This window comes from Lepidochelys kempii, chromosome 16 (genome assembly GCF_965140265.1).
Source record: "Lepidochelys kempii isolate rLepKem1 chromosome 16, rLepKem1.hap2, whole genome shotgun sequence".
Taxonomy (NCBI): Eukaryota; Metazoa; Chordata; order Testudines; family Cheloniidae; genus Lepidochelys; species Lepidochelys kempii.
Genome location: NC_133271.1, coordinates 17,517,220 through 17,724,023, shown reverse-complemented (window position 1 = coordinate 17,724,023; position 206,804 = coordinate 17,517,220). Strand labels below are relative to the sequence as shown.

General features: G+C 44.1%; 6 protein-coding genes across 34 annotated transcripts; 3 read left to right on the top strand and 3 right to left on the bottom strand.

The window, feature by feature from the left end:
• Positions 1 to 2,284: 2,284 nt before the first annotated feature.
• Positions 2,285 to 98,110, top strand: FNBP1 (formin binding protein 1). Of its 9 annotated transcripts, XM_073313782.1 has the most exons (17): positions 2,285 to 2,326; positions 3,561 to 3,676; positions 17,345 to 17,401; positions 20,179 to 20,326; positions 39,976 to 40,038; positions 40,779 to 40,883; positions 59,218 to 59,346; positions 60,827 to 60,973; positions 69,543 to 69,740; positions 71,130 to 71,312; positions 76,835 to 76,918; positions 80,486 to 80,500; positions 85,526 to 85,635; positions 89,749 to 89,881; positions 91,230 to 91,351; positions 92,609 to 92,745; positions 93,632 to 98,110. In XM_073313782.1, exons 1-17 carry the CDS (start codon positions 2,300 to 2,302, stop codon positions 93,808 to 93,810), a joined length of 1,953 nt encoding a protein of 650 aa, XP_073169883.1. In that variant the 5' UTR covers positions 2,285 to 2,299; the 3' UTR covers positions 93,811 to 98,110. The 9 variants fall into 9 exon arrangements, with proteins under 9 accessions (XP_073169883.1, XP_073169888.1, XP_073169885.1 ...); XM_073313787.1 differs by lacking the exon at positions 76,835 to 76,918 and having other exon boundaries at positions 71,160 to 71,312; XM_073313784.1 differs by lacking the exon at positions 76,835 to 76,918.
• Positions 36,484 to 147,194, bottom strand: USP20 (ubiquitin specific peptidase 20). 14 transcript variants are annotated; one of them, XM_073313769.1, is made up of 26 exons: positions 147,087 to 147,194; positions 140,177 to 140,228; positions 136,264 to 136,367; positions 135,177 to 135,273; positions 134,363 to 134,416; positions 132,196 to 132,258; positions 131,830 to 131,961; positions 131,153 to 131,249; positions 130,839 to 130,908; positions 130,097 to 130,210; positions 128,627 to 128,705; positions 126,746 to 127,181; positions 124,393 to 124,530; positions 123,005 to 123,144; positions 122,221 to 122,393; positions 121,246 to 121,340; positions 119,891 to 119,924; positions 119,409 to 119,454; positions 118,913 to 119,093; positions 117,972 to 118,098; positions 117,700 to 117,869; positions 116,799 to 116,880; positions 116,153 to 116,261; positions 115,654 to 115,756; positions 113,423 to 113,494; positions 109,261 to 111,695 (listed from the first exon to the last, which is right to left on the bottom strand). In XM_073313769.1, the coding sequence occupies exons 4-26, from the start codon at positions 135,255 to 135,257 to the stop codon at positions 111,535 to 111,537; spliced, it is 2,757 nt and encodes a 918-aa protein (XP_073169870.1). In that variant the 5' UTR covers positions 135,258 to 135,273; positions 136,264 to 136,367; positions 140,177 to 140,228; positions 147,087 to 147,194; the 3' UTR covers positions 109,261 to 111,534. The 14 variants fall into 14 exon arrangements, 13 of the variants coding, with proteins under 13 accessions (XP_073169880.1, XP_073169870.1, XP_073169868.1 ...); XM_073313767.1 differs by lacking the exon at positions 147,087 to 147,194 and adding an exon at positions 141,161 to 141,414; XR_012155207.1 differs by lacking the exons at positions 140,177 to 140,228; positions 147,087 to 147,194 and having other exon boundaries at positions 109,261 to 110,324; positions 111,148 to 111,695; positions 136,264 to 138,465.
• Positions 147,195 to 147,292: 98 nt separating this feature from the next.
• On the top strand, positions 147,293 to 157,100 carry C16H9orf78 (chromosome 16 C9orf78 homolog). The gene is made up of 9 exons (XM_073313812.1): positions 147,293 to 147,470; positions 150,389 to 150,448; positions 151,924 to 151,975; positions 152,244 to 152,314; positions 152,529 to 152,606; positions 153,069 to 153,266; positions 153,817 to 153,953; positions 154,959 to 155,057; positions 155,718 to 157,100. The coding sequence occupies exons 1-9, from the start codon at positions 147,388 to 147,390 to the stop codon at positions 155,807 to 155,809; spliced, it is 870 nt and encodes a 289-aa protein (XP_073169913.1). The 5' UTR covers positions 147,293 to 147,387; the 3' UTR covers positions 155,810 to 157,100.
• Positions 157,101 to 159,620: 2,520 nt separating this feature from the next.
• On the top strand, positions 159,621 to 189,402 carry TOR1A (torsin family 1 member A). Of its 8 annotated transcripts, none has more exons than XR_012155285.1 (7): positions 159,622 to 159,869; positions 160,511 to 160,776; positions 162,547 to 162,722; positions 162,813 to 162,940; positions 181,241 to 181,548; positions 187,238 to 187,380; positions 188,203 to 189,402. XR_012155285.1 is itself a non-coding variant. In XM_073314688.1 (5 exons), the coding sequence occupies exons 1-5, from the start codon at positions 159,668 to 159,670 to the stop codon at positions 174,577 to 174,579; spliced, it is 888 nt and encodes a 295-aa protein (XP_073170789.1). In that variant the 5' UTR covers positions 159,621 to 159,667; the 3' UTR covers positions 174,580 to 175,978. The 8 variants fall into 8 exon arrangements, 3 of the variants coding, with proteins under 3 accessions (XP_073170789.1, XP_073170790.1, XP_073170788.1); XR_012155288.1 differs by lacking the exons at positions 187,238 to 187,380; positions 188,203 to 189,402 and adding exons at positions 177,301 to 177,364; positions 180,592 to 180,704 and having other exon boundaries at positions 181,241 to 182,148; XR_012155287.1 differs by lacking the exons at positions 187,238 to 187,380; positions 188,203 to 189,402 and adding exons at positions 177,301 to 177,364; positions 180,395 to 180,704 and having other exon boundaries at positions 181,241 to 182,148.
• LOC140899335 (torsin-1A-like) lies at positions 169,274 to 176,519 on the bottom strand. The gene is made up of 5 exons (XM_073314690.1): positions 176,279 to 176,519; positions 175,286 to 175,551; positions 174,174 to 174,349; positions 173,382 to 173,509; positions 169,274 to 171,518 (listed from the first exon to the last, which is right to left on the bottom strand). Exons 1-5 carry the CDS (start codon positions 176,457 to 176,459, stop codon positions 171,265 to 171,267), a joined length of 1,005 nt encoding a protein of 334 aa, XP_073170791.1. The 5' UTR covers positions 176,460 to 176,519; the 3' UTR covers positions 169,274 to 171,264.
• Positions 179,653 to 184,331, bottom strand: LOC140899338 (torsin-1A-like). The gene is made up of 5 exons (XM_073314692.1): positions 184,122 to 184,331; positions 182,379 to 182,647; positions 181,236 to 181,411; positions 180,457 to 180,584; positions 179,653 to 180,157 (listed from the first exon to the last, which is right to left on the bottom strand). Exons 1-5 carry the CDS (start codon positions 184,306 to 184,308, stop codon positions 179,913 to 179,915), a joined length of 1,005 nt encoding a protein of 334 aa, XP_073170793.1. The 5' UTR covers positions 184,309 to 184,331; the 3' UTR covers positions 179,653 to 179,912.
• Positions 189,403 to 206,804: the final 17,402 nt, after the last annotated feature.

The following is a 206,804-nucleotide window of genomic DNA, read 5'->3' as shown; positions in this document are numbered from 1 at the left end:
TAATCTGCCAACAGACTCCTTGTTGTTATTAAAAAGAACATGAATAGGAAAAAGACTGGGACTTTTCAGCTTGGAAAAGAGACAACTAAGAGGGGATATGATAGAGATTTATAAAATCTTGACTGGTGTGGAGAAAATGAATAAGGCAGTGTTATTTGCCCTTTCACTGAACACAAGAACTAGGGGTCACTGAATGAAATTAATATGCAGCAAGTTTAAAACAAACAAAAGGAAGTATTTCTTCACACAATGCACAGTCAACCCGTGGAACTTTTTGCCAGGGATGTTGTGAAGGCCAAAATTGTAACAGGGTTCAAAAAAGAACTACGTAAGTTCATGGAGGTTAGGTCCATCAATGACTATGAGCCAGGATGGGCAGGGATGCAACACCAAGCTCTGAGTGTCCCTTGCCTCTGTTCGCCAGAAGCTGGAAGTAGAAGACGGGATGGATCACTCAATGATTCCCTGTTCTGTTCATTCCCTCTAAAGCACCTGGAAGACAGGATACTGAGATAGATGGACCATTGGTCTGACGCAATATAGCTGTTCTTACATAAAAAATAATTATAATAAAGTTTAGTACAGAAACTCCCCAAGATAATGACCTCTTGAGATAGCGATGATGTGAGATAATGACCTTGGCAAATAATGCATTTCAAAAATCTTGCCCTACTAGGAAACATATATTAATATAAGTTTCCCAGTCACAAATCTATTCCGGAGTGAAGTCACGAAAACATAGTTCAGTGCTCTGGCCGCTGTTGTCTGTCGTGCCACTGTTCACTCTACCACTCTGTCCCCAACGGCCCTGCACTGTCATCTTCTGCTGCTACCTGCCACTGTGACCTCTGTGAGTCGGTCTCTTGAGGGTCCACCCAGCTGTCAGTGGGGGAACCTCACTACTAGTGCAAGCTGGGCTGTCTCTTCCACAGAAACTCTGTCTCACAGCTGGTCTAAGCACTTAGACCTGATTATCAGTGATTTCAGCTCTAGTGCTCACTCATGAAGACTAATCGTCTCTCTCTCTCTAAGCAGGAGAGAGGGGCAGGTCAAATAGTGCCTGTGACTTAGGCAGAGCCCACACCACCAAGCAAAACACCTGTGCCCCACCTTCTCGCTCGCTCTCTCTCTCTCTCTTCACTAGGATCTGGCATCCAAACCTCCTGCTTAGGGAGTGCAGTTCAGTTGAGGGTGACCAGTGCTTAATTTGTAATGAAAGAGGTGCCGGGGCTCAAGCAAATTTGTTACTTTCATAGCTGATGTGACAAGCCCAGAGGTCCCAAGGCGATGAACTGCCCAGTCTAGAGGTGCTGGAGCTCACTGTATATGCTTTTAAAGTGCGTACTAATGTTTCAATTCAAATTTCCAACCAATGACTAAATTGGCAACACTGCATGTAACTTGGGGGGTGGGAGATTGGGGAAATTTGGGGGGGGGTGTCTAGGGAAATCCCTGGGTTGTCTACAGACAAATTTGCACCAATTCAGGTAACTTCCACTTCTCCCACCGCAGTGTAAATACTGGTATTTTGGTTTAAGGGTGGCTTATTTTGGTTTGAGTATACCTTATTTCAGCTTAATTAAAATCTGTTCCTAATTAACTTAACTAAACTGAAATAAGCCTCCATGAAAAACCTATTGCTCCAGTTTAACTAAATCAGTTTAAAATTGCACCTTAAGTTAAGCCAGTGCAACTTCGCAATTAGACAAGACCTAAGCATAAGAATAGATAGCTCCTGTATTGTATATTAACAAGCTACTTTATAAAATTCTGTATATTGCCCTTTTTTGACCTGATTCAAATCTCTCTCTGTCAGGGGGCCCAGCCAAGAATGGAGCAATAAGATTAGCAAGCAGTTTAGCAGCTCTCATTATGCAAGACTGACTTACTAAACGCTAGAGAGATCTGTACTTATGTCAAGAGAATTTATATTTTGATTGACATATGTTACACTGCACCAAATGTAGCCTGCTTAGAAGCAACTTATTAGTGCTCTGCAGTAGACTTTGTGGGAGTGCTGTCTGTTTCCATATTCTACTAATCAAAAGAAGTGGGGTGGTTTTTTTTTCTCCAGTCTGTTTTACTGATGTTAGCTGATGACTTTACAAACCGAAAGTCGCACAGTGCCAGACCTTCAGCTGTTGTAAATTAGCATAGCTTCATAGACTTCAGTGGAGCAACATCAGTTCATGCTAGCCGAGGATCTGACCTCAAACCTATTTATGTATATCGCTTTCATAAGACATGAAACTAAGATGTAGGGAATTGCAGACCTTGTAAGCAAGACAAGGTATAAATAATGGGTTCGTATTGCACTTCTGGCAAGGTAAATATGCAACAAAGTCATATCTGTAAGATGCATTTTTCAAGTTGTTATATAGACATGAACTGCTAAAATGTTACCTGTCGCAGACTAGTAAGGACTTTACCAGGAAGGTACTAAGGATTTAATTTTTATTTTTTCCCATTTATGCTCTCTTTCCCTACCTATTCCATTTTTGGCAAGCTGGCTCTATCGCACCCTACCTCTCAGCCAGGAACATAATTGAGGTGCTCATCCTATTGTCACCTGCATTCTGATATACTGGAAGAAATGAAGCCTGTGTTAGGTTTTGTGTTGTAAATCTTAATTTTCAGAAGGCTAGATCTCTGAAGTTTAGGCTTGTGTACTGTGTTCGTGTAATGAAATTAAATAGTGACCACGTAATGAGAGCTAGAATTTGAAAAGCTAAGACTTTTTTGCATTAGCTCTTTAGACCCTAGAAAGAACTCGTATTATGATTTGGTAATTAATCTGAATGTACTGTTGTCTAATCTCTTGGCATCTGGGATACTCCAAACTGACGTATGGAATGCTTTTTGATGCAGAAGACTTATTGAAAACATGAGTCATTTTGGGGGCAGCAATATTTAAAGATGAAAATAGCATCTGTATGTAAATGTGGATTTACAAGAAGGATTACTGTAAATGGAACTAAAATCATTTTTTTGGCATATCAGTTGTTTGTGTGCTTTCTATTTTATAAGTAAATATAAGTAAACATATGGGAAGTCAGCTCTGTTCTGTAGAAAGATGTTCCATAAGTGCCAACTATTGAAAGGAAAATCTTGAGGAATGGCTCCACAAAGCTTCAGATGATACCTCTGATATGTTATCAACCTGTGAAAAACAGTTGAGGTGTTAATTAAGAGTGGATCTCTGAATTTGTGGGTCTTTTAGCAGTTATCTGTAGTGATAAGATAAATGCAATCCTAAAGGTACAACTCCGTACACTTCTGTTGAAGCATTACTTGTTGCTTAGAAACTGTCATATGACAAGCCCAACTTTCGGAAATGAGGATGTTACGTAAAGAGCACTGGAGAGTTACTGTCTTGGCCTCTCTCGAACTGAGTGTGGTTAGGTTGAGAAAACCCTGTGCTACAAAAAAAATGCCTGACTGTAATCATGGAAAATATTAGCAATACTTTCTCTGCAGTGATGTGTCCTTTTGGGGATTGTTGTTTTTTTAAGTTATCTCCAAACTCACCGAGACTAAACTATCTATTTGTTTCACTGCAGGACCAGTTTGAGAATTTAGAAAAACACACGCAATGGGGAATTGATGTTCTGGAAAAATACATCAAGTTTGTAAAAGAGAGAACGGAGATTGAAATCAGCTATGCAAAACAACTTAGGTAAGTTGATCATCTTCATTTCAGAAGGACATGAGTAATGTGGGGGTGCAGTTAGCCATGCAATAATAAAGCGTTTTTGAATGGCACGTATTAGCTTCTATGTGCATACAGTAGAACCCCAGCCTTACAAACGCCTTGGGAATAGGTTGTTCATAACTCTGAAATGTTTGTAACTCTGAACAAAATGTTATGGTTGTTCTTTCAAAAGTTTATAACTGAACGTTGACTTAATACAGCTTTGAAACTTTACTATGCAGAAGAAAAATGCTGCTTTTAACCATCTTAATTTAAATGAAACAGCACAGAAAGTTTCCTAATTTTGTCAAATCTTTTTTTAAACTTTAGTTTTTTACTAGTTTACATTTAACACAGTACTGTACCGTATTTGCTCTTTTTTTTGGTCTCCGCTGCTGCCTGATTGCATATGTCCAGTTCCAAATGATGTGTGTAGTTGAGCAGTCCATTCGTAACACTGAGGTTCTACTGTATCTAGTTTACTTTCCTCTTTCCTTAGATCTCCATTTGCTTGGCTTATAAAAATCCTGTTTAGCAGGCAGAATGGGTTGCTTAAACAGTAGAAAATAAAGTTCAAGTTAATTTCACACATTTGGAAACCGTTAGAGCAAATTCCTCCTCAAAGTAAATGTGTTGTGTATGTAACAGAGTAGCCTCTCTAGTTTACTCATGGTTTGTGGACTGAGTGCAAGGCGGTTCATGGAACTTTATACATGATAGTAGAGAGAGGCTGAGGAAAGGGTGTACGGGGTGAGAGCTCAGCCTTGAGGCTGAATCAAGGCATTGATTTGAATTTAATTGCTTGAAAATCTCCTTAGCAGTCCACGTGAAGTTTAAGCCTAAAAGGGCAGCAAAATTGTGAATGCAGCTTGAATGGTGGAATTTCATGAGAACTTCCAGTTTATTGGTCAAAATCTCATGAGAACAGCCCTCCTAGGTGAATAAGTGGAAGTATCTGAACTGGAACCAGAAAATAAGATCCTACCTGTTTACAATCTGCAGTGAACCTAGAGATTTAGATCCAGACTCTTCCCTGCTCCCCAAAATTCAAAGGGATTCAAGTATGAGGTTCTGGCCTATCTCAAATACTAAGGCGTAATACCCATAAAAAGCTTGGGAGATTTGTGGTGTTTTTGCTAAATAGCTGTGCTTTAGAGAAAATGACCTTTCATATCTGTGTGACTTGCCACATACAAGGACCTTTAATTGTATAATGAGCTGGTGTCTGGATAAAGCCCATCATGTACTTACTGACTGCTGAAGAAGAATGTACTGTTTCCCCAAGGACAAAGTGATTTAAATCAAAGCAATTTAAATAACCAGTTTTTAATTGTGTTGCATTTATATATTTCAATTATTTTCCTAAAGAAAGGCTGATTCTCATTGATTGGTAACCATTAAAACAGGTTGATTTGCAAATAAATGTAATCTTTACACTAAATTTGGTGTTTCTTTTTGCCAACCAGGAGGATACACTATGTCTATACACATTTATTTAAGCAGTTATATAGCTTAACTTACATTTATTTGAATTACATTCTTACTTTTTTTATGTTAGAAAATGGTGAATGATGCATTGCTTATTTTCTAGATGATTAATGTTGTACCTGTGATTTGTATCAAGCTGCATTTGAATGGAAATTCCAATGAATTAAAAATGCACAAAAGCACCATTTACAATTTTTTTTATTATATTAAAACTACTTTAAATGTGCTGGATACATAAGAAAAAAATTTATCAAAAATGTTTTGCATTGAAAACTGAAAACTGACATTAAACAAAGGAAGTATTATCTATAGTTAGTGAATTGAACTTGTTGTTTTTAGTCACAATGTCCTTCAACATTTTAGAATTGATGGATCTCATCCTCTCACACTTAGCTTTTCTTCATAGATTGAAAGAGGAAAACAAGCTTCCCTGCTTTTTCAACTCTCAGAAGGTTTCATAACTTTGAATGAACTATTAATTGAACTGAACTAGTTGAATAAATTGAAGAAAATATTCACTCTGCACCTGCAGAAGAGGTTACTGCTGTCAAAGGCTGGTTTAACACTTCTGCAAACTCTGGTCCCAGATACTTAGCCAGTGACTTCCACAAGACTTCAGTGGTTTGATTTTCTTTAAAACTTTGCAGCAAATATGTACTGCTTAATGTTTTGTGTTGTTGTTTTTTTAATTTAATTTTAAAATTTTGATATAATAAGTTTAGGCCTTAACATGGGTTGTCATAACTTGAAATTTAGTTTTAAATAGTTTTTTTTTTAAATAAACCTGTATTTATATTTAAAACATAGTTTAAATTTTAAATAATGACACTGCTGAGAGTGCCAAATTCAGGAAAGACTGCCAAGAAATAGGGCAGACTCACCCCAAACTAGTGGTTATTCTATCATTAGAGTATTCCAAGCCAGTAACAAAAGTGAACTTCTGTATCACCACACTGGTTAACAAGAAGTCAAAAATGCAGTATCCTTAGGCATTCCATCCCTTGGCTCACCGCAGAGCCACTGGACTTGATGATGAGTGGTTTCTGAAAACCAGTTTAATCAGATACAGGGTCCTTCCAATCCCAAGGGATCAGTCTCTTAGCCAGGTGAATATATAACTCAGCTCTTACCCAATAATCATGCTGATGCCAATCCTTTAGTAATTAAAACTAACGGTTTAATAATATTTAAAAAAAGAAAGAAGAGGAATGGTTAAAGGATCATATATAACATACAAATGATTTTCATTGTTCTTAGATCAGGATCACAGCAGTAATGGAATAAACTGCTAACTTGCAAAAGTTTGTGGAATCACACAAACAGATTGGGGGTTATCAGTCCTTGTTCAAAGCTTCCTTGTTAGAAATTCAGTCCAGAGAAATGAAGCAGAAAATGAAGACAAAATGGAGATGTCTCAGGTGCCTTTTTATATCCTCTGCCATGTGCATGTAGAGTTGCCAACTTTCTAACTGCACAAAACTGAACACCCTAACCCTACCCTTTCCCCGAGACCAGGCCCGGCCCAGCCCCCGCTCACTGCGTTCCCCCTCCCTTGGTGGCTTGCGCTCCCCCACCCTCACTCACTTTCACTGGGCTCAGGCAGGGGGTTGGGGTGCAGGAGGGGGTGAGGGCTCTAACTGGGGATGCAGGCTCCAGGGTGGGGCCAGAAACGAGGGGTTCTGAATGTGGGAGGGGGCTCCAGGCTGGGGAAGGGAGTTGGGGTGCAGGAAAGGGAGAGGGCTCCAGCTCAGGGTGCAGGCTCTGGGGTGGGACCAGGGATGAGGGGTTTGGGGTGCAGGCTGGGGCCAAGGGATTCGGAATGTGGGAGGGGGCTGCTGGTCGAGGCAGGGGGTGAGGGCTCTGAGCTGGGGGTGTGGGCTCTGGGGTGGGGCTGGGGCTGGGGTTTGGAGTGCAGGGGGAGGCTCCAGGCTGGGGGTGAAGCCGAGGGGTTGAGGCAGGGGGTTGGAATGCAGAAGGGGGTACAGACTCTGGGTTGGGGCCAGGGATGAGGGGTTTGGGGTGCAGGAAGGGGCTCTGGGTTTGGGGGGGCTCAGTGCTGGGGCAGGGGGTTGGGGTGTGGGCTCACCTCGGGCAGCTCCCGGGCAGCGGGCCTAACGCAGGCTCCCTGCCTGTCTTGGCACCGCGCTGCACCCCGGAAGCGACCAGCAGGTCCAGCTCCTAAGTGGAGGGACCAGGAGGCTCCACGCTCTGCTCTCACCCGCAGGCATCGCCCCCCAGGTCCCATTAGCCATCTTATTTAATCTTTTTATTGCTGACCTTGGCACAAAAAGCGGGAATGTGCTAATAAAGTTTGCAGATGACACAAAGCTGGGAGGTATGGCCAATACAGAGAAGGACCGGGATATCATACAGGAAGATCTGGATGACCTTGTAAACTGGAGTAATGGTAATAGGATGAAATTTAATAGTGAAAAGTGCAAGGTCATGCATTTAGGGATTAATAACAAGAATTTCTGTTATAAACTGGGGACGCATCATTTGGAAGTAACAGAGGAGGAGCAGGACCTCGGACTATTGGTTGATCACAGGATCACGATGAGCTGCCAATGTGATATGGCCGTGAAAAAAGCTAATGTGGTCTTGGGATGCATCAGGCGAGGTATTTCCAGTAGAGATAAGGAGGTGTTAGTACCGTTATACAAGGCACTGGTGAGACCTCATCTGGAATATTGTGGGCAGGTCTGGTCTCCCATGTTTAAGAAGGATGAATTCAAACTGGAAAAGGTACAAAGAAGGGTTGCTAGGATGATCTGAGGAATGGAAAACCTGTCTTATGACAGGAGACTCAAGGAGCTTGGCTTGTTTAGCCTAACCAAAAGAAGGCTGAGAGGAGATGTGATTGCTATCTATAAATATATCAGAGGGATAAATACCATGGAGGGAGAATTATTATTTAAGCTCAGTACCAATGTGGACACAAGAACAAATGGATATAAACTGGGCATCAGGAAGTTTAGACTTGAAATTAGACGATGGTTTCTAACCCTCAGAGGAGTGAAGTTCTGGAACAGCCTTCCAAGGGAAGCAGTGGGGGCAAAAGACATATCTGACTTCAAGACTAAGCTCGATAAGTTTATGGAGGAGATGTTATGATGGGCTAGCCTAATTTTGGCAATTAATTGATCTTGAACTATTCATGGTAAATAGGCCCAATGGCCTGTGATGGGATGTTAGATGGGGTGGGATCTGAGTTACTACAGAGAATTCTTTCCTGGATGTGTGGCTGGTGAGTCTTGCCCACATGCTCAGGGTTTAGCTGATCACCATATTTGGGGTCAGGAAGGAATTATCCTCCAGGGCAGATTGGCAGAGGCCCTGAGGTTTTTTCACCTTCCTCTGCAGCATGGGGCACGGGTCACTTGCTGGAGGATTCTCTGCACCTTGAAGTCTTTAAACCACGATTTGAGGACTTCAATAGCTCAGACATAAGTTAGGGGCTTGTTACAGGAGTTGGTGGGTCTGATTCCTTGGCCTGTGTTGTGCAGGAGGTCAGACTAGACGATCATAATGGTCCCTTCTGACCTTAAAGTCTATGATTCTATGAATAGGAGTGTGGTGGAAGTGCTTGGTGCAGGGGTAGTGCGCGGAGCCCCGTGAACTCCCTGTCTAGGAGCCAGACCTGCTGGCTGCTTCCAGGGCACAGCGTGGGGCCAGGACAGGTAGCACTAGCTGGCCTTAGCCCCATAGCACCGCCGAACGGACTTTTAATGGCCCAGTCGCCAGGGTCCATTTTCGACCGGGCGTTCCAGTCGAAAACTGTACACCTGGCAACCCTATATGCATAGAAGTTCACAGCCCCTGTTTGTGGAAAAAGAAAAGGAGGACTTGTAGCACCTTAAAGACTAACAAATTTATTTGAGCATAAGCTTTCATGAGCTACAGCTCACTTCATCGGTTACTGACCCAAGATGGATTCCAGGGTGACATGAGCATATCATATGTCTTTACATGGTTTGCTGACTCACAGGGGCCGGCCATTGGCCCCTCATTGTCTGAAGCATTTTCAGGAAGAGCCATCTGGACTGGATGAGTTTCTTCAATGGCCCATTGTGAGAGCTGAGTGTCCTTGATGGGCCATCCACAGGAAGTTGTGTAGCCTTGATGTAGATTCTCTCTGGGGTTTCAGAGTAGCAGCCATGTTAGTCTGTATTCGCAAAAAGAAAAGGAGTACTTGTGGCACCTTAGAGACTAACAAATTTATTTGAGCATAAGCTTTCGTGAGCTACAGCTCACTTCATCGGATGCATTCAGTGGAAAATACAGTGGGGAGATTTATATACATAGAGAACATGAAACAATGGGTGTTACCATACACACAGTAACGAGAGTAATCACTTAAAGTGAGCTATTACCAGCAGGAGAGTGGGGTAGGGGGGTGGGGCACCTTTTGTAGTGATAATCAAGGTGGGCCATTTCCAGAAGTTGACAAGAACTTCTGAGGAACAGTGGGGGGTGGGCGGGTGAGAATAAACATGGGGAAATAGTTTTACTTTGTGTAATGACCCATCCACTCCCAGTCTCTATTCAAGCCTAAGTTAATTGTATCCAGTTTGCAAATTAATTCCAATTCAGCAGTCTCTCCTTGGAGTCTGTTTTTGAAGTTTTTTTGTTGAAGAATTGCAACTTTTAGGTCTGTAATCGAGTGACCAGAGAGATTGAAGTGTTCTCCAACTGGTTTTTGAATGTTATAATTCTTGACGTCTGATTTGTGTCCATTTATTCTTTTATGTAGAGACTGTCCAGTTTGACCAATGTACATGGCAGAGGGGCATTGTTGGCACATGATGGCATATATCACATTGGTAGATGTGCAGGTGAACGAGCCTCTGATAGTGTGGCTGATGTGATTAGGCCCTATGATGGTGTCCCCTGAATAGATATGTGGACACAGTTGGCAACGGGCTTTGTTGCAAGGATAGGTTCCTGGGTTAGTGGTTCTGTTGTGTGGTGTGTGGTTGCTGGTGAGTATTTGCTTCAGGTTGTGGGGCTGTCTGTAAGCAAGGACTGGCCTGTCTCCCAAGATCTGTGAGAGTGATGGTTTGTCCTTCAGGATAGGTTGTAGATCCTTGATGATGCATTGGAGAGATTTTAGTTGGGGGCTGAAGGTGACGGCTAGTGGCGTTCTGTTATTTTCTTTTTGGGCCTGTCCTGTAGTAGGTGACTTCTGGGTACTCTTCTGGCTCTGTCAGTCTGTTTCTTCACTTCAGCAGGTGGGTATTGTAGTTGTAAGAATGCTTGATAGAGATCTTGTAAGTGTTTGTCTCTGTCTGAGGGGTTGGAGCAAATGCGGTTGTATCGTAGAGCTTGGCTGTAGACGATGGATCGTGTGGTGTGGTCTGGATGAAAGCTGGAGGCATGTCGGTAGGAATAGCGGTCAGTAGGTTTCCAGTATAGGGTGGTGTTTATGTGATCATTGCTTATTAGCACCGTAGTGTCCAGGAAGTGGATCTCTTGTGTGGACTGGTCCAGGCTGAGGTTGATGGTGGGATGGAAATTGTTGAAATCATGGTGGAATTCCTCAAGGGCTTCTTTTCCATGGGTCCAGATGATGAAGATGTCATCAATGTAGCACAAGTAGAGTAGGGGCATTAGGGGACGAGAGCTGAGGAAGCGTTGTTCTAAGTCAGCCATAAAAATGTTGGCATACTGTGTGGCCATGCGGGTACCCATAGCAGTGCCGCTGATTTGAAGGTATACATTGTCCCCAAATGTGAAATATTTATGGGTGAGGACAAAGTCACAAAATTCAGCCACCAGGTTTGCCGTGACATTATCTGGGATAGTGTTCCTGACGGCTTGTAGTCCATCTTTGAATGGAATATTGGTGTAGAGGGCTTCTACATCCATAGTGGCCAGGATGGTGTTTTCAGGAAGATCACCGATGGATTGTAGTTTCCTCAGGAAATCAGTGGTGTCTCGAAGATAGCTGGGAGTGCTGCTAGCGTGGGGCCTGAGGAGGGAGTCTACATTGCCAGACAATCCTGCTGTGAGGGTGCCAATGCCTGAGATGATGGGGTGTCCAGGATTTCCAGGTTTATGGGTCTTGGGTAGCAGATAGAATACCCCAGGTCAGGGTTCCAGGGGTGTGTCTGTGCGGATTTGTTCTTGTGCTTTTTCAGGGAGTTTCTTGAGCAAATGCTGTAGTTCCTTTTGGTAACCCCCAGTGGGATCAGAGGGTAATGGCTTGTAGAAAGTGGTGTTGGAGAGCTGCCGAGCAGCCTCTTGTTCATATTCCAACCTATTCATGATGACGACAGCACCTCCTTTGTCAGCCTTTTTGATTATGATGTCAGAGTTGTTTCTGAGGCTGTGGATGGCATTGTGTTCTGCACGGCTGAGGTTATGGGGCAAGTGATGCTGCTTTTCCACAATTTCAGCCTGTGCATGTCGGCGGAAGCACTCTATGTAGAAGTCCAGTCTGTTGTTTCGACTTTTAGGAGGAGTCCACCCAGAATCCTTCTTTTTGTAGTCTTGGTAGCAAGGTCTCTGTGGGTTAGTATGTTGTTCAAAGGTATGTTGGAAATATTCCTTGAGTCGGAGACGTCGAAAATAGGATTCTAGGTCACCACAGAACTGTATCCTGTTCATGGGGGTGGAGGGGCAGAAGGAGAGGCCCCGAGATAGGACAGATTCTTCTGCGGGGCTAAGAGTATAGTTGGATAGATTAACAATATTGCTGGGTGGGTTAAGGGAACCACTGTTGTGGCCTCTTGTGGCATGTAGTAGTTTAGATAGTTTAGTGTCCTTTTTCTGTTGTAGAGAAGCAAAGTGTATGTTGTAAATGGCTTGTCTAGTTTTTGTGAAGTCCAGCCACGAGGCAGTTTGTGTGGAAGGTTGTTTTTTTATGAGAGTATCCAGTTTTGAGAGCTCATTCTCAATCTTTCCCTGTTTGCAGTAGAGGATGCTGATCAGGTGGTTCCGCAGTTTCTTTGAGAGTGTGTGGCACAAGCTGTCAGCATAGTTTGTGTGGTATGTAGATTGTAATGGATTTTTTACCTTCAGTCCTTTTGGTACGATGTCCATCTGTTTGCATTTGGAAAGGAAGATGATGTCTGTCTGTATCTGTACGAGTTTTTTCATGAAGTTGATAGATTTCCACTCCATACGGCTAAATTCAGTGCCTTGCATAATGACAGGTTTCAGAGTAGCGGCCGTGTTAGTCTGTATTCGCAAAAAGAAAAGGAGTACTTGTGGCACCTTCGAGACTAACAAATTTATTTGAGCAGGAATACAAATGAACAGCGCAAGGTCTGTGCATTGTTTAAGTCCCACTTAAGTGATGCATAAGTGCTCTGCACAGGGGAAAATTTCACACTCTGTGATTTACTTCTAACTGTTCCTGATTTTTAGACCCAAATTCACATCTTGCTCAAACTGATGGTTCTCTTACTCATATGATTACAAGTTATTTATATCATAAATATTGAATCATTAAACCAAGACTTTAGGGAAAAAATGCTAAAATAAACTGATCCAACATCAGTAGTTCTTGCACTGTGTTTTTACCCTTATTTGGGTCTTGACATGTTTAGCGGTTTGATCTGGAAGTTCAAAGGGTATTCCACACACATACACAAATCTGATTTTATTTAATAGAGGATGAGCTCAGAGTATAAAAGGGCCAAGGTTCTCAGATACCACAGATACTAGCTTAGTTTCCTGCAAATGATGTATAGATAGCTCTAAGAAAGATAGGTATGAAAGAGCATTTCAAACACCATGAAAATTTGAGAATTAATTGGTACTACCAAGTCAAGGAAAGCTTCGCACCCTAGTGCAAAATGAATTTCTATAGAGCAAATACTATAGGGCTTGTCATGCAAAGTACTGAACGCTCTTGGCCCTGATCCAGCACTATGTTGAAGCAGATGCCTAACTTTAAACATGTGAATAATTCCATTGATTTCAGCAGGGTTGGTCACATGCTTAACTTTAAGCACGTTGCCTACAGCATCAGGCTAGTATGCTTCAGTACCTTGAAGGATCAAGCCTTAGACGAGAAAATATTTCCCGCTGACTATATTAGAGCTGTGGTTACTGTTCCCAACTTTTAGTTTTTTCTTAGTAAAACAAAACAAACAAACAAAAAAACCAGCTGACACAATATGTGATAAACAATGAAACATGTTTGTTTAATCCAACTGCTAATCCTTGTCATACACCTTCTAATCCTTTGCATGTAAAAACATGCTCTGCTTGGTGCTTTTCATAGTGCTTTAAGGTGATTCTGCACAGTCAGAAGCTCACACGGGGATGACAACTGGACACATCAGGTTTAATTAGGCAACATGGTGTTTGAAAAGCTAGGAGATGGTGCACTTTTTCTTTGGGTGAAAATGTCTTAGTAGAGTATTTAATCTTTTGTGTGCATTTTTCTTATTCCCCCTCATTTGTTGCCCCATGAATGAAGAAATTAAGCCATACTGAGAGAGCAGGCATTCCGCACAGGATCCCAATGGCACTATGTACCTTGGACATGCATAACTGCTTCCCGAATTCCTGCAGCAGTAGTATGCTTTGGTTTAAACTGCCATGTTTAATGTGTAGGCTAACAAGGGAGGAGTTTGCTGTTTTAGAGGATCCTTTATTTGGAAGAGGCATAGGAGGAAATAGAGATGCTAATAATGAGGTGGATTCTGGCTGGCCTCAGTGTGTTTGTGCAAGTGGTGAGGAACATAAGATTCTTCATCTGTTATTTTGCATCCTTGTGCAGGGTGTGGCCAGAACCACATGTGGAAGCACGGTCCCTACTTCCTCCTAGTTCTCCATGTATGTTAGGTGGCCAAAAGGGAATGGGAGAGGTGGAATGAGGGCAGGTTCACCACTCCCCTGGCAGGTAGAGCTGGCATGGAGCAGGGAGCAGGCTGCACCTTTTGAAAGTGTGGGGGAGCTACTGTCCCACTGCATGCACTCTGGGAGTCCTCAGGAGGAATTCTGGGTGGCACAATGAATGCAGCACCTTTAGCCCCAAGGGCAAAGACTTGGCCAATACGACTTGTGTGTTAATGGTTATAAAATGGCATACAACAACCATGTGAAGCTGGAAAATATTATTATGGCCATTTTACAGTTGGGGCAACAGAGACAGAGAGATGTTAACGGAATTGTCCATGGCCCCATAGCGATGAGCTCCAGTGATGGAACTTGGATTAGAATATGGAAAGTCCGGGTACTCCAGCATAGGAATTGTGTATGCTCACTTACTAGGTCATGATGCCTCTCTCTTTCTCTCACTCCTTTTCCCATGGGGACACTTGAACATTGCATGTGACACTATTAAATGTTATAATACTAACTAGCACCGTGAAGGATATTCACCCTATGAATCCTCCTCTGCAATTATTCCTGAATTCAGGACAGGCCTTCTTTAGAAAATCTGCCATAGTCAGATCAATAATCTTATCACCTATATTTGCTGTGGATGTGTTTTATCATTAAGGTATAGAAGTTGCTGTTAGTCAACTGACCTTGATGTTTCCTGCATTTGTGTCCTTTAGTTAATACACAATGCCATAAATATATCTGCATTATCTTGCTGCCGGTGACAAGGCAAAAGCTAATGTGTCAGTCAGATATGGAACCTTGGAGAGGAAAATTTGGCAAGGAAGTTATGTGCGGATGTTTGGTTTAAAGAAGAGCAGGCCACAGTATAGAGCATGAACACCTCCTGAGGTCCTGATGCAGTTTTTACTCTGGCACAACTCCTGTTACCTTCACTGGGAGTCAGGCAATGTCACACATGTGATGCACTAAATCCCCAAGGGAAAAGAGGACCTGGATTAGCCATCCATCCAAGGAGCAGCCCTTTGAAACCAGCTGTAGAGAGGCAACTGCTGATGTGATCTCTGTCTGAAGGGGGGAGGGCGGGGTGCAAGGAAATAAAGAATGGGAATATGGGAAAAAAGAACGTTTAGCCCAGACCTGCTGTTCTTGCAGACACAGAGCACTCTGGGCCAAACTCTTCTCTCATTTACTCAATAACCCCAGTGTCTTTACTGGGTTGACAGGATGTACGTGAGAGCAGAATTTGCCCTGCTGACTTTGATAGCCGCTGTGCTCATGTAAGAGTTACAGAACAGATAAGAAAACTGAGATAAAGTGGGCCAAATTCTGCTCTCAGTTTTACCAGTGCAAACCTTCTGAAGTCAAGGGGCCTTATCACACCATCAGGTTTTAAGAAGAACATACCACTGAAGTCAGTAGGGATTTCTGCTTAAAACGATGATGTGTCATGGCCCACAGTTTGGCCCATTGTGTAGGAGTTAGTCAATTTGCTGTTAATAAAGGTGTCTCATCCAGTTTCGGTACTGTACTCTGGGCACTTTTAGGCCTTGTCTACACTAAGGGGAGGGATCAATCTAAGTTATGCAACTTCAGTTGAATGAATAACGTAGCTGAAGTTGACGTACTTAGATCTACGTACTGCAGGGTCCACACTACACAATGTCGATGGGAGAGCGATCTGTGGTCGATTTAGTGGGTCTTCACTAGACCCACTAAATCGACTGCCGATGCATTGATTGCCACGCATCAATCTCCCAGTAAGTGTAGACAAGCCCTTAGTATCCTTCATCAAGTGACCTTTTGGGTATGGATGATAAAATCTTGCTCTAGACTTTTCTTCCTGGGGGAGTTTTTTGGTGTTTTTTTCCCCTCATATTTTGAAAAGTATAAATTTACAGATGTTGAATAGGTTTTGACTGGTTTCCTTAGCTGCATCTCCACTCTACCCTTAAGTTAAAGTGTAAAGAAGAAAAGAAAATGGAGAAGTAAAAACAGTTTGATGGAAGAGTGTTTGCTTTAGGTAAATAATAAAGTTGTCTTTGCAAAAGAGGAAATGGGAAATGCAGACCGTTAGCAAATAAGGAAATAAACACGGAAAGTGAGGAATAGAGAGGTGTTTATTGTGGGAACCATGATTGCTTAGTGTTGTGAAACTGACGTGTGACAATACAAAATGGCAGGTTCCTCTGTAAACTGAACTTTGTTTGATTTCAGTACGTTGCCTACTGTTCTGCATTGAAGCCCTGAAAAAATCACCATGGCAGGTTTATTTATCATCCTATCTAGTCTGCATTTTCAAAAGATACTCTGTGAGCTGTGCCAGACTGAGAGTAGGGGACAAATATTCCTGTGAGAAGGAGAACATTATAACTCTGAAGCTATCAGCACTGATGAGCTCCACTGAGTGAATGGCTGGCATACAGTATGTTAAACTCTAGATTTGCCATTGGCTAGGGATTTGTAGCACCTGGTTTCTAGGAGAGAACTGCTGAACCCCGTTACCTGTGGCTTCTCTGTCCCTGGCACGAGCAGTCAAATAACATTAGTAGGATTTTACAAGGGAGTGGATAATCTGATGACCAATAATAATGTGTAGAATTATATGTGATAAAATGGGGTAATCAGGTTTCCTGTTTGTCACTGCATCAGGTGATCACAACGGTTAAGAAGGAATTCCCCCTTACTCCATCTGTGCAGCATCCAACAGCTGGCCAGTGTTTTTTCACCTTCCGTCTATGCATTAAGCAGAGGCCACAGCCTGAGGAGGATTACTAGACTTAATGGGCCACTGGTGGTGTCTGCTATAGCAAATCATACTGTAATGGGCTGGTTGATGTGTATATGTACTGCTGCTCTCTCCTGGATGGAATCAGAACAGCTCAAGTGTGGGTCATAGGCCTAATGCTGCTAATAGCTGCAGGAGGTTTTTCTTTTGCTCAAGTAGACAAGGCATGTGCTTACGGAGCAGGACAGAATGAGTTCAGTCACTGTTGCCACCATGATGTTCAGAATGTGCAGCGTAGTTACAGCCGTGGTGGCCGTGGATTTGTTAGTGTGTTTGCACATTAGGCTAACAAAAAGCATTGAGTAGAGAGAGAGAGAGATGTATCTATTTGTTGTATATAGTCTTACACTTAGATTGTAAAATCTTCAGGCCAGGAACTGTCTCTTTGTTATATGTTTGTGAGGTGCCTAGCACAATGGGGGGCTGGCCTCTGGGCACTACAAATAATAAATAATGTATCAAAGCATTACAACTAAATGCTAGGGTGATGAGAGTGTGGAAGGATGTGGAGACTATCTGGTAATTGTAAGATACAACTTATTTATATATTTATTTTTATTTATTTTTAATTTCAGGAACCTTTCAAAGAAATATCAACCCAAAAAGAACTCCAAAGAAGAGGAAGAATACAAGTATGTTCATTATCAATCTATGGGTGGGGATATGTCTTAGTGGGTGGAGAGAGGGGAGTAAATTATCAAGCAGCAAGTGTGGTAAAAGAATATAGAAGTCCTAGAAATAGGCCTTGTCTACACTTGCAGCCAATGATAGGATCTGCGTAGCTACATGCGACAGTGAAAAGCAGGCTGTGTCCACACTGTGATGTGTAGCTATACATGGCAGTGAAAGGCTCCGGGGCAGTGGGGAGGCAGTGGGGAAAGTCACCAGCAGGGGGGAACTGCCGGTGTCTTTCCCCAGTGCCTCCCCTCTGCCAAAGCCTTTCCCTGCTGCAGGAGTCTTTCACTGAGGTGTGGAGGCAGCCGGACACTACACCGCTAAAAATAGCATTGTAGCAGGGGGAGGCCCTGCTTGGACGTATAGCGAACTGAGCAAGGTATATAACTTAAGGGTCTGGCATGTCTGTACTCTACTTGCCTAAGCAGTGCCTCACCGTCTGCTGTTTATACCCATGCTAGCTGGGCATGCAGTGTGTGTACTCTACGTAGAACTAGCTGTACAAAAGGCCTATCTGCAAATTATGTCTTAATAGTAAAGCTCAAAGGGGTTTAAATTTGGTCCTTAAGCACCCAACTCCCATTGAACATCAGTGGACATTGGGTGCCTAATTTCTTTTAGGCCCCTTGGAAAATCCCAGCCTTATTAACTGAGGCTTAATCTTCATTCCTTTGAAGTCAATAGCTAAACTCCCTTGATTTCAGTGGAAGAATAGTCCCAGAATGTTAGCGCAGAGCTTTAAAAATGCAGAATCCCGTATAAGCACCAAGCTATTATGTTGTCCAGTCCATTTTATTAAATGGATGAAGAGTAAAGTTATGACATCAGTGGAGGAATGGGCAGTACATGGGGAAGAGGGTGAAAGGAGGAGGATTTCCTCGGCTGGATTCTCCATCTCCGGGGGCAGAGCTGGGTGCCTGACTCGGTGTTGCCGGAGATTGTTGTGTTGCCCCAACTGTCCCCACTTGACCCAGAGACCCAGATGGTATCTCTAGTGGCAGGGACAGCTAGAATGGTGCTGGCCAGATAGGTAGTGCTGTTTCCAAACAGCTCCTCCAATGGCTGACATTGAGGAAATGTATGCAAATGATGATAGAACACATACATGTTTTAAAGGATCTCTCTGACATTGATTGGATCAAGAGTAATTCTTCAAGCTGAGCATCCTAGAATAGGAATCTCCCAAAGGACAGGCTGTCAGACCTAAATTTCACATTTCTTGACTTATATCAATGCACCCAGCATTTTCAAAGGTAGTTAACTGCAGATTCTTATAGTTACACACAAGTTTTTAAAGATTCAAACTGTAGAGGAGTGTATAAATGAGGGACTAGCTCTTCTCCACTGGAAGCTGAAAATAGACTGGCCTCTGCATCCATTGAAGCCAATGGGAATGTTTCAATTGACTTCAGTGAGTACAGTTGTGGACTCAATAGTTTATATAATTAGGTTTATCTAGATTTTGGGTCAGATACTCAGCTGTTGTAAAACAGCTGCTAGACCAATTTACACTATCTGAGAATATGGCCCCTTGTGTCATTATTTGGTTTTAGTGGTTGGATGGTTGTTTTCTAACTATAAGTTGTGACCCTACTGTGGGTCTGTGACCCTCCCCTACTGCTTCTGCAGTCTGCTTTTCTGGATGCAATGCTGCTTGACCAGGACTGATAAGTGTAGCTGATTCCAATAACGATATCTTTTTTGGTCTCTCTCTCTTGCTGTTTTTTCCCCCCCTTGCATAGCTACCTATCTTTCAGTCTTTTCTTTTGCTCCCCATTATGTTTGTGTACACTCACTCACTCACTGTTGCCTCTCTTCACTTGCTTCCCACATCCCCCTCTTATTACTCTCACCTTTATTCCTACCCCTTTCCATTACCTTTGTCCCTTTAAGTACTGCTATCATTTATGTGCTCCTAGCACGGGAAGCAGCAATAAGCATCTAACACTAATAGGATAATTCTAGTATCTAGAAGTGCAACTCTCCTTAGCTGCTCTCTCCTCCAGTTGGTCAGCACTCCAGCCTGTGCTGGGGATGCAAATGATATAATCTGCCTTCCTGAAATTAACCAGATGCATGGAAGCTTATTTTTTCCCTTTTTTAATAATACATGGAATGCAGTGTTACAGATGCTGTCACCCATGGAAAATAAATTTTGTGGCAATCACTAGAAGCTGCTAAAGAGACACGGGGGCGGGGGGGAAATACCTCACAAAGTATTGAGGACAAACACCTTGCAAAAAGTGAACATCATCTTGAAAGGGTTTTAGATAAACTCTGATTGATCCACATCTAAATTATGCTTAGAAAGTATTTCTTCCTTTCTTTTACTAGTATGTATGTATCACATTAACTAAATGTTAATCATTTAGGCAATTCACTGAAATAGGTGTGCTGCTATGCCTGAGTGCAGCAAACAGCAGGATCAGGGACATAATGGTTAGTGAAGCCAGAAAATATTTTCTGAATGATTTTTCGATTGGTAAAGCCCAAATACTTTTGGTATTTATAAGAGAGGCCACTGTAAAACTATAATTATGTCATGGTTATTTTCTGAGAATTGCCACTGCATGGCATGGGGCTCTCTTTCAGTAAACTCCTGCCAATGAACTTGTGCTAAGATCCCATCTTGTGCAGTAATACTGAATGCTGGGAGGAATGCAAGTTCCCTTTGGAGTGTGTGTTCCTGAAAACAAATGGACTAAAAGTATTCTGTATTTTTTCTCTTTTGCAGGTACACATCATGCAAAGCCTTCCTAGCCACACTGAATGAAATGAATGACTATGCTGGCCAGCATGAAGTCGTTTCGGAAAACATGACTTCTCAGATCACTGCAGAGTTAACCCGTTTTGTGCAAGAGCTGAAACAGGAAAGGAAATCGGTAATGGATTTGTTTTTACTCGTTCACAATTAATTATCTATTTAAAGCAGATGATTAATGGTAGTAGAGTTCAATGGTAAGCAAATCTTTTGACAGGAGGTTAACACAAAGTTACTAAACACGATCAAGGTTTGCTAATGAACTGAGCATAGGGGGGAAAAATGGGTACATGCACAGGCGAAACCACTGAACTGTTTGAATCAAACATTATAGCATCAGACAGCAACACCTGCAGGACGACATTCTCTAAATAATGTCATAAAACCCAAATGTGCTTGAGGCATCTTCAGCCAAAAAAACATGGTTTGTACAGTAGTATAGCGTTTAGCATACAATAAACAAAAATGCTTCATCTCAGAGACTAGCTGAAAGAATTCTGATCGGTGGACTGGACCACCATCCCTTACCATGCTAGAGCTGGTTAACAAAACGTTGTCTAAAATTGTAGCTAATAAAAAATAGGTGTTTAGGGTTTTTTTTTGCAAATTTTTGTGATTGGGTGGGGGGGAATCCATTTTTTTACTCAGATTTACTCCCACTCTGCTAAAATTAGCAAAGGTATATGCTTATATGAGTTTCTAGGTAGTAGCTTATACATCCATGGTCCTTATACAGGATGTGTCCATAGCTGCTTTTCTTCTGCAATGCCTGGAATTTAAAACAGCAGATAGCTAGGGCCTGGTTCTCTCCTGTTTTACCCCTTGTGTAGATATTCACCCCTGTGCAAAGTGGGCAAAAATGCTACAAGATCATAGTTCTCCATATGGCAGTGTTTGCACCCATTTTGCACAGGTAAATGTCTACACAAGGGGCAAAGCAGGGGAGAATCAGGCCCCAAGATTTCATTTTTAAACAATAACTCTAGATAGCTAGCAAACTAGGGGTCCATCCTGAAAAGTACTCAGTGGGGGTTGCCAACCTTCCAGGATTGTCCTGGAGTCTTCAGGAATTAAAGATTAGTCTTTAATTAAAGATTATCATGTGATGAAACCTCCAGGAAAATGTCCAACCAAAGCTGGCAACCCTATTGAGTAATTGGGCCCCTTATCCATCAGAGCACTTAAGCACCTGCAGATAGTACCACAGAAAGTGCTTTGCTTGATTGTGGCCCTGAAAAGCATCATCTGCTTAGTACAGTCCGAGAAGGATGAGAAGTCTGCCTATAGTGATCGTATATCTTGGCATGCCTTTAATTTGCAGAATGTCAAACAATCTTCTGAGGCCATTGTGCCTGAGCAGTATTAATAGCATGGAGTATGTCTACACTGCAGTTAGACACCCGTAGCGGGCCCACGCCAGCTGACTCAGGCTTCTGAGGCTCAGGCTTGTGGGGCTGTTTAACTGCGGTGTAGATGTTTGAGCTCATGCTGCAGCCCGAGCTCTGGGACCATCCCACCCTAGAGCCCAGGCTCCAGTCTGAGTCTGAACATCTACACCTCAGTTAAACAGCCCCTTAGCCCGAGTCAGCTGGCACGGGCCAGCTGATAGTTTTTAATTGCAGTGTACACATACCCATAGAGGGTACTTTCTATATAGACTAAACTGGGAGGAGTAGTAGATACGCTGGAGGAGAGGGATAGGATACAGAAGGACCTAGACAAATTGGAGGATTGGGCCAAAAGAAATCTGATGAGGTTCAATAAGGATAAGTGCAGAGTCCTGCACTTAGGACGGAAGAATCCAATGCACCGCTACAGACTAGGGACCGAATGGCTAGGCAGCAGTTCTGCGGAAAAGGACCTAGGGGTGACAGTGGACGAGAAGCTGGATATGAGTCAGCAGTGTGCCCTTGTTGCCAAGAAGGCCAATGGCATTTTGGGATGTATAAGTAGGGGCATAGCGAGCAGATCGAGGGACGTGATCGTTCCCCTCTATTCGACATTGGTGAGGCCTCATCTGGAGTACTGTGTCCAGTTTTGGGCCCCACACCAGAAGAAGGATGTGGATAAATTGGAGAGAGTCCAGCGAAGGGCAACAAAAATGATTAGGGGTCTAGAACATATGACTTATGAGGAGAGGCTGAGGGAGCTGGGATTGTTTAGTCTGCAGAAGAGAAGAATGAGGGGGGATTTGTTAGCTGCTTTCAACTACCTGAAAGGGGATTCCAAAGAGGATGGCTCTAGACTGTTCTCAATGGTAGCAGATGACAGAACGAGGAGTAATGGTCTCAAGTTGCAGTGGGGGAGGTTTAGATTGGATATTAGGAAAAACTTTTTCACTATGAGGGTGGTGAAACACTGGAATGCGTTACCTAGGGAGGTGGTAGAATCTCCTTCCTTAGAGGTTTTTAAGGTCAGGCTTGACAAAGCCCTGGCTGGGATGATTTAACTGGGAATTGGTCCTGCTTTGAGCAGGGGGTTGGACTAGATGACCTTCAGGGGTCCCTTCCAACCCTGATATTCTATGATTCTATGTGGAAGATCCCACAACCACCTCCATCACCTTTCATCCAGCATATCCATGTGGCATTATTGCATACTTGCTCGTGGTGGACTTCCTGCTGCCAGAATGAGAGAGTGTATCATTGATGATACAAAAAGCAAACAGAGGGAATGGACAGAGAGTCAACGGAAAAAAAGAACATACAAGGCCAAAGGAGGAAGCATGCTAATCTAGTATTCTTCTGTCACTTCAAATGTTTCAGCTCATAATTAAGGGGAGAATTTTTTTTTTTAACAGAAAGATCCTGTCAGTTAATTAAGGCAAGACAGTTGGAACATGTGTCAAATGAAACGCATTTCTGTGGGTGTTTTATAGCAAAAGGAAGTGGGATTTGGTATCTTTTTCTTGTGAATAAAGTGACTGGTATTAATATGTAGTAAAAGTGAAGTAGATACACTGTAAATGTGTGATGTGTGAGTGAAAAGTAAGTCATTAGTGTCATTCTAATGAGAGCCAGTGCAGAAGCCAAGTTCAGACAGCATATTGGGTCTATTGATAGTAGCTAATAGCAATGACGGTATAGCAGACAGTATGTGACAATAAAGTTTACTTGCTCTTGCCGGTAGAAATGGAAGACTGTGATCCACCGTTGTTGGTTTGTGTTTGTCTCATGAATGTAGAATGCCTGAACTGTTGAGTCCTTGTCTGATTTGCATAGCTTTCATATTGATGAGTAATATTGAAAAGCAAGCTGCTATTTCCCTTCAGGCTCTTTTCAGACATGTTGTACATTTCTCTGTTGTTTCTTGCTGTAAAACATAAATAATGCATCACTCACACTGGGCTTTGTAGGAGGGGGAAAACTGTTGGTGTGATAAATATCACAGAGGTTTGATATTCTTGCAAAAACATTTATGATACACACTCATGAATGGTTCAGGATTTCTGGAAATTTGCTGTGGAGGGCTCTGCCCTCTGTTTGGTATAAATATATAATTAGACCATGATGAGGTATGTGAGGTAATATCTTTTATTGGACCAACTTCTGTTGGTGGAAGGGACAAACTTTTTAGCTTCACAGATCTCTTCTAGCTGTGAAAGATATAATTAATGTCTGCATAGATAACATATTGCAGACTGGAGAGTTGCTACTAGTAAAAGTATGGGGAGAGGCTGTTGATCCAGTATGGCAGATATGTCTGGAGGCTGACAGTGGCCATGCAGTCGATTGATAAAAAGGCAAATACTTTGTGCTGCTTCTGTCTTGGCCAGGTTTGGAACTCAGTGAGAATCCTGGCTGCCTTATGTTTTTATAGAACAGATCACATACTTTGACGCATGACCTTCTGTCAATCACGAGGGAGCTGTCAGAAAAATCAGGCAAAGATTATTTTTGTGAAACATAAATATGTTTGGCAGCAAAGGTCAAGCCGTGCTTTTAATTTGGTCACATCATGCATTCCACTTTGAGTCTATTTTTGGTAGTAAACTCGCTTGTTTGCATCTGATGGACTCCATGATACTGGTGCTGGAGAAGAGTAAATCATTCGAAGGAACTCTGTCCCCTTTATTCACGCTGAATAGTACCTTACTCTTCAAGTAGTCATACTAATATCAATGAGACTTTTCATGGAGTACGGCACTACTCAGTATGAAAAAGGCTGGCAGAATCAGGCACTGGAAGAGTGCTTAATGGCTTTCACACATTCACATGCGTTATTTATGTTACGGTAGGGCCTAGAAGCCTCAACCATTGTGCTGGTGGTTGTACAGACACATAGATAGAGACTCTTTGTCTCAGAGAGCTTGCAGTCTAAATAGACAAGACAGACAGAGTGGGTGGGGAAACGGAGGCACAGAGGGATGAAGTGACTTGCCCAAGGTCACCAGCAGGTCAATGGCAGAGCTGGGAATACCCAATCTCTAGAGTCCCAGTCCTGTGACCTGTACACTAGATTATGCCTCTATAGGAGCTATGGACACATGTTCTCAATCCAAATTTTTAATTATAGAAGTTAAAAATAAGTTTTATGTTGCCAGGTAAAAGCTGCACAGGAGTCATTCATTCATGTAATGAAAATATCTAATTAACTATGGAATATTCTAACAAGCTTAATGAAGACATTATACGATCATACAATTTTATAGTCATCATTTCTTTCATGCAAAATACAGCTCCAAATGCTTTACAAAACTAAATAGTACTATTAGAAAGTTAAGTAACAGCCGAGAAAGAAATGAAGAGATGAGGCAGTAAAGAAAAGATATGTTTAAGGATTATGATAATTCCATTTATTTGTCTACCTCTTTTCCTCCTGAAGATTTCCAAACCTTATTGCAAACTTAACAAAGTGACATATACAATTATATATAGGGGTCAGGTGATCAATTGTGAAATGCAGACAGCTCTGGGGCAAAACATGACAGCAGTTTGATACATAAGGATACTCAATGTTTTAGGATAGGAAGTAAGGAAGAACACCATATCCAACTGGAAAATACAAGGTTAATTTAGGTAGGCAGAATCTAGTTAACTGGTTTAGAATTTGTTGTTAATATCCCTTCTCTTACTAAAAGTGTCATGGGAATTTTTAATGACCACAGGTGCTCAGAAACATAGTTTTATGTCTCATTTGAAAGCTGAGATTTGGAAAGCGATAGAGTATCAGTGAGGCAGATAGCTGTAGAAAAGTTAGTAAAAATGTAATAATTCAGATAACAAACCTCTCTTTACTCTCTGCCCATAGCTGATAACTAGTATCTTCCACTGTGAAATTCACACTTCCAGATCCACACTGCAAATAACTGTGAATACATTGACAGGTTTCAGAGTAACAGCCGTGTTAGTCTGTATTCGCAAAAAGAAAAGGAGTACTTGTGGCACCTTAGAGACTAACCAATTTATTTGAGCATGAGCTTTCGTGAGCTACAGCTCACTTCATCGGATGCATACTGTGGAAACTGCAGAAGACATTATATACACAGAGACCATGAAACAATACCATGAATACCATGAAACAGTATTGTTTCATGGTCTCTGTGTATATAATGTCTTCTGCAGTTTCCACAGTATGCATCCGATGAAGTGAGCTGTAGCTCACGAAAGCTCATGCTCAAATAAATTGGTTAGTCTCTAAGGTGCCACAAGTACTCCTTTTCTTTTTGTGAATACATTGCAAAACCTCCAACTGACTACTAACTGCAGCTTGTTTAATGCTAAAACTAGGGAGGCAATAAATGCTTATTGTGGTTAATGGTTTGAAAGAGGAAGACCTATTTTAGACAGGGTTGAGAGATACTTTTTATACACCCCTTGGCTGTTTCTGCACATGAGGAAAACCTAGTGAAGGTCATTTTCTGGCTGTGTGCCCAGCAAATCCATTTACTATGAGTGAGTTTCAATTTAAGAGGTTTTATTCTGACTTTTGTGCAGGTTGAGCTATGAAATCCTTAAAATTATCTCCATTAGTTTATTGCATGAAGGTTTCTGATCAGGAAATAGTATATCTTTTAATAAGTACAAATATGGTTAACATATTCTGAGATATAGCATGAATAATGAAGTGTTTCTCAAAGCAGCAACTCATCATGGCAATGAAGCAGGATGTCTTCTGTAGCCAGTGGCACTTTTTTAATATTGTGTAGGAAGATTGAGTCCGAGGCCTAAGGGGAGGAGAGGTTGAGTGTGCACACCATGCACATGTCTCATCCAATTGCATTCCCTTTGTGATCTATCCAAAGTAGCACTGAAATGGACCTCTGTGAAATCTACTCTAATGTAAGTGAATGAAGGAACAAAGATGTAGTGGTGGCAGAACCAGAGCTGCAGGTGGATATGCTGGTTAGCTGGGGCCACAGCCAGACCCTAAATATGAACATGTTTAGGTTTCTGTAACCATGAAAAGCACGTGTTTATAATTAGGCTAGAGTATTTTTTTGTAATGGAAAATGATATGTAGTAATACACACATGCAGATGCATATATACGCTTTTATATGCAGAAGTACACTAAGATCAGATGAAAAGGATTAATTACTTATTTAAAAATAATGCAAATTGTTTGAGTTGAGGTTTTAATTTACAAATCTAGGGTTTATTGTTGTGGTGGTGGTTTTTTGTTTTTTGTTGTTTTTTTTTTGAATGACTGGAGGATTTGTGAAGAATTGCCATCTTTGTCACAGGCAGATGTCTTGTGACAGCTTTATGGGGACAGTTCTGCCATTATTGCATCTTTCTGTTTAATATCAGTAGAAATTGAACTTGTTCAATGAGAAGATCCAGATGGCAGGGTGTTTTATGAGGAGCCAGAAAAGCTAGGGGTAGCTAACCTATTATTTATTCCAAGGTTGTTGGAATGTTTGTAAAGCCCAAAATATCTTTTTTTTTTTTTTTTTTTGGTAGTGTTAATGCAATATCATGGCTTTATGAGCAACAGTACAATACAGTGTAACCCTGATTGTGTGCTTGATCATTCAAGGTTCTGAGCACTTTGGCCCTGATCCAGCCGAACCCTTTGTGCTTAACTTTTAAGTATCTGAGTAGTCCCATATCAAGGACTTGAGGGCGAGGATGCACATTCTCCACATACTCTGCAATACCCATCTCTGAGCAGATTTCATGCCCAACTCCCCTGATTTGATACCTTGCCTATGTCCCCAAGGCCAGATGGCTCAGCAGAGCCACTCGAAGAGTGGGCCACTGGAGTAGCGCATCGCCAGGGTCTCTAAAACTTTGCTTCTGTGGAGTTCTTCTCTTGAAACTGCAGGACTGAAGTGCTTCAGCTTCCCTTCTCTTCTACCGCCTGCCCATCTTCCTGTCACTTCTCAGCCCCATCACTGCCCATCCTCCATCCACACTAGTGCCCTCTGGCCACATCCACTCACATGAAGCTTCTCTGCATTTCCCACCCTGTGGGGCTTAGTGAAGCTCCTGGGATCCCTATAGCCATCACTATTGCACCTCCTCCTCCTGCAGCAGCTCTCGTGCTACCAGGACCACAGTGCACCTTCCGTTACACCGCAACTGTCGAATTTAAAGATTATCTAAAAGACCAAGATTAAATCACACATCTGAAAAACACCAAATAAGTAAATACACACATGTAAAGATACTCATGTATTTCATGACACTGTTCACAGTGCTAAACTTTGGTTACAGTCACAAACAAGAGAGAGAGAACCTCAAGACCAGATCTTAGAAGCAAAGATTTCTTCTCAAGAGACAGCATTTCCTGCCTCTGAGGTTAATTGATCGAGAGGGAAGGCAACTTCTGTCACCTTCTAAAACAACGAGGAGTATTTGTGGCACCTTAGAGACTAACAAATTTATTTGGGCATAAGCTTTCGTGGGCTAAAACCCACTTCATCAGGTGCATGGAGTGGAAAATACAGTAGGCAGGTATAAATACGCAGTTCATGAAAAGACGGGAGTTCCCTTACTGTTGAAAATAGCCCACTTCCACTTTAACTGAATTGTCTCATTAACACTGACCCCCCCCACTTGGTAAGGCAAATCCCATCTTCCCCTCTCTCTGAGAATCCTTTTGCTGGCCAGTGTCAAAGACAGAGTACTGGACTAAATAGATCACACATCTGATCCAGTATATTTCCTATGTCCTACATGGGAGAAACTGCAATGGCCTATCTACAAAGAGCTGCCATAGGCACAAATTAAATAAAGTGGGTAAACAGAGAAAAATTATTACTTTCTCTAATCTCTTCCGGCAATAAGAATTTTAAGAGTAACTTGTAATGATATTAGGGAGAACTTTTAGATAGAAAGGTTAATTGTTAAATTGACAGAGCTTCTTTGATATTAACCACTACGGTGCCAGTCTTATATTATGCCCTTTGGAACGATAAACAATGAAAAGCAGAGAAGGAAAAAAGCAGCTGGTTAAAATGTATTCTACTATATCATAATTTAGTTAGACTATGTAAAGGGGTCAGATAGAAAATGGAAAAACCCTTGTACTCAATCTATTTTGAAATGTCCAGGCATAGAACACTTTTTGCTGAACCATCTGCATGTAAATTAATCGAAGATAATTGGGCTGCTTTGCAATATTACTTCTCCATGTACCTGCAATATCAATAGAACAGAGTGACATAAAGCTCAAACTCAACCCATGGGGACAATCACTGTTTGTTTCTGCAAGACAAATAAGGCTGTTTCATCACAACCTTTCATAAGTAAAATGTTTCACATGAGCAATTTTTAATACCGGACAGATAGCTCTGATCTGATCTTGCTTGTGTCCTGATAAACACCCATTGGTTCATGTTCTCTGTGTATATAAAATCTCCCCACTGTATTTTCTACTGCATGCATCCGATGAAGTGAGCTGTAGCTCAGGAAAGCTTATGCTCAAATAAATTGGTTAGTCTCTAAGGTGCCACAAGTCCTCCTTTTCTTTTTGCGAATACAGACTAACACGGCTGCTACTCTGAAACTTGTGTCCTGTGTGTCTCTCAGGGATTCCTTTAAGTTTAAAATTACACACAAACCTCCATGGCTCCTTCAGTGCAGTCACACAATGTCATTATTCTCCTTTGGAGAATTTGGAATACATTTTGTTTCCACCCTCAAAGGGGCATACAGAGGCTAAGTGAGATATACTGAGATGGCATACACCAAGCTCTGCTGCCAGCAACCCCAGCCCAGCTGGAAAGAGTAATGCTTTGTCTATACTAGGGAAGTTTATCAAAAATTTCCCACCATCTCTGACCCCAGTTCAGCTGCATTGACGTTAACAATGCTGAGCGCTGTAGTGTCAATAGGCTTGCTACAGGTGTTCTATTGTCTGGGGCTCGCGAAAGACTTAGGCTATGTCTACACTAGAGAGCTTGCAGCAGTGTAAGATCTCCAGTGTAGCTGCTCTATGCCAATGGGAGAGAGCTGTCCCATTGACATAATTAATCCACCCCCAGTGAGCAGTGGTAGCTGTGTCGGTGGGAGAAGCTCTTCCACTGACATAGTGCTGTGCACAATCGTGCTTATGCAGGTGTAATTTATGTCACTCGGGGGTGGAATATTCACACCCATCAGCGACATACGTTTTCCTGACATAAATGGAAGTGTAGACATAGCCTTAGACTGAAAACTGACTGAACAGAATTCAACTCTGTACAGTACTCCCTCGCTTTAACATACCCCTTGGGATCCAAGCCATTGGGGTTCAACTCTATACAGTACACCCTTGCTTTAACATACCCCTTGGGATTCAAGCCATTGGGGTTCATCATAGCAAAAGAGTTCTGCAGCGGGGGCTGACAGCTCCTCCAGCTCTGGGCCTGGAGGTGGGATCCAGGGACCGGGTTCATCGTAGCCAAAGGTTCATTATTCTGAAGGGCATTATAGCGAGGGTGTACTGTATATAGACAATAGGTTTCCAAAGGGGCTCGCACCTCTATTCAAAATTTCCAAGGGGGACCACAAATGAAAAAAGTTTGAGAACCATTGTTCTATGCTTTCTGACCCCACAGAAGTCCATGGCAGTTTTGTCATTGACTTTAATAGGACCAGAATTTCACCCCATGTCAAATACATCTCCAGTAAGCATGGTGCTTAAAATAGCTCATTTACCCTAGGATTCAATTTAAATGTAAAAAAAGAATAAAAGTTGATAGTGTGCCTTCAAAAATTAAATTGATTTCCTCTTCTAGTTAAAACATAGTTATTTTAATTTTATTTATGTATATTTATATAAAACCCTAAGCAAAGTGTCCATTTAGGATTTTGTGCACTTTCCCCATATATTTAAAAGTCCAAGCAACTGAATTTGTTAGTCAATAGCTGTGGTCCCTCAGAAAAAATCTTGTCATGGTGCTTATTATTTGTATTGTGCTTCAAGTGTGCACAGTGCTATACATTGGGTGAACTGTGCCAAACAAATAACAGGTCTCGGCACCAAAATGCTTAGAGTCTTAAAGTAGCAGTAAGCACAATACAAAAAAATCATAATAATACAGAACAATCTAGCTGAGTGTGGCCATTAATTATGGAAACCTCCAGTGACAGGTGAAGTTGTTTTAAAGGAAGAGAGGGAGGGAGCTTTGGCAATACATATTTGGAATCCTCATCCATTCGAGGTGATGTGGAAGTTCCTGTGTACTGATGGAAAGTCTCTTTGTCCTTCATGGTAGAATCCCAAATAAAGTGATGTGCCCAAAAAAAAGCCGTTATATTTTACACAGGTATTAAAATACAGTACTGTATGCCATAGCCCAGTACCTTGTGTGCAATAGGAAAGGGCCTAATTCCAAATGGAAATACTCCAACTGGAACAGGCTCAATCCCATGATTTGGATGTTCTTTGAGAAGAATTCAGTGCAGCCCATGCCCTTCTGGGTATGGGCAGCTATGCATGTCTAAGTTTAAGAAAGCTGGAACAGAGTCCTAAGGGCTCAGGTTTCAGATTATTAAGAACAAACTGCTTAAAGGGGCACTGTCAAGGCCTGTAAGTCTAAAACCAGACCAACCAGATCCATCTCTTTTTTTGGATACAGATGTATGAGAATATTACACACTTCTGCTGTTCCCATCTTCTGCATTATGGGTAAAATTTCCCCTGTGTTGTGCACATAAAATTGTCTGTGAAGCACTCAGAAACTATAGTGACGAATGGCATAGAAAAGCCCATGAGACAATTAATAATTCTGTCTTCAGAGCAGCCTGTAAATAGTGTGGAGTAAATAAAGCACGAGGCCAGACGTTGAACAATGAAGAGAAAACAAAATAGTAAATAGCTGCTCATTAAGTGAGTGCTGTCCGTTATGTGCACTGATGAAGATAGGGATCCTGTTGGTTAGTCTCTAAGGTGCCACAAGTACTCCTTTTCTTTTTGTTGAAAATATAGTATGTGATGATGTAATTAAAGACTGTTTGATAAGGCCTATAGATAAAGGGGGCAAATTAAGGTTGCGCTGGGAACATTAAATGTGGCATTCCCTCACTTTCAAGTTCTTGACTTTGCAACCTTAATGTTCTCTTAATGTAGTTTTGTGTTTATAATACTATATAAAGGCCAATCTTACTTTGCTTTTCAGGAATAGCCACTTCTTTACTTTTCAGCCATGGTCAAATACACGATCAGTTTAATATCTAAAACATTTTTTCTTAGGGGGAATAAATCTTGCATCAACAGGGATATGTATTTGTTGATCATAGTAATTTTTTTTCTTGAAGTCTGTATCCTGTGTATTGCAAGTCACAGGGGAGATGGGAGTTTAGACAGGCCCAGGGAAGGGATTGTACTTGGAACTGTTATCCCCCACCCCTTGGAAGGGGGCAGAACTGAGATTGACCCAGCTGGAGAGCCGAGGACCAAAGGGCAGGCGAAGAGCCTCCAGGTAGGAAGCGCTGGGGGTGCTACTTCATCCCAGAGCAGGAACCTTTGCATGCAACCTGGCCAAGTAGGGTACTGAGAGACACCCTGTTGGTCAGACTGAGATTGGGTCCGGGGAGAGCTATAGAGACTTTGCCAATGGAGTGGCACCATGATGGGCTCTATTGGACAGTGAAAGTACTGAGCCCAGGGAGGGCTGCAGGACATTACTGAGGATTTTGAGTTATGCCCAATTGGACAGCATACCTTGGAAGGGGTTTGTTTTGTTCCGTTTTGCACGTGAACAGAGTGTGACTTGGCTGGAGGGCTGTGTCACCGGAGACCCACTTGATATGCGCAGCAGCCAACAGGGGGCACCGTGAGCAGAGGGAATTGAGAAAAACTGCAGGCACATGCACTCTCCACCGGGGGCACTCGTGAGCGGTGAGTGCACTCCATTACACACCTCCCGTTGAAGTCAATGGGAATTTTCCCAATGACTTCAAAAGTAGTTGCATCAGGCCCCAACTCCATTCACACAGGCCATCAGGTGGTAATAGGTCTGATTCCCCATTGTCCTGCACCTTGTACACTCATTTACACTAGTACAAAATTGGAACAAAATGCTACCATTCTGATCTGGTAGCCTTTTATATCCACTTTGCTTGGTGTAAATGATGATGGTCATGAAGGCTATGGATATGTTTTACGTGGGTTGCTAAGCTGTTCAACTCGTCTGTAGGTCAGATGCCTTGAAAAAAATATTTTTCCAGAAAAATCTCAAGGCTGGCAAAGTTGTTACCAGAATATCTGGACCTTTTAGTGAAGATTAAAAAGCAGTTTGGGGAGACTTAAGAAGGAAACATTCACATTACTGTGATACAAATGCCTAACTGCAATGTTACTGCATGTTGATTTGTCATGTGAGTAACAGTTGCCAGATAAGACCCAAAGCATCTGAAAATTGTGCAGTGTATCATAGTATAGCCAACATCATCACAAGGGAAACTTTTTTCTTTTTAAGTTGTCCCTGTAAGTTTTCTCTGTATTTTCTTTTGCTAAAGGATTTTTCTCCATAGTTCATTGCATTGTTTTGCTTAGTTCTGTAGTCTCTAAATGGTCTTGTTTTGGGTACTACTCTTTCATGTGTGCTTTGTGTTAGTATATATGCAGTGTTGTAGTAGCCCTGTCGGTCCCAGGATATTACAGAGACAAGGTGGGAAAGTATAGTATATACTTTATAGTACCTACTTCTGTTGGTGAGAGAGAGAGAGAAGCTTTCAAGCTTACCTGGGGCTCTTCTTCAGGTCTGGGAAACTCATTCAGGGCAGGTTTATACTTAAAATGCTGCAGTGGTGCAGCTGCTTCAGTGAAGACGCTGCTACGCCGATGGGAGAGCTTCTCCCATCAGCAAGCTACCCCCTTTCCTGGAGGTGGATTAATTAGGTTGACAGGAGAAGCCCTCACATTGACATAGCGCTGTCTACTCTGGGATGGGGATGGGGAGTGTTAGGTCATTATAACTGTGTAGCTCCGGGATGTGGATTTTTCACACCCCATAGCACCATAGTTATACTGATGTAAATCTGTAGTGTAGACTTGACCTCAGAGTGTGTCAGCGGAACACGAGGTGGAGCAGATTGTTTAGCATAAGTAGTTAACACATATTTCAAGGGACCATTCAAGGTGAAGTAGCCCATTAATACCCTTCCAGTCATAGGTAGGAAAGGGGAGGGAAGTAGCTGGGGCGGGGGCATTGTTAGTGGGTTAAGATCATTGTATGAGTCCATAAATCCAGTATCTCTATTCAGTCCATGATTTTTTAGTGTCTAGCAAAGTTATGAATTTAAGCGGCCAGGCTCATCTTTTGAAAGTGTTGTGCAGGTTTCCTTTGAAGAGGGGGACTGATAGGTCAGCTGTAGAGTGATCGCTTTGTGAAAAGTGTTCACCTGCAGATGATGGGGTGTTTTTGTCTTTTATCATTTTCCTGTGTTAGTTCATTCAAGAGTGTAGTGATTGTCTGGTTTCAGCCATGTAGTTGTTGTTGGGGCATTTGGTGCACCGGCATGTGTATCTTGAAAGGTGTGTTGTTCGTTGCAGCAGTGAAGATATGTCTGCAGATTTTCATCTGTTGTTCTGGCAGGATCTGGCACTGCTTTGAGTTGGTGTGTCCTGGTCTGTGGGGAACTTGCATCTGATTATGAGGTTGGGGGGTTGTTTAAAGACTGGAAGAGGTGGTTCAGGAAAGATTTCTTTCAGCATGGGTTGTAGTTGTTTGATGGTACCCCATAGGGGCTCCAGTGTGGGCTGGGAGGTGACAAGTAGGTAGTGTGGTCGAGTTGGTCTAGAAAGAGAAACTGTGTCCGCTAGGGGTGTGTGGTTATGTTGGTATAGACAGAGAAACAGTCCAGAGGAAATAGAAGCACAGAGACAACAGGCCACTCCACTGCACATGTCTGACTGTATTGCGTGCCAGGCATGCCAGTAACTGCATCCTGCCTGTCATCTGACTCTCCATGTTTAAAATAAATAGCTTGGTCAGGTCAGGGTTCGAGCATTCACACTCCGAAGGGAATGCCATGTTTCTTATTGATCAACTGCTTAAATAAGCACATTGCTGTGACTCAGCTGCATACATTTGTGTGAATAATTAGAAGTGCTGATGTTCAACATGGTTTCCTGAATTATTTGTCATTTTCACATATGCTGTATGTGCAAAAGATAGAATAGCTAATTAATGGGAACATCAGATCTGGTTAAACACATTCTCACTATATATATCTTAGAACATGTTCCCTGAAACTTCATGAATGGAAAACTGGTCTTAAAATCTATTTTTTTCTTAAATTCAAAATCCAGAAGATTGAACAAGAAATATACTTTCTTTTAGAGAGAGACTACAAAATAATGTTAAAGAAAAGAATTTGCAGACGTCAGGCTAATGCAGTGCATGGAAAACAGGAATGCAGGTCAGGAGACCTGTGTTCTGTTCTGGGCTCTGCCACAGACTTCCTGTGTGCCATTTGGCAAATCACTTCATTGCTCAGTGCTTCAGTTTCCCCATCTGTAAAATGGGGATGATGACACTTTACAGAGGTGGTGAAGTGCGTTGAGATTTGTGGATGAAAAGTGCTATGTATTATCATTCACTCTGCTAGTGTATCTTACGCTTATCACTACATGCAGTGTTGTTGTAGCCGTGTTGGTCCCAGAATATTAACAAGACAAGGCGGGCGAGGTAATATCTTTTATTGGACCAACTTCTGTTGGTTAGAGAGAGACAAACTTTCAAGCTTACAGAGAGCTCTTCTTCAGATCTGGGAAACTACGGTTATGTCTACACTAGGGACCTTACAGTGGCACAGCTGTACTGATGCAGCTGCGCGGCTGTAAGATCTCTCATGTAGCCACTCTCTCCCATCAACATAATTAAACCACCTTCAATGAGCAGAGGTAGCTATGTCGGCAGGAGAAACTCTCCTTCTGACATAGTCCTGTTCACACTACCACTAATGCCGGTGAAACTTATGTCGCTCCAGGAGGTGCTTTTTCGCACTCCTGGGCAACATAAGTTTTGCCAACATAAGTGATAGTGTAGACAAGGCCTAACTCAGTGTCACTGCTAAACACAAGGTTTGAACAGATTGTTTAGATTGTTGCCCCCATAGCAGCTATGTAGGTGAAACCAGACAATCACTGTGCTCTCAAATGAACTCTCACAGGAAAATGATAGACAAAAATACCATATCACTTGTGAGTGAACACTTCACAAAGCTATCATGCGATATCTGACCTATCAATCCTCATCCTCAAATTAAACCTGCAGAATACTTTCAAAACACGAGCCTGGGAGCTCGTAACTTTGCTAGACACTAAAAATCATGGACTGAATAGAGACACTAGATTTATGGTGTATTACAACAATCTGTAACCCACTAACAATGCCCCCTCCCATCTGCTTCCACCTCCCCTTTCCTTCCTATGACTGGAGGAGTGTTAGCGGGCCACTTCACCTTGAATGTCCCTTGAAATATGAGAAGCCTCCCTGTCCACTTAGCACTGTCACTAACCACCGGAAGTTAACATAACTGTGTTGCTCAGGGGAGTGGATTTTCCACACCTCTGAGTGACATAGTTAGAGTGGCATAAGTTTGTAATATAGACCAGGGCTGAGTTAATTTCCTAGATCTGAAGAAGAGCTCTGTGTAAGCTCGAAAGCTTGTCTCTCTCATCAACAGAAGTTGGCCCAATAAAAGATAGTACCTCACCCACCTTGCTTTTCAGTTATCACTACATTCAGGCATACCTCTGATGAGAAAGACATAAATGCTACAAGCCAAACTGGTTTGTTTACAAACTAATTTAGAGAATAGCTGTAAGAAAAATACCAAGATGCAGAATTTGAAATTGAGATGACACAATTGTACAGTGAAATACAGAAAATATTCAAACTTTAACTCTGCAGAATAAGACAAGACCCTTTTCATGGTCTCATTGCTTCATTTATATAAAATGAGCTTCTTTTAACATGTAGCAGTATCTGAAGAGACCGCTGTTTGCTCAGATCATGATTGGCTGCTTCTGTCTTGTACGTTACAGCAATTTGTAGAGTTCTGTTTTGTAGAGAACATCAACCTGAAAATAACATTTACAGATCGTACAAATTTAAAACATTTTTGTTGATTCCAGTGAGACCAGCTCTGGAAAATAAACAGTCTCATGTTCGCTCTTATCTTCTTGTTTCGCTTTGACTGCAGAATTATCTCCAGCCACTAAATTACGTTCTGTTAAATCCTAATTCGTGAGTGAGTGAGTCTGTCTGTCCCCTATATGTATTTATGAAACATTAAACAGTAACACTAAGGGCTTTGAGCAGGTATAGTACTCAGGAATCAGCTCCCTTCACGCATGGCAGCAAATCTGCAAGTAGAGAAGACAAGGAAATCAATAAACATTTACGAAGGATAGCTACAGGCAGGAAATGCAGTGTGAAGAAAGGAAATCAATCTTGTTTGCAGCCTCAGTGTAAGTGAGATAATATTCCCCATATCTTTTTTGTCAGAGATATATTGCTCAGAAAGAAAATTAAAAGGACTAGAGTTAAATTGCAGTTGTTACTTAAGTAGAGTTCAGGAGAACAGACCTATGAAATTAAGTTAAATGTAGGAGCATTTCAAAAAGTCCATATTGGGGAGAAAACTGTATCTTGCCTCATAAGTAGCCTGAGGAGTTAAAGGGAGCATCAGAGGATGAGTTGGTGTGAATCTGATTCTAGGTAAGGAACTCTACATCAGTTTGGAGGAGTTTGGTTTGTTTTTTTTTCCCTCGAGCAGGGAGTTTACAGTGACATGTTTTTGTAATGTCATACTGCGGTGAGTGTGTTTTTTCACCGAACTTAAATGTGGTGGGTAAAGGTCAGAATAGGACAAGTATCAGAGTTAATGGGAAAGGATGTGTTCTTCAGAGCTGTAGTATTGCCAGCTTTTCAGCTGCATTGCCTTTTATGGCTTGGCTGCTTCACATTCAAGTGTTCTCTATAGATGGGACTGTGACAATCCGACTTGGGCATTGTTACATAATTAAAAGTTTCAGAGTAGTTAAAAGTGTTACTGACATTGGGTCTCCCTCTTTTTCCTCTCTACTATGAAAATTCTAGGGAATTAAATTAAAGAGAAATGATGTCCAGCACTGCTTTGTTTCGCTGCAGATGAGCACCCAGGCCAAAGGAGAGATTTTTTGAGTCAGCAGTGTGCCCTTGTTGCCAAGAAGGCCAATGGCATTTTGGGATGTATAAGTAGGGGCATAGCGAGCAGATCGAGGGACGTGATCGTTCCCCTCTATTCGACATTGGTGAGGCCTCATCTGGAGTACTGTGTCCAGTTTTGGGCCCCACACTTCAAGAAGGATGTGGATAAATTGGAGAGAGTCCAGCGAAGGGCAACAAAAATGATTAGGGGACTGGAACACATGAGTTATGAGGAGAGGCTGAGGGAGCTGGGATTGTTTAGCCTGCAGAAGAGAAGAATGAGGGGGGATTTGATAGCTGCTTTCAACTACCTGAAAGGGGGTTCCAAAGAGGATGGCTCTAGACTGTTCTCAATGGTAGCAGATGACAGAACGAGGAGTAATGGTCTCAAGTTGCAGTGGGGGAGGTTTAGATTGGATATTAGGAAAAACTTTTTCACTAAGAGGGTGGTGAAACACTGGAATGCGTTACCTAGGGAGGTGGTAGAATCTCCTTCCTTAGAGGTTTTTAAGGTCAGGCTTGACAAAGCCCTGGCTGGGATGATTTAACTGGGAATTGGTCCTGCTTTGAGCAGGGGGTTGGACCAGATGACCTTCTGGGGTCCCTTCCAACCCTGATATTCTATGATTCTATGATTTGGGATTATATACTGTGGTATTTAGAATCCTCAGACTGGTCTTTATTCTTTCCCTCACCTGAAGGTTAAAATGAGTTTGTGTTAGATACTATTAGGTGTTCTGTGGGAGTGATGATAGTGGTCTTTGGAGTCTTATTTTAAACCCCACATGGGAAATGGCCTGCTTGTTTGGTGACATCAGAAAGGCACATAGGAAGTGCCATATTGAATCAAGCCAGTGATCCGTATAATGCAGTATCATGTCTCTCAGGCAGTGGCCAGGACCAACTGCTTCAGAAGAAGGTGCAGGAAACACTGAAGTGGCCACTTGTGGATTAATCTGTTTATAGGGGTAGTTTCTTCCTAACCCCACCAATTAGTAGCTGGCTCTGACAGTGAAGCATGGGGTTTTATCCTTTCTAACGTAACTGTGTGTGTTGTCATTTTGCATAAAATAGGTATAATGCCTGACCCTGCATGGTGCTTAATTCCCAGATGGAAATAGTGATGCAATGTAAAGGCATGTCTGTGCCAGTTAGTGGATTATTGTTGGGGTTTCTCTTGGTCAAGGGGCTATTACAGGAGGCAATGTGTGATAGTGGTTGAGCAGGGGACTGCAAGTCAGGATTCTTGTATTCTATTTACAGCTGTGCCACTGAGTCAGTGTGTGTCTCTGAGCAAGCCACTTAACTTCCATGTGCTTCACCTTCCTCCTGTGTAAAAAGAGGATATACCCATCTTTGTAAAGTACATTAGAGCCTCTGATGAAGAGCAGTCTATAAGTGCTGAGAGCTGTTGCTTAGAATTGACTCTAATTAAGGAGAATTTCAAGCAAGCATCTCTTACTAAGACTATAGTATGATATGAAGAATACAAATTCACACTACTATTCTTGTAAGGGGATTAATCTGTTTTTAACAAGATATGTTACTTAATAGGCTGCTTAACAGACATTTCACAGGTCAAATTTTCTATAGCAGCTTAATGTAGACAAGAAAATATATGAAAAATAAGGTTTCTGCAGGAATCCAAAGTAATTGGACACGTCTCAAAACCAAATAGAAGAGGACAGCTGGTCCCACAGACTTAAGCCTGTAACAGGGGGAAAGAAGAACATGCTCATATTGTATGTGAATGAAAATCAGTTAATAAAGGACCAGTATCAATACCAGAATGTGCCAGTCAAGGAGGATGATTCTGTATCATGAAGATGGCTGAGCAAGTGTCACATGGAGAAAAATTTTAATTCAGAGGCAGTGTTCAATTGGTATTTAAAGAGATCTTGTTCAGATGGGAGTAGTGTGGGGATGGTTGAATGGGAAACCAATAATTAAGGGTTACAGTGAACAATGCGAGGTAGAATTGCTAAAGGGATTAATAATACCTTGTCTATGAAACCTCTTTAATTGTTACCGATGTAAATCCATGGCCTGCTGAGACATAAAATAGCTATCGTACACCTGTGTGGCTTGGTAGAGTCACAGAATAGATGCAAGATTTTTTTTTGTTTTTCTATATCTCCTCTAATGTAACTGTTTGCTGTTTCTTTTGTTTATAATATTTTGGCTTTTTTTCCACAGCACTTTCATGATGGCAGAAAGGCACAACAAAACATTGAAACTTTCTGGAAACAGCTTGAAGCAGTAAGTGGAAACATTTTCAGAAGTGATGTTATAGCTATATTGACACTGTCTTCATAGAGATCTTTCTAAACATTGTGTTTGAAAAGAGATTATGATATGGTTTGAGGAGAACATCTGAAATCCAAAAGAACATGATTTGAAAACTTGACTCTAAAAGTCAAGATATAAAGATATAAAATAGTGCCCTTTAAGTGCCATCCGTATAGCAGAATCTGGACCTCAATAATAGAAATGACACAATGAGGGAAGGTGAGAAACTGTCAGGAGGGGACTGTGTAAGAAAAGGTGAGTGTTATCCATGGATACTCAGCTTATGCATGTACACACCTTAGTTGTTCAGTCATATGTGCACACATAAAATAACAAAGATAGTATTGGCTCATTTATTGTGGCCTTCACAGAAAAAGCGAGGGGTTTAAATGTAGAGAGGATAGTGATTTGGCAGATCAGAGCAAGAAGGTGTTCCATGTGTAGGGGGAACATGGAAAGAGGCTGAGAGACTAATGGGACATCAAGACTGGCATTACCATCAGAGCCAATCTGTCTGAAGATCAGAGCAAATATTTTCTTTCCAATAACTTTTGCAGTTTAGTGTGGAAATGTATGCAGATGTAAATGAGCTGTTCTCAAAAACTCTTGACAGTGATTACAGCAAATGAAATTAGCGAGTGTTGCTTACTTGGTTGAATTTCAAATCGTGTTTCTCTCCGGTATCTGATGGGCTCATTTTTCCTTTTCAGAGTAAAAGGCGGTTTGAACGTGATTGCAAGGAAGCCGATAGAGCACAGCAGTATTTTGAGAAAATGGATGCTGACATCAACGTTACGAAAGCAGATGTTGAAAAGGTAAGCCAGGTGGCAAGGCACTCCATTTGTAAATACATATGTTAGAATGGTCGCTCCTTCAGTCCCACTAATAACATATGTACTCCAGAATTGACCATCTTAACTGTATGCAGTGTTGTTGCAGCATGTCGGTCCCAGGATATTAGAGAAACAAGGTTTGAAAGCTTGTCTCGCTCACCAACAGAAGTTGGTTCAATAAAGATATTACTTCACCCACCGTGTCATCTTAACTCTGTCAGTCCATAGCTTGGCCTAAACAAGGGATTCTCTGTAGTGGGGCACCTCCATTTGCCCAAAAAAGTGAGGGCTCCATTCTCAGCAGGTATAAATGGGCATTGCTCCATTAAAGTCAGTGGGGTTAACTCAGTTTATATCAGATGAGGATCTTGCCCCAACTCAAAATCAGTCCTCACTGGCTAGCAGCCGAGGATCTGGGCTCCACTCAGAAACTCGTAACTCCCAGTCAGCAGCGTAGCTCACCCAGGTTTCAACCTCTAGGACAACTAGATAGAGAAAGATTTGGACTTCACTATTATTAAATATTGATCTTGCAGCAGCAAAGCCAAGGATGGCGATACTTTGTGTGCTAATCTTAGCTGTCCATCAAAAGTAATCTAACCCATAGAGGCTGAGTGTTGAGGATTTACCAATTGCAAGTGCATGGGCAAACTCTGCTAGTGCTTGGGACGGAAAGCACGGTACTGTAAGCATCAAAGGGGCAGGGACCAGAATATTTTTCAGGTCACCTAAATGATTTGTTCAAAGGCAAACCAGTATAATTGTTGACTTTCCCCCCTTTATAAAATAGAAATAATCAGCAGAATGGCTATTAAAGCACAATATTAATTAAGAGCCAAATTCTGTGCCTTACTCTGCAAGGGGGCCCATTGAAATTCACAAATAAAGGCCCAATTCTGCTGTCCTTTCTACTCACCATGAGCAAGGGTGGCAGAATCAGGGTTATAGTAATTTTCCAAGGATGACTGGTGATGATGATAATTTACATGTTGACTGTTGCTGTGTGATGCAGGTAAAACACAACTCCCTGCTTTCCAGGCTACTGAATATAGCAGAGATGTCCTAACATCCCACTGGTGACAATGAAGTGTTAGTGCATGACTGCATCCCAGCCAAGACAGGGTGGTTATTCATGATACACACAGATTTGCTGTATAGCAGAAAAGATTTTCATATTGTAAAGTATCCTTGCAGGTAGGGGCGGCTCTAGCAATTTTGCCGCCCCAAGCAGTCGCCGCCGAATTGCCGCCGCGCCAAGAGCGGCGAAGCTGCTGCCCAAAAGCTGCTGCGGTGGGAAAAGCAGCGGAGCTGCCGCTGAATTGCCGCTGCAGGGCATGGACTGCCGCCCCATTCTAATTGTCGCCTTGGAAAGCTGGTGCCTGGAGCCGGCCCTGCTTGCAGGTCTTGCTTGACACTGATTAGCACCACTTCATCCAGATAGATGCCTCATAGTATGTATTGTTTTGGGGGGGCTTTTTCTGGTTTATTAGTGCCATCAAATGCAGGGAATTCTTTCTTCTTTTCTTTTTAGATGCATCAATGATATTAATACACTAAAGATATTTAATACATGATGTTCTAATGCAGTTATCCATATTTGCTACCTTGTTTGCTTAATGAGAAGCATTGTGACTCTGTGTTATCGGCCACATGCGTGCTCTAAAATGATACCTCTTGTCGTTGTTGTCAGTGTACTAAGATGGAGCCTGAGACTTCAACCCTCATCCATATTAGAGACAATGGGATGTCTTATGTGAGTAGGGATTGTAGGACTGGGCTAATATTTAGGGCCAACCCTGTCTGTAACATCAGGTTTATCATCCCATAGAGTACATTATAATGTATTTAGTCTAAACCCCACATAAAATTTGGAATCCAGTGTTGTATGCCAATGATTAGCAACATGCTGCTGGATCACAGTTGGCATCAAGTTATAACATTATTTGTAGCTTTTGCATGTTGGCCCCTATTCAGCAAAGAACTTAAACAGACGCTTAACTTTAAATGTGTATCAGTGTTTTGCAATCAGGGCCTGAAATGTGAAGTCGTCCCTTAGCCACGTTCACAATTGTACATGCAGGAGGATGCAGTATGTTTATACATCTAGTTCAGTGATGTTGCTATAATTTAAGAAAGCAACTTGGAGGAAGATGTCTTATCTAAATCACTTCTATTCTTGATGGAACTGTACATCTGTTTGGAAGATGCAGAAGTATGAGATTTTTTTTTTTAGCTAAAAGTAGTAAGGGCAATTTTGTCTTGCATGGCACAGTTTAGTCCATGTGGGCCAAAAATAACCAGCATTTTGAAGCAAGCCAATATGTAGTTGATTTAAAATCTAATGCCCTGGCTTCCAGAGGTGGAGGGCACCAACAGAAGTCAGCACCTCTGGAAAATCAGGCCACAAATGATGTATTGTCACTGAACTCTTAGCAGAGAAAAGGTTTGTCACCTCCTGCATGAAGTTAAAACTGTAGTGTTAGAGGCATGTTTTCTGCTTAGCCCTCAAGCAATTAATTTCTTAATTAATTAATTTCTGGGGATTTCTTAAAGCTGTTAAATTTCAAGTGAGTATTGATTTATACCGAAAGAGTTACATATACGGGCATGGCTACACTTGCAGATGTAGAGCGCTTTTAGTTCAACCAGCCTTTGGAGATCGCAGTAGGGAAAGCACTGCTGTCTGTCCACACTGACAGCTTCAAGCACACTGGCGTGGCCACATTTGCAGCACTTGCAGCGGCATTGGGAGCAGTGCATTATGGGCAGCTATACCAGCATGCAAGTGGCTGCAATGTGCTTTTCAAATGGGGCAGGTGGGCTGGAGTGTGACAGGGAGTGTGTTTTGTGTATGTGGGGGGGGGGGGGAGAGCGGGTTTTTGGGGGTGCTGAGAGCATGTCAGCATGCTCTCTTGTAAGTTCAGACAGCAGCAGACCCCCTCCTCCCCGCCTCTCTCTTTCACACACAGCATTCCAAACTAATGGCTTGCTTTGTCTCGGAGCAGATAAGCAGCCAGCTGTCAGAAACGGAGCTTTCAAAGAGCTTATCCGCATTCCTGTAGCAATTCAGAAACAATGACAAGTGTGGCCACTTGACTTAAGGGGATTATGGGACGTTTCTGGAGGCTGGTCAGAGCGCAGTAATGCAACACCTCGTTTACACTGGTGCTGCGGCACTCCAGCAGGGACGCAGGAAATGTTATTCCACTTGCTGAGGTGGAGTACCAGCCACGCTGTAGCCGTGGAGTCAGAGCGCTCTGTGTGCCTTGCCAGTGTGGACAGGTAGTGAGCTAGGGCGCCCGGGGCTCCTTTACTGTGTTGTAATTCGCAAGTTTAGCCAAGCCCTTACAGTGCAGTTTTTGCACATTGGGAAGTCTGCTGCATGCCACTCCCAGTTAATTTCATGCTGGGAAGCTGTCATACGCTAATATGTCCCTGAAATCAGTGGGATGTTAGAACATCCCTGGCACATTCAGCATTATGGAAGTTGGGAGGTAGGTAGATACCATCCGGTCTCCGTATGTTAGGAGCAGCACAACAAAATGTACAATAAGCCCAGAAAATTTCCCCAAAGCATTCTGGCATATCAAAGGAGAAAAGGCCCCTGTGATTTTATCATTTGCTATTAATTGTAAATTCATCATGCAAATTTAATCCCTTATCACTTTTCTGGATTTGTCACAGTATTTTTCAGGTGACAGTATATCCTAGCATGTCAAAAATGTAATGCTTTATGCACGTTCTGTGCTAGAACGAGATTATCTGTGCTTTATCTATTAAAAATAAATCCTAGAATTCATTTTCTAGTTATAAAATTAGGAACCCCCCTTCACCTCCAAGATTTTATGCAAGACTGAGATCAAGCCCAGACATGACCTTGTTATCTAAGTATGGGGATAGGAAACAGGTACTCCTGAGTTCTAATCCCGGCTCTAACACTGATTTCCTCTCTATGACCATAACTAATTCACATATCAATGATGCATAAGACAATGTGAGGCAATTTCTGGAAGGCAAACTTTTTCCTTCCCTGTAAAATGAAGAGAGAAATGGGGAAGAAAGGAGGGAGAGATTTGCTACCATATTATCATATTTTGTAAATTAAACTTATAAACTAGAATTTGGCCACCATATTATCACATTTTGTAAATTAAACTTATTGCAAAATGAAGCAGAGTGCAATAAATAGATGTATTTGAAGGCTATAAATAAATAAATAGAAAGGCAAGATCTATTGGGAGGGATGTCAATGAGTGTCCACTGCTCCCTGCAGAAGGCATCTGTCAAATCCCCAATTATGCTGTCAGCAGCATGGTAGATGTAGAAGGAAGGGGTTATCAAAACGAATTGAATGTGCAATAATATTGCTAAACAGAGAGGACAGTGTTTTCTAAGTGCATGTGTTAAACTGGATTTATCCATGTCAGGCTGTGAATAATGGCCTTCCTTTACTTCACCCTGCCCGTGTGACTGGGTCTGCCCTTACGTAACTCCTAAGTGCAAAATAGGATATTGTTTAACCAAGAACTGCAGTTGGGGGTAGCTTTAGCTAACTTGTGGCAGAGAGATACAAAAACTGTTCAGTCTCAAGTGATGCAATGAGATAATTTTCTGCCCTTCTTTTATTACAGTGTCTCTAATTTCGTTTGCCTTTCATAACTTGGCTACCACAGTTTCACTCCCAAAAACTTTCTGGCCAGGAAAACAGACAATCTCGCTTCATTTGGTGCCAGTGATGTTCAGTCTGCTGGCTGAAAAGGGTGCTCCCAAGCAACGTGATTAGTTGCCCTCATTTCTGGGGCTTGAGATAAACGCCTCTGTTGCTTTAGCCTGTACCTGCTAACATGAGGAGACAGTACAGGCTATTTTTGCATCAGCCTTTGCAGAGAAATGGAATTAAAATTCTGCAGTGCATCTCAATTACATTTGCAAGTTGTTGTTGTTTGTTTTTAAGCTGTGATTCACTGATGCATCCTGTGATTTGAGAACAAGAGGAGGCTATGGAAATCTCTGCATCTCTGATCAGCCCCCACCTCTTAATCCTTAGACAATAACCAGCTTTGACAAATGCAGCAGGAAATCCTGCAGTCGGGTGGCTAGTGATCAACACCTAAAAGGACTCTGCAAACCTTATTGGGAGTGGGGTCAGGTGATGGTGGAGCTAGAGCATGCCTTTTAGATAGGCTCTTCCTAGAGCTGCAATCAGAGCTTGCAGCTGATGTTAGGCCCTCTAATGAACAGCGTCTCAAGTGGCTGCTTTGCTTCAGTTGTGTTTAAAGACAGACTTCTCTGGAACTAAAGGAAGGGCAAGAAGCAGGATCAATTGACTGCAAAGTGTAAATATTACAGACCAGACTCTACCCAATATGCCTTGGTCCCCTTGGAGATAGTGCTGAGATGCACCATTCCAATGTGTTAGCCTTTTTATTAAGGCATGGAGAGTTTGTACTTTACAACTAAATGATTTTTATTTAAACACTACATCATACAGCTACGAGAGATTCTGTAAGAGCCACAGTCTGGTGTGTCCCCTGGAGTCCAGAACCCCACCTTTCTAAAAGAAGGATCATCTTTGGTCTCTGTAACTACATCCGTATACAACAATGATAGCTACTCAATGCACCCAAGAGGAGCTCCGGGAAGCATTGTGCCTCAGAGAGGCTCAAGTGGTTGCCAATGCTCAAGGGAAGCATCCTCACTGTGCCACTTAAGAGGGGGAAGCATCTAGTGCCGGGGGTCAAGTGGCAGGGTGAGAGCTTTGTTCATTTCCTGCCCCTGTTTTGGTGGCAGTAGCAGGGACCACGCCCTGTGATCAGGAGATCTGCAGTTGTGGCCAGCTTCTGCACATGCAGACAAAGTGTGGGTTAGGCTCCTTGCACTTACCTCCCCTTCTGCATTCACAGTCAGGCTTTAAATTATAAACATTAGCTGTGTGCAGACACAGTATTTCGGTGTGCACTCACACTTGCAGTTTGGCATAAAGTGTGTCTCTCCTGTGAAAGGTTTTGCCAGTTCAGCTTTTTGGCTTAGTGAGCTCAGGTTACGAAATTTAAACTTTGCAGTAAGTCCAGTTATAGGGACCTGGTTTGGAAATCCTCAAAATGGACTAACATGATGCTGTTAACACTGAGAAAAACTTGTAGGTGACACTGTGGGTTGCAGCTGAGTTGTGATGGCAATGGGATGAAGGAGTTTGCTGTAGTTCTCTTTCAAAAACCACCATGCGGTCATTTAATTTTTTGACCATTTGGGGAAATGAGTCGTCACATGAGCAGTCCAGCCAGCATACATATAAGGAATCGCTCTGTTGTTTGTTCCTTTTCTTTAGTGCTATAATCACTAATAAGCTGACATCTTTATGGGATGGCGTGTTACCCAGTGGTGCCTTTGCAGATTTTGTACAATAAAAAATGCCCATCTGCTTTTCTTAAGGGCCTGTTTTTATATGTAACATTTTATAGCATCACTTTTCAAAGAGGAAGCGCTTAGGGCCCAGTTGCATGAGGTGCTGAGCACCCTTGCCTCTCACTGACTTGCATAGCAGCTGAGGGCAATCAGCACTTTGCAGAAGGTGCTCAACACCTGGCAGAATAAGGTCCAAAGTAGGGAGGCAGGAAAGCCACATAGTTACATCCTAGATAATGATCAATTTGTTATAAGATAATGTTTGCCGTCAGCTTCTAACAGGAGAAACTGGAGTTTGTGAGCTGTCAGCACCGTGTTCCTCAATCCAGAGACTACAGAAATGCTATTCAACAGTTCACATTGTGCAGGAAAGGTGACTTTTTTATGAGGATTTGAGGGGAAATGTCAGAGTCTTATAATGGAAACTCAACTTTAACCTTCACTGAGGAGTGGTTCCTGACTCCTCACAATTAGCTCTGGGTTTTTTTAAATAGTGCATCTTCTGTACATCTTCAGCCCACATCCGGAAAGGTTTTGTTTGCATTAGGGCTTTTTTCACATCCTGTGCTCTGCTGCTGTCTCTTTCTTTTGTGCTGTGGGGTTCTTCTTTGCATTTGCCTCTATAGATGCTTCCTGCAGGTGCTTGAGCTTGTTATATGTCTGCTCCTGGGTTGCATTGAATCCCATTGAAAGTGCAAAATGCTTCTACCATCTCCTGCCCTCACCAGTCCCAGTGTTAAATAAAAACCTACAACTGATCTAATTTTATAGCCTTAACCCTGTAGTGACTGAGTGCCTCAGACATTTAGGAGTTTATCCTCACAACACCATATGAAGTTGAGAATTACTATCCTTATTTCACTGAGGCACAGAAAGAGTAAGGACCTGATCCAGAGCTCACTGAAGTCAATGGGAGCACTTCCATTGACTTCAGTGGATTTCAGACCAGGCCCTATGTGACTTCCCAAGTCACTCATGATAGAACTGGAAATAGAATTCAAATCTGCTGAGCCCCAGTCCAGTGCCTTATCCACACAACCATCCTTTGCTGGATAGCTGCATAAATCCTCCCAACCGCCACCACCTCCCCAGGCCCAGTGCCCCAATACACACAAATATGTACATGTCATTGTATGCCATTGCCCTGACATTTTTTATTCAGTAATAAATGGGGTTGATTGCAAATAACCAAGGGAAATAAGATATTTCAGAGTGATTTAATGTCAGCCTGCAAGGATAAAAGCACACAAAACAATTTAAATCATTATATTATTTTGTTTTCTCGTCAATAAAAGTAATTACAATAAAATGCTGTCAGTGGGGTCTGAAATTTACATCCCCCCTGCTCCCTCCAGATGCTCCTAGGCTCTTTTGATTGTGTTAAAACTGACCATGTTATTTCTCCTTGTAGGAGGAGTGTCCGTTATTGTTGCATCAAATAGTCAGTGTATCACTGGCAGAGTTCCATTATGTATAGATCTGCAAAGGCTGCCAGTTAGAGGGATTCCTGGGAGAAGCAGCTCTTCTTGCCTTTACAAAAGGAGGCGGACCAGCAGTGTTAGCTGCTCTCTCAGCCTGTGGGCTGGGGCCCTTTTCATTAAGAATTTATAAATTGTTATTATCCTGTACATACAGAGCTGCTTTTACAGAAGATCTGAGGGACATGGAAAGACTTCTGATCCGTGTTTAAAGCTTCCCTTCATTTGTCATTTTACAGTTCACATTGTCTGAACAATAGTCAAGTCATAATAAAGTGAGATAAGATGTATACCGGCTAAAAAAACCTTGCAAACAAGCCACAGAGGAAACTTCTCCAGAGTCGCAGATGAATAGCAGTAATGTGCATTTCAGAGGTTTTGCCCCATCAAGAGCTTCAGGACTAAATTTTCCAAAGTGACTAGGGATTCTGGGTGTCCCAGTTCTTAGGCCCCTCAGGGTACGTCTCCATTGCATTTTAAAACCCATGGCAGTGAGTCTCAGAGCTTGGGTCTACAGACTCCGGCTCGTGCTATGGCACTAAAAACTGCTGTGTATGCATTTGGGCTCAGGTTGGAGCTTGGGCTCTGAAGCTGGGGAGGGGAATGGGTTCCAGAGCCTCACTCTAGCCTGAGCCAGACCGTCTACACAGCTGTTTTGAACACCATAGCATGAGTCCAAGTCTGAAGACTGAGCCTCTGAGATTCACTGTGATGGGTTTTGAGAAGCAGTGTAGACAAACCTTTAAAGGGCCTTGTTTTTCAGAAAATGCTGAGCCATCTGCCTTCTGAAAATCAGGCCCGTTTTAAGGTAACTCCAGTTGAGCACTAAGAAATGCAGCACCAAATCACTAGTTGCTTTGGAAAATTTAGGGTTCTGTTTTTATTATTATAAAAAGATGGAAAAATCTTGCACTATTTAAAAATCTGTTTAACACAGAGAAAATTATTTCACCCTTTGTATTAAATAATCCCAAACCCCTAGCTTCTCTCTTCTCTCCCCCCCCCCACCCCTTTGTCTGCTGTGAATTTATACCAGTAAATCAATAATGCAAACAAAATATGCAATCTGGTTGAAATTCACCTCTACACAGCTCAGACACACAGCCTATGCACCATTTAAGTGCTTATGCGGGAGGTAAGTGGTGCACAGGACTTGGACTTGCCCTCTGGTCCTCTGCACAAACTGAATTTCACCTTTGGTGAATAAGCAGCTGCTTTTTTCTTGCTTTAAACATGAAGCTGGGCTAAACTCTGCAATCCTTACTCACTTGTTACTCAGGCCAAATTCCCATTGACTTCACTAGGATTTTGCCCTGGTAATGTCTTTATGAGATCTGTGGGATTAAGCCTAATGTGAATTGCTCAGTTTATACCAACACACCTTCTTTCTAAGTGCTTGTTTCCCAACAGGCAGGGCTGTACATGAAAGCATTGATTCTTTCCAGATAGTTATTTGCATGTTCTCTAACGGTGAGTCCTATTTACAGTTTATTTATTACCTGACAGACAGTCTTGTGATTTTTAACAGCTGCTTTTCCACTTTGACTCATAATTAATTTATGAATTTTGCTTTCTGGTCAACTAAGGGTTAATGGCTACAGTGTCTCTGGGTAAGTACAGGAAGTAGGGTGACCAGATAGCAAGTGTGAAAAATCAGGACGGGATGGGCGGTAATAGGCACCTATGTAAGAAAAAGCCCCAAATATCGGGACTGTCCGTATAAAATCGGGACATGTGGTCACCCTAACAGGAAGAAGCAGCTGTATTTTGTAAATACCCTCATGTATTGTGTACAGATTTTGTGTTGGCTCTTCTAAGAGGAGAGCAAGTAATGGAAACATCAGATGCTTTTGGATGTTATGTCAGCATATCCATTTGGCGTCATCTCCTTTCTGTTAGCAGCTGTACACCACAACAGTTTTTCACTAAATGGCCATTTGAGCATCTTATAAAAATGCATCCTCCTTAGACATTTCCTCACTTTATATTACAAAGTACAGTACTGGGGGAAAATATGTAAACTGCAAACTTCTGAATTGGTAAAGATCAAATGTGGGGCAAAAAACTTTCATTAGGGATGTAATAATAAGGCATGGACTATTATACTATGTGAGACTAGTTAACTTTGTGTCAGATGCTTGGGACCATCTTACTCCATTTTTATTGGGCTCCTAGGAGCTATGTTAATACAAATAATAATAATTCTTACTCAGTTGCACTTTGAGTGAATTGAGTGGGTATTTTGACTGAATAAGGACTAAGTAAAAGTGGGGTCAAGAGCTCAGGAATTTGCACATTGTTTGTAAGCTAGCCTATGAATCAACATTTTGCAGTCAATAATTTTTAGCCATAAATATAAAATAATGCAAGGTTAACAATTCATACTAGCAATTTATTTTCTTCCATTGGTCCTGCCTTGTGGTTGTATGTTGTCTGTAAAATTCTTCTTAGAGTAAGATGACCAGAAGTGTGCATAGTACTCCAAATATGATCTAATTCATCCCTCAGTGCTGGAATAATTTCTACTGTTTATATTATCTACTTCTATTTATGTAGCCCAGAATTTAGTTTGCTTATTTTACTGCAGCTAAACAGAGCACCACATATCTGAGTTTTATCAGCCACAGTTCCAAACCTTCAAATGCTTGCAAACAATGAGGAAGAGGAACACCTGTTTTTATTGTAATAAATTGGACCTACAAATAGGTGTTATAATGTTGCTGTGGTTCTCCAAATTATTTATGCTGCATGCCACTTCATACGTGCCTGGATCGACTTCTCTTTCGACATCCCAGCTGTCCCTGTGTTTCACTCTGCAGACCACCGGAAATGTTGCTGCAGACTATTATGCTCCATAAACAGAGGCTTGAGAACCACTGTTGTAGGGAGATGGACTTCTGGTTTCAAGGTGTGATTGATTCAATAAGGCCACTGAGCAGTATGGATGAATCTTGGTACTCTTCTTTGTGCATATTTACTACCATTGGGTGGTGGTTGTTGCTGTTGTTTTTTTTTATTTGTTTTACTGTAACACTGACAGGCTCCAAACAATATTGGGGTCCTGTTAGACTAAGTGCTGTACAGACACTCAGTGAAAGAAGTACCTGCCCTGCAGGGTTTACAGTCTAAATGGACAAGACAGATGAAAAATGGATGAAAGGAATTATAGTTATCCCCATTTGTAGGTGGGGAATAGAAGCATTGAGAGATTTGCCAAAGGTTACACAAGGGAGCCTGTGGCAGAGCTAGGAACTGAAACCAGATCTCCCAAATCCCAGAACAATGCCTTAACCACAAGTCCATCCTTTCTCTGATTGTCAGACTTACCCACCCAATTGGTAGGGAGTAGGTAGTCCTAGGACTAACTGTGCTTGTACCTGTCTGGCATGTGTATGAACATGAACTTTTGTTTGCAGTGTAGCTGGGACCAGAACAGTTAAAGAACTGGGGTTGGGATTTGTGTTGCAGCTTTGTAATGCTGGTGGTTCTTTCTGAACTCTATAAATCAAATCTGTCTTACTCATTAGAGCCTTATTTGGTATTTTATTGTTCTAATGTATCTCTCATTAGTGTGTGCTCGGATAAGCTGGCAGAACTACATGCAGTGCTAATGCACTAGATAACGTTTGCCAGGGTTTGATAATGAAGCTTTAGTCCTCCCTGTCAGCTGTTTGCTTGTTTGTATTTGGCTACATTCAGCCAAGGGTTTTCAGGGATTCACTGCTTGTTAGGTTTCTTCCTTCTAATGATTGAAAGTAACAATCTGTTTTCCTTTTACTTTCCCCAAGGAAATAAAATGTTGAAAACCTATTTCCTGCTTACTTGATGAGATGGTCAAAATGCTTATGGCATAATAGTTAATAATAGGACCTGATCCTTCCAGCACGAAAGTCAAAGGCTGAAACCGTGGCCCTGTTGAAGTCAATAGCAAAATGCCCACTATCTTTAATGAGGTCAGGATTTCACCAGCTGAGTCTAATCATGTGAGCAAAGTTACTTGTTCTTTGTTTGTATAGTGCCTAAGAATGATGGTCTTCGGCCATGACTAGGGCTTCTAGGTGCAACAGTAAAACAAATAACAATACTCGTGTGTTTGCAGGATTGGTCCCATAAATTAAAAAAAAGAATAAATAACAATGGATAATAATATACTACTTGAAAATAATTTATAAAGTATTGTGACATAGGACCCAGTTATGAAACTCATACTCACTCAGTCCCACTTAATGGATTGTTTTCGCAAGGGACTTAAATGCATGCCTAATTTTAGGGTTGTGAGTGGTCCCATTGATTTAGAGATGTGCTCAAGCACCTTGTTGAGTTGGGACCGAAGTCAATAGGACTATTTGTCCATAAACTGTAACGTTAAAAATGGATTATAGTCTTGTAAACTCTACTGATGATACTGATACCACGGGAAGTCCCATTGCACTTCCTGATAATGAATACTTGCAGTTATAAGCAGTGACTCACCGTTTGTGTTGCAGCATCAGGCACTGTGTCTGAAATGTTATAGGAACAACTGAAAACATTCCTGAAATTGTGAAGTATTTCTTAGCATGCTTTTATCATTAACCTATTTTGAAGTTTCTTGTTCATATTTGCATTTCAGTCTGGTCTTACATTTATCAAAGACAGATCTATTGTTTGGCAGCAACCTGCCAGGTTGCAGGCAGCAACCTGACGCTGCTTCATCTTACACACTTGTCTGCCCAAAATTTTTTTTAAAACTCCATCAAACTTTTAACTGGAAACTCTGCACTTCCGGACAAGACCAACTGCTGAGAAGTTGGACTGTTTCACTCATTGTACCCTGGAGACCGTTTTTTTTTGTGGGGAGATTTTTTTTTTCCTTTTTCAGTTATTCATTTGCCTTCTACGACAACAGCCTGTGGGAGTTATGTTTTCCCTGTGTAAACCTAAAAGACAATATATCTATCAACCCTTTTGCTGTTTCTGGAAAGTGTCTTTTGAAAAGTTCCCTTGAATTGTTCTCAACAAAACATGCTTCATTCTTCATCCTTACTGCAGACTGAAATGGTAAATAGGATAGGAGAAATTTGATCACCCCTCAAAAAAACTAATTGACAGTTTTTCTAGAACACAGAACCATACTGGGGGATGTGACATAGTCTGAATAATGTAATTAATTTTTTAAAAACTTCTCTAAGACACATTATTGTAATGGCATAACATAATAATAACTTCTTGTTCCTCACAGAATTTCTGAATGCTAATCGTAAAAGGGTTATGTCCATAATCCATTGAAGTCAGTTACATTGTCTTCAATGGGAGTTGGACAAAGTACAGTATGACAAAACCCCGGCTGCCTGTTCAAAAACTCCAGTTTAGCCTATTTCATATGTTACATCTCAGCATTCATTCCAAGAAACTCAGTACCTGGAATTTACATCTTTACGCCAGTATTCTTTACTTTTCCAATTCACCTTCACAACATGAGCATTTTAAAAAAAATCTTGATATAATAAAAGGAATTCAAAGAGTCTTCCATTATAAAGTACTATGTTTTAGTTAGAGGTCAGATACTTAAATTACACTGCATGCATGCAAAAATTATTGATAAATCTAGGAAAATTTTCCAGCACTAATATGCAGTGTCCATCCAATACAAGAATGCACTCTTTGTTGCTAAACTGAAAAAAAATTCTTGGAGTATAGCTTTTAAAAGTAGCTGTTCTAAGTAGCCTCATGTGAGACTCAGATATGCCCTGTAACCCATGTTACATCAGAAAAACATGTTTGCCAGGTTTGAAATTCTTTTAATTCCTAAATTTAAAGGGGTGGGGGGGAATCTTTTTCTGAATGAAGTACTTCACCCATAAAAGACTGTAGACCATAACTGATCTCACCTCCAGTGCCACCCATTTAGCTCACCTTTTTCCCCATCTCCAAAGGTTTGTTGGGATCATTACAAGCATCTGGAACAACCAGTAGCTGCTGTGTGCAAGTCTTGTTAATGCAATTCAATGGTTAGATAGAAAATTGGTGCAGGAAATGTGGCAAAAATAAGTTTGATACCACAGGGTTTGTTTTTTCCTGCTAGCTGGTAGAGACAGGCAAAAGTGCTGTTGCCAAACTGCAGCTATTCAGTTTGTTTTTCAGCATGAAAGACAAATCTGTGTACGTAAGCCTGGTTGTTTTTTTTTTTTTTTTAAAGTGCTGAGTACCCACAGCTCCAATTGCTGTCAATGTGGGTTGCAGCTACTCAGCACCTCTAAAAATCAGGCCATTAAAATGCATCACATAATCCTTTGTTTTATTTTAACTTTACAAATGTTTATCATCATCATGGCAAAATAAACCCAGCCTCTTACATGGACATTTTATGCTGTATTTTTTACTGAGTACTGGAAATGCCACTCAATTAAGTTCTTCCCACTTACCATCAAGATCTAGTGTGGCAAGCTGAGAAAGGAAGCATCATTCAGGCAGAAATAATGGTAGTTTTGTGCACCTCCTATGCTAGAGAGAGTTCTAATGGGCCAGATCCCTGGCTGGTGTAAATTGGAATAGCTCTGTCAAAGTCGGATAAAGCTATGGCAGTTTACACTAGCTGAAGATCTGGACTTACAGATCTGCCTCATCCTTCATTCATAACTCAGGTATTTATAGAAAGCATGACTCTGAAATAAATGAACACTAAAATCTGAGTTGTGGTTTTGATCGAAATCTGGATTTTATTGTGTCCTGGCTGATATGGGGCTGAAAAGACTAACAATGCAGCAGATATCAGGCTGCAGTTCAATTTTTAAGAAATTGTCTCTTAATTAGAAGTGCTGCACCTATGACCTTTAGGTTTTATTGTTGCATATGAGCTTTAAGAAAGAATTGCTTTAGCAAAAGCAGACTAAGGACAGCTAAGAAGTAGGCAGCATGCTTCATATGCATGTTTATTTGGGGGCCCATAAACTAATATTGGAAAAGAGATTCCATGAAGAGGGGGCCTCATTAGCTTTCAGCATGACAGGTGAGGTGCAAAGCAAAAAAACCAAAACAAACCTGCGTGTGCTCTTTATTGCTTCTTTATGATGTATAAAGATTACCTAATTTGTTGTTGTTCTTTGGTTATATTGTAACTATCTAGTCTTGACATATATTTTCTCTTCTGGAGAATTCTGTCAGTCTTTGGAAGACTTCACTTGGAATGTGACTTCACATCTGGAGGTTTAAACCTGAGCTCTGGTTCTATGGACCCTGCCCACTTGAAAGGAGAACGGAGAAAAAGTTGAAAAAGCTGCCGCTCAGGTTTCAAACACTTACTTCTGAGGTCATGGATCTGGTCTTCCAAAGCCTGCCCTTTAGGAAAAGCCAAGCCAAAACCAGAACTTTCTAATGTAAAAAGAAGTAGGAAAAAACTCCATCTCTTTGGAGATTTCTTTATGTATAAGTGAGCAGTATAAAAATAAAATTAGTTTTGTATTTTATTTCCTGTGCAGTTCACCTTTAAATTATTCCTATGATTCCCTCTCCTGTGTGACTCAGTGCCTGCAGCTCTAGACTACTGCATCCATGAGGAGTCTGAATCTGAAATGTAATGTCCCCAACTCATATTTTTATTATTCTGTAACTCCCACCGGAGTACAAGAACAGAGCTATAAAATATAACTCTGTTAATATTAAAGTGGTGATGTTAGTAGTAATAATTTAAAAAATTCCAGGCATTTTTATATGTTATTTTAAGATCAAAATACCTCACTGGAAAAACATTTAAAATGTCTTGAGCTTGCCCAATGCAAAAAAAAGGTGAAGAGGTGGCTCTCAGATCGGAATTCTTGTTTTGGAATGTAACCGGTTCTAGTTACTCATCTGCTGTGTTCTTATATTTTGGGGCACTTACACTCACGTTGAAAACTATGGGTCCTGTCCTGCAAACATTTAGGTATGAGATACTTTATTCATGTGAAATTAATGGGCCTCCTTTTGGGAGTGATTTGCAGGATCAGGCCCTAAATCTGTATTCATGAATTACTGGTCTTATGTTTCAACGATGAAGTCAAGAGATAACGGCAGCTTGCGTAAACAGAACTGGGCTGTCCATGGAACTTAGCTCAAACAATGGATTGCTCTTAGATGGCTGTACAGAATGGGATTCATAAGTGAATATTGATCTATAGCAGCTGGACCATGAGTAAGAGGTAGGGGAAGGGACAATCTTACATTACTGTTATAGCCTGGCAGATTTTTGTATGGGTGACTTCATTTTTATATTGTTTTTTTTTTTCAGTGTAAAAATGTAGCAATAATTGTTCCTTAATCAAATTTAATGCAAATATGTGTGTATAATAAGTAATATAGCTCTCATGTAGAAAAACAACTGAACCGGCCTCTAGGGATTTCATTGCATATAAATAAAATTCCTGAAGACATACATGCTTGCTTACCATAATTAGCAGAAAGTTGAAGAATCTTGGGAGCATTGCATATGGCTGTTTTCTTTGATTTAGTTCACTTATCTGTTTCTAATTATGGTATTTTGCATTAAATGCTACTGTTTTGGCTCTTGGCATGCTCATCATGCCCAATGAGTTCTCACTGGGTTTCTTAAATCATTTTATGAAACTAAGATAAAATGAATCCAGGAAAGTTTTACAATCAAATGTGCTTGCAAAAGAAATTGCAGAACTGAGTGAAATAAATAATTAGGTGATAGCTATGAGCTGGATGGATAGATGAGGAACAGGTTCATTTCTCTGCAAGAGGAGATCTGAAACCTTCTGGCACAATTTGTTACTTTCCATTTATCATGCGTAAAATGTTTCATGATTTGGTATTTTATGTGGATTTATTGTCAGGAAACTATTGTCTGCCTGGAACAGTTCACAGGGTAACCCAATTCTGAACTGTTCTAATAGGATTGTTTTGGGAGAGAATGAGTGATCAAACCTGGCAGTATTTTAGGAATGAATCTTAAAATTCAAAACCTCCAAAAATATTCTCAGCTCTGCTCCAAGGGTTAGGTAAAAAGGGTCAGATTAGGAGCACGCCTGGATGCCTGAAGAGCTAGTGCAGTCAGGAGGGTGTAGGTGTACATGGCCAAATTCTGATCCCACTGAAATCAATGACAAAACTCCCATCTACTTTTCTGAGAGCAGCATTTGGTCCAGGGACATGAAACTCTTTTTGGAACAGATGGGAGCATATACAGGTGAGGTGCGCTACATCGGAGCAGAACAGGCAACAATGCACCGGCTGAGAATAGAAACCAGGAGGAGAGTGAACAAGTGAACACAGGATAGGAGGCAAAGGCATATAGAGTGCAGAGTGAGAGAGGGAGGGAGGGATGCTGTGCAAAGGCGAACAGCGAGGAAGGAAAAGGCAGCTGAAATAAACAGATGGGGTAGATAGAGAGGAAAATAATATTGTGACAGAAGGCCTCAGGAAGGAGAATCTAAAAAGAGAGAGAGAGAGATCAGCAAATATGAAGAAAGGGGTCACTCAAGGAAGCGCATCTCTGTAAATGCGGAAGCACTGGGAAGAGCATGGTGGGATCACGTATGCAAAGGATTCCAGCATTGTGGTATTGGTTCTAGTGTGGGGAAGCAAAAAAATCTTTGCTGGCCAACTGGGAAGTAGGTTGTTCAGAGGCGAGCAGAAAACATCTGAGCAGGCCTGGGGTGGAGTGGGAAGACTAGCCATATATGTCAAGAGAAGTTCAGAGGTAAGGAAGAGAGTCCTGGATGAGCTACAGCTGTGACAGTCTTGTTATGGGAATAAGGGGATGATCACAGAATTCAAACATGTGCATGGAAAGAAATATTGGTGAGAGTAGAAGAGATCAGCTGCCCAAACGTAAACTGCAGCATAGGAATTGGAGGAATAAACTGAGCAGTAAAATTACAGCTATGGTACAAGATTTCTTTCTCAGATAATAAAGAATGAAAATGAGTGGAGATGTCAGACCCGAAGGCATGTTTAGGCCATAATAACCATTATCTCCTTAGTCAAACTAAGAACACCATTCTAAAGAGTCTGGTATTGCAAGCTTTCCAAGTGCCTACCTCCCATGATTTCAATGAGATCTCAAAGCACAGAAGGTTCACGGGATTGGGCCCAACTATTCACAGTATTTAGAAAAGGCAAGGTCCTGCAAAGTGCAGAGTAAATTCCTGGACGTCAAAAGTGAGAACATGAAAAGGAAAAACAAGGAATATGAGTTTTGGCAGTGCAAATTTGGAACAAATACTTGGAGCAGGTAAGATTTAATGGAGGAGGAGAATGAACAAAGAGAGACAGTAAAAATGGAAAGTATGCAAAGATCCAGCTGCTAATGTTTCCCCCAAAGTTTAGTGTGTGCTGAATAGTGGTAAATGCAGTAGGAATAAAATTGGAGTGGCTAAAACCATACCGTCCTAGTCTGGTACAACTTACCTCTAAATAGTGTAAAGTATAATGTTCCTTTGGCTTTTCCTCAGGCAAGACAGCAAGCACAAACACGACATCAAATGGCAGAAGACAGCAAAGGAGAATACTCATCCATTCTTCAGAAATTTAACCACGAGCAACGCGAACATTATCACACGCACATACCAAACATCTTCCAGGTGAGATCTCATAGTACTGACTTACAGCAGCCTGTGTTCTTGGTGTGGCTACATCGACTAGATGCATTACAATGCATTGGTAAGCCAGATTAATTCTGTGATACCAGTTCTCTGCTCTGCAGAAGCCACAGCACCGCATTAGCAGACACTGGACATGATGCAGCAACCCAGGATCTCTAAAAGAAGTAGTTGCTCTCTTTGGTGGGAGCAACAATTCCTTCGAATCCAAAGAGATGTTATGGAGCTCAGTCTACTAAACTCCCTCTGACCTCTGGGCTAGCTACCAGACTGATAGATAATGTGGGAGGTGGGAGTCTGCTAGATGTTATGGCAGGAAGGGGCATGCCTGATGACATTATTCATAGTCTTGTTTTATTACACTCTACATTCTTGCAGCTGGGGAATGAGAGCATTGCTTGCAATGTTGAGGCATGAATCAACTGAGAGTATTGTCATCTATAAAACCTTACGCTCCTTTGTGACCTGTTTTCATACCTAGATTTCAAAGATGTTTAGATTTATACCATGTTCATGTTGGGCAATAGCTTAATGGATGTCAAAGAGGCAAGTGCTTACAGTTTGATTAAGTTGACTAAAAATGTCAGATGATGGCCAAGAAAGACATTGCAGAGAGAAAGTTAAAACTGCAGAGAGAAAGTTAAAACTACTGTGCTCTTTATTCATGGTCATTCAAGCCACTGTCTAGGATAAATTATTCCAAGGCATTTTGTGTTATTAAAAAAAGCAGCATCCCCAGGCCATGTATACCCTTCTTACAAGGCCTTTAGAGACCATAAAACTTTGGATCTGGTAAGCGCTGAATTGAACTTACATCCTTGGCTAAGCATAGTTTGGGTGCCTGTGCATTACCAGTGCTCCAGAAAATTCCCTTGCTTTGCTTTAAGTGTTAAAATAGCATTCAGAGAGCTGTTTTACTTTTAAAAGAATGGTACCAGTGTGTTCTTTCCTGCAGTTGTTTCATTTTTCTGTTGATCGTGGTTGGGTCGCAGTTTAACAGGAAAAAAATGAGTTGGGGGGGTGGTTCTCAGCAGTCAGTGTCCTATCAGGTCTTATGTTTCAACATGAAACATGCACCTTTGACACCTGGACACACACTGTGCCTCCTATTGTAATCCATCATAACAGGAATATGCAACATCTGGTTTTCCTGTGTCCTAAACCAGAGGTCAATGGAACTGAAGATCCTTGGCGCTCTCTGCAGTGATCAATAGGGTGCCTATATTGAGATGCCCTGATGTAAACATTGTAACGTAATATGGAGATTACTCTGAGGCCGTCCTTTGATCGCCGATATCACTAAACCATACATTACATGAGAATAACTATCTTAATTTGCCTCCGTTTAAAGTCTTATTTAAACAACTGATATAACAGGAGCTGTTTTGTTGCAGAAATTAAAATTAATTGAAACTGTGAAATAACTTTTGATGTTTGATCAAAGTGAAATGTAATGTTTCAGAAAATACAAGAGATGGAGGAAAGGAGGATAGTGAGGATAGGCGAATGCATGAAAACCTATGCAGAAGTGGACCGCCAGGTGATCCCAATAATTGGGAAGTGTCTGGACGGAATAACGAAGGCAGCAGAATCAATTGATCAGAAAAATGTAAGTGTTGAATGTGGTATCTTCTTCTTTCTCCTGTGTTCTTTATTATTTATTAGTTGTATAATAAAACCTAGGAGCGCAAGTCGGGAGCTAAAACCCTATTGTGCTAGGCACTGTACAGACACAGAACATAAAGATGGTCCCTGCCCCAAATTGCTTGCTCTGAAAACTGTTAAGAAAGAATTTGAAACACAAAACTTGCACCCAAATCCAGTTAGTGCACAGAAAAGGTGTTCCTCTATCACATGTTAAGTAAGGATAGCTTTAGTTCATGTTTTATTTTATGAAGGATAGTTGTTTTGTCTTGTTACAGAGAAAAATCTGTTCTTCTCACGGATGTATTTGTTTAGCAAATTAATCCATAGGGTCATTTGTCTTTTAAGAAGGAAACGTTGCTTTTACCAAATTTACTCCATTAACATGCATTCTATACATAAGCGTTTGGTTTGGCTGTATTTAGATAAGATGCTGTATTCTAAAGATGTGACTGTTAGGGCCTGTATACACTACACAGTATTGTCGACAAAAGTCAGCTTTCATCAGCAAAGCAGTGGAGGTGTACACACTGAAATGCTCTTCTCGCTGATGTAACTCCCCTGCTACATCGACAAAATAAAACCACCTTTACAAGAGGCATAGAGCTTTTTGCAACATAATTAGAGTGATGCAGCGTCAGTGTAGAGACAGCACTTGTTTATGTTGCCCTAATTGGCCTCCAGGAAGTGTCCCACAATGCCCATCGTGAGCGCACTGGTCAGCAGTTTGAACTCCGCTGCCCTGAAGGTACACATCCATGTGCCGCTCCCCCATTTAAATGCCTGGGAATTTTTGAACTTTTCACTTTCTGTTTGGATGGCATAGACTATTCACACAGCATCTTCCCAGGTGACCATGCTGGTTTTCTGCAACAGATGAGCTCCCACATGGAGTACACCGGAGCTGTTGGATCTGCTGGGTCTGTGGGGAGAGGAGGCTGTGCAGTTGCAGTTTTGCTCAAGTCGTAGGAACTTTGATATCTATGGGCAGATTGCTCATGGCATGCAGGACAAGGGACACAAAAGGGACATGCAGCAGTGCCATGCTATGATCAAGGAGCTGTGGCAGGCATACCAGAAGGCAAGGGGGCCAGCTGTTGTTTTGGTGCAGCTGCAAGAAGCTGCATGCCATCCTTGGTGGTGACACCACCACCACCACCAAGAGCCGTATGGATACTTCAGGCTGGAGGCAGCAGCCAGTGGAGTCAACCCTGGGATGAAGTGGTGGATGAGGAAGTGGAGTTGGAGGAATGTGTGGGACATGCAACAGAATTGTCCAGTGGCGTGGCAAGCCAGGATCTATTTTTTCACTCTGGAGGGGTCTAGCCAGACCCAGCTCTCTGGCTCACATGAAGCAGGAGAGGCAAGCTTTGGTAAGCATACCTTTTGCTTTGGTACTGCACAGTGATAGGAGATTGAGTTCTCATTTACTTTGTTATATGATAGAGAAGGGATAAGGGATAGAAATTAACAACAAAGCCTAAGCAGCTACGCATTGGGGGCCCTGCGGAAAAGTTTGTTAATGTACACTGGGGTGTCTTGGGAATCCTCCATAGGAAACTTTCGTGTAGGTACTCTGCAATCCTCTGCTGAAGGTTCCTTGGCAAAGCTTCCTTGTCTGTCCCCCCCGCTGTAGGAAATTTTGCCGTGCCAGCAGGCAATTATTTCTGCAGGGACCAAAGTGGCATATAGGTGAGCAACATACGGACCCGATCTGAAACTGCACGTATGCAGAGATGCACCCTTGCAGCCTGGGATACCCTCAGAAGTGAGATATCGGGTTCGATTACCCAAGCCTTTGGGAAAAGGTGCCAATATTCAGAATACTCTCCCTAGGTGCATGTAGTGACTCTCTCTTCACAAACCATCCAGTTAATGAAAAACTCAGGCTGGACAGCCTGGAAAGGAGACTGGGTCAGGAGCGGATAATAGATGAACAAGAGTGGATTATAAAGCTACTGGAGGGCCAGATAGTGAGGCTCAAGTCCCTCATAGTGCTGCAGCCTGAGCACATCCATGCACGATTCCCTCTGCAGCTAATACAGAGTGCCATTCCATGTCCTTCCCAAGCTTCCCCAACACATTCCTTGTATGTTCCCCTTCCGTCGCAGTACCCCTTGCACTCCACCCCGAGAGCCTAGTTTCATGATGAAAGCTGGAGTTGCACACAACTGGAGAGGCTTCACCGAGAGACACTTCTTCATTGCCATGTCCCCAGTTTGCCAAAAACATAATAATGTTTTATCCTTTAATTAAAGTATAGTCTTTGAAACAAAATGAGTCTTTATTTGTGTCATGCACATCATAGTTGCTGCTAAAATTCAAATACAGTGGCTATAGGCAGGAACATTTGCTCACTACCATTAAAGCTCAGGAAACAAGCATTACAGGGGTCATTCAAGGCGGCAAGTAAACACTGTCTGTCTGAATGCATCAGATAAAAACACATTACTGGGCCTCATAGTCAAAATGCTCATTCAAAGCCTCCCTGATTCGAATAGCGCCCCCTTGAGCCCCTCTAATTGCCCTGGTATCTGACTGCTCAAAAGCAGCAGCCAGCCAATCCACCCCAGCACTCCACCCTTGGGGAAACTTTTCCCCCTTCATTTTGCAAATGTTATGCAGAGCACAGCAGGCTGCTATGACCATTGGAATATTTTCCTCATTGAGGTCTAATCTGCCAAAAAGGCAGCACCAGCAACCTTTTAATCTGCCAAAGGTACATTCAGTGTTCATTTGTCACCTGCTGAGCCTGTTGTTGAAGCATTCCTTGCTACTGTCTAGGTTCCCAGTGTAAGGCTTCATGAGCCACAGGAGCAAGGAGTTGGCAGGGTGGGCATTGCACATCTCCCATTGGAATCTTCTGGTCTGGAGAGAAAGTCCCAGTATGCAGATTTCTATACAGTCCAGTGTTCCTAAAGATGCGTATGTCATGAACTTTCCCTGACCAACCCAAATTGGTGTCAGTTTGATCTGCGGCCAAAATTAGGATATGCGTGCCATCGATCACCCCACTGCCGTTAAGGAATCCCATTGCTGCAAAGCCATCAGTTATTTCCGGCACATTACCCAGAGTCTAGTCCTTTGTTGCAGGAGGCAATTAATGGCCCTGCAACTTGCACCACTGCAATCCCTATGGTGAACATTCCAACTCCAAACTGATATGCGACTGACTGGTAGCAGTCTGGATTTGCCAGCATCCACACAGTGATTGCCACTCACTTTTCCGCTGTCAGGGCAGCTCTCCTTCTGGTATCCTTGTGCCACAGGGCAGGGGCGAGCTCCACGCACAGTTCCAGGAAGATGGCTTTGCGCATCTGAAAGTTCTGAAACCACTGCTCGTCATCCCGTACATGCATTATGATGCTATACCATCACTCAGTGCTTGTTTCCCAAGCCCAGTACCAATAGTCCACCTTGTGCAGCTGCTCCATGATTGCCAGCTGTAATCTTGAATTCTTTCTTTCCATTGCACACAGCAGGGCAGGCACCACAGATTCACTTTGTATCCCTGCTCATGAAATACTGCAGGACCAGCTGCGTTGTGTTCATAATGCTCATCACCAAACTAGTCAGCAGTTCAGGATCCATGCTTTCAGGCAGAGATGACGGGCACAGTTTACAGGGGCTATTCAAAAATGGCGCGAAACGAAGTCGGAAGCGCATGGAATGATGGGACGGAAATAACTGCATCATGAGATGGTGAGCATTCCTCCATGATGCACTGCAATCTGTTCCCAGCTCTTCCAGTGATAGAGGGTGGCTGGTTACACAGTGAGATAGCTACCCATGATGCAATGCCAGAGCACCAACTATGGATTGTTCTGTGGACATGGACAACTGATGTAATTAAAGCCGCATATGATCGTCAACTTAACTCTTTAGTGTAGACAAGGCCTTAGTAAATAGGTTTCAGCATCAATTAGAAGATGAAGGGTATTATCACAGATAGATATTTAGTGGTCAATTCTTATGTGGCAGAAATGTTTGCTCTAGCTTTTCAACAGAACCACAAATCATACCGAACGTTGCAGAAATTTGTTTGTTCTAATTATTCTCATGATTATGGAAATGCTAAATTCTGAGTGTGGAGTTAGACAGCCTACCTGGATCTGGGCTGGATTCAGCTTTGAAAATGAGCCAACACAGGTCAGATTCAGGCAAGGCTGAATGCATGGAGAACTGTTGATAGTATGTGGTTAAAGGAACACAAGCCAAGACTCAAAACCTGCCCTGGCAGGAAAAGAGCAACCCTGCTTTGTGTAAGTCAGACTGTGAGATTTCATATGTAATCAGTGCAGAGATAAGACAGGAGTTCTCAGATGCAAGAAACTTTGGCATTGTGTTCATCACAAGCACTAGTACAGTATTCCCAACCTCAAGTACAGGTCTCAAAAATCATGAGATTGTTAAAGATAATAAATGTGGGGTTCTTTTCATTTAGCTTTTGGTTTTGAGCCTTCTGGGTGCACTTGAGCCATGTTTTTTAGCTTTCTACATAACCCTGATGGCTAGAAATTTGGTGGTTGTTTTTTTAAAATGAAAGCTGATATTCTCGTGTAATAACGTAACTCCTGGAATTGGGGCTTTAAGTAAAATACCAAATATTGTGAGACACATGAAAAAAATCAGAGGCATGATCAACACTGCCGTTTGTACCAAAGTATCTCAAATTAACTCTCGTTTGAATAATGTAGGGATCTTTAAGATTTTAATGCTTGTTCTTTTTGGCATTAAAAAGTTAAAGGCTGATAGCAAGGCCATGACTGGTGCTATTTTAGGAGTATTAAATACTACTTTGTACTTCTTTGGTGAACTTCATCTGAGGATCTCCTGGCTCTTTACCTAATTCAGTACATTTAGTATTACAAATATCTATAAAAATAATACTGTTCCATACAGCAACTATGAAGTCTACAATTTATAGTACTAAAATTGTGCTGTACATGTAGTAAATAAGAAGGTGGCACCCAGCATTGCAATGTATTTATTCTGCTGGAAACATAATTGGGTGAACTCCATAGGCAGCACCACAGTTGTGATTGCCTTGTGTGTAATACCGCTTGTATTGTGCCTTTGATCTTCAGAGGTCTGCACATACCTGACATGACTTGAGGAAGCCCACTGAGGTTGCTGTGTGAGAGCGGAGATTGGCAGCCCCAGTCTTCCCGTTCTGTGCGTACTCCGTTAGATCCCATCTGTTCCTCTGGTATGTGTGTGCTCACACAGTGACAGTAATGATGCTACTATATCTGATGCTACTTTCTGCATCAAAATGTCACACCCATCTCCTTTCCATCTGCCTACACACTGATGACTGGGAAGTATTAAAAATGAAGAGCCATCATGGGCTAGAATTGCCAAAGTGGAGACATTAAAAATATGTTGCTATCAACATTTGCGTTAAGGAAACCTCAGTTACAGAGTGGCTAAGCCATTCATCATGTGGATTCTAGCAGGTGTGATAGAGGTGCTGCTTCATAATAAAATAAAAGTGCATGAATTCCTCTTCTTGCCATCCACTAATGGATTTTCAGAGACTATGTTCAAGAATCAAAGGAGCACAAAGCAGAACTGAATGTCCTTGTCTGTGTAGTTGTTCCCTAGCACTGAAATATATGTGGGGACTTCTCCTTGTGAGAGTTCTGGAAAACCATTTTTGTTCCACTTCATTATTCAGTGTTAAGAACTGACAGGATATATTGGATATATTTAATATTCATTACACCTTAGCTGGAAAGAAAACTGAAAGACACTCTTGTCCACCTCCAAAGCTGCCAGTTTTTCAGGCTTAATTTATTTAGTTATTCCACTTGTTCAAAAGTAGTATACTTGCTAAGAATCAAATTCTGCCTTCTCCTCAGCTTGCAGAACTCCAGCTAAAATCAATGGGGAGGTACATGGATTTATCTGGGAATAAAATTTGTCTCTGTATTTTAAATATACTTATTAGGAGCATGCTGCTTTTTTCCATTCCTTTTCATAGTAACTCTAGTAAGGCAGATGTCATTATTGCAAGGCTAAAGCACAATGACTGTTAAGTGAACCTGTGTGGAATTTGCCTCTGCAGGCTCTGGCAATAGATGGGATTAATTTGTTATGGACTTCTGAGTTCCTGTTATGACATTCTTGCTGTCTGATACGCAGCATGAGCTAGTTATTTTTAGCTCCATTGTAATGGTAGGATGTTTTGACAACATGGAAGGAACATTATATAATTAAAAGAGAAGAAATGAAAGGTTCAGAAGGATGGAATAAAGCACAAGTATATAATGTAATCTGATTTTTTTTTATCTCTTGCTACCCCCCCCCCCGGCTCTTGCTTTCATGCTTATAATTAAACATCCTTAGAATTAGGCGAGTTTTAATGTCAAGCTAAGGTGAAACTATTGAATAATAAGTGAAAGTGCTTCAGTACTGCCTTTAAGGTTTATGGGGGTGATTTACACAGCACCTAATAGATTTATGAGCACAGATCTCATTAGCTTTCAATGGGACCCTTCCTCCTAAACCCCCCTTAGGTGATGTTGAAAATCTTGTATCTTGTCTTTGCTTAATTCAGGTCAGATATGTGCATATCATCCTGGGCTTCTTCCATATGTTCAAATGAATACAAACAAAAGCCACAAAAGGTGGTCAAAGCACCACCCTTCTCTTGGAAGTGCAGTGACATGGCAGTATTCTTAATATCCTTTGGCTAATGAGCCCTCTAGGGACTAAGGCACAATTTCTCTGATGACCTGAGAGAGAGAAAATATCCATATGGTATGAAATGAAGAGCTTCCTCCCTAGAAAAGCCAAGAGATTATATGTATATTAAGGAAGGATGATAGGAGAAAATTATGAATGGTCTCGGCCAAAGTTTGTTTGCATTGCACAAGCGATTAATATTTTGTACATGCTAGATTTTGTTTAAGTGACGTAGGGGCAGATTTACAGAACATCTCAGCTTCCATTTAGGCACCGGAATAAGTGGCCAGCGGATGTCCCGCACAGGATGCTGAGCACTCTGGCCAGATTTGGATGTGCTGAGAGAATTTTGAAAATCTGGCCCCATGTGCTTTATGAAAAGTAGGGTCCTTTAAAAATCACAGCCTGTTTGTTTGAAAAGCCGCTAGATTAAAATGCGTTTCTGTAATTGGTGTGAGTCGCACATTAGCAATTAGAAGGTTTGCATCCAAAAATTTGCTGCATTTGTAGATCTACTGCACAAGAATGTTATGTATCATTACCGTTTTGGTTAGTTATTATCTGATAATAGATAGGTAAAATAATTGCATGCAATATGTGGCCAGTTTGTGAATGAGGTAATTGTCTACAGCAGGGGTTCTCAAACTTCATTGCACCGTGACCCCCTTCTGAAAACAAAAATTACTAAACGACCCCAGGAGGGGGAATGAAAGCCTAAGCCCGCCCAAGTCCCACCACCTCAGGTAGGGTATGGGGGGCAAAGCCTGAGCCCCTCTGGGCCAGGCTGGGGGTGGGCAAAGCCAAAGCCCCAGGGCTTCAGCCCAAGGCAGGGGGCCTGTAACCTGAGCCCTGACACCCACAGCTGAAGCCCTTGGGTGTCAGCTTCAGCCCCGGGCGGTGGGACTTGGGCTTCAGCCCCATACCCTAGCAAGTCTAAGCCAGTCCTGGCAACCCCATTAAAATGGGGTCGCAACCCACTTTGGGGTCCCGACCCACAGTCTGAGAACCTCTGGTCTACAGAAATTCAATATGGACAGAAGGGTACAAGGCTTTTCACAGCAGCAGAAGACCAATTAGCATTTAAGTTGGTTCTCCTTAAGACAGCAGCATTTATCAGAGCTTTTGATATCTGGCTTGCAATTGGAAGCATAGCAATTCTATAATGGAAGGTTTTTATTGCACAAGATTTTTTGTGGATGCCCATTAGTGAATCTGAGTGTATGCAAAAGGTGTTCTGAGTCACCTTATGCAAGCTGTCCATTCAAGCACTGGCGTTTTAATTTTTTCAAGGGAAATAAACAGGAATACTAATGAGCATTTACATAGCACTTTTTATCTATGGACCTCAAAACACTTTATAAAGGTGATTAAGCATCATTTTACAACTGGGAAACTGAGGCACCGAAAAGTGAAGTGACTTGCTCAAGGTCATATATCAGCTCAGTGAGAGATCTGAGAAAAGAACTCAGATCTCTTGACTCCCATTTCAATGTCTTCTTCAGTGAGCCATGTTTCCTGTTTGATTTCTGACTGCATTTGGTGTTAGTGCTACATACGTCTTGTTTCTTTAGATGGTACTTAGTCCTTTGACCATTTAAAAATATTGGTGGTTAAAGAAGCAGTTGGTCTCAATGAGACCTTTGCATGCTGAACTCAGATGTTTTACGTAGGAATGATGGACTGGGTGCTAACAAACCCAGTAGCAATTAGGGTGGTTTTGTTAAGCTTCACTGTGACTAGGAGACTTTTTCCTCCACTACTCTTACACTGTTGTTCCGTTTACAGACCCTCTTTTTATTGGTTTGCAGCATATTTACAGATAGATTGTATTTGTGGCATTTCAGGATTCACAACTGGTAATAGAAGCCTTTAAATCAGGGTTTGAACCACCAGGAGATATTGACTTTGAAGACTTCACTCAGCCAATGAAACGCACTGTCTCGGAATCCAGCCTTTCAAATTCCAGATGGGATGGAAAATCTGAGCCCAAGCCTGGCAGCAAATCCAAAGGCAAATTGTGGCCATTCATCAAGAAAAATAAGGTACTGACTTTCAGACTTCATCTCAGTGTCCGTATGTTTGTAGCCTTTAATGGCTTTCTTGTTTAGTAATCCTGGCAATTAATTTAAGACTAAAAAAAACCTGAACTGTAGTTTCAGAAAACTAATAGCTGATGTCCTATTATGGTGTTTTGTTACAGTCTTATTTTGTTTTTTACTTTTAAGATATTTTTATTTCTATATAATTTCTTAAATTGTGTTGCTCTTTGTTTATTACCCTTTTAGTTGTCTTTGCCATGGTCCATTTGCTTCTAATTCAGATCAGGGATTGTGTATGCTGTGCATGCTAACGAACTAACAGCGTCACTCCAGTGTTACTATTCTGACACTTTTCAAACTCTCCTCAGCTTTTTATTGGCGTTATCGTTTCGATCTGTACCACGGGTACAGCAGTTGGGGAAGCTGGGAGTGGGGAATGGCTGTAACTTGCTCTTTCACAGCACATCTAACTGAGCCTCTACAGTGCTGCTGATCTTTTTTTTTTTTTTTTTAAACTCACATGATCCTTTATATCCATTAAACTCTTCTCTCCATTGTCATATTTTACACCATGATGCATGGCAACATTTATCTGGGATTATCGGTGTGTATCAGGATGACTAGACAAATTCTGCTCTCAGTTACACCAGCACAAAACCAGAGAACTCCTTTGATGTAGCCTCATTCTCTGTTGCGCTTCTCCTTCCCTAGCCATTGACAGCGATTGCAAAGTGAGTACAGAGCACTAACAAATCAGAATGGTACAGTCGCTGATGTAAATGATGTCCTGAAATGCAGGGCAAGAGAGACTCAAGCCCTCTGGTGCTTACACTCATGTAACCAACGGCAGAATCTGGCCTAACACCTCTCTCTTGTAAATTTGTAGTGTAATTTTAAAAAGATAAGTGTGGTGTGCATAGAGCAAGGTGACTTGAAAGCAGGAAGAATGAGGCTTGTTGTCTTCCAGCTAATAGAAACGCTACTGGGCACTAAGGTACCTTCCTAATTTGATTCATGTAAATTCAGGTGTTTGAAAGATCTATTAATGTGCATCATTCTGACCGGCCCACAGAACTAGCAAAGAGTAACCTATGGGAATAGAGTTTGCATGTAAGAGTCTGCATGAGCTTTCTGTCAAATTATTCCATCTTATTTTTTTGTTGCATTACTTGCTACAATTCCTATTTTTATCACATTCTTCTTTTAACACAAATCTTGAACACTCTTTTCCCTCCCTCTTTTTTTTTGAACCATGGCTTTAAATATTTAATTATTTGTTTTTAATTGCTTTTCCTGGATTTTGAATATGGTTTTTGATGCTTATTTTCGTTTTGTGTTTTATCTTTTTATTTTGGTTTTTTATTCTATCACTTCTCCATCTCTTATACGTAGCTTATGTCCCTTTTAACATCCCCCCATCAGCCCCCTCCTCCTCCCCCTGCCTCTGCCTCACCCTCTGCTGTTCCCAACGGCCCCCAGTCTCCCAAGCAGCAAAAGGAACCCCTCTCCCATCGCTTCAACGAGTTCATGACCTCCAAACCCAAAATCCACTGCTTCAGGAGCCTAAAGCGCGGGGTAAGTTCTCCTCTGGATACCGCTTGCTGTCTGTCTTTCTTGCGCTTTTATTGCACGTTCTGTTATGTAAAATCTTGTTTTGTGAATGAAGCCATTGTGTTTTACCATAACATACAGACAGACCCAAGGAATCCAATCCTGTAAAGTCATTTGTAGTCAAAACCCCCACAATGAAACCACAAAAACAGATTCCTGTTTGAAATGAATGGTTCCTTTTGGACAGAGGATCACTTTCCTTTTCCAAAAGGTAGAAGGAGAGATGTAATATTAAATAACTCTTCACACAGAGACAAAATAAGTACCTCATTGAGTAGCACTAGGGCATAGAGAAGTTAAGTGAGAGTTTGTCCAAGATCTCACAGCCTGTGGAAGAGCTGGGAAAGAACACAGTTCTCCTGACTCCCACTCTGTTGGACCATGCTGACACCCCCAGATACAGAAGCATGAAGAATTGTATCACAGCATTTCTAGGTATGTCTTCTAGACGTTTCCCATTGAGCCTGCAGAATCTGTTGGATTCTGGGCTGACTTTCGCTCCCCATGACTGAGAAACGATGTGCACAATTTAGAACTCCATGCAGTATGTAAGAACTTTATACTTCTACACTCAGGGGGCTACAGGACACAAATAAGATCTCTTTTAAATAGCTCTGACAGAATGTGTCAGATGTTGCATTTTCTGTAATCTTTATTCACATGATTTCAGTGAACTGCTTGCAGGAGCCTGAGTCTGTATTTGTAAATTAATGTTTGGGATATTTATACTGAGCTAAAAATGATTCTCATTATAAGTCTTTGTATACACAGCTTCTGTAAATTTTTAAAACTTCACATTTAAGGCAGAATGTTTCTTCCTTTGAAAATTAAGACATGTCTGTTATTGTACCATGTTGTGCCATCAGTTTTTAAGCATGCTAAGAAGTGGATGGCACAGTATAGCCCTTGGTTATTCGGTAATTTCGTAAGGATTATGTTCCTTTCTAAGCCTAATGGAACAGTATGGAAAGCAGCTATAACTGTTAGTTTTCAGTTTTTTTAAAGCGAGCTGTCACAATAAGGAGAAAACTGGATATAAAGGGCCAAATTCTGCTCTCCACAGGGAATCCCATTGATAGTTTGATCCAGAAGATGTAGTTCAGTAAAACTGGGAATGATCTGTATAGAGAACTTTGTAATTATATGATGTTGAAGTGTTTGGAGAACTTCAGTGCAATCCGCATCCTAATCACTGGATCTGGTTACAAAGAGTAAATCATTTTAAAAAAAATTCTCTTAAGTAGCATATAAAAAAACAACATTACGCTCTGTCTGGGAACTGCCATCTTGACAAGTTTACAGTTCAAAGTAGTACTAAAAAATTAGTTTCCTCATCAAAAAGCCACTGGAAAATTGAAAGTTTCAAAGTTTGTCATAAAATAAGTGCAAAATTACAGAACTTCCCTCACAAGAATATTTCCTAATGACTTCTGAGGGGGAAGCCCATTCTTTCAGTTCTACATTGGAGACTCTCCTTGTAGGTGTGTCTCTGAGACAGCTGGATTCTGATAGGCTTGCTCATGTTGAGTAGCACCTTCCTCCGGGATTAGCTCAAGTGATTTAAATGGGACTACTCATAGAGTGAGCAAGGGTATAACTGTCTGGCCTTGTGGAAGGCATCAGTGTTGGTTCAATGAACAGTGTTCCCAAAACAGTGTTGGGTATTTCTAGCTTGTAAAAATGTCTTTTTTATTTTGCACCACACAAAAGCCCTGAGGTGCTTCAGAAATGTATATTTCCAATGTACATATTCTTATTTAGTAAATATTTGGCTATCTAAGCAATTATGACTAATCACTTTAAACATTTTTGTTCATGAAATCTCATTGTACACTAATCATATGACAGTACTAAGAGAGCCTCTATTCAAGCTTTAATGCCCCCTCGGCCAAATTCACACGCGTATGGTGTATACTGTATAGTTTTTAACTGAGTAGAGTGAAAACTGAAATTATAAAGGTAAAAAGCTCACCTAGCTTTCTTTAGAATCACTCTAATTACCCACTGACACATTCATTTTTTTAAAAAACGAAAATATCTTGTTAAAGCCCCGTTAAACCTTTGGATGTGCTTTTCTGTATTTCACTTCCTTTTGTCGTTAGCTACCAAGATGTTTGTGTGTAAACAGATACTTTTCCCTGTCTGATTCACCAATACCACAAGCCAACGTTTAGAACATTACACCTTGTTCCGTGGGGCAAATTGAGGCCACTTCCTCCATATACAAGTACAGAGCAACAGAGGCAACTAAGTTGTGGAAGCCTGCTCTGGTTGTCTACAAAACTCATAAACTTCACGTTCCATTGATCTTTGGTGGCCAGAGTTACTAGGTGAAATTCTATGGCTCACTGTTATGCAGGAGGTCAAGGCTAGACAATCATAATGGTCCCTTCTGGCCTGAAAAACCTATCGTATCTATATAAAAGGAATATGGCTGGCATGTGTTAGTGCAGATATGGTCTAACCCAACCCCTCATGTTTAGTGCAGGTTGATTGTAGCCCCGGCAAAAACATCTGCATGGGGCCAGAGCTATGTCAGAGTAAGCATCTGGATTAACGCTGGTTTTACAGTATTGATATTATAAGGTATGCCTGTCCTGGCCTCCCCCTACTCCTGCCAAATCAAACAGGACTTGAATTTGGCACATGAGGATGACCTCTGATATTACACATATTGGACAGCGGTGTTACTGAAGGAATTTGGCAGGAGGAGATTGGGAGAAGCTGCCTATATTGAAGAAAGCTTTTACTGCTGCACCGATGAGAAAAGAAAATACAGGTGGAAAAGAAATACAGGAACCCTATAGGACAGTGCAATTTAGGGGATGTTTGGCAAAGCAAAAGTGTTTAACTGACCAAAATGTTTCATTAGAGCTTGCTGCTGTTTATATACTCCCTCTGTTTGCTCAGACAGTATGCCCATCCTAGCAAAATATCTTGCAATAGAAATAGCCTCCATAGATGCCTAAATATTACTGTAGATTCTTTAGTTAATCTAATCAATAAGGGACAGACTCTAAGAACATAAGAACGGCCCTGCTGGGTCAGACCAAAAGTCCATCTAGCCCAGTATCCTGTCTTCCAACAGTGGCCAATGCCAGGTGCCCCGGAGGGAATGAACAGAACAGGTAATCATCAAGCGATCCATTCCCGGTCGCCCATTCCCAGCTTCTGGCAAGCAGAGGCTAGGGACACCATCCCAGCTAACAGCCATTGATGGACCTATCCTCAATGAGCTTATTTAGTTCTTTTTTGAACCCTGTTATAGTTTTGGCCTTCACAACATCCTCTGGCAAGGAGTTCCACAGGTTGACTATGTATTGTGTGAAGAAATACTTCCTTTTGTTTGTTTTAAACTTGCTGCCTATTAATTTCATTTGGTGACCCCTAGTTCTTGTGTTATGAGAAGGAGTAAATAACGCTTCCTTATTTACTTTCTCCATACCAGTCATGATTTTATAGACCTGTATCATATCCCCCCTTAGTAGTCTCTTTTCCAAGCTGAAAAGTCCCAGTCTTATTAATCTCTCCTCATATGGCAGCCGTTCCATAACGCTAATAATTTTTGTTGCTCTTTTCTGAATCTTTTCCAATTCCAATATATTTTTTTTGAGATGGGGCGACCACATCTGCACACAGTATTCAAGTACTCTGCCAGCTTTACTCATATTGACTCATATTGGTCCCTTAGGGCCCAATCCAACTCCCATTAAAATCAGTGGAAAGATCACCACTGACTTCACTGGGAGTTGGATCTGACCCATACTATATAAATACTCCCCTTAATTTCAGTGGGAGTAATTGCTTAGTAAGAGACTATTCAATTTGAGCAAGTTTGGTAGAATCTGGATCTAAACAACTTAGGTCAACAAATGCAAAATTGCACATGGTGTGAAATTCCTATAGTAATTGGCACTTTGCTATGCAAAAATAAATGAAAACCACACCATTACTACATAAATTCCAGGCATTCAGAATGGATTTGGCTGTTTAGTAAATTCTAGTGACTTCCACGTGTAATTTTTATTTAGCACAGGGTGTTGTTACGCAGCTCGGGGATGTGAAGAAATAATTCCTGAACTTAAAAAAGAAATAGCACAAAACTGTTAACAAATATTCAAAGAAACTATGTGAGATACCAATCCTACATTCAACCTGTTTTGAGTTAGGTCTCCAAACTGATGAGTTCTTGAATCCTTCTCCTTGGGAAGAGGCAGAAGTCCATCCAATAATCAAGAGCAGACATTAGCTTAGTTCAAAGGGTTTCAGTCAGCATCAATATGAAGGGTCACTGGCAACTTGAAATCCTAGTCAGTCTTTAAAAATTTAGTTAAAAGTTGTTGCAGGTGCCTGCATCCTGCAAATTTCTGTGGTTTTTGAATAATATTTTCCATAACATTTTTCTCTCTTCCTTTTTTCTCTGAAAGACCCACACAAATAGAAGAAATTGACAGATAGTACAGGAGAAACAGTGAAACTGATCTATACTAGGTGCTGTAATCAAACTAGAAATGGAGAAAGATTGTGTTTCTCTATTTTCTTTTAATTATAGTCATTTTAGATGTTATATGTAAAAATAATATTGTTTTTTTTTAAATCAGGCAGAACTATGGTCTTTAAGTTGACTGTGTCCCTTCAGGGAAGTTAGAGGGGCAAAAAAAGCATATGCAGAAAATAAGGAACCACTTATATAAGTCATAGTTTCATTTATGCTTGCTCTACATTTTCAAATTCCATTTTTAAGGGCATAAAAAATCCAGTTCTTTGTTACTTGATATTAATTTTATGTTGTTTTATTTTACAATTGCTGAGTGGCAGTAACACAAGTTTTTTCATTTAAAAAGCAATTCTTTTAAACAAACAGAAAAATCCAGATTTTACATATATTACTGGGCTCAACCACATTCTGTTCTCCAGGCCATCCCAGTACAAACAAGAGGGGGATTTTGTGGTTTCTTTTCTAGTGGAAGTTGTTGACTTTATTACAACTTTTCTTTCCATTGCACCAGTTAATACGTTTCCTTGATCATTTTGTCTCGCCTCTGTGATATCCTGTTCATTAATGTGACACCTTAACTATCAGTCCGCCTGTACTAAATGTTTCTTCGTTTTGGGTGATATGTAGAGTCAGCATACAAGAAAAGTAACTGCATCTCTTGCCCTTGGGAATGTTCATTATTTTAGTACATACCCTCTGCCAAGACCAGTTTTTTTAAAAGCCTTAATTTAGTCTGGCCTGAACAAAGAAATAGTTTCTAATTTGGCATGTTTAATCTAGTTTTTAAAAATATGATGCTTAGTTAATTTACCAAAAGAGAAAAAATCCCTCAGAAGTTATTTGGCATCTTGCAGGTTCCCACCATCACACTTAAATGCTAATTAAGCCCAGGGCTGTCTTTTTTGCTGTAGAAACAGTAAATGTTGAGGTGTCCTTGTTAGTCTCCTCTTTAACAAGTGTGTGTTTTCTCTTGCTGACTCACCGGCAGACTCACTCTTTGTATTTTCACAAAGAACTCATGAAGAGGACTTTAGGGAAACCCACGTGTGCCGTTGAGGCTAGGGACTATGTTGTAAGTTTGTGTATGGTGTGATCAACCCATACAGTTGCTGCACAGTCACTAACCCCACTTACAACACTGCAAAAGGGTGCTTCAGTGGAAATGAGGTTCGCAGAAGGCATAAGGAAACTACAAATTCATTGTGAGGAGAGCCATGACTTACTGATAGAAACAACTGATCCTGTGAAAGAGGTTGCAGCTGTCAGTACTGGAAAAGCTGGAATTGGCACAACTAACATGGTTAAACATGGGAAATTCAGACCACAATGGAACCTGCTTAAAGTGAGTTTAGCTGTCACAAACCTCTACAGGAAAGCATAATCCCAGACTATTTCAACTCATTGCAGTGTGCTAATTGCAAGACTGGTTAGACTTGTAGGCTGCCCTCTGCTATACAGTGAGATTTTTCTGTGTAAAGGTATTCTAAGAGGGTTCCACTCTATTTGTTAAGAATATTTTTGTGGCTCTTTGTAAATATAAGCCTGTCCGTGCAGAATGGCAGTGCATTCATGCTGTGGTATATACTGAACCTTTTCAACAGAGCTTTAACTTGCACTGCTACCACCACTACGGCTTCCCTGAACCTCGCGTAACATTTGTGGTTCATGGGATCGAGAGCTGTGACTTCTAAACAAGCTTCACGAAGCCAGACTGTAGAGGAGATAAAACATTTTAGCCTTTGATAAACCCGATGTCCGGTGATTTATTTCAATCCCCTGTCTTTTGTAAGTGAGGTTAGTGTCCGTGATTGTCCAATAACACATGGACTTGTTGGCTTTCGTGCTCTCTCATGTGTTATTGAAGCTTGTGGCTCTTAGGCTCTTCATTGTTCCCTGCAATACTAAGTTAGACCTGTCTTAAAGGAACAGTTGCATGGGATTTGCTCATTACATTTTCTAGAAATGTCACTCTCTAATCATTTGAAGAAAAGTCCCTATTCTCACATGAAGTGAGCAAATCTCTTAACTGTGAAAACCCAACAGAATTGGCCAAACAAAAAAGCAGTCATTTAGTAACTACATTTAATACACATTTGTTTTCAGTCTTCTCAGATGTACAGCAATTGAGTTGCTGCCACATAATGTCGATGTTCTTCAAAACCAGAAAACTTGGAATCTGCTTTTAAATTCAGCATTTCATTGTTTTCATTTGATTTACAACCTATTAGAATCTCTACTGCTTTGTTATTCATGCTGTGCATAACAATGCCTGTTGTACATTTTTGGGGGTGTTATCAAATTTCTGGTTTTCATAATACTTAACAAACAACAACATATGAATTAGACATGCAATGTCTATTATTCCTTAACATTTGCTGAATTTACAGTAAAAGAATAGTTTTAATGCTAATGACTCTTTGGCCATAGTTTAGTCTTTAGAATGATTAGTGTTTACAATGTAGCGCATGTAGCAAACATTTGTGCATTATAGAGTGCTTTGTAGGTAAATATTTTTTCTGCTTCATAACTGTTGCGTGTATTTGTGTAGAAGGATCTCAACTTGTGCTGATCATGTCTATGCTAAAGTTCACAGGAATGCTAAAGCAATTATGAAAATAAGGGCTGCCTAGATTTGAATTTCTTCAGCAAGATATTTAGTCAGTTCCTCCTTTCATTTGTATAATTATTCCTCTTCTTTCAAAAATAAATTTACTTTTGTTTGGTTATTTCAAAGGCCTCTTCATTTCTTGAGTTAGACTTCTCTAGGCTCTGGGGTCAGGGCCATGTTTTTATTTACTGGCTAACTTAACTGCAGGGGAACCTATTTGACCTGTTTCATTATCACAAAAATGCAATTCAGGATGGATCAATTCAGGGGCAATATATCATTATTTGTTTTAAGACCACATTTTTGTTTGAATGCTTGGCTTATTTTTATTTTAATATAAAATTAGACTCTGCCAAGTGACTGTAAATAACCTTTAGAGTTTCCTAAAGGTTAAAATGCAATGACAAAAGAAAGATGTGCTTAACTTGTGCTTCCACTGCCCTGCCATTATTTTAGGTCCAGTCTTAGAGAACTGTGCTTGCCTAAAACTGGCATATCTGTTAGCTTATTAAAGATCAGAACACAATAACCGATGGACTTCCCAGTTTTCAATTGCATGCAACTTTTGAATGCAGAAGTGCACTCAGGTCTTAAATGATGGCTTAGCTCATGGTGCGAGCGGAGTGCCTGCCCTCCACGTTCCATCTGAGTTTCTTTGCTTCAGCACAGAGTATATTTCAATGCATTTATACCTTCTAGGGGTTTGCTACATAGTTTGTGAATCCCAGCCATTACACTTGAGAGGCTTGCAACACAGTCAGAATGCAAGTTATCGGAGAATGAGGTGGGATGAGCTCTTGGAAGAATCCAACTTTGTTTCCCCTCCCTTCCAAGCAATAACCTTTAAAACCCAGTTTCTTGTATTAAACTGCAGTTAAATCATGCCCCTAAGTCCAGTATGGAATGGTGCTGAAATACTACTTGGTATTCGGTGCAGCTCCTGGAAGGCACCCTGTGTTGCAGCTGTGACAGTGGCTTTGCAACACGGGTAAGAAGGCACTGTAATGAGGTACTGCAACACCATTTAAGATAGCTGTATTTGTAAGTTTTGTAGGACAGGGACAAAACACGCATATGGCCTTTAATGCACAACACTCAGGCTCTTAGTATCCAGGCTAATTGAATGATAACGTATTGGCTGTACATAAAGAAATATAGCAGCCTTTGAGGAAAGAGATTGTATATAAGGGACTTGTATATTGGTCAATAGCGTGGGCATGGAGATAAAAGTGAAAATCCTAAATGGAAATAATTGGGTAAAAAGAAGGATAGAGATTTTTTTTTCTTTGCTGTGATCTTTTCAGACCTTATAATCTAAACAAGCTTGATTAGTAGTTGGATGGGAGACCTACAAGGTGCTGCAAGATGTGGTGTTGGTTATTACACAGAGGACACTTCCCTCTTAATTAATGCTCCAGCATGGTAGTAAGGGAATACTGTCTTTTGGGTGGAGACATGCAATCTAGGCCCTGACCACTTGGAATCATTAGAGATCCCATGGCATGTTTTACAGGAGAGGTCCAAGGGTTAGTCCCGATGTCCTGGCAGAATTTCAATTCCTTATTATTTCCCACTCCTGCCCTAAAGAATTGTATAGCATGGCTGGCACCGGTGACGTGTGTTTCAGCACCTCTTCAGCGTTGAGTGTGATAACCCACCTAATTATGTAAGTATTGTAAAGCACCAGTTTTGCTGAGTGCAAGGTGCAACTTAAAGGGGATATGCTATTGCTATCTTAGCGTTGACGTCAGTCAGCCTGAGTCACGTTTTCACCTGCACTGCCAAAGCAAATATGCAAAGGTGTAACATGTTTTCCTTTTCCACTTCCACTGATGAAATGGCAGCTGAATGGTAGTGTGTGGCCCATCTTGTGAACTTTTGCACAGATCTGTTACCCATTTTCACATCCCAACAGTGAGGAGAATACGTGTGTCGTTTTATTATAACAGTAGGACTGAAGAAATTCCTCTTCTACTGATGCGCTTGTTTTTTTTCTCTTTTTTCCTGTACTCCTACAATTTTTACATGAAGCTTTCTCTCAAGCTGGTAAGCACAATTACAGCATGTTTGTCCTGTGTTTTAACCACAGTTTTCTGTGTGTGTTTTTCTTTGTGTGCACTATGACACCTACAACATGACTGAAATTAATTTTAAATTTGTTTCTTCTTTGTGTTTGCTTTGTTTGACATTTATCAGATAACTTTGAATACGCAGGTCTGGAATCTAATAGAGGTGATCAGAATTCAATCTTTCTAATAAGCTGCTAAAGAATTAACTCTAATTTATAATGTAGTTTATCCTTATTTTTTTGTAATCTAGGGCAGGGGTTCTCAAACTTCATTACTCCATGACCCCCATCTGACAACAAAAATTACTACATTACCTCAGGAGGGGGAACCAAAGCCTGAGCCCGCCCAAGTCCCACCTCCCTGGGTGGGGTGGGGAGCCCAAGGCTAGAGACCCACCACCCTGGGCAGGGAGCAAGGGGGGAGGCAAAGCCAAAGCCCAGGGCTTCAGCTCATGGCAGGGGGCCTGTAACCTGAGCCCCGATGCCCACGGCTGAAGCCCTTGGGCAACAGCTTCGGCCCCAGGCGGTGGGTCTTGGGCTTCGGCCCCGGCAAGTCTAAGCTAGTCCTGGCAACCCGATTAAAATGGGGTCCCAACCCACAGTTTGAGAACCGCTGATCTAGGGCTATAAAAGTGTAGCAAAAATTACACCAATCAGTTCTATTGCTGTATCTGAAATATACATGGAAGAATTAATGTTATAAGTGTCTCTACTGTGGCTGTGCTGTGGCCCTTTATACAGAGAAAAGTAAAAGCCTTTTATCTGACTGCAACATGGTCATCAATTGTGTTTTCCATGTTCAGGTACTAATAATCACTGGAAGTCTGAATCATTGTTACCTGCATTTTACAGCCCTATATAGTCCTCCAGAAAAACTAACAATGAAATTAATTAAAGTGAAATAAACCTTAACCAAGAAGGTTAACTCAGATTGATTTAAATTTGCAAATGAGCATGTATATATGAATCCTAAATCTAGTCTTGGATACAACCGGAATGATATCTTGAAATACGGTAAGAGAATGCATCGCAAAATTGAAAAGGGAAGGGGTAAGAGCATGTGTGAAAAGAAATGATGTGATGTTGTATTTTACATCCAAGACAGCATACTGGTAAGGCAGAGTTATCCGAACCTTGGTATGTTTTAGATTACTTCTCTTGGCTTTCTTGCCACACCTGATCCCAGCCAGAAGAATTCAATTTAAATAGTTTGCTGAATCATTTCAGGCCAACATGTAGGAGGGTACAAAGGACTGATTTAAGTTTTAGGAAGCCTCAAAGGATCTGCAGTAGCTCATTAGTGATGTTAGTTTGGGAGGTTTCCTTCTTCTGGTCAGTCAGGGTCTTTAGGTTTCTTTCATCCCATTATTCTGGTGTTCACCATTCTGCGCCAAGTCTCCCCAAAACGGGTGACTTCTGTCACAAGGTGAGAGACTTACTGGTGGCTTCCTCTAAGAATACCTGTGCCATTAAGGCTTCTCACCTCCATTGGAATGCCTGCAGCAGGGTTTATGCATCTTCATGGGGATTTCAAGCACTTCTGTTCCACTGATGCAGTGCAAAGCATCACTTAATGTAGACATTATCTTTCCAGACACAGTCAAAACCTAAATACTTCAGCCCCATGACAGTCCCAAGGAAAAATGGCAGAGATCCAGAGATCTCTCAGTTACTGACAAACCCAGCTGCCCTTAGCTCTTTGTAGCTCAAAAGCTTGTCTCTCTCACCAACAGAAGTTGGTCCAAGAAAACAGATTACCTCACCCACCTTGTTTCTCCACCAAGCCACAGAGCTAGCAGCCATTGATGTTTATACAGAGTCCCTCCACTCATTCTATTTGCTAGTCATATTACTAGTAAGCAGCTGATGCATTGTGTGTGTAAGCCAGACCTTTCTATGCAGCAGCGTGTACTGTAAAGTATAGCCAACCTGCGCAAAAGGTTCTTGACTTGACCCTTTTGGGTCAGAAGTTGGAGCCTCCTTTTTGATGAAAAGTTACTCAGTGAATTCAGTGAGGGTTCTTTTTGAGTCTCAGGGATGCAGTTCTATGCCGCATTAATGCATTGGTCTGAAATATTGTCTACTAGTGCCCACCGTATTGCTAATCCTGCTGTGCTTGGATCCTGCAAGTGTGGGCCTCAGTTTCTGGATGAGGAAGGTTTCAGAATTAAACCCCCATGTTAAAAGGGCTTTTCCCTTTTCAGTTAAGTGCTTTTGTGACTTCCAGTTAAGGTATCATTGGGGGGAGTCTGTTGCATGTGCGTATCCTCTAAGTAGTGTGTTTTTGTAGCCTTTCATGTAGCTACATATCCCTCCTGTCCTCCAAACAACCCCAGACTCTTCAGCTTGATATGTACGAAGATATGTACATCTTTAATGATTTTATTCCATTGGCAAAATACATGGACCTCTTGTAATGCCTGTACCGGGGATGGGGAATATTTTAAAGAAAATGACATTTGCATGAACAAGAGTAAATGAAAACAGACCTCTCCTGTAGCATGTAGAGTCTAATGATGTGGTGGAGGTAATAAATCAAATCTGTCCACGATTACAGGGTGTGGCATGAGATTTTGGAATGTACCATATTTTAGCTAACTGGTAAAACCATTGTTATTTCTTGCATTCACATTCATTTTGCCTTCTAATCCTTTCATAAAATGGGAATATTTTTTGAAGTGGACTTAAATTCCACTAAAGAGACCAAGCCCAGGGATATGGGAGATCATTGTCCCTTTAAGTGAGAGTGCTGTTGTGCCAGTTTTCCTTAATGACCTGTTCAGTGTTCAGTCCTACTAGGGCCGGGGGGAGCGCAAGGTGACCCATTATAACTGCCCTCCGCTCCCTTCCTGCACACCCAGGCTCTGTCTAGAACACAGCACTCGTTACAACTCGGAAAAAGCAGGCTGTCTCGGAGAACCCAGCCAGTGCGCAGCTGAAAAGGTCCGTGTGCTGCTTTTGAGGCAAAGTATTTGCTGAATCACACTCTTCTGAGGAAAGCATTTGGCATTTTAACACAATCCACCTAGCAACTTCGATCACAAGCCATCAGTAAGCTGCTTGGCCAGCTGAACTTTGTCTGGATTTGCATTTGCATGGTCGGCTTTCCCTCCCCCCAACCCTAATATCCCTTTGTATGAAGGAATTGTTGGCATTACATTTGTGAAATCCTCTGTATAAATTCAGGTTAGTAATTTAGATTAGGGTAAAGCTAGTTTATTAATATTGAGATGTCCTCAGCCTCATTCACCATAGCCCCTCCACTCATCTCCCTGCCAGAGAAAGCAGGGACTGCCATAAAAAAAATCATAAAGGCTCGGAAACTCACTGCATATGTTTTATCTACTCTATAAATCCTGTGCTGCCAGGAAGGGGAGCAGCAGTCTGAAGGCAGACGGGCTATTTTGTTTCAAACAAAATCAGAAACAGATGAGAAATGGGAGGCCTGATTCTCCTCCCTCTTGTTCTGGTTTTTTTGATAGTATAACTCCGTGACTCTAACGGAATTACTCCTGATTTAAACCAGTGTAAGCGAGAGGAGAACCAGACCTGCTGGATGGTTCAGGGATTCAACATATGGTGCATCCATCGTGAACCACTGGAAAGAATACAGTATGGTTATAAATTGTATGCATAGCCCCAAAGGTAAAATTTCTATAGTGTGAGTGAGTGCAAGAGAGTCTTAACATCAGAGAGCACTTCTAAGGGAGTGGGAAATGGTTTACCCATTTTATCAAGGTTACTTCTACGGCACTAGCACCCACAATCTCCATGTTGCCAGAGGAAGCCATATCCTGGCTGTGGGTTTGCAGTTTACAGTTGTGCAGGTGAAACGGAACCACAGCATGAGAGTAAAAGCTTGCAAGTGCTTCCCAGTGAAGATGACATCTGCAGCACAGCAGGGGAAGGCAGGAAAGATTGGGCCTCCAGAGAGAATAGAACTCTGCTAGATAAAATCCAGTGTGGTGTTAAATCAGGATGGAAACAGATTCACAACTTCTAGCATTGGGCTTCCCTGTTTCTTGGCTGGCAGTCTTCTGCTGTCTGTTTTCTATGGCTGTGCCATCTGTGGTTCAGGTATGACCCTCTTGTTAGCTGTTTTTCAGATAATTTCCCCTAATTCCATGTGGTGAGCAGGGCTTTTCGGTGATGGTGAAATTCACCCCCATGCACGTATCTGGCACCAGGGCCATGCTGCACATGAGGGATCTAAGTGATGACAAGGCCTTGTACGGTTACTCTGGGAAGGGTAGATTTTGCCCCGTGTGAACCTCCACATAGCTAATAGAATTGGTGCAGTCATCTTTTTTTCTTATAAAAGCAATAAACTATTAGTATGTAAATAACATACAAGTAATGGAAGAAGTTCATGCAAATTACATATGTTTATGTTGCATCTTAATTAGGGAAAATTCCAGGTTCATTTTTATTTGTCCACTTAAAAATGTCCTGAGTGCCCACTGCATCTGGGCACTAGAGAGCTATAAATTAAACAGGCCTGTAAAAGCTACCCTCTTGGGGCAGCCAAATAAACCACCGTGCATGAGATCAATAGCGACACTCAACTGCCAAGCTAAAAATAGCTCAGCAGTGACTGTCTGTAGTCAGAAACGGGCTCGGCTGAATAAGTGCATCTTGCGTGAAGTCCTAACGGGTGTGAAACTCTGACCATGGCAAACAGCAGGAGGAAGGGAGCAAGTTTCATGAGAGAAAGACCTCTGTGCTTAGTGTCCCGCTGCTGGCTCTAGAAAGGTTGACCCTAGTCAATGGCACCAGAGTTCCCCAGCTGATTTCAACTGTTGTTTTGGGATGTTTTTCAGGTATCCACATCCCAAACTATTCAAGGCTTTAGGGATCTAAAAATAAAGCATGCAAATGCTTCACACCATGGTGATTTTGCACAGATTTTCCTGTGGGGTGTTTTCAAAGTAGAATTTTGAAGGATGGACCAGAATTTTTTAGTCTCTCATTTGCCTTTTTCTTTCCTCCCACTCTGTGTGTAGGGGGGAGGACCAGAGGACTTCAGCAATCTCCCACCTGAGCAAAGAAGAAAGAAACTCCAGCAAAAGGTTGATGAGCTAAACAAAGACATTCAGAAGGAGATGGATCAAAGGTAGGCCTAACGATACAATAAAGAATTCGAGAAAGGCTTTCATTTAGCAGAACAGTAGTGTCTGAAACATCACTAGTAAGCTGTTTCTTTCACAAGCAACAAATAAGAACAAGATAGTAAGTCATGCCCTGTGAATCACTATTTGATATGATGCTCTTGGAATAGAAGATGTAAAGGGCACTAGATGACTAAAAACAGCCAGGAGACGAGCTAAAATTCCCCTGTGGTCTAAGTTCTGAAGTTAATTGTCCTTCCCTGTAGGTCTAAATTAAACAAAAAGAGCAGAAGGAAGGGTTGCTCGTTATCTATCCCACCCACTTTTGCAGTGCATTCCACCACTGCTGTATCAGGATACTAAGGCAAAAGCACAAAAATCTCAGTGACTTGGGTAGGTGGTGCCACCGCAGACCGTTTTTCTTTCTTTCTGGCGTAGTCTTTTTAAGTTGAGCAATCGTGTACTTCTGAGCCAGGCAGGAGGCGTAGATACTTTGTATTTGCCTCTGAATATGAATCTGCCCCAATATTTACAGTATTTTAATACAGGATCCATCTCTCTTCAGTTAGCCAACCACCTTGTCTTTCACGACTACTGAAATCACAGATCCCTCAGCACTGAGCAGATGGCTTATTGTAAATATTATCAAGCCTGTGTACGGCAACCTTGGAAGCTTTCCATTTCTGGCATCTTGTTATTGCTCATGAGTTTAGGATTATAACAGAGATGGAAAACACTTCCTAGATTATCAAACACATTCCCCTGTAATGCAAGATACAGTCCTCTAATAGAGGGAAAATCCAATATTAACCTAGTACAGTATAGTCACTTGAGACTTAGCCAAAAGCTTTTGTATTTTTTAGGCTTAGGAATCACATGCACTAGGGAGATTCCTAATAACACAACCTGTTATCCGCAGGGCTGTGTTGACAAAAGTGTGAGATTGTTCATCAGTACCCATTTTAAAAGTCTCTGTGCTCTCCGGTGTCCATTTTCTGGAAGCAGAAGAGCTAATGATTCTTCACTTTTGCAGATTTGTTATTAGGAGACTTCATTTGTTATCCTACTTGAGAAGCAAGCACTTCAAGTGACTCCATTTACATTGATCAGTTCTGGCCGCTTGTATTTGCAGCTTCCTATGTTCATTCACATCTTGGGCTAGGATTGGCCCTTTAATTGTGCCTTTTAACCAGTGTCGTTTTTGTTTTCACAAAAAAAGAGTTTAACTTTGATCTGATAACCCTGTTAAAAATCAGTCCACATCTTAGTTGTATAAGTTATGTGGGGATGTTAATTCCTATTTCATATCAGAAATGGGAAATAAGACAGGAGGCCTATAGGTAGCTGTTTACTTTTGTTTCACATGTTCCCTTTATATAATACGGTAGCTATAGTTTTTCTCCTTGAATAGATTTCCCTTTCCCCTTAATTTTCTTCAATTGATTTCAGTGTCACCTAATATTAAGATCATACATGAAATCAGTGCAGAGTGAGGACTACATTAGACAGAGATATAAGATTGGTGAGCAAGGTACAGCAACAGTCAGGGACACACAGAATGAATAAAAAAAACCATGAGTTAAAATTTGAAATAATGCCCCTTAAGGCTCCAGTCACAGAACAATCCCACTTCCTTGCCACCCACTCCTTTTCCCAGTTTCTCCATGCACAAAGCAAAAGCAGATACAGGGCTGCCATTGTCAAAGATTTTGTGGGAACCTCTCAAATAAAAAGAGTTATAACTTGGATCGTGGGACTTTGATTCAAGTAATCCATGGAGCAATGCTGAAGAATCACACCAGTAATGAGAACTCGGCTCAAAAATCAACTAATTTCTGAATCCTAAAATGTTTCTTGTTCTGCAGAGAAAATCTCTTAAAATTCATCCTCAACCTGCCTCAGGTCAGGTGCAACACATTGCCATGAAAGTTGACTCTGCGGACATGCCTTCTAGTTGAGCACAGGACAGCTGTGTAGCGTGTTAATGTTGGCTTTGTGAGATCAGATTCCTGATATTGTGCTTCAAAAGCACCATCACTGAGATCCTAGGTATTTGGCACCTGAGTTGATATGAAATGTGTAGCCTTTAACACAATCTCAAAATGCGGCATAACTTAACTAGACATCATGACCTAAGGTCCATCTGTTGTACACTGTTACCAAGCCAAACGATCTGGATTTAGTTTTAGTCTGAACAGTGGAGCAATGTGAAATAAACTGATCAGCAGGGATCCTAGAAATCCTGAATGCCCCTGAAAAACGTGAAAAAATGCAGAAGATGTCTTTTTACAAAAAATCTTTAGTTTTTACATTTTGGGAAAAAATAAAAACATATACAGTAAAACCCACTGCCATCAGCGTGCATGCAGGAATATGGGAAATTGACGCTTCAGCTCCGGGCAGTGGGACTCGGGCCGCCAGCCCTGGGCGGCAGGGTTGGGCTACAGATTTCATTTTAATTGTGGAAAAATGCAGATTTTTATGGGGTTTTTTTTTAATCAGAGAATTTGGGGGTTTTTATCATGGAGAACAAGGATTCCTGCTATCAGGAGCAAATTATGTTGCATATTCTTAAGGTGAACACAATGCAGTAGGCAGAGCGAGAGTTTCTGGTTAGCACTCCACTCTGGTACTGGAATGCCCACATCCCAGCCTTTAGCCTATTCTCTAGGATGGCATTCAGCCCAGGATGTGGAGAGATGATATAAGCACTTCCATATGTCCCTAAGACTGGGAAGATATTTATCTAGTGCGGGGTGGGCAAACTAATCTGGCCTTGAGCTCCTACTGGGCAGTGGGGTCCGGGACTTTCCCCACTCCAGCCAAGGAGCAGGGTCGGGGGCTTGCCCTTGCACTTTGCATGGTGCCCCTACCCCAAGTGCCACCCCCACAGCTCCTATTGGCCGCAGTTGCGGGCCAATGGGAGCTACGGGGACGGCGCTTGGGGCAGGGGCAGCGTGCGGCACCCCCTGGCTGCCCCTCCGCATAGGAGCCAGAGGGGGGACATGCTGCTGCTTCCGGGAGCTGCTTGAGGTAAGCGCCGCCTGGAGCCTGCACCCCTCACCGCCTCCCGCACCCCAATCCCCAATTTTGCGAGCATTCATGGCCCGCCATACAATTTCCATACCCAGATGTAGCCCTCAGAACAAAAAGTTTGCCCACCCCAATCTAGCGAGTTCAGAGGCCATTCTTTGCGGGGGAGAGCGGGGTGGAGAGCTATGGGTGTGAATGAAAGACAATTCCACACCTTGACTCTCCCTATATCCTAACCCAAGAATACAGTCACCTTTCCTCGGATTAGTTGGATGCCCAATTCCCATTCATTTTCATCTAAATCTAATCCTGCCTGTTTACACTGGCTCAGTACCTTTCTTGTGCCACTCTTGGAAATGATTTGCTTGTAGAGCTAATTCTGCCACTTTAGTTACACTGAAAAAACCCCATGGGCTATTTGTGGAGTAAGGCTTAACATGACAAAGGGTATGTCTTCACTAACCGCGGGATTGGCGGGCAGCGATCGATCCAGCGGGGATCAATTTATCGCATCTACCTTAGACGCGATAACTCGACCCCCGAGTGCTCTCCTTTCGACTCCTGTACTCCAGCGCCATGAGAGGTGCAGGCAGAGTCGACAGTGGAGCGGTAGCAGTCGACTCACCACGGTGAAGACACCACGGTAAGTCGATCTAAGTACGTCGACTTCAGCTACGTTATTCACGTAGCTGAAGTTGCGTAACTTAGATCGATCCCCCCCACTAGGGTAGACCAGGGCTAAGGGTGGAAGAATCCCGCTTATACACAGTGCAATGTCTCAAGTCTTACAAATTGTTGCTAAAGGCTATTCCCAGGTCTTGCAATGCCTGATAGTTTATAAACTCTCTTCCATGCAGAGAACTTTGATACATTAAGGAGAGATCTTTAATTAGTAAATGGGTGGCACTAAACAAAACAAAAGCCCTGGCATAGTTTCTCCCCACACTTTGTTACACCTGTAGCCCGTTGTGCTTGAACCATAAACACAGAATGATTGCTCTGGAACTTTTTGGTTTCTCCAGAAGGATTTACACACCCAGCTGCTGCCTGACTTACTGGTGTTGCATTTTCCTTATTTCTCACAGAGATGCCTTAACAAAAATGAAAGATGTCTACATCAAGAACCCGCAGATGGGAGATGCAGCCAGTGTGGATCACAAATTAGCTGAACTGGGACAAAATATGGAAAAGTTGCGACTAGAGGCCCAGAAATTTGAGGTGTGTAAGGGGTTTAAGTACTAATGCACTGTCATGATGGTAGCTTTAAATAAATAGGCTCTGATTCAGGAAAACATTTAAGTGCATGCTTAACAGGGATGGATTTAAGTAAGTGCTTATAGTCAGGCAGTATTTAAATATGTTGTTGAAGTGGAGCCTTACAGCCACCTTTTAGCATAAATATGTCCTGGATCCTTCATCTGCAGTTGTCAGCCAACTCGATTTTTCTGTAATTTGTCACAGCAAATGGCTTATGTAGATCAGGGGAATGCAGGAGAATGCCCTGAAATGCTCTGGTACTCTTGCATTTGCAACATTATCAGGTTTTAAATGCCTCTCCGAAGACATAGATACCAGGTGAGAGCTCGGAAAAACTCCACTTTATTCTTTTCACACCCGAAGGTGCGTTTCACCAGTCTGATATCTGCTGATGGTAAAAACTGATGGGCACAAAAAGCTTCATCTCCAGCCAACCCCCACCCAGATCTCGTGGGAATCCAAAACAGGATTAAAAAAATCAATTGTGAAACACATTATTGTCTAAAGAAGCTGCTATGGTAAATGTGAAGAGGATCTATGGACAGAGCTATCTAAATGTCTGAGAGCTGGACAGAAACCATGAGATGAAGCACATTTTAAGGAACAATCTCTGCTGTCAACAGAAAGCATTTTAAAGATACAAAGACTCTGGAGTATGACTAATAGTTGGAATAAATTAACCCATTATAAACAGAAACTATTGTAATTACACCAGAAGTAAGGACAGGGAAGGACTACATTCCATGTGCTATAGATTATGTTGTGGATTTAAACGCACACAGCCAATTAATTCTGGATGCTTGTCACATCTGTTTGCTTTACTCTCCATTGCTTGTAAGGCCCCTTTGAAAGCCGACAGCTTTTCCTTTCCTTCCAACTATTGTCCTTTTCCATTTGGCCAATAAGGGATTTATTTTTGGTGCTTCTATGTTTCTGAAATTATCATGGGTTCCTTCTGTTTACCTCATTGTTCCTAGACCAGCAGCACTTCAGCCCAGCTCCAGTAAACTCCTGCTGCTAAGCCAGCAGGGGTGTGACTCATGCAGTGTTTTGAATCAGCCTATACATTTTTGCCAACATTACTATTTTTAAATACAGATTTAGAATGCAGAATCTACTCCCCTTCACCTCAGATGACAGCAGTTTGAAGCTAAATTTAAGTGTGTTTATAGTAGTTGACAGTTTGCCTGTAGTTTGGTGGTTCAAGTGATAGGTATATCTCCAAAGGGGCAAAGTAAGAGCAAACTCTGTCCCTTGGCTATCTGGTGCATTAAAGAGGCATATGAAACCCGTTGCTTTCTGTTTGCAGGGTTGGCTGGCTGAAGTTGAAGGCAGGCTACCTGTGCGGACTGAACAGACCAGACGGCAGAGTGGAATGTATGACACCCAGAACACTTCAGCCGTCAATAACTGTGCACAGGACCGGGAGAGGTACAGTATCTGTACAGAGCGTCCAGACTAGCTTGCTAGTTACTGTTCCACCTCCCTTGGTTTCATTAGCGGCAAATTCTTCTTTACAAGATGCTGCCGTTCTTCAACAATAGATGTGTAAATCTTGCATGCAACAAGCCTAATCCATGATGAGACTGCAAGCTGCCACTCTGAGAAAATAATTCCTTACTTTGATGCAGAAAATTCTAATTTGCCACAGCAAAAATTGGGGAAATGCAAAGAGAGTGAGTGTTTTCCAGGAATAATATTAACAGGTCTAAAGCCCCATCTGGTTCTGTCACTTGCAAACGTGCACACAGGGTAAAATTCATTCCTGTGCAGAGTTAGCACAAGACCTGTTGACCAGTCATGTCTCATTTTGGACATTAAGTGGGATGTAAGTGATGCGTAGGTGTCATGCTGGCCCTCTGAATAGATGTGAATTTCGCCCCTGCAAAGCAGATTGAAGACTGGGGCCACTTTCTGTACTGTTATGCCAGTGCAAATCCAGAGAACTCCCACTGCCTTCTGTGGGGTTCCTCTGGATTTATATGCAAGAAGACAAAGACATTGTGTGGGATGGGTACCAGCTGCAACACTCTGGATGGAATCCCATCTTTTCCTAGTAAAGACCCCTCCAAACCTCTTGGGAATGGAAAATTGGACTGCAAATCTTGTGTGAGCTGGCTGTCTCAGGAAACTTCTAATCCTGGCTGCACTGGAACTATTGCATGTCACTTGTTCAGTGCATATAATGTTTTCAGACATTACACACCACTATAGAGGTATCTCCTAATGGAAATAACCCTGAAAACTAGAAAGGGAAATATCCAGGTGCCCAAAAACTCTGGGAGTGCCCAAAATCCTAGGCCCATCTTCCAGTGTGCAAAGGATACTGAGCAATACACCCCCTTGTATTTCTGTTGGAACAGCCCTTCTGAACATGCAGCAAGCCCTTTTGCAGTAGCATAAAGAACTACTACATTGGCCATTGTGAAAGGTAGGTGAGAGATGCATTTGAGAGGCCTTGGCAGGAGGAGTTGACTGAACTGACTTCCCCTATCATGCTGGAAATGCAGTGACTGACAAAGGCACATTCTGACGATATATCTAAATTAACAAGTTGGCCCTAACTGCAACCACTCACTTGGCCTTCAGCTTTCCGCAGCTGAGTATTTCCGGCAGGTGCATGTTCCTTGTCACACTGCTCCTGAGGCTGGTTGCTATAGTTGCCGTATATTTTCCTTTCTTGAGCAGCCCAGATGGCAGTTACACAGAGGAGCAAAGTCAGGAGAGTGAAATGAAGGTGCCAGTGACAGAGTTTGATGACGAGTTTGATGACGAAGAACCACTTCCAACCATAGGAACCTGTAAAGCTCTCTATACATTTGAAGGTACCACTAACCCTCAGCTTCCATTTCACTTCTTCTCTATTACTTATTTATATTACAAGTAGCCTCCAGAGGCCCCCGTTGTGCTATGCACTGTTCACATATAGAGTAAGAGACAGTTCCTGTCATGAAGAGCAGAAATGGATGTAACATGGTGGCTTGTCCTGCCAGAGCTGGAGGGCCTGGAGAGGGATCAGGTGATTCCCCTATAAAGAGCCTCTGGAAGCTGCAGCAAGGTGGGATGCTCAGGGGGAGCAGAGAATGCTAGGAGTGAGCAGGCTCCAGCAGAGTCCTGGGATTTGGAGCTAAGACTCCAGCAATTTTGATGGTTGCAAAGTTGATCCAAATTATTTCCCAAGCTCTTTGCAGACTACTGGATAGTTTGTTGGGGAGAGTGGTATTAAATGAGCTGTTCAGCATACAAGGAATAGATTTTATGCAAGGATTATTTAATTTACAAGTACCATATTCAGCTGTAGACTAGATGAACAGACCCTCCTATCATTGCCAGACACAAGGGCTAGTAAATTTACCCTGCGTGTGGTAAATAAACATACTGGCCTTTAGTAGCTGCATCTCAGCACAATAACAGCAAAGGCTAAATATTCAATACTAATTAAAAGATATTCAGTGGAGGCCCAATTTCATGGCGCACTTGTGTCTACTTGTTGATTGTACTGAAATTTTCTATTACAGGTCTGATGTCAGGGTCGCATTCTTCTGGTTCTTTGAATACATGCTGTTCTCTCCCAATTATTGCTGTCTTATTCATGCTGCTCATGCTTAAAGGAGGGTATATTTCAGTACCATTGCTGAGTTTGCCACAATCGGGTCTGTATGTTCTCCTGTGGACAGGAAATCCTAAACTACTATATACTCTGTATCTCAGGTCAGAATGAAGGCACAATTTCAGTAACAGAAGGTGAAATGCTCTATGTAATAGAGGAAGACAAAGGTGACGGGTGGACGCGAATCCGGAGGAATGAAGATGAGGAAGGTTATGTCCCAACATCCTATGTCGAAGTCTATTTGGACAAAAATGCCAAAGGTGCTATGACTTACATTTAATATCCTTTTTATTACTTTGCTTGCTTTCACAGGGACATCCCACCCTGAAACTGTTCTATGATGCAGATGGAGCCTTTTAAAGGACTACATAATGCCACAAAGTGCATTATTTCATACTCTTAACTAACAGACTCCTATGACTTTATACACTGTGATTTAGATTGGTCCGATAAGAAGATACTGAGTGGGATAAAACTGTTACAATAGGGGGATACCCAGCCTTCTCTGGCTGAGCCAGCCTTCCGTGGATAGAGCTCAGTTCCTGCCAATATACCACCCAGTTCAAGGTGGGGAATATAAGGCCATTCTGAGTAACTGTGTGTCTTCTCTAGCTATCCAGCTGATACTTCATAGTGACATTTCAGCCATAGTCAGGAGTATGCTATTTGTTGCAAACTGACTCTGTGAAATGTTATACGTGAAATGTTATACATGAAATAATTAGGGTGCTGTTTGTCTTTCAATGTGGCAGCTTTTCAGAGCCTAATCTACTCTCTGTGGGCCATGTAAATGGAGGCAAGGATCATCATTTAGTTTGTTAGTATTTATGGGAAGGAGAAGCGTGTCTATCAAAAATGTAACCACAAAAATACCCTACCATCCTTGGTAGATCAAGAGAATGGTGGTATTCACTCGAATTCCCCTCTCCATCGTTGCAGTTCAGAAAATTCTCTTTCAGGCATATGTTGTTACTACCGATGCACGGCACAGTTAGCTATTTCATCCTCTGCTCCACGTACAATCAATGGAATATTTCAGAGCCTGGATTCATGCCTTTTATTGTTCTGTTTCCCTTGTCGCTATTTACCCCTCATGACTGAGGGTATGTGTTGTGTAAGTGAAAAGCATGTGCATGTAATCAGGGTATGTGTCTGCTGCTCCTTGCAAGTATCTCCCTGCTGATCGAGTCCAGTGAGCAAACACTATTCCATCGCTGGTTCCATCGCTGCGGGAGTGACATCCTGTTTCAAGTCAGGAAGATTTTGAAGTTCACTGTTAAATAGTGCATGGATTTTTCAGTCATTTAATCCTGCAAATTGTCATCTTCTTTCATAGAGTCTAAGCATTCTCTGTGCACCAAGTCTTTTTGTCCCTTTTAAAAGGGAGATGTAACTGTCATGCTGGACTTCAGGCAATAGAAATAGAGACGCTTCCTGCACAAAATCACACAACTTTTATTAATTCACTTTTCTTTGGTTCAGTATTAAGCAATGTAGTACCATGCATGTCCTTTTGAAATGACAGCCTGGATTATTGTTTGATCTTGCCATAATCCAGAGGTCTTCTGTTTGCACTGGCAAAGATAGGATCAGTTGGATCCCTTTCTTCGCCAAGATAGTCTGTGCGGAAAACTCAGCATCCTGGATCTTCTCATTACCCTTGTAAAGTGGTATACAACTGAATGAAAGTACTGCCTATTCCATATACAGGGAAGGGCAGAAAGCTCAGCATCAGATATTCCATCATTACCCTTGTGCTGTCTGGTATGGAGACTACCTGCAAGCAGTGCCTGCTCCATGCACAGTGGTCGTTGCAAGTCCAGGCTTAATTTTTGCAAAATTCCCTGTTGTCCAACAGGGCCAACAGAAACAGATAGGTTACTACATTTAAAAAACCCACCTTGAAATAACAATTGTTCACCCCTCCCCTTGAATACTCTGGCATGCGTAGACATCAGCAGAGCAGTTTGTGAAGTCAGCTGCTCAGGAGCAGAGCAGCAGGCTTGGTGGGATATGCCTCAGAGCATAACTATGTGTCTAAGGGCAGGGTGAAACACCTATATTGACTGAAACCAGCAAAAGCAAGAACCTTGTTAATAAAGGCTGCCACTTTGTCTTTAGCTCACCCCAATGTATGAGGCTATTGAAGGGATCCCCCGGTCCTAGGACACAGTTGGCACCTAGCAAAGGATCTAGTACACTGGTGGCATTGTGCAAATAGTAATAATAACCCTGTATCATCTTGCATATCATATGTGCAGTGTGCTACACAGGCCATTTGCCTGTGGCCATTTGTTTGACTCAAATTTTTTAAGTTTCCTTGTTTTTTTTTCTAATGATCTTTGAGTGTTTTTTGTAAAGAAAATAGACATGCAGTTTCAATAAATAAACAGTACAAAGTCATGTGCAGATAAACAAACTGTAATATGCAGTAAAAGTACAATTTAAGGCCCATATCCTCAGAGACATTTAAGCTTCTAACATCCAGTGGTTTCAATGGAAGTCAGGAGCCTAAACACCTTGGAGATCTGGGCCTAATTCATTTCCTTGATTTGGTTAAAATCTATAAAAAGAACCTCCCTTAAAAATGGTTGTTAAGATATCAAACTTAAGTGTTTCAAGGAACTTTCAGTAGGTTTAAAAAACAAAGCAGGCTCACTAGACTTGGGGTACTATCTCATTTGGATCTGATACTGTATCAGTGGAAGCATTTACATTTGTCCATTGAAGAAGAATTAAAATGAAAAATACAACTGACCCATAAACTAAAGTCCTTACAAGTTTTTGCAGCATTTTTCTTCTTGTGCATAAGGCGAATGGGTAGCAAATACCTCTAAATGTTAGTTAAACAAAGTGAAATTAGGCTGATTTCACACCAAATGAGTAAATTTTGTTACACCTACAGCTAACAGACTGGGAACCTGAAAAAGGCCCAATTCTGTGACCCTTACACAAATAGCCCCATTGAACTCAATGGGACTGCTTGTGTGAGTAAGGGCTATTTACTAAGTTTAAAATGGTAGCCAGCAAAAGAAAGTTGAGCAAACCCTATGTCAAAAGGAACAGTAATATTTATCTTGTTTGCTTTTTCCAGATGTGTACACATCACTTCAGAAAATCCCTGAGTAGGTTTGCATAGGCCTATTCTCCTTTTGTTCTGCTGATTTGATTCTTCAATTATTTTAAGAGGTGCATTTTAGAAGGTTTTCTTTAAAAGAGATGAATCCACGTGCCCTGTCAATGAATGACCATTTGTTAGGTGCAGTTCATTCAGCCCTTGAAACTAAAGGCTCATCGTTTCCAGTGAGGGTTTTGGCTCAGTTCTGTGGAATAGTTGTAGACAATATTCCCATCCCTCTGTAATATAATTTAAAAGAATGATACACAGTAATCCATTTTCCTTGTGGTGCACACATGCAGCTTCCGTTAATGCTAGATACTTACATGTGCAAACTAGGAATTGAATATATTGGCTATAAACCTCCATGTTTCAGGGATTCTTATTGGGGGGTCAGGAATAAAATTCCTCTTTTGGAAGGTTATCCTGTAACTGTCTGCTGCAGGGTTTCTTGCACCTTCTTCTGAAGTATCTGGAGCTATTGGATACTAGACTAGTAGGACCTCTGGTCTGATCCAGTCTGGCAATTCCTGCATTTTTAGAAATTGTACCTCCTAGTCCACTTAGGAGCAAAACTGTCTTTCTTTGAGTAATGCTGTGAGATAAAGATTGATAATCAAAAGAAGTTACATAAAATTACCCTCTTAATATTAGAGTAATTTCCCGCTGCTCCCAACAAACATGCCCTGTTCACTTCCTCTAGAAATATTGGCTGTTAGAATGACACACAATGAACAGAGCCTGTTTCAGAGGTTTTATTTCTTGAAACAAATGCTGGGGCCACAGTCTGATTAGTATTTCAGTCGCCTTGCTACTGTTGGTTCCATTCTCCCCACTGTATGTATATAAAAATCGATCGACAGCTCTAGGAGTCTGGCTTGGTTGCAGCTCTGCTGTTTGTTCACCACAACTGTAACCCAGGTGCTTGATTTTTTTTTTTTTTAACCACACCGAGGCACTTTTTATCTAGGCTATACAATATGATTTCTTAACGCTTGCCAAAATATTTAGGAGACAGTAATTATGAACCAGATTATAACATCTTTTTTAGTTTAATTCCTTTTGTTAAATATATGTCCATAATGCTCCCCATAAAAAGAATAATTTGTATATAATGTAACTTAATAACTAAAGGTACTTGAATTTTGATTTTTTATATATATATATATTAAAAGCGGTTTTATTTGCTGTTCTATTGTTTAACCCAATTTTTGTTTTGATAACCATTGAATAAGACAAAATCTTGTTAAGTCGATAACTTTTTTGTGTGTTTCCTGCTGCCTGCTTCTGATGGGACTTTTATAGAAACTTCTGTTCTGTGTTAAAGTTTGTTACATCTGGTCAATATGATTGTTCCTTTTCTATTCTTATTCTTTAAAGAAAACTCATCTACTGGGTGAGGGTCTCTCCCCGTAGCTAGCTGTACTATCATCTCTTCCTCAAATAAACATATTTTCTCATTCTTGTGGGGTTTTCTAATGATTATTCACATAAGCAGATTACCTGCTCTGATGCAAAACAAATGGTCCGAACCCTCCCTTTGTCTACTGCTGACTCAGAAAAGCACTTCATTAACAGTAAGGATGTGATTACATTTTAAGAAAGAGCTCACACTGCAGTGTGGTTAATATGTTACCTTTCTCTTCTTCTTTTTCCTTTTCTTTATGAAAATTAGAGACAGGCTTGAACCATAATTTCAAATTCAAATGTGCTCCCATATATGGGGGAATTCATCCTTTGTCCTTCCGTCTAATGGGCCAAACCAAAAACCCTGGAACCAGAACACCCTTGAACTTTGGGGACAATTTGGGCCTGGGCCAGAAGTATGTGCTTACAAGAATGTAACTTCCCATATGTTTATGAGCTAGGAATGTTTGCATCCCTCCTGTTTCTTTCTTGACTTCCCATCAAGATGAAGGGTCTTGATTGCTTATTGCTTGATGAACAATCAGCTTTCTTTGGATGAGTGTATTCTAATCACTGCAAAATGCCTTACCCAGATATAAAAATATTTACCCTGATAGCCTTCCCCAGTAGTTCATTGTCACTGGGAGCTGTAGTCTGACCAAATCCACCCACTGGTTCCCTGCAGATACAAGAAGCTAATTGTTTCATCTGGTGTAAACAATTCAGATTCCCACTGGTGGGGAACCATTCTTGAATTTTGCACCCTGCATGGTCACCAGAGGAGAGCTGTGCTCAAGGTGAAGCTCTTGCCTGAGGGTGGGGATCACCGGGGGCCAAGTTACTTTCATTTTCAAGGAGAAAATACACTTCATGGTGGCTGACCCTGAACAAGGAGGGTTGCTTCTGGCCAAAGGGAATCCCTGACTTAGAACTGCTCTTAACCCTTTCATGATGCAGTCTGATAAATGCTCGTGGTGCTGTCTTTCCCCTTTAACCTCCCCCAAGCAGTGCCACACTCAGGCGAGCCCTTCCTCCTGCCTCTTTCTAACCCAAGTCTCTTTCTTTTTGTCTCTTATGTTTTAGATTCCTAAAGGTGTTTGTGCTGGTGCAAGAACCTGGGGCGAGCTTGTCACAGAAGGAGAAACAAATGGTCTGTTTACCCTGCAGACAGTTAAAATTCACCCATATAAACAGACTCCTGGTCTGGTCTGGAGGTAGCACTTGAAAAAACTGAAATCTAAATTCCATCCCAACATTACTCAGCCGCTTGCTCTTTTTTATGGCATGTTACTTGTGGCTCAGACTAACTTATTGACATTCCCCATTGTTCTGCCAACTGGGCATTGCTCTTCTGTAGAGCATAAACAACAAACCCCACCCACCCCACCACCACCTTCCCCACAACCAGACCGAAATGGCTGGCTGCACTTGGATGCAAAGGGTAACCAGAGAATCCCATGCATGTGCCAGTTGGGATTCTATCCTCCTGTGGCCCTCAGTCCATCTGACTGTATGCACTGGTCCATCAGCATTTCACATGGTGCCTTTAGCGCTAATCCTGCAGGTAGGCTCATCAGACAGCTAGGGAAAGAGGTACATACAAGTGGAAAGCCAGTTACAGGAACAATATGACAGCAGCTGGACTGACCCCTGAATTTGATTGTTAAATTTTACACACCCATTATTCAATATTACACCTTCCCCGAAAGGTCCCAAATGTCAATCAGCTTTTTTACTTTTTAAAAATGGCTGGTGCTTCCTCAAAGAGTTCAATCCCCATTGGCTTTGCTGTGTCCTGCCAGCCTAGCAACTCGTGAATGTATGCTTGCTTTCCGGCTCACTTTCACACACAAACACACACAAAGGCATTTTGGTTTGAAGCCACCTTTCCCCCATCACCAAGACCTCCATTTGAATCTTGTTTCAGCCTGCATGCTCGCCCTGTCGCCTTGCCTGCGCATACCTTCCTAAGGGTCACATCACTTTGCAGCTCATTGTTCTTAATCTCTTTCCAGTTTTTTAGCATTTCAGACCTGCCTTCTCCTTTTGCATGAGCTCCTGTGCACTCTCATCAGTGTGTTTGAACAGCAGAAATTGCATTTAAAAAAAAACAACCCCCCTGCATTTCCCTCCCCTCCTCCCTCTTGCCACAGACTGGACCTTTGCTCAGGCATTTCAGACAGGAATTTGGACTTATCCATCTTCAAGTATCAACCATCCTGTTGTCCTGTGATCTTATTTAAAGGAGAAACATTTTGATGGCAGTGCTGTACCTTGTCCCCAATCTAGTGCAAAGGAAGTTATGCTGCTTCCAAATATCAAGTGATCTGGAGCTAAACTCCCTAGAGAGGGGTTAGATTGCTTTCTAAGCTCCTAAAACTATGAAATTCTCGCGCTTCTCCTCCCAAAATCTTCACATTACTAGGCTAGTGCAGTAATCATATATCTCCTCAAACCTTGTCTAACAGCAGCCAGTGAGTAATAAGAATAGCTTTCCAAGGCCTGTCTGAGTAGTTGGGGAAAATCCCCAGCTCTTTAGAAATATCCTGGATTTTTTGTAAAAGGCCCAGAATAAGAGAGAATTCAAATGGATGCCATCATGGCTAGTGGCTCTAAAATGAGCCTGTCAGTTTTGGTTTGCAGGCAGGCCTGTGCGTGTTGTAATGCTGTCCCCTGTCCTTGTGGGCAGGGACAATATTAAAATATAGCATCCAGGAATTGTTCACCCTTTATGTAGGGTATCACCTAGCTCTTCCCATCTTAGGATGAGGTCGTTGTCTTTAAGGTAGTTAAATGTTGTGTTCACAACTTGGTCCCTCTTAAAATAATAATAAAAAAAACTTATATTTTTAATAGCAGAGAGTCCTTCACTTCTACAGTTGTTAATGCTTCATCATGCTTAATAACTATAAGCCTCAGCAAGCAAGAAGACACTTTTTTTTGGAATCAAGTTAACATAGATCAGGAGGCTGCATTGTCTAAGCAGATGGTACAAACTCAGAAACCTCTGAAGCCCTTCAGCTGCAATCTGTTATCACAGTCTGAAGGGTCAAAATCAGCTAAACTGCCATCCATACCACCGCTGTTACTGCCTTTGCTTAGCTCTTTAGATCCACACGCCTTCGATACCAGAATAAAATCCACCACGTACACAGTTTGCTCTTATAACTTTATATGCAGAACTGTGACGTACGTGTGTGAGGATTCTGTTGCATTTTCAAGATCAGCATATCTCCTATCGGGGTCTAAATGGTTAAGCAGCCAACAGGCGTGCAAATATCTACAAATATTTTTAGCTGCAGTATTTATTCCTGTGTGTCTGATGCACTGTTGAATCAGCAGCTAGATCAGCTGACTTTCACCCTTTTTTGTGCCATCTATGTAAAAATGAGAGAGTTTTCTTTTATATATTTAATCTAGGTGGACAGTATATTATTGTCGGCCTCTGTGGAACATTTAAACTATTCCAATGTCAGTGTTGCTACATAGTGCTTTAGAAGGAGCGTTAGCTTTGCCCATGCCAACTGATTTTCTTTGAAAGGGATATATTAGAAGACTATCTGTGGAGTTTTTATAAACCTGCTGCCCCATTTCAGAAAGTTTGGACCTTAAACCTGCTAAACCCAGGGTTGTGAGTTCAATCCTTGTAGGGGGCCATTTAGGGATCTGGGGCAAAAATTGGGGATTGGTCCTGCTTTGAGCAGGGGGTTGGACTAGATGACCTCCTGAGGTCCCTTCCAACCCTGATATTCTATGATCTGATGAGAAGGAAACAATTACCACCAGTCAGGTACTATAGTTTAGATCTTTCTTCTGCTGTGTGTATTCAGCATTAGAAGTAGGTAAGGGATAGAGTTTAACTTTAAAAACAAACAACTGAGACAGACTAAACATATGACTTATATAGTGTTGTTGTAGCTGTGTTGGTCCCAGGATATTAGACATAGGTGGGTGAACAAAAGCTCCATGTAAGCTTGAAAGCTTGTCCGTCCCATAAAAGCTATTACCTCACCCACCTTGTCTTGCTAAACATATGACTGGTTTATAAAAACTTTGCTTGAATTTACTAAGCTCACACAGAAAAAGTGTGATTGAACACTCTATGAAATGGAATCTCACCGTTGTCCCCAGCAAAAGCGTTTCTAATGCCCTTTCTTAACATCTGTAAATACAGAAGAAAAGAAACATATCCACTGATACTGAAAGTTGTGTTTAATGCTGAGTATTTTTCAAAAGTTCTTTTTGGTTTGATGCATATTGATTCTTTTTTTTTCCTGCTTGAAGTGTCAAAAGACTTAAAAGAAGCCAAATTATATTTTAACATGATGCTGAGCACTTTTTTAATTTGTGTGTGTGTGTGTCTGTGCGTATGTGTTTGCGCACTGAATTCTAGCTCTTGGTGGCATCTCAGTGTTGTGATTTCCTTGCCAATGTAAAAGGTTCTGGTGTTGCCCATTCATTTCTGGAGACAGAATTCAAGCAAATAAAGTGCTTCCATTGGAAAGCGAATATTGACCTTGTAACCATGAATGAAAACTCATCTACATATTTAAATAAACCTTTAATTCCAGACATGCTATTTCATTTAACCCTCTTAATCATGTAGGGGATGCAAGCAAAGCTGTCCTAATTGTTTCACAAAAAAGGGTCCATACCCACCTGGCCACTCACTGCTGCTATAATTGGCCGGGCTATTCTATCTGTAGTGACACATCTGCCATTACCACATACACCTGCAGATGGGAACTCCACTCTGTGTTACTTCGCAGTGTAACCAAATATAAATCACAAGCTTGGAACTCTGCCTATTTCTTCTTCCTCTGCATTCTCAGTGAATTGCTGGATGCTTTCTAATTTTTATATTCAACGGCAACATGTCTTGGCAAATGAGGAGAAACAAATCTGTTTGAGTGTGATGTTTGTGTCTAGTTGCTGTAATCCGTGGGATGGTGAAGGAACACTTTTACTCATGGTACTTGAATTTTTACATCACACGGGGGGGTTTAGGCACCATTTGGCATTTAATTGTGCTGACAGCAGGAAGAACATTGCCTAGGATGAAGATGGCTTAAATGTTTTCTCTCCAGTGGGTCAGTTGGAGAAGCTGATACTTTGTCAAACTTTTACCTTTTGGGCTGGAATTTGTATAGCTATCAGTCTTAGAATGGGGATTTTGGGAAGCTTGCAGAAACCGTTCAGTCATTTGAGAAGAGGAAAACTACAGTTATGCTGGTCGGAAAAATGTTTGTTTGCATACCTCCTTTTTTTTTTTTTTTTTTTAAGTGGCAGATGCTGAGAACTTCATAGACTCATAGACTTTAAGGTCAGCAGGGACCATTATGATCGTCTAGTCTGACCTGCACAACGCAGGCCACAGAATCTCACCCACCCATTCCTGGAACAAACCCCTGACCTATGTCTGAGCTACTGAAGTCCTCAAATCGTGGTTTAAAGACTTCAAGGTGCAGAGAATCCTCCAGGAAGTGACCTGTGCCCCACGCTACAGAGGAAGGCGAAAAACCCCCAGGGCCTCTTGCCAATCTGCCCTGGAAGAAAATTCCTTCCTGACCCCAAGTATGGCCATCAGCTAAACCCTGAGCATGTGGGCAAGACTCACCAGCCAGACACCCAGGAAAGAATTATCTGGAGTAACTCAGATCCCACCCTATCTAGCATCCATTACAGGTCATTGGGCGTATTTACCGCTAATAGTCAAAGATCAATTAATTGGCAAAATTAAGCTATCCCATCATACTTGAAATTCGACAGGGACAGATGTTTAAAGGTATGAGGTATGGCTACACTGAGCCTTGCAATACCTACCTGATTTAGGAGCCTACATCTCATTTCCAAAATTTCAACTCCTGAAGCAGTTAGGTGTGACCATGCCCGAATACCTTTAGAAATCTGGCCCATAGGCACTGAGGCATAGCTGTGCCTTTCAGCGGCCCAGTGAAAAGTCTGGTTGATTTAACTGCTTTGAAGGTCTGGATAAGGTACTTTGCACGTGAACACTAGTTTATATAGAACAGAACTAAACTTGTCACTGCTCTGCTGCCATAGCCTGTGCATCTGTAACTGTATGGACATTGCCACTGAATGGAGGACCTCTCAGCGCTGAATTTGCACATGTGGGAAAGAAGGGTGAGTGGAATAAGTTTTATGATGTGAGTATTTATGGGATAGAAATTGGACTGGTGTAAGTGGAAGCAAGCAGGAATCCAATCTCAGGCCCCAGCTGCCCTTGCCTCTTTGTGTACGGTACAATCCGTAACATGGTGGAATTTTTGATCATTTTCCTTTTAAAAACAACGAAATTCCATCCAAAAACCATTAAGCCTGTTATGGCTGCAAAGTGACTCAAAAATCTGTATATTTCTACACTGCCTGTGCATCTTTAACTCTGCCCACTTGTGCAGCTACATTGCTGTGCATGCTTCATTTACACAAGCAGAGCGTATTTTTCCCCATAAAAGCCCTGGCCTCATTCCATGCACAGGTTGGATGGTAAATAAAGCTGGGTCCAGAAAGGTGCTGCCTTATTCACTCTAGAATTTGAATGGGGTATAATGGATGAGATGGAGGTGAGGTGTTAAGTGGCAGGAGTCCACAGGGCCCCTGCCTCACTGAATTCAGAGCTTGCACGGTACACAGTAGAGAAGACAAGGGAGGCCAGTATGTGAGGATAAAAAATAAAAATAAAGCTGCTGCACTAACTGCACATTCATGAGTCACACTGAATACGGAAGAGGGGCCTGTGCTGACATGAAGATGGTCTTGTAATGAATACACATAAGGGGCAGAGTTAAGGGTGCATGAGTACAAACCAGCTCTTGATTTACAAACTTCACATTTTAATGACTTTTGTATGGAAGGAGCTAGTGGAAACAGCAATAATGTGTTCAAGGTAGGATCACTCCACCCTCTTAACTTCTTTTTGAAGATGAGCTCAGCTGCTGGTAACTAGAACATGATCTTCTAGCATCTGGACTGCTGGTTCCCCCTTCTGCAAGTAGTTTCTCTATCACTGCTTCAGAGAAACAGCCTTGAATTTAAGATGTTAACCTCTGTTACTGTACAAAACACAGGGCAGTGCATGCTAGGTCTCTGTACAGGGAATGTAAGAGCAGGGATGACTAGCCCCTGAATAGAGAGAGAAGAAATCTCCCCCAACTATGTGGTAGCAAATATTTATGCCTGATGTAAAGCAGCAGTATTTCTGGCAATTGTGAATGCTGCCATCTGCTGGTGAATTAAAGGTTGGGCTATACAGGCCACCCCAGCTGACTTTGAAACGCTAGTGGCCTTTCAGCTGTAGCCCGGATCAAGTTGTCTACTTTAAGATTTTCCTTGGCTTGAGGATACCAGCCTGAAACATCCTTTGCTCCTGTTTCCTCTTCATAACTTGAATCTACTACTGCTCACTGCATCATTCACCATAAAACTGAGTAGCTCCTTGCAGGCTTTCCGTTACCGCTGCCACTCGCCCCTGTGCCCTGAAATCAACCTCCTCCAGGAGCCAAGGAGCTTTGCTATTACATAGCTCACATGCAGAGCGAAGCTGAGTAGCAGCATCGGGCTCATCGTTGCAAACGGAGGAGGGAGTAATAGCATCTGCCCAACGCAGCCAGCTGTTGACTTATTTTTTTAAGAGTCCAGACCTTTATTTACAGCTGGACTCCTCTGTTACTTTTAGAAGTTCAGCTGTTTTTGTTTGTCAGCAGCACCAAGGAGCCCTGGCCAACCAGAGGTCAGTGATATTTATTTATTATCATCATCCAGTAGATAGGGTCAGGTGCCGTCAACAAGAGACCATAAAACTACAGCCGCTGTTCTTACAGACAGGAATGTGGAAGGCAGCAGGAAGGAATGGTCAGAGCTGCACCTTTGTTTTCTTTCATTATTAGATGACAGGTTTCAGAGTAACAGCCGTGTTAGTCTGTATTCGCAAAAAGAAAAGGAGTACTTGTGGCACCTTAGAGACTAACCAATTTATTTGAGCAGAGCTTTCGTGAGCTACAGCTCACTTCATCGGATGCATGCCGTGGAAAATGCAGCAGACTTTATTTATACACAGAGAATATGAAAAAATACCTCCTCCCACCCCACTGTCCTGCTGGTAATAGCTTATCTAAAGTGATCATCGGGTGGGCCATTTCCAGCACAAATCCAGGTTTTCTCACCCTTCACCCCCCCACACAAATTCACTCTCCTCCTCTCACCAGCAGGAGAGTGAATTTGTGTGGGGGGGTGGAGGGTGAGAAAACCTGGATTTGTGCTGGAAATGGCCCACCCGATGATCACTTTAGATAAGCTATTACCAGCAGGACAGTGGGGTGGGAGGAGGTATTTTTTCATATTCTCTGTGTATAAATAAAGTCTGCTGCAGTTTCCACGGCATGCATCCGATGAAGTGAGCTGTAGCTCACGAAAGCTCTGCTCAAATAAATTGGTTAGTCTCTAAGGTGCCACAAGTCCTCCTTTTCATTATTAGAGAAATGGAGCAAGGGTCATAGTGAGGACCTGAAAAGGCACAGAGCTCAAGCCAAGCTACAAGCAGAGCAATAAACAATAGTCACACATTTAAAGATCCTCTTTTATTTTCATAGGCTGAATAGCATCAGGGAGGCATTGGACAGGGAGTGTGTGTGTAGGGGAGGCGTTGCAGCTGCTAATGATGGGCTAAAAACTGCCTCTAGAAAGCCTTGCCACTTAGCAGCAGAGAGGATGGGTTTGTTACCCTGTTTAATACACGTGGGTAAGAGCCAGGAAAGAAGAAACATATCAGCTGACTGGAGAGCTTTTAATGGAAGGGCTGTTAGTCCATACAGTAAATGAACAGAGCCTTCTCTTTACCCTCACCTTGTGCAGGCTGCACTGAATTGGATAGCAGGAAAAAACGGGGAAGACTGTCTAACAAAAGGGGGAACTGGCCATGAGGAAAGTCAGAGGTGGTTTGGATCAAATGGACAAACCGTGTCACGCTGAAGAACAGCTCCCAAGCCAGCTCTGCTACTGGTAGCAGTGACGGCTTTGGCCCAATAATTTTTCAGATATCTGCTACAAGAGTATCAGAACTTTGATCACACACCAGATCTAAAGTCAAGGATGGCTGCACAATGTAGCTTTGAGTTTTGTTGTAAGTAGGAAGTGTAAGGGTTTTGTTCACGCAACAATGGAGATGTTTGTCTAGAAACAATCTAATCACAAGAAAGGGAAATACATCCTGATTACATCTTTTAGAAGGTCACAAACTGTCTAGTAATGTTAGCAACTACAGAACAAAGTTCATTTTCTGGTTATGAGTTTTGGAAGGGTGGGTGAGAGTTGGAAGACAAAAAGCTGTGTTTTTTCCTTACCAACTACACACTAGATCCAGTTATTAGGACACTTCTGGCTCAAGCAAGTTCAGCAGTTTTACTTTTGATTAGTGCTACTCTAAAGTGAAAACAACATATTTGAGCCATTCAAGTTTACCGCTAAGACGAGCAGACACAGGCTGGTGGTACCACAATGCTTATGTAGACTAGATCCAGGCGGCTGTGCCGCACCGTGCCGCCAACACAGAGGTGGGAAGGAGGATTATCCCAGGGTAGAGCTCTCCAGTCACAAAGAGCGGTAATTATGCAACCCCTATAGCTACCATCTGCAGGAGGGACGAGCTCCAGCCTTCTCTTCATGGTGCTAGATCCCCAGCTGCCATTATCAATTCTTGGAGCCACTGGCAGCTGGTGAAATTTAGTGCAATTTTAGGCTCCTCTAATTGATGCCAGGAAACAAGCTCAATTGAAAGAGCACAAAGATGATAAAGCCACCCTTGCACTCCCTCTCCTCTGTAGCACTGTGTGAGCCCAGCCAAGAAGAATCTAACTCAGAAGATACAGCCCCGTTCTCTATAGGATGAGACTATTTGGCATTACTGGCGTGCAATTCACATTCATATCTGCCAAGATTAACTCCTAGGGTATTTATCTGTGTGTCACATTTACAGCCCAGGATTGGCCAGTACTGTACAGTTTGTTTCAAGTAGCTACAGTTTTGTGCCTACTTCAACTGCAGAAGCATTTTCCTCCTAAATATTTCAGGCTGTGAAATGCTCCCTTCTATCAGTAGTAAAGCAATGTCTGCAGGCTTCCAGAATGCTGCTGCTGGGACACTTACAGTTTACTCTGTACAGTCTCATGTAATGATCTTTCCAGCACTAGAAGGCTCTAAGGAGCAGTCTGGAGTTTGTTTGGAACTGTTTCTAATACTGTGCGGCCATACCAAGCAGAGCACAACTGAAAACAAACGTTTCACAGTGGCAAGGCAGCTGTACAGTGTTTTCAGCCTCAGCCTGTATACCACCAGCTCCAATGGGTCAGTCGCCACCTCTTTACTCCAGAAAATACCCTCCGCAGTTCTGTAGGATTACGAGTTTAAATTTAAACATGAATTTTGTAGTGCTCAAGGAGACAAAGCTCCACTCTGTACTGGGTGTAGCACATGGGCAGAATGAGAGTTAACAGCATTTCTCCAAAAGATGATCCATTTCTACAGAACCCTCTGTGCTCAGTCTAAAGGCTGGAAGGAGTAATACTTGGCCTGCTGTGCAGTCCTGGGACCACTCTCTCTCACTTTATACCCGCACTGCTGGGAGTGTTTTAGAGCACGGTGCACTTATATTCTGCTTCTCAGCCACAGCTCTCTAAGCACTTCACAATGGTAGGTCAGCCACCCAAGCTGTATCCCTAGCTCCAAAATGGGAATCAACTCACCGGGCAGTGCTAGTTTCTGCAAGCACTCCCTTAGCAATTATGAACAGGGAACGCACTGTCCTGCCAATAGGACAGCAGAGATCCAGCTAATGAGACTGTCCAAGAAAGAAGCCAGTAGCTGAGAATGTGTTCCTGATCTATTTTAGTGCACTGGTGCATGAAAGAGAGATCATTAATACACAGAGCCTTTCTGAGAAGCAGTTCCAAGTTAGTCTGAAAGACACAAGTGCCCTTGCTTGAATAAGTACCACTAAAGAGCATTCTGGTAGATGACAGAATCCAAGTGCCATCACAATTCAGTGGATCACACTGCTAAAGCCAGCTGGTGTTTAGAAGCGTTTGTCAAGGCAGGGACCCTTGGCAGCAGGAAACCTGGACTCTCACCACCACCATCAGCTGTGTACAACTTAGACAGGCCTCATGCACGCATAGGCAGCAGTCATGCAACTTGTTGAATGCACGTGTATTTATTGTAACACAGCCTCAGCACAAAGTGTAATACTTGAGCACGGGAGTGTAATTACAATCTGTACAGCATCCTTTAGACAACACAGACACAAGATACAACATGCAGCCCTAGAGGCTCCACAATAGATTCAATGCTGGCTGCAGCAGCTAACAAAAAACAGCTTAAAACACTGAGACATCCAACAATGGCTCGTTCTCTGACCCCCTCTGCTGCCTGGCTGGGTATAGACAAGGATCCAGGTAACCAAGACAGTAAAAGAAACACATTAAACCAGTTACAGGAAAAAATATTTTTAAACAAGAACTTGCTGTTTGCAGCAAACATTTGGTCTAAAAACCTGTGAAGGCCCCCTTTCGGGAACTCCCTCCCCCCACCTAGTTTCACTTCCCTGCAGTGAGACAAACAGCAGCCCCCTTCCACCTTTGTTCATCTTTTATGCTAGGAGTGTTTGGGCTTCCCAAGGCCACAGTCAGACGCTGGACCTGGGCTGATGAGGTGAATTCATTCTGTTCCCACCACCAGCGCCACTGTGACCATGCAGCGTGGCTCTCCTCCGAGACACCCTGCGAGGCTGGTCCAGGCACACTCGAGCTGGCCAGATAAGCCACGCCAGCCTCGTTCTGCCCTACACTCGGTGTGTCTCACTCAAGGGCTTGCAGAGCCCTTCCCAGAGCCATGCTGGATTTTGCAGCCACCTGACTGATTTACAGTGGGGCCAACTGCTAAATCCAGATCAGTCATTTTGAAAAGCAGCTTAGACATGAAAAATGGTGCTTGCCATTCTCCGTTCATCCCGCCCCCTGCCCCTCCATCCCACCCCATTGCTTGGCGGCTGAATTAGCAGCAGGAGGTTGGGGTGCAAGGTATTCCCATTCATTAAATGAGCCACTGTACATACCAAACAAGATCTGCCCTAGAAAGCTAGAGCAAGCTCAGCACTGCATTGCATGTGGGAGTCTGGATGCTCGTTTGCAGGCAGCTTGGTTCAGTGAGGTCACCCACACAGCTGGGGACTGTTCAGCCAGGCGCCTTCCCCAGTGGGACTGGAAAAGATTTAGTGTAAGTCAAAAGACGGACATTTTGGCACAGGTGGGTTAACACCAGGCTTCTTGCAAGTGAATGGCTTGGCTTAGAGGTTCTCCCTCACTCCTAATAGGCCCTTCCCCTCTCCTCAGGCCCATGGGTGCAGGGCTGGGCCGGGCAGCAGTGTTTGGAGAGCAGAATATGGAGATGTTACATTCTGTAGCTATGAAACAGAGGCAGGGGAACATAATCTAGGCCAAACCAAGACCCTTGGCGCTTGCTGCAGAACTGACCTCTGTCCAGCCTCCACCACTCGAATGGAGTCTGACTGGTTAACACCTTTGATTTTAAGCAACTCGTAACAGAGCCCTGCATGCCTGGTACTTGTCCACAGCTACAAGGCTACCGGGAACTAGCACAAATGGAAATAGCACAGTGGGAAGCCAGTGTGGAGCTGCTACTCGACTTCCCACCTTCTTCACCAAGAACACGCAGAACCGCTGAACGCAGATGCAGGCAGCATGGGGTCACAAACACATGGCTGACAGTGGACGAGAAATGGTCTCTCTGCTGTAATTGGGGCTGCAAGAACTAGAACAAGAGCAAATCGTGGAGGACGCTTGTCACTTGTGCACCAGCAGAACAAAACAAAGGCTACAAGCCCTTGTGGCTTTAACCAGCTTCAAACAAGCTCGGGTTTCTCTAGGCGCAACGTTACTCACTGTGAACAAAACAATGTCTCTTCTTTATACATTTGACTTCCAAAAAAAGTGCTCAGAACTGCTCCGGAGGAGCGAAGTTAGGGCCAAGCGCCACCTGCAAAGGAGCAGAGATTCAACTCACCGAAGGCAGACTTGGGTTACTCTTGAGAGCAGCCAAAGCAGCGGGAGGTTCAGGCCAAACTTCTTTCCACGGAAGTTTTGTTTGGAGACAGTCTCCCCACCACAGCCTTATGCACGGAGGGTGTGCAGGAGCTGGGTTATGGTATGTTTCTTCTGACCAGCCGCATCCTTATAGCCAAGCCTAGAGTCTGCATGAGGTTTTACATTGTTATACAAGGACAATGGAGCAAGCTTATGCCCCTGGGGGCACCTCCACCCCCAGAAGGAAAATCTCCTCTCTAGTTCTCTGAGGTGGACTATGTCCCTTGTTCTTCAGTCCAACGATCCCCCGCTTTTCCAGACACACAGGGCTGCAATCGCATACCTCTACCGCTTGGTGCAGCGCGGCTCACACAGCCCGTGTCTCGGCCTCTATCTTCTGTTCCCCGTGCAGGCTCTCCAGTTCCTGCACCTGTGCGACGTTCTGGCGGACAGGGATCTCCGGCCCTCCTCCATACAGCGTGTTCAAGTAAATCCACGTCTCCTCAGAAATCTGCCCATAATCAGCTCCTGAAAAGCACAGCAGCAGCAACAACGAAATGCAACTGGGTCTCCGTTTACTGCTCAAGCCTGAGCAAGCCGTGCTGGGGTGGGGAACAGTGTTGCAGCTGGGAGCTATGCGAGGAAGGGAATCTCTCCCCTTGCTCAGATAGCGAGGAACAGTGAGGCAGGTGAAAATGTGACTTTAAAAACCTCCTTCAGTGAGAGAGGAGTTGTACTTGCAAATACACTAAGCCAGGGTGAAGGCCAGTTGTCCGAATGGCTGGGCAGTGCCCGGCAAGGAACGCTCACTGTAAGGTTCACTATGGACGGAGGGAGCTATAAACCTCTGTGTCTTGTAGCCAACATGATCTCCTCCTCCTCGTCCCAGAGCAGTGGCCATCAGCAGCTCACCTGACACAGAAGGTGACACCCTTCATGGCTCCAGGCAGTTGCCACGTTTCTTGTTTCCCATGAGGAATTGAAAAGCAATGCAGGGCACACCTCACCACTTCACCTTAAAGCACTGCCCACGTGTGACAGGGCTCACACTGAATCTATGTCCTTCACCAAAGAGGACCACGTTATCAGCCCATCTTTCTCATGTGCAACCAGGAAGGGACGGCCTGAAGGGGCACAGCACATGGTAACCAAATACCCACTGACCCCAGCAGCTCTAGGCTTTCCTGGACAGTGGGACCATGCACTCTAAGCAGGTTTTCAAGTTTATCAGGCTACAATTTCTTCCTCAGGAGCTTTTTGACTGTCTTTCAGACCAGTGATCATGTTATGGATCGAGCATTGTCCGTCTGCACAGTGCTAATGGGTAGGTCCCTACTTCAATGAGCAATCAGTCTGAAACGACACACAGTCAGACCCATTCAGGCCCCTTTGATGCACAGGAGGAAGGTCCCACCCTCAGTGCAGACTGACTTTAAGCTGTACTTGAGGAAAAGAGCAGTCAGAAGAAGTTAATTAAGTGAGTGAGGTTTGGCCAGCTAGGAAAGGAAGGGAGTTCTAAGCACATGGTCAGCATGGAAGGAGACCAGGAGATGAGGCAGGGATCTGAAAAGGGCATTGAGTAAAGGTACGTAGGCCCCGGGAGTGAGAGCAGGGATGGAAGCTGGCTCACAGATGTGGAGGAAGTCTAAACTTGGAGGTGATGCAGAAGACGAGGGGAGTCTGTGCAGGGAATCAGTGGGGCAGGTGACACAGCCATGGTAGCAAGAGAGGAAGAGGATTTCAGCTGCGATGTGTTTTACATACTAGGGAGCCAGACAAGACGTGCAGACAGAGGCAGCGGCAAGGGTGGAGGCACGAGATGATCAAGGTGTGAACAAAGCTTCTAGCACCTGAGATGGAGAAAAGCTCGTGGATTTTGCAAGAACCTGGACCATGGCAGGGAAGCTGGGAATGGAAAGTGATGAGGAAGATGAGACAGAAGCTGCAAGCCTGGATACGAGGGAGGATGGTGGAGGCGGCTAGGGGGACAGAGAGAATGAGAGGAAAGAGGGAGTCCGAAAAGCCAGTGGGAGATACAGAAGGAGATGGCAGAGGCAAGCCCAAATAGACAGGGAATGGCAGATCTGGGAGTCAGCACAAGGAGATCAGCCAACCGTCAGGCTTTGTGTTGAGCACAGGCAGAGTGACAATCAATGACAAATGGAAAAAGGAAGTTTCCAAGCCCCTTCCCCACAGGACCAGTCCCCCAAAGGGACAGCAACACACACACACACACACACAAGCATGAGCCTTACCCTGCTTCACCTGCACGTGTCCACCTCCTTTTGTGAGTGCAATTCTGCTGTTGTCAATTGGTCCGGGAGGCTCTGTAAGAAAGGATGTAGATCAGGGAGCCAGATTCCTGCTTCTCCCCCTCCACTGCTAGTCTGAGCAGTTGGAAGCCCAGCTGGGGCTGGGGGAGGAGCAAGAAGAGGATTTTGCCCCAACGATCACACTAAACAGAATAGCAAAGAGCTTTGGTTGTGTATGATGGAAATCAAATGCAAAGATGCTTTGCACTAGCTGGCGTCCAGGACAGCGATTATCTGAGAGCTCCAGAGATCTAAAAAGCAGGGCACTGACAACCAATACACAGCACTGAAACAAAGCTTCTCCTCAGCTGTCTGCTGCGGAAGGCACTAGTCACAGAACAAGCTAGGAGACACCGAACCTCAAAGACCAGTAACATTCTGGCACCAGCCCAGGCAACATCTCATTCAGCAGCAGGAGCCTGGACTTCTGAAAAGCAAGGAGACCTCAAGGCAGTCGGAAACGAGAGGCAAGCCCCAGCTCCATGGGGCTAGGTCGGTCTGCGCTGGTACACTCCAGATCCTCCCAAAACAGAGACATGCCCTTTCACCACAGGAGAAAACAGACGAAGGGCTCGTGGAGTGTAGCTACCTCACATAGACTGAAATGGCCCCATGTGTTGTAACAGGCTGTTCATGGAGGGAGATCTGATGTATGGCAGTGCCAAACGCAACCCATGGCCAAGACTTCCAGGTTCCCTTCCTGAGGCCTATCTCACCCCTGCTCTCCCAGGCAGGCAGTGCATCAGAGTTAACACAGTCGACTCCTGGATGGGAGGCAGCACTTGACGTCATCTTGCAGTGAGCCCCAGGCTGATTAAGAGGTGGCACTGATCCATCTTGCTCTCTGAGGACTAAAGGAGGCCACTGTAGTGTGAGAATTTGGGCAGCATGGTCAAAACCGGGGACTGGGAGTCAGAACTGCTGCTACTCTACCACTGACTCCGGTGTTGCCTTGGACAATTCTCATCCTCCCTGTGCTTCAATTTCCCTGTGTATCAAAAGGGGATTGTAACTTGCCCACTTCTGAGCCTCAGGTGAAAAGCATCATAAATGCAGAACTGTATTCTAGAACTGTGGAGTAACACAGGATTCCCCCAGACAAGCTGTGTTCCCTACTAACCCCAAAAAGAGAGATTCAAGTCTGGATTCCTCCAAAAGATCGCACTAGCCCTCACAGCAAGTGACAGTATGCAACTCCAACCTTTAAGAAGAGTCTTAAAGAGCTTCAGGAAGCCAGATCCTCACTGGGTAGGTCTACACTGCCATGTAAGCCCCAAGGTTCAAACTCATGCTCAAACCTCACCCCCTTCCTTCTACACACAAATTGCACTAACCCAGGGCTCAGACCCAGGTTCCCAGGACCCAACAGAGGTGGAGGGTCTGAGCTTGAGTCAAGCCAGCACCTAGGGTTCAAGCCCTGTTGCTTTGCAGTGTAGAAGCAACCCTACTGGACTCATGCTCTAGGAGTCTTCCAAAAATATTCCACAGTCTCACACAGACTTTCTTCATCCTCCGGACTGTGAAGTTTTCCCGCACTGTACCACAAACAAAGGGCTCGAGTGGCCACATTTTGGGACGGCACTAGGAAGTCTAGGATAGGAGTGGTTGGACTTGGGCCCATGTCGTGCAGTGTAGGCAGTGAAGCCCCAGGTTGGGACCCAGGATTCAACAATTCCTAACCTGGGGTTATAAAGGAGCGTGGACGCTCAAGCCCCATGTTAAAACCCCCAGGATCTGCTACCTCAAGTTGTACTAACCTTGGCTCCCACTGCAGTGTAGACATACCCTCTCTGTTTTCCTCTCGACTTTGCCACCTTAAGAAACCAGGCACAAGCACTTGAATAATGTGGCATGTTGTACTTAAATGGGATTTCGATATGCCCTGTCCTGTCCTTACCATCTCGATGGCTGGATTTTCATTGAGATTCAACCCACTCCCCAACCTTGAAGTTTCTTTTCCTGTAAAATTGCTCTTTTGTTGACTCTCTGGGAAATAGCTTGAATGTGGCTGGGGGGAAGAGGCCGTTCCCCCTTCTTTGCTAGCCTAGGTTTGGTTGGTTCATTTATAGGCTAAGTAGGTACGCTGCCTACAGAAGACACACACACAAACAAGCAAGCTTAGGTACACCGTACACCCCACCTCTAACAGGTTCCGGAGGCCTCAGGCTCCTTACCATTGTCCTTCCCCTTGACGAAAGACTCCCACTCACGGAACCATTGCATGCTGATACAGTAGATGACACTTGGAGACTCCTCTGCCTGGAATGCCTTGTTCAGCTGGAGGCCAAGGAACAGGAGAAGGGAAATATTCCGTCACTGCTGAGGTTTATGAGAGGGCTTTCCCGTATAGGTTGGAAAAACTTCACCACTCTTCAGGATTACTCAGCTGTAACCACACACCCCATTGCACCACCACAGCAATCCACCTGCTCCCACTTGCTAAGCATGTGGAAGTCCTTAGATTGCTCTCAAACCTCAGGCCCCCATGCAAAGCATCACCCTCGCCCCAGCTGATGCATGTGCAACAGGGAACCCAGAGTTAAATCTCCATGCCATGGTGCAGATCTTGTTCTGAGAGGCAGAGGGGTGAGATCTCTCCCATTCATCTGTGGTGGGGTCTCCACTTCTGACCCCAGCCCTTGGTTCCCTTCTCTAGCTCTTTTCCACACGCACCTTAATGAAGGTGTCAATCTCAATCCTCCTGCGTTTGGCCAGGGCTTCGATCTCCACCTGGCAGACCGAGCACACATACAGATGGTTCACAGCAGGGCCGCCCCCGAACCTGAGCCCAGGATGAGAAGGAAAGAGGAACTGGGTTGGCAAGGAAGAGGTTAACTGCCCTGAGCCCTGCAAGTAAATAGGGTGGATTCTTACACTACTCTCCGTATCCAGAGGTGACTAGGCCTGGTTATTTTAATGAACACCTTTGCCTCCGCCCTCCATGGTGTAGATCAGAACGGTCCCACCTTTGTGATTGCTGGGATAATGGAGAATACAGCTCATTTGCTGTCTAGATTAAGGGCTCTCACATTACACACTACCAGGCTCCATCTCTCCAAAGGGAAATCCCCCCTCAGGACTGAGGGCATAAGAATCACCCTGGAGATCAGGAAATAGTCTCACCACCTTATAACAGCATTGCAACAGCATATACAATTGCTTAGGTGTATTAGAGGGAAGCACCATGTCTGGCCAATGCCAAAGGCAGGATCCCACACCTTATGGATGTGGCCTGGCAAGTCTACGTTGTTCTCAATCACAACAAAGCTTCAGTTGTTCCAAGGCACTGTGGAATGAGGAGTACGCCAGCTTTCCTCACCTGTTATACAGATACTCCCACACAGTCTGCGGCAGAATCACCACCAGGTCATCAATGTAATGGTATTTATTGGGCGGGATCCCTGCAAATCAGAACGAGGGGTAGTTAAATTGGGTACTAAGTAAGGAGCAGTGTGTTCCCCAACAATGGAGGAAGACCAAAAATTGATGGTAGGTATCACTCCTCTCGCTAGTGGGTGAGGAGTGGGGCAAAGAAAGGAAGGAGGCGATGGGGAGGGGGCAGGGCTTTCTCAGTGGGGAAAGCTCAATTATTGATCTAAGGCAGCTGAAGCCTTCAGGCCAGGCCCCACTCCTGCACACTGGCTTTTGGAGAGTTCTTGGTTTGACTAGAGGGTTATAAATGCTCCCAGGGAGAAGGACAGAGTGAGCTTTTACCAGTCTATAAAGGTTCCTGGTATCAGCCCACCCCACCCCTCCCAAAACACACACTGAACACCAGCCTTGCTGCTAATGCAGTAGTAAGTGGCAGTAGGTGCAGGTAAAGAACCAGTAACCTGTTACACTCCCGCAGCTGCATTTACCCTTCCCTTCCCTTCGGAAGCTGCCCCATTGCTCAAGAGTTCACCTCCTTCACCCTATTAGCTTTCTAAATACTTGTTTGAAAACAACTGATGAAGTGAAAGCGATGGTCTCCCAGCACAGCATATCCCTCCAGGCCCTTGATCAGCGGGACAATGATCTAACTGTCACGTTCCTGAGCGTGCTGAAGTCTCTGCCAATGAGGCAGATTCGACTGCAGTACATGTTATACTGGGAACGGAGCTGGGGCTTTTATCCGGATGTGTCAATGTGTGGGCCAGCAAAAGGTGCAGCTGGAAACTTCCCACTGCTGAGTGAATGCTACTATTCCCAATGCAGAATGCCTGGCCGCTTCCCCTCACCTCCGTGTGCACACAGGAACGTGTGGTTAGTAATGGGACCAGGCTCCGCAAAGGTGTTGAATTTGTTGAGCCACTCTCGAGAGATATAGAACTGGAGCAAGGTGGGTTCCTTCATGGTGGTAAGGGACACTACCTTCTGTCTCTCCCGCACAGCCTCCTCGCTGCTCTTCCTTGAGGAGGAAAGGGGAGAGAAAGTGAAGCAATCCCCGGCATCTGACCCCTTTATATGTTAACAGCACTGACAGACAACTCCAGCCAGGGTACCCACTCACCTGTAGAACAGGACATAGGCCTCTGCGTTCTGTACCACTGTCTCATGGACCTCAGTGACATACTGATCGTCAAACTCATACCACTGGCCATTGATCACGTTCTGGCAGTACGCGATGTAGTGCCCACCTGTAACAGAGGGAATGTAACAGCACTGGGACTCAGTACAGAAAGAAGAATCAGGCCTGGAATGATGTCAGCAACCGAGCGAAGATGAAGGGAAAAGCCGTGTGTTGCAGAGATTTTAGTATGGCAGGCCTGCCAGGAGGGATGGATTCTGGCGCTGTGTCAGCTTGGAAGGGGGCTGCAGGCGCAGCACCCATTTCCATGTATTCAGTTCTACCCTCCTGGACAGGTTTCCCTTTGCTGAATGAGAGAAAACGCTTCCAGGGGCCTCGCTGGGAAACGGGTCTGAACCAGCACAGTGGGAGGGTTGTCATGATGGCACAGGAGATCTGTGAATGTTGAGCAATCCGCCACTCCAGCCGGAAACAGGTAGAGCCTGAGGAAGCCTAGCAGTGCAGGAGTGAGCCTTCTACTGCATATTGCTGCGTGCACCCGCATGGGGCTCTAGGCTGCCCTGGACAGGGCTACTTCGTAGGCAACAGGGAAGGAGGAGGAGACTGCAGACATTGGGACCAGGCTGGGACAACAAGAAATCTGAGGTTTAAAAAAGAGGATCCTGAAGTCTCACTGGGAAACCCTTGTAGGAACATGCAGCTTGGACAGCATCAAAGCCAACTCCACTACAAAACAGGCTTGGCAAGTTGCATGCAGCGCCTGGGGAGGAGGGTCACGGTGAAACCCTAACACCCTGTCCCTGCCCAAAGACCAGCAGCAGGATACAGCGCTCAGAGCTCCAGGCTACTCCCAGACACACGGATCAGACCCATCTCGTTCCCATGCATTTCAGGGACAGACACGCCAGGAAAGGAGGACTTACTGCCTGCTGTGCCCTGATGGCAGATGACAGACAAGAGATCGTAGGTGGTGATCTGGGAAACACATTCCTTGGCCAGGAAGGGGTGAAGGTCCAGTCCTTCCAGTGGGAAGGAGACGTGGCTGTTGATTTTGAAGGAATACATGACCTCGTGTCGGAACCGTTTCAAGTGGATGCACAGGATCTAGGGCACCAGAGGGAGAGGGCACAAAAGCATGTTTCCATGGATACCCAAATCAAATACAGTTTCCTCTCTCGACCCCTGGATCTTTACATGAATTTCCTCATGCTGTGGTCACTATAACCCGGCAAAGGTGTTGATGGCCCATCAATTGAAGGTCACTGGGCCCTTTCTGGTCTGCTAATAAAATAGGACTTTGCTTAAGGCAAAACAAAAAAATGCTATTTTCAATTCTTGGTTCAGCAACTCTTCCCTTCCCACCCCGCAACTAACAGTGGCAACGAAAGGAGACGGGGAAAACAAGCCGCCTCTACTCACCTCAGGTAACCGGAGAACTTTGCAGTATTTCACGCCATTCCGCAGTCTGAGAGAGAAAGGGACAAGTCCCCCATGAGAACTAAGAATGGGGACCCGAGGCTAACTGGGCAGGTCACGTTTTGGGCCCAAATCCTTTGAACTCCATGGCAAAGCTGGAATGAGAGCAGCCTCCCACCATGTATCAGAGCATAGGCCACTGGCCTCACCTCTCCATTCTCCTACAATTCTCTTCAGTAACCCCTAAGTGCCCCTAATTCACTCCCTTCCCTTACCACAGCCACCACTTTTCCTCCCACTAGCACCAGGGTCTCCAGTGGCCCTGAACCAGGGCTTTCAAGGTCACTTTCAAACCTAGAACTCAACAACTCCCAGTTTAGCAGGCCAGTAGCAGAGGGGACAATCGGCCAGGGGCAGGAGAGGACAGTCAGTTTGGGCAGAGAGAGGTTAGTGGAAAGAGCACAACATAGAGGACACAAACTTACTTTTTACACCGTTCACAGCTGTACATGTTGTCCCCTGGAGAGGGAAAAGAAAGGCATTGCAACGTTACTGACAGCAGGAGCCATGGGGCTGCAGCCCCCATGAGAAAAACTCTCATCCCATGTGCGGAAGCCGGGTAAAGTGCCTGCCTAGTAGAGGTAAAGCAGACCTAGCCAGGACTCTCTTTGCCACCCCCAGCTCAACACAGACATGGCACAGACGGCAGCCAGCCACCACGCACGCAACGCGGCGGTGTCTGCCGAGGTGGAAGGGAATCCGCTTAGCCCTCCCACCAGTGGTTAGTGTGTGGCTGGAGCAGCCTCTTCTCCCCAGGTAAAGCAGGGATGGGAGGAAACATGCTCAAAACCCTCCTTTCCACTCCCCATTTTAAGACAGGGCCAAAATGTGTTCAGTCCCTCTGCTCTCCATCCCAGGCTAATGACACAGGAGACTGTTCTGCAGAGAGAACTACACAGCCTCCTTCTGCCCCCTCTGTGAGGGCTCCTGGTGAGGAACCTCCTACACGAACACAAAATGCAAGTCTAGCACTCCTAGGCGTAAGGATCGGACTGAGGTTACCTGGACACCTCAGCTGGGCATGCAGAGTTGTGGGAGAGTCTCCTTGGAACACTTCTGCCCTGTAGAACTCATCCCCCACTTGCAGCGCCCCCAGGGAACAACCTGTTGGGACCAGGACCCTGGGAAACATCTAAGGAGTCCCCAGCCCAGGTTCAGTGGCACTCCCTGCAGGAAGGATGAATGTGACCCAGACTGGGTCCAAAAGCGCCAGCATACAGCGCAGTCCCTGCTTTGATCTCCCTGGTGCTGCAGCCAGTACATGGACTGGCTCCATCTCACTGTCTGGCGTAGTATCCAAAGGCCCGTTTATCCTCCCTGAGTACAACAGAAGGAGGAGCCAGGGCAAATGTTACAAATTCAATCAACCAGACGATTTACTAGAAAACACAATACCCCGCAAGCAATGTAGGAAATGAGTGGCTCAACCCCACCCCCAAGCCTGGCAACCTTTGAGCCTGGCAACCCCAACTTGTTCCTCCTTCCCAGGACGGTCCTTGTGTAGCACGAACATTGGGCTACGGACTCTCACTGCACACACAAGAGAACGACAATCATGTCTGCTCTTTGCTGAGCCCACCACACCCTGGTTCCAAACTGCAAACCCTGCCTGAGCAGATGGTGAACGCTCATTCCTGCCCCCAAGGGAAGCTGAAACAAGGAGTGCACTTCCCAGCCAGAAGCTTGGATTTGTTCCAGAAATGCATCTGGAACGGTTATCGATAGCTTCCCTTGGGGGTGGTCAGAGAAGACAATATACGCCAGCCCTCCCCAACCTCACCTTTCAACTCATCGGCAGCAAAAAAGGCAGCAAGACAGTCCTCCAGTGTGACCACAGGACCCCAAAACCAGCTGGGGATACAGGACACCACAAACCTGTGGAAGGGAGGGGTCATGCAAGAAAGAAATGTGAATGGTACTGGTGATCTATGCACTTTGGCTTCTAAAATTCCCCGGTGGCGTGCTGCTTTATGTGAATCGAGCCTGGAAGGTCAGCTCAGGAACACAGTAACAGCATCCCACAGCATTATGGGAAAGTGCTGTTTGTTTCTCAGAACTGGAGTTGCTACTGGTACCTCCCACGCCAAGAAGGGCCAAGGTGGTGGGTGAGTAGAGGACTTCAATAGCTCAGACATAGGTGAGAGGTTTTTCGCAGGAGTGGGTGGGTGAAATTCTGTGGCCTGCATTGTGCAGGAGGTCAGACTAGATGATCATAATGGTCCCTTCTGACCTTAGTATCTATGACTTAACCCTTCGCTCTTGTAGAGTGTTAAGTAAAGAAAGGCACTGACAGGTCCCGGACAGAGACTTCCACCGGAAAGAGTGCAGCCACAAAGGAACATTATTAAATGGCTGAAGGAACCAACTCACTTGGAAGGAAATTTACCAGTGAGGACTTGCAATGTCCTGCACCTTCAAGTCACAGATGTTTTACAGTCAGCCCATTACTACTGAACACGGTTTATTTTTTAAACACAATTGAAAATATGTTTTGTTGGACTAAACGAGGAAGGAGGTTGGCACAGCTGTTCCTGGCTATGGATCTTACAGATACAGGTCCCTGGCTATGGATCTTAATTCTTTACAGAGATTTTTTTATGCAAGTATGTCCAATATTTGTCTCTCTTTCCTCCATTTCCCTTCGGTAAAGAACCAATCAGCTTGTTACATTTAAGGGTAACTGCCTTCTAGTAACTGACAAGTGCAAAGCCAAGGAGGGCGAGAAACTGCATAAGGGGACGCAAGGGAAACACACCTCCTGATGTACTCCATGATGAAGGCAATCCAGCCTTGCGAGGTGTAATTGTCCCCGCAGGCCCCCGTCTTAGCGGGCACATTTTGGTAAATGGCGGAGTGCAGCTTGGCTAAGTCCTCCTTCCCAGGGATCGGCAGCGACAGATCCTGGAACGTCTCCACTGTCGTGGATACCTGAGGACACGCAAAAAAATCTGGGCTTCTAGTGTACGCAAAGGAGCAGATACTCAGCCCGGAACTTTTAGCATCACTTGGGCCCATCTACACTAGGAAACTGAAGTGTTGCTGACAGTAGTAGGCCATTTTCAGCACCATCAAAAAGAAGTGTCTGGCCCAGCCCCAGCCCCACTCTCTGAAGCAGCGCTGAAATGGTTTTGTCTTGTCTACACTAGGATTATTCCTCACTCACAAACAGGGTGACAGAAGTGTGATCACTCCCCTTCCTAACCACTTAGTGTTCCCTACAGCCAGAGCGCCAAGTTCTCCATAGAGTGCCCCCCCAAGCCCTGTCCAGCTCCCTCTATTTCGTTGGCTCCTCCACCTTATTCCCCCTTTGCTGTGACCAGCTCCATGGTAGGACATGCATAATGGCTAAGCTAACTGAGCTACACAGGATCAAGATTCTGTATGGCACATAAACAATGACACAGAATATTCCTAGGTCTGGTAGACTTCACACACAAGCGATCATTTTAGTAGGACCCTAGCATCCCAGAATATTTGGGAACAGCTCTGTTTCCCAAGGAGAGGTTTGTTGAAGCAAACAGGCCCTGCTGTTTTATTACTTGATTAATGGCAGTAAGGAGACGCACTCTGTCGCAGGTGAGGCATTGCACCAGGCTGAGAATGGAGCCATCAAAGATGTCAGAAATAACGCTGCGATAACGAAGCTCTTTCTTCTTCTTCCCGGAAGCCAGCACCTGGGCTGAAAAGACACACATACCCCCCCATCACCTTCAAGCTCTCTTACATAGCTTCAGCAGAGTCCTGCAATCAAGCCAGGGGTACGTCTCACCCAGAGTACAGCACAAGACAAGTGTGTTTGTACATGCTTCAACATAGACTGCAGGACTCTTTCAGTGGTTCTGAACTTAAGCTTATGTTAAGAACATCCTTGTTTCAGGTGACAGCAGGAAGCCGGGTCTAACAATCTGCACCAATGCAATGCACCCGAATGCTGTTAGCGGTACAATCTTTGTCCCCATCCTCCTCCAAAACTGGTTCAGAAGGACACAATGGGGTCACATAGCGTTCTTGATGGTTTTAATCTCTGTAACGCTCTCTTCATCTCTTACCGATTGTTTTCCCCCCAGGGTATTTTGTCTTTTTCCTTCTAGTCATCACCCAGTTTTCCCCCCATGCATTTCACACTGCGGCTTGCATCACAGAATGTGGCGGCTGGCAGAGCGTGGTTGTTTTGTTTAACAACAAAACCCCCACTTACACAGAGTGCTTTTTATCAGGCTAGAACGTCTGCGTGCCCACCCCACCCCCTCCTGGCTGAGGTCAGCACAGCTCGGGAAATAATGCTGTTATTGAATGGCTGCAGGACCGGGATGGGAGCACAAGCTGTTGTGTTTATGGGCTGTGGAAGGAGAGTGGGTTTGGTTTTGTGATTTCTTTGAGATGAAGCAGCAGGCAACCGGGACCCAATTTGTAACCTCGCAACACTCCCACACAAGACTAATGCTTTTAACTTCAATCCTGCGGGGAGCCTACGAAATATGGCAACATCCCTTTAACAGTCAGGAGGCCTTTAACCATAAGGCTGCCCTACAGTCTCTTGCCCACATATGCTATGAAGTGTAAGACTGAAGGCCAATTCTGGACTCTCCCCTCAATGCAGGGAAGCCCAGAAGTTCCTTACAGTGATTAGTAAGTTAGCATTATGATACCGAGAAGATAAGGCCAATGACGACCCTTTCTAAGTGATTTCAGGCTGTATTTGGACAGCCAGGCATCGCTCTGCCCTAAACGCCCAGCCATGCTGAGACTCAATATCATTCGTTTCCTAACACTGGTTTAGTAGACATCAACAGATTGAAGGACGATCAGTCATGGGGTGATGATGGCTTGTGTACCTCCCGCTTCTCCTGCTTCCTCCCGCAGACGTGGCCCTTTGCCTCCACACCCCCTCAGCCTCCTGGCTGCAGGAGCTTCCTGTCTATGCTACCTTTTTTCAGCACATAGGAGGGTCCCAGGCGCACAGGACTGGAGCGAGGGGGGCTGCTAGACAGTTTGGAGTGCATCTCCTGGTGAACCGGGCTGCAAGGGCGCGAGGAGCAGCGCACATAGGCGTCGTTGTCCGGCTCTGTGTGGGGAGAGAGACCACCAGTGAAACACCAAATGTACCAGCCCAGCCTGTCACAAATCAGCCCCAGTAGAATACTGGTCTCTGAATCTTAGCACAACGAAGTCTTTCATGTTCAGGGAATCTAGTTCCCAGCCCAGCCCCACTACTCTGAGGACTGGATACCTGAGGGATTCAACTGGATACCACAAGAGAGATGGCAAACGCTGTCAGACAGAACAAAAAGATGCAAGTCACCTCTAGGTCCGTTGCTAATCAAGAAGTTTGTTCTCATAAACTGGATATTGACAAATGCTCCCAATGTCCAGGCCTAGAGCTGAGGTTTAATCCTCTGGGTTTCTTAGAAAACAAAACCACCCCACAAACATCTGCCAGTGTTCCTGTCTCTGGAGCCCACAGGGCTGTAGGCTGGGTCATCATCTTTGGGTCAAGACAAGGAATAGTCACATCTGGAGCACAGCCTTTAAATGCCAGCTGTTCTGTAGAATCACATGGCATCTCTCCATGGCTTTAAAATATTTTTTACATGTTCATTGCCCAGCACTAACAAATACCTCTATTTCCCTGTGAAGGGGTGTGTGCCCCACACAGGTAAGGAAAGGGTTAATCTGGGCCTTGGGGCCAATCAACCCACCTGGTCGCACCTGGAGGTTGGGCCATGCCCAATTAAAGATGAGTCCCAGCTGCCAGAGGAACTGGGTGGCTTTTATAAACAGTCTGCTGCAGAGAGAAGCTCTGTAGTCACTCTCTGGGACTAGAGAGCAGAGAGACTGGGAGGGTCGAGGAGGAAGCCTAGGGGGAGAGTTGGCCTTGGTGTCCTCTCCTGAGTAGAGAAGTCTAGCAGGAGGCCAGGAATTACACACAACAGCACTGGGGATGGAGAAGGCTCTGGAGCTACGATAGGGCGGGATTTGGATTTCCATGGAGAGAGCCCTGGGAGATGCTAGGATGAGGAGCAGAGAGGGATGGAAAGGTCAAGCCTGAAGAGGGCAGAAATGGATTTACATTTTGTACCTTTAGCGGGATTTTGTTGGGGAAATCCAGGGGGAGCCCTGCAAGTCCCAGCCCTGACAGACAGGTGACCCCAGAGAGACTGCAGGAGAGGCCAGCTGAACAGGCTACAGGAGGAGGAAATCCAGAGAGACAGCAGCAAGGAGTCTGATGGAGCAAACCTTGGCTGCTGGGTATAGAATCCAGTGTCATGGGAAGGCCTGGGTTCCCCTACCAGCCACTGGGGAAGGTGACATGAGGCCCTTCAGAAGGGGACAAGAACGATTGAGAGCTGGACCGTTAGCCCCAGAACTGGGTCCAAAGGCCTTTTGTAGGGACATTGGACTATTTGTTCGATTTTCTGTTACCCCAGAAGGCACATGACTAAATGTAACCTGGCCAGAAGGCTGAGTCATGAGAAGAGACAGACCACCAAGGGACAGGAGCGACAGTTGGCAGGGCGTGCAAGAGAAAGAGCTGCTACTCCACACACCTAGCCATGAGGTGGGACGCTGGCTGGGAGTCCACTCTTCCACACACCCCTTTTTACCTCCTTTCCTTTACCCCTCTCGGAACCAACTATTCCCAGGGTAAGTTTGTAGGATAATGAGAGCTTTACATGCTTATTCCACATTTTTCCTGAAGTAATTTTTAAAAGATGTGCAGGTCCAGGAGCTCCTTCAGACTGTGCTCTGTTCTTTGTTAGGTGTTACTGTGTCGTTTGGTTTCATAGAATATCAGGGTTGGAAGGGACCTCAGCAGGTCATCTAATCCAACCCCCTTCTCAACCCCCTGTATGTCTTGTGTTATTAATATTTGGTTTATCATTAGCACGTACAGCAGTTCACTTCTTTAAAGTGCTAGTCTGGCATTATAAAACCCACCTTTCCCTCAACAGAAGGTTTTTTGTTTTGTTTTTTAATGGTCACATTTGGCAGAGGCAGCTCAAACTAGTAGCCTATCCAGCATGTAAACTATGTTCATCACCACTGTATCTGGGCACACTGAAGTAGTTCTCTGCTGATTTACCTATGGATTGCTATGGTAGAAATGAAGCAAGCTGGAGGAAGCAGATCACTGTCTTAGAAGCAAAGACATTCTGAAATCAGGAATGGGAATGTCTACACAACTTATCTGTCTGACTTCCCCCTCCCCATTAGCATGCCCCAACACATGAATATGGCACTGGTTCTTGTATGGTGTGATAGGGACGCTATATTAGTACCTGGTGTCCTACATGGGCTGGCAGGGCAGGGAGGAGGTAGGGTTTCAGGAGAAGCTCTGCCATCAATTGGACTCAGGGTGGTATCAACATCTGCATCCTCATCAACTTGTTCCGAGTTGCTCCGTCGGTGGCTGTAGGAGAATTTCCTGTCTTTCAGCCTCTCTTTCTCAGAGATCCCTCTCCCGGCCTCATCCTGGATCAGCAACTCTGCCTCGGCTAGGGAGCTGCTCATGCCCCCTGTTCTGCCTTGCCCATCGATATCACCCCTGTCGCTGCTTGAATCACAAGAGAGGAACTCATCCTCTGAGGGGCTACGGTCACCTTCCCGCTTGTCATCCGTGTCACTGGAGTCAGAGTCTCTTGCCTCAGCAACAATTGGTTCCTTTAGCTCTTCATGAAGCTGGTCCATCAGGCATCGCAGAAACTCTTGGGTGTCCTGAAAACCAGGAGCAATCCCACATTATATACTGCCCATCTAGGGACAAAACACAGCTACTCCAGTTTCCACTGTAAAGCCCACAAAAGTTAGCCCCTCGGGGAATACAAGGAGTCCCACTCAGAGAACACATGGAGTTGGTGGTATTCAGCAGATGGACAGAGGGATCCTGCCCATTCCACTGACTACTCTAATGCCTGGGGATTACAGTCCCAATTTGCAGCTAACTGTTTCAATTTCTGCTTTTTCTCAGGAGCTTAGGAAGGTCTCAGGATGGTCAAACTGGGCTACTGCTATAGAACTTGGACAGTTATCTTGTTTACTGGGATGTCAGCACTGAAAGAACGTGGGAAACCAGGAGAAAGACAATCAAGACAGTGGGCTGCAAAGAACAGTACAGTCTATGCTACAAAAACAATCTTCATGCTCCATTGATGTCTTCACATGATAACCCCATCCCTTACAGCAAACATAGTATTAAAATCCTTTACTGCCAGGGATTAGAACTAGAAATCAAAGACAGATCAGCCAGTGTGAAGGCCCCCCTATGTGGCCCCTCAGATAGTGGAGATTGCTGATAAGGGACAGCTCTGGGTAGTGACATTTTGAAGACTTGTGACATTATGGAAGATTTGGTTTAAAATATAATAAATCATCATCAGCTCTTCAGTTTTAACTCTTTATAGCTGGAATTCCTATCCAATGGCTTTGCATCAAGGGCAAATATAGCAGCTCTGGTCTCTCTATTTCAGCAACTGATATTTTTATCATCGTCATCTCGGTTTTCACTTGCTACCAGTGCCATGGCTTAAATACGCTATTGTCGGATGTCCCTTCTCGCTGTACACTTTCTAACCAACTACACACTGAAGGTGAAATTTCATTCTAAAGAATAAGTGAATTTTTTTTCTTTAATTCTTTGTACAGTGAAGTACTCTTTCCCCCCACCCCAGAAGACATGATCTTTTTAAAGGACTCATTTAAATTGGGTGCCGAGAAGGATGTGCATGTAATAAAAGTTGGTATTTGTAAGCTTTTAGTGCAGGTGTAACCAGACTCCCCTCTAATATAAGTAACAATAATACCACATAGGTCTTAGAGGGCATTTTTCATCAGATCTCAAAGTGCTTGGCAAAGGAGGTCAGTATCATTATCCCCATTTTACAGACAGGGAAACTGAGGTACAGAGATGTGCCGAGCCTTGCCCAAAGTCCCACCAGAAATAGAACCTAGATCTCCTGTGTCCCAGTCAAGTGCTCTAGCCATTCTCTAATACAGAGGCAAAACAATGGGACAATCCCAGCACCCAACCAGTTAATATGGGCCATTTACTCTTACATGAGGTACTTCATGAAGCGGGCTCCACTACAGAAGTAAGAATCACATGATGTGGAACAACCTAGGCATACGTCTAGAAAGGCTAGTGTTTTTGTTGGATGGCCCACCTGCTGTGCATAGCCCCGGAACATGGGGTTGACCAGTTTAATTCCATGAGACAAGCTGCTGGGAACCACATAGCTTGGGCTGTTTAAGAAAAAAGACCATTAATTCACATATCGAGTCGAGAGCTGAACTGTGTAGTATGCACAAAATAAAAAGCGGCAGTCAGTTTAAAGGAAAGGGGAAAAAGAAGAGTTATGTTGCTACAAAGCCTGAACGTATCTGTTAACTAGAAATCATAAGATTTGAGATGATGCAGGTATCTATCTACCAAGTATTTTAATCTCTTTTCCCTACTAGTGACAGACTGATCCCTACTGTACATTCACCAATGCTGTGTCACTTTTTAAAATGTCAAGTGATGGTGCTGTCCGTCATTTCCATTGCCAGAATGGTCTCGTCTACTTATTTATTTTGATTTCACAGACAAAGAGCAGTGCCCACCTCAAACAGTCAGAACTCACAGGAGTTACGTTATATTAAAATTACATTACACTGCTCAAAATTACTGCCATGCTCCACCGCTTATTCCAAATAGTTTTAATCCATTCCAAACCCACAACTTACTCATACTCTGTCTGCACTCTTGTTGCAGCTGTGTTGATCCCAGGATAAGAGAGAGACAAGGTGGGTGAGCAAATATCTTTTACTGGACCAATTTCTGTTGCTAGGACAGCTGACACTCTGGTTACCTTTCCCAGACCTGAAGAAGAGCTCTGTGAAGCTTGAAAGCTTGTCTCTTCCACCAACAAAACTGATCCAACAAAAGATACTCACCCACCTTGTCTGTCTTGTACTATGATAACAATTAACACAAAACATAGGACACAATTTAGATACCCGATCTGATTCTTGCAACTACTTACATTTGCAGTTAGGGAATCAGATCCTCGGCTGCTATAAACCAAATTATTTCAGTGGTGCTACACCAATTTACACCAGCTGAGGGTCTGGCCCAGGGTTCCTAGTTCTCATACTGAGTCAACAGCCAGCAACTGACAATCAAAAACACCTTCCAGGCTGATTGGTAAATATCAGTATCAGATGCGAGTTGCTTTTTCTGTGTAAATCAAAAGCAACACCACCAAATGCTGCACTTGCACAGCAGCAGCCAAATATCCCCGCCCTCTTTTCAGCAAATCAGTGAGAAGAAAAGCCCTTCTTAAGCTCTCTGTTTAAAGCACTTCACATTACCATGCACGCTTTGATTCACTGTTTTGATCTCAATGTAATGAATTTTCAGAGGTTTCTAGACCCTGTTCCTCAAAAGATGGCTGTCTGATCACTAACTGCAGGGTGGAAGAAGGGGAGTACGACATCAGGCGCTCACAGCAACACACCCCACATCTTCTAGGGCTAGTCCTAAAGCTTGAATTCAGAGACTGCGTCACACCTCTCATTATTTTTACTGTGTTCGTAACTGAAGTATGAACCGCTATACGCCTTCCCGTTTGGACTGGGGAGGGATTACTCACCGCTTCTTGTGCCAAACCTCAGAGACCAGTTTCTGGTAACTTTTGCACAATGCGGGCTTCTTGTCCGTACGTACCAGCCCGCCACACTCCAGAAAAAACTGTGTGAGAGGTGGGCTAAAGAAGGAAAGAGAGGAGAGGTAAGTGAAGGGGAATTTCTTCTATGCGTACGTTTAAAGACACACAGAAAGAGAGGACATGTCCTAAGGTTGCTTTTTAAATTTAACATTTAGAAAAAGGGGAAAGAGATGGTGCTGCAAATGCTGCCCTCTGATTCTTCACAAATCACTCCCGTTGGTCTGAATGATTGGGATCCCTCCCCTGAGAGATGCTAGAGTTTATTGCCAAGACCAGATGGTGAGAACTATTTTGGGTTGAGGTTTTCAAGGCCACCTCATTAGGGAGAACATTAAAAAGAAGTTGGGAGGGAAAATGCATGCACATGCACCTATAAAATATTTTATATTTACTCTATTTTAAAGATCACAATGGAAACTAAAGGCCTGTACTTCCACCGCCAGCCCAATGGTACGTGTCCCGTTGGTTTGCTCAGTTTCCTGCTCTGCAGCTTTTTATGCATTAAACACCATGATCCTGTTTTTTTCCCCTTCTCCCTCCCTACTCTGCACCTCAGCTGATTTCCACACACAGCGTTCATGAAGGAGGTCTCGGATTGGAACAGGCACTTCTTTATTTTTAGGGAGTATTCAAGGGAGCATCACCACAGAACGGTCCTGTCACCTACCAGTTTGAGAGGGCCTGAAGCGCTGCATTCATGTAGCAGGAGTTCCCAAGGTTTTTCATTCCAGTAAGGCCTGGAGAAAATGCAAGAGATGTTAGACAAGAAAGGAAGGTAACTTTCCAGCACCCCTTCCTTTTCAGAAGCACCACTTTTCTACATTCTGCACAAGATGAAAGGGAATCCAGCACGTCCCTCGCAAACGAGCTCAGCATCCCAGTCCTACTGAAATCACAAAGACTCTCCAGGAACCTCACAATGTAAGCCTTAGAGTCCAGAGGTGCAGTTATAACTGATCCCATAATTCAGTGTGGCATTACCTCTTGGTTTCAGATCATCCTCCTCTGATTCCGATTCCCCTTCATCAGCCACTGCAATTGGAACTGCCTTCAGGGGGTGAGCAGGCAATGGAGACTCCTAGATTAAAGGCAGAGAAATAAACATCAGTGGCAGGTCTGATCTGCAGAGAAACACAATCTGTACCCATTTATTCACCCAGCCACTAAGAAGGTACCCCAGTATCAAAGGCACTGGCAATATGCTGCTGCACTAACCTCTTTACCTTTCCTGATGGCATTACCTCAGTAAGGCTGTCCAAGGAGCATCCTTAGTGAAGTCAAGATGTACCACAAGAGGCCCAAGGGACAGTCAATAGTGTCTGCAGAGGGTACATTTCTAGTTTGGCAGTTAATGCTGCTGCCGTTCACCCCAGACGTGGCCACCCTTCAGAAGCGGCCAAAGACAGACCGATTATATAGAGAGGGACACAGTTTTTAAAGCACATTAGGAATCCCCCTGGATGAAAGTTGATAAATAAACGCAAGATTATCTTGATGGGAGGCATCTTCCTTCAGGTTTGAGAGCTCTCATTGCAACAATGGCATGTCCAATAGTGGGGAGTCCTAAACTAGTCATCTAACAAAAAAAAAGAAAAACCCTGCTAAGCGTTCCATCCCATTCAACAGTATCCTCCTGACTTATGGGGTGAAAGACCCACCTGTTCACTGAACTTTGATGACAGGGATGGAGCATGTGCTGCCAGTCTCTGGTCCAAGAATACCTCCTTTTCACAGGCATAACACCACACCCGGAATGTTGTCAGGTTCACTGTCAGGTTGTGTTTTTTGGCCTAAAAACCAAAATAGTGAGAATACTGAGAACCACAAACTGTAACTCAATCGCCAGAGAGTTTGGAACCTACGGACCATAGTCATTATATAAATGTTGTCTGGGCTCGAAAGGTGGCCGGGAATGGCTATAATCAATAAGCGCCCATGCTTTGTGGATCAGAATTTAATTTATTTGGAAATCCAACTCTGTCTGTCCTGACAAGAGAGAGAGAGGGTTATAGAGAACAGCTCACCTGTGCGTGAAGGGTGCTATGATCCGCAAAGGATTCCCCACACCCAACATAAGGACAAGCAACCTAGAGAGAGAGGAGATAGTGGGAGAACAGTTTGGATGTGGCAAGATAAACCCACAACAGAATGAAAAAAGGGGTTTGTGACCCCCATCCTAGCCAGCAGCTGCATGTGCGCTGACCCTTTGCACTCCATGAGCATGCGTCGTAACCTGAGTCACAGCATTACAAAAGACTTGGCACTTCTTGAAAAAAAAACAAAAAACTATGCCCACCCTTGCTCACATGACTCTATGAAACCTCCAATCCAAATCACAGACGTTAGTTTTTCTGATCACACTGTGTCCATAGATCTAAAGATGGATCATTTGAAAATCTGTTGTAAAAATACATTGCTTGTCTGATGAAATCCAGATACTAAGATGAGAGTTGGTCCATGTCCATTCTGTCACCTCTTCTCTTTCCACTGCTTGGTCTTTCCCCATCAGTCCCCTCATTCAAACGCCTTGTCTTCTTTCTTCTGTTACAAGTATGTTTTGGAAAGGATTAGAAATGTATCTAAAAAGAATAACTTGCCCCTGCAAAGTTACAGGTATAAGATCTATCAGTCTGATACTTCCGGACATGCTGCAGCTTCCTGAACAACAGTGTAAAATCTGGCAAAATCTTTTTCAGCTTTGTTCCACTGCTCCTACTAAGAGCTCTTCGGGGCAGGGACTATCTTTTACTCTGATTACACAGTGCTCAGCACAACAGGGCCTAGGAACTACCATGATGCAAACTAACCATAAGTATCATAATGGAAGTGGATATTGCCAGGCAATACAGGGCAACCCTTGCCTGCTGCTCAGGGTGTTCATGGATGGAAAAGAAGATTATCTCTGCTCCTCCTAGTACTGCTGCCCCTACAGCCCCTATGCATAGAACTTCCCAAGAAAAAGCAACAGAATGAAACTGACAAGCATCATAAGCTCTTCAAGATCTGTGACTTCCCCTGTGTTTTAAAAATGCCATGTGCATTTGTTACCCAGGAATAATTTTTGATAGTACAACTGATCGACAATCGGTATGACAGGTACACACAGATGTGATGTACCGCTGCACAGTGAGAATCTTACAACTTTCTCTGGAGCAGTACTTCTCAACCTTGTCAGGTAAGCAAGCCCTTACTTCAACTCAAACGTTTTCATGACTTCCTTACTTTTTTTTTTTTTTTTTACTCTTGCTTTTATAGTAAATGTATCCATGATAACAATGAAAAGCCTATGTAATTTGTGTGTGTGTGTTTTGAGAGGTTTGGCAGAGAATACTTGACCTTGAACAGTAAGAGTGTGGGGAAAGCAAGATTTTCCTTGCTTTAGATGGCAATAACATATCCAATGCCTTGCATCCCACCTGCCCCGATTGCCTTTTGATATTTGCCCCCAGGGGAAGTGACCCACTGAGAAACACTACTCTACAGCTCCTAGCATTGATCATTTTAAGTGACAGGGACCAAGATCAGAGCTGGTGTAAATGGGTGAAGCTCCACCAGTCAATGATGATGTCACTGCATAGAATGTTTTAGTTTTGTTTGTTTTAAAGTCAGTTGCAGCGCATCTGCTTACATAAGGGCTGAATTTGGCCTACGTTCCAGATCAGATGACATCCGGAGTCTATTCCAGCTCTGATCATATTTAAGCCAGCTCTTTTTCATTCCCTTCTGCCTTGTTCCCCTCCTTTCAACAACATCACTAAAGTTCTCTGGCTCCATAGACTTTAAATCTCCCTAAAAGCTGCAAGCAGAAGGATCCATTCAATTACCAGGTGCTTAAAAACAGATGGTAGCTAGTAGCATTCTTCAGTGTTGATTCCCATTGGGGCTCCAGGAGGAAGTCATTTGTGAGGTGTGAACAAAATAGGCCTAGATGTGAGGCAAACAGTATTAGAGTTTGATCATTGGCTTCTATTTTTCTGGGATATAATTGAAAGCTGATGGACACTTTTACTGGCTTCCTTTCTTCTAATGCTTCTTTCTTTGTTTACCAGATACTATGATCTCAGACCTAATTTCATATCCAAAGGCGATAAGTCAGCCTGAAAGTAAGTACTGCATTGTACTAAGAAACAGTATAAATAAAAAATGAGAAGCCCCTTTATACAGTACACACAGATAGCAGGCTCTTTTTACCTGCAGGCAAGCCCAGAGGTTTGGTCCCCCAGCTCTGCACGACTGGCAAGTTCCCTGCAGTCATACATAAAGAAAAAGTCATTACAGTTTAGTAGCCTAGCCCTTGACTCAGAGGGGAGCACCCTATGCTTATTGCATGAGTTGACTTTTTGGGGCAGAGATTAAAACCTTGTTTGGCTGCACAATTCATTTTTCCCAGTACTATGAATTCCACCTAAATTAAATTTACACTTTCAAGAACCTGCGATGAGAGACATCTTTGAGCAGGGTAAACAGTCATTCAAAAATGCACCAGTGAAGAGGGCTTTGAGCACTGCCCAGATGGCAGAAATGTTAGTTTTTAATCTAATTCCATCAGCCACTTCTACTCACTCCAAAATTCCAGCCACTAAGATGTTTCCTTTCACATCACCCCCTTTCTGAAGTAAGCCCATGAGCCTTGAAAATGTATTAGTTGCCAAATGAAACCATTTAAAGAGAAAGAGATTTTGAAGACTTCATTTGTTAATGAGCGAGGTAGACAGATCAACAGCACTCAAGAGTAAATGCTAGAATTATGGGCTTTCCCTTGGGCTATCTCATAAGGACAGCCTCTTCACATCATTTAATTGTATTTCTGGAGTACAAATGGCTGACAATGCCTCATTTTATGAGGCATGCTCAAAAAGATATCAGTTTCAGTTCATCCCACTTGTGTTCAGTTTCTACATCCCACTTGTGGATATGTACAATCTTTGTATCTTAGGGCAGCCCCCCGCCCCCCCCCCCCCACACACACACGAGGTAACCACACTGCAAGCAGCGCTTCCTTTACCTTGGATTTGAGCAGCAGGTCATCTTTGGTGACCTCACCTATGGAATCCAGGTGAGGACAAACGTCTCTTGTATCTCCCATTCTCACTAAAGCTCACCTACAGAGGTACAGAAATTGCAGGATGACTCCTCAATTTGGTTAAATGTCAGACTTGATGGTAAAGACAGCAGGAAAGTAAACTGATATGCTGCAGTTTTAAGATGTTAGGGAGTAAGAAAATCCATCTTTACAACTCAAAAGCATAAGGTAATAATCTCAAAAATTTAAATTGGACATTATACATCTCCCCTGTAATTAGGTATAACAGTTTCCAGACTGTACATTTGTCCCAGTGCAGGGATGAGGGGACTACATGAGTAAATCTCAGAGATTAAATTAAACCTCCACGCACCAGATACAACACCCAAAGGCACCAATCTTGATGTCAGGTAACACTACAGTTCAATGCTGCTGTTCTGCTAATACAGAAGAGCTCATTGTTGAGTAATGGCATTATGATATCAGAGGTAAGTGGACGATGCAATGGAAAGGAGCAGGGAGCAGACACAGTTAATAATTATTATTATTTGTACAATGTGCTACCTGTGTTCCAAAAATGTAGTAAAATACTAAATCTACATGCACACTTTAAAGGCCACAACTGCCAATTCAGTTATCTATACTGTCTAACCCAGAGGTTTTCAACCTTTTTTCTTTCTGAGCCCCCTCTCCCCCCACAACAGGTTATAAAAACTCCACGGCCCACCTGTGCCACAATAACTGGTTTTCTGCATATAAAAGCCAGGGCCGGCATTAGGGGGTAGCAAAGCAGGGCAATTGTCTGGCGCCCCACGCCACACAGGCCCTCACAAAGCTACATTTCTCAGGCTTCAACTTCAGCCCCAGGTGGCGGGGCTCAGGGACCTGCGCTTCAGCCCCATGCGGTGGGCTTTGGCTTTCTGCCCTGGGCCCCAGCAAGTCTAATGCTGGCTCTGCTTGGAGGCTTCCCTGAAACCTGCTGGAGGCCCCCTAGGGGGCCCCACACCCCGGTTAAGAACTACAGGTCTAACCAAAGATTTGGACTTGCTGAAATTGATTTGGTTCATACCTCAAAGGAAGATGATAATGTGATGAACCACTGTGTACTCTCTTCTGAAGGCTCAAAGTCCCAGCTTATCTGGATCACACAGCATCATTGGATGCTACAGAATACTAACCCAGTTAAAAAAAAAACAACATTATTTTATACATGTATTTACATATATCATTTCACTCAACCTCTTCCTAGTCCGCACAAGGTAACTAGAAAAACATGTAAGCTACATATCATGAATACATTCTAATTAATTAAGCCAAGTTTCCCATCCTGGCTCAGCAGGCCACAAGTAAAAACCAGTTTCATTATCTTATCTTACTTCCTGTTGTCAAACACAACCAAAGCTCCACAGGAGAGGATAAAATCTCATCAGTCTGTTCACAGGAGGCCGAGACTAAAATCAAAAGGATGCTGCAGCTCAGTTTTGAGCTGCTTCAACAGAGTTGTGTATAGAAGCTGGCACAGGACCTATGCTATAGGCCTAGCTGAAGCTAGTACCTAATCACTAAAAATGTACTCACTGTTTTAAATGAAGGAGGGTGGGGGGACTAGAGGAGGAAGGTTTGTAATATCAGTAACCCGCCTTCAAAAGCAAGGAAGCCACCAGCATTTCTGAGGGGTTTACAGTTAAATACTTATCTGCTCGACAACATTAACATATGTAAATCACTGTGCAGAGTATGACAAGTGGGGTTCCACTCAGGATAATATATCCAAACGCACACAGTATAAAGGAACATTTCCAGGGTTTCTCGTCAATAATAATTTATAAGCAAAATAAACCCCTCTGGAGTAGTCCATATTTGAGATCACGGAGCCTACCTATGGAACACTCCAGACATGCCCTCAGACGTAGTTGCATCAAAGTGAGGCAACTTCTGAGCAATATATTTTAAGGAAATTGCATCTATGGCCTTAAATAAAAACTCTGCAAGCAATACAGACAGTTCAGAACCTGCTCCATAATATTACTACTTGCTAGAGGCCAACCAGCTGTAAAAGCTCTATACCAGTAAAGAAAGGTCAGCTTCAAGCTCACCAAAAGTTTTAAATGACGCATACAGCAGCATATTCATTGCTTCCTGCAGTTTAACATTCTTTGACACCTTAGACATCATTTTCAAAGATGCTCTAAAACAGTGGCTCTCAAAATTTTTTTTACTGGTGACCTCTTTCACATAGCAAGCCTCTGAGTGCGACCCCCTTATAAATTAAAAACACTTTTTTATATATTTACCATCATTATAAATGCTGGATGCAAAGCGGGGTTTGAGGTGGAGGTTGACAGATTACAACCCCCCCCATGTAATAACCTTGTGACCCCCTGATGGGTCCCAACCCCCAGTTTTAGAGCAGGGGTTCTAAAACATTTGTTTTGGGGGGGTGGGGGGACCCAAGAGGCTGAAGAGCTAAGTCACTCCAGCTAAAGTAAAGGTTTTTTCCCAAAGCTGAAAATCCTTCCTAATTCCATGCCCTGTCCTGGCAGAAGTAAGACCTAATGTGGCATTATGTAAAATGGCTTTACCAGCTAGGAACTGAACATGTTGCAGGCCTGGAGGAAAGAAATTCATTGCAAATAATAGAGAATGACACATTGGTTGTAGCCAGAGGCTCTAGGAACTTCAAGGTTTGGCTTAATAACCAGTGAGCAGATGGCTAAATAGCAACTGCCCAATCCCACAGGGCTGCAGTTTAGAGCCTGGAGCAGGAAAGACAAACTATCATCTCACTATCATCTTTAACATATGTACATTAAATTAAATGGTAACTATTTTTAAAACAAACTGAATGAACAAATACCTGTCCTGATCACAGAAGCACTTACACATATGCTTAAAATTACATAGTCGAGTGGTCCCACTGAATTCCATTGATTCTACTGTATTTCCAAAGGACTACTCACATATTTAAAGTTAAACGTGTGTTAAGTGTTTGCAATATTGGGGAGTTGATTTTCCCACTTGTTCTTAGCACTTCATTTTTTGAATACAACTGGGAAATGGGTCAGTCCCATCTACTTAGTGCGGGTTGAATGTATTAGACCACAGCTAGGCTGTAAGTGAGTTTAACAACCATTGTTAAACTTGATTTATTGTAGTATAGGGTACATCAACTCTAGGTCTTCATTAGAAAGGTTAGTCGGCTTAACTACAAAATCCACACCCCTGAGCGATGCAGTTACGCTGAACTAATCCCCAGTATAGATAGCACTAAATCAACAGAAGAATTCTTCTGTAGACCTAGCTACCACCTCTTAAGGAGGTGGATTACCTGCGCCGATGGGAAAACCCCTCCTGTCAGTTTAGGAAGTGAAGCTCTACAGTGGTGCGGCTGTAACATTTCACGTGTAGACAGGCCCTTAGAAATGCTACAGTGCGTTTCCGTAGCATAGACACTACAGCGATGGAAGAGATTCTTCCATCGCCGTAGTAAATCCACCTCTCCAAGAGGCGGTAACCTAGTCAACAGAAGAATTCTTCCGTTGATCTAGCAGTGTCCACACTAGGGCTTAGGTCGACTTAATTACATCGTACATACAGGTTCTCTCTCTGCTGTTGCTTGAGAAAATAGGAATTCAATAATAAAAACATTTCTTAAAGCCGCCCTTTTATTTATCAAAGTTCATACATTTTGTTTTAAAGTGAAAGGAAATAACCTTAGAGCAAGTCCTCCCCAGTCTGTCTCCTTCCCAACAAGCACTGCAGAACAACAGCATGAACATGTCAGAACAATTCCACAGTAACTCTGACCTACAAAAAGATGACAATTGCTGCCAAAACGGGTGGCTTTCCTACTCAACAACATATTTCTCTCCTTTTGCTAAAACAAATTACATGCACCTACACCAAAGCTAGACAGTTGCAAATATTTTTGCAGAAGTTAAACATTTAGTACACAACATACTATGTAAACATGAGTATTAATAGTAATAAATACTTAGTGCTTTCCATCTGCAAAATAATTTACAAACGTTTGCTAGTTAATCCTCCCCCTTCCCTCCATAAGATAAATACATACAATATTATCTGCATTTTATACAGGGGGAAATTGGGCCAGAAAATTAAGTGACTTGCCCAGCGTAACACAGAGAGACAATGTCAGAGATGGAATCAGAACTCAGAAATTCCTGGTCCCAGTCCCATGTTCAGAACACATCTCACATTAGAAACCCTGACGGTACTACTTGCCTTATTGAAGGACAATCAAAGGAAGCAAAATTTTTCATGTTCATTTATTATTTGAGGTAATTAAAAATGATGTGCCCACACATTTAGTTTTAGGATTGCAAAATTATCATCTTTAAGCATTTGCCATTTAGACCCTCCAAAAATCCAACTCTTCAAATACAACAGGCCCAGAAAACCATTTCCCTCTTCCAGCAGCACTGTAGTTGTTAATAGTAAGCTACCATTTGCAATCATAATAAAAGTTAAATGTGATCCTGTCCACTACTAGAGAAAAGACTGAATCAACAGATGGTAAGATACAAGAAAACAGCCCAACTAATTCTAATATACTAGCCCAATACCAGCAAGGTCCCTTTTTCAACAATTATTCTGCAATAATTAACAAAGGACAAATACTTAGAATCAGGTGTTCACTGTTGCTTAGGGGAAGACATAAATTCCTTAAATTCTGCTAAATAAGCCAAACTGCTGCCTTGGCAACACTTACCAATATTTTAAGGACCAGGGGATAATAGAGTATCAGCACTGCAGCTCAAACGAAGCAGTGGGTTTCCCTTCTTAGGAGGAACAGAAGGCATTACGCATCATTTTTCCAACAGCTAATGCTGCATCATCCCCTTTCTGCACAGGCTGAGTCTCTGAGCTTTCTACTTCTGTGTCGCCCCTCCCACCTACTGATCAGGAATATATAATAAACAAGGTTCTTAAAATACTCTTTTAAGATAAATGCCAGTTACCTTGCCAAGGGACTCAGCTCACAGCAAAGATCACAGTGATGAGTGTCAAGACCTTAAAGACAAGCAATGCAATCAATATTTGGGGGTACCTGCATTTTGCGGGAACCCTACATATACTAGAAATTATCAAGCCATCTCAGTTCCCTCATCTGCAAACTTGGGAACTTTCAGTAACTAAGGAAACCCCAGGGCCTGCACTATTCACATGCTAAGTCAGTAACCACACAGGGATCCATACTTTTATTTTGGGGAGGGAGAGCTGTTTTGTCAGCACCCTCTTCCAGAGCACCCCCTGGACTCTTCCCTATTTGCTAACACTGTGCAGCACCCCATCCCAATGTGAAGATCAAATGTACAGAAACAATCCCACGGATCCTCATTAAAATCCTGCCTTAACCTCCACATCTAGCTGATAAAACCCTGCTGATCCCACTCCCTCCCTGGCCCCAAGTGATGACAAGCACCAAAATCCCCACACCCCAAATACTAAAACTCTCCTACATCCCCCCAGTGGGAAGCACCCTTGATACACCAGGGATCCACCACTGCGCTGTGCACCCCAAGGCTCCACACACTTCACGCAGGGCCCCCACAAAGCTAGAGCCAGCCCGTTGGGGTCCCATAGGCAATGGAAGGCCAATCCTGGCCCCACTGACACAAGGAATCTCCCCTCTTCCCAGGGTGGGACGTGTCAAGTCTTTGGCACCCCAAGTTAGTGGTAGGGTGCATGGGGGAGCATGACACAGCCGCCTTCCCCAGGCACCCCGCGGCCCGTCTGGAGCCGCTGCTCCGGGGAGCCGGACAGGGACCCCCTTCCTGCCCCGCCCCCATGGCCTCTGGAACGCGGGGCGAGGCGCCCCGCTCTCGGCGTGCCTGACTAGGAAAGGCCGGTGCTTCGGCCCCCGAGGTAGGCCTAACCCGCCTACTCCTCCCGGGAAGGGGGCTCGGGACCCCAGCGCCGGGCGGGGCGGCGAGGCCGGTTACCTGCTGTCGGAGGAGGAGAAGCCAGCGGCCGGACGCTGCAGCAGGCAACTCCGGCAGGATGGGAGGGGAGGGGCCGGGCCGGGCCGGGCCGGGGGAGGAGGGGATGGGGGCCGGGCTGAGCCCGGAGGGAGAGGGGGCGGCAGCAGGCCCGGCCAGACGGGCTGGGCTAGAGGGGACCCCTCTGTCCTCCGTCACCTTCCCCCCGGGATCTCCAGGGAGCCGCTTTGCTAGGAGTGGGAGGGGGCTCCCCAAATGCAGGAGTCCCCCTGCGGACAGAACCCCGGGATGATCCTTGGCCCAACAGCACTGGGCCGCTGGCCGTGGGTACTCGGCTACCTCAAAAGAGGGGCGACCCTAGGAAAGCCTGGACAGGTGCCAACCCTGCTCTGGATGCTGGGCTGATGAACATCTGGGAAGCTCCTGACTCACAGGATCCCCCTGACCCTGGGCGGCTTTGAGCCACACAGGGCAGGGGATTCTCCATTTGGTGTGAAAGGGGGAGGAGGATTATTAGAGTGGGGTGGTCTGGAGAGGAAACTGGGCTGGAGTGGTCCAGAAAGGTGGCAGAGACTATCCCAGGCTAGTCCCGGTTAGGGAGGGGTTCCGATAAAGAGGGGTCATAGGGATATGCTGACATGCGCTCACCATGGGGAATTAGAACCCAGGACATTGTCACCGAAACACCACAGCTCACCTCTCCTGCATAGGGTTAAGGAGCCGGCCAGGAGAGGGGACAGAAACACTGAACAGGTCCAGGTGAGGAGAGTGGTACACACATAGCAAAGAGCTAGTAAATACAGATGCCACATATTGCATGCTTACATACCATGTACAGAATGCAGTCGTAAAGAACATACACAGAACAAGAACCCTGAATGTCTGTTTTGCATGAAATCACCCCCACCCCCACCAAAAAAAAGTTTCTTGAGCTATTCAAGCCAATTCATTATACCAGGCTGATCAGACAAAAGACAGAGACATTGAAGCAGCGAAGGGGTTACTAGCAGCTAGTATAAGTGAGAGGAAATACCATGAAAAGAATAAGGAATGGTCATTATCCATAGGGACAGGTCAGTATCCATAGGGACTAGTGAAAGCACATTGTTTTACAAGAACAGGTTATCATCAAACCATCTAACTCTACCCTAGAAGATAAAGTGCAGAATACTTGGGAACCCATGAAGTTATGGCACATTCAGCAACCAGATGACAGCTCACAGTATAGATTTTTTTTTTCCCCTGGAAAGGTTTATTCCAAAGCAAATATTCCAGTTTCTTCCCCTGTCTGGGTGTATCTACACAGACCGCAGAAGCAACACTCCCAGGCCAGGTTGACAGACTTGGGCTCATGCTACTGCACTAAAAATAGCTGTGTAGACTATGCATCCCATGAAGTGAGCTGTAGCTCACAAAAGCTTCTGCTCAAATAAATGGGTTAGTCTCTAAAGTGCCACAAGTCCTCCTGTTCTTTTTGCGGATACAGACTAACATGGCTGCTACTCTGAAACCTGTGTAGGTGGCTCAGGCTGGAGCTGTGGGTCTAAATACCACCCGCATCCTTAGGATTCAGAGCCCAAGCTCCAGCCTGAGCCACAACTTCAAAGCACTGTCTACACAGCTATTTTTAGAATCCTAGCTCCGCAACCCAAGTCTGTTGACCTGGGCTGGGAGGCTCACTGCCGTGGGCTGTGTAGACTTAGCCCCGTGTCCTTTACACCTGTGATACAGCATCTAAAACAAAGTGGCCCAAATTAGGGCTCTAGATGCTACTGTAATCCAAATAACAATAAGAATAGATTACTTGCTCTTCGTTTCTTGCAAAGGAAGAAGAATGCATGCTGCATATCAATGCCCTGGTACAGAATGCAAGTACAGCATTTCTGCAGTTTGGCTCCAACTTCTCACAAGGCTGCAGAGTTTTTCCAGGACTTGGCAGCCCTTCAGGCAATGACTCTTTGTCCTTGCATAGTCCTTAGTTTACTCTTCCTCCTTCAGGGCTGTTCTCCTGTGGTAAAAACTGCATTCTATCACAGGTATAAAAGGACACAGATAGAGAAAGAACCCTGTATATTTTTTATGCATTAAACCATCCGGGAGAAGGAAATCGGTTTCTTGAGCTGTCACTTTGCAATGGCTGAATACTATTAACGTTATCAAAATTAACCAGGCCGGCTCTTACACAACATTTTAATTCACAGAATGAGCCATACACACTCATGGGGTCCTCGTTACCAACTGGATACATCTAATATTGCAAGTTTATTGCGTAGGTCCAGAGGAAGTTACCTCAATACCAGATCTTGTAACAAAATGTTTGCAAGGGTCCACTCGTATGTATTTCATTACAGGATCAGGGTACAATTGCATCAAAGTAGTTTCTATACATCTATACCGGAAACAGAAATGTTTCAGCCAACCAGCAGCCAGACAAGACAACTAGTTAACTGAGTCTCCCATCCAGTGGCTGAATGTGCAGCTTGCAACATCATTGCCCCTGAAAAATCAAATGCCAAGGCAGTAGTTCTACTACACAAGCCAAAAGGGAAGAAGGAGCTGTCCTAAACTAGATAGTTACCATCTTTCAAGGGGTATTAAATGAGGAATATTTTTAAAATACATGATCCTGCTTTCTTACGGCCAATTCACCAAGAAGCCAGCAACATGATGTACACATTTTTTCTTTCTTTAGCTGAAGTTTGAGACTGTAGCCCAAAGTACCTTCTAGGATGGGCACCAACGACATCCAACTTCATAGCCTCCCAGCACTTAGGGTGAAATGCTGATCCCACTGAAATCAGTGACAAAGCTTCTTTGGCTTCAGTGAGATCAGAATTTGGCCCTTACTGAATTTAGAGCACTCAGGCACAAGGGAAAATATAAGGAGTACTTGTGGCACCTTAGAGACTAACCAATTTATTTGAGCATGAGCTTTCGTGAGCTACAGCTCACTTCATCAGATGTTTACCGTGGAAACTGCAGCAGACTTTATATACACACAAAGAAAAGGAGTACTTGTGGCACCTTAGAGACTAACCAATTTATTTGAGCATGAGCTTTCGTGAGCTACAGCAAGTGAGCTGTAGCTCACGAAAGCTCATGCTCAAATAAATTGGTTAGTCTCTAAGGTGCCACAAGTACTCCTTTTCTTTGTGTGTATATAAAGTCTGCTGCAGTTTCCACGGTAAACATCTGATGAAGTGAGCTGTAGCTCACGAAAGCTCATGCTCAAATAAATTGGTTAGTCTCTAAGGTGCCACAAGTACTCCTTTTCTTTTTGCGAATACAGACTAACACGGCTGTTCCTCTGAAAGGGAAAATATGTTTAAAATAATGGAGTGATTTGGTAATACTTTGCACTGAGCAGCCCTCATTTGATGGGATTAACACACAAAGGAAGATGACCTTGCACTTGTATAGATCTTTCATCTAGGGATCTCAAATCTTTTAGTGATAGCTCCTGCATGTGTTGCATTCCCATTTTACAAATGATGAAACAGCCACAGAAAGACTCACTGCCAGGATCATCCAGTGGAAGAGCTAGGAATAGAACTCAGGAGCCAAGACTCCCAGTTCAGTACTCTAATAGCCCCACCACACTTCTTAACAGCCAGGAGGTACCCATGGGAAATATTTTGCAACCTGGGAAGAAGCCTTGAAAGTTACAATCATGCCAAACATGGCAGCAATCTCTTCAAGATACCCCTGGTGGGTTTTAACTTGCTTAGTAAAAGGAGGAGTGGAGCTTGGATAGTCAGCATTAAAAACCATGTGACTTGGAAATGCCCCACTAGCTCATTAGTCTAAGAGAAGTTGTTGGTAATTCTCTCTCCTTTTTCTGGGAGGTGAAATTTAAATTATAAAAGATAAGAAGAATCAAAACAGTGAGAGACAGAAAAGACCTATTAAGTGAGCTAGCGTCTCTCTCCCTGCCAATGCAGGATTGTTCCCAACAGTGCATTCTCTATTGTTGTGTCCAGGTCTAGTTTTAAATGCCCCAAGTGATGGTACTTTAATCACTTTTCTGGAGAGACTATGGGCTTGGCTACACTTGCAAGTTAGAGCGCATTAAAGCAGCCCCAGGCACCCTAACTCACGACCCGTCCACACTAGCAAAGCACTTAGAGCGCCTGGACTCTGCAGCTAGACCGCTCCTGGTAATCCACCTCCACAAGAAGCATAACGCATGCTGCACCTCGGCTGAAATGCCCCAGCGTCAGTGTGAACGCGGTGTTGCATTACTGAGCTCTGATCGGCCTCCGGAAACGTCCCATAATCCCCTTAAGTCAAGTGGCCACTCGTCATTGTTTTGGAATCGGCTGCAGGAATGCAGATATGCCCTTTCAAAGCTTCGTTTCTGACATCCGACTGCTTATCTGCTCTGGGACAAAGCAACCATTAGTGTGGAATGTTGCTTGCTGTGAGTGTGTGAGAGAGAGAGGTGGGGGGAAAGGGGGTATGCTGCTGTCTAAACTTACAAGACAGCATGCTGACATGCTCTCCGCCCCCCAAAATCCACTCTCTCTCACCCCACATACACACAACACACTCCCTGTCACACTCCATCCCACCCCATCTGAAAAGCACGTTGCAGCCACTTGCATCCTGGGATAGCTACCACAATGAACTGCTCTCTGTGGCGTTGCAAGAGCTGCTAATGTGGCCACATCAGTGCGCTTGAATCTGACAGTGTGGACACATTGCAGCGCTTTCCCTACTGTGCTCTCCGAGGGCAAGTTTAACTCCCAGCGCTCTACATCTGCAAGTGTAGCCATGCCCTATGACAGGATAATAGGAATTTGAACCTCTTTTTAAACCCAGGTAAAAATAAGTCCACTTTTTAGTATAATTTTATTCTAGTCTATCTTTTGATAAATGTCATAAAATTTAATTTTCATAGGATTACAGTAAAAATGCTAAAAAATGTTTTTCTTAATTTAAAAAAAATTAAAATAATTCAACTCACCCAAATAAAATCTGACAGGAGACAGTATGTTGAGATGGTCATTTACCAATTTACCAGGATGGTTCAGGATCACTGCCCCAATCCTGCAATGTTATCCACACAGGCAGCCCCTTACACCTGTGCAGACCCCATTGCAGAATAAGGGCCCATATCCAGAAAAAATTCCTGATGATGAGAGCTATCAGTTTGTGAAATAAACTCCCCATTGAATGAGTAAAACCCCCATTGCTTGGGACACAGAACATTAGGCAGACCAAAAACATTAAATATATACTGGAGGAAACCCTAGACTAGCTGTGAGGAATCAGCCAAGTGATATAATGAGAGTTTACTCTTCTTCTTCCTAAATTATCAAATGTAACTGATCTCTTCCCAAAATACAAGATGCAACAGATTCCTCCCAAAAGCATCAACTATATCCACCCCCCCATCGCTAATGGATATGAATCATTACTAACATATACCTAATGTAATCAATCCTTTCCTGAAGCACCAAAACCCCTTCCTAAAATATCAAATACAACACATTCTCCCTAGCAATAAAGCAACTCATCCCTTACTAAAATATAGACTGCAGATGACCCCCCCTTCCTAAAACGTATCATGCAACTGAATCCTTGCCAAAAACCTGTCCGTATATTATAGCCCTTTCCCATACCTTGCAAATGGACAAGAGAGGCAAAGGGTAAGCTCTCTGAGACAGGGACCACATACTACTTTGTGTTTGTCAAGCACAACGAGATCTTGATCTTAGTTGGTCCCTAGGCACTACTGTACTATATATATATATACACACACACAGTATACGTTTTACATATATATATATAATGTAGTTGATTCCTTCCTAGAATTAGAGAATGCAGCTGATCACATCCCTTCCTATAATAGCTGACTGAATTCCTCCAGAAGCAAGAGATGCAGCTGATCCGAGCCTGTTTGCCAACCATGAACTCCTGTTCCTACCTCCATCCCAGGCTGCTGGCCGGGAAATTCCTCCTCCTCCCTCTGGGCAATGGACGCCCCCGGCTTTGCTCTCTCTGTTTCTCCCTTGCTGTGCACACCCAGCTGGCCCAGCCCTGTAATAGCCACGCCCCCTTGCCCAGCCACCTCCCTCGGGAGCGAGCTCCGCGCAGCCCCGCCCCCCCGTCCTGGAGTGAAGGCAGAGCGCGTGAGCGCAGCGCGACGCTGTGACGCCATCACCGAGCGCCGGAAGCGGGGCTGGGCTGCTGTCAAGGGAGCCTGGGGCCCGCTCGGGTTGGCGACGATGCCGTCGGGGAAGGTTTTCCGCCGGCGGAGAGCGGACTCCGAGGAAGAGGAGGAGGATGAGCAGGTCACCGAGGAGGTCAGGTGGGTGGGCGACCCCCCCCCCCGAGGGAGCCCGGGCCCTGGTCCCGTGGAGCAGCGTGGAACAAGGCCGTGTTGTGCCCAGTTCTCACAGGGCTGCGTGGCGCAGGATCCTTCTTCGCTCTCCGCCTTTCCAGGCTGCTGCGCCCCTTTCAGGAGTCTGATTTGTCCTGTGCGCCCGCAAGGTTCACCGCCCTGTCAGACGACTTGCTGACAAATACAGAGGTGAAATACAGCAGTGTCGCAGCCACGCGAGTACGGAAACATGGCTGACTTTCTCATTGTTCCCATGTAACTTATACAGTAAATTGATTGGAATACAAATATCGTCCTTGCGTGTCCGTGTACTGCATCCCTAGAGCAGTATAAACAAGTCAGTGCCTGTCTGAAATTTTAGTTTGTACTGACTTCACTAGTGCTTTTTATGTAGCCTGTTGTAACACTGGGCAAATCTCTAGATCCGTTGATGTACCCCCTGGAAGATCTCTGCGTACCTCCAAAGGTACACGTACCCCTGGTTGAGAACCACAGTTCTAGGCCAATGATACTCAGACCTCCGTGGTTCAGGAGCAAAATTAGCAATCAACATTACCCAGAAGAACCACAGTAGTGTGAATTCACTGTTTATATATATATGTGTGTGTGTGGTGGTCTCACAGCAAACTGACTGGCCAGTTATTATTTTATCAACTACAGTTGATTAACAACACAGCAAAATTGGTTAATAATTAAATCACTCAGTGTTTCACTATCATGTCCTGCAAAGAGTCACAGGAGACACATTAAAGAGCCACTTGCAGCTCATGAGCCTCAGTCTGAGTATCACTGCTCTAGACCCGTGATTGTCCCTCAAAACCCTACTTGTGGGATTGACTTAAAAAATGAAGAGGAAGCTGGAAAATTCAGGGTGAATGGCAACCCTCTGTGGGCCCACTGTGACCCCTTATTATTTTGTGTGTGACATAGGCACTGTGCTATTCAACACTGTTGAAGCAGTTGCCATGCATCAGCTTGATTGTGGCAGTGTTTCTGGGGTTGGGTGAAGCGACCCCTGAATGGTTCTTATGTCTATGTGCTACATTCACAAAGTGCTTTGGGATCCTTCGTGATTTAAGTTGTTATAAATCGAAGTTATTTGTTATGACTGAAGATGGAAAAACAATTGCTCAGTCAGCGTGTGTGCAAATTTAAGGCCCATTCTCGCATTCCTTGTTTGCCCGAAAATTCGACAAAGTCAGTGGATATTTTGAGTGCACAAGAACTGCAGGATCAGCCCTTTGGATGTTAAACAAGATGGGAGCTGGCACCTTGTTTTCTCATGTCTGTAGTGCCTTGATTTTCAAAAGTGCCAAGCACCGAGCAGCTCCTAGTGAAGTCATTGGGAGTTATGGGGTGCTTGACATGTTGAAAATCAGACTGTTTGTTTAATCCCTAAATATAGATTTAGGGGACTAATTTTAGACACCCAGTTTTGAAAATCTTGGCCACTTGATTAGGCAGCATGGATAGAGTGGATTTATTGATCTCTGAATATATTGCAAACACTAACGTGTTTTAGGAGGGAACATCTATCCGCAAAAGAAAATTTACATGCAGAATCCACTGATGTTGATGGGAGACTAAGAAACAGGATCATGCTCCCATTGACAGCAGTGGCAAAACCGCCATTCATTTCAGTTGCAGAACTGGATTGGTATGACAGTGTTGCAAATAAATAATCAAAGTAAAAGTATTACCTGTGCTGTTTACCATTAATCTTGTAATCTCACCTTTAAATTGTTTACTTAAAAGGAAAATTCATTGCTATCCATGGACTCCCACAGGCCCTCCCCTCCCAGTTCCTTCTGTTTGCCTATCACCAGCCTCCTCTCTGTCCTTTCAGTTTACTTGTTTACAACTCCTGTCATTTGAAATCCACCAACTTCATTGACTTGCCATCTTACTTTCAGATCTCCACATTCTAATCATATGTTTTATCCCTTGACTACTCTTTTGAGTTTCTCTCTCTCTGCTCTTATTTTAATTTAACTCTGGAAATTATTTTAAGATACATTTTTTCATGGCAGGTATTATAAGCAATTTGTATTGTGTAATGAAATTTCTAAATGTTAGAAGAAATTCAGAATGTCTATAACTCTAAATATTCACACTTACTATTTACATGAATATTAAGATTTTCTTCTCTTTGTCACTGAAGCATCAATATATCTTAATTATAGCTCAGTTATATAATGTTCACCTGACCATAGTGCTTGCTACATATAGCCTAGGTAGGGTATTTCACAAGTTCACTGCCGCTTTTATGAAAATGCCTTACCTAAAATATCTTCTTAGATAGCATTAACTATTGACAGAAAGTAGTGACAGATAATGCATCTGATTCAAGGACTCCCTTGTTTTGTTGTGAGACAATCGTGGCTGGACATCTTAACAAATTGAAGTTGGGCTGGTTGCCCAAGGCAACATTTTTGCCCCATTGGATAGGGAGACTTGGATTTGGGAGCCATCTTTGCTGAAGGAGCTTGTACAGAAGTGGCGTGTTCAGAGAGATGATGTAAGGTTCTCCCTGTTGGTTCGTGAAGTAGAACATGAAAGTTGTCTGATATTATCAAAAAGAGTGAGATCTGCTTAGAAAACCTGCTTGAAGATGTCAGTGAAAAGTCTGCCCTGAAAGTTGAGTGATGGGTGCAGAAAATGCCTGCCTTTTTTTCTTTTTTAATTAAGACTGTCTTAATAAACTAAAAAGAAAAGGAGTACTTGTGGCACCTTAGAGACTAACCAATTTATTTGCTCACGAAAGCTTATGCTCAAATAAATTGGTTAGTCTCTAAGGTGCCACAAGTACTCCTTTTCTTTTTGCGAATACAGACTAACATGGCTGTTACTCTGAAACGTTAATAAACTAAATGTTTGTTCTTCAGATTAAAACTTGAGGAAGCAAAAGAAGTTCAGAGTCTCAGAAGACGGCCCAATGGGGTGAGGTATGTGATACAGTAAAAGAGGCAAGTTTGTGTTTCATTTGAGGGGCCATGTTCCTGCCTTCCCTTGCGCCTTCAGTCAGAAATGGTAATATGTCACAGTGGCAACAAGAATCTGACCTGTGGGAGGAGCAGGTACATTAAAAATGTGAAGACAGATAAGAGGAGATATTGGGGATAGGTGCAGCTATTTTTAACAGACTTTATTGTGGAGCACTTGTTCCCAGCATGCCTACAACCTAAACATAAGAATAAGGGTCATACTGTACAATGAATATGTCTTACATTGCTAATTAACCGTATCACCCACATAGACAGTTTTTTTTAATCTCCCAGAGTTGTACCATTTTCGGGGGTGGGGGTAGGACTCAGTATCTTACACACCACGTTGTAGTATATAGTTATAAATTGAGACCCATAAAACAAGTCTCTCCTGTTGTTAATTTCATTTTCTCCCTTTAAGCTTTTTGATGGAAAGAAGTGTTGTGTAGTGGCTAGTGTTACGAATTATACCTGATAGGTCACGCACAGGAACTGCTGCGAATTATACCTGATAGGTCGCGCACAGGAATTGCTGCGAATTATACCCGATAGGTCACGCACAGTTCAAGTCTAGGCTGAGGCACATGAACAAAGTCCACAACTGCAGAGTTCCCAAAGATACTAAGTTTATTACACTCGAGTGTAGTGCCCCCCTGCTAATCAGGAGGGGACCCCGAATGCAGGTTATACAAAGGTTATATACCTTTTAGCAAAGCATGTTTTAGCAGAGCATGTTGCCCTCGTGCATCAGAAACGTTAGCCAATAGACAAACCCTTCCCTTATCTACCACCTATCCCTGCTAGGTATATTCCCCGTGCTAGACCATTACTTCAGCTACATTACATGGTCCTAAAGCAATGCATCAGTAGCCTTTCTTATCAGTATGGGAGGCTCACATCAAGGCCGGGAGCCAGGGAGTTAGGAACAGACAAAGAACAGAAACCCGGAGTTGAGACAGGCTGGAAACAAGGGGGAGATTTTTCACAGGAATGCAGTATCTAAGGAACACTCCTCTTGGTGCATGATGTGCTTGCTTTTAGACAATGGTGGGCCCCAAACCAAAATGGAGTCACATATGCTAACTTTTCCTTAACACTAGAAAAGGAGACTGAGAGTCAGGGTTCGTTCTGTACAGAGAGTTCTGTTCCTAACTCTGATGAGGACTTGCTGCATGACCTGGGGTAAGCGATCTCTGCCTCAGTTTCCCCATTTGTAAAATGGAGATAATCATTCCATAGCGCATAAGGGTGATGTGAGGATTAATTATTTAGTATTAGCAAAGCACTTTGAGATCCTCAGGTAGAAGGTGTTAGAGAAGGGCAAAGAAGAATTATATTCTTTTTAATAAATTACCTTGCATGGTAGTCATCACCGACAGTGTTGTGGACTCATTCTCTATGCGTTTAACTTGCCTATTTTGTGTGTGTTTTGCTAGTGCTGCAGCCCTGCTTGTTGGGGAAAAATTGCAAGAGGAGACAACATTGGTGGTAAGTTCTGAATGTTTTCATTACTTCACTATTGGTTCATATTGGTGTTATAGGATCTGCTCAGTCCAATAGATCTCTTTGAAAGTCTGGTTCTAGGAAATGACTTGCTTTAATAAAAGGCAGGTTACGTTGCAGCCTCTTACTATAGAAAAATCATAGGCATTTTTGCCCAGGTGATGGAAGTGTAGGGTTTTCAAGAAAGTGAACCTGAAGATGGCATAAACCTAGGCAGCAGCTTCCTGCTTTCTAACTATTTTTTGTTTTGTAGGATGATCCCTTTAAGATAAAGACTGGTGGGATGGTGGACATGAAGAAGCTGAAAGAACGCGGCAAGGACAGGTGGGTGTGCGGGAGGCTTAGTCCTGAAAAACACTCCCTTGAACGTTACTGAGTCTGGAGCAGTTAACAGCACCAAGGCGGCTTTCATTATTGAAGAACGCAGGCAAAATGTTCCAGGCTTTGTGTTGTTTTGAAGGCTTTATTTAATGCAGTCTGTCTGGTCGCTTACACCTTAGGCTGTCAAATTCTTTAAAAGAATGTTTGTTCTGTTTAGGATTAACGAAGAGGAGGACCTCAATCTGGGAACCTCTTTCTCAGCAGAAACCAACAGGCGGGATGAGGACGCTGACATGTACGTGTTTGTTTGGTTATAGTTCATATGCTCTGATTCATGAGGCTGGATTGGGTGTCCTAGGCCTCCTTTTTCTGAAAACCAAGAGTTTTTAGAATAGCTTCCAAGTTTACACTGAAACTTCTGCTTGATCTTTCACCTTCTGGAAACCAATGTGTCTTGTGGTTAGAGCCTAGACTTGCTGGCCAGCCAGGTGGTCTGCTGGCACTGTGAGCTATTGGCAACCTGCTCCGTGGGTTGGTAAAGAGCTTGCTTGTTGCAGGGAGGATTTGATTAGTTTCTTGAACAAAATAGCAGATCTCGTGCTTCTCAGTGCCCCCCTGCTGGCTGAGTGACATCAGAGAAATCATTCATTCCTCCCTCCTACCTGCTGGGATAGTGACCAAGCTGTGGTCGGTGGTATTAGAGGGATGTGTAAGAAATAGAACTTAATGCCAGCTGTCCTCTTGTGCTGCTGTTCAGGATGAAGTACATTGAGACAGAGCTGAAGAAGAGGAAGGGGATTGTAGAAAATGAGGAGCAGAAGGTGAAGCTGAAGAATGCTGAGGACTGTCTGTACGAGCTGCCTGAGAGCATCCGTGTCTCTTCAGCCAAGAAGACCGAAGAGATGCTGTCCAATCAGATGCTGAGTGGCATTCCTGAAGTGGATCTGGGAATAGAGTAAGCGGTTCACTGTTCAATTATTTATAGTTTGAATTAACCTGGTGATCCCCGCAGGTCATGGCTGAGGCAAGCTGATTGATAGGGTAACTTATACTGCCACTTCCTGTGCTCTTAGGGGAGTGACAGTCTCTTTGTTCTGTGTTTGTACTGCACCAAGCATAGTGGGGTCCTGGTCAATGGCTAAGGCTCTTAAGCACTGCGGTAATACTCAGAATAATAGAGGAGCTCATTCCCCAGGTCCGTGATGCAGCATCTTCCAGTAATATTGGCTCACACCAAACACTAACACAGGGTGAGCTGTTGAGGGATGTGAGGTTCCTCTTCATCCTTGGGATGGAGCACTCATCTTTACAGCATTGCCAGTTCTCTGATAAACAGATTGCAAATCAAAGATAACAGCAACTGCTGCCACACCCACATAAAACTGTCCATCCACTAACTAATAGATAAAACAGCTCTATTGTGTGTTTTGGTACTTGGGGACCCAGGCTTCTTTCTACCTGCAGCGTATTAAACAAGTCTCTTCCTCATTTGTTTTTCTCTTCAGCGCAAAAATAAAAAACATAATCTTTACTGAGGACGCCAAGGCAAGGCTGCTGGCAGAGCAGCAAAACAAAAAGAAAGACAGTGAAACCTCTTTTGTTCCCACAAACATGGCTGTGAACTACGTCCAGCACAACAGATGTGAGTATCATGGACACATGGAAATGTAGGACTGGAAGGGACCTTCATAGGTCATCTAGTCCAGCCCCTGCACTGAAACAGGACCAAGTATACCTGGACCATCCCTAACATGTGTTTGTCTAACTGTGTAGCTCTCCAGTCCCAGATATGGGCGGCTACTCTACTAATTAGAGGCAATAAGGTGTGGAATTAAGTCTGATGCAAGCAGAGTTTATTAATTCACATGGTCAACCTCAAGCACTGTTTGACTTTCTCCTTCTGGGGCTCCCACACGGACAACATCTGAGCTAGCAAATCTTTCCCTTCCCCCAGCAAGACTGAAGGTAGGGCACATTACTCATACTTTCCATTCGTGAACTCCCAGTTGACTGGGGCCCATAAATGACACCTTGGATGTATGATGGAAAATCCTGACCATTCTGTAGTTACAAAGTCTGTCTTACTGGACTAGAGAGAGCACTCTGGGATGCTAGAACAGATCAGGTTTCAGGTGAGACAGAATTGCTGAACAAGAGAAGAGAGTTCATTTTGGAGACTGCCTCTCATACAGGACAGGGAAGAAAGGCAACCTCCTAATGTCTCTAACCACGTCCAGACAGGTGCCTTCAGATTAATATTCATGGGACTCAAAAGCAATGGAGAGTCTCAGGACCATGACGAAGCAGTAGCTAGGTCAGATGCACAGGTGGAAAGAAACCAGAAAAAAAAATCCCCTGAACTGCTGAAAGTTTTAGTGTCCCATAACTTTGCTTTCATTCAATATCCAGAGCTACAGGCTGATCATAGTGATTGTTCCTGGCTTCCATTTGTGTTTCTGCTAAAGTTTAATCGCAACGGATGAGAGATGTGATAAACAATCCACCAGGAATGTACTTAATCCTGCCTCAGTGTGGGGAGATGGACTAGGTAACCTCTTGAGATCCCTTCTAGCTGTATATTTCTGTGATTCTACATCTAAACAATGCTATTCTCTAAAATCACCATTTGGTGTGTCTCTTCTTCCAGTCTATCATGAGGAGCTGAGTGCACCAGTGAGGAGGAATAAAGAAGAACCAAAAGCCCGTCCACTGAGAGTGGGGGATACGGAGAAGCCAGAACCCGAGCGTGAGTACTAAACACAAAGCCTGGCCAGCTTGTTGTAGGTATCAAGTCTTCCTTATCCAAGATCCATGAACAGATATGACCTTCTCCTCTAGCCCTCTAAGGCATGGTGTCCTGAGCTGGTGGGAAGGTCTTGTGTTGTAGAGTGGTTTGCCTTTGATCTTCAAAGGAAAGGTGATGCCTATGCCATTCTTGATGTCCTCCCTGCTAGATGAGTCATGAAGCAACCTGGATGGAAAATGTCCCTCCTGCTATCTCCCATCATAGGTGAAGGGTCAGGATTACATGTAGAAAATGACCCATTCACACTTTAGCTCTCCATCCCATGCTTGGCTGTACACCATTGCTATCAGTCTCTGCTCAGCTGAGGCCCAAGGCTGGAGTGATGGTGGATGTTGAAGGTCAGGATTTTAAGTGCATTGTGCAGACCTGTTTTGGATGCGGGGGATGTGAGAGAAGGATTTGGACTAATAAAGAATCAAGTCTGAAGAACATTGGCATTGTTGAAGGCCCAAGTGTAGAATAGCAGGGGTGCTGCAGGCCAGGTGGTTTAAAGGGCATTAGACTAACTCTTTAGGAGGTGAAGGAGGAGGATGCTTCCCTGCACTATCCTCTTTATTAATTCAAGAATAGAAATAAGGTATGTCTGTCTCTCCTTCCAAGGGTCCCCTCCGAATCGCAAGCGCCCACCCAATGAGAAAGCAACAGATGACTACCACTATGAGAAATTCAAGAAGATGAACAGACGATACTGAACTCTGCTCAGTAGAATAGTATGGACTGAACATTTTGCTGGAGCTTTTAAGTGCAAGATACTGTGTAAATAACTCCTGAAGAGGGCGGGATCACTTCCTACAGATTTTAGTATTACCCACAAGATTTTTCTCACAGTAAACCTGTAGTGAGTTAGTGGGCACAGTGATTGTGAAATCTCCCTTCCCTGTGGTGACTTGTATATACTGATTTTGTTATAAAACTTTTTCTTCTGTAAATATGTTGGCTTCCTGTTTGGCATTTATTTTAGCGTAAAGTCAACCTTGTTCATAGATCTTTTCACCTTAAAAAAAAAAACTTTAAAGACAAAAATGTTTTCAGCTTGTAAACATGTAGTGAAGCTTTAAAGCTGGTTTGCAAGATGGAGGTTCCAAAGCAACTTCATAAAAAGGCACTTCTTGTAAAAAGGCATACAGTCTGTGAGTCTGAGATAATACAGGAATTTGTTCAGCACACAGCAGTATTCAATTTCTCTCCAAGTTAGAGTCGGTGCCATGTAAGATCCTGAACGTGTGCTACTCTGCAGGGATTGCAGTGTGACAGGATTTCTTCTCTTCGGCATAGGGAAATACAACAGTTACTGTAGGTGCCTGAACAGTGAAGGTGTTTTGAGATTTTTAAATGGTGCCCATTGTGTTTGTATCTTTTCCTCGCTATGGATTTATTTCCATAGCAATGAGGGTTTTTTCATTTTATTTCAGTCGCCAAGAATGAGAAAATCATTAGATTGTAACTATTTTGAGAGTGAGAGGCATCTCATTTCCAATATTTGAGGCCTTTCGAGATAGGGATGATGTAGGATTTTGTATCAGAAAGCCAAACAAATTGGAAGCAAACACCAGCTGTATATTTCCAGAAACTCTGTAAAATAAATTAAAATTAAGTTGAGAAATGGAGTTTGAACTTTTAAAAAATAAATAAAACTTGTCATCAGTGGGATTCTGTTATTTCAGTAATGTGCACACTAGATTCATCCCGTGCTGCTTGTAATGAAGTCCTGGATGTACTTAAACAAATATTAGTCTAAAAATTTCTAAATTTGTGTGAAATTGACTAAATTATCAAATCAGAACAAGTAGCAGCAGCAGCTGTTGTGAGAGTTGGGATCATGAGCCAGCTCACATCCAGTGCTTTAGTAACCCATTGTAGCCAACATTGTTGGATGCATTCATGAATTATCTGTATCAACAAATTTATTTGAGCATAAGCTTTCATGAGCTACAGCTCACTTCATCGGATGCATTCCACTCAAATAAATTTGTTAGTCTCTAAGGTGTCACAAGTACTCCTTTTCTTTTTGCGAATACAGACTAACACGGCTGCTACTCTGAAACCTATCTGTAACAAGTCCACTAAAATTTTTAGAGTGAAATATACAACAGTGAAAATGTAAATGACTGGTTTGTCTGCCTGTCTACAATACTAAAGATACTGGTAGGTTCAGGAGTTTGATAATGGTATCTAGGCTTTCATCTGGTCAAATCAATCTTCATGGTGTCATCAACCAAAGTAGTACTTGAACGTTGTTCCTAGCTGATAGCTGTTTGTCTTCATTCAAATGAATTTGATGGTGTTGGTCCAATTGTTAGTAGGCACATGCTCATATCACAGAAATTACTCCCACTCACAGTTAGCATGGTTATTGACAATCTCAATAAAAAAAGCCAATGAGTGAATGGGGCACTGAGACTGGACTGCCTTCTCACCTCTGAGAATTTCTGTTGCCACTACTGGTGGACTGACATCTTTCAAATAAAATTAACACAAAAAGAAAAATGTAAAATCTGTGCAAAATGGGAGGAGAAAAATAAATAGACTTTTCCTGTAACATTGTTACACATAAAGGCTAGCTATGAAAATAGTTGAAAGAGGCAATATTGTCTAGCACTGTGAACATCTGACTGAGGGTCCATTTACATAGCCCGTGGCAGCAAATCTCAGATCCCGGATTGACAGACTCGGGCTTGCACTATGGCAATAGAAATAGCTGTGTACATGTTTGGGCTCAGGCTGGATCTTAGAGCCCAACCTCCAGCCTGAGCCTAAACATCTATACAACTATGTTTAGCGCTGTAGCATAAACCCTGCAAACCTGAGTCTGTCAATCTGGGCTCTGAGATTCGCTGCTGAGGGCTGCCACTTGCGGTGTAGACATACCCTGAGAGTCTAGATACCAGCTTCGTGATTCTGCCACTGATACTCTCTGTAATCTGGAACACGTTATTTAATGTCTCTGTGCATCTGTGCTTAACGTCATCTGTAAAATGGGGAAAATGATTCTTTAAATGATTTTGGTCCTGGGGTGAAAAGTTCTGTGGTCATGTGTTTTGGTATATTCACCTTTTATCTAATAGTTGATTGTTGTTTGTTAGAACAGCACTAAATGTTATGCCTAAGCAACACAGATGGCTAGTTCCTGCACCATTTAAAAATACGACCAGTCTATCTCTTAACAGGTGTTATAATAAATAGAGATTACAAAAGTGCATCATCTAGCATTTAGAGTATGGATAAACAGCATGGAGAGTTCAAATATTTAAATAATCTTTTCCTCAAAAGATGACTTAAGAAATGTTGTACTGTTAATGAGTTCTGGAGTAATGTTTTTAATTTAACAGTCACAAGTGTGAGGCTACAGAGCCACCACCCTCTTTTCATATTTATAGCTGAAAACCAGTTGGTTTATCAGTGAGTTACATGCTTGCATTTGCTGTAAATCATCTGTGATAAACAAAATGTGTGAATCCAAAGGTTTCCAGTTCATTTTAGTGATGCTCAAGACCATTTTAATCTCAGGATCAACAGTGCATTGATACGTAAAACCACCTGATTTAGGAAGCATGAAAATAGCATTTTATACAACTTGACAAAACTGTTAATAATAGGAAGTACAATGTACAGTGACCAGACAGCAAATGTGAAAAAGTGGGACAGGGACTGGGGGGGTAATAGGAGCCTAAGACCCAAAAATCAGGACTGTCCCTATAAAATCGGGACACCTGGTCCTGCACAATGAAACGGTCTGGCTGAAAGCAGTGCCAATATTGTGTTCATTTTTTAGCAGGAGCAGGTTGAAATGGGCTTTTATCAACCAGCAGTGACTCTGAGCAGACAGACCAAAACCATTCTTTCTTAATTACTCTTTTCAAGGGGGCTGGGTGTTAAAGGGTTTGTATACCAGGCCTGACCTCCTTCCACAGGATATCAGGGCTGGAAGGGACCTCAGGAGGTCATCTAGTCCAACCCCCAGGGCTGATCCCTGATTTTTGCCCTGATCCCTAAATGGCCCCCCTCAAGGATTGAACTCGCAACCCTGGGTTTAGCAGGCCAATGCTCAGTCCACTGAGCTCTCCCTCCGCCCCTGCTTCTAGCCGCAGAGGACACAGGAGGAACAGGGAGCCTCTCAGCAAAGCTCTGACAGAACATTTGGGGCTTGTGGAGAGCAGGCTCAGGGCCGGGGCTGGCTGTCCCTCCAGCAGGGGCTCTGGGGCCATCTGCCGCTCGACCGCCCAGAGCGCTGGGTGCTCTGCCCCGCACCACGGCCCGGCGCTTCGGCCGCTACGGCAGCCTTGACCGCGTGTCGCGACACGTGACCTGCCGCGCAGCGTGCTCGCGGGCCTGGGGTCAAAGGGGAACTGGTCTGTCACGTGACAGTCAATGCCTCTGTTTCCAAAATGGCCGCCGCCTCCCGCCCGCTCCCTCAGCCTTGGAGAAGGCCTCTGCCCACAACCAAGATGGCGGCGGCGGCGGAAGCGGTTAGTCCGGATGCGGAAGCGCTGGGGCTGGGTCGGGGTGGCGGCTGGCAGGGTCGGGGCTGTGGGGGCCTGGCGGAGGGGGGTATGAAGCTGCTGCGGGTGCCGCCGGGGGCTGCCCTGGGCCTCGTGTTGCTGCTGAGCCCGGTGCAGACGGTGGAGCCCATCAGCCTCGGGCTGGCGCTGGCTGGCGCCGCCTCAGCGCTCACCGGCCTCATCTCCTACCCCCGCCTCTACTGCTACTTCAGGGAGTGCTGCCTCCAGCGGGAGGGGGCCCGGGCGGGCGCAGGTACGGGGGGTGGGGTTGGCAGTTATGGGGTAAGCACAGGGTTGGGGAGGGCTTGAGAGTTGTCGCGGTGGGGTGGAGTTGAGCTTGAGGGCTCTTTATGTGGGGGAAGGATCAGGGGCCCCTAGGAAGATGCACCCTGAGAGAGGGGGTCAGGGCAGGGTCGCTGGGGAGAGGGATATGGGGCAGCAGGCAGAGGAACGTGGTGAGGAGCAGGGACAGGCGATTAGAGGTTGGATGCCAAGGAGGCTGTTTTGGGGGGCTCTAGGGAAGATGAAGGGAGGACTGGGCTCTGCCTTCTTCTAAAGGGATGTGTGGCTGCTTCCAGATGGAAGGAGGGAGAGTAAAAGGGGGTATGATTATCTCCACAGGAACATGGCGTAGTGTTTGGCAGCTGGAACCAGAGCATCACATGCTAGGGTCTGTAGTCTCCACTGGTCATATCTATATATTAAAGAGAAAAGTGGTTGCTCTGTTCTAGTCAGGGTAGCTCTTTGATCCCCCCGGCAGCTGCCCTGGGATGAGCAAAGTTTGGGCACCCTGAGATAATGTTATTAAAGGGTCCTCTGTATTGAAGCAGCTTAGAAACGCTAAAACTTGTCACCGTCTTTTATACTTATCTGATTGGTGTCTTCTTCATTCAGCGCTCCAGGAGGATTTGGACAAGAAACTGTTTGGCCAGCACCTCGTGAAGAAGGTGATTGTGAAAGCTGTGATTGGCTTCTTGAACAATACAAACCCCAAAAAGCCTCTCACCCTCTCCTTGCATGGATGGACTGGTACTGGCAAAAACTTTGTCAGTAAAATAATTGCCGAGAGTATCTATGAAGGAGGCCTGAACAGCAATTATGTCCATCAATTTGTGTCCACTTTGCATTTTCCCCATGCACATAGTGTTGGCCACTACAAGGTGAGAGTGTATTTTGGAGCTCATCATAGGGAAGTGTGATTGTATTAGTTTATAAAGGTTATGGGATCGGGAGTACTAGCAAGTGAAGACTTTTTATCTGAAACAGTAAAATACAATGTATGTCGAGTCTGAAGTGCAAATGTGTATACCGTAACATTTAGGGACTGATTTCCCCTGGATGTAAAAAAAAATTGTTTATGCATCCTCTCATGTCCCTATCTAGAGGGAAAGGACACGGGTAGGGCATCAACATGGGACTTGGAACGGAGAACTGAACCCAAGTATCCCACCACAGGCTTCCTGTGTAACTTTGGGCATGTGACTTAGTCTTTCTCTGCCTCAGTTTCCCAATTGAAAAATGGGGCTAGTAGTACTTTGTCCCTCACAGCGATGTTGTGAGCATGGATACATTAAAGCTTGTGAAATGCTGAGATACCACAGTGACAGGGGCTATATAAGTACCTCAGGCAGGTAGATATGTGAGGCAGCACAGTTTAGAGAAATACCATTGTTTGCGTTCCTGAATTTTAATCCTGAATCTACCACTGGGTTGTGTGAGAGAGTCTCTTCTGCTGTCTGCGAGATGAGGATGAAACTTTTTTACCTAACAGGAGTATTGTGCTGATTAGTGAATGTTTGTACAGTGTTTTGAACATGTAAACACAAAATGTATGCATGCTGAAGACTTAAAGGAATGGAACAGTCTATACATAAGCTTTTAAAATGGAGAATTCTACTTTTTCTCTAGTTTATATGTTTCCCCTTGTAAAGCTTTCTATTGTCCTGCCCCAGCTGAGTCTTTCCTAAATGCAGTGGGAGAAATGGATCTTTATGCTCTTTGTTCACTTACAAAGAAAAACTGCTTGTGAAATTTACCATGTGGACAGTGCTAGAAATTAAAGCCCTCTTTATCCAAAGCACAGGCAGTGCTGTCTTCCCTGCACTGCCTCACCCATGTGCAGGAACCAAATAATAGTGAGACTGGTAAAATGATGATGATCTCTGGAGGTGATCAGCAGAGTCATTGTTGGTTTTAAATCAACTGTCCCAGTTCCTTTTCTTTCTCATTGCTAATCTTAAACGTAACATTTAACAGTGGGTAAACCCTTGTGCCATACAATAAAATACTTAAATGAGGTTAACCCCCTTTCTGAACAAAACTACACTTTTGAAAGGTTTTTAATCACCTCCAGTTAGATTATTTACTAGGGCTTAAAGCACGGGACTAGGAGTTATGATTCTAGGTTCAATTCCTAGCTGTTCCTGTGATTTTATTATGTGACCTTGGCTAAGTCACTTAATCTCTTGCTGACTCAGTTTGTGCAACATTCATTAGTTGGGTAATGTTTTGAGATCTAAGGATGGAATATGCTACATGACTGCAGAGTATTAGCACCAGAGAAAATAGTTTGCCCCACTGGGCTTCACTTTGTCCTACAAGCCAGATCACTGCTTTGTATTGATGTTCATTCACTGGCTTGAAGTATAGTCCTTTTTCATAGATACCTGGCAGACAGATTCTGGTAACTCACCCGAGTTCTTAAGGTTATTTTAACAACAGAATGCATTTCTGTTACTGTTCTTTTTATCATTGTTTACTGTTGACCTTTTAACCAGTTTTGGATCAAGAAATTCACAGAACTACAGGTACACAATTGAAGTTACAGCTTTTGAATGGAAAGGGGTGATCTAAAATCTACATATTTCCCGTGTCTTTAACGTGATATTGATGGAAATGGAATTTGCGTTCTCCTTTATTTTGTGTAACAGGACCAGTTGCAGTCATGGATTCGGGGAAACGTGAGCGCCTGTGGCAGGTCAATCTTTATATTTGATGAAATGGATAAAATGCATGCAGGGCTCATTGATTCCATCAAACCGTTCTTGGACTATTATGAGCAGCTTGATGGAGTGTCCTATCGGCGAGCCATCTTCATCTTTCTCAGGTAAGGAGCATCTGTGAAATACTTGCAATGCTATAAACTGAATGCTCTGAGAAACACATCCAGCTGAAATCCTTTCCCTCCTTCACACAGCAATGCGGGGGCTGAAAAGATAACAGAGGTGGCATTAGATTTCTGGAAAAGTGGAAAGAAAAGGGAAACCATGGAACTCAAAGACCTGGAAGCTGGAGTGTCTCTGTCTGTCTTCAACAATAAGAACAGTGAGTAAAATTGGTTATTCCCGTGTCTAAAAATACTTCTCTTTGAAAGAGTGGTTCTGCATCTATTTCTGGTATTTGTCAACTGCCTCTCCTTTGGAGAACACCTAAGAAACAAATGTTTCAGTTGTAATGGTCCCAGTGGTAATCATGGGATTGCCATAATATTTCACTCTTTACATAGTTTGACTCTTCAACAGACTATATGCAACTTTTAAGTGAGATTATTTTATGCATCTTTTTGCTGCCTGTGGCACTGACCTACTATCTCTGATGAGGAAGGTTGCCATTCCCCTTTCCAAGACTGTAGATAGATTTATTTCGCTCATAATTGGAGGGTTCACGATAAATGCCACACCCCAATCCTTCCTTGCCCTTCAGAATTGAGGGTGGATGGATTGCCAGCCTGAGTTAGTTTTCCTTAAATTATAATGGCATAGTTGTGTAGTTACAAAGTTATTTTTAACAATAGCTTAGAAATAAACCTTCTAACAATGGAACCGGAGTATTATAGCTCTCCAGCAGAGCAGTCTGCAGGATGACAAACTAAGAAGTGCACTCAGTGACTGTTGTGTTAAACGATGGATTCTGCATCTGTTGGTTGATATTGTTCTTTTGAGCAGCCTTAGGATGAGAGAGAGAGAGAGAGAAACTGCTTTTACCATGGTGAAAGTGCACACAGGTTTATTTACCAAGAGACAGAGAGAGAAGCAAAAATGGCAGGGCTAGAGTTGATGTGAACTGGTGTGTCGGCAGCAGTTGCAGCTCTGTGTGAACTCCAGTTTTCAGGCAGGGAGGTGCCATGGTATAGTCATGAAGTATTCAGACTGATGCTGTTTGGTTGCTGGTTTGAGATGGAGAGGAGTGGTGCAGTGTGAAGGACGTGGGACTGCTCTGTAATTCATTAACATTGTATGTGACCTGGCTCTTGAGAAGTTCACTGTGTCTACAACACAGTATGGATAAATAGATGGTTTTTAAAAAAAATTTAAATCTGACTTTTTGTTTAAATTTTTTCTTTTTTTTTTTAAATCTATTTAAAATTAAACATCTGGTTATGACAACCTGTGCTAGGGTCTAAACTTACTATAATCTATTAACATTTAAATTAAATAAAAAATATTAAGCATTACATGTTTGCTGCCAAATTTTAAAGAAAGTCAAACCACTGAACTGGTGGAAGTCACTGGCCAAACCAGCGTTCGTTGAAGTGCTAAACCAGCTTTTGACAGCAATAGCCTCTTCAGCAGATGCAGAGAAAGTTGTTGGGTTTTTTTTTTGGTTGGTTGGTTTTTACTTTATTCAGATAGGTCAGTTCAATGACTTTCATTCAATGAAAAGAAACCAATGGGAGTTGAAGAAACAGGAAAACTTGTTTTCCTCTTCCGATCTATGCGTCAGAGGATGACGTGTACTAGTTCTAAAATCCTAAAGGAGATGATGACGTGAAACAAGCAGTTAAATTCACTAACCACAGATAGTATTTTCTTTGTTTAAGAAATCAGTTTTAAATGCAAAACATTCTGATAAACATTTTGATACAAATCACAAATACATTTTTTTTAGTTAATAAGTGTATCATTCACCATTTCTGGCATAACAACAAATATAAAAAATAAAAATCTGAATAAATATAAATTAAGCTATATAACTGCTTAACTATGTATAGGTAACAGCACATCCTCTTAGTTAGCTTCTCCCACCCCCAACAAAAGCACCAAATTTAATGTAAAAGCTCTATTCAATTGGAAACCAACCTGTTTTAATGGTTACCAACCAATAAGAATCAACCTTTCTTTAGGAAAGTAACTCAAGTATAAATGCAAAATTCCATTAAAACTGATTATTTAATCAAGTTTTCCTGCTTGCTGATTTGCATTGATTAAAATTTGGTGGTTTTAAATCACTTTGATTTAATTCTAACCACTCTGCTGCATTGGGTTAAATATTGGGATATCTACTATGTGCATTTTAGTTTAACAGCAGGCGGTTGGGGAATAAAAACATGCCCTCGTAAACACTTGAAGGAGGCTTAGAGAAAATACCTGGGATATTAGCTGTGAGGAACCTACTTCCTTGGCTCCAGCCAAATTACAGAGCTTGTTTTGCCCAGCCTGGAAATCAAAATGACAATTTAAAAGATTCTGTGGCAAGAGGTCAGGTAGTCGTTTGTGGGGAATAAACTGAAACACTCATAGACCCTGCTGGAGGGTCTGAAGCAGAAAGGCCTTCCTAGGCTTCCAAGTCAGGGAGATGGTAAGCCATAGGTAAGATAGACATGTGCATGGCCCTTTGTTTTAAAATCCTCTTTGTTATGCTTTATTTCTACTGCTAAGATTAAACAATACTTTGGTTTGAAAAGGCTGTCTGGTCACTGTATTTACTGCTGGCCATGGGCTCCTGAAGGGAAGAACTGCAGGTACCCAAACCCGGTTGAACCTGTTAGAGTAAGCAAGGTTGATCCACCAGATACTGTGGCCAGGTCCCAGTCTAAAAGTGGGAGAATTGTAGGATTCTGCCCCAGGACAGGTAAAGGCTTAGAGCCTAACAACTGAGGGGCCGCACTGAGACTGGAGAGCGAGCAGAGGTGCCGCTAGCCTTGAAACCTTGACATGCAGCAACAGCTCCAATATGTGAGGTTTCTGTGTCCATCTTGCTTGGCTTAAAGTGAAGCCACGCTCCTACTATGGCAATGTGGGACCTTATAAAAAGAGAAGTGATTGTGGTAAGAATACAGACCAAGAGTAAACAACTTTAGGGTGGGTAGCAGGGAGTTGTGATAAATGTATCCCCCTCCCTACTAGCTGTCAGCCTCCACAAAAGGTGCACTAACCAACAGTATTTTTTGCAGGCGGCTTTTGGCACAGCAGCCTGATCGACAGAAACCTCATTGATTATTTTGTCCCCTTTCTGCCTCTGGAGTACAAACACGTGAAAATGTGTGTCAGGGTTGAACTTGAATCACGTGGCTACATGGTGGATGAAGAAATCATAACCAAAGTAGCTGATGAGATGACCTACTTCCCCAAGGAGGAGAAAATCTACTCTGATAAAGGATGCAAAACTGTGTTCACCAAGCTGGATTTTTACTATGACTTGTAATGTTTACGATGCTGTGATCTGCAAAGGAAAAAATGAACCTAATCATGAAGTGGAGAAACCGAAACATTTCATTTGTCAAGCACTTTTTTAAAAAAAAGGAACATTGTCATTTAATTGCCTGATGTAAATAAGTGGCAAGACACTTGTCTTTTTATTCTGGGAGAGCCCTGTAATAGTCATATCTTCAAAAGACATCAGTCCTGTGCCATGAAGTTAGGGAAGAACTGTGCATGGAGCAGTCACCCCTTCCAGAGCATTGTCTAACAGTACCTATGATTTATCTCAAATCATGGATTGGTTGATCGTTACAATTGTTCAGTGGAACACATATGTACGTTAGACCTGCAGTTTTGATCTGGTTTTAATTAGGTTTTAATTTGTAGAAATGGTTTCCAGATGATACAGAATATTTTAATCAAGGCCCTTATAGCTGCAAGACCATTCCTAGGAGTTGTGGGTGGGGTATTTCCCAGACTGTCTTTGAAAGGTGGATATGCAGGTTTTTGTTTTTCTTAAAAACAACCAGCCTTGGTGCTTCCAGCTCTATTGGAACCAAAGTGAGGGAGTGAGCCCATATGTCCTTTTACCTAGCATTATGCAGTGCCATTCTTATAAAAACAAGGGTGTAAACTGTCCCTTCTGGTGCCGGACTGCATTAGCGATGTGGAATCCATCTCTGATAAGGGAAGGTCAGTGTGTGAAACAAGGCTGAGTAGGAGGAGGAACTGCAGCAAAGTTGTTGACTGTATCCCTGTAGTGGAGTTAGTTCCTTCTTTGGCTGTTTGCTGTGAAGTGTAGCTGTGACACTGTCTTTCCTTTCTGGTAATGAAGAAAAGGGCTGTTTACTAAAATCTAGTGTTTGGCGTTTGTTTCATAGAATCAGAGTAATTGGAAGGCAGAATCTGTTAAATCCTATTCAGTCCATGTGGCTGCTGTAAGATTTTCTTTAGTTTTAAACTTTTCTAAATGCTGAAAGTAGCAGTCTGGGTAATTTTTCACCCCTTTCAAGCTCTGTGTGATTTAGTTTTGATCCTAGCCTTACAAGGCAGTGCCATGTGGAAAGGGATGAAGACAGCTTCAAAACTACCTGGGAAAATATTTAATTACTGTAATGGCATCAACTAAAGTTACAGCAGCCTATCTGCCAGTTTTAGTTATAATTGCCAACACTGTTAACTTTTTTGCATTTCAGTTTCTAGATCTTACAATTTCAAAATAAGATTTTTATAATTCCCTCAATAAAAGTTCTCACCAGTAACATTTGTATATGGTACCTCTCTGCTATTTGCATATATTGAAGGGACTGCCTCATGGTTATCTTTGTATGTAAATTTACCATCTTACCATGCTTATTCTGCCTTCTGGTTAGAGGCATTCTGCTGTGCTTGAATACAAACTTCCATGTTCATTTTTTGCGGCTAGGCTACAAAGGGGCTAGGTAGTGGAGAGAGACAGGGTTCTTTAGCCATTGCTGAAAAAGATTAGCTAAGTCATTATGATTTGCAATGTGAAGCAAGCGAATAATTAGTGCAGACTGCTTGGGATTGTGCATGAGTTTTCTAAAGCTATGCTAGTGCAAACCAGGTTCCTGTCTCTTTGTAAGAGGAACAGTCTTCCACAGGCTGTAGTCTCAACTGTATTCTAAAGGTGCCTAAAACACTGACTGAAATTGTCCAGCTGCTAGAGTAGATTAAAACCCCACTTCCTCTTAAAATGCCCACTTCTTATTGATGTCACTAGCATGGGTGACTAGTTACAGTAAGTGATGATGGCCGTGGTTATGTCTACATTGTGCCACAGTGCAGACCAGGGATGTGTGAATTGCAGCAGGCACGAGGGTGCTGCATTATAACTGCTGTGGACGCTGTACCTAGTTTGCAGTAATGTAGTCCTCTTCAAACAGGACTCTGTTTCTGCAAAGTAGATACCTTTTAGTTCATTCCAGCAGTGTCCACATGGGACAGTTAAAATGCAGCACTTGGTGTGCATTGCTTTTTGCACCTCTGTAGAGAAATGGAGCAGCAGGATTCAAGCCTTTCCTGTTTGTTCTTGTTACATTTGGATAACGTAAATTAACTTAAAACTGTTAGCTCATTCTCAGAGATTCCCTTTAACCTGCTGGTTTCATAACCCCCCAGGAGCCTGAGTTTTTGAAACTCGCAGGGCAGACCAGCTGGAATAAGGGTGTAGTGCTCCAAACAGTCGCTATTTGATGGCTTCCCTGAAATAATAAATTGAGGATTACATTCTACAAACTTATAGTGACATGATGCAATTAGCAGAGAGGGGAAGCAAGAAACTTCCATCACTGGTGTCCCTGGTGGTTTCTGTCCAAGAAATCCTGCTCTTGTTTATATCACAATATCCTGAACCTCTCACTTTCAGTAGTGAAGAACATTACGCAACTCTGCCAAGTAATACTTTGCACTTCCATCCATTAGCGAACTCAAAGCACTTAATGCTGTTAGAGTCCTACTGTGAGCATCTATGAGAGCACGGGGTGGGGAAGGGAGGAAAGAGCATTCGCCCTGTCTTGCATAGAACACCAATTTCCCACTAATGGTAGGATGTTTATACTGGGCTGCTGGCATTTTAACCCTGCTGTCTAGATGGAGTGTTTAAATTCTAGCAGCTGAACTCCAGGGGTACTACCACAGTACTTACACTCTAACAGTGGGGGAAATTGAGATCAAGTGACCTGGTCAGGGTCTGGTGACAGTTAGGACCGAGATCCTGCTTGAATACATCCTATTACTGCTGAAGATATGTGGCAAGCTACATTTCTACAGATTGCATCATAGAAAAAACTGGCAGGAATGCTGAAGATTTGCTGTGAGAAGAGCAAACTTTCAGCCATTCTTGCCCAGTGGAAACAGGTAAAAATGCAACCTTTTCAGCTAAATCCCCACCTCAGGTTTATCACCTGAAAGGAGCATTACTTCTCTGACTCAGGAAGGCCTTCCACCTCTATACTCCTGAATGGCACCTTTGCAAATTGCATTGGTGTGGCTGAACTGGGGCACCCTGCTGTATTCAACAAAAAGCTACAGGGAGGTCTAGCCTATTCTTACCTGCTCCTTCCTACAAGGTACCTTTGTAAGTCAGTTGTTACTTAAAGATGGCCCAACTTCATCAGACCAAACTTGAGTGGAAGGAACTTGAGATACCACAGCATGAATGCCTAGGTGTTAAGCAGTCGAATGGTAGTGTCTACCAGCTGGCAGTTCTTTAATAAGTCAAAAGGCAGCTGAAGGACAAAAGACATTTATTGCAGCTATGACCTTTTAGAGTTTTAAAAACTGCATGAGTACTTTACATTCAGATCAGAGGTACTAAACGTTTGTGAGTGCAGTGTTTAGAACCTTTTTGAGGAAGAGTTACCAATAAAGATAAAACATCACACATCAAAGCAACAGTCCAATATCCCAAGGTTAATAGCTACTGTCCACTTCAAGTGATTGCATCAGAGTAAACAGTTTGTCACAGTTATGACAAAACTGCATGCAAGGTTATAAAAAGTGTAACTGACTCCTTCAATTGCAGAGGTTAAGGTGAACATTTAAAGCTTTCTTGCTAGTAGTTTGAATAAAAACAGGCTTGATTTGAGACATTAATAAAAAGCAGTTTTCCAAACCATCTTAAAACAAGTGTCAATGTATAAGAGGGAGTTAATTCAGCAATTACATAATAAAATCAAGTTCCTCCCATGAGTCTTAGCTGCACTGATACTATGCTGCACATACACATTAAGTGAACTATGTAGTAAGTTAAGCTTTCTTATCCTCCATTTATGTAAAGGCACTTCCAGCTCTCATGTATGGCAGAGTAGGAGGGAGAAAAAGAGTTAGAAAGTTGAGTCTTTGGTGAGTAAGCTGCAATATGAAAACTCCACCCTTACTGGATGGGTGAAGGTTGATCCTCTCCCAGCTTCCTAACCCTTCAGGTTCCCATTTCACCTTGCTGCTGGGAACAAGATGTTTCACACTGACTGTGCCAGACACAGGTTCTCTTTAATAACTATTAAAAATAAGGCTGCAATGGGGGAAGATTGTTCTTTGACTATATTTCCCACTCCCCCCCTTCCCTTCCCAGTTCTGTAGGAAAAGATTTTGTACTTTCACTTCAACAATCTAGTATAAAATAGTATCAAAAATAGACTATTCAAAATCATTTCTACTACAAGGTAACATTCAAGCAAGGTGTGTGTCTGGGGAGGGGAAGGGGGGTATTCCTGGATTACACAGCTGTGGCTTGGAGGGAATGTAACACCTTGTGGATTTCATGCCCACCACCATGCATAGATATTGACCTGACACGTTGTAACAGTCAAACCTTCATGAATGTTTCCCCACTGAAAGACAAGACGCTTTCCTGAGGTGCTGTAGCAGTCAAACCCCTGGTGAACGGTTCCCCCTGCCCACTGAAAGGGGCAGAAATACCCACTGGCAGCCAAGCACACAGCCACTTGGACTCCCTTTGATTCAAATTTCATATGAGGAGGGGAAAGAATAGAGAGTCTTTTGGATAGAAACCATGGAGGGAAGCAACTAATTTCTCCCCAACCCCAGGTTTCTTTGAGTTCACCTTAACGTTCCACATCACCACAGCAGGAGGCATGAAGACAGCTTAGAGTCAGAAATGAACCAAGGTCCTGCCCTTCCATCCCCGGAGAGCTGACCCTCTACGCACAACACTACCAACCTTCTCCAGAGCACAAGGAGTACTTCCAGCACAGTGGCATTTGAACTAGCAAAGCATCAAGGACTCTACCAGTGCCATTATCATGGACCCTGGGCACGCCAGCTGAAGTCCAGGCCAAAGCTCCTATTGGACCTTCCATGTGCTAGGAAGGGACTGTGGCCAAATGGAAGGATTCCTTCATTTTACTCCAGTTGTCTAGTAGCAAGGGTTGGAGGGAGAGGATGGAATTTTTAACAATCTCAGCTGTTAAAATACAATACAGTGAAGGCTGTATCCAGTGATGAATGCTATGCTCAAAGATATCTAGAGACTATCCCAGATTAAAAAGGCAACAGTTGGGTACTGCATGTTTAAGGAAGAGCATTGGGGTTTAAAAAAAAAAAAAATCAGTCATTCCTAGGATCCCTGCCACATGTCCCAAAATATTAAAAGTGCAAAGAAGACAGACTTCAAAATGCCATTAAAAGTGCTTCAGCGAGCTAAAGGGGCGCAGAGTTCCTTGTTCCACCTCAGTTCCATATTGCTCATAACCTCTCCCAGTAATACAGCAGCTTCTGCTGCACAAGCTTGCAGCCTTTATCAGAGTAGATTTTCTCATCTTTTGGGAAGAACGTCATCTCGTTGGCCACCTCATCGACGATTGCCTCGTTGATTTTCTTGCCACCAGACTCGATTTCTGCCCTGATGCACATCTTAAGATGCTTGTACTCCAGGGGCAGGAAGGGGACAAAGTAATCAATGAGGTTTCTGTCGATCAGGCTGCTGTGCCACAAGCCACCTAGAAAACATCAGACAGGAGGTTTGCTTAAATGGTCAGGGAGAACATCTGTAACATCCTAATGACAGTTCTGTTCTCCATTGTCAGTAAATACTTGCTCCTTGTTTTCTAGGTAGGTGATTTTACTCAATGACAGATGAACAGCCCCATACCACTTCCAAACATGAAAGGCCCAGGCACTGCACCTAGGTCTTACACCTCTAGGGACATTATCTAAGATTTAGACTTTGATTCATATTGGTCACTTATAATGGCACTAGCTTGCACCAGGCGTAAAGCAGGAATATTCTGTACACAGCTCTGTCAGTGCTCTTCAATCCTGATCTGCAGTACCCTCTGCTGGTCCAGGTACAGGTCTTCCTCTGTGCAGAGGTCTTTGATTTTACTGTTATCAGTGGAGCCCTACCAAATTCACAGCCATGAAAAACGCATCACAGACCGTGAAATCTGGTCTTGTATGTGCTTTTACTCTATACCAGGGGTTCTCAAACTTCATTGCACTGCGACCCCCTTCGGACAACAAAAATTACTACATGACCCCTGGAGGGGGGACCGAAGCCTGAGCCCGCCTGAGCCCCGCCACCTGGGGGGAGGGCAAAGTCAAGCCCAAGGGCTTCAGTCCCAGGCAGGGGACCTGTAATACGAGCCCCAATGCCCAGGGCTGAAGCCCCGGATGGAGATGCTCAGGCCTTGGCCCCAGAAAGTCTAAGCCAGGCCTGGCAACCCCATTAAAATGGGTTGGGACCCACTTTGGGGTCCCAACCCACAGTTTGAGAACTGCTGCCCTATACTATACAGATTTCACGGGGGAAACCGATGTTTCTCAAATTAGGGGTCCTGACCCAAAAGGGAGTTACCGTGGGGTGACAAGGTTATTTTAGGGGGGGGGGGGTCATGGTGTTGCCACCCTTCTGCGCCGCCTTCAGAGCTGGGCGGCTGGAGAGCGGCGGCTGTTGACCAGGCACCCAGCTCTGAAGGGAGCACCCCGCCAGCAGCAGCGCAGAAGTAAGGGCGGCAATACCATACCATGCCACCCTTCCTTCTGCGCTGCTCCCTTCAGAGCTGGGTGACTGGACAGTGGCAGCTGCTGACTCAGGGCCCAGCTCTGCAGGCAGCAGCGCAGAAGGAAGGGTGGCAACACCAGACCAGGCCACACTTACATCTGCGCTGCTGCTGGCAGCCGCTCTGCCTTCAGAGTTGGTCTCCCAGCCAGCAGCCACCGCTCTCCAGCAGCTCAGCTCTGAAGGCAGCGCTGGCGTGAGCAGCAGCACGCAAGTCAGGGTAGCAGTACCTCAACCCACTCCCCATGATAACCTTGCAACCTCCCCCCAACGACTCCTTTTTGGGTCAGGACCCTTACCGTTATAACACCATGACATTTCAGATTCAAATAGCTGAAATCATGAAATTTATGATTTTTAAAATCCCATGACCATGAAATTGACCAAAATGAACCCTGAATTTGGTTGGACCCTAGTTATCAGGTAGGCAGCTATCTTCTAAGAACCAGGCTGGGATCATCTAACATCATTTTCACTGGGACCCAAGTTAGGTTATAAACTCAGGTCAATCCACAGAGGTGAAAAACATTGGGCATCATTTCTCCCTGAAACAAACATTCTGTTGGGTGAGGACCCGATCCTGAGAGCTGCAGAGTGCCTCCTGAAATGTGCAAAGCATCCAGTGAAATCAATGAATTGTTGTGCTCAGAGCCTGGCAGTATCTGGGCCTAACTGTGTGGGAGTGCGAGTACAACAATATTACACAGTTAAAGAGGCAAGCTGGAGCAGCACACACCGAGCGAGGATTTTCTGTGGAGTTATGAAGTAAAAGAACCTCCCACTCATTGGGAAAGTAACTCACTATTCTTATTATTGAAGACTGCTACAGATAACAGAGGCTCCAGGTCTTTCAGCTGAATCTGCTTCCTGTCTTTTCCACTCCTCCAGAAGTCCAGAGCTGCTTTATTAATTAAATCCCCACCGGCATTACTGTTCATGAGAGAAAGAGTTTAGTACAGACCCAAGACAGGAAGAGTCCAGCATCTCTTCTCTAGCAGGATTAGATTTAACACTTGTCTGGTCTAATGTTTGTCTGCATGGCAAGCACTATGTCACTAGAATAAAAACCTTAAACCAATGCCAAAGTCATTTAGGACTAAATTCCACATTGTCCTTACAGCGTTGGTTCTGAGCCACAATACCTCTTGCTCAGAAGAAATGGTCACATAGCTCCCTCTCAAAAGAAATCATCAGCTAAGCACATGTGATGGGCCCTCTGAGTGATGCAAAGTAGTCTCTCCACCACCCTGTAGTGAAGCTCCCAGCACATGGAATGAGGGACAGATTCAGGATCTGATCTCCAATCTGCTGTATAGATTACTAGACTAGACTATCAGATTGGCCCACTTTAAGGTGTTATGCACTACAGTCCTTTGCTGGATGGAGGCAGAATTGCTCAACTGTATCATAGGCCCTGCAATGCAGACAGCTAATGGACATTCTTCTTTAGCTCAGATAGCACATGCTTTTTGACAGAAGAATCTGGGTTCTATTCCTGCTGATGCTTGGAAGTTCTTCGTGGTCAAGACACATACCACAGTGACAGTGAAGGCGCAGGTGACCCTGGATTTGCCATGGTAGACAGACAACAAACCTGAGAAAGATAAAGATGGCTCTCCGGTAGGACACCCCATCAATCTGCTCATAATAGTCTAAGAATGGCTTGATGGCATCAATGAGGCCAGGGTGCAGTTTATCCATTTCATCAAATACGAACACGGACCTGGCACAGGCGCTCACGTTACCCCGAATCCACGTTTGCAATTGATCCTGGAACAAACGAGAAACACACATTAAACAACTAGGTCCCACTTGCAGAAAGCGCAAAAAACACCTGGGAGGGGGTGTGAGTAATGATCCTTTCAATGCTCTGATTATATGCAGCTTCCAGAAGGGAGGAATATGACCACTACCTTCACATGCTGCTAGGATGTGAATCCTGTTCCAGTTATTTGATGAGAGTCACCATAAAGCGCATTATTCCTTCCAACCTCAGTTGAACAGTTAAAGCATGAAGATCGTGGTTCAAATGGAAGACCATACAGGGGAAAGGAAGAAATTTCTTCTACAGTACTACTTTTACCATCTACTTGACTAATAATAAAAAACAAACAACCGTCAAAAATAGATTCCTGAAATGTTCAGTTTTAAACATTTAAAGATGCTTTGAGTACGTAACTTTCAGTCTGTGACTATCCTTTTCATGGAAGTTGCAGGGAATAAACAAGGTGATCAGCATCAGTCACTTATAAGCCTCTGAAATTACTGTTCCTTACAGTCACCTCATTTAGCTTGAGCAAAGGACATTTCACAATAGTGAAAGCTGTAAAAAGAAATGTGAAGGGTAACCCCAGGGGAAGGTAGGCAAGGTAGGCAAGGAAGTAATTTTTAATCCTTTGAGGAACACTGAAAAGCAAGAGTAAACAGACTTGTCTGTTTCACTTTCCATTTCTTAGCATTTAACTCAGTGCTGTTGTGTTCCAGTTTCTAGCACTGCAGGGGAATATTTAGATTCCACCTCCACAAACTTATCAGTGAATGTTTGAAAATACACAGAAACACTAGCTGGATACAAGAGTTTGTTATTTGAGATCTTGAGACACCTATGGATTTGTACATCAGGAACAATCTAATTTCACAGGGTAGCGTTTTAATGATTAATATTTACTAATATCACCAAGGAGAAGTTAAAATTTGCTCTCTTACCTTATACAGTTGAATCTGATGTTCATGTGGGAAGTGTAGTGTGGCTATAAAGAGATGAACAAATTTGCTTTTCTGTCCCGCTTTGTGAATGCTTTTTGCGATGAATTGGCTGACAAAGTTTTTACCCGTGCCTCCCCAGCCGTGTAGGGAGAGAACAAGTGGCTTTTTGGGATTTGGGTTATTTCTGAATCCAGTCACTGCTTTCAGGATCACGTCTTTGGCAAGGTGCTGTCCAAAGAGTTTATTATCCAGATCCTCCTTCAGTGCTGAAGAATCCAAGGAGAAAAAGAAAAAAGGTCATTTGAGAAGAGCAAAGATTTCAGAAAATGGCTTGCAAATTGAATGGCATCATTAATCCCATTTCTCTCTCTGGGCAGTCTGGTATCTTTACCCCACACTAGGAAACATTAGAGGGGCCTCGGTAACTGTGCTAGGAAAACAGAGCCCGATATTGATTTGCACTTACATCAAGGATCTCCAAGTGTTTTAAGAACGCTAATGAATGTGGCTCCCAGAATGTCCAGCTGCGGTACCTGAAGGATCAGCCCCATTTCACAGATGGGGAAACTTCAGACAGAGAAGGCAAGGGCTTTTCTCAAGGTCACATTGCAAATGAGTAGCAGGGCTGGGAGTAGCACCCTGGGGTGCTGACCCCAGTTCTCCACTCTTTCCAGTAAGCCAGGCTCCTTCCCTTTGAAGCCCGGGTCTATCCCAAGCAGCTCTCCCTCCTCCCATGTCCCCTCCACCGGGCCAGCCTGGGGCTGCTAGTCCCCCAAGGCTCGCTGGCCGGGTCCCGCTCTGCCCCTGGTGTCCCTGCCCCCCAGTTCCAGCCTGGAGCTAGCGCCCTCGGCAGCACCGACCCAGTCCCCTGGGGTTCGATCCCGGTTCCGTTGGGCCAGCCCCCCGCCTCGGCTCCCCCCGGTTCTGCTCCAGCTCCCCGGCCTGGTCCGGTCCCCCTCCCCCGGCTAGGGCTCGGCCCCCCTGGCCCGGTACCGGTGGTATTGGGCCGGTCCGCCGCCCCGGGGCAGCACTCCACGAAGCCGCAGTAGAAGCTGGGGTAGGAGAGGTAGCCGGTGAGCACCGAGGCCGCCCCGATGGCGATGCTCAGGCTGATGGGCTCCAGCGCGGCCGAGCCCGGCGCCAGGAGCCAGAGCAGCCCCAGCAGCAGCTGCATGGCGGCTTCAGCGGGCCGGCCTCGACCGCGAGGGAGGCAGCGGCTCGCCGCCGGAGCCCGGTAGAAACTACGACTCCCGGCGGCCCCTGCGCCGCGCCCAGCACTTCCGCCCCGCGCGGCGCTTCGCCGCCATCTTTGTGAGGGGTGATGTAGATTCCCGTGCTGGAAAAGCGCGGGAGGGAGCGTTCGGGCGACAGCTACTTCCGCCCCGCGCGCACACGCTTCCTCCTGCTATCTTTGTGAGGGGCGGATGCAGGCAACGGCTTGGAAGGGGGTGGGGGGGTCAGGGATAGGGGCAGGGGCGTATGTTCTGCCCAGACCAAGCCTAGGTGAGGCGGTGCGCTGGCTTCTGGCTCCATTGAGGAGCCTGGTTTCCTCTGATTGTTTCCCATCCTCCCTGGAAGGGGGGTGTGTATTACAGCCTGTTTCCCTCACAGCTCTGGGGGTGCTGGTGCCACCACAGGTTGCGACGCAGCATCCCCTTGGGGCGCAGGAGACCAGCTGAAAAGCCTGTGTGTCGTTTTCCCCGCCCCCCGGCTGTGACGCCAGCCAGCCTGCCTGTTCTCACCTCATGGTGCAACACGATGACGTCAGAGTAAAATGTTCTCATCACAATCCCCGTTCTCCCACAAAGGCTCCCATGGAACGAGCTCTGCAGGTGGCAGAGTTGCACCCTTTCTCCGATCCCACAGGCATTCTCCCGCATGATGTGTCTATCACAGCCCAGAAGATACCTTCCTTTTCATGTAAAGTGTCAGCGCGGATACCTTTCCTCACCATGCACAGGAATAGTTTGAACCTGTCTGAACCGTGCTTCTCTCTTATTTGTTTACCATTACAGTTTGAAAGCTACACGTCCGCAGCAGCAGCAGAGTGCCCCGTGCCAACACCCACAGATGGGAGAGGTAAATCATTGCAGACTATTACAAAAGAGAGTAAACAGTGAGCCAGCCACGGGTAAATACACAAAGGACTTCCCAAACTGCACTAAATCCTACAACCACCAAGACAAAAGAGCCAGAGGGAAAATTTCATTTTAAAATTCCAGCAGTTGCAAGTATAGTTGTTTGAGGATGACATCATTGTGTTTCTTTGTACATTTAAGAAAGCAGGTGGCAACTGGTGAACTGACCTCTTGAAAGACAATAGAAAAGAGCGTTATAATAGACAAGGCGAGTGAAGATGGAAGCATGGATGAGGATTTCAGCAGAAGTGAAGATGAGTCACTATTGTGCCCAGATCACTAGCCCCAGTCACCTTTGGTGTATGTTTAAGAACTCTGGGGCTCATTCTGATCTCATTTAGCTAGATCCAAGTCCAACTGAAATCAGCAAAAAGACTCCCCTTGGCTTAATTGGAAATTCACATTGGTGTAAATCACAAGTAACTCCATTTAAATCAGTGGAGTGTAAAAGGGTGTGAGATTAGAATCAGGCTTTCCATTTGCTCCCCTTTACTAAGCAAGTTTCATTTTGTATTTTTGCTTCCTCAGTTTTATTTCTGCAAGTTTTAATGGGTGTCAAACTGTCCAAATTAAGCGGCTTCTGCATTTTTCAGCTGTACATTTCCTCTCGGCAGACAAGTCTTTAAGTAACCTCGGTGTCACAGAGGCACCGGGCAATGCTCTGGAACTACTCCATACGAAGCCAGTCAGGACTCTGGGGGAGCATGCCTCCTCTCTGTGAGCATACTGTCTCCAGGGCAAGAAGCTTACACAGCTTCGACCTTCCTGGGTCTGACGTCGGAGCATTCAGTATCCCCTTCTCACACCATGCACTTCCCACAGCAAGTCCGCACAGGCGTGGCTCCTGGGGAAGCCAGTGGGCCCTGCACCCCATTTTCACAGTCAGATGTGACTCTCAGCCAGCCAGTAAAACAGAAGGTTTATTAGATAATAGGAACACAGTTTGAAACAGAGCTTGTAGGTAGAGAAACAGGACCTCTAAGTCAGGTCCATCTTGGGGGCAGGAAGGCCAGATCCCAGGTCTGGGCCTCCCGCTCTTTCCCCAGCCAGCTCCAAACTGAAACTCTCCAGCCCCTCCTCTGGCTTTTGTCTCTTTCCTGGGCCAGGAGGCCACCTGATCTTTTTGTTCTCCAACACCTTCAGTTGGCACTTTCAGGGGAGGGCCCCAGGCCACCAGTTGCCAGGAGACAGGGTGTCAGCCATTCTATGTGCAGAAAGCATCACACTGATCCTCTAAGGCTCTGCAACAATCACACACCCTTATCTCACCACCTAGATACTTAAGAAATGCATAGGGGAAACTGAGGCACCCACATAGTATTCAGAGAAAACATTAAGAACATTCCCACTTCGTCACACTCGGTGTTTGCTTTTTTGTCTTGCATTCTTTTCAGTTCCATCAGAGTCATATTTCTTGTGCTAAAAATACTTCGTTGGTGCTTTGTCAGGGAGGAGTTACAAGGAAATGATCAAGTATTAATCCAGGGCAAAAATGTAGGTGGTGTAAAAAAAAAACAAAACCTGACACTGACAGAAACCTTTCATGATTTGTTTGACTCAGTATAAAAAAGGGTTTATTGTTGGTATTCAAACATTCCCCTAGTGTGTTTGTAACCAAAACATTGCAAGAAGAGGCTAGAAAATTAAACTGACTTGCACCAAAAGCATAACTGACTAAGGTATCTTCATTATACCATCAGAGTGAATTGCAGCAAGGAAACACTCTGTATAATTGGTGCGTGTACGTTTAAGGATCTAAGTTGATGGGTATTTTGGCAGAGATCAAGAAACTCATCTTCTTCCCCTCCCTTATCCTGCCCCAAGAATCTCCCTGACAGGATCCTTAAAAATATTGTAATAAAATGTTAGGGAAGATTTAAAAAATGCTTAGAAGTGTGGGGGGGCTTATTTGAGCTCCAAGCTTTTTAGAGCATCATTCTAAACCATAGCACCTCTGGCCTATTCTCTAGCAAACCTCTGTCCATAACCAGAGCTTTCTAGATTTGCTGTTAAAATCAAAAGCTCACACAACCATCATTAATAGAGACTGATGAGGAATTAAGTGGGCAAGCAAACCTGAGTCAGTAGTTCTTTATATTGGGTCCCTTTTCTTCTGTTGCTTTTGTTTTTCCTTTGTTCATATCCCTGGAAAAACAAGGCAGGCATATCTGCCCTGCCTACTCTGTACTGCCTCCTTTTGATCTTGATAGGGGAGGTTTGTCAAGAATCCAGAGAGATAATTAAGAATAAATACCATATTAATTTTATTTTACTTACAGCAGCATGTTTGGAAGGTAGGGAAAGGATGTACTGTATTATGCTGAGATGAGGAAGTTATCTTTTCTCTCCAGTAACAGTGTGCCACAGGCTTAGATATATTAAAGGGCAGTTTCCTGCCCCAACAAGCTTACAGTTTGAGAAGATACTGGTGGGAGAAGGAAAAAGAGACTTGCTTTCTCTTCCTCCTTGTCCTTGAGCACTTGGCCCTTCTAGGTATCCAGGTTCACCTTTGAGGCCACAGTTTTGCAACCTTTGCTAGAGTAGATTCTGTCTTCATTGGGATAGTCGGACATTGCTAAGGCAATCTTTATGATGAGGTCTTCATCTTCTTGGTGCCCTTGGTAGTGCAGCTCCTCTTGGATGCACTTTTTCACATGTTTATATTCCAGGGGCAAGAAAGGGATGAAATAATCCACCAGGTTCTTCTGGATCAGCTTGCTATTCCAAAAACCACCTGGGGATGGAGGAGTGGGAGGGAAAGAGAGAGAGAGATGTCTGTCCATGCATAGCTGGAATAACCACATGTCACCACAATGTTTTGTTCTTCTACAAAGCCTGCTATCTGGGGATCTGAAAACACTCTACAAACACTATTTTACCTATGTGGGGAGGTTTACAGTTGAGTTCTTTAAAATAATTATGTTGCAGGAATATATTGCTACATATCAGTACTGCATGGCTCATTCCACAGAGAACTGGGGCTGGATAATATACATGGGATCCCATGGACCTCACAAGCTCAGAAGTACTCACTGTTCCTGTTATTTAAAATCTCAGCGGATAGCATAGACTGCAGGTCTGTCAGGGGAATTTCTTCTCTTCCCTTCTGCCTCCTCCAATGATCGAGCGCCACCTCTGTTATCTTATCCCCTCCTGCGTTACTGTTAGGAGAGAAATGAACTGGATCATCAGAATGACCCTCAGCAAAGTAGTATCTCAGGAACAACACAAAGGGCCAGACTGTGCCCCCTAGATCCATGCATGGAAGGAACCCTAAGTGGGTGAGTATGACTTGGGGAATCTATGCACAACTTACGAATTCTGTTCAATATTATGGACTCTCAATATGTATCTTTCTATATGTATTCATCAGAAGAAGAACTGGAAAGAGCAGTGAAGCAGTTACAAATGGGAAAGCTGCAGGAATAGACAATATAAAGCTGAGCTGCTAAAATCTGGTGGGACAAGTGCTGTCAAAGCATTAGGAAAAATATAAAAGATGGTATTGGAGAAAGAGAAGGTACCGGAGTGGCTAACAGTAACATTTGTACCAGTCCTGAAGGAAGGAGATCCTGTCACTCTGAATAATTGTAGAGGTATAAGTTCTTCTGGCTGACATGAGGGTAGGACAGGTTCAGTTATCACATATGGACAGACTCTTCTTGGTGACCAAGGAGAGAGTGTACAGCAAGGTACCTGAACCCGTGCAATCAAACTGTAGCCTGGTGAAAGCCTATTAGCACCTGCTTCTCCCTTTGCCCTTGCTGACTCTGTCGGGTCACAGTTACTCACTAACCATTGGATTTCCTTACTTCAGGAAGAGGAAGATGGCCTTGCCATAGTAGATGCCATTGATAGCCTCGCGATGACTGAGGTACGGCATGATGGAGTCAATCAGGCCATGCGGCATCTGGTCCATTTCTGAGAAAATAAAAAGCGACCTCGGACAGACACTGACATTCCCTCGAATCCAGTTCTGCAGCTGCTCCTGTGGGGATGGGCAAGAGGGTCGGTGAGCAAGGGGAGCTGGAAATCAAGATTGGAGCTGGATTATTTTTTTGTGGGGGATTCCACCGGTACTCTATCTTGGAGGTACTATTAATGTAATGCCAACGATACGTAAAGGTAATCAAATTTCATGTGTTAAGAGTCTCTCATTGACTTCAATGGGAGCAGGATCAGACTCTCAGTACCTACATGTGTGTCGGCAAGGAATTTGTCTGGATATTTCAGGTTTCCGAGTAACAGCCGTGTTAGTCTGTATTCACAAAAAGAAAAGGAGTACTTGTGGCACCTTAGAGACTAACCAATTTATTTGAGCATAAGCTTTCGTGAGCTACAGCTCACTTCATCAGATGCATACTGGATATTGACTTCCATGAGACATTAGGTATTAACCGTTGCCAGAGGGTCTAATCCTGAACTCATTAAAGTCAATGGGAGCTTTCGTTGAATAGGGCTGGGGGGAGAGAGGCAGAAATACTGAAAAGATGGACCAATAATCTGATGTGATGTGGTAAATTCTGTCTCTGTATATGAGTCCTATAGATTCCTTGGGCTGTTGTTCGCTGACAGGATATAGTCGGATAGAATAGGTCTCAAATTTGACCTACTTCCTAAATGTTATAATCTAGTGATGAATGTCTAAATCCTCTAAAAGAGTGCACTGTTTATGTAGGACCTGCAGTAATAAATTTGGGGCAAACTGTGTGCCTAAAGCAAGAACTGTCTTGAACCTCAGTTCAAACATTGAACCAACCCAAGTGTTTGGAGAGGTTCAACAAATTTGGTGAACTTTGTATCATTTTTCACGCCTCTCTGCACTGTCTGGTGATGTCCAGGATGGGGAACAGCGATGTTGAAATTCCCTGGGCACGTACAGCCCCGTATGTGATCTGCATGCAGGATTCCTGACCTATCCACCCCATTAAGAAGTAGAGTCACAAAGGAAGTACCTTATACTGCTTTATATGTTCAGCGTGTGGAAAATGCAACACTGCGTCAAACTGATGGACGAAGCTCCTTCTTGCTTCATGACTCTGGTACAGGTTCCGTGCAATGATCTTGCTGACAAAGGACTTGCCAGTGCCAGTCCAGCCATGGAAGGACATCACCAGGGGCTTCCTGGGCTGTTTGTCTCTGGAGTGTGCACTCAGTGCTTTCAGAACCACCTGGGTGGCTAGGTGCTGCCCAAATACTTTCTGTTCCAAAACCATCTGCAGGGCTGGAGGCATGATGGGAGGTCAGCATCAGGAAGCACTTCATTGACCCTCCATCCACATGCTACTCCTGAGCCACAGATGGGGAAAACATTCCCAGTTAGTATTATTGTGGGGCCATTTCCCTGTATAATGGGAGCTGTAGGCACTGAGCTGCACCCTGTATTTGGTCCTCAGTGACTGTTCATGGGAGCCAAGCAGCTTGCACGGGATACCTGGAGACTCCCAATAGGAATATCACTGTAGCTGGTGCCTCATACATGGCCCTGGGATGTGATCCTGTGGTTCTAGGGGGACATGTTTGTTGAAATTCCTGGATCCTCTTTAACCATCTTGGTGGCACATAAGGTACCTAATAAGTGAGGTAAGACATGTCTCCCTTGCTCCCCCCGTTCTCAAAGAAGAGCTGACATTTCAGTGGCAAAAAGCACTTCAAGGTACACTGCCTATAGGCGGAGGGCTGGAGGAAATCTGTGTACCTTGAAGTAAATGGAGCTATGCTAGTTTTCACCAGCAAAGGATCTGGCTCAGAATCTGCATTATAGTCCTACAGGGAAAGGGTTAATTAAAGGCCCAGTGTTACTGGTGCTGAAAACACAAGAAAGGGGATTTCCTAGGCTGGGAGGCTCATGGTTTATGGAAAGTTTCCAACAGGCCATTTATTGATCATTTCAGTTTCCACTTCTCGGCACTAATGTCCTGAAGGCAGGGCGAGAGCTGCTGTTCAACTTCCTCTTTCACTGCGGAGGCTGCTTGCTTCACAGAAATGAAACGGAGAGACTGCAGGGCTCAGAGGCAGGGTGAGCTAGTGGAGAAAGCCTGGGACTCTGAACCTAGCAGTCCTGAGCTGTTATCCGACCTCTAGCCCTGACTCATGCATCCAACATTCTCACCAGTGACGCTGGGCCCTGCCCAGGGGGGCCATGGCCCCACCACTTTTTACAAGTGACAGGGTCGAGGGGGTGGAGAGGAGCAAGCGGGGGGGCGAAGTCTTGGGGGGAGAGGAGGTGCAGGAAGGGACGGGGCATCAGGGGAAAAGGGTGGCATGGGGGGGCCACGTTTCATGCACCGCTGCCTCCCCACCCACACACACACACTTTTAGGAAGTTTCTGCCACTCCTGGTTGTGAAGTGTTTGGGTGCTCAGCTGGAAGCAGGGGCATTGGGAGGATTACTTAGCTCACGGCCTTCAATTCACTCCTGGATTATGCCAGCATAAAGCAGGGGATTCCTGGCAAGGGAAAAGTCCATCAAAGGAGAAGTTGTTGTGACATGAGGTGTCTGCAACTTCTTCTCTGCCAGCAAAGACCTGTGGCATGGGAGGAGGGGCATGGCCAGCGCGGCTGCGGGAGGGTGGTCATGAGAAGGCAGCCTGCACTGCCCCTGTTAGAATCCCTTCACCCAGAATGCAATAGCATTCCTGAGGTCAGCAGGTCCCTCGGATTCCTCCGCCCACGTCATCACTTTCTGCTGCTATTACCTGGGATGTCCAGGGTGTCCTTCATGTTGCAGCACTCCAGGAAGCGGCACTTGAGCCAGGAGGCAGGGGAGAAGAGCTGCCACATGACAGCTGCCCCGCAGAAAGCAAGTGAGGTGGTGATGGGCTCCAGAGCTGGCACCAAAGTGGGTGCCAGAGCGAAGAATCCAGCCACGTTCAGAAGCTTCATGGCAGGAGTTGAATGACAGCCTGGCTCGGTGAAAGCAAAGGGGAAAGCATCAGAACGTGACTTCCTGATGTGTTTCTGCAATCTCAGGCTGTTCTGAGAGCTGGAGGCTAGTTCCCATTAGCCTGGGTAAGCCACTGATGCAATAACAAGAGTTGAGTCATCATCACATTATTATATTTGGTGTTAGCCTAAGAGGAAAGTCCCATCCTGAGCCGGGTTATGTCCCTGTTGGGGAGTGGGGGGGGGGGTGGCGAGCTTCTTCTACCCACTCCTTCATGCTCTCGTGCAGCAGCTGAACAGGATCCCAGCCTCGAGATTTCTAGAGGGAACTGTTAGTGTGTCTACTGCCACACTGTGGGCTCATGCCTCACTGGGCATAGCAGGCCCTCAAGACCCTGCATGTTTGCAGCTTGATCCCATGAGGTGCTGAGCTCCTTGAATCCCACTGACTTCTGCAGGAGTGGAGGGCGCTCAGCACCTTGCAGGACTGAACCTTTCGCCAGCAGATACCGGGGGGAGAGCATCTTGTTCCTTTTTAAAGTGAAGCCCTCTACAGAGCAGGTTCCCTTGACAGCGCGGCCCCGGCAAGGTGTCTCAGGGTCGTTCTGAGCAGCTGCAGTCTCCATGCCCTGCATGGCTTGGTCAACTGGAGAGGATATGCAAAGTCCCAGATCAGGAACAGGACGTGTGTAGGCTCGAAAATCAGAAACAAACTCGTCCTCTGGGCAAACATTTGAAATCATTTCCTCTGCAATGACCAGTAAAGATGGTTGGAAAATGATTTTTCCCCTGTGGAAAAATTTCAGGTTTTGTAAAATGCTGATTTTTTTTCAACAACCCCTCCGCCACAATATTACTGACAGAAGTGATTACTCTTGGTTTTGACTAAATCTGATTTTTCAATTAAAAAAGCTTTTTGTTGGAAAAATTCCAGCCAGCTTTACCAGTCAAGACTTGTGTTAAATATTTGGTGTCTCCCTTTCACCGGCTGATGGCTGGGGATGGTTGCCTGCAATGGGGTGTCCATCCCACATAGGACTCGAAGGGGCTAAGCTAGTCATACAGGCCTAGTAACTCCACAGGTTGCCCTGGAGGAAGAGCCAGGGAGCAGGGACTTGATTGCAAGCAGGTTCAGCTGTGCAGGAATAGGTGGGGCTTATACGACCAGGAAACTGGCAACAGACAGGGGCTGCTGGGAAAGGGGCAGTCACTCCCTGGGAAAAGGGAGGAGTGTTTGGAGTTGGTATATCCCAGCAAGTGAGAACCAGGAAAGGTAGGAAACAGTCCAGAGAAAGACCAGTGAGGGTTGGAAGAGTAAAGCCCAGAACTGCCAGATGGAGGGTCCTTGGACTGGAACCTGGAATAGATGGCAGGCCTGGGTTTCCCTACCCACCATGGGGGAAGTGGCACTGGAGGGGCAGTGAACTGGAAGACTGGCTGGGTCACTATGGGGAGTGACAGAGACTCTGGGGGACTGTACCGTGTAAGGGGGGAATGCTGAGTGACCTGGCCAGAGGGCTGAATCATGAAGAGGATGCTATAGTTCTTGGAGTGAGAGAGGAGCTGCAGACCTGAGACGGTGTGACAGCGTGCAACCACGGAAAGGGGTGTGACCTCGAGAGCTAATCCCCAGAGTGACCAGGAGGAGCTGCCAGAGAAGCAGTGAGTGGTGCACCCTGTGGCATAGCCTTTTTACTCTCCTGTAGGGACTGACGGTCAGGGAGAAGATCAGTAGAAAAGGAGAGAAGAGAGATAAGAGCAGGAGGAAGAGAGATGCAACAGACCAAGGGGAGAAATAGAAATGTTGAGAGGATAAAAAGGAGGAGGGGGATAGGAAGGGGAAGACATACAAAATGGAGACCTGAGCCAACAAGGGGAAGATGGGTACAGCCATTTCTTTGATTTCCTGTACTGATGTGATGGGTGCTAGGTGCTCTGAGAATCAAGGCAACAAGAGGCAGACAGAAAAACCTGTGGGGGGCAGGCTGGCCTAGTGGAGACCTGGTTCAAGCCCCCAAGATCCAGCTTGTGTTCCTGGCTCTGCCACTGCTCTACTGTGTGATCTTGGGCAAGTCAATTTGCCTGTCTCAGGGGATAATGATGCTGACCTCTTGGTAAAGTACTTTGAGACCTCTGGATGAAAATCACTCTATAAGAACTGGTTATCATCATTGCCGAAAAGGACACTGCCAGGAACTTGGAGAGGAGTGTTCACTGCAACATGGGTGGATAAGTAGGCATGGTGCCTGTGTCCTGGAGAAACAATTAACAGGCAGGAGTGTGTGAGGGTAATGGCACCAAAAAATAACCAGAAAACTAAGGGTGGATATGAAAAAAAAATAGCAAGCCGGAGTTTTAAGCTTTCTTTTCCAAGGACCAGATCCATAACGCACTGTAGTCAACAGGAATCTTTCAGGCTTGTGCCTGTGATTTTCTCCAAGAAATCTCATTGATTATCTGGAAGTTTTTATTGAGTAGCCCCAATGTTCATAGTCCTGGAATGCTTTGTATATTGATTAACTAGTGTATTCCAGTGCTCTAACTGGTTTATAACTTAGCCCAAACTCCCTGTTATCTGTGCTCCTGCTGACCGATACAAACCAGGGTCCATGTGTTGGATCTGTTAATGTTTGAATTGTCAAATAATTATCAAACTCCACTTCTTTCAACCACACTCAGCTGGAACTCCATTGGCCAACGAGCACCTTTCAGCACTTGGGGTGATGGGTTTGGATTAATACTGTCCTTCAGCACCCTGGTCAGCTCCCCTTCTTTTGCACATCTCCAAGTTTCCAATTAACACATTTGAAAGGGGAGTTCAGAATCTTGTCCTGGGGGGAGAACCTCCAGCCACAGCAATGTGAGACCCAAACGCATATGACTCAGACTGCAGCAAGCTTCTCCTCTGTACTTGTGTTCTGTCCCACAGTTTAAAGTGGCATCTAGTCTTCCATGGAAGAGTGAGCATTTAACATACATATTTGGTGAGACCTCATCTCCTTCGTGCTCGACCTCCTAAGAAATATATCTTTTTCCCAGTCACAGGCCTCTAGGCTCTATTGGTGAAACAAGGTAAGAGTTGTTTTAGATACAGTGGAACGTGGCCTAGTTTGATCTAATTCTCCATTACTGTGCTCCCTTGTATAGTCACAAAAGCAGTGCATGTGCTACCATTCTCCTGTAATAGCATGATACACTCACTTTGCACTGGTGTAAATGAATAAACAAGGTGCAGGGCTCTGAAGAATCAGAGCCCTGGCCTTTAAACTGTGCCCCCTGCCTCCTCAAGGGAGTACAATTTGATTAAGCTGAAAATATTTTTATCAATGATACGAGCATATAGTAATCGGTGTTTAACTGATATGTGCTCCTCAGTCCCACTGACTTACAAGCGGGGTTGGAGGTGAAAATGGACGGCAGTTAGGGAGGCTAGACTGGGTCCATATAGTTATTAAAGTTGTATGGAGAGAAAGGGTAATAGAGGTGCTTTATTATTTATTTTATTACAGTAATGGCCAGAGGCGCCATTCAAGACTGGGGCTCCATTGGGCTAAGTGCTGTACAAATACACAGTAAGAGACAAGCTCTACCCCAAAGAGCTTACAATCAAAAGTTTGTTACTTTGCCTTTATTCATCCACACATAACTATGGGACAAGCAGCATGGCCTAGTTGGCCGAGCCCTGGATTGGTACCCATGAGACCTGGGTTCTGTTCCTGACTCTGCCACTGGCTTTCTGGATGACCTCAGACAGGTCACTCTATGTTCATGAGCCCTCAATTTCCCCATCTGTAAAATGGAAATAATGATACTGACCTCCTTTGTAAATGCTTTGAGATCTACTGATGAAAAGTGCTATGTAAAAGCTCTGTATTATTGTTTATTATATTGCAGATCAGCTACAAGCTTCTACATCAGTTTGCAGAGGGGAAAAAGACATGAAAAAGAGATTCAAGATTCCACTTTCAGAGTGCCTCTCATCCATAGAACTTTACACAACACTTATCAGCTCATCCTCACGGTGTACCTCTGAGGTAGACAAGTGTTTTTAGCACAGAAGTCCTGTTTCCAAATTTCCAGCTTTAACTAGTGCACCACATGGTCCTCAGCTTAATAACAAAGTTAAGATCCAAAAGGGCATAGTTAATATCATTGTCAGGAGAAGAGCTCGAAAAGGAACTTTCCCACTCATTAGCAGGCAAAGCTCAATGAGAGAAAATCCATCTGATCATTTTTCACACCCCAGGCCTCATTCTCTGCTGCCCTGCACTTGGAGGTGTAATTTATACCTGTGCAAAGTGAGTGTGAAGTGGCTGTGAAATGCTGCCAATTCAGGATGGTTGCACTGCACACCCACTTTGCATGGGTATGTCAATGAGTGCACATGTTGCAAGGCAGTAGAGAGGATCGGGCTATAGCTCATCTCAGGGCTCGTCTACACACAGAGGCAGTGATATCGACATACAGGCGTTTATACTGGTTGTGACAGGCTGACAATTCCCTGCAGTATCCTGAACAAATCTTATGGAATTAAGAAACTTTATTGAATTAAATTAAACCTTATTGAATTAGGGTTAATATCTTTGGGGTATATTATATTAAAAATGCAATTAAGTGAGTATTATTGTGGCATTGTATGTACCTTCTCTAGATGCTAATGTACTTCCTCTGTTATCAACCCTTTGAAGCCATCCCCCAGGAGAGATGTGCATATACTGGTTCCAACTGGATTCTCCAGGGGCCAACAGACAAAGAAAAAGTTTTTTGGATAAATAGCCCGGTTTTAAACAGGCTGATGGCCTTCTTCCTGCTCCAGCAAACAGACAGGACCCCTGGTCCACAGAGGGCCTTAATCGGCCTACTGAGGCCTCAGAAGCCTGGGTACTTGTTCTGAGTTGAAGCTGTGGTGAGCTGGTAACCACAAGGAATCCTCCTTGGGTGGGGGTTTAAAGGACAGTTCCTGTCAGAATCCATGTTAGGGTTGGGGTGATCTCTGGTAAACTTCTGGGCATGCGTGTAGGTTCTTTCATTGTTTTCAATCTGTTTTCTCTGTGGTGCTCTTCACCTTAAGAATAAAGCAGGCTTGTATAGAAAGTGCTGGCTGGTAAGTTATATCTGTAGCAAAGGTTACAGTAAACCTGTTAACCATCTCTGAAGATGAAGCAAGCAGGTGTCCTTGTGCTGGAAAATACACAGTGAAAGCAGGGAACTGTTCACAAGGGGGAGAGGGGGGTGTACCTCAACTCAACAGCAGCAACAGCTGGGAGCCTGGATTGGGTGCCCTTGCTGGCCCACGGAGAGGAAATACAGGTGCAGTTGCACCAAACTGTGACACTGGTATAGCTATTTCTGTATGGGAAGGGGAATAGCGATTCTGGTATAAGGCACCTGCTTACCAGTATAACTGCCCACGCCAGGGGTTGTACCAGTGTAATTATATTGGTGTAAAAAAATCACATCCTTATCCAAAATAGTTCCAGCTGTACAAAAATTGTGTATAGGCCGAAGAGTGTTTTAAGCCACTCTAAGGAGTGTACCTCCAACTCTAACCTCTGCTTCATTGCATTTGTTTGTATGAACACCAGATGGCGCATCAGCCAAGGTCTTGGAGCTAGACCCAGGAGGCACAGCAGTGGAAAAGCCCCTGCAAAATGAATGCCATGTTTGCAAACGATGGAAGGAAAAGAGGGGAGTGAACATAAACAGAGCTGCTGGTTTGTGTTAGAAACGATTCAGGGGAATTCCAAGCTGTGCAGCCATTGGAGCTGCCGAGCCAAGAGCAACATGGACAGTGTGTCAGGAACCCAAGAACCGTTATAAAGCAACAGAATTGCAGCCACTCTCATCTTTCACATGGAGATGCAAGCTTGAACCTAATTTTATGCCAGGGCTTGTAGACTCTATGGACTGAACCTTTGTATTCAAGAAGAAAGGAGACCCCATTAAAGAGCTCACAGACTTCAGGTGAGGTTTACCCACTCCTGTGGTAGAGGTTGAGCTGGATCCCAGGGGCTCTGGAGTGGACTGTTTGCTTGGATGGCCCTATTGTAGAAAGTTGTGCGTGCTGCGCTCTCTTGTCAAATGAGTAGGTCTCAAAGTTTGGGATCCACATTTCTCATCATCCCACCAGACCTGAGTGGTGTGAACTCACTTCTTGTTTTTGACATGCAGGGAGGCAGGTGGAGGACTCATTTCTCTGAGTCTGTGTCTGTCTTTGAGGTCCCTCAGGGCTGAAGCGGGCTGTGACTATTGAAATATAATCCTGAAATACAGTCCTATATATTATAGACCGCACATTGGAGAAGAATCATCTGGGCTTTGCATAGGAGAGCGCAAAGGGGGAAAAGTCTATAGACTCTCCTTTCCCATAGGGGGTGGAAATAACATATTTCCTATACTGAGATGGGCTGTGTGCTGCTTAACATGTGCCAGAGGAGTGTACAAATGATTCACAATTGCAATACTTCATGCTGAAAAAGTAGTTATCAATAACTCACTGTCAAACAGGGAGGTTGCATCTAATGGGTCCCGTGGGGGGTCTGTCCTGAGTCTGGTCCTATTCAGTATTTTCATTAATGACTTGGATAATAGAGGGGAGAGAGCACTTATCAAATGTGTGGATGATACCAAGCTGGGAGGGCTTGCAAGCACAATGGAAGACAGGATTAGAATTCAAAATGATCTTGATAAATTGGAGAATTGGTCTGCAATCAATAAGATGACATTCAATAAAGACAAATGCAAAGTACTATACTTAGGAAGGAAAAATCCAATGCACAAATATAAAATGGGGAACAACTGGCTAGGGAGCAGTACTGCAGAAACTGATCTGGGATTTATAGCGGATCACAAATTGAATCCGAATCAACAGTGTGGTGCTGTTGCAAAAAAGGTAAATGCCATTCTGGGATGTGTGAACAGGAGTGTCATATGTAAGATAGTAGTTCTGCTCCACTCAGCACTGGTGAGGAATACTCTGGAGTACTGTGCCCAGTTTTGGCCATCACACTTTAGTAGAGAAGTGAGCAAATTGGAGTCCAGAGGAGAGTAACAACAACGATAAGAGGTTTGGAAAACATGACCTATGAGGAAGGGTTGAAGGAAGTGGGCATGTTTAGTCTAGAGAAGAGAAGGCTGCAGGGGGACATGACCACAGTCTTCAAATATGTAAAAGGTTGTTATCAAGAGGAAGGTGATCAGCTGCTATCCACCAGACAAGAAGTAATCAGCTGAGTTTGCAGCAAGGGAGATTTAGGTTAGATATTAGGAAAAACTTCCTAACTCTAAGGATTGTTGAGTGCTGGAATGGAGGTTGTGAAATCCCTGTTATCGAAAGTTTTTAAGACCAGGTTAAACACCTGTCAGGGCTGGACTAGGTGTACTCAATCCTGCCTCAGCATGAGGGGAAGGAGTGGATGGCCTCTTGAGGTGCCTTCCAGCCCCTCAATGGTGCTCTGCTGTTATCCCATTAGCTCTTACGTGCTAAATAGGATCAAGATGGGTCAGTACTTGTCTGAGACACTTCCCAAGAACCGCCAAGGCATTGCAGTACTAATGATGATGGCACTCTTTTCTTCTAATCTGCATGGAGCTGGTGCCCCAAGACGATGTCGGAGGGACTGTCTTTTGGCTGTTAACCTGTCCAGTGGTTCTCATTAAAGAACTCCTGACTTTTTCGCAAAAGTAAAGGTGTTCATGGGTGTGGGTGTTTTACCTCTGTTCTTCTGGCCAAATTCAGAGCCTGGTAATTGCACTTTTCCTTCCTAAGCTCCCCATGAAGTTTCAGCCTGAAGCAGGATTCTTTCCCCAGCCAAATGCATTGAGGTGTTGTGGGCTATTAAGCAGCTGATGTGTTTCATCCCAGAAGTGGCTGCATTTCAGTTGGTGGATAAAGTGATGTCTCTGTGGAAGCTGGACACTAGTTGAAGATTATCAGGTATGTTCGGTTTCTTTGAGGTGAGAGGCACAAGACAAATGCACGCTATTTGTGTCACCACTGGTACAATGTATTGGCAACATCATGAAACTGGCCACAAGTTAGAAAAGAAGCAGCCCCTCCCTTTTCCTTAAAATGTGCCCCTGACTTCAGGGAAGTTTAGAGCTTCCCCTTTCTGCTGTTACCCCTCACACATCCATGCGTGCAGACTCATCCACACACACCCGCCCTCTTTGCCTGCCAGCTCATGAGTAGGCTGATGTCTGTTTGTTTTGAGAGCATCTTCCCAGAGGAGGTCAGGTTAGAGCCCCCTTTAAAGTCACAGAGGAGGCAGCTGCAGGGAGAGACTGCACCTCTGACGCACATCAGGCTCTCTGAAGGAGCTGGATAACAGTGTGCTTTATCCAAACACAGAGCCAGGCTGCGCTTTGCCAATGCATCAGGAACTGTGCGGCGGGCTGACTCACTGGGACATATCTGGCCGTTCTCTGATTTGTGGGTAGTAGTAACACCTAACACTGTGCAAACATTGCTTAATCCTCACAACACCCCAGTGAGTTGGGGGTGGGGATCATTATCCCCATGCTACAGCTGGAGAAACTGAGGCACAGAAATGGGAAGTGATTTGCCTAAGATCCTTATTCTGTTTTTCTATCTCCAAGTTATAGCAGGGAGAAGAGAGCGTTCTCTCTCCTTGCAACAAAGACCAAATCCTGCAGCCTTTAGTCAGGCAAAAACTCCAGCCAAGATTGGTCTGGGTGAGGACTGCAGGACTGGGTCGTAGATGAGAACCGCAAAGTCTCCACACCACTCTGCCGGGTGTAGTGCTGCTTGTTGTGTCAGGCGGGGTGCGGGGGCAGGAGAGAGGGAGTCCATGTGCCTGTGATGCATGGGAGGGATGGGGACAGGGTCCTGCTGGGAAAAAATGTAGAGGTTTGTGGATGAACCTGCCTGGATCAAGTGATTTCTTTGATCACATCTTAATCCTCTGTAGGGGGACGAGTGTGACTTTTGAATGGATTCTGGAGTCACTAATGATTTCTCATACATCTGGAAAAGTTTTAGATCTTGGATGTTTTTATGGTCAGATGCTGTCTCCGGACAATGTAACCAGGTGAGGGGAACCGCCTACCATACAAGAATATGAAAGGGGATCTGAATTTAGGGGCCATCCCTGCTGTCCCGAGTAAAGTTGGCAGGACCAGATCCCTTATCTAGTTGTTACATTCTGGACCGGACTCTTATTTACACTACAGCTGCTTGACGTTGCTCTGCTGCTGTGAAGACCCTGTACTCTGCTAGCATGGTGTAAAGACTCCTTAGTGTACCTGAGAATCAGCCCTTCTCTTTAGTGGCTGTGTGAGCCCCTTGAGCTCATGGACAGACAGAATGGGCAGGTCTATGACACACACAATCATTTTTCTCCCCCTATGTCCCCCGGTCATATTCCAGTATTTAACAAATAAAATAATGTGCCTTTCAGAGTCCAGGCAGAAGGAGTGAAAGCTGCTCCCATAGCCCATCTGGCTGGCTTCAAATCTGAATTGAACGGACAGTAATTGGACGTTTGAGACAGGAGCAGTGATTGGCTTCATGTCCCGATTGTCCTGCCAGGCTATCTATCCTCCATTGTGACTGGAGCTCCCCATATCTCTGGCCACCCTGGGAACAGGTGCTGTCACATTTAACCTTGTAAGCAGGACAGGCGCCTTTAGATTTTGCAGCGTGCCCTGCGTTGGTCCAGCCTGGGGTTTGTATTTGTTTCTAAGAGGCCAACCTATCAGAAGGAATAAGAAGCAGGAGCAGTGCTAGTCCAACATCACTGTGTGTGGTGTGTGCCCAGGCCAGAGAGGATATGAGTTTGTTGCAGCCCACCTCAAGTCTGGGTCTTTAGCTCATGCCGGAGAGACTCGTGTTTTGCCGCCAAGGTCCCCAGTTCAATCCCTGCCAGGAACCAAGCGTGTGGCTCGTGTACACTCACCAACACATCATCTCTAGAGACCTGGGTTCAAATTCAGAAGGGGAAAAACCTTTGAGTGAGTTGGGCATCTTCCAGTCTAGTCTCAGTGGCCATTTATCTGCATCATAAAACCGCTGTATAATCTGGCACCACTGAGCATGAGAGGCCAAGGACTGGGTGAGTCAGCACAGCTATGTGGGAACCTAGAATTAGGACAGTTTCAGCTGCTTTAGGTCAAGGCTGAGGAGCATTGCGAGGGTTTCAGTGGAGGCTCAGGGCTATCACAGCATGGGGGTCTGTAGGTCCAGCTTTAATGTGTGGGCAAGAGATCATCTGCCTGACTGTTTGGAAAATGGCTGCACTTCCCTCCCACACCATATTCATGTTCAACCCTGGTGTTTGCTATTTGTTGTTCTGCTGTTTCAAAAGTTTCACCAATCCAATCAGGGAGCAGAGACAATACCATGTGACTTAGGTGACCGCTCACAACAAGTTATGAAGAGTAAAGAGTCGGAAAGGATGGCTCACAATTGACCCGCATGCTGAAATCTGTTATATCAAATCCTGTTATCCCAGGAACCAGGCTAACTGCATCTCCGATTCCCTCCTGATCTCTCTGGGTGCATCCTCTCCAGGCTTCTGGCCATCAGTCTCGAGCCAGAATCACCCAGCGTTGAAGTCCTCTGAGTAACAACCACAGCAAGCATGATATGTCCTGCAAGTCTGTTCCCTCTGGGGTAATGACTGTACTAATCAGTGTCCAAACAGCTTCCTCCAAGCCAAGCCTCATTTATTTAGAACAAAAGTATCTGAGAGAAAACAGACCTTAAAACCAACAAAACAGACTGTGGGCACAGCTCGCTTTTCCAAAGGGTTTCTATTCCCTGGCTTTGGGAGGGGCCTACTGCTTAGACTCCCTCCACAGGGTCCCTCTCTTTGTGTCAGCCTGTCTCTCTAGACAGTTTCTGACAGTGACCCCCTTTCCCTCCCCCCCTTTCCCCGAAAAGGACTTTTAAATTCTGACGTGTTCTTTTGATCACCAGGCTCCTCTTAAGGAGGCTTGAGAGATGAGACGGGATCCTGGAAGCTAACCATTTGCCCCACTCTCTTTCAAGAATGTGCTAGGGTCTCCCTATTGTATTGCTTTCCAGTTTGCTCTTCCCACAGCCCCGTTACTTTGGATCAATACAGTCATACAGGAAATCCTAGTAATCCTACACTGGCTTTATTGTATTGGCCAGGCTACTCACAATAGTCAGACTCTTAATACACATCTGTGTTCATGGGCTAATACACAGCAGTCCTACAACTGCCCCACTCATTGAAAGTGTCTGGATGAGGAATGATAAGGACTGGATCACAGATGAACAGCAAAAAGGGATGGGGAATTTGTGTTAAATGAATAATTGGGCATGCTGATCTGCAGCCTTTCCCTTCGGCAGGGCCTGTGTCCTGAGACCCTTGTTCCCAGTGAGCTCGGCGGCATGGCTCTGTGCTACGGCTCCAGGGTAGCGTGAACTGGGCCCATCTTCATGGTCCACTTGCCTGTGTTAGAGGGGGAAAGGACTGAAAGGCAAAGGAGGAGAGAGAGAGAGTGTATGTGTGGTAAAACAAGAGACCCTTATGCTTTCTGTCTCCCTAGGTTCAGCCTCTCTGTCCAGCATCTATCATCTGGTAGGGCCCCTTCTCCTGCAAAGAGGACCCCTCCCACCCTAAATAATGAGGAGTCAATCAGTAAGGTAAAATCAAATAAAGTGTGTTGAAGGGTTTATAACAAAGAGTGGGACAAATAAGAAGGGGAATAAACAGCAAAATGGGACAATACAGTGATTACCCCCAAACTCAACCCTATAAAACAGATATAAAAAACCTTCTTCTCAGATCAAAGTGATGACAGGTGCTTGGGACCTCAATCCTCTGGCTAATGGCAAGCCTTTGGAGAGGAGCTCAAAGGAGTCCCTTGATGTTCCTTCGGGACCACGGGATACAGCAGATGATGCGTCCAGGAGAACAGTGGCGGATGATGACAAAGGGTAAGTGTTGTACTGTATCTTCTCCTTCTCTTGTGTCGAGCCCTTTTATCACTAAGATGGATAAATGCCTGCAGGTAAGACCCATGGACTGTGACCGTCCCTGGCTGCCACTCAGACGGACAGCGCTGAGGCCATGTTTGGGGCAGTCTTTTATACACTTGCCCGGGAAACCCCTTAGAAAAACCAGTTCTGCCTGGAAGTTGTTTACAACTTCAGGAGAAATAAAAGAGCGGGAAAATTAATCTATAGCTCACGTGGGCATAAAACTCCCTTTTGGAACCAACATGGATTCCTGTAGTCACAAAACATATGAAAGTGAACCCAACCTAACACCTGTCAAAGCGCTGACCTGAAAGGGAGCTGGCACCCAATCCGTGGCACTGTAGTCCCTACACTTTCGCAGCCTGGAAGCCCCAGGGCCAGAGTGACTCAGCAGGTCAGAAACAAGCTGGACTGGCAGGCTCAGGTCCCCAGATTATCCAGCCATAAAAAGAGGATCCCAGAACAGCCACACTTTTGGAGGCAGGATATCCTGGATGCTTTGCAAACCCAGCTCTCTCTCTCTCTCTCTAATGAGGCAAACCTTTTCTGCACGTTGTTGTGATCTTTGGCACAAGCCAACAATCCCCAATTTTTCCAGTGAACCCAATGGAGATCTTCTCCTGGCTTTACTTTTAAAGTGAATTTTTATGCTGGTGAGCTGGCAGTCCTGCAAACTGAATCCTCTAATTATAGCCCCAGACAGGCAGCTCAGTGCAAACTTCACGTGCACGCTGTTCAGCTAATTAGCTTCCCTCACCAATGAGCCTCAACTCTGACTTCTCAAGGAGGGGAGCTAATTCTCCATGGCTTGTTCCATCTTTGGCCTCCCTGCTGAGGCTGCTGACAAGTCATCCAGCTGCAACAGTGTTTTCTGTGACGTGGGCACCTCCATAATAGAAAATGGACTGATCTCTAGTTACCCACTGATCACCAGTCACCATACTGTCTAGGCCTAGCTCATTCCAGGTCACTGGACAACCACCAGCCACCACCATCTGGGGTGGATCTTAGCCAGTGATCTAGAAGTGATAGGTCCCCACAGGCTGCTAGCAATCCCCTGAGCAACCCAGTCCCTTCCACCAAGTTTTTATTAACAGCTGCATGGGGTTTGTCTGGGGGAATGTACGTGTCTTCTGCCGGACAAATGGAGCTCTCTTGAATGTACGAGCCGCAGGTGAGCGAGTGCTTAGCAGAATGCGTAATGGGTTATTGCGGATCAATCTGAATGAATACGATTATTTGTATTGTGGTAGCATCCAGGAGCCACAGTCATAGACCAGCGCTAGATGCTGTGCAAACGCAGGACAAAGAGACAGGCCCTGCCCTCAGGAGCGAACAAGCTACAGAGGGGGAGGTGGGTGGGGCCAGATCCTCAACTGGTGTAAATGACCCAGCTCCAAACCCCTGAGCTGATTTACACCAGTGGAGGCTCTGGCTGTGGGTGTTAACCACTAGCAATGCAGCCCTTCCCCAGCTGTCTTGAGATGGAAACACATGCTGCTGCACCCAAGCATCACTGAGCCTGTTGCTCCAGCTGGGGTAGGATTTCTCAGCTGCGAGCAGAAGTGAAAGATGAGAAAGAGAAGGCTCCGTGTGTTTGAAGCCATTTCCCTCCAACAGCACCTGGACAGGTGATGGGATCGGCTGTCCGGCACCTCTCACTTCTTCCCAGAGCAGCCCAGAAAGGTAAGCCTTTTGCAGTGGAGTGCTAGGTGAGCAAGGTGAGGGATGGAGTGGGTGCGCTTGGGGTCACAGCCCTTCTCTTTGTTTCTCCGCTCCCTGTGTTGGGTGGAATCCTGTTAGTTGGAGCAGTCCGACCAGCAGCACCTGTTTTGACCTTTAATCTCCATACCCAGCACCATCAAACAGTGAGCTTCCCACCCAGGAAATGAGTGCAGAAGGCAGCATTACGATTTTGCAAGTGCTGAACAAACACCGCTAGGCATTTTAGGTCACGCGGAGTCTGTCATTTCCACCAGCCGCTATGTTCTTTACCTGCAGCTCCAGGTGGGGTGAATGGCTTTTTTAGTTGGGGGGGGGGTGGAGGTGGGGGGAAATCCAAGAAATCTCTTCAAATCCAGGAGCCATGACTCTGACTGGCTTTAGGGACAGCAGTGTTTGATCCGGAGCCGGATGCTCACTGCTTGCTCAGACCTAATTCCACTATATAAACAATCTCCAGGCTCTCATAATCTTTGACGTCAGAATCCCAGAGGTTCAGGGGGAGTTTGTTTTTCCCCAGGTGTGATTTGGAAGGGGAAAGCAGCTGCTAAGCAGTAGAAGTTCAGTGTAGGGGTATGTACGTTGGTGTGGGAAAATATGCATGCATGTATCTGTACTTGTTATGTCTATGCCTAAGAAAAAAGAGGCATATCTGTATTTTCCATTGAATGCATCCGATGAAGTGAGCTGTAGCTCACGAAAGCTTATGCTCAAATAAATTGGTTAGTCTCTAAGGTGCCACAAGTCCTCCTTTTCTTATATCTGTGTAGTTCTGCACGCATGCGGGTGTTTGTGCAGTTGTGTGTGTGTGCGCAGAGAGGGTTGCATGTGAGTTTGCATGTGGGTTTATGTGACTCGGTGTATCTGAGCCTGGGGGATGTGTGGGTGCAGGACAATGACTGGATGTTGGGGTATACGTGTGACTGCCTGTGTCAGTGGGTGACCTATATGCGGATATCTGTGGGTTTGTGGGGCTACGTGTTTATGTGTGTGTTCATGTGGCTTTGCGTATGCAGATGTATGGTTGTTTTGTTCACTTGTAGATACTAGGTTATGTGTGTGTTTGTGTGGCTAGATGTGTATGGGTGCATATATGTATTTGTGGTTGTGTGTGTGGGGTGCTTGTGTAGCTGTGAGGTGGGGGGTGTTTATGTGGCTGGGTGTGGTTATTTCTCTAGGCTGGGCTGTTGAACAGCTCCATGTACACCAGGTCTATGTGACTTGGAAAATATTGTCTGTTTTTCTTTTGTTCCTGGAGGAAACCATTTCTCCAAAATCTCAGCCACTCCAGCTCTCTGTTGCCTCTTAAAAAAAAACATCCCCAGTTCTCATGGGTGCAGCAGCCCCATTTGCATAACACTGGGAGAAGTGAAAGGAAAAAATGGCCCAAGCTGAGTAACGATTTGTGGGCGGGTTTCTGGAGGTACTGAGCTCCTGCAGCCCCTCTGGATTTCAGTGGGCTTTGGGGGTGCTCACACCTCCACCTCTCAGGCCATTGGTAGGTCAGCCTTCCTCCATCTCTGGAGCCACAAAGGTGTCTGCCTCTCTCCATTACCGGGAACACCGCCGGTTGCTCTTGCCCAGTCCAGTGCACACCGTGAATGCAGTCAAGGGAGTTGGACGGGTTTAAATCTGGCGGGGATCAGAATTAGGCTCTGTGTTACCTTCACAGCTGGGCTCTGGGATGTTATTGTGTCTGCTCAGATGCTCCTGGAAATTTCTTTTTAGGCTGTCATCCCCGCCCCACTGGCCACATGCGATAAAAGCAAAGCCGTGCGTCAGCAACCATCTGTGAGCCGGGCACCTTCCCCGATGCTCCTCTTTGCTTTCCCACGGCGGGGTTGCATGGACGCCTCACCCACAGAAAGTGCCCCGGATCCTGCAGAAATTTGTGGGCGCACAGATGGCTCAGTACGTCCCACGGTGGTGCCACGCGCAGTGAGCTGCTGCTGATCACAAGTTTGTGAAGCTTTTGGAAGCCAGGGTGCAGCTCCTGGGTGAATGAAAATCAGTAGCGCTTTGCCCTTCTAGATCACCTTTCTTCTGAGGATCTCAAAGCACTTTACAGACAGGAATGAGTTCACCCTCCCAATGCCCTTCGAGGGAGGTAAGTAATTATGACCTTCCACGGGGCAGGTGGGGAAACTAAGGCGCGGGGCGGGAACTGGCACAAGCATATGCAGTGAGTCAGTGGTAGGGCAGAGCTAAAGAAACCAGGAGCACTGACTCCAAGTGCTGCTGCTCTATCCACTAGATCACATTGCCACAATAGCCTACAGCACGTTGTTCAGCAGACTGTGTTTACACCATGGCAGAGCAGGGCCTTGCCGTCACAGGCATTCGTTGTAGATACCGTCTGAGATTTTCTAAGCCACTTGGAGGAATTGGGCTATCCGGCTCCCATTCATAATAATGACTGGGTTGGGTTTGTGGGTCAGTGTGAGAGAGATGTTGGCGTAAGGAGGCTGCATGAATCCATCCACACGTGCGAAGCTGTCACATTCCTTTTCCTTTCCTTTGGAATTGATGCCTTCTAGCCTGGCCTGGATACCCATCCCACAGCCCTTGCATTTCGGGGCCTTTGCAGAGCCCGTTAATGAGTTGAGGTAGAAATTGTGTGATGCTGAGGAGGGTGGTTCATATTGCAGGGAAAGGCGATACGGCGCATCTCAGGTATCTAGTGGTGTCATCCGCGTCCAGATGCAAATAAATAATGAAGCTACCGGCGGGCCATGCACATTTGTATTGGCTGGTGTTTGAATGAAACATACCCCCTGCTGCAGTAACTGAAACAAAACCCCACCTCACCAACAGGGTCAGGTGGAAGCAAGTGTGGTGGATTAACAAACTGACCTTTCACCCCTAGTTGCAGCAGAACACGGCTAGGTTTGCTCCTTCCTCATGCATAATCCTCAGCAAAATTTCCAGCTGGGCTGTGATTTCAGGGTCTGCATTGGGTGTTCAAAGCTGAATCAACACAGCTTGAGGATGAAATATCAGGTTGCATCTGCCGTGCTAGCAGTGAGATTCCGTTTGAACGGGGAAACTAAGCATCCATGATACAGAAGTCATTTGTGGTCTAGTGGTTAGACAAAGGGGCTGGGAGTCTGGAACCCTGGGCTCTGTTTCCTGTGCTGTTCCTGCCACTCCCTGAGGCTGTGTCTACACTGCATTGTAGTCTGGGGTCTCTGGGACCCGGGATTGTGACTCAGTGTATCCCAGCCCATGCTTGAGCGCATATGCGCCGGCTTTCTCATTTCCCCGAGGGTGCTTGACCTCCACTCTGCCCCAGACCCCACCCCCACTCCACTCTGTCCCCCATGGCCCCATCCCTGCCCCACCTCTTCCCACCCTGTTCCGTCCCCTCTCCCAAGTGTGCCCCGCCTTTGCTCTGCCCCCTTACCTCCAGTGCCTCTTGCACACCTCTGAACAGCTGATCTGTGGCAGGCAGGAGGCGCTGGGAGGTAGGGGGAGAAGCTGATTGGCGGGGCCCACCGGTGGGTGCTGAGCACCCACTTTTTTTTCCCCGTGTGTGCTCCAGCCCCGGACTCCTCCACAGAGTCGGTGCCGATGCTTGAGCATCCAAGCTGTATTGTGAACTTGGTTTTACAGTTTCTGGGCCTGGGTCTCACAGCTGTGCTAATGCATCCACACTGCACTATGCCAACCTTCTGACTTGCGTCTGTGGCATGAGTTAAGTCTACACTGCAAAATGACAGGGCTTGGACCCACCGCCCTAGCAGGGTCCTAGGACCTGGATCCTGAGTGGTTACTTGACCCAAGACAGACTGATTTGTTTGTGGACATAAGAGGGGCTTGGGTGCAAACCTGAGTCAGAGCCCAGGCTTTGTGTGCGCTACCCTGAGCGACTTTGGGTAAGTCACTTAAGCTGTCCATGCCTTGGTTTCCCATCTGTAAAATGGAGATAACTACCAGATTTAGATCCTACTAAATTCATATCCTGCTTGGAAATTGTGGCTTCTAAATCTAGATCAGGATCGTAAACTTGAGAATCCATTTCCATTTGGCTTTGGTAGACCTCAAGCCTGGCACATTCTATTCTCTTGGCCATCCTAGAAGCAGCAAGAGAAGAATAACTTTCAATAAAGATTCTTTATTGTTTGCATAGCTCAGGGTCCTGTTAGAGAGAGAGAGAGAGAAATGGGGTGATATCTAGAAGTCAATGCGAGTTTTGCCATTAACCTCAATTGGGCCATGATTTCACCCTCAGTATTTAATGTATGGATGCTTTTAAAGCACCTTGGAACCAGAACCTTTGACCTGAAAAGGGGGACCCCAGACCAGAACTGCTCCTGGCTTGGGGTGTGCAAGGCTAAATGCCATGGGTTTTGGTGTGTCTCTTGTTGCCGAGGGAGAGTCCATGTGGCTCACTAAGAACTCAGTTTTGCAGAACTGCCGTTGATGCCTCTGTATGTTTTAATTAGCTGTGCAAGATGGGTTTCCAGAAGAGGCAAGAGGAAGTGACTATCTGCTGCTATGTGCTTCCGCCTGAAACTGTTTCCCTGATTTGTTCTGACAGGCTGAGTCTGTTTCCCTGCCTAATGTAACGAAGGCTGCTCAGAGGCAGACTGTGTGCTGGGAACTGAGCAAGGGGCCCTGAGAGGAGCAAGGATCAACGAAGAACGTTGCTGCACTGCGCCATCAGAACGAAGGCTTGAGGACAAGAACCCATCTTCATGGTCTCCTAAAAGCTGCTTTTGTTATAGAGCCCCTTGGAAGGGTTGATAACCAGAGAACACAATGGCTCTGAATGGCCAGCAACCCTGGGCATGAGCGGTAGAGAGCATTTTGTCTGGAGAATGCCATACCTTCCAGGCTGGGAAAGGCACAGGGCTTTGATTTCATTCCCTTTGGGAAATCCCAGCATGGAGACTTCTCTGAACTGAAGTGGAACAACACCACCAGCCTGTCTATTTCTGTGCAGCCCAGAGCGTCGGACTTTGGCCTTGAAACCATCCAAGCTCCTCTCCCCGTGAGTGGCTGACCATGGGGTGTGCTGTGTGCTCCCCCTTGGTGGATATCTGGGATGTGACAACCAAACAGCCCGGCACCAGCTGCCTGGAGCTCTCTGTCTTCCCCAAGGCCCAATCCCAGGATTACCAGCCCATCTCTGCCCTGCACTCTGTTTCTTCCTTCTCCAATGCCGAGGACAGTTGTGAAGAAGTCACTGTAGCTAGCCTGACTCTGGACAATGGTTGTGAGACAGAGTGAAGCCCTGAGAAATAGCTGTCTCTGAAGAGTCTCTTGCAGGGGACAAATAGACGCAAGGGGCTTGCCAGCAAGCTGCAGTGGGACTGGCTTGCATGGACTGGGGCAGCGTGCTCCATTCACAGGTCCCCCGCAGAGCCAGTTGGCACAGACTTCTTTCTGAGCAGGCCTAATTCTCCACTGCCTTGCACCGTGTGCTGTTATTTACATCAGGGCAAAATGAGGGTAAAATGCTACCAGGGCAATGAAAAGTCAGGCCCAAATGGGGGCCTGATTCTAATCTCACACTGGTTTTACGTAGGTGTAATTCCATTGACTTCACTGGACTGATCCTGATTTGCACTGGGGTAAGTGAGAGCAGAATCAGGCCCTAGATGTCCACCAGGTCCTTGCTGTGTTTGGAGTAAAATATTTGAAGAGTCTGGAGACAAGCTAAAAAATAGCAGCTGCTGTTATTGAGAGTGAAATTCAAGTACAGGAACAAGGCTGGTGCCTCCTCACAGTTGGAGAGGATGCAGCCATTGGCTAGCGGAGCACTGAATGGAAACAAACCCGAGCAATCTGGTGCTAAAGAAAAGCATTACATCATCAGGACAAACTCTCATTGGCTGATTCATGATTCTGATTTACCCTCCAACTTCTGAGAGCAGATTCACTTTTTCAGCAATCTCCCATACTCCAGTCTTCCCGTTCCATTTAAACTGAGCCCCGAGGCATCCCTGTGGCACCCCAGGAAGCTTTCCAAGTTCCTCTGAGTTGGATCAGTCCAGTTTCCAGACCCAACTGATCACTTTCTTTTCATTGTGACAGCATCTGTGTAGGAGGAGGGCCACTGGCATCAGCACTGCTTCCCTGGAAACAAGTGATACGTATTCATTAGTTAGGGGACAGAGGGAGAGATGCAGATTTCTTCATTCGTGATGTTTTGAATACGACCTCCTCCATTAGTCCAGCTGTTTCACTGTGTATGTAGATGAGCAGAGGGAATTAATCATAATTAATACTTTCCACTTCAACATTGCCTTCCTTTCGTACAAGTATCTCAAAGTGCTTTACAAGCATCTGTTAATTACACCTCACATCCCCCTCTGCCAGCGAGGGGAGTATCATTATCCCCATGGTGCAGATGGATAAGGAGAGATACAGAGGGATGAAAGGGACTCACCAAGATCATGCAATGAAGAAACAGAGTCAAAGAGAACCCAGGAGTTCTGACTTTCAGTCTCTTGATCTCACCATTATGCAACACCTGCCTCTCTGGGCAGATGCAATTGTTCTGTCCCTCTTTAAGAGTAGAATGGGGTGGCACCGATCTCTCTTTGAGTGTCCCTTCCGGTCGGCTGTGTCTGTAGTCTTTAAATAGTCCCGGCCGTGGTATCGGGCCGTACCCCCAGGACTTCTTCCCTGGAGGCAATGGTTTCACCCTCTCTGGTCTGTTCTGGCCCCAGCTGGGCCTCTTAGCAGTTTAGTTCCCCTTCCAGGGGTTTATCTCAGTTCAACTGCAGGCCCACTTCCTCAGTAGTGTATGAGGGGGACATGGGCCCACCCACTACTCTGGGTCCCAGCCAAGGGACCCTAAGAATAGCAGCCATATGCCACTGTGTCCCTTTAATGAAACCACCTTCAGTTCCCGGGGCCCCAGTCTTCAGCAAACCTTCACTATTAGCTCAGGGCTCTTCCAAGTTCAGGCCCAGCAGCCAGCCAGGAGTTCTTCCTCGCTCCCCCAGTCCCTGCCAGCCCTGAGCTGTCCATGGTTCTGCAGTTCCCTTTAGCCAACCAGGAGCACCATCTACACTCCACTGGCTCTAGCAAGGAACTGACTTGTCTTTGGCTCTGCAGCTCCTTTTATGTGGCCCTCTTGGGCCCTGGTTGGCTGCTTCCTGCAGCCTCTCTGATTGGCTGCTTCCTCTGCAGCCACCTTAGGCTGTTTGGATGACTCCTCTACTACTCCTTTCTTGGGACAGGTGTGGCAGGACACTGAGGCCTCTAGCAAGGGGCCTCTGGGGCTAGTCTACCCCATCACAAAGAGATTGATGTGTGCAGAGTTCTGATCACCATTTATTTTTAAATGAACATTAGCGAGATGGGAATTTTGCAGCTGACAATTCTGAATGATTTAGGGGTGTAGGTGCTTACAGCTGCTCTAAAGAGAGGTTATGAGGCTTGTGCTCATAGCCAAGGAGAAGACCTCATTCATTGATAAGGAAAAGTTCCAAAGGAATAAAGAGGCGAGATGTTATGAGCCAGTGTGAACTATATTCAAATCTGTGGCTAAATGGCTGTGGAATTAGGCTTGGGATGGGCTTCCCTTAATGGAAATGTAGTTTGAATTTTTTTATCTAGTGAGCTGTCTTCTGTGGAGTATTTAGACAGCTCAATGAAACATCACTGGAGACAGCTCAGTGGAGACCTCTGCTCAATGTGCTGCAGTCAAAAAACAAAGGTATTAGGATGCATAAGGAATGGGATGGAGAACAATATGGAAAATATTATAATACCTTTTATAGAACTCAATGATCTGGAATAGCATGCGCAGTACTGATCACCCCATCTCAAAAAGGATAGTGCAGAAATAGAGGGATTTCAGAGAAGGGTAATGAGAATGATCAACAGCCTGGAAAAACTCTTCTAGGGAGAGAGATTGAAAAGAAAAGAGCTGAATAAGAGGGGACATGATACAAGTGTATCAAAGAATGTGGGGTCTGGAGAGGGTAGATGAGGAGCTTCTCTTCTCCTTGTAACACTTGAACAAGGGGACAAGCCAGTGAAATTGAAAGGTGTGAAAATCAAACTGATAAAAGAAAGTACTTTTTCACACCACATGTAATTAGACTGTGAAACTCACTGTGACAGGAAGTCGTAGAGGGCAAGATCTTAACAAGATTAAAAAATAGTTTGGACACTTACATGGCTATCAAGAATATCTAGTGTTTTAATTCATAACAGATTTTGTGGGAGGTTCATCAAACCTCCTGCTTCAGGCTGTAGGCCAATCTCCAACTATTAGAGATCAAGATGAGACCTCATGTCCCACATCTGCTATTGTGGGGTTCTTACACCTTCCTCTGAAGCAGCTGGTCTTGGCCGCTGTCTGAGACAGGATACATGGCTAGATGGACACTGGGGGCTGAGCCAAATCTGGCAATTACTAGTTTACTATTTAACTGATTACTCTGTAAAGCACTCTGAGATCCCTTGAGCATGAAAGGTGCTAGATAACAATGTTTGGCACTTCTCTCGTGCTTGCCACCTGAGCAGCTTAAAGTGTTTTACACACACTGAGCCTCACAACAGCGCATATTACAGATTCGCATTATTATCCACATTTCATAAATGGGGAAATGGAAGCACTGAGAAGCCAAGTTAATTCCCTAAAGTCACCCAGTGGGTTGGTTGAAAAGCGGGTAATTGAACCCAAGAATCCCAGCTCTGACCACTAGCCAACACTTCCTTTCCATTTATCTCTCCATTCACATCTTCTGACCAATAGGGCAGTATTTTCTTTTTAACTTCGGCTAACATGGCTGCACTAACAACAGATGTGTGTCAGACTGGACCAGAGGTATTCTCTTGT

Coding starts and splice junctions, on each gene's coding strand:
- FNBP1 (XM_073313782.1), top strand. CDS start 2,300: ATGGGTTCGTATTGCACTTCTGGCAAG. Junction 89,882..91,229: donor TAGAGGCCCAGAAATTTGAG/GTGTGTAAGGGG, acceptor TTCTGTTTGCAG/GGTTGGCTGGCTGAAGTTGA. Junction 91,352..92,608: donor TGTGCACAGGACCGGGAGAG/GTACAGTATCTG, acceptor TTTCTTGAGCAG/CCCAGATGGCAGTTACACAG.
- USP20 (XM_073313769.1), bottom strand. CDS start 135,257: ATGGGAGATACAAGAGACGTTTGTCCTCACCTGGATTCCATAGGTGAG. Junction 115,757..116,152: donor AGATTGACACCTTCATTAAG/GTGCGTGTGGAA, acceptor CTTGGCCTCCAG/CTGAACAAGGCATTCCAGGC. Junction 113,495..115,653: donor CGTCAAGGGGAAGGACAATG/GTAAGGAGCCTG, acceptor CCTTTCTTACAG/AGCCTCCCGGACCAATTGAC.
- C16H9orf78 (XM_073313812.1), top strand. CDS start 147,388: ATGCCGTCGGGGAAGGTTTTCCGCCGGCGGAGAGCGGACTCCGAGGAA. Junction 151,976..152,243: donor AAGAGGAGACAACATTGGTG/GTAAGTTCTGAA, acceptor TTTGTTTTGTAG/GATGATCCCTTTAAGATAAA. Junction 152,315..152,528: donor AAAGAACGCGGCAAGGACAG/GTGGGTGTGCGG, acceptor TGTTCTGTTTAG/GATTAACGAAGAGGAGGACC.
- TOR1A (XM_073314687.1), top strand. CDS start 159,668: ATGAAGCTGCTGCGGGTGCCGCCGGGGGCTGCCCTGGGCCTCGTGTTG. Junction 160,777..162,546: donor ATAGTGTTGGCCACTACAAG/GTGAGAGTGTAT, acceptor TTTGTGTAACAG/GACCAGTTGCAGTCATGGAT. Junction 162,941..165,788: donor TGTCTTCAACAATAAGAACA/GTGAGTAAAATT, acceptor TATTTTTTGCAG/GCGGCTTTTGGCACAGCAGC.
- LOC140899335 (XM_073314690.1), bottom strand. CDS start 176,459: ATGCAGCTGCTGCTGGGGCTGCTCTGGCTCCTGGCGCCGGGCTCGGCC. Junction 174,350..175,285: donor ATCAGATTCAACTGTATAAG/GTAAGAGAGCAA, acceptor CGTTTGTTCCAG/GATCAATTGCAAACGTGGAT. Junction 173,510..174,173: donor GCCATCTTTATCTTTCTCAG/GTTTGTTGTCTG, acceptor TCTCATGAACAG/TAATGCCGGTGGGGATTTAA.
- LOC140899338 (XM_073314692.1), bottom strand. CDS start 184,308: ATGAAGCTTCTGAACGTGGCTGGATTCTTCGCTCTGGCACCCACTTTG. Junction 182,648..184,121: donor GGACACCCTGGACATCCCAG/GTAATAGCAGCA, acceptor TCATGCCTCCAG/CCCTGCAGATGGTTTTGGAA. Junction 181,412..182,378: donor AACATATAAAGCAGTATAAG/GTACTTCCTTTG, acceptor CCATCCCCACAG/GAGCAGCTGCAGAACTGGAT.